The sequence below is a fragment of the Ornithorhynchus anatinus genome, chromosome 7, assembly GCF_004115215.2.
Source record: "Ornithorhynchus anatinus isolate Pmale09 chromosome 7, mOrnAna1.pri.v4, whole genome shotgun sequence".
Classification (NCBI taxonomy): Eukaryota; Metazoa; Chordata; class Mammalia; order Monotremata; family Ornithorhynchidae; genus Ornithorhynchus; species Ornithorhynchus anatinus.
This window is the reverse complement of record NC_041734.1, coordinates 73,763,366-74,051,723: the sequence shown is the minus strand read 5'-3', so window position 1 is coordinate 74,051,723 and position 288,358 is coordinate 73,763,366. Positions and strand designations below refer to the sequence as shown.

At 46.4% G+C, this 288,358-nt stretch overlaps 1 protein-coding gene, 2 long non-coding RNA genes and 2 other non-coding genes across 9 annotated transcripts; 1 reads left to right on the top strand and 4 right to left on the bottom strand.

The window, feature by feature from the left end:
* Positions 1 to 30,427: 30,427 nt before the first annotated feature.
* Positions 30,428 to 30,565, bottom strand: LOC114813552. The gene has a single exon (XR_003761269.1). It is a non-coding gene; the product is annotated as a small nucleolar RNA SNORA7 (small nucleolar RNA).
* A 6,469-nt stretch (positions 30,566 to 37,034) lies between these two features.
* Positions 37,035 to 37,139, bottom strand: LOC114813453. The gene has a single exon (XR_003761173.1). It is a non-coding gene; the product is annotated as a U6 spliceosomal RNA (small nuclear RNA).
* Positions 37,140 to 49,616: 12,477 nt separating this feature from the next.
* NRP2 (neuropilin 2) lies at positions 49,617 to 188,422 on the top strand. Of its 5 annotated transcripts, none has more exons than XM_016227234.3 (17): positions 49,618 to 50,190; positions 69,747 to 69,924; positions 96,701 to 96,882; positions 104,733 to 104,963; positions 106,358 to 106,513; positions 106,849 to 107,018; positions 108,783 to 108,938; positions 123,092 to 123,236; positions 126,235 to 126,584; positions 130,562 to 130,706; positions 134,200 to 134,313; positions 137,524 to 137,658; positions 148,207 to 148,469; positions 149,823 to 149,919; positions 152,224 to 152,244; positions 183,325 to 183,381; positions 184,966 to 188,422. In XM_016227234.3, exons 1-17 carry the CDS (start codon positions 50,118 to 50,120, stop codon positions 185,265 to 185,267), a joined length of 2,775 nt encoding a protein of 924 aa, XP_016082720.1. In that variant the 5' UTR covers positions 49,618 to 50,117; the 3' UTR covers positions 185,268 to 188,422. The 5 variants fall into 5 exon arrangements, with proteins under 5 accessions (XP_007664870.1, XP_028925765.1, XP_016082720.1 ...); XM_029069931.2 differs by having other exon boundaries at positions 152,224 to 152,259; positions 183,322 to 183,381; XM_007666678.4 differs by having other exon boundaries at positions 49,619 to 50,190; positions 183,322 to 183,381.
* Positions 140,145 to 144,868, bottom strand: LOC114813335. Its single transcript, XR_003761055.2, has 2 exons — positions 144,700 to 144,868; positions 140,145 to 140,880 (listed from the first exon to the last, which is right to left on the bottom strand). It is a non-coding gene; the product is annotated as an uncharacterized LOC114813335 (long non-coding RNA).
* A 31,542-nt stretch (positions 188,423 to 219,964) lies between the features above and the next one.
* On the bottom strand, positions 219,965 to 255,200 carry LOC114813127. The gene is made up of 3 exons (XR_003760738.2): positions 255,084 to 255,200; positions 221,805 to 221,848; positions 219,965 to 220,181 (listed from the first exon to the last, which is right to left on the bottom strand). It is a non-coding gene; the product is annotated as an uncharacterized LOC114813127 (long non-coding RNA).
* Positions 255,201 to 288,358: the final 33,158 nt, after the last annotated feature.

Below are 288,358 nucleotides of genomic sequence, written 5' to 3'. Positions count from 1 at the left end.
GACAGACAGAGGAATATTCACAGGGAATCAGCGTAGCCTGGTGATATAGCAAAGGCTTGATTGAACACAGGATAGAGAAGGACCTGAATTCTACTTCCACCTCTGCCACATGACTGCTGGGTGAGCATGAGCAAGTCACTTAGCTTCTCCATGCCTCAGATTCCTCATCTAGAAAATGGGGATTAAGACTGTGAACCCCATGTGGGACAGGGACAGTGTCTAGCCTGATTGGTGTGTATAATAATAATAATGTTGGTATTTGTTAAGCGCTTGCTATGTGCAGAGCACTGTTCTAAGCACTGGGGGAGATACAGGGTCATCAGGTTGTCCCACGTGGGGCTCACAGTCTTCACCCCCATTTTACAGATGAGGGAACTGAGGCCCAGAGAAGTGAAGTGACTTGCCCACAGTCACACAGCTGACAAGTGGCAGAGCCAGGATTAGAGCCCAGCACCTTCTGACTCCCAGGTCCGGACTCTTTCCACTGAGCCACGCTGCTTCTCTATCTACTCCAGCGCTCAATACAGTGCCTGGCCTATAGTAAGTGCTTAACAAATGCCATTAAAAAAATGGAGTAGAAATGAAATAAATACCAGACGAACTCCTTTCGTTACATTAAAAGGAGGACTCACCTGCTTCTGATGGAATTTAGAAAAACGGGCACAAGGATAAAGCAAGAGTTGGAAATAGTGGATCCATATTGCCCTTTTAAGATCCTAGTTTCCTTCAACCCCTGCTGACTGAACTAGCTTCCACTCCCTTTAAGGACAAAGGGCAGGGCTGGTTCCCTGCTGCCATGTGCCAGAGGCAAACCAGATCGACTGACTCCTTCAGGCTCAAGATATCCCATTTGTAGTTTTAACTTGCAAAGCGTTTTGAGAGAGGGCATTTTTCTCTTTCTGATCTTTTGCTCCTTTTCCGGAATCAATTTTACGCCGAGCTATTTACAATGGGCACTTGTCTTTCTTTCACTAGCTGAGTTTTGTGGACTTCCCGTTCTGAATAAAGCTGTCAAAAATGAAAAATTCCGGCATCGGGATAGTAGCTACTTATACCTTTTTGGCTGATTAGAAATAAGAAGACTAGCTTAGTTCACAGCTCTGTAAATCATCCAATATGTGAGGTACTAAACCGGAATTTTGCCGAGGGAGAAGACTCATGAGCAGGAGGAGTTGTCAAGGATTGGAATGAGGCAGTAGAGCAGTAGGAGGGAAAGCAGCCCTAAGTCCACAGACATTCACCCAGGGAACGTAGTTTAGACTCTGCACACCACTTGTCTGCTGTGTGATCCTGGGCAAGTGATCCTGTCGCTTAACTTCTCTGTGTCTTGGTTTCCCCAGCTGTAAAATGGGAATTAAGACTGAGACCCCAATTTAGGATATGGAATGTACCCAAACTGATTAGCTTGTATCTTCCCCAATGCTAAGTATTGTGCCTGGTGCATAGCAATTTCTTAACAAATACCATTAAAAACAAATAAACAATTTGTATACTTCTCCAAGCGCTTGGTATAGTGCATTGCAGTCAGTCAATCAACAGTATTTATTGAGTGCCATGTGCAGACCACTATACTAGCCCTTGAGAGAGTCCAAAAAAGAAAGTAGACACAATCCCTGCCTTCAGTGAGTTTAACAGTGCCTAGCACATAGTGAGCATTTAACAAATACCATACTTCTTCTTATTATTATTACAATCTAGGGTGGGGGAAGCCGACATTGAAATAAATTACAGCTTGGGGAAATTTAAACGAAAGTGGTCTGGGGTTTCGGAGGGTTGACTAGGGACACTCGGTACATATTGTTGATTTAGAGCTTCATACATAAAGCATCTGCATCAAAAGTAAATGAACAGTTTTTAGTCTTAAAAGCAGAACAAATTTTCACAACGTCTAATGAAGCTGATAGATATAGGTATTATTAGCCCCATTTTACAGATGAGGAACCTGAAGCATAGATTTATTAAGGATGTCCCCTGAGGTCACCTGGTAAATCAGTGAATCAAACTATAGCAGCTCGACTCCTCGTTTTGAAATTGTTGTAATTCCCCAGTAGAACAATTCAAGGTGCCTTATTAAATGAAATAGTAACACAATCATCCCAGGGCTTTCTGGACATTTAATCGAAAAAGACCAGGGTAAGAATGTTCCATTTTCCCGTAATTTTTATTCCTAGTTCTGAGGCCCTCGAGAGTTTGGAAAACAGGACCAGAGACAGGCCAGACCTAAGAATTTAAGAAGGAGCTTCAAGGTAATTTTCTAGATATTATTGCTTGTTGCGGCAATTTTTTCCTGGCCTGAAAAGGTAGGGTTTTTGTTTTACTTGTAAAAACTACATCAACCTCTTCCAACAGAAGAAACATAATACTTAAACATTTCTAAATAGAACTTGTCAATGAGCTGTAGTCCCTTTAATCATGGTTCTTCACAATTCGTCTCTGACTCTCCCCAGTCGGTCACACACCTCTTTTGGACGTAACAACTGAGGGCCTGGAACCCCTGGAGAGGGAAAGTTAAAGATCCTATTTGTCCCCCATTAAGTAGGTCGGCTCCAATTTTGGGGTCCTGTCCCAATAACGACCAGTGGGGCTGCTCAACATACTAGTAGTAATGGTATTTATGAAGGGCCTTCACAAGCTGTAAAACCCTCCAGCCATTTCTGACATACATAATTATTCGTACCCATTCCCAGCACTTGTGTACATGTTTATTCAATTGTACATTCATTTAATTTGATTACTTCACCTCTAAATCTATTTACATATTCCCACCCCGACTAGAGTGTAAGCTCCTTATGTGTAGAGAATATGTCACATCTTTGTTTTCCTCAGTGCTTAGTAGAGTGTATTGCACCTAGCAGATGTTCAATAAATGCTATTACTACTACTGCCAATTGAACGCTGTGCATTGCTCTCAATGTTCAGGTAATGAGTTGGGCTCTCTCCCCACAGGGACCTGATGCTCTGAAGGGAAGATAGATGGAGAAATGCCAAACACCCACACACACACTCATCCTGATGGTGATCAAAAATCAATAAATGAATACGTAAGTGCAAAAGAAGTCTGTAAAGTTGATAAGAATTTGGGGACTGATAATAAGTTGGAGCGGGGGTGATTTTAGGAGGGTTTTGAAGGGAGGGAGGGCTAAACCTTGGCAAATATAGGGGTTGGAAGGGAGTTCCTGGCCCTGGGCACAGTGTGAGCAAGGGGTCTTAGTCTGACTAGACTAATAGCCCCTTCAATCAATCTGTGGTATTTATTGAGCACTTGCTCTGTGCAGAGCACTGTACTAAGTGCTTGAAAGCACGGATCATGTCTAACAACTCAATCTTCTAGACTGTAAGCTCATTGTGGGCAGGGAATGTGTTTGTTTATTGCTGCATTGTACTCTCCCAAGCATTTAGTACATCTCTCTGCACACAGTAATGCTTCATGAGAAGCAGCGTGGTTCAGTAGAAAGAGCACGAGCTTGGGAGTCAGAGGTCATGGGTTCGAATCCCGGCTCCACCACTTGTCAGCTGTGTGACTGTGGGCAAGTCACTTCACTTGTCTGTGCCTCAGTTCCCTCATCTGTAAAATGGGGATGAAGACTGTGAGCCTCATGTGGGGCAACCTGATTACCCAGTATCTACCCCAGCATTTAGAACAGTGCTCTGCATGTAGTAGGCGCTAAACAAATAGCAACAGTAAGCGTTCAATAAATACGATGGAATGAATTGTATCTTACTCTCCCAGTCTCTTAGTACATTGTTCTGCACATGGTAAGCCCTTAAAAAATACCACTAAGTGATTGATTGATTTGGGTCAGGGGCGGCCAAGACGAGATCTAAGTACAGCCAGAAGGTGGGCATAGGAAGAGCGAAGAGTGCCAGTAATAATAATAATAATAATGTTGGTATTTGTTAAGCGTTTACTATGTGCAGAGCACTGTTCTAAGCGCTGGGGTAGACACAGGGGAATCAGGTTGTCCCACGTGGGGCTCACAGTCTTAATCCCCACTTTACAGAAGAGGTAACTGAGGCACAGAGAAGTTAAGTGACTTGCCCATAGTCACACAGCTGACAAGTGGCAGAGCCAAGATTTGAACCCATGACCTCTGACTCCAAAGCCCGTGCTCTTTCCACTGAGACACGCTGCTTCAGTAGAGGATGCTAATGGACAAGTAAGTAGACAGTCTTAAAACCAATGGTTAAGAGTCTTTAATTAATAAAGAGGGTTTTGAGGAAAGAGGAAATGTTTTAAGGAGATGATCTGGTCAGCAATGTGAAACATGAACTGAAGCAGGGAGAGAGAACAGAGGCTGGGAGACTATTAAAGGGTTTGATATAATTACCCAATTGTCATGGTAAGTTTGAAACCAGGGTAGATATTGTATGGATGGAGAAGAAGAGGTGGATCTATGATTGCTTAAAGTACCACTTTTTTGACCATGGTGACAGAAGGGAAGAAGGTCATAGTTACCATGGCAATTGAAAAAACCACAGGTAAATGTTGCTTCCACTCCCCCTCCAAGCCCCACTCTACCTTTTTCCCTCCTTTCTCCCACCTTCCTGGCCACCAGAATTGCCCTCCTGAAAGACATTCCTAGCAGATTTCTGGCATGGAGGAAAAATAGCACCAACAACAATAGGAAGAAGAAGAATTGTGATATTTGTTTAGCACTTACTCTATCCTCTAGACTGTAAGGCTGTTGTGGACAAGATTGTCTCTCTTTTTTGCTGTATTGTACTTTGCAAGTGCTTAGAACAGTGCTTTACTCACAGTAAGCTCTCAATAAATATGATTGAATGAATGAATGCCAAGCACTGTACTAAGCACTGGTATAATAATAATGGTGCTTGTTAAACACTTACTACACGTAAATCTATTTAGTTATATTTCTTTGGAGCTTACTGTGTGCCAAGAATTGTATTAAAGGCTTGGAAGAGTAGATAAAGAGTTGGTAGACACATTCTCTAGCCTCAAGGAGCTAATGTGCCAAGCACTGTACTGAGCACTGGGGTGGCCACTTGTGCCGTATAGTCTAAGTAGGAGGGAGAAAGATTTAATTTCCATTTTGCAGATGAGGAAATTGAGACACAGAACAGTTATGTGGCTTGCCCAGGGTCATACTGCAAACGAGTGACAGAAAAGGAATTAGAACCCATGTCTTCTGCTCCTCGGGCCTGTGTTCTTTCTACTAGGCTAAGCTGGGGAGGCAGAACAGTCTCAAGAGCAGCTAGACTGACATAGGACCAACTTTATGAGGGTAAAGGTAGCTTTTGCCCCAAGCATGGTTTTCTATCTGTAGAGGTAAATCAATCAACCAATCAGTGATATTTATTGAGCTTTTACTGTGTGCAGAACACTGTACTAAGCGCTTGGGAGAGTACAAAATAACAGGGTTGGTAGAGACATTGGTAAAGCCATTTATTTCATCCGCAGGCTTTTGGACTGACCTCAGCCTCATCCCAGGTCTCTAGCAACCCCCCACAGCTTCCAAGCAGGGCTAAAAAAGACACCAAAGGCAGGTCTTTCTTTAGCTCCTTCCAAATCCCATCGGCTCATTCTCTCGTCTCAAAGCCTGAGCCCTTTTCAGACTCAAGCTCACAAGGAAAATTGACACCTGTGTGTGCTGGAAAACTGTAAGGGCAGCAGCTGAAGTCATGCAAAATAGGTGATAGTGGCTGGAGCAGAGGAAGAGGAGGAAAAGGCAGTGACAAAACCTTGTCAGCACAACAGACACAGAGAAGCAGGATGAGTATGTCTGTCGATCTCCCTGCGTGTGCAGATGTATCTGCAGTCTCTGCCTTTGCCTTCCCCACCTGCATGTTGATCTCTTTCCTGTGCCTGGCATTCTCTCCTGATTTATGTATCTTATCTGTTTCACCATTAGACCCTGCCCCCTGAAGACCCACTCCATCCCACTTTGGGCACAAGGAAACTCAGCTCCCTCTAGAGTGTGAGCTCAATGTGGGCAGCGAGTATATCTGTTTATTGTCGTCTTGCACTCTCCTGAGCCTAAATATAGTGCTCTGCACACAGTAAGCAATCAAAAAATATAATTGACTGATTTACTGTAGGTGTGAGAAATTAGAGGGTGAGTTCTGGCTACTCTTCAAGGATTCATTTGTGTGCGTCGTTCATTCATTTCACCTACCAGCCCTGAGGGTTCAACCACCCTGAATAACCGGGCATAAGGGCCTCCTCTTTTCCCTCCTTGTCATCAAGCAAGAAGTCAGTTCATCGGGGGTGAAGTGGGGAAGAGGAGAAAGCAGAAGTGGGGAGGGGAAGAAAGCAGAAGTTTCCGAAGAAATGTGAAGGCACCTTGTGTGGGGATGAACCTCTTTGTCCGGGCACAGCCCAGACTTCCTGGAAGTACGTCCCACCCAAGAGACAGAGCGGGTGTTTGTGTGCGGGGGCTTGGGGCCCATTTTACTCAGACTGCTCACACAGTTCTTACTGACTTATGACTGGCTTGGGCGTGGCCTTGGCTCATGTATTTCCCGACAATGCAGACCGTTCAAGTCATCTTTATTGTCGCATTAATAAATGTGGGAGCGTAAACACAGGAAAAGTCCAAGACCAAAGAACATGCACCAAAAGTTCAGTCTGATGCTATGCAGCCGGATATTTCTTTCCTCAAGCGGGATATGTCATCTCCGCTGTATTTTTTTCCTGACGTTTGTGGGATCTTTTTTCTTTTCTCCCTTTTAAGCAGTTACATTAAAATGTCACTGGATGACAAGGGGGGAAGAGGGGGCGGGGAAGGAAAGGAGAACTGATTCCTGTGACCAGTCATTTTAGAAAGTAGAAAATTGGATGTTCGCAGCTGTCTATCCCCAAATGGCTCCGTAAGGCTGACCTGTTGCAAGAAATACAGATAAACTCTAGGAACACTGTTGTGCTAAACCCTGTTGCCTCCTTGGTTGAAACTTTGTTTACTGACAGGAACCCAGATTGTTACAGCTTGAGAAGAAAGTTCTCTTCCCTCCTCCCCTATGCTTCCTCCTTCCCACCCAGCAGGGAGGATGAGAAAAACTAGGCAGGGGTTAAAAGAAAAAAAACACCCCGATTTTATCTTAGATCTGAGCTAGTGACTGACAGCGGGAGAGACCAGCTTTCTTTTTTCACACCTACCCCATAAATACCTGAGAAAAAGGCTCCGAGGAGGCAAGCAGGCCGGAAGGGGAAAGAATTCTCTGTAAACAGCCACTGTCCCCAGGGATGCAAGGCTAATCAGGAAGTCAACTACTCTCTCATAGGGCTTGAATGTTCAGGGCAATACATTTTATTCCTGCAATTCAAATCTGCTCTCTTAATGCTGGAATCTTGCATCCCCTCAGGGTAAAAAGAATATCTGATGCTTGAGCAAAATAATAAATGCTACATCATAATCCAAGCCATTCCATAATTCAATCCAAGAAAGTTTATATCTGCAGTGTTGCTAATATAACCCAAGGGGCTCTACACAAGAAAAGTTTGTATGTGCAGTTGTATGTGCATTCACTCCTGCTGATATGACATGAATATCACATGAGGCAGTGGATAGACTGATCCCCTAAATACATATTGGTATGCAATTTATGCAGGGCTTTGTGCCATCATTTTAAGTGCTAAAGAATCAATGCTAGTGTAAAGATTAAGGATATATTCTATTCTTCACTTTCTTTTTCTAAAATCCCAACCTTTCCCCTTGCCTGGAAATTCAGTATCCAGGTTCATTCATTCATTCATTCAATAGTATTTATTGAGCGCTTACTATGTGCAGAGCACTGTACTAAGCGCTTGGGATGAACAAGTCGGCAACAGATAGAGACAGTCCCTGCCGTTTGACGGGCTTACGGTCTAATCGGGGGAGACGGACAGACAAGAACAATCCAGGTCTTGCACTGGACCTCAAATTCCAGCTACCTAATGTAGACTTTCTCTGGAAATCCTTCTTGTGGCACCTGGGTCTCAAGGGAAGAAGAAAAGCAGACTTCCTGTAACGTTTTTTAATCCAAGGTGTGTAATTTGATCCTTAAATAACCTCTGGAGCTTCTCACTACTTCTCTTCCACCTAGTTAGGGCATTTATTAATGGCTAAATACAGAGCTAAGTGCTGTAGTGGATATAAGATCCATCAGATCTGACACAGTCCCTGTCCCTTATAGGGCTCACGATGTAAGAATCTGGGAGAACAGATACCTTAGCCCCATTTTACAAATGAGGAAACTGAGGCCAGAGAAATGAATTGACTTGTCCACAATCACACAGTAGGCCAGGGGCAGAGCTGGGACTAGAACCCAGTTCTCCTGACTCATAGTCTCCTGCATTTTCCATTGGGCCATACTAAAGAAAGGAGGAGGTAGTTTTCAGTCTTCCAAGAAGTTCCGCTCATTGAGAAATACAATTCCTGAAGCCTAGCAACACATCTAATGCCGCATTCTTAACATGTCCCCAATAAATGGCAAAAGAACTATTGTGACGCTTTTGTTCGGGTGTCAGTCCCCTGGATTTACAACTGGCCCAAGTTTCCATTGATGTTCACCACCTAGAATATAAAGCCAAACATCCACCTTTGCCAGCAAATGCCCTACACTGATGCTTCTACTCGTTTCTGGCTCTAATCGTTCCAGCCGTACAATGGGCAACTGATCTTTTAATTGTTGTTATTGCTCTTGTTCTTTGTTTCCTTTTTGGTTTTTTACAAGAAAGTGGAAAACCTCTCCCCTGTTTGCCCTGCCAGCAGTAGGACATCTTTTCCCTCTTAGCCATGAGTATATGAGCAATACTCACCCAGGTGGCAAGATATTAGAATAATAATTGTAAAAATAATGGTAGACTGTGCTAAGCTCTTACTATGCTACCCATGTGAAGCAAGGACTGTGTCCGATCTGATTAGCTTGTATCTATCCCGGCGTTTATTAGAGTGCCTGGCACACAGTAAGCGCTTTACAAATACCATAAAAATGTCTCCCGCACAGCTCTTTGATGCTGGGCTGAGCTTCCTTCCATGCAGCACTCCCTAAACCCCTGTCTATTTGTTGGCTCTGTCAGTTAATGGCATTTTTCAAGCACTTTGTGAAGAGCACTGAACTAAGCACTTGGAAGAATCCTGTAGAGTTTGCCACCCCCTTAGGCGCTATTTGTTTAATAGTAATATTATTATAATAATAGTGTGATTTGTAACACTATGTGTTAAGGATTATGCTAAACCCTGGGATAGGTATCAGATAATTCCTCTATGGTCAGGGAATGACTCTTCATATTGTACTCTTCCAAGTGTTCAGTACAGTGGTGTGCACCCAACACTCAATAAATACCATGGATCGAATGAGATACCTAGTTACCCCACCAATGGTGTTGACTGAGCGCTTCTTGTGTGCAGATCACTTGGGAGAGGGTGATGGAGTTGGGTGACCCGATCAACTGATCAGTCTCACAAGCCCGGAACCTTGGAGTTATCCTTGATTCCTCTCTCTCATTCAACCCACATATTCAGCGTGTCACTAAATCTTGTCGCTTAACACTTTGTTGCTGAATTGTACTTTCCAAGCCCTTAGTACAGTGCTCTGCACACAAGACTGATTGAATGAAATGAATGATCAGGTTGGACACAGACCCTAGCCTACAAGGAGCTCACAGTCTAAGTAGGAATAAGTATTGAATTGCCATTTTACAGATAAGGAAAGTGAGGTCCAGAGAAGTTATTATTTACCCAAGGTCACACAGCAGGCAAGTGACAGAGCCATGTCCTCTGACTCCCAAGCCTGTACTCTTTCTGCTGGGGGCCATGCTGCAAACTTGTGTGTGGTTAACGTGGAAATTTGTGAATCAGGATTTTCTGTAACAGTCACTAACTGAAGCTGGGTTTTCGTGCTGTGACCTCCCCACCAGTGAATCACTAAAACCACCGTGCCCTGTGCAGGCTTTATGGGATGAAATTGGCCTCTTCTATTAGCGATTTGGAAGATTTTGGTAGGGTCTCCAGATCTGGTTCCACAAGACCAAACACGAAAGACAGCTAGTTAGCAGTCCCTCTCTCCTCTTCTGTTAACTCTCCCCGTCCTAGAGCTGATTAGACTCTCTCCCACAGCAGAGCTGACATTCTTTGGACCGACTTCCTTGGCACTTGGAAATCCTCCTGCCGGAATGAAATAAGATGCACCTGAAGCCCATCAGGGGGTTTCAAGGCTGGTGCTAGATTTGGCCTCAATCCCAGTTCCTCCTCCGCTGAGTTCAGCAGTGCATCCCCTGACTGCTGGCACAAAACCAACCCAGGAGCCAGGCCAGAAGAAAGGTGGAGGTGCTTAAGGGCTCCCCATCTGCTGCTGTGGCCTTCACACCTGTGTGAACCACTGAGGCTGTGTGAGTACAAACTGGAGATATATGCTAAGTAGCCTGCTTTCCTCTGCTCCCAAGATTGACAACTGATTTTCCTCCTGAGCGGTGACCTTTTGGAGAGAGAAAGAGGAGAGAGAGAGAGATCTGATGTGTGTGGCTGTGTCTGTCTTCCTTTCTATGAGCAATGACTGACTTGAAGAATTGCCTGCTAACACATTTGGAGTTGTTCACCTGCAGGTCATCAGTTCAAATTCAACTCCAGATGATAAAGACTCAGAGTCATGCCTGTGTGGAAGGTGGGGGCAGTGAGTTGGTAGCATCAGTTCACTTCCTACTGGAACAAAGAATAAAGGTTTGAATCAAATGGTCTGAGCAAGGGGACACTAGGGCAGTCAGGAGAAAGCTGACACTGCAGCTCTGAGGACTACACCTGTTCTTTTTCTAAAGGAAAGACTTGTGTACCTGGAGTAGCCACATGGTTAGGCTGCATTTCAGTGGGGTCTTGCCAGACTGGGGATCTGAAATGTCTTTGAAGTGGGAATGGCCCAGTTAGGAGCAGAGAAGCTAAGGATTGTTGCCCTTTTCCTCTTACTGTTATTTCCTCTGCCACGGACAGGCTCGCAGCCTCCAATTCCTAACTTTTGGAATAAGTGAAGCTAATTCACCTTGTTTTTCAGCTGTGGGGTTAGCTGTTCAGAATAGCTCTCCCCTGGTCTTGGTTCTCTGGAAAAAGCACTGCACCTGGAATTAAGTAACCAGGGTTCTAGTCCTGGTTCTAACTGCAGTTGGCTACTTTGGGCGAAAACCATATGGGCCCTTCTCAGTGTTCATTCAATAGTATTTATTGAGCACTTACTATGTGCAGAGCACTCAACTAAGCGATTGGAATGTTCTATTTGGCAAAAGATAGAGACAATCCCTGCCCAATGATGGGCTCACAGTCTAATCGGGGGTGACAGGCGGACAAAAACAAGACAACATAGTCACGATAAATAGAATCAAGTGGATGTACACCTCATTAACAAAATAAATAGGGTAATAAAAATATATCCAAATGAGCACAGTGCTGAGGGGGATGGAGCAGAGGGAAAGGGGGCTTAGCTGAGAGGAGATGAAGGGGGAAGGGAGAGGGAGCAGAGGGAGCAAAAGGAAAAGGGGTAGCTCAGTCTGGGAAGGCCTCTTGGAGGAGGTGAGCTCTCAGTAGGGCTTTGAAGAGGGGAAGAGAGTAAGTTTGGCGGAGGTGAGGAGGGAGGGCATTCCAGGACAGTGGTAGGACATGGGCTAGAGGTCGATGGCAGGATAGACGTGAACGGGGGACAGTGAGGAGGTGAGGGGCAGAGGAGCGGAGCATGCAGGATGGGCAGTAGCAAGAGAGAAGGGAGGTGAGGTAAGAGGGGGCAAGGTGATGGAGAGCCTTGAAACCCAGAGTGAGGAGTTTTTGTTTCGCGTGGAGGTTGATAGGCAACCATTGGAGGTTTTTGAGGAGGCTGGTGACATGCCCAGAGTGTTTCTGCAGGAAGATGATTTGGGCAGCAGAATGAAGAATAGACTGGAGCGGGGAGAGACAGGAGGAAGGGAGATCAGAGAGAAGGCTGACACAATAATCCAGCCAGGATATTATGAGAGCTTGAACCCCTCCCTGCCTATTTGTTTTACTCTGTGTTCCAGTGGGAAGAGAAAATGTGAGGTGCTGCCCAAGCCACTACAATTATTATAATAACTGGTATTTGTAAACCACTTACTATGTTGCAAAGACCGAGGCAGGTAAAAGTTAATCAGATTGGACAGAGTCCCTAGCCCACAGGGATCTCACAGTCTAAGTAGAAGAGGGAACAATTACTGAATCTCCATTTTACAGATGAGGAAACTGGGTTGCAGAAAAGTTAAATGACTTGCCTAAGGTCACACAGCAGGCAAGTGGATTAATACCCAGTTCCTCTGACTCCTAGGCCTGTGCTCTTTCCACTCGGCCAACCTACTTCTCTGCTAAAATCCATTATTTTGTACAGGTTCTTGATCCTGAAATCTCTGGACCAAAGTTCACCTCTCATTCTTAATGGGAGAATATCCATCAGAATCTCTCCAACTCATGGATTTGGGGCTGTAGAGTCAGACTGAAGTGTTGCTTTGGAATACATCATCCTATACACTGATACAGGCAAATCTTAAACAGTAAGGCTGTAGGAGAACTAGATTCAGTTGCACAAACTACTTGAAATTACTTTGGTTACCAGAAAGGGTGGAGTTTCACTGTGGCAGGACATGGTTTAACACTGGGTCCCCAGAAACATCTCGGTTGGCTAGGCAATGTGTATTCTGGCCAATATCTGTGAGGCAACCATACCCAGTATCAAATTGGAGTCGGGGGACAGAAGAGACAGATGGACAGAAGTGAGGAAGAGACAAGGAGAGACAGGAAGAGGCAGAGGAAAAGGAAAAATGGGGAAAGGAATGAAGAGAGGCAGAGAAAACAAGAGCAAGGCAAGTAGGGAAGGAGATGGAGAGATGAGTAAAGGCAGAGAGGAAAACTGAATAGAAGGAGATGAGACGACTGTGTCCAATGTGGTTATTTTGTATTGACCCCAGGGTCTAGTAGAGTGCTTAATCAATCAATCGTATTTATTGAACGCTTAGTGTGTGTGCTGTATTAAACACTTCAGAGAGTACAATGTAACAGAGGTGGTAGACACATTCCCTGCCCACAGTGAGCTTACAGCCTAGAGGGACAGCCTCGGCATATGGTGAGTTCTCAACAAATGCCACAAGAATTATTGTTATTATTTTCAATCAATTTATTGAGCACTTACTGTATGCAGGGCACTGTACTAAGTGTTGAGAGAGTACAACACAACGATGTAACAGACCCATTTCCTGCCCACAACGACTAAGGGGAGATGAGGAAGAGGTGGAGGAAGAGTGAGAATCAAGGAAAAAACCAGAGGCAGTGAATGAGAGAGACAGAAACAAAATGGAGTTTGGGGTCACAGATTCTCTAAAGTGACAGTTCACTTCCCGTTAAACAATGTGGTATGAGAAATTCTAATGCTTTTCCCACCTCACCCCCAAACTAAGGGAAGTAAAAAACAGGACAACAAGGATTTCATTTCTGCTCAGGAATTAAGATTGGCAGCAAAGCTTTTAAAAATACCTCTGAAATGGTTTGTTTAAAAAGCAGCCAAGACATCTCCCATTTAGGACCTAACTTTAATTAATGCCTTCTGGGAGAAGGCTGCAGGTCACATCTTCCTACAATAACACTGGGGACCTGAAACTCTTTTCAGGTCACCAGTCTTCTTCCAATGGCCAGATACCTCTTCTAAGCCCCTATGCACAGACGCTGATTGACACATAGCCAAATGCCTAGAGTCAAATGGACATTCAACTTGTTACATTCCCCTGGCTGATCCAGTTCCAGAGAAATCTTTGGCTTAGAATTAGAACTAGTCTGCCCAGAGTCTCCACCACAAAACCAGCTGGAACCAGACCGGCCTCCAAAATAGAGTGAGTCAAATGGTCATTCAACTCCATTTATTCAGCTCCCCGTGGCGTTGGGATCTGCACATTGTCACACTCCATGCATGGTCCACTACTTACTAGATAAAATCTTCAGAACCAGAAGGCTGTACTGAGTTCCAAAACTAAGCATATTTCCAGGTAATTTGGACTAGAGACAGTCAATCCTGATGATTCGGGACAAAAAGTAGGTATTTCTGTGGATAATAAGTAGAAACTGTAGGATGGGAGTCAGCTTCTCTTGAACTTATAACAAAAGCTTTTTATCTTGCCAACCCCTTCCCCTCTCCCCCTCCCTCCTTTATAGATTATGAGCCCCCTGAGAGTTTGGGTCTTATTTATCCATTGTTATAGTCTTCCCCAGCACCTTCACTCCCTTGGAGAACTCATTCACTCCCATGGCTTCAACTATCATCTCTATGCAGATGACACCCAAATCTGTATCTCCTCCCCTGTTCTCTCTCCCTCCCTCCAGACTTACATCTTGTCCTGCTTTCAGGACATCTCTACCTGGATGTCTCCTGCCACCTAAAACACAACATGTGCAAGACAGAGCTCCTTATCTTTCCTCCCAAACCCTGTCCTCTCCCTGACTTTCCCATCACTATGGACAGCACTACCATCCTTCCAGTCTCACAAGCCCTCAAACTTGGTGTCATCCTTGACTCCTCTCTCTCATTCACCCCACATATCCAATCCATCACCAAAGCCTGCCGGTCTCACCTTCACAACATCGCCGAGATCCTCCCTTTCCTCTCCATCCAAACTGCTGCCATGTTAGTACAATCACTCATCTTGTCCTGACTGGATTACTGCATCAGCCTCCTTTCTGACCTCCCAACCTCTTGTCTCTCCCCATTTCAGACCATACTTAATTCTGTTGCCAATTTTATCTTTCTACAGAAACATTCTGAGCATGTCACCCCCCTCCTCAAAAATCTCCAGTGGTTGCCTATCAACTACCATATCAAACAAAACCTCCTCATATTGACTTCAGTGCTCTCCATCACCTTGACCCTTCTTACCTCACCTCCCTTCTCTCCTTCAACATCCCAGCCCACACACTCCACTCCTCTGGTGCTAACCTTCTCACTGTGCCTCGTTCTCGCCTGTCCCGCCGTCGATCCCTGGCCCACGTCTAACCTCTGGCCTGGAATACCCTCCCTCCTCAGATCTGCCAAACAATCACACTTCCCCCCTTCAAAGCCCTACTGAAGGCTCACCTCCTCCAAGAGGCCTTCTCAGACTACGTCTCCATTTTCCCCAGCTCCCCCTCCCCTCCTCATCACCCCGACTCGCTCCTATTTCTCTACCCACCTCTCTCCGCTCCGCAGCACTTGTATATGCATGTATATATCTATAATTATATTTATACTGATGCCTGTTTAGATATCTGTCTCCCCCCTTCTAGACCATAAGCCCAGTGTGGGCAGAGATTGACTCTCTTTATTGCTGAATTGTACTTTTCAAGCACTTAGTACAGTGCTCTGCACACAGTAAGTGCTCAGTAAATACAATTGAATGAAAACCTTTTATTCTTGCTGAAGTTATGCAGTTTGGCAGTCTACACTGGCTGAATTCCCTGAATAATTTCTGTCTCACCACTGTGTGTTATGTGGACTTAGCCTTAATCACTCTGGGTCTTGTTTTCTCCAACTGTAAACTTTAGATGATATTTGCCAGTGTATCGCAATGGTAAAACCCTTTGCTGAATGCAATCAATCATATTTTTCACCTTCAACCTGACAAGAGCAGGCAAACGTCTGTTGTCGTACACTCAACTGTCAGAGAAAGGCTGCAAAAATCAAAACCGAAACAAAAAGCCCACCCTAATAGCCACAGCGTTTTCCCAGGCTGAAGCAGTGTGTATTTTTCAACCTTGGCATCGCAGAGGGTCCTACCGTCTCCAACTCTAGGATGAGTGAAGATGGAGGCCGGAAAGACATCAGATTAGAAATCTGGTTCTGCTCCAACTGCCTGAAGAAGCAGTGTTGCTGAGCAGACACCAGTTGTAAAAGCCTTCTCAAGACTCTAAACTTCATGGCTCAGAGCACTTGGAGGAGAGCCCAGGACTGGCATAGAACACTCTTTTTTCTCACCTCTCCTCTGCTCCTTCCTTCTTCTGACAAATGGGCCCCCGGCAGGATCACCCCTTTCCCACATCCTTTAGAACCTTACAAGAAACTACCTCTGAACTAAGCAAAAATCCGACTCTACTACTTAAACACTTTCGAGTAGGAGAGCCGCCGGGCAAAAAACACTGGGTTCTCTTGTGGCCCTTCACTCCTGGTGTTTTGGACAGCACATTGAACAGCAGGCCTCAGTACCACTCTGGTGGAGCTGCTGATGCTGCATGAGAGAGAGAGAGAGAGCTGTCTATATGTGTGGGCGCGTTTACAGAGACAGAGCAAGCGAGGTTCTTTGCTCTTTTCTTTTTCAATCTGGAAAATTGCAGTAAATGGGTATGTGTGGAATTAAAGCCAGGAGTGTAGGAACGGAGGCTGTAATCTTCGGCGTGTTCCAAACTGGCACATCAATGCAGGCAACATGTTGAAGCCATTTGTGTGACTGAGGGGTTGGTTTTGGTTTATTTTGGTGGTGGGCTTGAGGGAAGCTGTTAGGGCCTCCCCTCCATTGCTGTTGATTTCTAACAGACTCATATGGCCAGGGTAGGCTGCCATTTCTGTTTACCCTGACCCAGAGCTCCCTCTTCCTCCCTTGCATATCATAATCTCATGAAGGATGGACGTGAAAAGCGAAAGGTAAAACACGATTTTTCAAAGCAGGCCCAGAAGCCACTGGTGCCAAACTAGAAGCTCAGGTGCAGCCTTTCTACCATGGCTGCTCCCTGTCTTCCAAAACAGATGTCACCCTGCTCTCTGTTCTCTTCATAGAGTGGAGGCATGGAGTTCCAGAATGGGAGACAATCAGTATTCATATCCATTAGATTGACAGCTGGTTGTGGTGTAGTTGTTCAGGACATGTTCTCTAAGCAGAATGAGGAGTTCTGGAGCACACCAGCAGATACAGTGCTTATGTGTAACCGAGAAGCAGTGTGGTCTAGTGGAGAGAGCACTGACCTGGAAGTCAGAAGGACTTGGGTTCTTATCCTGGCTCTGCCCATTGCTTGCGGTATGACCTGGGGCAAGTCACTTAACTTCTTTGGGGCCTCAATTTCTCAACTGTAAAATGGTGATTCCTGTTCTCTCTCCTACTTAGCCTGGCCGCAATCTAGGGATTGCATGGACAGGGATTGTGTTCTTCCGAATTAATTTGCACCTACCCCAGCACTTAAGACAATGTTTGACACATAGTAAGTGCTTAACAAATACCTCTTAAAAAAAAACCGAACTGGCATGGCGTTCTCACACTACTTGAAGTGAGGTGGGGATCCGCCTTTGTAGAAGTAATGAAACAAAAGAGCTCTTACCCACTGTAAGAGTAGAGTTGTCAACTCCGAACCGTAGCGTTCCTCAGTAATGTGGCGGATTTATATAACATACCCCAGGAAAACTAACCCACTTCACTGGGGTGTTGTGAGGATTAATTAATGTTTGCAAAGCACTTTGAATTTCACAGAAGAAAGCCACTGAGTCGAGGCAAATTATTATCATTATATAGTGTCTTTCATCCCAGGATCTCAAAGTGCTTTCCCAACAATTAATTAAGCCTCACAACACCCCAGTGAGGTGGGAAAGTATCATTCTCCCTTCTCTAAGGCAGAACAGTCTCTGCACCTGAGCCACAGACTTTAATGCTCAAGTTGCCCTCCAGGAGGCTTGAGAGATTCCATTAGCTGATCATCCCTTAAGTGCTTCATAATACACAGGCCTAGAACAATGCAAGGCAAAGCATTTTAAGCCCATACCTATGGCCATAAGGAGTTGTTTAATTTTGTTTGGTCCCTAATTGCCGGGGATCTTTTTTTTCTGTTAAGCAATAAGGTGCTTGTCAGATGAGTGTCCAATTAGTAGCTGTAATGAGTTACAGTAATATGACTACAACTTCAATTCCAAATCCTTAGCAACTGTAATTGAGGAAACAGATTGCATTCTTCCTTCCCCTCCTTCCCCCAACCAAAGAGATTGAGTTACATTAAGCACTGTTCTAAATGGAAATATTAATGGGGTGAACAACAAAAATGGAGCCTGTCAGTGACCCAGCAATTGCATAAGTGCTACTAACCCATTGGGTGTCTAAACTATGCTTGTAGTGCTTTTTTTCTGCAACAAATAAATAAAACACAAGCGCAAATCTCCCTGAAATTGTTATTCTAGAAAGATGCCTAAACATAAAAAAATCATATGAAGTTTTCCAATGCATTAGAAATAAACCACTACTTAGAGGTGCTTCCGGGCAGGTTCTAAAACAGTTGTCTTTCATCACAAGGTTTCTAGTTCAGTAGTTAGAAATAGGGACAACTGTCAAGTCTAGTCTTGTCTCTTGAATGAACTCATCGTGGGACTTGAGACAAACCTCTTTAAGCACTTTGGCTCTCCTCTGCTTACTTGTGCCGAGGGCGCTGTGCTTTCAGTTTAAACTTATTTTCCTTAAAATACCCAGGCTTTTCCCCATATGTATCATTTTTTTCTTACACCTGAATTTTGCATTATTCATTCAATAGTATTTATTGAGCGCTTACTATGTGCAGAGCACTGTACTAAGCGCTTGGAATGAACAACTACTCTTTAAAATATTTTATTAAGAAGGTGAAAATAGAATACATTAGGAGAATATCTACCAAACTTTCTAAAAGATGAAATGTTTTGAATGATTGGAAGGGAATGCCATTTCTGATCCAAAAGTGGAGTTGAGAGGTATCCTGGACCCTGTTTCTGGGTGGGAAAGAGACATCCAGGATGTCTCTTTCCCTGCCAAACTGTATTTTCAGCCAAATTGTCCTTTTGTCCATAAAAATAAATTCCGCAGTTTTACTGGACACTCCTCTAACAGATTATTTATAAAAATACAAAATAAAATTGGTCCTATTGCCGATACCTGGAACATCCCACTAATTGACTTCAACATCCAGAAAAATGACCTTACCACAACCCTTTGTTTCATCCAGTTTTCTCTCCAAAGCAGAACATTCCCAGAAGAACATTTCTATCCAAGATGGAATGTTCCCTAGAAGAACATAAACCAGGCCATACTAAGTGTGACCACTAAGTCATGAAGTTCAGTATTGCATTAACTTCACAGTGGAACCAAAAAAATGATGGGGAAACACTGAGATGGGTGACTTGATTTGTCATCTTTCCTCATGAATAGGATCTACTGTACCTTCTAACATTCTTAACTTTTTTCCCCAAACACCTACCTCATCCATTAATTTATCCAAATTTTTCTTGAACCTAATGATATATTCTGCCTGCACTTGTTCTAGTGGTAATGAATTGAATATTCTCACTACCCACCAAGGGATAAAGTGTTTCCTTTGGTTAATTTAAAAATAATAATAATAATTATGATACTTGTTAAGCACTCTCTATGTTCCAAGCACTATTCTAAGCACTGGGGTAGATACAAGTTAATCAGGTTGGACACAGTCCCTGTCCCACATGGGGCTCAAACTTTTATCCCCATTTTACAGATGAGGTAACTTGGGCCCAGAGAAGAACTTATCTCTTCAAGCTTCATCTAGAGTCCTGTCATGTTTTTGTGGACTTTGATTATATCCCTTCTCAACCTTACTCTTTTCAGAGTGAAAGCTTATTCTTTTCCATTTACCTTGTATGGAAAGTGTCCTTTAAATCTTTGGTTTCCCTTCTCTTAATCTCATTTTTCTGGGGCTCAAAATAGGCCTTCCTAGAGAGGGACTGGTGGTAGGGAGAATGGAAGAGAAGGAAGGAGGGGTTAAAAAAGGGAGAAAAATGGAGCTATAGGCTGGGAAACCCAGTCCCAAAGCAACTAGTAACTTACAAACACCCCACAAGGCTCAGGCTCACAGAAGTACTCATATAGACACGCACATACTCCCCCAGGCAGACCTGCTTTTTAGGTGGAGCAGGTATGCAACAGAGGAGGTAAATGAAAGCAACACCTGAGGGTGCCTGTTTAGTGGGAAACAGCATGGCTTAGTGGTTAGAGCAAGGGCCTGGAAGTCAGAAGGTCATGGTTTCTAATCCCAACTCCTCCACTTGTCTGTTGTGTGACCTTGAGCAAGTCACTTCACTTCTCTGGGCCCCATTACCTCATCTGTAAAATGGGGCTTGAGACTGTGAGCCCCATGTGGGGCAGGGACAGCGTCCAACCCGATTTGCTTGTATGTGCAGTAACTGGCACATAGTAAGGGCTTAACAAATGCCATAATTATTCATTATTATTATTATCATTGACTTTCAGAATTCCATCCATAAATGCCTGGCTCAGACCCTTGTGTGGTGGGCTGGTGTTTTAACCTCGCTCCTCTTGGTGCTGCTACACATCACGTTACCGCTGGACTCCCCAGAGGGCTTGCCACCATTATGAACTAAGGTGGGACTTTTACCCATCTTGCTGGCCTTCCCGCAAGTATGTAATGTGTGACTGTCCTGCTAAGGTTGGGCCACAGAGTCACTTTATCTTCTTTGCCTATTCCTGTTCAATCAGTGAGCAGCTCATAATAAATAATGTTATCTGCTTCCCAGAAAGGAGAAAGACCCCTTGGCTATACCCCAGGTCCAAGGAATGCTACCTCATTGATTATACCAAAATTTGCAGACAGATCTGAAAGATCAGGGCTGCTATGTGACCTTGGGCAAGTCACTTAAGATCGCTGGGTTTCATCTATAAAATAGGATAAAATAGACTGTGAGCCTCATGTTTGACAGGGCATATATCTATCCCAGTGCTTAGCACTGAGTAAGCACTTAATAAATACTCTGAGAATTAAATGATTTAGTCACTGCAGTTGAGTCAGTCAATTGTATTTACTGAGCACTTACTATGTGCAGAGAACTGTACTAAGCACTTAGGAGAGTCCAATATAACAATAAAGAGACACATTCCCTACCCAAAATGAGTTTACAGTCTAGGGAATGAATTTATAGTCTAGGAGATGAGTTTAATAATAATAATAATGTTGGTATTTGTTAAGCGCTTACTATGTGCAGAGCACTGTTCTAAGTGCTGGGGTAGAAACAGGGTAATCAGGTTGTCCCCAGTGAGGCTCACAGTTAATCCCCATTTTACTGATGAGGTAACTGAGGCACAGAGAAGTTGTGACTTGCCCACAGTCACATAGCTTTTTAGAGTTTATAGACTAGAGGTGTCAGATTCCAGAGGTGTCTGGAATGACAAGAATCTGATTGGTTCCTAACTTCTGCTAGGATTACAACAACAGGTCAAAAAAACAGCTTCCAAACCACCAAAATGGCTCAATGTCAAGCTCCTGGAGATTGAAGAGTCCTGCAAGGCACTCTGTTACATTGGCCCAGCAGAATTCTTGGAACAAGGGCCCCATTATGTGCCCAATGTAGCCTACCATGAAGCCATCAAGAGTGAGGAAGGGAAAGCCTTGTCTTGTCTTGTTTTATGCTGTCAGGTTGTCTCCAACCCTTAGCGACATCAGTTATACATCTCTCCCAGAACACCCCACCGCCATCTGCAATTGTTCTGGTAATTTATCCATAGAGTTTTCTTTGTAAAAACACAGAAGTGGTTTACCATTGCCTCCTTCCACACAGTAAACTTGAGTGTCTGCCCTCAAATATCTCCCCCGCCACTGCTGCCCGGCACCGGTGAGTTCTGACTTGTAGCAGATTGTCTTCCACTTGATAGCCACTGGCCAAGCTAGGAATGGAATGGATATGCTTCTGCTTGACTCTCCCACCCATAGTCGAGACTTGTAGAGTACTGGAAAGTCTCCAAGTGTGAGCCTGAGAGGGGAAGGGGAAAAGGCTATACCACCAAAATAAATTTTAGTAAATTTGAGCCTGAGGTGAATAAAATTCCTTGCAGCAAAGCAAATAATGCGTCAGTCAGTCAACTGTATTTATTGAGAGGCTACTGTGTGCAGAGCACTGTACTTAGCCCTTGGGAGAGTACAACATAACAACAAACAGATATATTCTCTGCCCACATTCCCTACATTTTTCAGTCCCTCAAGAGCATAACGAAAAAGAGGCCTCCAGTCTTATCCTGTGACCATCGATGAGATGAAAAGGCTAGTAAGATTCAGATCTAATGCCAATCAGGATATTTACTCATCACTACAGAAACAATATGGTCCCAGAACCATTACTACAGCACAGCCCAAAAGTTTGGTTGATTCCACCCTCAGTGGAGACAAAACAGAGGAATCTGACAGAGATGGCAGCAGTTCTTCATTAACCTTCTTCAGGTACCTCGCATTACAGAGAGTGAAACTACAGATTAAGGAGTCAGGCCTTGGTTTCAAGTTTTAAAAAAATGATTACTAAAGATAGGGTCACGAAAAATGACCAAGTACCCAAATCTGATACATTCCAGAAGAAATCTATAGACAAGGATGGGACTTAAAGCTTAAACATCTGCACTGGCTTCCTCTCAATAGATGGAACACTGACAACTTTGAGAATAAAGGAAAAAGAGCTGCCTGGAAACTCCCTAGGTATTTCACTGTTCTCTATTGCTGACAAAATTTGAGCCAGGAACCTTCTGGACAAGCTACTAAATAAAATGGTTTGCATTTCCTGTATCACAATATGGCTTTAGACCAAAACGCAGAATAGCAAACATGATCTTTGCAGCAAGGCAAGTTGCAGGACAAGTGCAGAGAGCAGCATCAAGACCTGTGGATTGCAATCATAGCATTATCAAAAACATCTACCCAGAAATATTTAATGTTATCTGAAAACTTAAATGGTAATATCATATTTTTTCACCAATTTTAGTTTTAATAAAGTATTATATTTCCTGGAAAAAAGAATAAAATAAAAATTTCTAATAAGAAGTCTATTTGACCTCTAGCTTAACTGATTTATATCCTCTTTACAATTAGAGGAGGCCAATTAGTTCATGTTTATAAAGCACACTGAAATATTCAAGACAGGGTGATTGGTATCAGTATTAATTCAGTAGAACTGATAATCAGCCCAAACATTTAAGGAGCCATTTAAGAGCCCTTAAGTGCTCACAAACGTTACATTTAAATTTACTGTGGAGGAGGGAGGAAGGAAGAGCCCTCCTTTTGGTGGGGTGTGAACTTTATTGGACTGGTAAAAGTTGTAGTGTGTAACAATTAACCCAGTTGTAGAGGTCATGAGATACAGTATATTGAGTCAGAAGATGTGGGCCTCTTGCCAACTTTGTCCCTGAAGCCTTGAGGGATATTTGATATGTGACTGTGCTTTATTTTGTGTGTGACCATGGGGTGAACACATGTCTTACACTTGCAGAAAGGATACTGACCTTAAGGAAGCAGCTTGGCCTAGTGGAAAGATCAAAGGCCTGGGACTCAGTGGACCAGGGTTCTAATCCCGGCTCCATCGCTCACCTGCTGTGTGAGTTGGGCAAATCACTTCATTTCTTTGTGCCTCCATTTCCTCATCTGTAAAATGGGGATTAAGTGCCAATTCTCCCTCTCCCTTAAACTGTGAACCCCATTTGGGGCAGGGACTGTATCTGACCTGATCATCTTATTTCTACCCCAGCGCTTAGTCCAGAGCTTGGATCATAGGGACAAATTACCACAAGTATTATTACATGAGGGGCAGGGAAACCGTTGACCCCATGGGCTTGGCAGCATGGGAAGCAAAATGTCAGCTCTAGCTCTTCCCTCCTATGGGCAGGTCACAACTTCTAGACAAGTCTCAGCATCTGTGGGGTTCGAGGTATACTTAGCGAGGTGCAGATCCAGGCCAGAAACTACCTTGGCCCCAGAGCCCTCGATGAAGAACCAGCCAGCACCACTGTGGCAGTCGTTCAAGCCTTGCAGACAGAACTGTCTCATTCATTCATTAATAATAATGTTGGTATTTATTAAGCGCTTACTATGTGCCGAGCACTGTTCTAAGCACTGGGGTAGATACAGGGTAATCAGGTTGTCCCACGTGAGGCTCACAGTCTTAATCCCCATTTTACAGTTGAGGTAACTGAGGCACAAAGAAGTGAAGTGACTTGCCCACAGTCACACAGCTGACAAATGGCAGAGCCGGGATTCAAACCCATGACCTCTGACTCCCAAGCCCGGGCTCTTTCCACTGAGCCACGCTGCTTCTCTCAAAGCATTCATTCATTCAATTGTATTTACTGAGCGCTTACTATGTGCAGAGCATTGTACTAAGCGCTTGGAATGTACAATTCGGCAACAGATAGAGACAGTCCCTGCTCAACAAAGGGTTCACAGTCTAAACGGGGGAGACAGACAATAAAACAAAACAAGTAATCTGGCGTCAATATTATCAAGATAAATAGAATCATAGAAGTATACACATCATTAACACAATAGAGTAATAAATAATATATACAAATATGCACAAGTGCTGTGGGGAGGGGAAGGGGGAAGAGCAGAGGGAGGGAGTAGAGGGAATGGAGAGGGGAGGAGGAGGAGAGGGAAAGGGAGGGCTCAGGCTGGGAAGGCCTTTTGGAGGAGGTGAGCTCTCAATGTCCCTTCCTGGGTCTGGCACCACATCATTCATTCATTCAGTAGTATTTATTGAGCAATTACTATGTGCAGAGCACTGTACTAAGCTCTTGGAATGTACAAATCGGTAACAGATAGAGACAGTCCCTGCCCTTTGACGGGCTTACAGTCACCAACCTTTTGCCACAGACACAAATAACAGGGGCTCAGGCTCAGCAGACACATCCTGGGCAAGCTCTGGAACCACTGCCCCGGCCAATCAATCAACCAGGCAATCAGTGGCTTTTATTGAATTCCTACTGAATGCAGACCACTGGACTAAATTCTTCCTTCCCATTCTCTCACTGCAAGGAATATCTACTTTTCTCCCTACAGTTCTCATACCTCCTTGTCCAAGATACAGCAGAGCCCCGCAACATTTATATTAGTCCCAGAGCACTCACGGCAGACCCACGGCACTTATGTTTATACCATTAAGTAATTAATGTCTGTCTCCCCCTTAAACTGTGAGCTCGCTGTGGTCAGGGAATGTGTCTATTTATTGTTATATTATACTCTCCCAAATGTTTAGTATAGTGCTCTGCACACAACAAGCTCTCAGTAAAGATGATTGAATTAACAATAATAATAATAATAATGGTATTTGTTAAGCACCTAACATGTGCCAGGCACTGTACTAAGTGCTGGGGAGGATACAAGCAAATCGAGTTGGACACACTCTCTGTCCCATTTGGGGCTCACAGTCTCTATCTCCATTTTACAGATGAGATAACTGAGGCACAGAGAAGAGAAGCGACTAGCCCAAGGTCACCCAGCAGACACGTGGTAGAGCGACAGTAGAAACCGTGACCTTCTGACTCCCAGACCCATGCTCTAACCACTGAACCATGCTGCTTCCCTAATGAAAGAGTCTCTGGCCTCTATTTCTGCTGTGGCCAGCAGGCAACTGCAGCTTGTCTCTGCCCCTGCGTCCTTCATCTCTCTCCTTCCCACTTCCCAACCCACCCTCTCGTCCCCTGATCTCTCCAGGTCCAGGTTTGTCTTTCCACCTGCCTCTCTGGGCCAGGCTTGTCTCCCCAGTCGATCAATTAATCAGTCAATCAATCAGTCGAATTTACTGAGCACTTACTGTGTGGAGGGCACCGTAGTCAGTCATTTGAATATACTGAGTGCTTACTGTGTGCAGACCACTGTACTAAGCACTTGAGAGAGTACAACACAACAGTACGGCAGTAGAGCAGACTCATTCCCTGCCCTCAATAAGCTTATAGTCTAAAGGGAGAGACGGACGTTAATATAAATAAGGAAATTGTAGATATGGTCATAAGTGCTGTGGGGCTGGGTGACACAGAAGGGAGCGGGAATAGAGGAAAGAAGGCTTAGTCAGGGAAGGCCTCTTGCAGGAGTTGTATCTTCAGTAAGGCTTTGAAGGTGGGGAGAGTAGTTGTCTAGAGTATGAAAAGGGAGGGAGTTGCAGGACAGAGGCAGGATGTGTTCAAGAGGTTGGTGACGAGAAACATTGCAGGTCCTAATCTGCCTCCCTAGGCCTGTATTTTCAATTAGTCAATTTACTGACCACTTACTGAGTGCAGAGCACTGTATTAAGTGTTTGGGAGAGTATATTACAATAGAGTTGGTAGACCCATTCCCTGCCCACAAGGAGTTTACAGTCTAGAGAGGGAAATAGATATTAAAATAAATCAAGACAGGGGAAATGACAGAGTAGGGGTATGTGTATATAATAGCTGTGTGGGGTGAATATCAAGTGCTTAAAGGGTAAAGATCCAGGTCCACAGGCAATGCAGAATGGAGGGCAAATAGAAGTAATGAGGGTTTAGTCAGGGAAGGCCTCTTGAAGGAGATGTGATTTGAGGAGGGCTTTGAAAGTGGGAAGGGTGACGGTCTGTCAGATGTGAAGCAGAAGAGCGTACCAGGCGCAGGGAGGATATGGGCAAGGGTTCGGCGGTAAGATCCAAGTACAGTGAGTGGGCTGCCATTAGAGGGCCAAAATGTGCTGGCTGAATTTTAGTAGAATATCAGTGAGGTAAGTTAAGAAGAGAAAGCTGATAGGGTGCCTTGAAGCCGACGGTAAGGAGCTTCCGCTTGACGTGGAGGTGCAAGGGCAACCACCGGAGGGTTTCGAGGAGAGGCGAGATGTGAGTTGAAATATTTTAGGAAAATAATTTGGACAGCAGAGTGAAGTATGGCTTGGAATGGAGGCAGGGAGGTCAGTGAGGAGGCTGATGTAGTAGTAAAAGTGGGATATAAGGGCTTGGATCGGAGTGGCAGCAGTTTGAAGGAGGGGAATGGGCAGACTAGAAATGTTGTAAAGGTAGAACCAACAGGATTTGGTGACCGAATGAATGTGTGGGTTGAATGAGAGAGACAGGTCAAGGAAAATGCCAAGGTTATAGACACAGGGAGGATGGCAGTGTGGTCTACAGTTATGGAAAAGTCAGGAAGAGGATCTGGTTTGGGATGGGAAGATGAGGAGTGGACTCATACTATGATTATGTTTTGTTGCATTGTCCACTGTACATTGTCCATCTCCTTCAATCTGAGCTTGGAATGAGTCTAGAAAATGGATATTGCTCTATCTTTATCCTATTAATAATAATAATGGTATTTGTTAAGTGCTTGCTATGTACAAAGCACTGTTCTAAGCGCTGGGGTAGATACAAGGTAATCAGGTTGTCCCTCGTGGGGCTCACAGTCTTAATACCCATTTTACAGATGAGGCAACCGAGACACAGAGAAGTAAAGTGACCTCATTCATTCATTCATTCATTGTCATAATTCTTGAGCGGTTACTGTGTGCAGAGCACTGTACTAAGCACTTGGGAAGTACAATTCAGCAACAAATAGAGACAATCCCTGCCCACATTGGGGTCACAGCCTAGAAGGAGGAAGGCAGACATGAAAATAAAACAGGCATCAGCAACAGCATTATAAATAAGAAGAATGATAGACATATTCACATCATGAATAGAAAAATAGAATTATAATTATAAATATGCACATATATACACAAGTGCTGTGGGGTGGGGAGGGGGGAGGAGGGAGGTAGAGCAAAGGGAGTGAGTCGGGACGATGTGGAGGGGAAAGGGAGTAGAGGAGAAAGGAGACTCAGTCTGGGAAAGCCTCCTGGAGGAGGTGACCTTTCTGTAAGGCTTTGAAGGGGGGAAATGTGCTAGTTTAGCGGATTTTAGGAGGGAGGGCATTCCAGGCCAGAGGTAGGATGTGGGCCAGGGACCAATGGTGGGACAGATGAGAACGAGGCACAGTGAGACGGTTAGTGCCAGAGAAGCGGAGAGTGACTTGCCCAAAGTCACACAGCTGATGAGTGGCAGAGCCAGAATTAGAACCCACAACTCCCAACTCCCAAGCCCTTTCTACTAAGCTTCTTGAAGGCAGGAATCACGTCTTCTAACTCTAGTGTACTCTCTTAGTGCAGTGCTTTGCACAGAGAAGCAGCGTGGCTCAGTGGAAAGAGCACGGGCTTGGAAGTCAGAGGTCATGGGTTCTAACCCTGGCTCCTCCACTTGTCAGCTGTGTGACTTGGGGCAAGTCACTTCACTTCTCTGTGCCTCAGTTACCTCATCTATAAAATGGGGATTAAGACCCTGAGCCCCACATGGGACAACCCGATCACCTTGTATCCACCCCAGTGCTTAGAACAGTTCTTTGGACATAGTAAGTGCTTAACAAATACCATTATTATTATTATTACAGAGCAAGTCCTCAGTAAGTAATACTGATTAATTGATTAATGTCCTGAGGCAATGTGTACTCTCTTTGTACTCTCTTCCAGTCCTTGCATTCTGCCTCCTTGGTGAAAACTGCAGTCCCCTAAGGCAATCTGAGTCACTGCTGGAGCAGTCCCATGTGAACAGAAAGATTTATTGGCCCACCCACAACTCTCTTGTCAAAGACCCATTTCAGACTAAGTAGACTCCAGAGGAAGAAAATCGTGTATCACACAAGAAGGTAAGAGATACCTTACCCTACCCAGATTTAGCCAGGGAAGCAGAATGACCTAATGGATAGACCTGTAATCAGAAGGACCTGGATTCTAATCTCTGCTCATCACTTGTCTGCTGTGTGACTTTGGACGAGTCACTTCCCTTCTCTGTGTCTCAGTTCCCCCATCTGTAAAATGGGGATTAAAACTGTGAGCCCTGTGTGGGACAGGAACTGTGTCCAACCCTATTATCTTGTATCTACCCCAGTGCCTGGCATGTGTAAGGGCTTAACAAATACCAAAACAAGAAGAAAAATTAGAAAGAGCCACACTTTGGATCAGAGTTTTCCTTGACTCCCGTTTCCAGCACAACAGCGGAGAAGGGATGCTTTGGTTCTGACCAGTTGGGTGTACTGAGGGAGCCAGGCCACTAAAACAAAATTATTTAAGATTGCAGAGTGACTGCCAGTGGATATGAGTTTCAACCACCCTGACACAAAACTTGTGCAGATAAATGAGGCCAAAAAATGTGCTTTGACCTGAATAATCTGGTTGCTTCAGGCAAACCAACAAAACCAGCAATCTGGAATACCTGTATAATTCAATCCTATGTGGATTTAGGAGTGTTGTTTCAACTGCCACAGATTAGGGCTCATTCTAACAGGTTACCTTCCAACGGAACGATCAAAACACAAAAGCTGTCGTAACACTATTTCAGGAGAAGTGGCAACGGTTCACATAAAAAATAGCAGCTGTAAAAGCTTTTATTCATTCCCATCACAGTGTTGCAAAAGAGCCTAAATACAGCTTTGCATTTGTTTAACTGAAAGCTGCCATTTCCCTGTGTCATGTCTCAGAATGATGAAGTTACAATAGTTACAATCAACTACCAAAAAAAAAAAAAATTATTTGAATCTTATCGCAACTCAGTGTCTGCGTCATTTCTAAACACGTCTTTAAAAGGATCCTAAGAATTCCATAAAATGGGAAACCTCAAAATTTCTCAAAGGCACACATTGAATGAATTCAGATTCCATACATCCCGCCACCCTTGTGGGCCTGGCATCAGGCAGTAAGCGAGGAAGGCAGCTGTTTCAGGGTTCACAAGAAAAGGGCTGGCAGGTGTTGGGGCAGAAGGCAACCGGGAGAGGGGCAGCCTCATGACCCCATGAATATTTTCTATTCACGAGTTGAAGGGCAGAAATTTTAACTTCAGCTAAAATTGTCGGTAGATTGGATTTATCATTTATGTTTACTATCACGCCATCCCCACGATACTTTTGAAATTATCTGTATATTTAATTGTTTCCCCTGCTTGTAATTTATTTTAATGTCTGCATCCCCTGCTAGACTGTGAGATCCTTGAGGGAGGGGATCAAGTGTAGTCTATTGTACTCTCCTGAACACTTGGTACAGTGCTCTGCAGAGAGTAAGTGTTCAATAAATTCCACTGATCGATTGATTGACTATTAAATTCTTGACATAGTTTTGGGGGGACTCGGGCATATTTTCACAAAATGTTCCATATGTCCTCATTATGGTTTGGCGCGGACGTGGCATAATGCAAGTAAGGTCACTTTTAACAGGAGAAGGCAACACTTTTTTTTTTTCCACCTCAGGACAACTAAACGTAGGAAACCAGCCCTGTAAACCTGGTGGCAAAGATGCTGCTAATGGTCTGAGTCACTAGCTTTGGAAAAACCCATACCCCACCAACACTTATACTGGAAGCCCTGTGTGGGTCAGGGATTGCGACTAGCCTGATTATCTTGGATCTGTCTACCCCAGCATTTAATATAGGTCCCAGGTTCCCCAGCTCCACAGCTTGTCTGCCGTGTGAACTTGAGCAAGTCAGCTCGCTTCTCTGAAATTCAGTTCTTTTCTTATGCTGTTGAGAGTCCATCTCCAATGCATAGAAATGCCAGGGACACATCTCTTCCAGGACACCCCACCTCCGTCTGCAATCATTCGGGTAGTGCGTCCATAGAGTTTTCTTGGTAAAAATATGGAAGTGGTTTACCATTGCCTCCTTCCATGCAATAAGCTTGAGTCTCCACCCGTGACTCTCTCCCATGCTGCTGCTGCCCAGCACAGGTGAGTTTTGAATTGTAACAAATTAACTTCCACTCCCTAGCCACGGCCTAAGCTAGGAATGGAATGGGTAAGTCTTTGCTTGACTCTCCCTTCCTTAGTCGAGACTAATAGAATACCGGAAACTCTCCAGGTGCGACCCTGAGAGGGGGTGCCTCAGTTACCTCATCTGTAAAATTGGGATTAAGACTGTGAGCTCCATGAGGGACAAAGACTGTGTCCAACCTCATGATCTTGTATCTCCCCAGGACTTAGTACAGTGCCTGGCACATAGAAAGTGCTTAACAAATCCCATTTTTTAAAGAAGTACAAGGTTTGACACATAGTGTTTAATACTTATTATTATTATTATTTTGATTCCCTTCCATGCCACACACATATAGATTTCCAACTACCGCACCTGTGCAGCCACTGGCCCTTATATGCTGATGAGATGAACAATCTGTTGGAAGCTCCCCCTCAGAAAGAGCCTTCCCCTTCCTGATTGTCTGCCCTCAGCTATATTTCATTGTTTGAAGTTGTACTTCACAGGCAGCATGCCTAGTGGAAAGAGCAAGGGCCTGGGAGTCAGAGGATATGGGAAATCCTGGCTTTGCCATTTGTCTGCTATGTAACCTTGGACAAGTCACTTAAAGGCCAGTGTGCGTGAATGTGTGTGTGCAAGTCGGGTGTGCATGTTTCGCTCTGTTTTGCTCTGCCGTCTGTCTCCCTTGATTAGACTGTGAGCCTGTCATTGGGCAGGGATTGTCTCTATCTGTTGCCGAATTGCACATTCCAAGCTCTTAGTACAGTGCTCTGCACATAGTAAGCACTCAATAAATACCACTGAATGAAGGAACTTCTCTGTACCGCAGTTATCTCATCTGTAAAATGGGGAGTAAGACCGTGAGCCCTATATGGAATGGGGGCTGTACCCAACCTGATTATCTTCTATCTACCCCAATGCTTAGGACAGTGACTGGCACATAGTAAGTGCTTAACAAATACCATTTTTTTAAAAAAAAAGTATCTTTAAATTGTTACATATAATATGGCCAGAAATGCAAAGAAAATCGATCAATTAATCAATCACTGGTATTTACTGAGTGCTTACTAAATGCAGAGCACTGTTCTAAGTGCTTGGGAGAGTACGAGAGAATTGTACTTTCCAAGCACCTTGTATAGTGCTCTGCACACAGTAAGTGCTCAATAAATATGCTTGAATGAATGAATGAATGAATGAGAATTAGCAGACACATTCCCAGTCCATAAATTAACCTCGATCTCATTTCACTCATATATGTGGCTTTAATTCATTCTCTCTCTCAGCCTCTTTCTCTCCCTATAAAAAGAGAGATGGAGAGTTAAGGGGCCGTTGCAGAGAATGACTGTCTGAATTTGGCAAATGATGGCCTGAGCTTTGGTGGTTGGGCCAAACCCAGATACCAGCTTTAATGGTAGTTCCACTGGAGAGAAGGTCTCAGGTGCAGGTAAAAGTGGATTATTCATCTTCTCTCTCCTGATAGAGGCTGTAGGGGCAAAGGGGGACCTCTGAGCCAATTTCTCTAACTATGGTTTTTCAGGCAATTAAGGAAATGGACTTGAAAATTAACTCATGGACATATGCTTTAGCTGGGAAGATGGGCTCATTAACTCTTTATTTCTTTAAAGAAAGGAATGATGTATCATTCATTCTACAGTGGAACTTTTTCAGTCATTCTCTCTTTCCATAAGACTTGGACAAGTGTCACACATGAGGTGGGTCAACTGTTTTAACTCAAAATAATCCCCACCAAATGCCCCAATTTAGGAGCCCTCTACAGTAGCCTTAGCTGAGGAAAATTCCGTGTTAAAGTGAAAATGTCAAAGCTCTGGAAAATGTGCTTAAGAAACTGAAACCTTCAGATCCTGGGAATTTTTGAGGTCCCTGGATTAACAAGTCTTTGGAGATCAGCAAGAGGAAATTTTTCAGACTACCTCCTCTCTTTCTTTAAAAATAGCCTAAAGGTTTATTGAATTACTGCTAAAACTGGGCAGAAGGCAATTTGGCCCTTCTTTAGCAAGGATCATTTCCAGCTTTTTCCATCATAATAAGAGTATTAGAGGAACTAAAAAAAAAATGAAATTCCAGGCATGATTTGGATGAGAGGGGCAATTTATTTCTGGATTTGGATGGCATTGGCTGAACTTTAGGAAAAGAAAATTGATTTTTTTAATATTACATTTTGAATACGTTAGCTTTTTGAAATTGTGTACCTCATTTTTTCAAGTTCTGACTCAGGCCAAGCATAATGCGGAGGCTTAATAAATGTTATCATTGTTCCTTCTATTTACAGTAATAATAAATAAAAGGTAAGCAGTTCTTTGTTCATTTTTCGCAGTTGAGGAAGTTGGGGACAACAGAGGCTTCCCCAAGGTTACACAGAAGATCAGATGATGTTGATCTCCTGATCCCCGCTACCCAGTGCCCTATCTACCAAGCCACATGGCCCTCGATATTAATGTTATCATCATTAGCATCGGTAAACTGAATTTTCCCAGAGACCGTCTCCCCATTAGGTGCAGCACTCTTGTTCTCCCAGGGCTGAGGGGAGACAGGTGCTGGGAGCATCCATTTTATTAGTGATAATGGAGTCACTGAGATTATAGCAGGGGGAAAACTGACTCAGGAGGCCAAACACGTCGCATGTTTAAATTGTGACCAAACCCAGTGCCTGAATGCACATTCGTGCACAAGCTCGTTGCCAAGTTTTCACAAGGAAGCAAGCGGCCAAAATGTTCATAATTAAACCATGGGGGAGTTTTTATGGGGATTGAGAATTGTTGTGGGTTTTTTTGCCATGTGTCAGGTAGGAATTTAAATCTCTCTCAAAGAATGCACTCTAGGAATAAATCCACTGGACAGCAACAAAAGAAAATAGGATGGTTAAAGGGGAGGACAAGAGAGGAGGACACAGGTGACTCGTAGGAATAAGAAGCTTCTGGCCAAAAGCCTATTGGCAATCCACAGGCTTCTCTTCTCAGTGGGCTACTGTGGGCTACTGAGAAGGCTACTCTTCTCTTTTTAGGGAAGCAGTGTAGTCTAGTGGAAAGAGCATGGGCCTGGAAGTCAGAGAACCTAGGTATTAATTCCAACTCTTCTGCAAGTCCTCACTGTAACCTCGAGAATGTTAACTTCTCTGTGCCTCAGCTCCCTCAACTGCAAAATGGGGATTCAATACCTGTTCTCCCTTCTACTTTAACTGTGAGCCCCGTGTGGGGCCTGATTATCTTGTATCTACCCCAGTGCTTAGTATAGTGCTTAGCATGTAGTATCACAAATACCGCTATTACTATCATTATTATTATTATTAAGTTATTCAGATTTGCCACTACAGTCCACCAAAACTACAGCTCCCACCAAGAGCATCTACTATCGCCTTGGAAGAGAAGCAGTGTGGCATAGGGGAAAGAGTCAGAGGGCGTGGGTTCTAATCCTGGCTCCGCCACTTATCAGCGGTGTGACTTTGGGCAACTCACTTAACTTCTCTGTGCCTCAGTTACCTCATCTGTAAAATGAGGATTAAGACTGTGAGCCCCATGTGGGACAACCTGATTTCCTTGCATCTACCCCAGTGCTTAGAACAGTGCTCTGCACATAGTAAGCGCTTAACAAATACCATTATTATTATTATTATTTTTATGGGAGGCCTGTGGTTTCCTCATATCAGCCCCGGTCCTTATTGTACAGAGTCTGGAGGGCTGCATGTCAGTCAGTCAATCAGTCGGTCGGTCATATTTACAGAGAGCTTACTGTGTGCAGAGCACTGTACTAAGCGCTTGGGAGAGTACAACAGACCAACAAATGGATACATTCCCTGCCCACAATGAGTTTACATTCTAGAGGGGGAGATTGACATTAATATATATAAATAAATCACAGATATGCACATAAGTGCTGTGGGGCTAGGGAGGGGGGATGAATAAAGAGAGCAAGTCAGGGCAACGCAGAAAGGAGTGGGAATGGAAGAAAGAAGTGCTTAGTCAGGGAAGACCTGTTGGAGGAGATGTGCCTTCAATAAGGCTTTGAAGCGGGGGTGAGGACGGTCCTCAGAGACACCCGTACAGCGTGGCTCAGTGGAAAGAGCACGGGCTTTGGAGTCAGAGTTCATGGGTTCGAATCCCGGCTCGGCCACTTGTCAGCTGTGTGACTTTGGGCAAGTCACTTAACTTCTCTGTGCCTCAGTTACCTCATCTGTAAAATGGGGATTAAGACTGTGAGCCCCACGTGGGACAACCTGATTCCCCTGTGTCTACCCCAGCGCTTAGAACAGTGCTCGGCACATAGTAAGCGCTTAACAAATACAAATACCAACATTATTATTCATTCATTCATTCAATAGTATTTATTGAGCGCTTACTATGTGCAGAGCACTGTACTAAGCGCTTAGAATGAACAAGTCGGCAACAGATAGGGACAGTCCCTGCCGTTTGACGGGCTTACGGTCTAATCGGGGGAGACGGACAGACGAGAACAATGGCGATAAATAGAGTCGAGGGGAAGAACATCTCGTAAAAACAATGGCAACTAAATAGAATCGAGGCGATGTACAATTCATTAACAAAATAAATAGGGTAATGGAAATATATACAGTTGAACGGATGAGTACAGTGCTGTGGGGATGGGAAGGGAGAGGTGGAGGAGCAGAGGGAAAGGGGGAAAAGAGGGTTTAGCTGCGGAGAGGTAAAGGGGGGGTGGTAGAGGGAGTAGAGGGAGAAGAGGAGCTCAGTCTGGGAAGGCCTCTTGGAGGAGGTGAGTTTTAAGTAGGGTTTTGAAGAGGGGAAGAGAATCAGTTTGGCGGAGGTGAGGAGGGAGGGTGTTCCAGGACGTGGCCCTGGGGTCGACGGCGGGATGGGCGAGACCGAGGGACGGTGAGGAGGTGGGCGGCAGAGGAGCGGAGCGTGCGGGGTGGGCGGTAGAAAGAGAGAAGGGAGGAGAGGTAGGAAGGGGCGAGGTGGCGTAGAGCCTCGAAGCCTAGAGTGAGGAGTTTTTGTTTGGAGCAGAGGTTGATAGGCAACCACTGGAGTTGTTTAAGAAGGGGACTGACATGCCCAGATCGTTTCTGCAGGAGGATGAGCTGGGCAGCGGAGTGAAGAATAGACCGGAGCGGGGCGAGAGAGGAGGAGGGGAGGTCAGAGAGAAGGCCGACACAGTAGTCTAGCCGGGATATAACGAGAGCCCGTAGCAGTAAGGTAGCCGTTTGGGTGGAGAGGAAAGGGTGGATCTTGGCGATATTGTAGAGGTGAAACCGGCAGGTCTCGGTAACGGATAGGATGCGTGGGGTGAACGAGAGAGATGAGTCAAGGATGACACCGAGATCGCGGGCCCGAGAGACGGGAAGGATGGTCGTGCCATCGACGGTGATAGAGAAGTCTGGGAGAGGACCAAGTTCGGGAGGGAAGATGAGGAGCTCGTTCTTGCTCATGTTGAGTTTTAGGTGGCGGGCCGACATCCAGGTGGAGACGTCCTGGAGGCAGGAGGAGATGCGAGCCTGACTACTAATTACATTTAGGAAAGTTGCTAGTTGAGTCAGCTGACTAGCATTAGGATACAGGCACAGATCATGTGCAGGTAACTTCAGTTGGGGCACCTGTTGGCTACCAACACCAGCACCAGCATGTCCAGTGCAAGCCATGACCAGGATTCGGCTATGCAGCCAGTCACCCCATCATTTTTCTTCCCTTTCCCCATCCCCCACCCAGCCCTTTTTTTTTCTTTTTTTTAGTGGTATTTGTTCAGCGTTACTATTACTATGCGTTAAAGACTATTCTAAGCACTTGGGTAGGTACAGGTTAATTAGCTCGGTCCCAGTCCCTGTCCCAATCCCTGTCCCACATGAAGCTCATAGTCTAAGCATGAGGGAAAACAGGTATCTTCATTTTACAGTAGAGGAAACCGAGGTACAAAGAAGTTGAACAAGGTCACACAGCAGGCAATTGGCAAGTCAGTGCTATCTCCACCATGCTGCTTCTCCAGCTTTGCACTCTAGGCCTCTAAAAGTAACATACAGAAATATCCATTGTCACAACTCAGTTTACTACCATGTGCTGCTGATATTAGGAAACCCTCTTTCCTCCCTTCCTATTTCCTGCCCACCCCCCAGAGACCTGCAGTAACTGCAGTGTACCAGGCCAACCCAACCCATGAATACCAATAGCAGGGTTCATTCATTCATTCAGTCATATCTATTGAGTGCTTACTGTGTGCAGAGCACTGTACTAAGCACTTGGAAAGCACAATTCAGCAGCAAAAAGAGACAATCCCTGCCCACAACAGGCTCACAGTCTAGAAGCGGGGAGACAGACATCAAAACAAGTAAACAGGTATCAGTAACATCAATATAAATAAATAGAATTATAGATATATATACATACCAAAACAAGTAAACAGGTATTATTACAAATAAATAGAATTATAGATATGTACATATATACACAATTGCTCTGGGACGGGGGCAGGGCAAATGGAGCTAGTTGGGGTGATGGGGGGAGGAGGAGCTATGGAAAAGGGGGGCTTAGTCTGGGAAGGCCTCCTGGAGGAGGTTAGCCTTCAGGAGGGCTTTGAAAGGGGGAAGTGTGATCGTTTGGAGGATTTGAGGAAAAAATATGTGGAATGTTTCACAAATTTGCATGTCATCCTTGCGCCGAGGTCATGCTAATCTTCTTTGTATCATTCCAATTTTAGTACGTGTGCTGATGTGCTGCACGGTTGCGGGGCGAGTCAGTTAAATTGACTTTCTTTGGGGGGGAATCCATCAGTGAATGGTATTTATCGAGCATTCACTGTGTGAAGAGCAGTGTGTTAAGTCCTTGGGAGAGAAAAACCGATCCTTGCCCAGAAAGAGCTTAAAATCTAGTGGTACAGGACATATACAGGTCAGGTCAGTCAATCAGTCAGTCAGTTGCATTTATTAAGCGCTTACTGTGTGCAGAGCACTGTACTAAGCCCTTGGGAGAGTACAATATAACAATATAATGATGCACTGCCTGCCCACAATAAGCTTACATCTAGAGGAGGAGACAGACATCAACGTAAATAAAATTACAGATATGTACATAAGTGATGGAGGGCTGGGAGGGAGGATAAATAAAGTGTAAAATGGGGATTAAGACTGTGAGCCCCACGTGGGACAACCTGATAACCTGGTATCTACCCCAGCACTTAGAACAGTGCTCGGAACATAGTAAGCGCTCAACAAATACCAGCATTATTATTAAAGGGAGAAAGTCAGGGTGACGCAGAAGGGAGTGGAGTCAGATATCCCTCCACAGTGGAATACCCATGCAGGTTATCCGATCCTACAGAATCCTAAATCGGGATCAGACTATCAGGGTAGAGAGAGGTGATTTGAATTAGCACACTGGTTCTGAACTAAGAACTACAGGGGAATAAAAAGAAAGGAAGGATAAACCAACCTGTCTCACAAACTCTCCCCTCCTTATCCCTTTTAACATAGAGAAGAGAACCGTAAAGTGCAAATTCTCATTTTATATCCCAAACACCCAGATTGTAGGCACCCTGTCTGTTTAACCTTGGTCAAGGCCCAGAATAGCGTCATGCACATTTGAGTGCTTAATAAACACTGAAATGGGTTTGTCATCAGTAATTGGAAAGTGAAGAAAGAAGGAGAAGAAAACTTAACTAAAAGGCATTACAAGTACAGGAGAAGTATTTTCCATTTCAAATGTCCCAGACTAAGTGTTGTTCCTGCATTCCATTCACAACGTGAAACATCACCATACTGTAACTCCTTGGGGGTGGTTTCCGCCTAATGCACCCAAAAGGGGAGACTAGAAAGGAGAAAGCGAGAAGGGAGGTTCTTTAATGAACTTAACCTGCTGAAACCAAGAGAGCATTGGGTTGAAGTACACCTGAAAGCATTGGATTATGACTGTAGCTTCAAAAGACTGGAGCTTCATTTCTGAGGGCTGCTGCATTGAGAAACAGGGCAGCCCCCTTTATATTCCGCCTAATTTACTTAGCTCGCTCAAGGCTGAAAGCTTTTTTATGCATCTGAAGATGCAATTTTTCCCCCCAGACATCACAAGCCCAGATGCATAGAGCATGCTCTGAACGCTCCAGTTTGCAGCAGAATTTAAGGGCTTAAAGATAAAGGGCAGAAAGATAAAATGCCCTTCAGTTCAGGGAAGGAAAAAAATACCTTCTCTGCTGCATCTGAGCCTATTTGAATTCGGTGGACTCTTTTTAACTCCCCCCCAAAAAATTGCACATTCACTGGACTGTCTTTTTAGCCTTTTACTTTCCCTTTATCTCTTTTTTCCATTCCTTCATTCTCTTTATTTTTTCCTGGGGTTGTCTGCTTTTATTGGTTTCCCCTTCCTTTTTCCTTCCTCGTTCATTGGCCGTTGCTCTCCATAGCACTCTCTTCCTTTCCTGCTTCATCTCTTCCACTGGTTGACTTTTTTTTGTATTTTCTTTTTCCCTCCTACATTTTCTTTTTTGGTCACAGCTGCCCTCTTATGGTCCCCTGGCACATTGCGTTTCTGCCAGAAAAGCGAGGGAGAACTGCAAAGCACGATGTGTGATTGGGAGGGGGGGTTGAAAAATAAACATATTTGCTTTTAACTTTAAATATAGTCGAGGAAGCTGATAGGAGAAACGCCGCTCTAAATGATAACTTGATTACTGAAGAAAGCAAGGGCCTAAACACACTGCTGTGTGTTGGAGTCTGATTGGCATCTTGGTAAACTGCGTGGGAGTAAATATTAGGAAGGAGATTGGAAACTAATGACTATGGTGGGTGTGAATTGACCCAGCCTGAAGCATCTTCAGTAGCAAAAGGTCAACTCCCCGACTCTCCCCTTTCAATCATTGCTTTCAAGCTCAAATTAGCAGCTATCACCATCATCCAGTAACAATAACCTGACATCTAGATTTCTAATTAAGGCGTCATTAGTCACAAGCTGCAAACTAAATAGTAAGTTGCAGAAATTCATGTTAGTGTATGAGTATGCGGATATGTAGCAGAGAGATGGGAAAAATGTGTGGACACATTAAGCTATAAGAATAAAAGCCTTTGTCTTCAGTCAAAGCTTGGAAAGTATTGGTAGTCAGGAGGATTCATTTTTAAAGCTTCAAAATGTAAAGAAAGATTTTACATTTAATTTAATTTAAACTCCAACTTATTAGGGTACAACTATTAACATCCTTCATATGTAAGTATTAAGCCTTTATAATTATTTCTTAAAACCTTCACGAGGGGCACGTATTCACTAAATTATACGATTGAGGTGTCTGTAATCAAAAATGCCACCCCCCGCCCTTGCTACCCCTTCTTGGGAAGACAAGCTTCTGTCAGAGACTTTGTAGAAAGTGTGTAACAATATATTTATAAAGATTTATAAATATCCGGTTCATTTATTAATAATAATGATAATAATAATGTTGGTATTTGTTAAGCGCTTACTATGTGCAGAGCACTGTTCTAAGCACTCGGTTCCCTATGTTTGGTTTGTTGGTATACAGAGAAGGGGCATTAGATCCTAATCTGTAAGAGGGAAGGTGAGGGTGGGAACAGGAGTTGGGTTGGCTAACAGCAGCACAAATCAATTTTTGTCACCCATGAACCCCTTTGGCAAGCGGTGATCCTTAGACCCTTTTCTTTTGCTCCCCGCTGCCTAGAACTCCTTCCCGCTGTGGTTAGAGAATGTATCTACCAACTTTGTTATATTTTAGTCTCCCAAGTGCTTAGTACAGTTCTCTGCACTCTGTAAGAGCTCAATAAATGCGATTGATTGATTGACACCCAGTAGATCACTGCTCTCCCCATCTTCAAAGCTCTTCTGAAATCACATCTTTTCCAGGAGGTCTTCCCTGATTAAACTATCTCCCCATTCTAGTTTCCCTCCCTACTGCATCGCCCATGAACTTGAGTCTGTTCCTTCTGTGCACTTATTATTATTATTATTGTGATATTTGCTAGGTGCTTACTATGTGCCAAGCACTGTTCTAAGCACTGGGTTAGGTACAAGGTAATCAGGTTGTCCCATGTGGGGCTCACAGTCTTAATCCCCATTTTACAGATGAGGTAACTGAGGCACAGAGAAGTTAAGTGGCTTGCCCAAGGTCACGCAGCTGACAAGTGGCAGAGCCAGGCTTAGAACCCATGTCCTCTGGCTTCCAAGCCGGGGCTCTAGCCACTAGGCCAGACGGCTCCTGCACATAGCAAGTACTCGGATTCTAGCCGAGACATCTGTCCTTCTCTGCAGCCTTGCCTTCCCTCAAGGCTCAGTTCTGGGTCCCATTTTTTTCCCTCCAACTCCACGCGCTCCTTTGGAGAAATCATTCGCTCCATGGCTTCAACTACCATCTCTAGGAGGATGATTCACAAAGCTACCTCCCCAGCTCTGACCTCCGACCTTCTCAGCAGACCTGCATTTCCTCCTGCCTTCAGGACAACTCTACTAGAATGTCCCACTGATAACGTACACTAAACATGTCCTAAACAGAACTTCTCACCTTCCCACATACACCCTGTCTTCCACCTGATTTTCCTATCATTGTAGAAAACACTACCATCCTCCCTGTCTCTCAAGCCTGTAACTACGGTATTATTCTCGACTCATCTCTCTCACACATTCAGTCCGCCACCAAATCCCGTCAGTTCTATCTTCACAACATCTCTAGAATCCACCCTTTCCTCTCCATCCAAACTGCTTCCACGTTGATCAAAGCTCTTATCCTATCTTGCCTTGACAGCATCAACCTGCTAGCTGACCTTTCTGCCTCCTGTCTCTCTCCTCTTCACTCTGCGGCCCAGATCACTTTTCTGAAAAAACTTTCAGTCCATATTTCCCACTCCTCAAGAGCCTCCAATGGTTACCCTTCCGCATCCATATCAAGCAGAAACTCCTTACCATCAACTTAAAGGCACTCAATCAACTGACTTCCACATTCTTTACCTCACTGATATCCTATTACAACCCAGTTCAAACACTCCACTCTTCCAATAGTAACCTATTCTGTGTGTCTCTATCTTGTCTATGTTCCCACCAACCTCTTGCCCTTGTCCTACCTTGGTCTGGAACTCTCTTCCCCTTCACATCTGCTAGTTCCTACTCTTCCCACCTTCAAACCCCTCCTAAAATCACACATCCTCCAAGCGGTCTTCCCTGACTAAGCCCTCATTTCCCCTCCCCACCCTCCCCTCTGCCTCAACTATGATACCTTGAGCACTTTGATAATCACCCCAGGCTCACAACGCTTATACTTACGTGTACCCTTATAATGTACTCTTTCCCCTATTGGTAATTTAGTTTAATACTAATTTAGTTTAATACCTGCCTTCCCCTGAGACTATAAACTCCTTGTGGGCAACAATTATTTCTACCCACTTGATCGTACTGTACTTTCCCAATTGCTTTGTAAAGTGCTGGGCACACAGTAAGTGATCGATAGATGCCACTGCTTGATTCATTCAATCAATTTTTCACTCATCCATCAGACTCTGCAGTCCATTTCTAGAGTACAAGGAAAGGCAAGTTACTAGATAGTTTAGTCCTCCATTTCGAAGCACAAGGTGTTGGGCTGAAGAAAAGAGAGGTGGTGGTGGTAGTAATGGTATTTTTACTGAGTACCCACTGGGTGCAATGCACTATGCTAAATGTTTGGGAAAATACCATAGAAACACAAGACACACTGTAGAAAAAAAATCTATAAAAATGAAGAGAAGCGGTCAGTTAAGGCATCCACAGGACTAGGTAGGGACAGGCTTATGTTTAAAGTAGCTGATACCTCAGCTACGACCGAAGAGAGAGAATGAGAACTGAATGTCCTTCACATCTTTACCAGAGCTTCACCTCTGAGACCGCCTTAGCTAAACATTACCCAGGTGGTCTACTTAATACAAGATTACACTGCAATTACACCTCATCTGTCCCTCTCCATCAGAGGTGACCTTGTTGACATTAGTGCACAGACAGATAAGGAAAAGCATCGTACAGCTGATGACATCAGCCTAACCCTAGTTGAGAGTTGAGACTTTAACTTTTAGATTATAAACTCCCAGGGAAAGGGCCTGATTTGTTTTTACTTGTTAATACAATCTGCAGCACTTCCGCCATATGCTGGAAATGTTTAATGATTGCTAGGGGAAGACGATGGTGATTGCCTCTGGAGGAGGAGCGGTTTCCGGCCTGGTAGAATCATTCAACCTGTGCCCCAGTTAGGCACCTCTACACCTCCGGCCATAAGACTGAGCCGGCTTCGCCCAAAGGACTCCTGCATTGGCCAAAATGGCACCGGCGGCCCTGCTGCAGCCTTTTCAGTCTCCAGGTTTCTCCCCGGCAGCATTTTCAGCTAACACTTTTTAAAATGCTATTTGTTAAACGCTTACTGTGTGCCACGTGCTGTTCCAAGTGCTGGGGTAGGTACGAGGTAATCAGGTTGGACACAATCCGAGTCCCTCATGGAGTGCACGGTCTTAATCTCCATTTTACAGGTGAGGTACCTGAGGCACGGAGAAGTGAAGTGGCTTGCCCAAGGTCACACGGCAGACAAGTGGTGGAGCGAGGATTAGAACCCAGGTCTTTCTGACTCCAGGCCCGTGCTCTATCCACTAGGCCGAACTGCTTCCAAAAACCGGGGTGGCCATTCCTGGTATAAGTAACTGGGGGCAGCATTGGCTCAGCAGTACTTTCTAAATTACATTCTAAACTCCTTGAGGACAGGGACTTTATTGTGCTCTTCCAAGTGCTCAGAACAGTGCTCTGCACACAGTAGGCACTCAAAAAACACTACTGATTGATAGATTACACCAGTTTTTCTTTGTTCTTGAGGGCCTCCCTGGGAACAAAATAGACTGTGAGGTAGTCTCTCTACACTGTAAGCTCACTGTGGGCAGGGAATAAGTCCATCAACTCTGTTATATTGTACTCTGCCAGGATGTTGGAACAGCACTCTGAACACAGCAAGCGCTCAATAAATACGACTGATAGACTCATTGGTAACCAGCGAGAGGGACCAATGAACTCTTTTGGATGTCTAGAGAGGACCATTTAGTACACTGTTGCAGCAGTAAACCAGACTGTACTTTAGTAGCCCAAAGGACTGGGTGAATCTCTGTGATTATTTTCCTACAAAAAGAAATTGGGGCACCAAGAGTGTCTGGCTGGTTGAAGAACACATTTTATTCATTTATAGAACTTTGCTTGTAGTTCCAGAAAAATGAAGTTCAGACAAGTTATATGAATTGGCAGAGAAGGATGGATAAGAGATCAAGGGTACATCTGACGGCCAGGGTAAGACTCTCACTACTAAGCCAGCTGTAGTCCAGATGTGAGCCACACCCAGCAAGTGGCCTGTAAGCACCTTGTCTACGGCCCCTGGGGGTGATCTGGCTCCGGGCCACACACACTGGGTGGAGGCCTGAGTGAAGGTTGCCTTGCCTAGGTATCCATCCCCAGAGGTTTTTCCGCCTCTGAGACAGAAGTGGGGAAGAACCCATCCAGCCTGGGGAAGAACCTATCCAGCCTGTGGAAGCTTTGGGAGATCTGCCAGAGCCGGGAATGGCGACCAACCCTAGAGACCAGGCTGGAGTTGGAGCCATCGGACGGCAGATCCCAGGGGTTCAGCCCACCCTGGGACCACCACAAGCACCAGTGAAAGACTATGGGGACCTACAGAGTCTTCTAAGCCTTCTAAATCAGACCAGATTTGCCCAGGCCACTCAGGATTGGGTTTGCCTGACCTGGACTGTGGGTCAGCTTCTCAGGTTGGGAAGATAGGAGCCCAGTGCAGCTGTCTTTCTGAGGGAGTTTCAACATGGGGCCTTACCTGTGAGAAAGAGAGCTTTTTGAAAGAGAAAGAACTCCGGGGGAAGGCTCTTCCAAATGGAAAGACCCTCAAATGATCCAAGAAAAGGAAGATTTTGTGAACCACTGCACTGTGCTTCAGTTCAGAAGTTAGTTGGAACTACATGGGGCCTTACCAGGTGGGAAAGAGAGCTATTTGAAGGGAAGAGAAGTCAAGGGGAAGCTCTTCCAAAGGGAAAGTCCCTCAAATGATCTAAAAGAAGGATGACTTTGTGAGCCACCACACCGTGCTTCAGAATTTAGTTGGAACTTCTTAATTAGAGAAGCAGCATGGCCTAATAGGAAAAGCACGGGCCTGGGAGTCAGAGGACCTCAGTTCTAATCGCGGCTCCAACTCTTGTCTGCTGGATCACTTGGGGCAAGACACTTGAGGCAATTCTCTGTACCTCAGCTACTTCATCTGTTAAATGGGGATTAAGACCGTGAGCCCCATGTGAGACACGGCCTGTGTCCAGTCTGATTATCTTGTCTATCCCACTGCTTAGTGCAGTGCTTGGCACATAGTAAGTGCTTAGCAGATACCATTAAAAGAAATTAAGAAGAGGGTGGAGGACAGAAGGATTTGCATTTGGATTGTTTGAGTCTGTTTCCCTTATGTCGAGTAAGGCTAACACTTCTCTTGATAGTGAGGCAGTGTTTCAGTCGGCTCAATGGATTATACATTTCTTGAGGGCAAAAGACTCCCTTTGTAAGTGCCCAAACTTCCTGCACGGTAAACACACAGTTAATGCTGTTGGTGATGATGCTTACTTGGTAGACATTAAGCAATATTTTACTGTTGGAGGTGTTATTGCCACTATAATTACTATTGTTTATGGTATTGTTACATCTTTATTCAGCAGCGCATAATTAGGGCACCTCCCCCGGGGACCACAAAAGAGTCCGGAGATTTAACATTCACTCCGGTGCCCATCGTTGAGCTGGTCCTAGGCCCTTGGAGGTGCCCCATGGATTCAGATCTGGTTACACTCAGTTCTCCTATAATGGGGGGTCAGGAGGTGACTCCTTGCAGAACCCCACCTTCAGGAAAGCTCCCATTGCAGAATTCACCGTGTCGGTTGCCGCACACTGCTCAGCTGCACCCACAGTCAAGCCATCTCTTCCGACATCATTTGCTGTAACCAACAGGTTGTTGGACAAATCTTCTTCTATAACCAAAATGTGTGGTGAAAACACGTGTTATGGCCAAACTAAGTATACCGGAATCAATCAGGTGTACCCATTTATCAACGGTTTGACCCTGGGGGCAGGTCAATTTGCCCTTTGCGAGTCAGAAACCCCAGAAGTGGTCGTCGATGGGCCCTCCAGATGAGAGGGCTATCCTGGACTCGACCTGTGTCCGGGGCACACTGTTTCCACAATCCCGATGGGCTCCAAGCCTCCCAGAACCAGCCGAGACTCCTGGCCGTAGAGGAGGAACACGGCCTGGAGATGCTCATTCCAGTATTCACACCAACGGTCCAGAAATGGGAAAGGGCAGAGGCCCTGGACATCCGAAGATTGGGCCTGGACGAGTGGGTCACTTCCAAATGACGTGGCACTCTTCCAGATGGGGTTATCCTGAAACAGGCTTCAACGGGCAGAGGCTGAGATGCTCCGACGCTCCCTCCCCACCCTCCAGAGGGAAAGGATTCTCTACTTCAGCGACGTGTCACTCAGGGTTCACTGTAACCATGTTTTCATAGGATAACTAATTATATGGACGAAATTTGGAAATTTCTCTCTAAAACCATTGAAAAGCACCCCATACTTCTAAAGTGGAAAATGCAAGTTTAATATTTTTCGTATTCGGAGCCCTCTCTTCCTCCCGCTATAACTATTAAAAATAGCCCCATTGTTGAAAGAGTCGTTTTTGCCTTTAGGCCAAACTGAGGACTTTATGGCCTCTGGAAGAACTCAAATAACCTTCTGTTACAAGCCCTTTCAGACCATGTATCTCGGATTAGCAGTGTGATGGTTCATCCAGCAGATTTACATGACACTGTAAAATCTGTGTTATGGTTTGGGTCAACTATTTGCAAATCACTCCTGACTTTATTTTTTTTAAGTTATCTAAGTGTAAATAACTTTAAGTGGGAGGTGAAGATTTCCAAACACAAAATGTGATAAACAAAGCTAACGGCAAGTTAAGATAAGGCGGCAACCCACCCAGAAGAAGACACGGCTACCTGCACCGAGGTACAGGAGAAACTCAGCTACAGGAAGGTGCATCATTCCGGCCCTGTAGAGTTTGCGCAATTATGTTTTGTGCGATATTATCTTGGCTCTTCCTGCTACGGCCTGTATGATAATGCGGTAATAGGTGCTCAGTGAGGCAAGGCAGTATGGAAGCCACACAACCGTTCTAGAAAACAAAAGTACAAGTGTTCCTAAAACTGTTAGCTCGTGGCTCCCTCTAAACGGTTTTCACGACAGGGTTTTAAAATAGTTGGCATAATACTGTTTGGTTTCTGAGAGCATTTGTGACCACATTATCTCGAGAACAACATGAGCAAAAAGTAGAGTACGGGAGTTGCGGAGTATGCCAAGAAAGAATGCCTGCAGGTATGTCCTTTTTTTCAAAAGAAATATTTCCCCCTTGATCATTTTAGGATGGAAAGCGGTGGGAGAATGAGAGGGGAGAAGGAGAGTTGGGAAGGGATTCCCGTAGGAAAAGGTGAGGAATACGTTCAAGGCATTCCAAGGATCCGACTAGTCAAAACTGGGTGGGATCTGGTGTCGGTACAGCGCTGGCAAAGAGTCGTGCCTGTCTCAGCCTCGCAACACGGGCCCTCTCGCCTGCGAGAAACGGGCAGGGCCCTTTTCCTGTGTCCGCTCTCCTGAGATCATCTCTGGACTCCGTATCCTGTCCGAAGCGTGCGCGTGTGTATATCGGTGTGTATGAAAGAGGAAGAGACGGAGGGATGGAGGGACGAGTTGGGCATTCGTTTTGAATCGGAAGAGAACGGAGCTTCCCCGCCGCCCCAGCCTTGTCCCCCCACCCCGGCTGGAGGTGCGGGTGGGAGATGGGAGCGGGGTGATGGATGTTCATTATTCACGCATTTATATTTATCTGCACTCTCCCAGGCAAACGGTAAGGACACGGTGAGCGCTCCGTCAATACAACGGACTGACCGACTGACGGATGGATGAGGGCCGTGGGGAGAAGGAGTCGGAGAAGCAGCGTGGCGTTGTGGCTAGAGCCCGGGCCCGGGAGTCAGACGGTCATGGGTTCTAATCCCGACTCCGCCACTCGTCGGCTTTGTGACCTTGGGCAAGTCACCATCCCAGCTCTGCCACTTGTCAGCTGTGTGGCTGTGGGCAAGTCACTTAACTTCTCTGTGCCTCAGTTACCTCATCTGTAAAATGGGGATGAAGTTTGTGAGCCTCATGTGGGACAACCTGATTACCTTGTATACCCCAGCGCTTAGAACAGTGCTCTGCACAGAGTAAGCGCTTAACAAATACCAACATTATTATTATTATTGTTTATTCTCTGGGCCTCAGTTCCCTCCTCTGTAAAATGGGAATGGAGACAGGGACAGGGCGGGGCGGGGACTGCGTCCGACCAGATTTGCTTGTCTCCACTCCGGCTCTCAGAACAGCGCCCGGCCCATAGTAAGCGCTTAACAGATACCATCACCGTCAGCATCATCCATCATCAACTGCAGGCGGGAAGGGTCCGGGGTGAGGAGGACACCGTGTCCGAGCCGGATCTCGGGGGTCTCGGCTTCGCTCCTGGCCGGTGGGGGGAGAGAGGAGGTGGGAGAGAGTGTCTGGGTGGGAGACCGATTGATTTCGATTTTTGCGGTGGGGAGAAGGTGCCGCCGCGGTCACCGCCGCTCCCACCGCTGCCCCTGTCGCTGCCCTGCTCCTGCCGCTGCCCCTGTCGCTACCAGTACCCCTGGCCCTCCCGCTGCCAATGCCGCTGCCCCTGCCCCTACCGTTCATTCATTCACTCATTCAGCCGTATTTAGTGAGCGCTTACTTTGTGCAGAGCACCGTACTGAGCGCTTGGCGATGGCCCTGCCCTGCTCCTGCCCCTGCTGCCCTGCTCCTGCCCCTGCTGCCCTGCTCCTACCCCTGCCAATGCCCCTGCCCCCACCATTCATTCATTCATTCAGCCGTATTGAGTGAGCGCTTACTTTGTGCAGAGCACCGTCCTGAGCGCTTGGCAATGGCCCTGCCCTGCTCCTGCCCCTGCTGCCCTGCTCCTACCCCTGCCAATGCCCCTGCCCCTGCCCCCACCATTCATTCATTCACTCATTCAGCCGTATTTAGTGAGCGCTTACTTTGTGCAGAGCACCGTACTGAGCGCTTGGCGATGGCCCTGCCCTGCTCCTGCCCCTGCTGCCCTGCTCCTACCCCTGCCAATGCCCCTGCCCCTGCCCCCACCATTCATTCATTCATTCATTCAGCCGTATTGAGTGAGCGCTTACTTTGTGCAGAGCACCGTCCTGAGCGCTTGGCAATGGCCCTGCCCTGCTCCTGCCCCTGCTGCCCTGCTCCTACCCCTGCCAATGCCCCTGCCCCTGCCACTGCCCCTACCGTTCATTCAATAGTATTTACTGAGCGCTTACTCTGTGCAGAGCGCTGTACCGAGCGCTTGGCGACACCCCTGGGGTTGCCCGTGCCCCTGCTGCCGCCGCCGCCGCCGCCCCGGGGTCTCCCCGCGGGGGCCGTGGGTGCGCGGCGGGCGGGGCGGGGCGGGGCGGGGCGGGCTTTGGGCTTTGGGCTTTGGGCTTTGGGCTTTGGGCTTTGGGTTTCTGTCCCTTTAAGGGTGGCTCCAGAAGGGGCGGGCCCCGGGGCCGGGCTGTCATCCAGCCCCCCGCTCTGCCTCCCACCTCCCCGACACATGCCGCTCTGCCTCAAAAGGCTGGCAGCGGCCGAGCCGGCCGCACGGCAAGGGGAGCCCGCAGCCGGCGCGCACCGCCCCAGCCCCGGCCCCGGCCCCAGCCCCAGCCCCGGCCCCAGCAGCGGCCCCGGCCGCCCGCCGCCCCACAGAAGGACCGGCCCGACCCGACCCGGCCCAGGGCCAGCGACAGCCCCCCTCTCTCCCACCCTGCGGCCCGAGCCGCTGCGGCAGCCGCAGCCTCCCCGTTCCCACCCTTGGGCCGCAGCGGGAAGCCCTCCGCCCTCGCCCGGGGCCCGCCGAGCGGGAGGGTGGCACCGCCCCGGGGTGGCACCCCGCTTTCCCCCTTCGCGGCCCCGCCGCGGAGCCCGCGGGAGGGCAGCGGGGCGGAGGGAGCGCCTCCCCCACCGCCGCCGGGCCCCCCGGCTCCGTCCCTCCGGAGGGCCGCGGGTCGGTGCGGGGCCCGGCCCGGGGTCTGTGGGCGAGCGGGAGCCCGGGCGCTGCCCCCGGCGGCGCTGCCCCCATCGGCGCCGCCCCCATCGGCGCCCCCGACTCCCCCGCCTCGGCCGGGGGCTCGTGTCATGCCAGAGGCGAGCCCGCCATCCTCCTCTCGTCCTTTCCCCACCCTCGCCTTTCGGGAAATGCCCGCCACGTCGGGATGAAGGAAATGACACTTTAAGGAACTGCAGAGAACACACACGTTTGGGGTTGCTGCTTTCTTTTTTTCTTCTTCTTTTCCGAAGAAGGGAAGCCGATTTCCTCTTCCCCCGCTCCTTTTTTTTTCCCCCCCCCCGCTCTTCCGAATCCGGGAGCTGTTCTGAGGTGGGTTTATAAACGAGGCTGAGGGTGAAGACGTGAAGTCAAGACCCGAGAGAAAGAAAGAAAAAAAGGACGATTAGGAACATTCGCAGAGAAAAAATCAAAAGGGGGGCGGGGGGGGGGAGAAAAAAAAAAGGCGCAGAAAGTGACTTACCCAGGAAATCCTACAAATCCAACTCTGGAAGAAGCCCCCTTCCTAAAAATGGATACGCTTCCTCTTGTCTGGGGTTTTTTAGCTCTGTGCTTATCAGGATCCGAAGTGATAGGACAAGCAGGTAAGACCCCGAAAGTTGTTTTCTCGGCATCTTTTCGCCTTTCCTTTTAAAAACGGTCGCCGGTGCGCGTGTTTGTGTATCTGCGTGTCTGTGTGAGATGTTCACGGCGGAGACCCAGGCTCCCACTCTCACTCCTACTATGAATCCGGATCCTCACCTCACCTCTCCACTCCCGTCTTTTCACATCTAACTTTTTTTCGGCTAGCAGCGGTAGAATGCGTGTGTGAGTGTGTGTTTTGAAACAGAGTCAGTCTTTGGCTATGTTCAGATGTCGCATATGGAATAAATCAAAGGTTTAAAAATACTACAAAGACTTCGCATTACAGTTTTGGGGATTGCTTTCCCCCTCGTGTCTTGAAGTAGAACACATCTCCCCTGAGTTTCTTCAAATCCAGCCAGAAAAACATAAATCATTTGTCTCCGATTAATTTGGCAATGTTATCTGAAAGGTTTGGGAAGGAGGGAATGTAGTTTTTCGTTTTTCAGCCGTCGCTCCTCTTAGGATTAGGCAGGGAAGATCATATGGCTAAGGTAGATGGAGCGATCTGGCGTGCGGTGCTGAAAACCGGGGCCTGGTTAAGTGTCTACGTGCCCGGTTTTCCTCGGCAACTGCAAAGCTCGTGTGTGTCTCTGTGTGTCTGTATATATATATACATATATATATATGTGTCTGTGTGTATATATATATGTGTGTGTGTCCGTGTGTATCTATGTGTGTGTGTGTCTGTGTGTATCTATCTGTGTGTATGTATGTGCGTGCGCGCCCACGTTGGGTGGGAAAATAACGAGGATGCACTTCATTCAATAGTGTTTGTAGAGCGCTTACTATGTGCGGAGCACTGTACTGAGCGCTTGGAATGTACCATTCAGCAACAGATAGAGACCATCCCTGCCCAGTGACGGGCCTCGCAGTCTTTAGATTAAACAGTCTAAGCCTCAAGGGTCTCCTGCTCTCGTGAAGTGGCCTGAGAAACTTTTCTTAATGGCATCCCCTCCCGCCCGGTTGCCCAAAGGGAATGCGGGCGGCCTGCCTGCGCCCAGAAAAGCAAAGCAAAGCGAAGGGGCCACGGTCCGGTTGGAGGTCCCCGCCGATTCTAGGAGTGGGTTTGAGGGTGGCGGCGGAGAGGGGTGGTGTTCAGAGGGGCCAGGGAAGGGAGGGAGAGAACGGGATTAGGACAGGGACCCGCTGATTTCTTCCGAGAACGAAGTGGACGTCGGGGAGTCCTTCCCCGGGAGAGGCGGCAGGGTGGTCCCCGAGCCGCCCCGCATCGCCCCGTCCGGTCCCGGGGCCCGGGGAGGGCAGAGGACCCGGTGGGCGAGGAGGGAAGGGGGAGATGCCCCTTGGCAGACCCTTTCTCCAGCCCTCGCCCACCGCCGCCCCGCAGGGCGGCCCTCCTCGGCGGCCAAGGACCGGCCCCGGGAGGGGCTCCGGGAATGCGGAGATCCCGGTCTCCATCTCCTTCCCGGACACCGGCAGGAGAGGAAAGGGAGCCTCGGGAAGAGGGCTGGGGATAGAGCGCGTCCTCGCTCCGCCCGGGATTCGCACCCGGGACACGAGTGAGGCCAACAGAGGGCCGGAGATTGCTGGGGACCTGCGGGCTCCCTCTCCTCCTCATCCCTCTCCGGCCACCCGCCCCCCCCCCCCCTTTATTTTTTTCCCGAGGGGCCAGCGCGGAGAGGAATTAAATCATCTCCCTCGGATCTGGAGGTTTCATAAATGATGAATGTATATGGAATTCACTCGCTGGGTTTGTGCGTGGTGGGGGTCTAAGGCACATTACGCATTCATGCCCACATTGTCGCGTGTGACCTGGCAGGGGACACACTCGCGGAGACGCACACATAGAGACACGCATAGGCACACCCGCACAGACACGACAGCCTCCGGGTTTCTCTGGGTGCGTTAGGGGGAGTGGGCTTGAGAAGAAAAGGGACGTCTTTCCAACCGTTTTCACCCGCCTGCCGTTCCTCTGTGTGTGTGTGTGTGTGTGTGTGTGTGTCGTTTACAGCGTCTGACACCGCCAGAGGACACACACACACACACACACACAGAGGCTTGTGGTCCGGTGTCGGTTTCCGTGCCCCCCACCCCACCCCGTCTCCCCCTTCCCTTTCCAAAGGCAGGCACCGGCGCGCCCAAGGCCGGGCGGGCTGGCCAGTGGGCAGAGGCAACCGGTGCCCGGTGGGCAGACTGGGCGGGGGGCACAGGCGGCCGGTGCCCGGTGGGCAGACTGGGCGGGGGGCACAGGCGGCCGGTGCCCGGTGGGCAGACTGGGCGGGGGGCAGAGGCAGCGGGGACCCGGAGGACCGACTGGGCGGTGGGCACAGGTGGCCTGGGCCCGGTGGGCAGACTGGGCGGCGGGCAGCCGGGGTCCCGGGGCTTTCCTCCCTGCCGCCAGCCTGGCGGTCAGCCGGGCGGCGGCGGCGGCGTTGTCGGGCTGTCCGGGGGGTCGGCGGGGAAACTGGTGCCCGGGACGCCGAGGCCGAAGCGGGAAGGAAAGGCGACGGGGCCCAAACGACAGGAGGGTCTGCCCAAAGGAGGAAGGAAAACGGGCCGAGATGCGGGTTTCGGGGCTGCCGGGCGGGTCCCCGGAGTCCGGGACCACCCCCTCACCCCTGCGCTGCGCCCCGCACTGCGCCCCGCACTGCGCCCCGCACTGCGCTATGCGCAAATCTGGCACCCCATCCGCGGGCCCGAAGCCCTCGGGGCGGGAAGGAGAGAGCCCGTTGTTGGGCAGGGATGGTCTCTATCTGGTGCCGAAGTGTACTTTCCCAGCGCTTAGTACAGGGCTCTGCACACCGTAAGCGCTCAGTACGTACGATGGAATGAATGAATGAATGAATGAATGAAAGAAAGGAGGAGACGGTGAGCCAGGTAGACCCCCCCCCCGGGGGCGGGGATGGGGGCCTCTCACCCCCAGCCCGGTTTTCTGGCCGGATCCCACCGCCAACAGGTGACTAAAGCGCCGGCACCAGCGGCCGCCACTTGGCGTTAACGTGCGGGGCGCCTTCTCCCTCCCCCACCCCCGCCCCCATCCCCGCAGCGGAGCCCCCACACGCGGCGTCGAGACGGGGGGCCTCGCGGCAGAGGCGGATTAGGGCGACCCCTAAATAATAATAATAGTGACGATGGTATTTGTTAAGCGCTTCCTAGGTGCCGGGCAGTGTACTGAGCGCCGGGGTGGAGACAAGCAAATCGGGTGGGACGCAGTCCGTGTCCCCCGTGGGGCTCACGGCTTCGATCCCCATTCTACAGGTGAGGGAACTGAGGTCCGGAGAAGTGACTTGCCCAAGGTCGCCCAGCAGACAGGTGGAGCTGGGATTCGAACTCAGGACCCGACTCCCAGGCCCGTGCTCCAGCCCCTGCGCCAGGCTGCTTCTCGTGCCGTGCTGCGGGCAAAAGGATTGGCCTAAGAGCAGAGCGCCGGGCACAGGCCCGGAGGAGTCGCCCCCCCCCCCCCCCCACATACCCCCCCCCCTTTCGTCTTGCAGATTTGGGTGACCACCAGCCAGCCCCCAGCCCCCTCCCCGGCCTCCCAGCCGGGGACCGCCCAGACTGTCCGCTGTGTGGCCTTGGGCAAGGCGCTTCACTTCTGTGGGCCTCAGTTGACCTCGTCTGTAAAATGGGGGGTGAAGACTGTGAGCCCCACGTGGGACGCACCCGCTCACCTCGTGTCCACCCCGGTGGTCAGCACGGTGCTGGGCCCAGAATAAGCGCTCAACAAGTACCATCGTGGGGGCGGAGGCAGGACCCTCCCCGGCGCGAAGCTCGCCCCGTCTCCGCTCCGCCCTCTTCTCCGAGAGGTGCCATCTCGATCGCAAATGAGCCTTGCCCACCCTGACTCCCCTCCGCCGACTCCCGCTCTTTCCGCTCCTGCTTTTTCGCCCGAGCGATAAATTGAGGGCTAATGTTTCATTTGAACGGATTGATTTCTTTTTAATGCCAGCGCGTGCTAATAGAGGCGAAGCCGGGCGGTGCTCCGGCGCTTAGAACAGTGCTTGGCACAGAGTAAGCGCTTCACAAACACCATCTTTATTATTATTAAGGGGGTGCCCCCCACCGCCGCCCTTGGTCTGACCATCCCGAGGTCCCCGCCAGTTCTTGGGCACGAGATCGATCCGGAGGATCCCGATCCATCTCTCCTAGGGGCTACCGGGGAGTTAAGGGTACTTCCTCCTGAAGGGCTCATTACCGGGCGAGCCCCGGCTAGCCTTTCCCGGCCTTCCCGGAGAATCCGGGAGACTCGAATGGCTCTCATCCACCTACCTGTCCCCTCTCCCATTCCACCCCAGCTCGTACTAGGTCAATCTACTTTTGGAGAAGCAGCCTGGCCTCGTGGAGAGAGCCCGGGCCTGGGAGTCAGAGGACCTGGGTTCTAATGCCGGCTCTGCCGCTTGCCTGCTGTGTGGCCGTGGGCAAGTCACCGGGCCTCGGTTTCCTGGGCCTCGGTCCCCTCGTCTGCAAAACGGGGGTTCAATACCTGTTCGTTCATACAATCGTATTTATTGTATGAATAAATACCTGTTCATCCATTCAATCGTATTTATTGAGCGCTGACTGTGTACAGAGCGGTGTACTGAGTGCTTGGAAAGTACAATTCAGTACAACCCGTTCTCCCTCTTGCTTGGGCCGTGAGCCCCCCATGTGGGACTCGAATCTTGTTTCTACCGCAGCGATTAGTACGGTGGGCAGGGATTGTCTCTATCTGTTGCCGAATTGTACATTCCAAGCGCTTAGTACAGTGCTCTGCACATAGTAAGCGCTCAATAAATACTATTGAATGAATGAATGAATGCTTGACCTGAAGGAGAAACCTAATGAATACCACAGTTATCAATTATTATTATTGTGTCTTTTTAATCACTGCCCTTAAAATGATCACTGTGGCTTTTGTTAATTAATTAATTCATTCATTCAATAGTATTTACTATGTGCCAAGCACTGGGGTGGACACAAGGTAATCGTGTCAGACACAGTTCCTGCCCCACGTAGGGCTCCCAGTCTAAGGAAGAGGGTGAACAAGTATTCAGTCTCCATTTTACAAATGAGGAAACCAACGCACAGAGCAGTTAAATGAGGCACTTAGGGTCACACAGCAGACAAGTGGCCGAGCCAGGATTAGAAAGAACTCACTTCCTCTGACCCCCAGGCCTGGAGTCTTTCCGCTAGATCACGCTGCCCTCTTACACCTCCACAGCAGTTGTGTGTGTGCCTCGTATTCCATTACTTTCTCTGATCTGTGGTTTATTTTAGTAAGTCTCCTCAGATTGAAAACTTGAGAGCAGGAAGTCCAGTGCAAGTGTTTAGTACAGTGCTCTGCAGTCAGGGCTCAGTGAACATTAATGATTGAGACTAAACTCCTTGGGGGCAGGGACTTTGGCTACTTACGCTATGCTTCTCTCCCTAGTGCTTAGTACAGTGCTCTGCACATGTCTTTGGCTGATTGACTGTTTGCCTCCTCCCCTTCTTTGTGCCTCTTGCATTCTCCCTTCCCCTGTCCTCTTCTCGCCACCCCCTTCCCTCTTCCCTCAATCCTCTCAGTGTGTGGCTGATAGTAAACTCTTAACAAGGACCACGATTATCCAATTCCCTCTCCCTTCCATCTGCTCTCTCTTCCTTCCCTTGCCCCGCCCCTTCCCGACCATTTTTTATCAATTCTTACCTCTTCTCTTGAGACCACCAGATGTCCTAGAGGACTTGGTTCCAGGTTGGCGATTCAGATCACCAACGGCCTTGCGGGCAGGTCCCTGCCGGCCGGCCCCAGGTGATGATGATGATGGTATTTGTCAAGTGCTTACTGTGTGCCAGGCACTGTACTAAGCACTGGGGTGGATACAAGCAAATCAGGCTGGACACAGTCCCAGTCCCACCTGGGGCTCACAGTCTTTACCCTCATTTTACAGATGAGGTCACCGAGGCCCAGAGAAGTGAAGTGACTTAACAAAGGTCACACAACAGGCAAGTGGCAGGGCCAGTATTGGAACCCACGACCTTCCGACTCCCAGGTCCGTGCTCTATCCGCTACACCTTGCCGCTTCCCCCAGAGCGCTCTGGTCAGTCCCTGGCTCACCATGGCCCCAGGGCCAGGGGTCTGGCCCAGCAGCGGCTTCTCTCCAAGACAGTCATCGGGGGCCGGGCCTCGGGGACCCGGCAAGAATCTCAAGTCTGGGGATTTGGCTTCAGAGCTCTCCATCTCCTTGCCCCCTGCTACCTCACCTCCCTTCTCTCTTTCTACTGCCCACCCCGTACACTCCACTCCTCTGCCGCTCACCTCCTCACGGTCCCCAGTTCGCGCCTGTCCCACCGTCGACCCCTGGCCCACGTCCTACCGCTGTCCTGGAATGCCCTCCCTCCTAACGTCTGCCAGACTAACTCTTCCCCTCTTCAAAGCCCTACTGAGAGCTCACCCCCTCCAGGAGGCCTTCCCAGACTGAGGCCCCCCCCCTTTCCCTCTGCTCCTCCTCCCCTCCCCCCCCGCCCTCTCCGCTTCCTCCTTCCCCTCAGCACTGTGCATATTTATATATATTATTTATTACCCTATTTATTTTGTTAATGAGGTGTATATCTCCATGATTCTATTTATCTTGATGCTGTTGTTTTGTTTTGTTCTGTCTTGTTTTGCTGTCTGTCCCGTTTAGACTGTGAGACCGTTATTGGGCAGGGATTGTCTCTATCTGTTGCCAAATTGTACATTCCAAGCATTTAGTACAGAGCTCTGCACATAGTAAGCGCTCAAAAAATACTATTGAATGAATGAATGAGTTTTGTGATCTCCCAGGCCAGGGCAGTCCCCGACCCCACTGCAGGGATGGCTCACGTCTTGCCTTCGGGCTGGGCCGGCGGACGTGCTAAAATGAGAGAACGGGCTCTGGTGCCAGCACCGACAGCTCGAGGAATTCACAAACACAGAAAGGAAAATGAGAGGCGGGGAAAGTCTCCTGAGCTTCCGCCGGGCGCATCCGAGTTTCCCCAGCACCCTCGGCCCTGCCACAACCTCTGCCAGCGGTGGGAGTAAACCTTCTGGATCCCTATTGTAAATGGGCAAGGGGGCTGTGTTCCCCGAACTCCCACCCACACCCACGGGCACTCCGTGCCCGGGCCTATGGGCTGGAGAGCGGCAGCCGCTTGGCACCTGGAGGCACTGGAGAACGTTGCAAGGAGGAGGGAGGTGTAGGGGACAGGCCCTTACTTGTTACAGAATAAGCTACGTAGACTTATTAATGCCCAGGCAGCATGGAGGGACTTTTTTGTGCACTTCTGTTTTCTTTTTAAGATCTTATCCAATGGTCCTTCTGCTATGAAGCCACCTGGCACTCCATGACGCCACCTTGGAAAATAAAGAGATGGAGCTTTGCCTCTGCTGGGCTCTGAATCTGTGCTGTCCAAAGAGTTAAACTGAGGTTTACTCTTTGGGAGATAGCTTTTAAAGCCACTATGGCATGATAAATCCACACCACTGAGTAACCTGCAGCAGGGAAGGACAGGTCAATACTATCACATTGTAAAAGGCAGAGAAGTTGGTGTGCAGTGAAGCCCCAATTAAAATAACAGTAGTTGGGGGTGATTGGTTGGTGGTTGGTGGGGTGTTGGGCGGGGGGGGGACGGGACGAGTTCACAGGTTGGGGGAAGGGGAGACTTCCTTTCCCTTCTTTGGGGTGCTCATCGGGATGACTGGACCTCAGTGTTTTTCGGCTCACCCTTCTGCTCACAAAAGCAATCAAGCAAATGAGGAGTGGCTTCTAGTGACCCAGCTTGTGCAGTCATTTCAACAAATGACAGAATGCTGAACAATGTTCCCTAATAAAGACTTAAAACATTTCCCCCCTAAGAGCCAGCCTTTTAAAAATAATTTCTGTAATCTAGAAAAAGACCATTTTTTCCCCCATCTAAAAGGCTGGGTGAAAGAAAAACCCACTCCACATTTCTGTAAAATCATGTTTGATGTTCACTTTCTGCCAATAAGGGATAGTTAAGGCAAGACCCAAGCAATTTTAGGTGTCACCACTAAAATTTTCCACTGGAGCAGAGAGGAAAGGGACTCTAATCCCCTTTTACAAAGAAAACAGCACTTGTCTCACCTAGAAAAATACTGTGGCATCTTCAGTGGCAGACAGTTGTTTTTTTCCATAGAATCACCATTTTTTAAAAACGGTATCTGTTAGGCATTCACTGTGTTAGGCACTCGCTGTGTGCCAGGTACTGTATTCAAGACAATCAGGTTGGACACAGTCCATGTCCTACAGGTGGTGCAGTCTTTATCCCCATTTTACAGATGAGGAAACTGAGACACAGGGAAGTGAAATGACTAACCCAATGTCACACGGCAGACAAGTGGCGGAGGTGGAATTAGGACCCAAATCCTTCTGACTCCCAGGTCTGTGCTCCATCCACTAAGCCACACTGCTTCTCGTTTAGGCCCCCTAGCCCAGTGCCAAGTTTGGATTTGGAGAATAAACTCATTCTGTTTGGACTCCCCTTCTCCCAACCCAGTGGTGGAGAAGAGAGCGCCCTGGAGGCGGTTCAATATTTTCAGGTTTTGTCAAACCCCACTGGAAAGTGCTCAGCTCTGGCTGTGTTGGTTTCCTAATAGGATTCAGGGTGGTTGAGTTCCAGAAAACATTGGCCTTGTGTCCCAGAAGGCCCGAAGGAAAAAGCATCCTTCTCAAGGCTTAGGAAGCTGTCAGGTTCAGATAAGGCTGGGATCCTATCCTATGAGACCTTGGTGGTATTAATAAGGAAAAATTAATTTTTAACCACTGGGATGGTTGCCAAATTATATGACCTTTGACTGATCAGCTAGGCTGGAACAATAAATCCCACGTTTTTGAGAACGGTGATCTTTTCCCATGTAACAATAACTAAATCGACGTTTATTAGATGGAGAGCGAGGTGGGTTGCTGCCACAAGAAAGGAAAATGGCAGTTACTAAAACCTCTATCTCTTGCGACAGGCGGCTGCCGACAGACGTCTTATTCCCCTCTGGATTTTTAGTACACTGGTTAGCAGGGCAGATTTACTCTGCAGTGAAAGCCTGTGCCCAGGGTAGGTAAAAGGAATAAATGCTTACCGGTTATCCACACCCAAGACTTTGGGCACATCTCTCAATGTCCTCAGAAACAGATTCCAGGCATGAGGATCAATAGGAGGGAATTTTCAAAAAGGGAGACCCATTATCTTTTCTCAGCCTTAACCCAAGAAGCTTGATGCTTAATAAGAGATCCAGAGGACTAATTACCAGGAATCTGATGGGGTGTCCATGGCCTCTGCTCAGAGGCTGTTTTGGTCTCGGTTCATACCTTTTAGTGTTTTTGTTTGGTTTTTTTTTGGGGGGGGGAGGTTCCCCAGCAGCGCCTCAGATGCAGAAGTTTCGGTAACCTTGGGTGCCATGTTCTAACACTGACGTTTTCATCAGGTTCTGTGAGAGGTCAAACCAGAGAGTAACTCAGCTCTCTCCTAGGAAACACATTTCTATACCCTGTCATTTTCAAACAACCTCTTCCCAGGCTGGTTGTTCTTCAGAGAGTTTCATTAGCCCCCAGCACTAATTTGACACTTTTCTGGCTATATAGTCGGCTTGTTGTCTTTTCTCCTTTGCTTCCTGGCCCATCTCCACTCTTCCTCTTTTCCCTCTTCCTTCTGTTCTTTCTCTCTCCTGTCTTCATTTATTTCCCTTTTCTTTTTTTTCTTTTTCTCCCTCATCACGGAAAGTATGCTCAGCGGGGAACACTATATTTAAGGCATTTTCCAGAATATGTAATAACTTCTGCTCTGGTACTAAGGCCTCCTAGCAGCTGAACTAAAAAAAAAAAATCATAAAGACAAAATAGCTTTTACCCAGCAAGGCTCATAATAATCCCATCTCCCCCTGGGTCTTCATAAAAGAGTCATGATCTAATCCAGAAAAAAAATGGGGAAAATGACAATAGGAAATGTCTCCAGTGTGGCATGAAGTTGATAGGGTTGCCGGACAGCAAAATGCCAAATGCTCAGTTTAATGCCCTATAACCTTCTCATTACCTCAAAAGATCTTATACTAACTAATAATTCTGCTCATTTGAGGGTCTGGATGCTTCTAGTCACTTGGCCTCTGGAGAGAATAAAAGGAACTGAAATTTTCTGGATGGAATTATAACAACAATTGTTTGGGTAGAGGAGAAAACAAAACAGATGTTCCTGAAAGGCATCAGGGAGGGAGGGAGGGAGGGAGGGAGAAAATTAGAGGGAGGTGGGAGAGGGGACAGAGCAAGAAGAAGTCAATTGCAAACATATCCTTTTCCTGATGTGGTTGAAATAATATTTGCACCTATATGACATTTTAGATAGCACTACAAGGAACTTAAAGCTTTTTTATTTTTTATCTTTTGCAAATCAAAGATTGATTTAGTCCTTTCATTTTATTAATAAAATCCAAAATGTAAATGTCTGCTGGATTTTGTCATTGTTTTTCCTTTAAGAGCCGGTCTTTCTTGGGGAGAGAGTTTTTAGGTTAGCTCCTCTTCAGTCCTTTGGGGAGAGTGGGGTATACTGGCTAGAGCAAGGAACCATTCCCACCTCTGCCACTGACTTTACATCTGACCTTGGACAAGTCATTTAACCTTTCCATCTATTGAAGAAACACCTTAACGGTACAGCGAAGCACAACCTCCAAGATACCGTGAAGCCTACTTGCTGGGAGATAGCAGCAGCAGACAGACCAGCTTGGTATGTGGCAATCAGAAATGAAATGGCCCCTTTGCAGAAACAGTTTGGGGAAGACTGTCACACTAAAAGACAGAATCAAAAACAACACCAGGCACTGCAAATGGCAAATGCAAAAGCAGAGCAAAGGACAGTCTTTTTTTTTTTTAATCATTTGAACAGGGATGGAAGGGATTGTCAATCAAACATTGACTCTTTCAACCACACTACTAGTGGGGTTAAAGTTCATCATCAATTGTCATTTTTGAACACAAAGGATAGATCTCTCTATTTCTACACACACGCGCGCACACACACATATGAATAGAAGTGGTCTCATCAGATACCTTCTTCTACTTGTCATTGGTCCAGCAGACTACCTTCTTAATTTTTAATTAATCCTTAATCTTAACGTCTCACTCCTCCACCCTATTCACCTTCCTTTCTGTGTCATCTAAGCACCTGAGTCTATTATACCGTAAGCAACTGGATACTCACTCGACCTCCAAACCTATAGCACTTTAGGTACATATGGAGAAGCAGCATGGCTTAGTGTAAAGAGCCCGGGTTTAGGAGTCAGAGGTCGTGAGTTCTAATCCCAGCTCTGCCACTTGTCATCTGGGTGACTTTGGGCAAGTCACTTTACTTCTCTATGCCTCAGTTCCCTCATCTGTAAAATGGGGATTAAGACTGTGAGCCCCACGTGGGACAACCTGATTATCTTGTCTCTAGCCCAGCGCTTACAACAGAGGTTGGCACATAGGAGGCACTTAACAAATACCCTCATCATCATCATTATCATCCTTATACTCTGACATTTACCCTCTCTATAATGTATTCTAATATCTGCCTCCCCTTCTAGATTATAAAATCCCTGCGGGCAGGGATTGTGTCTACGATTGCGTTGTACTCTCACCAGTGCTTAGTAGAGTGCTCTGCACACAGTAAGTTGCAGATTGATAAAGTGATTGATTTATGGGTAATTTTGTTAAAACCATTTTACAACAGGACTTTTTAGAAATATGGGTAGAATGTGGATAGGGTACCTTCTATCTACCCATCACTTAGCACATGATAAATCACTTACTAAATGCTATTATTATTATTATTACACCAATGGAAATGCAGGCTGTGTCACCTCTATCCAAATGCATGTTCACCATTAAGTGAACCAGCTCTGAATGCCAAGGACAACTTCCTCTGTGAATGTAAGATACACGAATACCAATTTAAATATAGGCACAATCACTTGAATAACATCCCCAGGTTTCATCAGTACTTATGAAGTGCTTTGAGATCCTTAGTTAAAATATACTTAGCTTTCTATTATTTCAGATTATGGGCGCTAACTGAATGGGAAAGTATTGTTATTTAGGATGTTCTAGAACTTAGTAATACTTTCCCCCATACAAATGTTTATTGAAGTGGCCACAAATTGTAATTCCAGACCCATCATCAATGGCACTGGAATTACATTTGCAGTAAGGGATGGGAAAGAGTGGACATAAATATAAACTAATGGTATTATATCATCTGCCCTATTGGAATTGTATTTGTTTATGATATAAGATGACAAATAACAAAGTTACCGCAGGTGGCATTATGTGAGGTCAGGATGGGAAATCTCATCAAAGTTACATTTTAAAAATTAAATGAAGATTTTTTTAGGAGTTGTGACCAAAGGAAAATAGGCTTTTAATAGCCCCTGTTCGGGCTCCATTTCCAGTGCTTTTCTGGGTGAATGCAGCTTGGAGGCCTTAGAATGGAGAATTTCCTCCAGCAGTTTCTTCCTCTCTCCCCTCCTATTTCCCCACACTTGTGCACATGCACTGGTCTTCCCTTCAAACCCCTTTCCCTGCCCCAAAATTCCCTTATTTAGATTTTGAACTTTATCCTTGCAAAAGTTCACAAGGCTCTCCATTTGCTGAATTTCCAGGAGTTCATTATTCACTGCCACTCGGTACTATAAAGTGAATATATTGCACCCCTTCCCCATTGCCTTAGGAAGTGGTCAAACGGCTGCATTCCTGAGCTGATGGATTGACTCATTTCTTTTTTACTTAAACCAAGGCACAGATTTTATGAGACTTGTCTTGTGACAGGCTGAAGTCACTTTGAATAAAACAAAATCCTGTTTCAGATCACAGAAATGCCTCTTAAAATGAGCTTTTCTAGGGTCCTAGTGTGAAATTTGGTTAAACGCTAGTGGAAGGACTTGTGTGAGATGGGCTGGACTCTGAAGAGGGTTCTCTTGAGGTGCCCCTGTTTGTGAGATAAACGTATCACACACAAAGAAATGCATATGGGTAATTTGTGCAAACCTCCAACCACATACAAAATTGAGGAAAGAACTCACGTCAGTAAACCTAATGAGATTTTAAAAAATGCTTGAGCTCCCTTAATGCAGGGCAGATGTATTTTTCAAAGGAGTCCTGGAAATCGTATCACACAAGCACAAGTCAAACGAGTGTGATTCCTCAGATAATTGAGGGCTGATCTATCTGTTTTAACTTTATTAGTTTTATTGACCCAATTACTTACCTCTACCAGGCTACTTTTCCTTAGGAAAAAAGAGAGAGACAAATGGTTCTGCTTTTTATTTTTATATGTAGAGAAAACTTCCATCTATATACCCCTTAATTAATTACTTCTCCCACAGATGGGGAGAAAGTCATTTTGTAAGTAGAGGAAAAAAATGTATTTTGGATGTATCACCCCACCAAAGTAAATGAAGAATAATGTCATAAGTTACCTTACTGAGAATGTAAGTTCCTGGAGGACAGGGATCCTGTTTACCTACTTTAATGTACTCTCGCAAGTGCTTAGTGCAATTGCTGTGTACACAGTCAGCAAATACAATTGCTTGATTGATTACTTGGAATTGAACCAGCCACTTCCCCATCAAGCTCTTATTTCCACAAAATCAGACTGACTGTGTCAATTCTCTCTCTCACCACCCCTACTTTTTGTTTTTTCTTTGCCGTTGTTACCAGAAACCTGGCTTCTTAATCACAATTATTCCATGTATTAAAACTGCTTATTATGCTCCAAGCTCTGAGGTAGATAGAAGGTAATTCGATCAGATGCAGTCCCCGTCCCACATGATTCCCAATCTCAGTTGGAGGGAGGGCAGATATCTTATTCCCATTTTATAACTGAGAGAACTGAGGCCCAAAGAGGTTAAGATCTCATAGTACACCGGTGGTAGAGCAGGAACTCAAGTCCAGGGCTCCTCGCTCCTAGTCCCACGTTCTTTCCACTAAGCTACACTGGCTCCCACTCCTTCTTTTGCATTTGCTCTGAACTATAACAAACCAGCAATACTTCCAACACAGAAGACAGAACCCTTCTTTCTTCTGGGTTCAGAAGACACCCATCCTATGCTAGACAGCAGCAAGTTCCAATTCCAGACCTGGGTGGTTTTGATGTTTCACAAATGTTCACAGCTGGACTTTCTGAACATGCTCTAAAACTATGAACAGTAACTGCAACCAAATAACTCAGGGAGTTATTGAGGCCGGGCCCGGGGATTTCCCACCACCTATTTTTTTTTTCTGGTATTGGTTAAGCACTTACTATCTGCCAAGTGCTATTCTAAGCCCTGAAGTCAATACAAGTAAATCAGGTCAGACACTGTCCCTAGCCAACATGGGGCTCACAGTCTAAGCAGGAGGGAGAACATCCTCTTCCAACCCCTTCCTGGGATTAGCGTGAACTGGACTAATGATAATAATAATGATTGTATTTGTTAAGCCCTTACTATGTGCCAAGCGGTGTTCTAAGTGCTGGGGTAGATACAAGGTAATCAGGTTGTCCCACGTGGGGCTCAGAGTCTTAATCCCCATTTTACAGACGAGGGAATGGAGGGAGGCACAGAGAAGTTAAGTGACTTGCCCAAAGTCACACAGCTGACAAGTGGCAGAGCTAGGATTAGAACCCACAACCTCTGACTCCCAAACTCAGGCTCTTTCCACTAAGCCAGGGACTCACCTATTCTTGTGGGCAAACGATTAGGGCCCGCTTTCACTGAGGGCCAGAGCAAACACTGGGTCTTGCCAGCTGTTAGCAATCTATTGTCTAGAACCCCCAGCTGAGGGGCTGGGTCTATTGTTGGCCATTGCTAGTTGCTGTTCTTGAGTTTATAATCACTGTAAATGTTCAGTACAGTGATTTGTTCCTATGCTGAGGGAAATACCATTATTAGTTTTCAGGAAAGAGTTGATAGGGTTTTCCTCAAGTGAGAGTCCCTCCATGGTGATTGGGTTATTGTTTTGGGTCATTTCTATTGTTTTTCTCCCTCTCATTCCCCCTTTAACCAATTCTTCCTTTTACATTTTTTTAAATGGTATTTGTTAAGTACTTACTATGTGCCAGGCCCTGCACTATATTGGGGTTGATAGAAGTTAATCAGGTTGGACACAGTCCATGGCCCACATGGGGCTCACAGTCTTAATCTCCATTTTGTAGATGAGGTAACCGGGGCATAGAGAAGTTCAGTGATTTGTCCAAGGTCACACAGCAGAGAAGTGGTGGAGCTGGGAGTAGAACCCAGGTCCTCTGATTTCCAGGCCCATGATCTTTCCACTAGGCCACACTGAGCTATTTCTCTCTCCTCCTTCCTCTACCTCTGCTTCCCACCATAAACCCAGTTTTAAAACTCAGCACTTCCCAGGACTCAAGTCGTCGAACAAGGAATGTTTTCCTGAGGTTGCTTTCCAAATAAATTGGCAATTTTGGCTCCATGTACCTGGAAAGGAACTTGAGGGTCATGGAGTCCATCCCTTGCCTTTAGGCCAACCCATTTAAAACACTCCAGAGTGATGAGAATCATGAGCTCTCTGGTCAACCCAGATCAATTTTCCTTGGGAAACGTATTGGCCCTCAGGGGACCAGGCATTCACAGACGTGTTTGGAAGATGGCGTGCTTATTGACCAGGCTACTGAATGGCCCTTTCCACCGGGGCCAGCTTCCCCCCGTCCCACTCTGACCTTTCAGGATTAAGAGCAGTTGAGTCTCTTTTGGGCCGACTTCATTTGTGACTGCCTCTTGCGGAACAACTGGAGTTGAGGCCAATCAATACCAGTGGGGTTGGACTGGTTTGGAAATGATGGATACCTGTTAGAAATGGACTAAGAGCACACGCTGATTTCCTAGGGGTCACCGGGGGCAAGAGGTGGCTCGGGACCTGCTCAAAGGGGTTTTCTTGATCACAGTCAATTTTTCAGAGGGCAAGGAATGCATCGCTATGGCAGGACAAAGGATAGGTTGCTTCAGCGAGACCTAAACTCTGTTTTCAAACTCTGTAGCGATTGAACATGGCCTCGGGGATATTTGACTCCCCAATTACCGACCTTGTTCAGAAGTCATGTTATAGCTAGCTCTGGCTTGACCTACCCCTGGTTGAGAAATAGGTCCAAATTTCCCTGAAAGAGATTCATCTTTGCTGTCTCCATGCTGACTGTGGTTAACGGGGAAAGGGCTTGTTTTCGAGTGGATTTTGGCTTTTGGATCAAGTATTTATAGGGGCCGTTATAGAAATGGTGGAAGTTAACCCACTTGGTGGAGATTTGGAGAAGAAATATAAAGATTCTACTGTGAATGCTTACATATTTTGGAAGTAAACACTGGGAAACTTGGAAGAAAAGGGTGTCTGAAGATGAGACCTAGGAGAATCAAGCAAGTTTTCTTTTGCTTCTGTATTTTAGAAGCTCAATGCTCAAAGGAAAATAGAGACTGAAACTACCGTATTTACCTTTGAAGGATATATATGCGTGCAAATGATGTGTGATATTTCCCAAGGGAGTGTGGAAGGGCTTACATAATTGACATGTGCATTACTAATATGTTTGTGTAATCAAGACGTGCCCAATAGCTACATTTGTTTGTGTGTGCATGAGTGCTTCAGATAGTGAGTGGTATATGTGCAAGAAGGTAGATTTTCACATATTTGCAGATATTTATGATTTCTGAGTTAATGGAGTTTGGACCTTTATATCATTCAAAAACAAAAAAAAAGAAGGCAGGAAATATCTGAAGTGTTCTGTTTTTATTAAGTAATGTGCTTTTGGAAAAAAAAATGCAGAGTTCAAGATAAAAATAGCATGTTTTTTGGTGGCCAAATTCAAAGTTGAGGAAATGATTCCTCTCCAGTGTGGATGAGAAGAAATCCCTTCTGTGAGGAAACTTCCTGTCATTATTGCTAACTCCTGTGGGGTGGGAACAGGGAGGGGAGAGAGGAGGAAGGGGCACAGCTTAGGGGGAGGAAGAGTCTTTTTCTAGATGAAGAGAGAGCATGTTGTAGAAGGATCTCCTGCTCTGAGCAGCAGGCCAGACCAAGTACCTGGTTGAAAGATTTGTTTTGCAGGGCATTTGGTGTTGAGTGAGCTGAGAGCAGAACTAAGGCTCCTGGCAAAAGAATCCCCACTCGCAAAAATTACTTCCTCGGCTATTTACTGAGTAGTCAGTGGTCTATGTTCCCATACCTCAGTCTTTCCCAAAGGAAAGGGCTCTTTCCTCTTTGGCTGGGAGCAGTGGGATATAGTCTGTCCCAGTGCTGAATGATGCCGGGTGTCCTGCTTGAAAATCGGGTTCACGGCATCTGGAATACCTCAAGGAACTGGCCAAAGAAGAGAAGGCAGAATCATTTACATCGTCTCCGTCTCACTTGGCTTACTGGAAGGAGCGAGGGTCTGGGAGTTAGGGGAGCTGGGTTCTAACCCCAGCTCCGCCACTTGTCTGTTGTGTGACCTTAAATTAGTTCACCTCTCTGTGCCTCATTTCCCTTATCTCTAAAATGGGGATTAAGATTGTGAGCCCCATGTGGGACAGGGACTGTGTCCAACCTGATTAGCTTGTATCTATCCCAGTGCTTAGCATAGCGCCTGGCACATAGTAAACCCTTAACAAGTACAATTAAGAAAACCCCCAGCTCTTCCACTTGTCTGCTGTGTGAATTTGGGGAAGTCACTTAACTTTTCTGGGATTCAGTTCCCTCATCTGCAAAATGGTGATTCATTACTTCTTCCTTCTACTCGTGAGCCTCACATGAGACAGGGACTATGTCTGACCTGATCATCTTGTATCTAGGCTATTGGTTAGTACAGTGTTTGGGACATGGTAAGCACTTAACAAATGCCGTTATTATGAGTGGTGCGGTTGTGCTTTTTTTGGGGGGGGGGGGGGGTGAGGGAGTTTTGAGGCTAGAAAGAAGCTGGTGCATTCTTGCTAGTTAAAGGAAATGGCCAACTTTCATCTTTCACTCCTGTAGGGGGCTTCACTCAAGTCCACCCAAGTGCATGTTCATGTTCCAGTGTAACATGGCATAATTTGAATTTGTCAGAGTGAAAATGCTAGACTATTTGTCTGGATTGCTCTTTCAAACGTTATTTTTCAACGGCACCTTCTTTTATGTACTGGAAACATGCCAGGCTGGTCACCTAAAGCAGAAGTGTGGAGATAATAACGGTAGCAGAATAGCAAACTGCACCTGTAGAGTTAAAGTGCCCGGCCCTCTCTGTGAGAGAGAAACCGAGAGAGATATTCTGTCCCGTTGAGTGGGTGCTGAGACATAATGCATAATTCACAGGACCATGCTGGCTCATGCAGATGGCGATATTAGAGACCGATTGATGCAAAGAGAAGCAAAGTCTCCTAGAGAGTTCGTTATATTTCCGTCCCTCCCATGCTTTCCTGTCTCCCTCCCGTTCTGCTGCGGATAGCAAATGAAAACCCCAAGTTTCAAGGGAATTCCCCTACCGCTTCAAAATGTCGGGCCCAGGCGTTAAATCTATAAAACGTCACCATCCCAACTGTGAAAAAGTGACAAGCACCCATCTAACGCTCTGCCTTTGAAGATTCATTCATTCAACAGTATTTACTGAGCGCTTACTCTGTGCAGGGCACGGTACTAAGCGCTTGAATGTACAACTGGGCAACAGAGAGAGACAATCCCTGCCCAATATAACGGGCTCACAAGTCTAAACGTGAAGATCTGCCGGCCTCACCCCTTGCAGTCTTGAAGTTGTGGTTTCCTAACGGGTGCAGCTGGGCAGAGTAGATGGTTGAGCTGCAGCCTCTTTGCAAGTGATTAGGAAAAGCTGGAATGAAGCTGTAGCACACTCTGGTGGTGGTGGAAGTGACCCTTCAGGAAGGACCGGGGAGACGGAGGAATGGAAAAACACAGGAATAAATTAAGAAGAAAGCAAGTTGTGGAAATTCTGGATATGCAGTGAATCGACTCTCCGAGGCAGATTGTCCTACTTGGTGGATAATGAAATAATAAATCAGATTTGCGGTGTTTGCGAGATTAAATGTTTTTGTTTGTTTTTTGGGTTTTTTTTGAAGTTGAAATCACCCTCCAGGGTTCATTACAACCAAAGCTGAAAGTGCTCCCTTTGCACCACATGTAATTGTTACCAGGCTGTTCGTGGAGCAGCACCACAGAAACCACTATTGTCAATTACCCAGGCCCTCCACCCCAGTGGCTTTGAGTTGGTCTGGAAAGGCCTTTAGGGGATCAAGGATTCCTGAGGTATTAAATGGGGGATTGGAGAGGATGGAGTGAGGGGAAGAAAAAAGACAAAGAGAAATACCTAAAAAAGGTGTTGAGGCTGCTGAGATTTGTCAGTTTCTCATCCTTTACGTGTGTCTGTTTATTTGGGAGGACAATATTTACGGTCCTCTTCTGGCATACTCTCATGAGAGTGTGTGTGTGTTTGGAGAGAGGGAATTGTAACTTCCCTGTTGAATGACTAAGTAGATTAGTCTTCTGCACTGCCATAAAAGGTCTGTAAAATACTTTTAATCAGTCTCTGGTAGCAAGCAGTGGGGGAAGAAGCTGTTACATATTTGACGTTCTTTGGGCTGTTTCTTTTTCAGCTCCGCCCTGTGGAGGACGGTTGAATTCCAAAGATGCTGGTTATATCACCTCCCCTGGCTACCCTCAGGACTACCCCTCCCACCAGAACTGCGAGTGGGTCATCTATGCCCCGGAACCCAACCAGAAGATTGTCCTCAACTTCAACCCTCACTTTGAAATCGAAAAGCACGACTGCAAGTAAGCACGCTCCCGTTCCCTTTCGGTAAATAAAGTGCCATCGCTTGTTTTCATCTCAGAATTCAAGGATCGATAGCTCCAGAAACATGATCCCGAAAGGTGACTCCAGGCCCCAGAGCGAAACTCCTTAGATCACCCTCCCTTGTGGCAAACCGAAGCCTTGGTGGGTGGCGCCTTCGGGGACACGGGGGCTCCAAGTTGCATTCCCAATCAATCAGTGATATAGAGAGGCAGCCGCCAAGTGGTTAGAGCACGGGCCTGGACGACAGGAGGACCTGAGTTCTAATCCCGGCTCTGCCCCTTGTCTGCTGTGTGACCTTGGGCAAGTAATTTCACTTCTCTGGGCCTCAGTTACCTCATCTGTATAATGGGATTAAGACTGGTGAGCCCCATGTGAGACAGGGACTGGGTCCAACCCTATTTGCTCGTATCCACTCCAGCGCTTAGTTCAGTGCCTGGCACATAGTAAGTACTTAACAAATACCACAATTATCATTATTAATAGTGGCATTTATTGAACACCTACTGTGTGCAGTGCACTGTATTAAGCACTTGGGAGAGTAGGATAGAATTAGTAGACATGATCTCTGCCTTCAGGGAGCTTTAAGCTCTTGGGGAAGAGACAGACACTTAAAATCAGAGTCCCCAGGACTAGGTGGTGGGTGTATAGTTCAACTACGCATCTTGTTTATCAAGCAGTCATAACTCCTGACTGCTTTCTATTTGCAGAGCACCGGCCTAAGCACTTGGGCGAGTACCAATACAAAAGAGTTGGTGGATGCGTTCCCCACCCACAGTGAACTGGTGTTTGCTAAGTGATTACTATGCGGCAAGCTCTGTGTTTTGGTGTTAATCCCCTACCTCCTGGATGGTATGGAAAAATGAGTGCTTCTGATTCGATTATGACGTATCAACCCTCTAGACTGTAAGCCGGTGGGCCGGGAATGTATCTACCAACTCTTTTGTATTGTAATCTTCCCAAACTGTGGCTCAGTGGAAAGAGCCTGGGCTTCGGAGTCAGAGGTCATGGGTTCGACTGCCGGCTCTGCCACTTGTCAGCTGTGTGACTGTGGGCAAGGCACTTAACTTCTCTGTGCCTCAGTTACCTCATCCGTAAAATGGGGATTAACTGTGAGCCTCACGTGTGACAACCTGATTACCCCATATCTACCCCAGCGCTTAGAACAGTGCTCTGCACATAGTAAGGGCTTAACAAATACCAACATGATTATTATTAGAGTGCTCTGTGCACAGTAAGCACTCAGTAAATGCCACTGAGTGATTGTTCCATCTCAGTACTTATTAAGTGTTATAAAATTGAAGAGGTAGGGAAAAGAAGTATCTTATCCCCCTTTTGCAGATAAGAAAACCGAGGTATAGAAAGATTAAGTGACTTGACTAAGGGCACACAGCAGGGCAGTAATTGAGATGGGATAAAAACGCGAGATTACTTTCTTCCAGGCCTGCACTCTTCATTCCACTAGGTCATCTGCCTTGTCCTTACAGCCCCATCTACCACGCGTAGAACTCTGAAGGCAGAATGATGAGATGGGATGAGTATGAGGAGGAGCAGTTAGGATCTACTGAGGAATAATTATCAACCTCGGGAAGCCCCCTGGCTATGGAGAGTTGCTACTGGGTCCCTGGAGCCACCACAGTTTATTCTAGGAGAATCAAACAATCAATCATTCAGTTGTATTTATTGAGCACTTACTGGGTGCAGAGCACTGTACTAAGTGCACGGAAGAGTACAGGAGAGAAGGAGAGACCCCCGTTGGGATGTTGAGAATGCTTTTCACCAGCACCTCCCCTTCTGCACACCATCTGATAACCAAAGTGGGGGAGCCCTGGCAAGCTGGCTCCACCACTTGTCTGCTGTGTGACCTTGGGCAAGTCACTCCATTTCTCTGAGCCTCAGTCACTCCATCTGTAAAATGGGGTTTGATACTGTGAGCCCCACTTGGGACAGAGACTGTAACCAACCCAATTAGCTTATATCCACCCCAGCACTTAGTATAGTGCCCGGCACATAGCACTTAATAAATACTGTAATTAATTAGCAAACAAGACAGAATCAGATCCGAATCCCACATTTAAGAAAATGAGAGTGTGGATTAGCATCACTTTTGATTCTTGTTTCTTGAGCACTTTCTGTGCGTTTGTGCTTATTGAGTGTTTTGAAAGGTGGGGCATGGGGATAGAAAATGGAAAAGCTGCAGATGGGGAGAAAACCCCAGCCCAGATGAGGGGGTGCTCCAAGTGGGGGATGGTAAAGGAGAGAAGGGGCAAAGAATGGACCGAGTCAATGAGTGCATCCCTCCCTTCTCCCCTTTCCTCCCCACCCCAAAATGCTGCAGAGTGGATTTACCGGCTGCCCTTCACCTTCTTTTGGGTGATGGAACCATTTTATGATGCCATATATATTTATAATTCCATTTATTTATATTGATGCCTGTTTACTTGTTTTGATGTCTGTCTTCCCCCCTCTAGACCGTAAGCCCGTTGTGGGCAGGGAATGTCTCTCTATTGCTGAATTGTACTTTCCAAGCATTTAGTACAGTGCTCTGCACACGGTAAGCGCTCGACAAATATGACTGAATGAATGAACTCTTTGAAAGCAGGGCCCAGACCTACCTACCTAATAATGTTGGTATTTGTTAAGCGCTTACTATGTGCCGAGCACTGTTCTAAGCCCTGGGGTAAACACAGGGGAATCAGGTTGTCCCACGTGGGGCTCACACTTAATCCCCATTTTACAGATGAGGGAACTGAGGCACAGAGAAGTTAAGTGACTTGCCCACAGTCACACAGCTGACAAGTGGCAGAGCTGGGATTTGAACTCATGAGCCCTGACTCCAAAGCCCACGCTCTTTCCACTGCGCTACGCTGCTTCTCATTATTACAAGTGCACCTGTATTGCACTTTCCCATGTGCTGAGTATAGTGTTCTGCACACAGCACTTAATCGAGCTGTATTCATTAATCGAGTTGTATTTATTGAATGCTTTCTGTGTCTCGAGCACTGGACTAAGCTTGGGAGAGTCACATTCCCTGCCCACAAGGAGCTTTCAGTCTATACCACTGATTGATTGATTAGTTGCTGCATGAAGCTGCACACTGGGAAGCGTGGCTCCAGGCAGCGACTGGCCCGTGATTCTGAGAGGATTGAGGCTCTTTTTTTTCTGGTGTTGGTGACCTGGGAGTGCTGAGCCCTCCCGAGTCCAGGAGCGTGAACTGGGGTGCAGTTGTTTTCCAGACGCTTGCCATCTGAGTACTATTTCCCCAACCCCAAACAGTTTACAGAACGAAAAGCAACAGAATGGACATTAATGGGAGTAATGCTGAGCACAGTGCTTTGCACACAGTAAGCATTCAAAAATTATGATTGAATGAATGAATGAACTAGGAGGCCTTAGTGGATCCTAAACCTGATTTTACCCTATGCAGGAAAGGGGATCTGGGGCAGTTTGATTCAATTTCTATGTTACCCAGCTAATTCCATGCCCTTGTGGAATTTTAGCAGCCATCTATGGTTTGCAGTTCATTAACACTCAGCTCAGTCTAATATGGCTTTGTAAGAGAATCTTTTAAAAGGCGATGCAACTTTTTTTCCTGCGACCAAACTGCAGGTTTCTGGCACAAAGTGAAACCCAGATTCAGAGACACTTGATTTTGGGACTGAGCTCAGATAAATTTGACAAAGCACCCTTCTCTGCAGAGAGCCAAATTCTTCCATGCTGATGGCAGCATCTCTCAGTGAAATCACCAGGAGGGAGTTTTATGTATATGGATTAGTGGCAGAGCGGGGATACTGGAGAAGCCCAGAGTTAATCAGCAGGGCCCGCTTGCTCCCTTTATTCATCCCTTTCCCAGCTTCACAGTGCTTACGTACATACCTGTACAACCACGCTGTGGAGAAGCAGCATGGCTTAGTGGAAAGAACCTGGGCTTTGGAGTCAGAGGTCATGGATTTGAATTCTGGCTCTGCCACTTGTCAGCTCTGTGACTGTGGGCAAGTCACTTAACTTCTCGGTGCCTCCGTTACCTCATTTGTAAAATGGGGATTAACTGTGAGCCTCATGTGGGACAACCTGATTACCCTGTATCTACCCCAGCGCTTAGAACAGTGCTCTGCACATAGTAAGCGCTTAACAAATGCCAACATTATTATACCTGTAATTTATTTACTTCTATTAATGTCTGTCTCCCCCTCTAGACTGTAAGGTCGTTGTGGGCAGGGAATGTATCTGTTTACTGTCATATTGTACCCTCCCAAGTGCTTAGTACAGCGCTCTACACACAGTAAATGCTCAAAAAAATCTGGTTGACTGACGATAATTCTGGATGGTGGAACAGCTAGGCAGACATTTGTTGTGGCTTGGGGTTGCTCTGCTCTATGTTACCCATGAGGAGGGTGATCTGGGGTAGGAGAGGGAGAATGAAAGAGATAGAGGAGATGAAGGGAAGAAGTTATTGCCAGATTCTTCATCCCTCCTACAGATGTTAAAATGGAGGCCATAGATTGGTGCTTTTAGGGTTGGACTGGTCTGCCAGGATTCTGGAAAAACCCTGATGGACTAGTCTGGGCCGGCCTGGATCGTGTCTGCCTTGCTTGAGGTAAGATGGCACTTGGAATCAGGAAGGAGAGCAGCAACGGGGAGGAGATGGAGCTTCCATTCCTCAAATGCTCTCCCTGCCCACCCTTTAATGATAACCTGGGTTTTGCCAGGATTGATTTTGGAATCTGCCTGGCCCCGATTCCTTTTTTTAAATGATATTTAAGCACTTACTATGGGCCAGGCATTGAACCAAGCACTGGGGTAGATACAAGTTAATCAGTTTGCACATAGTCCCTGTCCCACAGAGGGCTCACAGTCTTAATCCCCATTTTACAGATGAGGTAACTGAGGCACAGAGCAGTTAAGTGACTTGCCCAGGGTCACACAGCCAACAAGCGGCAGAGCCAACATTAGAACCCAGGTCCCGATTCCCACGCCCGTGCTGTGTCCACTAGGCCATGCTGCTTCTCTTTCCCCGGGTTGGTCTCTGCCCTCTCCATCTGAGATCGTGAGGCAGCCATCCTGGGCCATTTGTCTTCTGGGGCACTAAAATGGGTGAGAATGATATGGCCTCACGAAAGAACCTGGACTTGGAAGTCTAGATTTTAATCTTAATCCTGCCACTCACTGACTTTGGGCAAGTCACTTCTCCATGTCCCAGTTTCCCCATCGTAAAATGGGGATTAATTACCTGTCTGAGCCCCACGTGGGTCAATTACCATGAATCTTCCTAGAATCTTAGTACAGTGCTTGGCACATAGTAAGCATTTAACAAAGTACCACAATTACTACCAAACTCCTCATCCCACCAATTCTTCCTCTCTTCCCCAAACAGTTATATACTTTTCTCTCAACCCTTTTCAGAGTCACATTTCTTGCAAACCTTGCTGTATTTATTTTTGCTGACTGCATTAAGAGAAAAGTGGTTTCCTTATACACCCTTCTCTCCCATACCCCTTTTTCTTCATTTTAAAAGAAATACCTCTTTATCCTTGAAATCTTGGAAGGGGGTTATGCTCTGTTTCCCCTTGTGTCCAGTTGTGCTTCTCATATTCCAAGGATACCTTAGTTTGCCAAGCTGTTGAGCCGAAAAGAAATCTGTCTTTTCTCTTTGGGCACATGCTCCATGCTCAGCTGGACCTCAGCACTTTTCTGAAATAAAACTTGGAACCAGAAATTGCCCAGACTGTTCCGGGTGACTTGACTCAGCAACTAAAGAACAGGAGGGATGGAGGGAAGGAAGAAGCCCAGTCCAACAGTGTGGAAATGGCCATAATAACCTACTTGCTCCCAGTTTTCTCCCATGCTGCTCAGGCCTACAAGCCTGAACCGGATAACTGCCCATCGCAAATGGAAATGGATTTCTGGCTGAAGAGAAGCATCCTACTTTCTTCATGGAAGTTGCTACTGAGTCCAAATCTTCCCCACCTTGGGTCACGCTCAGCTCGAATCGCTGAATCGAGTCCCCAGATGTCAGGGCTGAGGCTTTCTTGATTCCCAGGGGACCTGAACCCGCAACTTGTCCGTGGGCTGTCCGGCCTGGGCAGCCCCACTCTCTCTCCTTGGAAATTTCAGCTCCAAAGCCACAGCTTTGCATGAGCCCGTGCAGTTTAGAGCTCCCATAGCTGGTTTTCTTTCGTCGCATATTTTTACCCCCTTAAAAGAATCCCCCCAAAATCCTCAGGTTTCTTCTTGACCGATTAATTGGCCAGAGGTCAGAAACCAAAATCGATCCATTGATCTGCCAGGATACAGAAGCTGAGGGATGAGAGAAAGGAAATATAGCATGTGACTGAGTCCCAGCCACCAATCTGGATAAACAGAGAAACAGCCTCATTCCCTGTGGCAGTGGGAAGAGGCTTACTCCTTCTGTAGACAAATGCCTTTCATTTGAGTCACTGCCCAACCAGTCAAACAGTGAAAAACACACACACACACATACTCACCCACCAGTCTACTTTTTTTCCACACTGCGGGAAAAATAAAACCCAAATCCCAGACCTACTTAGGATACTCCCCTAACTCACGATGAGTAAGTATCCCAACCGACCTGACATCTCAAATGGTGCTCCTTTTAAATGCACATTTTATCTGCGGTTGTTTGTAGCCCCGTCTTCTGGTACAATGCCAAATCCGACTAAAATCTTAGGGCGGGTTTGTTCTTCCATTGACAGGCCAGTTCAGTAGAATGTCTGGAAATCCTTTAATTTTCAAACGGTGCTGGGCAGGATGGGAAATCTTTTCCACCTCACTCTTATGCCAGGAAGAATTTTTAAGAGCCATTTCCAAAACAGAAAGGCCAGCGATTTTAATTCACTTTAAAATGCCACTTGCCTTATTGTTCTTTCCAAACTGGCCTCTGACTCTTGGCTTCCCAACGTGGTGAGACAGGGTTAACGACACAGGCTAGCAGAGCCCTTGGAGGTGGTGGAGTTATTCCTCTGCGTGATTGAACTAAACTAACATAGGGGTGTGTGAAGGGCAGGGCTGTCCTCATGCTCCGTGATCCAGCTCATTCTAAAAGACCATTGTGGGTTGTAGCATAATAAAAATTCTGCTTTCTATGTAGACGTCTGAATTTCCCTCTCTATCCTTTACTGAGACTTGTTTCTCACACACCCTGCTTTATTATTATTATTGACTGTTGAAGAGACAGTGGTTTCTGTCTCCACGCTTTGCCCCTCCATTCATACTTCTTTTGATTTTTTTGAATAGCACTTTTATTTCTTACCAGATCGCTTTCACATCAGATGTCAAATCTTAGCTTCACAGCATCTCTGGGAGGTAGAGAGAGAGGCAGGTATTATTATCCCCATTTTACAGATATGGAAACAGAAGCACAGAGAATTTAAGTGACTTGTCTCCATCTCCAAGCAGACTAGTGAGAAAGAGTAAAGGACGGGCGGGCCATCAGGAGGTCTGGATTTTCACTCCAGCTTTGCAGCTTGTTTGCTGGATGACTTTGCCGGTCGCAAAGTGCAAAATCTCCGTGATACAGCTTTCCCATCAGAGAAATGGGGATGAATGAGTTCTGCTGCTTGTCGGATACGGCCTTATACAAATAAAGAAATTCACGTTGTATGCTTTGATTAAGCTGTTTGGAGTGGGTTAGAGGAGAATGTAAGGGAATGTAATCGCTACAATTATTAGTACAGTTCATCGTGGAATGAAAAATGGTCTGATTTCCCAAGGAGTCAGAAAATAAGATGCTTCTGCATTAGGGGTTTGGAGCGTGTGCTGTGGGTGACTCCTGATTCATGCATTCTCCCTGGAACTATGATTCCCAGAGGACTTTGAACATCCTTTGAACATCCCCTATGACCCTCCTGTTCTCACATTTGGCCTCCTGCCGAGTGGCGTTTCTTTCAGATAGGCTGTGTTGTAATAGTGCCTGTCCAAATGCAAGCTTTTCCGTAGATTGCCCTCTCAACAATGGGACTGGGAAAACCACCAGAGACTTCCAAACGCTTCGTTCCAGCTCTCAGAACTGGCACCTCCTCTGTATCTAGAGCTCCCAAGAGGGCACCCATTCACCCGATGTAACTTGGTGAAATTCTCCCGTCAAGTTACATTTGGGGAGAACGTCTTGTGGAGTTCAAAGAGAACGCTAGGTATGGAAGTGATAAGGAGAAGGGACAACCCTAACAAAAGAAGAGGAGACCAAAAATGGCCACAAGTATTGGGGAAAAGAGGACCTGTGTTTCCTACTGCATTTTTCTTCCGGGAGCAAATTCAGCTGGAAGGAAATCTGAAGGAGTCAGCTCGTCCAGCCCCCTGGTATGACCGTCTCAGGAAGTTAGAGGTTGACCCTTGTTTAAAAGAGCTGTAGACACGAACACCACTGCCTTCTTGGTCATGTGCTCCGGATTCTCCCAAGCCAGGGCATTGTTTCCCTGTGAGGAGATGGTTTTCCTTGATTTGAGGTGAAGCATTGTTTTTAATCCTGAGGAAGCACCCCTGGAGAATATTAATTGGATGACCTTTTTTTTCTTTTTTCACACCTTTTGAAAAGCCTCAGAGCAGTAACACAAGTTAAAGAAGGTGCTGGTTGCTGGTTGTATGTTAATTACTCCACAGGGGGAAGGCAAGGGGAAAGATTGGAAGAAGGAAAAAAAGAGGAAATCCATGAACTGTGCACTTCTGAGATTTGCTAACTTGATCACTCTGACTATTTTCTGTCAGCATTGCTGACAGCTAGCTTAATTGCAAATACCTTTTACTCAGTCCACATTCCAACCGAGTGTCCCATCCCTTGGTGAATCTCTTCACCAAGACACATTTCTTTGTGACGATCCAAACCCAAAACACCATTTCCACCTTCTCACTCTAGGCTTCAAGGCTGTCCATCACCTTGCCTCCTCCTACCTCTCCTCCCTTCTCTCTTTCCACTGCCCACCCCCCACGCTCCGCACCTCTGCCGCCCACCTCCTCACCATCCCCCATTCTCGCCTATCCCGCCGTCGACCCCTGGGCCACATCCTTCCGCAGTGGAACGCTCTCCCTCCTCATCTCTGCCAAACTCATTCTCTTCTCGTCTTCAAAACCCTACTTAAAGCTCACCTCCTCCAAGAGGCCTTCCCAGACTGAGCTCCCCGTTCCCCTCTGCTCCCTCTACCCCCCCCCTTCACGTCTCCACAGCTAAACCCTCTTTTCCCCCCATTTCCCTCTGCTCCTCCCCCTCTCCCTTCCCATTTCCTCAGCACCATACTCGTCCGCTCAACTGTATATATTTTCATTACCCTATTTATTTTGTTAATGAGATGTACATCACCTTGATTCTATTTATTTGCTATTGTTTTAATGAGATGTTCATCCCCTCGATTCTACTTATTGCTATTGTTCTTGTTTGTCCGTCTCCCCCGATTAGACTGTAAACCTGTCAAAGGGCAGGGACTGTATCTGTTACCGATTTGTACATCCCAAGCGCTTAGTACAGTGCTCTGTACATAGTAAGCGCTCTGTCAAAACTGTTGAATTAATTTCCATCTTAGGGACTTGCAGACCCAGCAGACACAGCCTCTTCACGCGTGGGGTGTCAGTGATTCTGGCCCAAATTCCCCCAAGATGATCTAATTCTAGTAGCTTCAGAGCGTAACAATAGAAAACCCGAAAGTCCCAACCGAGGGCAATGAGGTTGTAACTCTGTTGTATTTAATGGCATATCTGTGCACTATATTGCTTCCTCCTTCCTGTAATTTATTTTAGTGTCCGCTCCTTGAAGGCAGGGGCTATTCTTACTAACTATTATCCTTTTACAAACACAAGAGTGCTCTGCACAGAGTAATTTCTCAATAAGTACTATTATTTGCAGATACTTTTCTCACCTGATCTGTGCTGCTTTTCTAAGATTTAGTGGCCCATTTTGGCTACTTTCCTTTGTAAATGTATCTTTCCATCTCAGTGTTTTTTGCTGGTCTGCAGCTGTGAGGGATGCTGAATGTGGGGTTGCACACCAGATTCTGTTTTAATAATAATTGGGGCATTTGCACTGCACGCAATGAGCATGCAGTAAATACTGATAACGTTAAGCACTTACTATGTTCCGAGCACTCTCCTCGGAACAAGATAACCAAGGTCAGCCACAGTCCTCGTCGCACAGTGGCTCGCAATCCATGGGAGATGACTCCTCTAGACTGTAAACTCGTTATGGGCAGGGAACCTGTCTGCTAATTCTGTTGTACTGTACTCTTCCAAGTGCTTAGTATAGTGCTGTACACATAGTAAGTGCTCAAAAATATGATTGAGAAAACTGAGGCACAGAGAAGCTGTGACTTGCCCAAAGTCACATAACAGACAAGTGGCAGAACTGGGGTGAACCCGGATCCTCTGATTCTCAGACCTGCCCTCTTTCCCCTAGGCCATGTTCACTTCTCCCTTCTTCGTTTTCCACTGCTCCAGTGCCTAGGAGGCTGAGTTTTTAAGAGACCCTTTCTATGCTGTTTCTTCTCTTTCCCTGACTAAGCCCTCATTTTTTTCTGCATCGCTCATTTAGACTGTGAGCCCGTCACTGGGCAGGGATAATCTCTATCTGTTATCTCTATCTATGAGAAGCAGCGTGGCTCAGTGGAAAGAGCCCAGGCTTGGGAGTCAGAGGTCATGGGTTCGCATCCCGGCTCTGTCACTTGGCAGCTTTGTGACTGTGGGCAATTCACTTAACTTCTCTGTGCCTCAGTTACCTCATCTGTAAAATGGGGATTAAGTGTGAGCCTCACGTGGGACAACCTGATTACCCTGTGTCTACCCCAGTGCTTAGAACAGTGCTCTGCACATAGTAAGCGCTTAACAAATACCAACATGATTATTATTATTATTATCTGTTGCCGAATTGTACATTCCAAGCGCTTAGTACAGTGCTCTGCACGTAATAAGCGCTCAATAAATACTATTGAATGAATGAATGAATCACTCTTACACTTGGATTTGCTCCCTTTTTTCACCCCTCCCTTAACTTCCAGCACTTACGTGAATATCTGTAATTTATTTTTATTTATAATAATGTCTGTCTATCACTCTAGACTGTAATCTCACTGTGGGCAGGGAACGTGCTTACCAATTCTGTTCTATTATTATATTGTACTTCCGAAGTGCTTAGTACAGTTTCTGCACACAGTAAGCATTTAGTAAATATGATTGATTGAGAGTGCTAGACAACAATAATGATAATAGTATTTGTTAAGCACTTACTATATGCCAAGCATTGTTCTAAGCTTTTAAGCACTGGGATAGATAAAAGTCAATCAGGTTGGACACAGGCCCTGTCCCACATGGAGCTCATACTCTTAATCCCCATTTCACAGATGAGATAACTGAGGGCCAGAAAAGTTAAGTGACTTGCCCAAGGTAACGCAGCAGACATATGGCAGAGCTGGGATTAGAACCCAGATCCTTCTAACTCCTAGTCTCCTGCTCTAACCCCTGCTCTAACCACTAAGCCACAGTGCATCTCAGATTCAATAATCTCCAGATTCCAGCTAGGGAGTCAAGGAGAGAGATGCCTCTTTTTCTCTTTCAACAGACATTTTGCCATTTTGATTCTCAATCAGTGGTAAAAACATTTCCCTCTTCTCAGCCTCCTCAAAATTCTCAATTAATAAATTAATCGTATTTACTGAGTGCTCACTGTGTGCAGGGCACTATATTAAATGTTGGGGAAAGTGCAATATAATAAACTTACTAGATGCCATCCCTCCCCAGAGCTTACAGTCTAAAAGAGCAGACAGACAGGGTAAATAGTAGAGTATATAGATATCAAAGTGCCCAAGGAGTACAAAAGGAGTACAAAAAGAGTGCCCAAGGAGTACAGTAGAGAAGCAACATGGCTCAGTGGAAAGAGCCTGGGCTTGAGAGTCCGAGGTCATGAGTTCGAATCCCGGATCTGCCACTTGGCAGCTGTGTGACTGTGGGCAAGTCACTTAACCTCTCTGTGCCTCAGTTACCTCATCTGTAAAATGGGGATTAACTGTGAGCCTCACGTGGGACAACCTGATTACCCTGTATCTACCCCAGCGCTTAGAACAGTGCTTTGCACGTCGTAAGCGCTTAACAAATACCAACATTATTATTATCACAAAACCAAATAGTCAGTGCAGAGGGGAGAATGATTAGGGAAATAAGGACTTAGGGAAGGCCTCTTGGAGGCAATGTGATTTTTCGGAGGGTTTTGAAGGTGGGTAGAACGGTGGAGGGGGAAGGAGTTCCAGGCTGAAGGGCAAGGGGTTGGCGGCGAGACAGATGCAGTCGAGGTAGATTGAGGAGGTTGGTGTTAGAGGAGTTGGATGGTATAAATCTGCAAGGTAAGGCAGGAGGGAGCGAGCTGGTTCCTGGCCATCCTCCCAACCACTGCCAATGCATTCATTCTACATCTGGAATCAGGAGATGAGAGGCCTAGTAATAGAGTGTCAGAGGAAGTAATTGATTTCTCACGCAGGGAGAATTCTCTTGCCTTTAGTGTCAGTGGAGCTGAACCACAGCTTTGAAGAGTGAGCAAGAGGTGTAAATGCTCAGCGGCTGAGCTGACAGGGCAAAGCAAGGCACCCCAGAGAGCGACTGAGGGAAGGGTGGAAAATGGGGGCAGATATCACTGTTTTATTGGAAAGGAAAGAATTGGTAGTTTGAAGGAGGAGATAAATGGAAGGGGGGGCGGAGGCAAGAAAGTGAGGGATCAAGATAATCGATTAATCCTATTTGGTTTTGGGAGAAGCGACATAGCCTAGTGGCTAGAGTATGGACCCAAGAGTCAGAAGACTTGGCTTCTAATCCTGGCTCTACAACTTAGTAATAATAATAATAATAATTGTGGTATTTGTTAAACACTTACAGTATGCCAGGCACAGTACTAAGAGCTGGGGTGGATACAAGCAAATTGGGTTGAACACAGTCCCTGTCCCACATGGGGCTCACAGTCTCAACCCCCATTTTACAGATGAGGTAACGTAGTCACAGAGAAATGAAGTGACTTGCCCAAGGTCACACAACAGACAAGTAGCGGAGCTGGGATTGTAACCCATGACATTGTCTGCTGTGTGACCTTGGCAAGTCACTTAACATCCCTGTACCTCAGTTTCCTCATCTGTAAAATGGAGATTCAATACCTGTTCTCCCTCCCATTTAGACTCTGAGCCCCATGAGGAATAGGGACTGTGTCTGACCTGTCTATCCTGTATCTACCCCAGCGCTTAGTACCGTGCTTGGCACATAGAAAGCACTCATTAAATCCCATAGTTATTATTATTATTATTTATCTTGCAAGGTAACGGCGCCTCTCTGTAACTCCATTATTATAGTAATTATGTATGTTGCTGGTGATAGCTTAAGTTTCTATGATCGCTTTCATCCAGAGAGTTCAAAACATTCTACCCACTTTATTTCGGTTACGTTGTTTGGAGGTAGAGACCAAGTGTTATTACACTTTTATTGGCTGACTAACTGAGGCACCGAGAGGGATGAGGATTTGCCCTTGGACAGATTGAGGTAATGATATTCCACTAGGTCACACTGCTCCTCTTTCATCTTCAGTCCTTCATGCCTCTAGACTGTAAGATCGTTACGCGCAGGGAGCGTATCTGCTAATTCTTTTGTATAGTACTCCCTCAAGTGCTTAATGCAGTGCTCTCCTCATAGTGAGTGCTCAGTCAATCCCCTCCCTGTGCTTTTGTGGGGAAGATTTCTCTTTTTCAGAGGCTTTGTTTTTGTAGCAAGTGGCATTAGGAAGGTGACTGAGAGACCCAAGCCTCCCTGCCCCCCCCCCCCATGCTGTACCTGGAATCAATCAATCAAGTGGTATTTACTGGGTGCTCCCTGTGTGCAAAACACTGTACTAAGCACTTGGGGGAGTACAGTACAACAGAATTAGTAGACATTACCTGCCCACAATGAACTTACAGTGCAGAGGGAGCTAAAAGTCTAGAGGGATGGGCACTTTCGAACAAGGCACTTGGCAGGATGTGCCCCTCCTGTTCCCCATAGGCATCTGGTTTTCTCGATGGATCATGCTTTGCTTGGACCGCTGGATCCTGGTGGAGGGAAGATTGGTCCGTGGCTGCTTGGGAATGAGCAGGTTATTGGAGGAAGTGAATGAATTCTTCACTCAGTTCATTATGTCCTTAATGGGTTACTGAGGGAAATTGAGAAATCGTGGATGGGAAGTTGCAGGGGTTAAGTGATGGTACATCCCAGCAAACTAAATTGGATATCAGGAAGGTCAACTGTCACATGGTTTCTCCAAGCATCTTGTTCATTCATTCATTCATTCATTCATTCATTCATTCAATCGTATTTATTGAGCGCTTAATGTGTGCAGAGCACTGTACTAAGCACTTGGAAGAGTACAATATAACAATAAACAGTCATATTCCCTGCCCACAACGAGCTTATAGTCTAGAGGGGACAGAACACAGGAATGAATGGACCATTGAGTAGAAGCAGTAATGGCAATGTTGCTGTTCTCATGCCTCTGTGCCTAGCCCAAGTTTCACTTAATGCATTGGGAAAATAATCTGAAAAATGACGCTTATCCTAAGATCAAGCCATTTATGTCACTGCTATTCAACGCTTTCACATTCTCGAAAACTGATTCCCTCCCCTCCCCGCCCAATGTTTAATTTCTCCTCTGACTAACCTCATGAGGTAGAAACATATTCTGACAGTCCCATCTTTCAGGGTGTGAAACTGAGACACGGAGCGGTCTGGGATTCATTCCGCACCCAAGACTGTGAGGTCCATGTGGGACAGGGACTGAGTCCAACTTGATTATCTTGCAACTACTCCAGTGCTAGTATAGTGCTTGACTCATAGAAAGCACTTAACCAGTACCATTATAAAAAAAAGTCATGTAGTGCTGGGCCAAGGGGAAAACTCACAGTCCAAGTTTCCAGTTTCCTTTATGCCCCCCAAAGCTGTTGCTCTTGCACTAACCAAGTGTAAAACAAGCTGGAGGAAATGCCTTGAAATACTCTGCTCTGTTCTGTGGTTAGGCTACATGGCACTAGAAAGGACCCTTTTAAGTTAGAATTAGTACTGGAGACAGAATTAAAACCAAACAGCCCGATGCAGTTTGCAATTTCTGAATAAACAGCCTGCAGAAAATCCTTCAAGGGCACATTAGTATTTCTTGCTTTATTTCATAACAAATGATTTTCCAGACGTGCCCCATGTGAGTGAAATTCTCTCTTCCCTTTGTGCAGCTCCACCCAGAAATACAGTTGTCTCCGAAAAAAATGTTCACGGGGTGTTTCAGCAGTGTGGGCAGTTTTGAGGTTGCCTTCGTTCTCACACAGTCCTCAGCAAAACACGTCATATCTGTTGTTTGAAGAGATATTTTCTGTAATTTATGTACTGGCCTAACATAGCCAGAGAATGGAGGGTTTGTTTTTTTTAATCATCTCAGGGCTTCTATGAAAACCAAGGAATATAATCCTATAGAGAAGTTATTTTCACATCCCCATTTTTTCTGTTGGCATCAAGGTCTTTTGGACTCTTTCTTCAATTTGATTGGGGTTATATTCTCTGCATACTTCCATGGCTAGATGGACAGATTTCCTTCCTTCTTAAACGATTCCCTGTGGCCACAGCTGAGAGAGAATGGAGGCAGAGTAGTTGAAAATATCGAAGAATTACAGTGGGAAGCAATAAAGAGGAAATAGCTGCGATTAAAAATGCCCTCAATATGGACTCAAGTATATTTACATCTATAAAGTTAATGTCCATGTATCCATAAATACATAACTCATACCTGTTTGTTTTGAACAGCAAAGCGCAGGCATGTCTGTGTGGCCTTCATAAATATTATTCATTAATAATAATGATAGTAATAGTGATGGTATTTGTTAAGTGCTTACTATGTGTCAACCACTGTTCTAAGCGCTGGGGTTGATACAAGGAAATCAGGTGGTCCCACGTGGGGCTCACAGTCTTAATCCCCATTTTAGAGATGAGGTAACTGAGGCACAGAGAAGCTAAGTGACTTGCCCAAAGTCACACCGCTGATAAGTGACAGAGAACCCACAACCTCTGACTCCCAAGCCCAGACTCTTTCCACTAAGCCACGCTGCTTCTTATTTGAATGATGACATCTTTATTTATAATACTTAAGGATCTATTTAGCCAATTTTAATTACAGTGATCGTATTTATTAAGCACTTGTTCTGTGTCCTTATTAGAAATATTTAGATTGTATTAGGTGGGGATCATGCCTATTAGCTCTTTTATCCTCTCCCAAGTGCTTAACGTAGTGCTCGTCGCAGAGTAAGCGCTTCCCCGATTAGACTGTAAGCCCGTCAAAGGGCAGGGATTGTCTCTATCTGTTACCGACTTGTACATTCCAAGCGCTTAGTACAGTCCTCTGCACATAGTAAGCGCTCAATAAATACTATTGAACGAATTGAATGAATAAATACCATTGATTGACTGATTGAGCGGCAAGCACTGTGCTAAATGTGGGGTTGATACAAGATAATCAAATCAGAGACCCTGTCCCACAAGGGGTTCACAATCAAATAGAAGAAAAAGTCATTTCGTCCCCATTTTACAGAGGCCCAGAGAGGTTAAGTCAGTTGATCAATCAATTGTATTTATTGAGCGCTTACTGTGTGCAGAGCACTATCCTAAGTGCTTAGGAAAGTACAACACAACAAGACACAATCCCCACTCACAACGAGTTTACAGTCTAGAGGGAGAGACAGACATTAATTTAAGTAAATAAATCATGGATATGTACATAAGTGTTGTGGGACTTGGGGGCGGGGCTGGTGAATAAGGGGAACAAGTCAGGGCGTTGCAGAAAGGAGTGGGAAAAGGGGAAATGAGGTTTTAGGGAAGGTCTTCTTGGAGGAGCTGTGCCTTTAATAAAGCTTTGAAGACAGGGAGAGTCTGTCAGATATGAAGAGGGAGGGTGTTGCAGGTCAGAGGCAGACATAGAAGAGAGGTTGGCGGCAAGATAGATAATAATGTTGGTATTTGTTAAGCGCTTACTATGTGCAGAGCACTGTTCTGAGCGCTGGGGTAGATACAGGGTAATCAGGTGGTCCCACGTGAGGCTCAGAGTTAATCCCCATTTTACAGATAAGGTAACTGAGGCACAGAGAAGTGAAGTGACTTGCCCACAGTCTCACAGCTGACAAGTGGCGGAGCCTGGATTAGAACCCATGACCTCTGACTCTCAAGCCCGGGGTCTTTCCACTGAGCCACGCTGCTTCTCCGGTATGAGATTGAGGTACAGTGAGTAGGTTGGCATTAGAGGAGCAAAGTGTGCAGCCTGGGTTGCAGTAGGAGAGTGGCAAGGTGAAGTAGGAGGGGGACCTTGGGCAGGTTAAGTGACCTGCCCAAGGTCATACAGCAGGCTAATAGCAGATCTGGGACTGGAACCCAGGTCTAATGATGCCCGATCCCGTGCTCTTTCCACTGTTTCGCCTCCACTGTCTGTACCTTCACATTCTCATATGTAGTAGTAATAGTACAGAGAAGCTAGGTAACTTGCCCGAGGTCACACAGCAAGCAAGTGGCTGTACCGGGATTAGAACCCAGTCTGCTGACTTGGCCCAAGCTCTTTCCATTAGACCACGGTGTTTCTGGGTAGAGGCATATTAACCTATTTGAGAAGCAGTGTGGCTTAGTGGAAAGAGCATGGGCTTGGGAGTGTGAGTTCTAATCCCCGATCCTCCACTTATCAGCCTTGTGACTTTGGGCAAGTCACTTAACTTCTCTGGGCCTCAGTTACCTCATCTGGAAAATGGATTAAGACTGTGAGCCCCACGTGGGACCACCTGATTACCTTGTATCTACCCCAGTGCTTAGAGCAATGCTAGGCACATAGTAATCACTTAACAAATACCATCATTATTATTTTTATTATTATATGCATATTTCTGGGGGATTATTCATAAACCAGGGTACAATTCACCTCCCTGTTCACATGTAACGGTGCTATTCCGCATCCCAAAATGAAGGACAATAAGGAGTGAAGAAATCCTTGCTCCTTGTATGTTCCAAACCGGGGATGTTCTGTGGGATTTGGGGCATGTCACTTAGACTCTTTAGGCCCTTGCCCATCTCTAGATCTGTGAAAAAGAAATTAGTTTTTGCCACCCACCACCTTCCTAGGGATACCGGGAGGATTAATGAGCCAGGATTTTTTAAACTCTTCATCTCCCTGGGAAGAAAGACACCATATGATAGGATACATTCCAGGGGTTAGAAAATATACCCATAAAATATGGCATTTTGAAAGTGTGAGAGAAATCTCAAATCACTTTGACAGCCTTTTAATTATAGTTGATTTGTTTGCTACTAATAGTTCAAATGCTGTCAAAGAGATTTGAGATGTTTCTTCCACTCAAAATGTTATGCTTCATGTTTTTGAGTCATGAAGCGACGTTTTGATTTCAAGACAGATATGGAGTAACTTAATTATGCCCAGGGACCTCTGAGTTGACTGGATCAATTAGCATAAAATGGACAGAGCAGCTACCTCAGCTGCCACAACCATAGAATGAGGATTTCTTAACACGGAACAAAAAATGAAGAGAGGCCTTAAGATTTCAGAGCATAAGCAAGGACAGACGAGGCATCGGGAAGGGGAGACTGTGCCGGTAGAGCTGTATTCTCAGAGATCTACGGTACTGTCACTGAAGATCCTCTGGCATAATCACTACCGTTTTGGCCTCCTTCTAAATATCCTACAGTTACAGAGGCGGGGGAAGAGAGAGTTAGAGAGAGAGAGAGATAGGGAAGAAAGATAGAGGGGAGAGAGTGAGAGTCTATTTGGCACCCTCGAAAGGATCTTTTGGAATAAGTTAGAAATCTTTGTCCTTAGGGAAGGATCAGCCGATGATGTCACTCTTCTGATGTGCTCTATTGATTAATTATCCCTTGGGGTCTTATAGGGAGATTGGCTTCTTCTGGAAGTCTGAAAGTTTCCCTTAAAGGTTTGTGCAGTAAATATGAGTTCAGAGTAAATTGGTGCTTTCCTTTTTGAATGTTGCCCCAGGAGTCTTAAAACACAATTGTGCCAAGCACAACAAACAATCATTTTCCCTCATCTGAAATGTATGCATCTGGGGAGGGAAGTCATGGGTCTTTCTCCTTAATGGTTTCAAAGTAGCACAGAGTGATTGTCCTCATCAAATGGCAGGGGGTGAGGAGGGGGAGAGGTGACTGGAGGGGTGTGGGGGTGTGGGGAGGGAGCAGTGATAAGGAGAAGAGAGAGAGGTGTGGGTGGGTGAGAGAGCCAGATGTAGGGGACTCTGTACCTGAAAGCCTCTCCCTAAATTCTCTGGTGAGAGAGAGAGAGAGAGAGTTATAGCCATATGAGTCAGGCAGAAGCCCTCATGTTATTCTTCTTTTCTGAAGCTTCCCTGGGGCAGCTCGGGGCAGCCAGATGCTGATTGGTCAGATTGGGTTTCTGTCCAATCCTTACCCATCGGCAGGAGTTCTGATAAGGCAGCAGGATATTGATTACCGTAGTCGATGGTTTAAAGCAGGCTGGTGGACCCTAGGGTGACTTGTAGCCTTGAATCCTAGGCTGGACTCCCTCATGTGAATGCTGGGAAATTTATAAAATGGTAGCAAGGGCATTCATGTGCTCTTCACTTCTGGGACTCATTGATGCCATTTTAACCAGATCTCTGCCTGAGGAGGGGGAGGGAGGGTATGCCTGCATGGGGCTGGAGAACAGTCATGGAAGCCAGTGATCTCTGGAGTGGGCGCCGCCATTCATTTCATTCATTCATTCATTCAATCATCTTTATTGAGCGCTTACTAGGTGCAGAGCACTGTACTGAGTGCTTGGAATGTACCATTCTCTGGAGGTTATTTGGAGCCTAGAGGCTGGACTCTAGAGGCTTCTTGCTTCTGGATTTGAAAGTGACCCAAGGTGAGTCAGAGGTGGAAATACATTTAAAGTAAAGGGAGTGAAGGGACACCTTCTTCAACCAAGGAAAGAACAAACATCCATTGAAACTGGATGAAAGAAAAGCACAGATACTCAAAGAAAGGGAAAAGAAGCACTCTCAAGGTGAAATAGAGTGTAAACTCCTTCTGGGCAGGGTACACGACACTTCTTTGTTTTATGCTTCCTAAGCGCTTAGTACGATGCTCAACAAATACTAATACTACTAAATAAGCCCGTCAAAGGGCAGGGACTGTCTCTATCTGTTGCCGACTTGTACATTCCAAGCGCTTAGTACAGTGCTGTGCACATAGTAAGCTCTCCATAAACACTATTGAATGAATAAATAGAAACAGAGGCACAGACTTGAGTTATTATTCAAAAACGCCCCGTTCTCCTAGAGCACAAAAGTGGCAATTCTTGAAGAACCTCAGGTGACGGAAAATTAGTATTGTAGTAGTTATCTTTCCCCTCCACGTGTACACGTCAAGTTGTTCTGATACTGTGTGTTCTGATACATATCCACACAAGCACACCTTGTCAGATGAACGGTCCCTAATTCCCTAACAACATTTCGGTCAAAATGTTTAATGTGAACACACATTATGGCCGTCCCGAAGGCACAGAATTTAAAAAGTGGCTCTAAAACGCAGAACGTTTCCTGAGTTAGTTGGTTTGCTTACAGTCATCAAATAGAACCAGTGATGGTGCTTCCAAGATGATGCCTTGACCTGCTGACCTTAAGGAATGTAGCTCCAGAAACATAAGCCTTGTCTGCACAGAGAAGTCCCTGCTAGGATTAGCTTGATGTGAATTAAGAAATGGAAACATTCTGCAATGAAATGATTTCCCAAAACTATGCCTATGTTGTGCAGACCCAGCCTGAACTATAGCTTCCTGGGGTAATCATTTCTTTTTCCATTTGTAGCCGTGTCCTAATCTTAGATTAAGTGGAGAATTGGGAAAAGGAAGGGAAGAGGCTCCGTTTCTTCGCTTCTGGGCAGGCACACTGCCAAGCTCCTAGGCACCTGGGACGGGGGGCCAGGAGGGGGTGGGGGCGATGGGGGGTATCTCCTCCTCCTCAACCTGCCACCATCAGGGTTGATTCAGTGAGAGCACAAGTCTGCAAGTCAGAAGACCGGGTTGTAGCCCCAACCCTAACCCTGGCCTGCTGAGGGACCTCAGGTGGGTTACTCAACCTCACTGGGCCTCCGTTTTCTCATCTGTAAAATGGGGCTAATAATCCACCTCTCTCTATCTCACAGTCTGTGGTGAGGACCAAATGGGATAATTGATGTGAAAGCGCTTTGGGATAATGAAAGTACTCTCCAAATTCAAGGGATTATTAAAGGCCTATGTAAAGAAAGGTTTTTATCAGTGTGGTAATACTAAGTGTTGCTGACAACTGCCTCTTCTCAACAGTGTACCAGAGTTCCTATAAGAAAACCCCTTCTTCAAAGGCAAAGGACCTTATCGTTGCCTTGGTATAATTGTCTTGTCTCGTCTTATGCTGTTGAGTCATTTCCGACCCATAGCTACATCACGGACACATCTCTCCCAGAACGCCCCATTCTCCATCTGCAATCATTCTGGTAGTGTATCCATAGAGTTTTCTTGGTAAAAATACGGAAGTGGTTTACCATTGCCGCCTTCCGCGCAGTAAACTCAAGTCTTTGCCCTCGACTCTCTCCCAAGCCGCTGCTGCCCAGCATGGGTGAGTTTTGATTTGTAGCAGATTGCCTTCCACTCCCTAGCCACTATCCAAGTTAATAATGGAATGGTAGGCCTCTGCTTGACTCTCCCTCTCATAGCCGAGACTGGTAGAGTACTGGAAACTCTACAGGTGCAACCCTGAAAAGAGACTGGTATAATTACCAATGTAGTAATTAGAAGAAATGTCAAGACGTCCACCGCAGTGCTTCTAGGGAGGGATCGTGTCTACGAACGCTATCGTATTGCACTGTCCCAAGGGCTAAGTAGACGATAACATGTCTCCCAACTCTGCTATATTGTACTCTCCCGAATGCTTAGCACAATACTCTACACTCAGTAAGTGCTCAATAAATACCATTATGGATTGATTTCTGGCTCTCCTTTACACTGGTGTGTCAACCAATGGACTCCTGCCCATAAAGCAAAGGTCACTGCCTCCCAAACCCCCTTTTACCCACTCCCACCATCCCCTATTGTTCCCTGAAGGTGGGCTTCCTCACCTCTGATTTCGTTCTCAGCAGCCTGGGTGTTCCTGAAGCGTATCCACGTATTTCAGGGTGTCCGCTGGTTAGGAGTCTGCCCAGTTCTTGTGGAAGTGTTTAGCACAGTTCTCTGCACACGGTAAGCGCTCAATGAAATCATTTGATTGATTGAAAGGTCCTGGCAGCCAGCGTGACCTCTGTACTTGGAGAACTTTCCCCCTTCTCTGGACAATCAGAAGTTCACTCCAAGTAAACTTCCAATCGTCCAGAAAAAGAGGGATGTTTTCTTGCCCCTTCAATATTACCGTTATCAACACTCTTCTTGGTGATGAATTATCTATTCTTGTTGCAGATTTATTGTCCTTTTGTAACTGCCCTGATCTCATCATCCTTGGGTTTTTCAATGTACTATCTTGGTGTTACTGGTACCTGACCTGGTCCCATAATCCTGCCATTTGAGCTACTGTCAATCAATCAATCAATCAATCATTTACTGAGCACTGACTGTGTGCAAAGCACCACACTAAGCACTTGGGAAAGTACAATATCGAGCTTACAGTCTAGAGGGACTGTAAGTTAGCATCAGTGAGTTTCCCACCCCGTGTCCTTCTTCAACTCTCCAGCATACATATAGTTAGACTATCCCAAACTTGGTATGTATATGTCAGCTACCCTAACACCAAGTAGGGACTTTCTTAGTTTTAGCTTTGGGGGTTTTCTTTGGGAGTACATTTTGCCAGTTTTCACTTTCAGGAGAGAACAGACCATTGGCTGTGCCCCGCCTCAGAAAGACTTGGATTTCGAAACCAAAACTCCTGCACTTAAGTCTCAGCCGTTGACTGCTGCCTCCTCGTAGTGGTTTTTCTGCCTTTATACCTGATCCAAATGCTCTCTGCTCCAGGGCAGAAGCAATTCCCAGCTCCTCACTGACACTTGTTTTGCTGATCAGCCTGAGACATTCAGACCATCCACAACTGAAGATGGCCCCGGTCTCCAGTTATGACATCATTTTCCCTTTCAGCTCTCGGTTCCCAAGCCGACGGGCTCTCCGTGACCAAGCAGAGCGGCAGTGTCCTGGTCGGGTGGGATGTTGCCATACCTCCTCTGTCCCCTCGAGGAAGACATTTGTTGTGTGTTGTTCTAAGTGTCGTGACACAGACCTGGGAGTCAGAAGCCATGGGTTCTAATCCCCCCCGACACTTGTCAGCTGCATGATCTTGGGCAAGTCGCTTCACTTCTCTGTGCCTCAGTTCTCTCATCTGGTCAGTGGGGATTAAGACTATGAGCCCTATGTGGGATGGGGACTGTGTCCAACCTGATGAGCTTGTATCAACCCCGGTGCTTAGCACAGTGCCTGGCAAGTAACGAACCCTTAACAGTTGCCATTAAAAAAATTGGTTGATGCCGAAGGAAACAAACTGTGAAAAGGAGAGCGAGGGAAGGTTTTCTGTAAATAATGTTCCCTGGGCTAGCAATTTAAAGTTAGCTGCTGTGCAGAGAGCCTTCTCAGATAAGCATCTGTGACAGGAGTATTAACTGGAAGCAGGGACCACTGGGAGAGAAAGCAAGGAAACCAGAAAAAGACAGTGTGTTGGAAGGTTCCCCAGGAGCACGAAAGGCTGGAAAAATGTGTGTCGCTTAACAAGATAAGATGCTGGATCATGTGACCTCCCCTACTCCTTCCCCTGCTGACCCAGAGCACCCTTAGGGTGCGGCCGAAGCTGGCCCGGAGATCGCTCTATCCGGGATTATTAATGAGACGCCAGTCTACGCCCACCCGCTCCTCCTGCTGATGCTAATCGGAGATGGAGCAGGCTGGGTCCCCAGGGCCTCGTTCGGTTCTTTGGAGGCAGGAGTTTTATCACTTTACTTAATAGTTGAATTATGACGCTGATTCCCTTGAAAACACTGTTGACTTAAAAGCTGACAATTGTGGTTCTGAACTCTCAACATTCATCTCCGTGTCGAAGCAGCTAATTGTCATATGTTCAGCAAGGTGTCACTAAAAAGGAAGAGAGGGAGCAGAGACTAAAATACGGGAAAGTGGGAAAGAAGAGAGAGCAGGTGGTAAGGAAGCACTGGCTGAAAGAGAAAAGAGTCTGCTGAAGGAAAGCATCCGCAGCATTTTTGGTCGTGACGTAGTTGGTGTAACCCTATTGGATGGCTCAGTGACAAGGCTAAGTCTCAATGCATGAATCAGTCCATCAGTGGTATTTATTGAGTGCTTACAGTGTGCAGAGCACTGTCTTAGAGCGTTTGGGAGGGTACAGTGCAACATAGTTGGTAGATAAACCTCCTGCCCACAGTGAGCTTATATCATTTGAGGTTTCCACTATTCTATTCCTAACTCTGCAGTTGGTTCTCTGTGATTTTGAGCCGCTTCACTTCCCTCAGTTTTCCCATTTATAAAGTGGGCTCAATGATACCCATTCCTGGAGCTAATTTAAGACTCTTACCCACTTTTAACATTTCTTTATTCATTGACTTACTCTATTTGAGCAGTTACACAACAACTAATCTATTTTTCCTTTTACTTCTATCTGTAAATGATTTTCTATCCATCTCTCCTCCTGGACTGTAATGCCTTGAGGATTAACAATCACGTCTACTAACTCCTATTGTACTCATCTTAGCCCTGAGTACAGTGTTTTGCACACAGTACATGCTCAGTGTTTCCTAGTGGAAAGAGCATAGTGCTGGGAGTCAGGAGACCCTGGTTTTAGCCTTGGCTCCATCCCTTGCCTGCTGGGTGACCTTGGGCAAATGGCAGTATCTTTGGATCTCAACTTCCACATCTAAATAATAATAATAATAATAATGTTGGTATTTGTTAAGCACTTACTATGTGCCGAGCACTGTTGTGAGCGCTGGGGTAGACATAGGGGAATCAGGTTGTCCCACGTGGGGCTCACAGTCTTAATCCCCATTTTACAGATGAGGGAACTGAGGTCCAGAGAAGTTAAGTGACTTGCCCACAGTCACACAGCCGACAAGTGGCAGAGCTGGGATTCGAACTCATGAGCCCTGACTCCAAAGCCCGTGCTCTTTCCACTGAGCCACGCTGCATCTGTGAAATGGAGATTAAGTACCTGCCTTCCATCCTGGATAGGCTGTGAGTCCCCTTATGGGGACTCAGATTAGACCCTGACTACGTTGTATTTACCTCAGCTCTTGGCTCAGTGCTTGATATACAATAAGCTCTTACTAAGTACTAATATTATTTATTATTACTGTTAATTGATTGAAGGCTCTAATGTCCCTATGATAGTGGAAGCCCAGACTTTTCTCACCTTTCCCCACTTCCTTCCCCTCTCTGGAATTCACCCACACCTGCAGTTCAATAATAATAATAATAATAATAATGAGAATAGTAATAGCACTACCACTCATAATAACGATAGTGGTGTTTGTTAAGCACTTACTATGTGCCAAGCACTGTACTAAGGGTTGGGGTAGATTCAAGATAACCAGGTTGGACAGAAGTACCTACCTGTTCCACCTAGGGCTCCTAGATTAATTAGGAGGAGACCAGGTATTGAGTCCCCATTTTACACATAAGGAAACTGAGGCACAGAAAAGTTAAATGACTGGCCCAAGTTCCCACAACTGGCAAGTGGTAGAGATGGGATCATGGGTACGTTTGTCACTACTACTATACCTCCTCCAGGAGGCCTTCCCAGACTGAGCCCTCCCTTTCCCTCTGCTCCTCCTCCCCTCCCCGTCGCCCCTACTCCCTCCCTCTGCTCTACCCCCTTCCCCTCCCCGCAGCACTTGTACATATTTGTACGTATTTATTGCTCTATTTGTTTTATTAATGATGTGCATTTATCTATGGCTCTATGTATCCATTTTGATGGTATTGATGCCTGTCTACTTGTTTTGTTGTCTGTCTCCCCCTTCTAGACTGTGAGGCCACTGTTGGGTAGGGATTGTCTCTATCTGTTGCTGAATCGTACTTTCCAAGCACTTAGTACAGTGCTCTTCACACAGTAAGCGCTCAATAAATACGAATGAATGAATACTCCTAATAAGGATGATGATAATTGTGGTGTTTGTTAAGCACTTACTCTGTTCACTCATTCAGTAGTATTTATTGAGCGCTTACTATGTGCAGAGCACTGTACTAAGCGCTTGGAATGTACAGTTCGGCAACAGATAGAGACAATCCCCGCCCGGTGACGGGCTCACGGTCTAAATGGGGGAGACAGACAGCAAAGCCAAACAGAACAGAACAAAAACAAGACAACATCATCAAGATAAGTAGAATCAAAAGGATGTACGCTTCTGCCTAGTACTGTTCTAAGCCCTGGGATAAATATAAAGTAATCAGGTTAGGCCTAGTCTCTGTCCCACACTGGGGTCCCCTTCAGCCCAAGGAGCAGAGAGAGGCCTGTGGAGAGGGGCCTTTTTGATGGGCAACAAGTGGACCTTTTGACAGGGTGGTCCAGAGGACAGTGGGCCCTGGGCAATTTCCCAGGTTGCCCAGTGCTTAAAGTGGCCCATCCATTGCTTGTCACCTTCACCGAGGGAAGGAATACGATACCTATTGGCCAGAGACTTTGACGTCCGCTGCTAAGAGCCATTCAAAGACCAACTCCCCTTAACCTGATGATTCATCTTCTTCCCTCCGCCCTTGACCAGGTATGACTTCATAGAGATCCGGGACGGGGACAGCGAGTCTGCTGACCTGCTGGGGAAGCACTGTGGCAACATAGCTCCTCCCACCATCATCTCCTCTGGCTCATTGCTGTACATCAAGTTCACCTCTGACTACGCCCGGCAAGGGGCTGGCTTCTCTCTACGCTATGAAATCTTCAAGACAGGTCAGTAGGGGTTTGTAGCTGGAGGGGATCCGGTGAGGATCCAATGTATCCAACGAGGGGGGTGATTGGAAGCTCCTCCAGTAGGTGAAAGCTCCTTGAGGGCGCACTAGCGTTCAGGTGTTCAGTCAATATCGCGGATGAGGGCGCTGATGGCCCAATCCAACAGAAATGACTGTGGCCTATCAGGAGCTTGTGTCAAAGAGGCAGTATGGATGTTGTGTTGTACTCTCCCAAATGCTTAGAACAGTGTTCTGCACACAATAAGTGCTCAGTAAGTACAATTGGTTGATTATGAATGGGGGACTTTATCATGGGGCCACCCAGAAGCATTGAATTCAATGATTCCTCGTGGCCCTGAGTTGTAGTAATGGTATTTGTAGAACGACACCTAGGTGCAGTGTACGGTGTACAGTATTTGGAAAGGTTCAGCTGTAGCATGAACCCCCATTACCTGCCACAAGGAACTTAAGCGTGCCTTAGTTGAAAAAGATGATCAGGTGGGACCCAGTGGCCGTCCTACATGGAGCTCAGCGCTGGTATTTGTTGAGCATGCACTGAGAGCATTTCACTGTATTAAGTGGTTGGGAAAGTAGAACAAAAGCACGAGGAGTTTGAAGAGTGTTTTGCTGTTCAGTTCCACCCACAAAATCTGCATCGGCCCTCGTCCAATTTCCTGCTCCAGGCTGTCCCGCTGCCTTTCCCTCCCCCATCCTCCCCTTGTCCAAACCTAGGTTCCCGCCAAAGCCAAACGGAAGGAAACAGAAGAGAGATGGAGAACACAGGTTTCTTTTAGATCCCCTCCCTGATTTCCAGTGCCCCTCCACCCCCACTGTCATTTCTTCTAGGGCCCGGGTGAGTGTATGCCAGTGTTTATTTTCAGGACTGGGGAGGCAGATGTTTCCATTTCCCAGCCTAGCGTCAGAAGCTGTCCTGATTAGCTGAGCTCTCGTGTCTAAACTGTACAAGCTGGAAGCTTTTCTGCATGGCAGGCATGGATCTTGTTAAATCGGGGCTAAGAGACGATTTTGCAGGTCCCTCCCTCCTCCGAGCCCTCAGCCCGCCTCCCTCCCCCTCCCCGTCCTGTGGCCGTGCCATTCAAACACCGCTCATTGACTTTGTGTTTTCTTTTTCCGCCTGCCTCGGGTTCTGTAACTGGTGGAGTGCTAGTTAAAGGGGCTGCTGTGCTGTCAGCCTTTGTCATCAAGGGAACGAGACAGGCACCTCTTGAGTTCAGTGTGAGGGAACTATTCATATATATTTTCTTTTTCACCAAACAGTTCTTGAAAGGAAATGGTAGCTGCTGAAAGTACTTTTTATATCCTCTCTGTCTAAATATTTGTCAGATTTGTCTGCGCGAGGACAAGAAATTACAACAAAATAAGAAAAAAAAAGTGTGAGCGTGAGAGGGTGGTTGTTCGGTGGCTATGTGTATCCAAGAGGCTGGGGATCTACATCCTTTCCGAGGCTGACAGCCCCGTGTGATGCCGATGCGGCATCAAGATCCTGATCAAATTAAAATATCCTGCTCAGAGGCTGGCCCTAACCTACACGCAGCCCTAAGTTGCTCTGTCACTTCCATTGTCTCGATCCAGGCGGGCCATTCTTAACCTTAAATGGCTCAGGCAGAGAAGTGGAGGGCTCAAGGATTCTTCGAGCCTCACATCAGTGTTTGCTTTCAACAGAACTCCGCTTGCTCCCTGTGGGCAGGGAATTATCCATAACTTATTTATATTAATGTCGGTCTCCCCCTCAAGACTGAGCTCATTTTGGGTAGGAAATGTGTCTACCAACTAGGTTATGTTGTTATGTTGAACTTTCCCAAGTGCCTAGTACAGTGCTCTGCACATGGTAAGTGTTCAATAAATACAATTGATTGGTTGATTTCTCTGTGTTGTAATAATAATGATAACAGTAATAATAGAAGCGGTGTGAAGCGTGAAGCAGTTAGAAGCAGCATGGCTCAGTGGAAAGAGCCCGGGCGTGGTAGTCAGAGGTCATGGGTTCTAATCCTGGCTCTGCCGCTTATCAGCTACGTGACGTCGGACAAGTCGCGTAACTTCTCTGTGCCTCAGTTCCCTCATCTGCAAAATGGGGATGAAGACTGTGAGCCCTACATGGGACAGCCTGATTACCTTGTATCTACCCCAGCGCTTAGAACAGTGCTTGGCATATAGTAAGCACTTAACAAATACCAACATTATTATTATTATTAATAATAAATTGTGGTAGTAAGCACGAACACTGGGGTAGATACAAGTTAATCTGATCTAACATAGTGCCCTGTTTCACACGGGGCTCACGTTCAAAGTATGAGGAAGAACAGATATTGAATCCCCATTTTACAGAGGAGGAAACTGAAGCTCGGAGATCTGCCCAACATCACAACAGGTGAACGGAAGAGCCAGGATTAGAACCCAGGGCCTCTCTGACTATCAGGCCGACGCTCTTTCCATTAGGCCACACTGCCTCTTGTGCTACTTTCCGGAGCAGGTAGTACAGTACGATGGGCCCGGTGGGTGCTCAGTAAATCCTGTCACTCCTGCTTAAGCAGATGTGGGCATAGCTGCTCTCCTTTGGGGAAATGAAGTGGGGCAGTCACAAGTCGGGTGGGCAAAAGAGGTGCTTATAATGACCAATCAAAGCACCATATCTAACGATGCAGCATGGCTGTGGGATTCTGGGAAACAGCGGCACCAGGCCGACCAACCTGTCCCAAAGCAGTCAGAGATGGGGAAGTTTCTGTGGCAAAGAATTTTGTAATCTGGGCAGTGGAGGAGTGGAGTGTCATCTTCAAAAACAAAAGGCAGCTATTTAGCGCTGTCAACAGTGACAGGTTCTAGCTGCAAGTGAGAGGAGAAAATCCCCAAGAATATGGAAAAGATGCCACCACTCGGTCTTTCCAGCTACCCGACCCCGCTCCTTCAGTAGGAGCATTTTAGTTAGAAAGAGCCGGAATATGCATACATGAATATGCCCTGAACAAAACAGCGAAAGCAATTTATTCTCCCCATGCTGGGCCCTGGGCCCATATTCTTCCCACTGATATTCTGGGAGAAAGTATACAGGTTTTACGTCATCGACAACTTGAAAGAGTTGCATGAATATGCTGGAGAAATCTAAACAAACCCAGCTATGTTCAGTTCTAGAATCTTCAAAGAAGAGCGGGAGGGAGGAACTGTAAACATAGATATACAAATAACTGAACAGAGGGCTTTGGAGCATAGTGATAGTGTATTTCGCCACAGAGAACCACTGCAAAATTATACAGCGAGACATAAACTCCCAATTCAGGAGCAGACAGTGTGGGTTGCGGTCGGGCCGAGACTTCCATGCCTGACTCTGATTGAAGTGGCTTCCTAAAGACCCATAGTTAAGTTATCAGACATGCTGACTACGTGAAAGAAGGTGGGCCAAAGAACCTCGTAAACTTCACGTTGAAAGGGCAGACCACTTAAGATGCCCAATCACGAGCAGAACGGTTGGGGAAGCTTAATAACGTCTCTCTTCTAAAAATAGCCATTCAAAACTGAAACAGTGGAAAAAGCCGTTCCTCTTTGGCACATCTGCTGTGACCGGAGTTTGAGATGGAGATTTCTCCTCTGGTGGCCCGTGACGTCCCTAGAAGTGGAATTTTTGTCTTTCCTTGTAGCTGGGGAAAGTCCAACGCTATCTAGATTTGGGGTTTGCCGGCACTTTGGGGAGCTTTTGTGGGGTTTGTGGCACCAGAAAATTGAAACACTGTACCTCCTGACCTTTCTGAAATAATATATATTTGTTAAGCACTTACTGTGTGCCAAGCACTGTTCTAAATTCTGGGGTAAATACAAGGTAATCAGATTGTCTCACAGTCTCAATCTCCATTTTAAAGATGAGGTAACTGAGACACAGAGAAGTTAAGCGACTTGCCCAAGGTCACCCAGCAGACAAGTGGCAAAACCGGGATTAGAATCCACGACCTCTGACTCCCAAGCCCGTGCTCTTGCCACTAGGCCATGCTGCTCCCTAGACATAGACCCCCACCCCAGGATTGTGTGAGAGATTTGCACAGTGGGAGAATCTGGCCGAGAAGGGGTGTGAGAAATTCTTGGGTGTGAAATTGTTTTATAATCGGGGCTGGTTTCAGGCTGATAGAAAGGGGGGAAGCACCTCCGGGCCCACTGTCAGAGGGGTGGCAGCGATTAAACGTGTAAAAGGGCCCAGCCTCTCTTCGTCCAAGTTAGAAGCAATATCTGTCTTAAGGGGGATCTGGGAAGGGAGGGTGGTGGTTCTAGGGCAAAGAGAGAGGGTCAGGGGATCCCTGAGAAATGTTCTAGGCTCACGGGTTTGAGCGGATTTATGTGTGCTCTCATGACGACCTATGAGATGGGGCAAATTCCTTTCCTCTTCCTGGTGGCCCCGTCTGTTTGGTAAAAGAACCCCCGGGTTTCCATGGAAAATCCAGGCTCTAGGTGAGTGCCTCGTGCCTCCGCCACTCGTCTGCTGTGTGACTTTGGGCAAGTCACTTCACTTCTCTATGCCTCAGTTACCTCATCTGTAAAGTGGGGATTAAAAGTGTGAGCCCCTTGTGGGACATCCTGATCTACCCCAGTGTTTAGAACAGTGCTTGGTATGTAGTAAGTGCTTAACAAATACCATTATTGTTATTATTATTATCATCACAGGACAGAGAGTCAAGACCTGGGTTCTAATGCCGGCTCCACCACTTGTCTGCTGAATGACCTTTGGCAAGTCACTTAAATTCTCTGGGGCTCAGTTTCCTCATCTGTAACATCTGTAAAATGGGATTTCAGTATACGTTGTCCCTCTCTAAGATTCTGATGCCTATGTGGGCAAGGACTTTGTCTGATCAGACTGTATTGATCAACCCCAGTGCTGACCACTGTGCTCGGTGTGTTGTAAGTACTTTAGAAGTACCACAATTATTTTTAACAGAACTTCCGATGGCCCTCTGAAACCTTTATTCCTCTTAACACTTGGTAGAGAAAGATCTTAGACAGTTTTCTGTTTTCTTAGGCTGGTCACACTTGGTTGAGTTCTTCTGTTAGGATTTAAAAGTCAATGTGCTTTCCTGTCCGGAATTCGGACCAAGGTTTAAATTCACGGTGCTGCAAGAGAGGGAGTCAAGGTCTGAAACCAGTCTGGATTGACTTGCTTTTTTTCCCCGGCATCCACCCGGCTAGAACAACTGCTTCCTCGTTCCCACCCTGCAGGCCCAGCTGACCCCAGTTCCAAGACAGATACAGATGATTTCTGCCTTTGGTATTGGGCACGCAAGGGAACCTAGGCTGCTGAGAACTGTGTACTGTTCAGAATCGCTTGTCTGAGCACTCCATGGGAAACAGAAAGAGGAAAGGGACAAGAATGAACTGTGCTTTCAGGATCTGGCCCCTTGCTGGGAATTCAGAAAAACACCGATCCTTTTTCTAAACATCTGTCTGGACATGCCTTCACAGTGCTCACCAAGCAGGTGTGCAGGGGAGAAGAAAGCACTGCAGCAAGGCTGTCTTGTTTCCTTCAATTTCTAAACTCTAACAACCACGTAGTCCTAACAGCCGGACAGATCATGCTGTGTGCCTCCTCCCACCCCAGGAGGATGATTTGACTCAGTGAATGTGTAATGCGTCTAATAATACTAATTGTTGTATTGAAGGGTTTTACTATCTATCAAGCACTGTGCTAAGCACTGGGGGGGGTAGATATGAGGTAATCAGATCAGACACAGTCCCACATGGGATGCACAGCGGAAGGGCAAAGAACAGGTATTTAATCCCCATTTTACAGGTGAGGAATGTGAAGCACAGAGGAGTAAAGTCATTTACCAAAGGTCACAGAGCAAAATCTTTGGAAATGTGGAAAAACTGAGTTTTCACACAGAGCACCCCAGCTCCCTCTCCCCATCTGCCCCCACTTTGCTAGGAATCGATTGGGCAGGGAATGTGTCTGTTACATTGTTATACCGTGCTCTACCAAGCGCTTATTATTATAATTATTATTACAGTGCTCTAAGCGCTCAATAAATTCGATCTACTGACTGACCGAAACCAATATTTGGCTCAGATATCTCCGCTTACTGGGGAAGCTGCAGACTCCACAGAGAGCCCCCGCTAGCAGAGAGACCCCTCTAGAAAGGACCAATACCCCTCTCGCTCTCCTCAGACCTGACCTGCACGCTGGGAAAGGAGTATTCATTTTCTTCCAGGCTACATAAGTTGTAGGCCTGCTAGCCACGGTGTGAGAAGAAGGCAGCCCAGCAGCAGCTAAACTCTAACCTTTTCAAAATTCCTCTTGGGCCCCCTGAAGATACGCCAGCTGGCCCCGCTCTGCTGCGCTATCCCAGATTGCGTCACTCTGGGACCTCGGCGGCCACCAGTTGAGGCCCTGCAAGAGTACAGGACCCGAGAGAAAATGAAAGCTGGGTGGAGGACGTCTCCGCCGAGCTCTGTTTGGTTCGGCTTGACTCTCCTGAACCCCCAGTTTTAGCTTGACAGCCCCTGATTAAGGAGGTGAAGGGCAGAGTCGTTATGGGGGCCCTGTAGGAATTTGGAGGTCAGTCTTGGACTGTGCCCAGTCCCAGTAGCTTTCCCCAGCCACCGGCCTCGTTTGGGGACATTTTCTTTATGGCAATAAAAGAAACAGATGTGTTTTCCTCTTTGTTTATTTGCATGCCACCTTTACAATCAGTCATAGCCGCCGCCTGGAGGCTCATCAGAAAAGAGCCCAATCTGCTCCGGGAACCTCGGATAAAGACATTGTTGCCAGCTAAGATCAGTTTATTGACATCACACAGTTATATTTCAGGGCAATCCCCAGAGGAGCCTTCCTGCCAGTAAACACCTGGTTTATTGAGTATTTCTGTGTTTTCTTCCATGCTTAGAGTGTGTATTATTCTCCTCATAAATCCTCCTTCCTTTATATCTGAAAGAAATCAATTGTAATTGCGCAGCAGTGTGTATATATGAGAGTGTGTGTGTGTATGTGTGTCTTCTGCAGCGGTGGCAGACTGGCAGACCCGGTTGTTTGCCATTCAGTCACTCCAAAGGCCTGTGTAGACGTTCAGTGGGACCACTGCTTCTCCCTAGGTGGTGGAGGAGTGCAGCGTGTTATCCATCAAGCCTGTGAGCTCCCTAAAAGTATCCCTGATCAACAGAAATGAGAATCTTCCCAAATGTGAACCCACTGATGCAGTTCTTCAAGCTTGGAGCTCCAGCGCCCTTTTAATACGCCCTAGACGCTCCCCTCCCGTGACCCAGAGGCTAAAAACTTCCATTGTTAATTGTCTGGACTGTACAGAGCAACTCGTTTTAATGTAGTCATGACATGAATGGGACCCCAGCTCCCCTTTTCCCCTCCCCTGAGGCACCTTGGATCTTTGAGGGAAAGGGAGACCCTTACTTGCCCTCGGTACAATGGAGGCCAGTGTTGAGGTCAGCCATCAATAAGTGGTAACATTGTTTTCCCGGCTGGCAATCAGAAAGCCTTCCTTAAGGATTGAAATAACTTACATTTCTAGAGCAGGCAGCTGAATAAGTGAGAAAGAGGACTCTGTTCCTCTTTTCAGTAGAATCCAACACACACTTCTGTCTATCCCCCAAAATGTTTCAGGAGCTGCTTTCCAGAATTGCAGACCGAGTAGCGTGCATTCCTTCCTTTACGTCGGCGGACCGCTACCTCAGAAACTTGAGGTGTGAGAGCAGGGCGGCTGTTCTCTCAAGGGCCACTTCAACTGAAAATAAGAGCCAGCAGCACAGGAGCACTTGACTGGCAACAGCGAAAGGACTTCCACAGTAGAGAGTCGTAAAGGTTTCTTCCCTCCTTTGTCTGTAACACTGTGTTTTTGTCTTCTCTTACAGGCTCTGAAGATTGTTCTAGGAACTTCACCAGCCCCAATGGCACCATCGAATCCCCTGGGTTCCCAGATAAATACCCCCACAACTTGGACTGCACTTTCACCATCTTGGCCAAACCCAAGATGGAGATCATCCTTCAGTTTCTGACCTTTGACCTCGAGCATGATCCCTTGCAGGTTGGAGAGGGAGACTGCAAATATGACTGGCTGGATATCTGGGATGGCATTCCTCATGGTGGGTACTGGTAATTCTCAGAGGCATTTCTCAGGGTCCATTCCCTCACAGCAGAACAGAGGACCGTGGTTTTGAGGATTTGGAGCGTGCTTACTTGGAAGATGCACCAGATGAGGGTGGACTGTAGGAAATTGCCTTAAATTGTAGCACGAGGAATATGGGACAGATATAAGTGCCTAGTACAGTGCTCTGCACACAGTAAGCACTCAGTAAATACCATCTGTTGATTGATATAAGGAAGCACTTCCTGACAGTGAGGATATTTAAAGCCCTGGAGATCTTTGGATTTTGTTCAGCAAACTTGGAGGCGGGGGTTGGCTTAGGATGACGATGATGATAATAATATTTGATAAGCGCTTACTACATGCTGAGCACTGAACTAAACACTTGGATAGGTACAAGAAAATAAAGTCAGACACAGTCCCTGCGCACATGGGACTCACAGTCTATGAGCAAGGGAGAACAGGTATTGAAACCCCATTTTACAGATGAGGAAACAGAGGCCCAGAGGAAGGAGGTGACTTGCCTATGGTCACATGGCAGGCCAGTAAGAGAGCTGGGATTTGAACTCAGGTCCTCTGACTCTCAGGTCTGTGCTCTTTCCATTAGGCCATGATGCTTCTAGGTTTTGAAACTATTGTTTCCCCAGCAGGGGACCCAGATGGGACTCCTCAGTTAATAATAATTATGGTATTTGTTAAGCGCTTACTAGGTGCCAAGCACTATTGTAAGCTCTGGGGTAATTACAGGGTAATCACTTTGTCCCACGTGGGGCTCACAGTCTCAAGCCCCATTTTATAGATGTGGTAACTGAGGCACAGAGAGGTTAAGTGACTTGACGAAGGTCACACAGCAGATAAGTGGCGAAGCTGGGATGAGAACCCACGACCTCTGACTCCAAAGCCCGCGCTCTTGCCGTTAGGCCATGTTGCTCTTCTAATTCTACCTCAAATTTTACCTCTAGTAGAATTCTACCTCTAATTCCACCTCTAATGCCCCTCTAATTCCAGTTCTACCCAATTGCCATGTAGCTGGAGCTCGTGCTTTCCTCAGAGTGTTGGGGAAGCAAAGCCTATCCCCCCGGGAAGGAACAGGGATCCAGAAATGGAGAGAAATGGGGCGAGAGTTCAGCTGGTGTAATGGGTGAAACCAGCTCTTTCATTTCTTCTAGCTATCAGTCTCTCTCAGCTCAAAAAACCTATGAAAGGTTGGTTGCTAAGCAATAGAAACAGTTTTCTTAAAACCTGCCCTTTGGTCCTTACTTTATTCGAATTGGATGTACGGAGTTCACGCCTGCCAGCTCCCATTGGATAGATGAAGAAAGGAATAATGTATCGTGATGGGCCAAATAGCTCCTGTTTCCGAGTCATTGATTTGACCTTTGTCTTTCCCAGTTGGCCCTCTGATCGGCAAGTACTGTGGCACTAAAACCCCTTCGGAGATCCGCTCGTCTACAGGGATCCTCTCGCTCACCTTTCACACGGACATGGCAGTGGCCAAGGATGGATTCTCTGCACGTTACTACCTGGTGCATCAGGATCCCCCAGAAAGTGAGTTGGGACTCTTCAACCCGTTCTAGCCCTGGGCATGGGGAAAGGAGAGGGGATGGGCCCTTCCTGATCAAGGAGGTCACCTATTTGACCTCCTCAGGCTCACAGGCCTCAGTTCTGTCCTGGGAGCCCTTTGAGAGAGGAGCCTGGAAACCAGAAGGTGGGGAAGGACAACAAGGTCTTTGTTCCTTCTCACAGAAGTCCCTGGGGCCCATCTCAGAGCACTGCATTCTGGGATATCCTGGGTCTAGCAACCATGACATTTTTGGAAGAACGAAACAGGGATTTGAGGTGGCACTCGGTAGTATTATCAGTTAATCTTGACTCTGCCTTAGACTTCCAGTGCAATGTTCCTTTGGGAATGGAATCTGGCCGGATTTCCAGTGAGCAGATCAGCGCCTCCTCCTCCTACTCCGATGGGAGATGGACTCCCCAGCAGAGCCGGCTCCACAGTGATGACAACGGCTGGACCCCAAACTTGGACTCCAACAAGGAGTTCCTCCAGGTACTTCCCTTGATCCCAGTGGGTGAAGGTTTTCCGGATCGTGGCTGGGGGAAAGGACTGTGACGTAGGACAGATTCCCTTTCCCGGTATAAGAAGTGACTGACTGGCTGCAGGGAACAAAATGGAAAAGACTTTGGTAGCCTGTGTCAATCATCCCTCTTCCCTTCTCTGCCCACCTCCAAAGCACTGTTCAGGTTACATCTTCTCCAAGAGGCATTCCCCTGATTAAACTCTTTTTCCCCAGGCTCGCTCTCCCTTTCGCTTCATCTGCACATTTGGTTCTGTGACCTTTGTGCATTTGGTATTTGCCCAGTCCCCAACCCCACAACACTTATGTACATATCTTCAACTTATATATTATAAATTATTTAAATTAATGGCCGTCTCCCCATCTAGCCTGTAAACTCAGTATGGGCAGGGAATGTGTCTACTCATTCTGTTGTATTGTATTCTGCCGAGCGACAATGCTCCACACATAATAGCACTCAATAAATACCGTTGATTGATTCCTTCAATCTATCAGTGGTGTTTATTGAGCACCTGCTGTGTGCAGAGCACTGGGAAAGTAGAATACCACAGAGTTGGTAGAGGTGATCCCTGCCCACAAGAAGCTTACAGTGGCCCTCGCGAGGGTAATGAGCCAGGGCCGCTGGATGCCTCCCCGAAGATGCTCTGGGATTAGATTTATGCCAGCTGCTGGTGGAGCCGCCCAGTGGGAAAATCTCTCTACTGGGGATGAAGACAGAGTAGGCTGGCTCCCCACTGCTGTTATTTAGAGGGTCATCTTCTTTCCTTCTGAACAAGCCTGGCGAGTGGTGCTATGCAGGTGACCCTGAAAATACACCATGACCCATCTTTTGTCCCTGTGGTAGGGTGGAGCTATCAGCCTCAAACATGGACAACTAACCCTTGCTTTTCAATCACTCAGTTGATCGTGTTTATTGAGTGCTCACTGTGTGCAGAGCATTGTACTAAGCTCTTGGGAGAATGCAGTAGAACAGAGTTGGTAGACACATTTCCTGCCCTCAGGGTGTTTACTTATAGCTCATGCCCGATCGTCTGGCACAGTGATGTACCACACAAGCCTGTCCAAGACGCATGTTTCCGGTCCCCGGGTGCATTCGCCATAGAACACGGCAAGGAGAGAAAGAAACAGAGGGTGGGGAAGGCTCCTAGAAAGGCCCTAGATTCTGAAATGCTTCTGCCTCAGCTGGAATTCCAACTTCTGCCATTAAAGGGTGGCTGGGAGGCCACTCAGTTCGAAATGGAGTAGGCGATGGCCCAAGTCCATTTTACTTAAAGACTTTCCGTTTAGGAAGAAATGGAGGTTAAAGGAGGAATGTTGATATAGCTTTTTTCTGAAAGAGTTGGGCATAGAGGATTGGCACCTGCCGTGAATGTTCAAGCTGACACAATTTAAATGGGCATATGAGGGGATAGAGCGGAATCCTAATTCTCAAGAGTCATTTATTTTTTCTGAAACTCACCAAAACCACAATGGGTTGAGAAGCAGAGTGCAGGAAAAGCACCCATTAGGGACCCAGTAAGTGCTGTTGGTGATGGTGTTGAAAGGAGGATCGATCATTCAGTCGGTAGTATCTCTTGAGTGTTTACTGTGTACTAAGCACTTGGAAAAGTACAATGCTTGGTGCTTTTGGTACAGTTGGTAGACACAGTCCCTGCCCACATGGAGCTTAGTCTTCAGGGGTTGTCCCCTTCTGTTTGGTACTCCACCTTGTCTCCTCCTTTTACCCTCCCTGCCAGGTGGACCTGCGTTTTCTGACCGTACTCACGGCCATTGCGACCCAGGGAGCCATTTCCCGAGAGACCCAGAATGGCTACTATGTCAAATCCTACAAGCTGGAACTCAGTACGAACGGCGAAGACTGGATGATGTACCGACATGGCAAAAACCACAAGGTAAACGTGCCCTCCCGTGTTCACGGCACAGTGTTGGGGAGTGCCGCTCAAGGTGGAGGGCCAAGATGGCGGGGTGTGCGTCGGGGGGAGGGGGAAGACAAAAGGGGGGGAGGAGAAGGTGGCAAAGACAGATTCAACTGAGCGCAAGATGTTTTGTTTAATGAAGCTCAAATAATTGATGGCAGAGGGAGGGGGGTAATCTTGTGCTGAAAATGTTTTCCAATCACTTTAGCATAAGAAAGAACACAGTCTCTCCATCAACCTGCCTGGTGCTGCATCTTGCAGAGCGGAGAGAGCCCGCAGTGTGTTCTTTGACTGCAAATGAAGAAGAAAATGCTTTTACAGCCCATGTTTCACCCTACAAGATTCATTGAGCATTTATAGCTGGAGTCCCATCCACATGCTGGGTTAACAATCACAAAACCACATGAAACTGCAGTTCAGGAGTTAGCGAGGCCTGGGAACAAAAGGGCAAACATCCTACGAGGGTATCGCAATGTCTCGGAGAATAAAGAGGACAATAAATAATGAGGAGAGATGCGGTGTGTCAGAGAGATGGGATCTGTAATCTCAATTACACCTGCCAGTGATGCATGGACTCCTCTCTGCTTGGGCCCGCTACATCCGTAAGCCTCCAGGGGTGTGGTCTGAGAATGTCTCTTCTCTGATAGTGGATATTGCTCCCTGACAGTTGCTTTCTTAGGATCTCCGCCACGCTGTCAGTGAACCACGCAGGTGATGTCCGATACCCTCAGCTTGCGTCGGGCTGGTGGGAGACTAAGAGGAGTCTCTGTGGGTCTGGGCCTTGGGTAGAATCAGGATGGCATGGCTGGAGGAGAACTAAGCAGCAGATAGTTGTAATAACGGTTTGTTTTGGGTGTCCTGTTGGCGAATGTGCCGTTTGGAGGAGTGGGTGTGGAAGAGTCGGCTAGGTAGACGTGGACCTTGGATCTGTGACTTGGACCATGTTGGGGGAATTTGACGAGGAGCCAGGTCAGTAGCCGTTGTTGGGCAAGCTCTCTCTTTGGTTCCAAATCTGAGCAGGAGGCAGCAAAGGCTGGGGAAGGGAATGAATGGGCAAGGTGGGGTAGCAAAATTTGGAAGACTAGAACGTGAGTCCACGTCCCCAGCTCAGTAATTAGTCCGGCCTGAGTAGAGGAGTACCATCTACCAAACTTATTTTAATAACATGCAGATGGACCCAGATGTTATTTAAAATGAAATTGGTAATGATAATAATTGTGGTATTTGTTAAGCGCTTTCTGTGTGCACTGGAATAGACACAAAATGATCAGGTTGGACACACTCCCTGTTCCTCTTGGGATACACAAGTCCAAGTAGGAGGGAGACTAAGTATTGAAACCCCATTTGCTTTTGGAAATTTAATTGGAATTTGACTGGATCTCCTTCAGTTGCATTTCTTCCCGTATGTCCTTTTAGACTAAACCCAAGTTTGATCTGCCCCTCAGTCTCTCTCATCTTTCCAACTTTTGATTCTTCCTCTGGATGCCTGGAAGATAGCTAATATACACGCAAGCCCCTCGAGCCTCCTACATCCGTCCCCGTGCCTCCAGCCAGGAATTTACTCCACAAACTCCATCGTCCAAAGCATCAAGCAGAAGAGCTACCCCTTCGTCGCTCATCTCTGCTGTTTTTTCATTAGCAAAACTCCCAGATGTCTGTATTTAATGTGCAGATTCCACACTGTTCATGGTGCATCAGTGCAGCGCTGAGCCCGGTTCAGACTGAAATCGTTGCACGCACCGTGCCAAATAGATTTGTCAAGTCTGCCGCAGTTTGATTTCCTGCCATGAGGTGGAGGCGGGAGGGAGGACCAGACGGGGTGAGGCCGAGGGAGGCAGGGGATGGGTGGCTGCCTCGCCGTGCCCGCTTGCCTCTCGATGCGTCAGCCCGTTAGACCGACCTCTGGGTTCCTTTCCGCTGCCTGGGTAAGATGGCCCGGTGCCAGGCTGACTGGTGCTAAGTGGTGGGTTTCAAAAACGGAGATTCAGAAAGCGAGACGTAGTAGAGCAGCAAGCTGGGTGTGGGGCAGCCTGTGGACCGGAGCGGGCGGGAAGCGGGACTGAAATGTTCTCTGTGGTTTACGGCGCAGAGAAAAAGGTGAAGGAGAGGATGAGTTGCTCTCTGCAGAACTGGGGAAACAAGCCTGAAACTCCCCAACCACTGTCAGCATTAATACAGTGCACCAAAGGGAAGGGAGGAGTGAAACTGGAAGGGAAACAAGATTAATGAGAGCTCAGAGCAGCAGGCGATGGCTGGAGACTTTTCCTTGCAAACCGACTGTTTTCGGCCCAGGGAGGGGACAGAGAGGCAGAGGCCAGGAGTGGAACTGTTCTCTGGCTGCCAGGCCATCAGGACTCATCAAATCCCTTCCAAGCCCTCCTTTTCCAGGCAACCTGCCCTTGCTGTCTTATCACATTCAACAGGTGACAGCAGGCTCTCCGGAGGAAACGGTGATTACTCTTCGGCCAGGGACACGTCAAGCATCCTTTTGGCTAGGTGGAGTTTTGTTGCAGAGTGCGTGTGTGTGACCTCTACCCAGATCCAGGCCCAAGTAAACGTGCCGAAAATGTGACAACCATGGTTATCCCTGGGGCCAAGGCCCCCCTCATCCATATTCAGTCAGTCAGTCATATTTATTGAGCACTTACGGTGTGCGTAGCGCTCTTCTAAGTACTGGGGAGAGTACGATATACCAATTAACAGATATATTCCCTTCCCACAGTGTGCTTACAGTATAGAAGGGGAGACAGACATTAATATAAATAAATAAATCACAGATATGTACGTAAGTGCCGTGAGGCTGGGAAGGGGGATGAATAGAGGGAGCAAGTTAGAGCGACACAGAAGGAAGCGGGAGAAGAGGAAAGGAGGACTTAGGGAAGGCCTTTTGGAGGAGTTGTGCCTTCAATAAGGTTTTGAAGAGGGGAAGAGCAATTGTCTGTCAGACATGAGGAGGGAGGACGGATCAGGCCAGAGGCAGGACGTGGGTGAGAGGACGGTGGCGAGATACAAGAGATCGAGGTACACTGAGAAGGTTACCATTCAGGCCGGGTTGTAGTAAGAGGTGGGTTGCAGTAAGAGAGTGAAACCACAGTAGTTTCACAGTAAAACCAGAAAGCAGAAAACTGTCATGGTGTAGGGAGCCCTCTGGGTGGACGAATCATTTCAGATGCATCTCCTTGATATCCTCCAAACACAATCACTTTCATTCATTCGGTCGTATTTATTGAGAACTTACTGTGTGGAGAGCACTGTACAAAGAGCTTGGAAAGTACAATTCGGCAGCAAATCGAGACAATCGCTACCCAACATCGGGCTCACAGTCTTCTGATGCCTTCGTCTTTGCCAGGTAGACTTGCCACCCCCAAGCGGCGTGGCCTAGTGGAAAGAGCACAGGTTTGCATGTGAGTCAGAGGACTGAGTCCTAATCCCAGCTCTATCACTTATCTGTTATATAACTTTGGGTGAGTTATTTAATTCATTCATTCATTCAATCATATTTACTGAGTGCTTACTGCGTGCAGAACACTGTATTAAGCAGTAAATGTCTTTATGCCTCAATTTCCTCATCTGTGAATTGAGGATTAAATACTACTCCCTCCCTTAGTGAGTCCCATGGTGCTTAACAAAGTACCGTAATTCTAATTAGTATTATTACTATTGTTAAATAATCTAGTTTAGGCTCTTGGTAAAAAAATAACTCTAGTGTTTATTCTTATTAATAATTATGTAACGATAATAATGATAGTGGTATTTGTTAAGTGCTTTACTATGTGTCAAACACTGTACTAGGCACTCGGTTAGATTAAAGATAATCAGATCCATCTCAGTCTGAATGAGGGATTTGTGCTTTGATTGGGTTCCTTCCAGATTGATCTTTGGCTGGGGTCAGGGCCCAGAGCAGCAGATGTGGAGTGACCACGGTGGTGCAGAAGGAGGATCGGGGAGAGTAGAGGGATGGCTGGAAGGTAAAGAGAGGGACCTAGAAATTGCATCGATTTATTGAATCATTAGTGTCACTGTCATTCTCATTTGTGATTTTTATTGAAACTGTTCAGCACTGCTCTGAAGGGCTGAGAGAGACAGCTTTCTGATAATAATAATAATAATGTTGGTATTTGTTAAGCGCTTACTATGTGCAGAGCACTGTTCTAAGCACTGGGGGAGACACGGGGGAAGAAAAGAATCCAACCACGAAGGGTTTCTGAGGTAGAAACCAGAGGGGACAGTGATAGGGGGAAATTCAGCTTGATATCAAAATACTGCCCCTGGATTAGGGGTGGGGTGGAGGTGTGCTACCAAGAATAATAATAATTGGGGCATTTCTCAAGGGCATATTATATATCAAACACTATATTAAGCGTTGGGTAGGTGCATGATAATCAAATCAGACACAGTACCTTTCTCACATAGGGCTCACAGTCTAAGGGCAGGAGGACCAGGTATTTAGTCTCTGTTTTACAGATGAGGAAACCGAGGCTAAGGTTAAAGGCTTGCCCCAGGTCACACAGGAGGCAAATGGCAGAGCTAGAATTAGAACCCAGGTCTTCTGACTCACACACAAGCCACTCCTTCCAGGCTTTCCACTAAGCCTCACACCAAGAAGCCCCCAGAGAGCTTCTCAGGCAACTTCTCATCGGCCTTCATTGGTAGCCCATAGGGGAATCCAGGGGCCTTTTTCTTAATGTGGAAACGCAATCCCAAACTAGCTTAGTCACTTGTCCATGGGCATAGGAAGTTAATGGGGGAGCAGGAACCAGACCCAAATGCTCCCAATTCTCGGGCCAGGATTTAACCACCGGAATCCAGACTGTTGCTGCAGTGGACACAAACAATTTGCCATGCGATTGACACAGTCTTCCCCACGTTGTATCTTTTCACAGCCATCTCATCCCAACGAGAGAGAAAGAGAAAGAACAGGGGACTTTTACTCTAGTTCCACTTAGAAATTTATCATATGATGTTGGAATCCCCTGCTGACTGTAAAACTTTTTATGTTCTGCTAAAGGGGAAGTGCAAGTTTTGCCATTGAATTATGCTTATATAGCACCTCCTGACTCTGGGGTAATAGGCAGGAGGAAGGCCCAGTTTAAAATGGAATTAACATGGAATAATTTGGATGCAGTAAAAAGGCGACTAATTTTCTAGTCATGACTTGCTGTTCTCAACTCGTTTTTGTAATGTCGTTTATTGTAAATAAGATTAGGATGTGACTCACCCCCTAAACTAGCACTTGGTGATGGCTATCGGCTTTTGGAAGTTTTAAATATGATCTCAAATACACCCAGGAAAGTCAGATTATCATTCGCTTACCAAAACGGGCTTGTGTTTCTGATATCAGTCCTACTTAATGACATATCTCTTGTTTAGTGAATGCTTCAATTACGATATCTAAAAAAACATTTAGGGCCCTCTTGGCAGGCAATTGAGTTTTCCTTTATCCACTTGTCTCTACTTTTAGGAAGCTTAAGGGAAGACCTAATTATCAACCAGCCTTCTACAGCAAAATACCCTGGTATTTCATCCCAGGTCTTTGGATGTTGAATCACCTCCTCTAGATAAAGCCAGTGTCTTTCGGATCCAACATTTCTGAAGGTCCTGAGCAGACTGAGTGGTTCTTAGTAAATAGAAACCAATGAGGGAAGAGAAGCAAGTGTGTAGCAATGTTTTCTCCAGGATTTAGGAGACATGTCTATATCTCAGAGGAAGCTCATTCTTGGATGTGGAGAACTCTTTATTCAGCTCCTCAGTAATTAGAATAATAATGAAAGTGGCATTTAAACACTTACTAGATGACAAGAACTGTTCTAAGCTCTAGGGTAGATACACCCTAATTAAGTTGGACCCAGTTCCTGTCCCACTTGGGGCTCACAGTCTAAATAAGAGGGAAGACAGGTATTGAATCCCCATTTTACAGATAAAGAAACTGAGATACAGAGAAGTCGCATCGCAGACAAATGGCAGTCAGAATTAGAACTCAGATCTTTGACTCCCAGTCCTGTGCTCTTTCCAATAGGCCATACTGCTTCTCACTGATCTGAGCAGAAGTCATGTTTCAATCTCAAATCCCCAAGTAGCAATCCAGAACTATTCCCAAGAGCCTTAGTTCCAAAATTCTGTTTTTCTTTGGACTCTCCTTCTTCTTCCTCTTCACCTCCCATACACCCCAAATTATCTAGGGGATGCACCAACTTCTTACTCCCTTTGCGCTTTTCTCTCTCAAACCCTGAAACCCTAATCCTATTAGTAGGCATTGTTCCAGGGCTCAGTGTCTCTGTGGGGGTAACATAATCCTGCAGTAAATCTAGTAGGTCCGGCAAGGCAGACACAAACATTCAGAGACACAGATGGGATCAAGCACCCGCAGATAGCCCTTTCCCGCTCTCTCTTTGTGTCCAGAGGAACCACCTGACAAAAAAAAAAACCAGCCTTAAAATAGAGGCAGAGGTCACTGTGGCCATAAATGACTACTGTGATGACTGCTCTGTTTCACTTCTGACTGTGAATCTGGCAAGGTTCCCACACTCTCTGGAATGAAAGCAGTTCAGAAAAAGAATTTCTCCCAACTCTTAAAGGGAAGTTTTAAGGGAGATGTCATCAACGAGGGTGGAGTTGGAGGGGAAGCCCTGCACTTTAACATCAACCTGATCACATGCTTCCCTCCACTAGTTCTACACCATGGATTAATTAAGCAGGATGGCATCCGTTGATTAATGATTCATTTTTACATGTATGACTGGGTTCAGAGTAAACATAAGGAAAGGGTGGAGAGCCGACAGCCTCTCGGTAGCTCAGAAAAGATGAATGGCTTCTGTTTCTTGGATGATTTCTAAAATTTGTTAATGGCTTTCCAGCTTCTGCCACGAGCCTGCCCTCCTTCCTCCCTCTAAAGCATGCGAACTGTGCCAAAAAGATTTAAAGGGAGAAACAGTGAGGCAGTAAAACATTTATTTGTGAAGGGAAATAATTATTAAAAAACAATATCCCATACATAGTGTCTAGCTTGGTTTCCAGATTAAAGAAGGTTGCCTTGAAAGATTTCCTCGTTTCTTTTAGAACAGTGATCTGGCCATATTCAGATAGTGCAGTGTAGAAAGAATCAGCTCAAGATCTCCCCATCAGTAATGCTGCTAGTCTATTTAAATTGGAGGTTGTACAAATAATGAGAAGCCATGAATCCATATATCAGAAGAATTGACCTCCTACTTACTTAGGGAGTTTAGAGTCCTGGTTTGGTGGAAAGTTCATGAAGCTGGAGACCTGAGTTCTAGTCCCAGTTCTGTCCCTGTCCTGCTATGAGATTTGGAGCAAGTCGCTTTACTTCCTTGACCCTCAATTTCCTCATTTGTAAAATAATAACCTTTGCCTCACAGAGATATTATGAGGATAAAATGAGATAATTGATGTTTAAGTCCTTTAGAAAAATGAAATCACTAATCATAAAACAAGGCCTTCTAATTCTTATTATATCCAAGCTTATAACTGACTTCATGTGCTGTAAATTCTTACCTCTCTGAAACAGGTTGAGGACCATAGAATCTGCTACAGTGCCATGATCTCATGGGCATCAGTAAATATTTCATGACAACGATGATGATGCGCTCAGGGGAGATTTGATTTTGACAGGAAAAGCTTCTGTCTGTAGGTCAGGAACCAGTGGAATAGGTATCTTAAGGGCTGTTCCTTCCTGAAGATCTATTTGAGGATGAAATTGGCACGGGTCTGCTCTGTGGGCCTGCTGGCTCCACCGACTCCACGGATTGAGCCCTGGAGCTGGGGGAAGCCGTTAACTTTGCTCCCGCAGCTTTAGGGCCGCGTAAGCCGCCACGGTTAGCTCCTCACCTGGGATATGCTCCCAGAAGAGATGTGGCTTGAGCTACGGTGTGAACCAAGGAGGAAGGTTAAGATGAACCTAACCAGGCCAGGCAAGATGGCGGGGTGAGGTGGACCATTTCACAGTTTCCCTCAGGTTCTGAGGTAGCAGTGGGACTGTCTTGTGCAGGGGAGGGGAGGTATCTAAGGCCAGAGACTTCACAAAGGGAAGGATGCCTTTTTCACTTCCCCTCCACAGCAAACCACCCGACCCACCCACTCTTACCCAGATTAGAGGCAGACGCAACAGTAAACGTACACCAGACGTAGGCAGATGCACACCATATACACCTTCTGTAAGGCAGTCTACAGAAACACTCTACCTATCACTGAGGGAGGAAGAAAAAAGGTTTGGTTTCTCTGCCAAGGCTGAGAAAGGATAAGGGGGTGGGTCAGAGGATGAAATAGGATATTAAAAACACATAAGACGTGCTGGGTTTCTAAATGGTCCCAGCATGATCTATAGGCTGCAGATTAGTGGCTGTGTTAAAGTTCAAATGCACTCAAAACCCCAATTAAATACTCACATTTGCAAATAAAGCTCTTTTGCAAATCAGCTGCTTAGCACCCGCTAATGAATGCCACGGGCACAGAGGGCGCCCGGCAGAGCCCACGTAGAGTGGAGTTCTCGGCGTGCCACCGACTGCTGACTGGGTCTGTCCTGGATGTATTGCTCAATGCCCTCCCTCCCCGCCGGAACCTTCTATGCCTCAGCGGGTTGGTGCGTAGAAGAGCCGTAATAATGGTGCTCTCCTGCGGTTAAATCCTTCCATTTCTCTTCTTCAACCTGCAAGGCACAACAGCCAGCGGGAATGAAAGCGAGTTAATGGAGGCCTCAGAGTTGGGTCAGGGTTGACTCCTTCATCTTGCCCCTACCACTGCCCCATTACTACCATCTCCGATACGAACACAACCTTCTCCACCGAGACCACCTCCTCCATCACCCTTTCCTCCTCACCCTTCATCACAAGCCACCATCCACCATTCATCTCCTCCCACCACCTATTTCTTCCACCACCACCATCTTCTCCACCACCCTCATCTCCAGCCCCATCTCCTCCATCACCCCCCATCTCCTCCCACCACCTATTTCTTCCACCACCACCATCTTCTCCACCACCCTCATCTCCAGCCTCATCTCCTCCATCACCCCCATCTTCTCCGCAACCCCATCTCTTCCACCACCGTGTTCTCCACCACCACCATCACGTACACCACCACCGTCTCTTCCGCCAGTACCATCTCCTCCACCATCACTTTTCTATTACCATTATAGAGAAGCAGTGTGGCTTAGTGAAAAGAGCATGGGGTTGGGAGTCGGAAGTTGTGGGGTTTAATCCCGGCTCCATCACTTATCCGCCGTGTGCCTTTGGGCAAGTCGCTTAACTTCTCTGTGCCTCAGTTACCTCATTTGTAAAATGGGGATTAAGACTGTGAGCCCCACATAAGACAACCTGATTACCTTGTGTCTATCCCATTGCTTAGAACAGTGCTTGGCACATGGGAAGCGCTTAATAATAATGATAATACTGATGGTATTTGCTAAGTGCTTACCATGTGCCAAGCACTGTTCTAAGCACTTAATAATAATAATAATAATAATAATGTTGGTATTTGTTAAGCGCTTACTATGTGCAGAGCACCGTTCTAAGCGCTGGGGTAGATATAGGGTCATCAGGTGGTCCCACGTGAGGCTCACAATCTTCATCCCCATTTTACAGATGAGGGAACTGAGGCACAAAGAAGTAAAGTGACTTGCCCACAGTCACACAGCTGACAGGTGGCAGATCCAGGATTTGAACCCATGACCTCTGACTCCCAAGCTTGGACTCTTTCCACTGAGCCACGCTTAACAAATACCATCATTATTATCTTCTTCCCCCCCCAACATCCTCTCCCCCACCATCTCCTCCACCACCATCATCTTCTCATCACCATCTCCTTCCCCAACACCACCATCTCTTCCAACATACCGGTCTCTCCACTACCCCCAAAATCTCCACCACCGTTCATCTCCTCCAACATCACCGCTATCTCCTCCTCCAAAACCACCAGCATCAATGTACATTAATCGACTGAAGCTCCCAGGAGGCCTGGTTCCTCCCACCCAGGCCTCTCCCCTCCACTTTTCTTCCACCCCTTACGATTGCCGTGATCACCTTCCCTCCCCATCTCGAGCTTTTGGTTCTATTTTTTCCTTCCCTGCCCCTCAGTCCTCACGAGAAGGAGTGCAAAAAAATCCAATTCTTGGAGCCAAGAGGAGTATTAACACCTCTCTCTGCTTGGCCCAGAGTCACTTGAAAGTCTGAAGAATGCTTGGGACATTTGGTCAGTTGCTGACCAGAGTGTTTGGGTGCCCTTGGTGGGCAGAGCCCCCATGCTGGGTGGGAGCAGGGGCAGTCCACATTCCTGGTCCTCAAGGGATTTGTGTTCTACTGTAGGGAACAGGGAAAAAAACACCCATATCTTTGTGCACATAACCAGTGAAACTGTGGAAAGGGCATACAAATTTTGAATAATGGGGGAAGCGGGACAGCTGAAGGCCAAAGGGAGTAGGCAGGGTGAACCCAGAGAGGCTTCACGGAGGAGCTGAATCTTGAACCCGAAGTCTATGCACTAGGGACCTGGGCATCATTTTTTTCATATAATGATAATAATAATAACGACAGTAGTAGAGGTCTTTTTTAAGCACTTACCATGTGTCAAGCACTGTACTGAGCACTGGGGCAGATGCAGGTCAGGTCAGACACAGTTTCTGTCCCACAGTCTAAAAAGGAGGAAGAACAGGTATTGAATTCCCCTTATTACAGATGAGGAAACACAGGCACAGAGGAGTGCCGCATTGCCTAGTGGAAAGAACATGGGCATGGGAGTCAGAGGACCTGGGTTCTAATCCCAGCTCTGCCATATAGCTGCCGTATGTCCTTGGACAAGCCACTTAACCTCTCTGTGCCTCAGTTCTCTCATCTTCAAAATGGGGGTTCAATATCTGTTCTCCCTCCTACTTAGACTGAGTTCCATGTCATTCATTCGTTCGGTCGTATTTAGTGAGTGCTTACCGTGTGCAGAGCACTGTACTAACCGCTTGGAATGTACAATTCGGCAAAAGATAGAGACAATCCCTGCCCAGCAACGGGCTCACAATCTTAAAGGGGGGAGACAGACATCAAAACAAGTAAACAGGCATCAGTAGCATCAATACAAATAGAATTACAGATATATACACATCATTAATGAAATAAATGACTCCCTGATCTACGCTTGCACTCTGCATTTCCTTCAGCTAGAGGTTGAGGAGTGGACTCAGTGGGGGGGGCGGTGCAGATAAAGTATTCTCCCTCCTGCCAGCCCTCAGCCTCTTGTGGCCCAACTCTCACTGTGGAATCCTCCTACATTGTTGCCCTGGCACTTTCCATCCCCTCCCTCTCCTCCCTATGTGTCCGTTGAAACGTCAATGTCCAGCAGGGTGGGGGCCTTGACGTCACTCCCCCCGAGAGGTGTCCTGAGGTCAGCCTGCCCTTCTCCAGGACACTGAATTATAATAATTATCATCATGATCATTGTGGTTTATGTTAAGGGCCCACCACGTGCCAGGAACTGTACTAAGTAATGATGATGATGATGTTGGTATTGGTTAAGCGCTTACTATGTGCAGAGCACTGTTCTAAGCTCTGAGGTAGATACAAGATAATCAGGTTGTCCCATGTGGGGCTCACAGTCTTAATCCCCATTTTACAGATGAGGTGACTGAGGCCCAGAGAAGTTAAGTGACTTGCCCACAGTCACACAGCTGACAAGTGGCAGAGCCGGGATTCGAACCCATGACCTCCGACTTCCAGACCCAGACTCTTGCCACTGAGCCAGTACTGGGGTGGATACAAGCAAATTGGGTTGGACACAGTCCCTGTCCCGCATGGGGCTCATAGTTTCAACCCCCATTTTACAGATGAGGGAACTGAGGCACAGAGAACTTAAGTGACTTGCCCGAGGCCACACAGCAGACAAGCGGTGGAGTCGGGATTAGAACCCATGTCCTTCTGACTCCCAGGCCCGTGCTCTATCCACTAAGCCGTGCTACTGAACTAGAAGACCCACCTCGCTTCTCCAGAAGGAATGCCTTTCTTCGAGGCCCCAGCTTGGATCACTGCACAATAAAACTACGATGTTGGATTTCTTTTCGATTCTATACGCTGTGGCCTTGAAAACCAAAACAGAAACATGAGTCAGCTGACTCCCACTATTAAAAAAAAATGGGGAGCAAAAGAAAAGCATAAGGTCCATATGGTAGCTATTGATCTTGGCCATCTGGAGAGTGAGCAGCTTGCTTCTGCCATGTCGATTCAGAAGATGCCCTGCAAACCTTTCTCCCCATTTAGAGGCCCATTTGTTGGTCCCGGTGAGGATGGATTTCACTGGATTGAGGGAACTGTTCTGAAAGGAAGTCCAAGGGGGCTTTGGGGGTTGTTTGGGCAGTCTACATTACAAGAATGGCTAAGTAGAACTTGGAATGCATTTGCGTGCTTTGTATAGGGACCTACACACACACAAGTGAGTACTTGTGTGGGATGGACGGAAAGCCTTATTAGTTTGAAACACCACGGGCGGGAAAACTTGAACTTTTAATTAGCCGGGTGCAGATTCTGCAATAGTTGGTTGATGATCAGGGTGACTCCTTACCTCGGAAGAGTGGACTCGATGAAGAATACGCCCTTTTGAATAAACCAATATCATCTTCATATCGTTCTTCAAATTGTGGAATATCCGCTTATTAAAGTGTTGCGTAATAACTGATAGGATGTTTGTGGAGCGCTTGGAACATATAAAGTGTTTTGCAAATTTTTCACTACCCTAGCATAGTAAGCAGAAGCAGCGTGGCTCAGTGGAAAGAGCACGGGCTTTGGAGTCAGAGGTCATGAGTTAGAATCCCAGCTCTGCCACTTGTCAGCCGTGTGACTGTGGGCAAGTCACTTCACTTCTCTCTGCCTCAGTTACCTCATCTGTAAAATGGGGATGAAGACTGTGAGCCCCACGGGGGACAACCTGATTCCCCTGTGTCTACCCCAGCGCTTAGAACAGTGCTCTGCACATAGTAAGTGCTTAAATACCAACATTATTATTATTATTAAAATAGTAGCGGTAATAGACTCTGTGGAGCATGGAAACTCATTGTGGGCAGGGATCATGTCGACGAACTGTATTGTACTCTCCCAAGTGTGTAGTACGTTAGTACAGTGCTATGAACCCAGTATGCACTCAGTGAATACCATTGACTGATTGATTGAGTCACATGCTTGGGAAAGTACATGAGAACCAAGAGACACATTCCTTGCTCATAAGAAGCTTATACTCTGTGTGTGTATGTGTGTGTGTATTCAGATGAAAGTCATGCATTCACAGAAATCAGTTGACTTTGGGAACTTCTTTCCCATCGGTGGTCTTATTTGGGTCTCCCTGTAAATAAGAGAGGAACAGAGGTTATTACCGCTTTATCCCATTTTACAGATTAGGGAACTGAGGCCCAGAGCAGGTGATAGAATTTCTAAGGCCGCTCAACATGTCCGGGGTGGAGGTTGAGACAGAACCGCAGGCGGAGGTGGCTGCTTGTTCAGAGTCATAGTGGACAGTCTGGTTGTTCAGCTGGCCTGGAGCAGATGTGGCTTCTGCTGTCTAGTTCCGTCGCTTGGAAGCAGCACCCCAGTTTGCAGAGACCTAAAAGGGGAACGCAGTGGCTCTGGAGCAAAGGAAGCGTTCGGGGAGGGGGGGGATCATCTCCACCCAGAACCAGTCCTGGGGACTGCGGCTTTCTGTTAAAGGTGCTTTGTGAGGTGAGGACTACATAACCTAAGGCATGCTCATCATCTAACACACTTCTGTGATTTTCAGGCCCTCAGAGGTGAGTCCAGGGTTGGTGAGGGACCCCGGAAAGACTGAATCTTGCCCCGGGGTCCAGAATATTGAGTATTTTCTCCCTCTCGCTTTCAGGTGTTTGCTACTTCCAAAGTGCCTTTCTCTGGAACTAATGTTCTCTGCGCTTGGGCTCAGCCCAGATGCAAAATTGTGCTTCCGTTTGCCAGTCTCAAGTAAAGGGCAGTGGGGAAAAGCAGGCATGTTTCCTATAATCTTTAAAAAATGGACTCTTCTTTAAAGTTAAGAAAAATCGATCGGAGCAGAATTTTTCAACTTCAGTCTTTCCTCCAGAAGGACTTGGCTATGTTTAGATGGGATCTCAGCAGCACCCTTTCTCTGTCTTCCTATAGATCTTTCAAGCCAACACTGACGCGACAGAAGTGGTTCTGAACAAGATTCCCACTCCGGTGCTGACTCGTTTCATCCGAATCCGTCCTCAGACCTGGCACACGGGCATCGCCCTGAGGCTGGAGCTCTTTGGCTGTCGGATTACAGGTTCGATCCCTTCGCTTCCTTTTCCTTTCGTCTTCCCTGATGCCCCGCTTTCTTTCCAAAGTGCAGCTTGCTGAATTCATATCAAAAAGGAAACCCCTTTCCTCACAGTAAATGCAGCTCCTTTTCTACCAGAATTCCTTCATTCCTTTATACTTCCCCCCATTTTAGTTATTAAAAAGAATAATATTAAAATGATGGTTATATTTTTTAAGCACCTACTATGTGTCGAGCATTGTCCTAAACGCTGGGACAGATACAAACTAATCAGATCAGAAACAGTTCCCATCCCACATGGGGCTCCCAGTTGAGAGGAGAGAGAGAACAGGAATTTAATACCAATTTTACAGATGAGGAAACTGAATCAGTACAGCATGCTGTCCCCTTGAAAGCATTATTGGCATTATTTACACTATTTTAAAGCATATCATATTCACATTTATTTCTTTGCAGCCTTGAAAGGACAAGCATTCTTTTTCTTTTCTTTTAATTTTATGTTCTTGAAAACCTATTTAATGTTAAACTGGTTAGGCTGTCCAAGATAGCATACTCTTAAAGGTACAGAACACAATGAAGATAAGCGAAAACAAGTCTTACTAATAATGAGATCTAAAACAATCATCATCATCAACAACAATAACCACAACAATGCTAATGATGGTATTTATTAAGTGGGTCTTATGTACCAAGCATTGTACTAAATTCTGGATTAGATGCACAGTAATCACATCAAATTCAGTCCTTGTTCCACATGGGGCTCACAGTCTAAGAGGAAGAAACTGAGGCACAGAGCAGTTAAGCGACTTGTCCAAGGTTACACAACAAGCAAGTGGTGAAACTGGAACTAGAATCTGCGTCTCCTGACACTCAATCTATCTGTCTGCCTGTCTGTCCCTCTAGACTGTGAGTTCGTTATGAACAGGGAATGTGTCCCTAATTATATCGTACTCTCCCAAGTGCTTAGTACAGTGCTCTGCACATAGTAAGCACTCCATAAATATAAATATCACTGATTGATTGATTTCAAATCCTTTCCTCTTTCCACTAGGCCACCCACTGTCTCCCAGTTCTAGTTTGGACCTCCCTGCCAACCTCACAGTACCTCAGTGCCTTGCCTGCATGCAAAGACACTAAAATAGGGTAACCCTTCCCGGGTTTGTACTATTCCTAAGACGTAGAGAAGCGGCGTGGCTGAGTGGAAGGAGCACCGGCTTGGGAGTCAGAAGACATGGGTTCTAATCCTGGGTCTGCCACTTGCGTGGCTCGGTGGAAAGAGCACGGGTTTGGAGTCAGAGATCATGGGTTCGAATCCCGGCTCTGCCACTTGTCAGCTGTGTGACTGTGGGCAAGTCACTTAACTTCTCTGTGCCTCAGTTACCACATCTGTAAAATGGGGATTAAGACTGTGAGCCCCACGTGGGACAACCTGATTCCCTTGTGGCTACCCCAGCGCTTAGAACAGTGCTCTGCACATAGTAAGCGCTTAACAAATACCACCATTATTATTGTCTGCTCTGTAACCTCGGGCAAGCCACTTAACTTCTCTGGGCTTCAGTTACCTCATCTGGAAAATGGGGATTTAGACTGTGAGCCCCATGTGGGACAACCTGATTACCTTGTATCTAACCCAGTGCTTAGAACAGTGCTTGACACATAGTAAGCGCTTAACAATACAAGTATTATTATTATTATATAGAGGAAATGGAAGTTCCAAGCTAAGGGGCTGATACTTCAACTGACTGGATGCTCTTGATTTGGGCAGATGTCACAGAGAGTATCTGCCTCTCAGTCAACCAATAAATCAGTGGAATACCCAGCTCTGCCACCGTCTGCCGTGTGACCTTGGGCAAATCACTTAACTTCTCTGTGCCTCAGTTACCTCATCTGTAAAATGGGGATTGAGACTAGGAGCCCACATGTGGAACTGGGACCGTATCCAATCCAATTTGCTTCTCTCTACCCCAGTGCTTAGTACAGTGTCTGCCATCTAGTAAGTACTTAACAAATACCGTAATTATTATTACTGAGTGCTTACAGTGTGCAGAGCACTGTACTAAGCATTTGGGAGAGTTTGATGTAACAGAGTTGGTAGACGTGTCCCCTGCCCACAATGAGCTCTCCACTGTCCCATATCCCGCCAGGCTTGCGTCCATATTGCATCAGCTCCCCCCTCATCTCCCCCAGCCTTTGGATCCCTCCTCTGGGAATGGGGCAGCTCAATGCATGGAGACGGGGGTGCATCTTACCTGCCTCATCCGGCGACTTCATTTCTGGGGACCACGAGCCGGGCCCCGGGCCTTGGCCGGCAAAGCGGGGGGCAGACACTGCATCCTCCCTCAGAGGCCGCCTCCTTCCTCCCTCCAGCCATTGCCTTGCCACCCCCAGACACATTCATTCATTCAATAGTATTTATTGAGCGCTTACTATGTGCAGAGCACTGTACTAAGCGCTTGGAATGAACAAGTCGGCGACAGATAGAGACAGTCCCTGCCGTTTGACGGGCTCACGGTCTAATCGGGGGAGACGGACGGACGAGAACGATGGCGATAAATAGAGTCGAGGGGAACAACGTCTCGTAAAAACAATGGCAACTAAATAGAATCGAGGCGATGTACATTTCATTAACAAAATAGATAGGGTAATGAGAATATATACAGTTGAGCAGACTCGGCAGGCTCGAAAGGAGGGATGCTTGTGGGTATCACCGGGAAGAAGGCTGAGTAGCCTGGGCCCCGCAGCCTTTACCCTCCAACTCAGAGGGAGGCGATCCCAACCTGGCCCCGGGGGTCAAGACGTTTGCTCCAACACACCTCCTAGCTGCCTGTGAGCCCCTCAGACGCGAGAGCTCAGCTGGCGGAAGCACCTTGGCATTTGGGTACCTCGCTGTTTCACCCCCGGGGACGTTACCGAGGGAGCACTGTCGTGCCGATAACCTGAAGTCTTCCTGTGTTTCGACTTCCCTCCGCTCATCCTTCCCCCTCCGCCCTCTCCCTCCTTGCAGATTCTCCGTGTTCCAACATGCTGGGGATGCTCTCGGGCCTGATCTCCGACTCACAGATCACAGCCTCCTCCACCCGGGAGTACCTTTGGAGCCCCAGCGTGGCCCGCCTCGTGAGCAGCCGGTCCGGCTGGTTCCCCCGCATCCCCCAGGCCCTGGCCGGGGAGGAGTGGCTGCAGGTGGACCTGGGGGTGCCCAAGACCGTCAAAGGAGTGGTCATCCAGGGGGCTCGAGGAGGGGACAGCATCTCGGCCGTGGAGGCCCGAGCCTTCGTGCGCAAGTTCAAAATGGCCTACAGCTTGAATGGCGAGGATTGGGAGTATATCAAGGACCCGAGGACCCTGCAGCCCAAGGTACGAGGCCTCCAGAGCAATGAGGGTGGGGGTACCTCAACCAGCCTGGGGGTGGGATTTGTGAGTGAAGGGGTCGAAGACAATAAGTGTGGCCTGGTGGAAAGAGCCCGGGTCTGGGAGTCAGAGGACCTGGGTTCCAATCCCGGCTCCGTCACCTGCGTGCTGGGTCAACTTAACTTTTCAATGCCTCAGTTTCCTCGTATTTACAATGGGGATTCAACCTCTGTTCTCCCTTACACTTAGACTGTGAGCCCTACATGGGGTCACCTTATGTGTCCAAACTCATTATCTTGTATCTATCCCAGCGCTCAGTAAGGACTCGGCACAGAGTAAGCACTTAACAAGTACCATTCTTCTCATTAATGAGCCATTTGGTGGAAGAAAGACCGGTGGGGTAGGGAGACCTGGCCCTTGGAAACCATAATAATAATAATAATAATTATAGTATTTGTTAAACACTTACTGTGTGCCAGGCACTGTACTAAACGCTGGGGTGAATACAAGCAAATCAGGTTAGACAGAGTCCTTGTCCCGCACAGTGCTCACAGTCTTAATCCCCATTCTGAAATTGAGGTTACCGAGGCCCAGAAAAGCGAAATAACTTGTTCAAGGCCACACAGGAGACAGGTGGCAGAGCTGGGATTAGAACCCAAGACCTTCTGACTCCCAGGCCCATGCTCTATCCACTATGCAATATCTCTTCCGTGGCTCAGCGGAAAGAGCCCGGGCTTCAGAGTCAGAGGTCACGAGTTCGACTCCCGGCCCTGCCACTTGTCAGCTGTGTGACTGTGGGCAAGTCACTTCACTTCTCTGGGCCTCAGTTACCTCATCTGTAAAATGGGGATTCACTGTGAGCCTCACGTGGGACAACCTGATTAGCCTGTATCTCCCCCAGCGCTTAGAACAGTGCTCTGCACATAGTAAGCCCTTAACAAATACCAACAACAACAACAACAAAAAGATGACCACCCCCCCCCACCCCCCAGCCGGGAAAGACCGACCTCTGCAGAGTCCCTGTCCTGGCCCTCAGGGAGTCTGGAAGGCCTAGCCCACTCTGAACCTCAAGCAATACTTCTGGGAGGTCACCCCCTTGTAGGTCTTGGAAGAGACCGGTCTCGGAGAATGAGAGGGGATGGGCTGGCCTGGGCTCCAGCTTGGTTTGCTGAGTGTTTCTCTCTGGGTTCTCTGAGTAGGGCCTGAAGCTTTGCAAGGCTGACAAATTCCAAGCTGCCCACTGTAGGCTTGGCGGGGCTCATGGCTTCAGTAACCTGAACCCGGAGCCGCCTGCCCGGCCCAGAGCTCCTATTCCAGGCGAGGCCAAGGAAAGCTGACCACAGTGGCTGGTCGGAAATCCCTCCTGGGACATATTTGAGACGTTGAGAACTGAGCTGGGTCTGTCTGCGGTCAGAGCCTCTCGGGGACAGAGAGGGAGAAGCAGCGTGGCTCAGTGGAAAGGGCCCGGGCTTGGGAGTCAGAGGACATAGGTTTGAATCCCGGCTCTGCCACTTGTCGGCTGTGTGACTGTGGGCAAGTCACTTAACTTCTCTGTGCCTCAGTTACCTCATCTGTAAAATGGGGATTAACTGTGAGCCTCAAGTGGGACAACCTGATTACCCTGTATCTACCCCAGCGCTTAGAACAGTGCTCTGTACATAGTAAGCGCTTAACAAATACCAACATTATTAAGTGGCCAGAGACCGGCTTTGGAGTCAGAGGACCTGGATTCCCGGATCTGCCACTTGCCTGCTGTGTGACCTTGGGCAAGTCATTTAACTGCCCTGTGCCTTAGTTTGTATGTACAAAGGGTGATAGGACTGGATCTAACCCGATTATCTGGAATCTGCCGTAGCACTTAGTACCGTGCTTGGCACATAGTAAACGCTTAACAAACACCACAATTATTGTCAATATTATTATGAAATACCCATTCTCTTGCCTCCTACGACTGTGAACCCCATTTGGGACAAAGACTGTAGGTGATCTGATTGAACTGTAAGTTCGCTGTGGGCAGAGAACGTGTATATCAGCTCTGTAACATTGTACTTTCTCAAGAGGTTAGTATAGTGCTCTGCCTACAGTAAGTGCTCAATAAATACAATTGATTGATTGTATCTACCCCAGTGCTTGGCACATAGTAAGCACTTATCAAATTCCACGAATTATTATTATTGGCAGAATGCGTGGCACATAAGGAGTCCTTAACAAATACTGTCAATTATTCTTATTAGTAGTAGTATTATCATTATTTATATTTACTGAGCTCCTGCAGAGTGCTTTACTGTTTTAAGTGCTTGGGAGAGAACAAACAAAGCAAGCCACACATTGAGAAGCAGCATGGGCTATTGGAAAGCGTGTGGGTCTGGGATTCCGAGGACCCGGGTTCTAATCTTGGTTTCACCATTTTTCTACTGTGTGATCTTGGCAAGTCACTTAACTTCTCTGTGCCTCAGTTATCTCATATACAAATTGAGGATTAAGATGGTGAGCCCCATACGGGACAGGAACTGTGTCCAACCCGGTTAGCTTGTATCTACCACAACACTTAGTAAAGTGCCTGGTACGTAGTAAGTGCTTAATAAATACCATTAGGAAAAAATTGCTCCCTGCCCTCAAAGAGCCTACAGTCTCTTGGGGGAGGCAAACAGAAATGACTTCCAAATGGTGAGAGAAACAGGGCAAATATTTTGAGAAGAAAGAAGCTCTTGAACAAACCTGCAGGTGAGGCAGCCTGCTGATGAGCACTTGAGCTTTATGTTCCATGGAACAAAAAACATTTTCCATTTGAATAACTCAAAGAGGTTTTGGAGAGGTCACCTCCCCTTTCATTTGAAAGGGAGTGGTGGGAATTTGGAGGGAAGTGATTGGGAAAGTGGAAAGAAAGATAGGATGGGGTAAAATAGAGGCACATGCTTGCTTGCGCGCTCTCTCTCTCTCTTTCTTTCTCTCTCCCTCTCCCTCTTTCTTTTACCCGAGGTCCCAGGACTGGAGATAAAACTCAGCAAGCTGGGTAACATGGCCAGCTGGATAAACCAGCGCTGAAATTTGCTAGAGAGACTGGAGGGAAGCTGACTCAGGGTGTTAACAACTGAACACTTGCAATTCTTCTTTTGATTTAAAAGGGGCCGTTTGCCTCACTAGGGGTTGATGTCTACAGCACGAAGCTCTGAGCATTTGGGAAAGAAACCCTCGTTCCCAGACCCATCTCCAGTGCTCTGAATGACCCATCCAATAAAGTCACAGTCCAGACCAAAGCGTCCGTTGAGAGCCTGGGCAAAAGGAGGCACTCGATTTGGAGAAGGGAATGCAGAGATACTGATCTGTGACCCTGGATTGAGTATTCAGCCATCAGAATTGCGTGGATACCTTCCTTTTGGCAGGCCCACCTCAGCTTCTCCGCTTCCCTGACTCCCAGGAACTTATTTCCACCAGAAGGAATAACTATTATTCTTATTGTATTCTGTTGTATTATTGTATTCGTTAAGGATTTACTATGTGCTCAGCCCTGCACTGTACTAAATGCTGGCATAGATACAAGATAATCATGTCAGACATCGTCCCCGTCCCACCTGGGGCTCACAGTCCAAGAAGGAAGGTGAACACCTATTGAATTCCCATTTTACAGAGGAGGAAAGAATAATGATGGCATTTGTTGAGCGCTTACTATGTGCTGAGCACTGTTCTAAGTGCTGGAAACCGAGGCGATGAGAAATTACCTTAATTAGGAAATGAATTAATAACTCCCATCTCCTGTGTCCTCCTGGTCCTGTGCTCTTTCCAGTAGGCCTCCGTGCTTTTCTCTAACTGGAAGCTTCCCGAGGAAAGAGATCGTGTCTGCCAATTGTACTGTATTTTCCCAAACTCTTAGTACAGGGTTCTGAACTCAGTAGATACTATCCACTGATGAATCATCTCACTGATTGGATGGTTGGTTGGAGAGCAGTTTAGGAAGAGGATAATATGGTCTATCTTTCCTGCAGCTGTTTGAAGGAAACATGCACTACGACACCCCCGACGTCCGAAGGTTCGACCCCGTTCCCGCCCAGTATGTCCGCGTGTATCCGGAGAGGTGGTCCCCGGCTGGGATTGGGATGCGGCTGGAGGTTCTGGGCTGTGAATGGACAGGTAAAGCTCCCATTTTCATTTCTCTGCCCTGTCCCTGTGGTTTCACAGAGAAGGGCATCACAAATCCTGGGGAACCAGGTTTTCGCCTTCCTGCCGAATACTCTCACACATCAGGCCTGCCAACGCTCATCTTGCCTGCAGGGTGGGATCCGCAATCCTGGGAGACTCCACCTTCCACGCAGACTGTTGGATCGGAGTCACCCAGGGAGGGCGGTGGCCTCAGTCCAACGTGTTCCTGAGCTCCAAACACATTTTTGAAATGGTTCTCGGGAATAGTTTTGTTTTCCATCCAACGAGGAGCTCAGGAAAGCAGCCTCCCACCCACCCAAATTCAATTAGACCCTGGATCGAGAAGCCAGGGGGCTATTCCTGTGGCTTTCAAAAAAACAATAACACCCCTCGTAACAAGAAAGCAATCTGCTTAAGGCTTATTCTGGCCTCCAGATGTGAGCGGCAGAGGGGCTTTGCTTTCACCTAGGAGCCTCCTCTGCCAAAGGCATTTGCTTGTAAGTGTTCCCACGGCCGGGAGCTCCAGGGGAGCCCTCAGCTGGACCATCTCTCTGATCCGAGTCCCGTGGGATTTCTATGGACGGTGAAGCCCATCGAGAATTCCCCTCCAGTCACCTGGTTTGGAGACGAGGCCCTTCTGTTTTGGGATCCGCCTTCCCTTTAGCTTCTCCTTGTGCCACTTGCCTGACATTACTCAGGGTCACCCCTGACTCAGGAGCACAAAGGCAGGGCAGGGGAAGGAAGAAGTCCCAGATTGCCACTCCATCAGGGCACCCTAAGAGCAGAGGCCACTCCACGTCTCTCCCTAGTGCCCCCGTGCACCCTGCTGGGTGGCCGATCGAATGCCCGTGGCGACTTAGTTGCTCCATCCGTGAAATGGGTAGTATTGCCTCAGCCTGGCACTTCATTCAGCGATTGCGAGGATGATGATTAAATGTTTAAGCTCCTGAGGAGAAAAGTGCTGCAGGAGCACGTGGCATAATCCTTCAGGGACGGAGCTGCGTCCGGGGTGTCTTTGTGGGAGGAATTCTCAAAGGACGATCTCCCACTGGGGACCTCAGAGGTGAACCGGGTTTCTTCACATGGTTCCTTGCCCTCCGATGAGGGGGAAAGCCCACAGAACAATTTTACTTGGAGAGAGACACCATGAGCGACCCTTATGGCCTGGGTGATGGGATTCAACAGCTGCCCCTCAGCTCTCTGCTCCCTGGTGGACCCGTTCCTCCACATGTGTTTTCAATATAACCTCTGACAATGACACATGATGACTTCATTTGCAGAACCAGGCGGAGAGCACTAATAGCCCCTAGCCTCGGAGTCTGCTTTTGCAATGCTGTTGGCCAGTGGTAAACATCTATCTTCTCCCTCCCCACCACTCCCGTCTCTGCCCCCCACCCCCAACCCAGTTGCCCCAGTGACTAGGCAGCAGCTGGCTTCTCATTTCAAAGCCCTCCCTGGCCCCTTCTCCAAAGATCAGAGCTGGAGGCCCATTAGCCCATGGCCAGCTCTCCCCCCCTTTGAAGTGGCAAACATCTGGTTTCAATTGCTCGGCCAACTCCTCAGTTTGACGGGCAGTTACCTCTGGTCGTTTAGGACCAGCCCCGGAGGGCAGGAGAATCTTGTGCCTCCTCACTTTCCCTTTCAAACCCCCACTCCATCCATCCCTCCTCTCTGGACCCGCTGCCGGTTTATCCTGCCAGGCGGCTCTTTCCCCCCGCTGTCTTTCCCCTGGATTCCAGCCTCCGTATCAATCACGATAAAAAAAAAATTGAGAGAAAAGAAAGATTGTGCTGCCTCTAAATTACGCAGAGCTTTTTGACACCTTGCTTTCACCTGGTGCGGGAGGTTTTTAATGATTATTTCTTGCCTTGCTGCCTGCAATCTGCATCTCAACGGAGTTTAAGGTTTTATGACCGAGTAGCCAATTTGAACTTACAAATTGGGCAGCTCGGAGGGTATTTGGTATTTCCTGGGAGCACAAGGCAGGCACTGGAAAAGATGATATGAGAATGTATATGAGTGATATTTAATAATGGAAAGGGGAGAAGTCGAGCGTGAAAAAAGCTATTCAGCGTGTTTAGCCGTTTCCTTTGCCTTCCCCCTTTATTAAATGGGGTCCGGAAGGGTGTTTGACAAAGGAGCTTAATCTCATATAATGGAGCAAAAGCTCTCTTCTAAAAATGGGAGGAGCCAAGTCTCTCAGCTCTCCACCTCCCGCACTACTTGCATTCAAAGATGCGGTTCTGAGCAGCTCATTTTTTCCTGCGGGCAGCAAACATCCTTTCTCAACCCAGGGCATTATTATACATTCGCAGTCTGCAGATGGGGTGAAGAGACTGATGGAGATGATCCTCTGTAAAATAACAGTCTGGGCCCTATATTTCTGGGATTAAAAACTAGACCCTGTCAGACCGATTCAGTTCATGTCAGGGGCCCTCTAGGTCTGTTTGTGGCTTCGGTATTTGTAATGGTAATTAAGTCATCGTAAGGGTTATGACTTTGGAGGGTGGACAGTGAGTTTAAAAGGAGGTTCTTCATCGATGTATTTCCTCATCCTCCATTATTATTTCCATCTTAGACACTAGTTCCGCTAATAGTACCCAGGATCACTGACTTCTGTTAATAATAATTATGGAAAAAGCACAAGTCTTGGGTGTCAGAGAACCTGGGTTCTAATCTCACCTGTGCCTCCTTTCCCTCATCTGCAAAATGGGGATTCAGTGCCCGTTATCCCTTCTACCTAGAGTGTGAGCCTGAGTGGGACCTAACTCTCTTGTATCGATCCCAGTGCTTAATAAAAGCTTGACACACTGTAAGCATTTCACAAATACCACATTTAGTATTATAATTAATAAGAACAATTTTGGTTTTGTTAAGTGTTTACTCTGTGTCAAGGGCTGTTCTGAGCTAGGGTAGCTACAAGTTAATCATATCGAACATAGTGCCTGTCCCACATGGGGCTCAATGTCTGAGTAGGAAGGAGAACAGGTATTGGATCCCCATTTTAGAGAGGAGGAAACTTAGGTACAAAGAAGTTAAGGAACTTGCCCAAAGTTGCCCAGCAGATAAGTGGAGAGCCGGGATTAGAAGCCAGGTCCTCTGATACCCAGGCTTGTGCTCTTTCCACTAGGCCGTCGTGTTTCTCAACAGATGGTATTGTGCACAGATTCCTGTGAGCCTTCACCAGGCTCTGTTTTCTGGCAAGCTACAAAGGAAGATTCAGGTACCTGATCTTGAGAAGCTTACAATCTAAGGGTAGAGAGAGGATAAACACCAATTCCCAGACATCCAAGTTGGCCTAGAGGGCAAATAGCAGAGGCATAAAACAAGGGGAAAAAAAAGAGTAAAACATGTTCATAATCTGCGGAGACATGAGCTATCCCTGTAAAAATCCATGGTGAAATGGGAACTATTTTGTCTGGCTTTGGGAAACAGCTGGTTATGAGCAATCATCAATCCTCTCTGCGTGCCTTGCCTTGTGCAGATGTGAAGCCCACTGCAGAGACACTGAAGCCAACGGTGAAGAACGAGGAGACCACCACTCAGTTCCCCACTGAGGACGAGACCACAGAATGTGGCGAGAGCTGCTTTGACTATGGTGAGCACTTAAGACCCCTTGGACCGGGAGCTCGGGCTTAAATATTGCTATTTATTTGCTTGAAGCAATGCCGTTTTCCCTCTCCAATTTCACAAACATCCCAAATGGTTTTCCTTCCAGACATACGAAAGCATATAATAGCTACAATACGTCTCCTCGGGAGACTGGGGCGAGCGGTCACTGGAGAGATGTGGGATTTCCTCTACGTATAGAATGGGAGTGGGCGAAAGTGTGGGTTTGGAGAGGGAAGCACCGCAACTTTGCCTCGGAAAACAAGGAAGGAGAGTATAGCCTCGGATCAGTAGCTTTCAATGGGAAATTGATGTCTGTTTTTGAATCTCAGAAGGCTGTCTATGTTCGATAGACAATAATTGGCAGAACTCACACATGAGACACATTTTAAATCATACAGTTAGGGTCACTAAGCTTGAGGACATTCCTAATAAACCACGAATTTTGAAACATCTGGTGTTTTTGGCGAGAAATTAGAGCCTGGCAGCCTCAATTTACAGTAAATTACTGATCATTACTAAATGTTCATTAGATGGAATGAGGGAAGATTGGAATAGGGACCTGCGAAGTGAGAGAAATATAAAAATGTAAGGCGAGCTCAGTAGGAGGATTGTGAAATCCACCAATTCTGCTAGCTCAGACTTCGGTCGCAATAGATACCACACGGCTCGCATTGGACCTCTCCAAAAAAAATAATAAAAAATTTAAAAAAAGAATCCAAACTAAATCAACAGAGAGAGTTGGGAGGAAAGCCAGAAATAAATGCTGAAGCTGTGTGACTGAAAATGATAATTTAATGCACATGCTTTAGGGAATGTACTTTTGTTTATGATCTAGGGAAAAACCGATTGGTCAGAATTAGTTTAATCCAGGGTTCTGACATTTTAATGAACTTGAGGCTCTTACTTTATTGAAGGAAGAGGGTGGCGGGGGCGGGGAGGGGAGGAGAGAGGGAATGTAAAAGACCTTCCAGGATATGTTTGGGATAACTTTCTAGCTAAAAGAGAAAAGCATTGTGAATTGATATACTGTATTGGATGAATAGAGTTAGACTGTTTTGAGCAGGAGTTTTTTTTTTCCAAATGACTGTCAAGAGGAGGTTTCAGGAGCCTGATAGCCAACTTTCAGAGGACTGTGATTAATCTAGTTTCACTGCTCTCTAACTGGTTCGTTCACATGGAAGTTGCCTTTCCTCTCCACAAAATGTCTGGTCCGAAGTTTTGTGGTTCTTTAGCTATTGTATACCTGAAAACATTGGAGGGAAAATGATGCTCTTTGAATTGCTTTACGTTTTGAAAGCCAAAAGCACATTCTGAAACGAACAGGGGGTTGTAAGGAGGTGGAGGAAAGGATGGCCTTTTCCAAGCTTCCAGGTTATGTTCCCTGATCGCTTCCACGTGTCCCTCCCCGACTCGCATTCCCTGACCGACCTGGACGTGGGGTAGGGGTTGGGACGCACGGCATCCGTCCTTTGGAGACTAAAGCCAAGAGAGTCGCAGTGTGGTCGTTGCGGGTGAGGGTGAACCTTTCCTCTGGTAAGAGCTCTCCCATCCCTCCTCCTGAGGCAGAAGATTTTTTTAAGCAAGCGTGGTCAGCTTGCACCCCACTCACCAATTACTGTCTTCCTGCAAGGGCCTGGTAGCATCCCTTCGTCCCTCTGACTTCCTTCCCTCCATTTCCTCCCCACTCTCAGCCCCACGTGATGCCTTGCCTCATTTTCACCAGCAACTGCACTGGCCCAGACAAGAGCTTCCTTTTTGGTTCATGCTCTCCCACCGATCCTCTGGGATCCTTCCCGTTTTCCCTTTAGTTTCCTTTGCTTTAGAACTTGGGGCCACATGGCTTTAATTTCTGCAGCCAGAGAAGATCTGGCCCTCAGCCCTGCTGCCGGGTCATCCGTCACTCCCCTATCAATGATGGCAACCATTTTCTGACCACTGTGTTTTTTGTTCTGCGATGTGCATTTACCTCATTGTGCCAAGTCACCCTTCCCCGCAGGGACAGGCTGGCCAAGTTCTTCTGCAGTAAGATCGATCCCCCGATAAGTCAAACTTTAACTTTACCATTCACTCGTTCATCGAGATCACTTATTCCTCACTGCTCACTTCTGGGCCAATGGCCTATTCCATCATGTGCAAGAGCGAGGTTGGCAGAAGTAGAGCTAATACTATTTTTGGGGAGTCAGACTGCATCTGGAGCATTTGGGAGACATTCTTCTTTACTGTTCAAATGAGTTTTTTTAGCATTTTTCTGCTTTGAGAGGGAGATAGAAGGAGCTGATTAGAAGCTGACAGCCCATGCGTGGTACCCTCTCTCTTATTTGCTGATGAAGGAAACTCCTGACAGGGCCGAGGCATCCGGGACCGAGATCGGGTGGAATGGCAGGCTGAGCTAGGGAGTGGGCGACGGTCATGAAGCATCTACCACCTCTATTGTATTGTACTTTCCCAAGCGCTTAGTACGGCGCTCGGGTTACAGTAACTGCTCAATAAATACCTTCGACTGATTGACATAAAAAAATTGCTTAATGAAGAGTTAAACAAATAAGCCAGGGAAATACCTCCATCTCCTTGATCCTTAGGGCAGGCCAGTTGTTAAAATGCCACCGGTGGTCCGTAATAATTGATAATAATAACTGGGGTATTTGTTAAGCCCTTGCGATGTACCAAGCACTTCACTAAGTGATGGGATACATATGAGATAATCACATTGATCGCAGTTCTTGTCCCTCGTCGGGGTCCCAGTGTAGACAGGAGGGAGAACAGGTATTTAATCACCATTTTCCAGATGGGGAAACTGAGGCACAGTGAAGTTAAGTGAGCGCTTACTACCTCGCTCTGTGTACTGTATGGGTTCATTAAATTCCACTAACTGATAATAATAAAAATAATAATGATGGCATTTGTTTAGCGCTTACTATGTGGAAAGCACTCTTCTAAGCCCTGGGGAGGATACAAGGTGATCAGGTTGTCCCACGTGGGGCTCACAGTCTTAATGCCCATTTTCCAGATGAGGTAACTGAGGCACAGAGAAGTTAAGTGACTTGCCCAAAGTCACCCAGCTGACAAGCGGCAGGGCCAGGATTTGAACCCATGGCCTCTGACTCTCCAGCCTGTGCTCTTTCCTCTGAGCCAAACTGATGTCACTCTGAGCCCCATTTCATTTTGCTGTTTTGTCTCTGTTCTCTCCCCCTTAAAGAAGTGCACGTCCCTGCGGGATTCAACTGCAACTTTGATGTCATCGACGAGGCCTGTAGTTGGATGTATGACCGGGAGACCTCATTCAGGAGCCCCTGGCCCGCAAGCTCCAGCCCAAACAGTGGTTCGCTGCCTGGTAAGCCAGGAGAGGGACGTGGGAACGGGATGAGGGGCGTCCAATAGCTGTCAAAATTTTGGAGGGGTTGGTGGTATCTAACGGGATCAATTGCATTGTTGTGCATATGGGAGTTTGAGAATAGGCATAGAACTACAAACATAGACCTGCTCATTGTGACTGGGAAGGAGCTGGAGAGAGGGAGAATAAATTATAAATTGCAACGTCCACAGCCGTTGGAGAATCAGCGAGTCCATCACAGCATGGCGTTGCATGTACGTAGTTCTGTTAGTGTCTCTGAAAATGAAAGATGACTAAGGGCACCGGTGTGTCTTCCGCTCTGACTGTTTGGCCCCAAGTGCCCCGTACAGTGCTCTGCCCACAGGATGCTCTCAGTAAATACCTCACCACCCAGCAGACACTCTGCCCTTTTGAAGGGTAATTCTCCCAAACCCGGTGCTGTTGTGGGGGTACCAAATGGATCCTGGGCATGCTTTGCAGTGAAATCCCAGGACTTGGCCTGGCCTGCCCTGCCCTGGAGAAAAAAAACTATTTCATATTTCAAGTGTTTATCTCTTCAGCATTTGAGTGTTTTGAAAGATGAATATCTGATGATAACCAGGGCCTCAGGCAACAGGAGAAAACACTTACCCCTGTCCCAGTCTTAGCAACCTTCCCCCTATCTTGTTTGCTGTAATAATGTTTAATTAATATAATAAGGCTTGTGCAAGGAGGAAAACATTCTTATTTTTATAAACCAGTCTGGATTTTTCATTTCATTCCTGCCCCATGAGATTTTCTCCAATTAATTGGCCGTCTTAAAGTAACGCAAGCAAAACTGGGTTAGGAGAGGGAAAGAGGGGCAATGAGGGAACTGGGGGAGGTTGAGGGTAATTTGGCAGAAATTTGGGCTGGCTTGCAAAAGGAAGAAGGGAAAGCCTGGAGCGTGGAGGCTTTGGTGAGGTTTTTCTGGTCGTTCTTATTCAGAGCCTCACTCGTCTTTCCAAGAGCAGTACCCCCATCTCTTTTTCCTGAACAGTTTCTCTGTCTGCTGCATCTCAACTAAACCTGCAGAAGCGAGGAGCTATTCTCAGCAGACATTGAATCTGGCTGCTTTCTCTCCCCAGCCCGCTACTGCTTCTCATCCTCCTCTCCCCCTTTGGACTTTCAGCTCCTTGTGGGCAAGGAACTTGTCTCACACCCCTACCATGTCTTCCCAAATGCTTAATGAAATGCATGGCACCCAGTGGGTGCTCAACAAATATAACTGCTGTAGTGCTTGGCACATAGTAAGCACTTAACAAATACCATTATTATTATTATTATTATTACTACTCCCCACGTTCTCCACTCCCCTTTTCCATCTCCCGTTTCTCCTCTTGCTTTCATTTTTCTCACTTGTAGCACTCCAGGCAAATCAACTTCTAGCTGGGGCTTGGGAGGTTTGTGTTTTCCTGAGCACTTAATACAATGCTCTGCACACAGTAAGCACTCAAGAAATGCCAGTGATTGATTGATTGAATGATTGATTCACTCAATCATTCAGGCTTTGACTTCTCCTAGTTGATTGCTGAGGCAGTCCAGGTTGGGCGAGAAGCCAACATTTGTTGTATGGAAGGGACAGCAGAAGAACGAGTCTAGAAGATACTAACCTGATTATCTTTTGTATCTACCACAGCATTTAATACAGTGCCTGGCAGATAGGAAGCAATTAACAAGTATCATTTTTTTTAAAAAACCCAAAACCTGATTACTTAGTGTCTACCTCAGCGCTTAGAACAGTGCTTGACACGTAGTAAGCATGGAACAAATACCATAGCTACCATGAAGTCTCATTTTGCTCTCGCCTTTTAGATAGAACATAGCTCCTTTTCCTTTCCCATCCCTTAAAAGAAATCCCTGGAGGTTAGAAATACCCTCTTCTAACCTGCTAAATGGGAAACAAAATAGCTGTATTGTTCACGTGTTCACGCCTCCTTCCCTCTGATGATTTTCTGATCGCCCCTGAATTTGACTTTTCCTTATGAAGCTCACCGTCAGGCCTCAAGCAAGAAATGATGGAAAAAAGCCCTTCTGTTCAGGGTGGTCTTTTCTTCAGCAAAATCAGGCCCTGAGGGTAAGCAGTTGGGAGAAAGGAAACAGCTGTGCTTAGTTTAGGGGCAGGGCAAATGCTAATGGGGTTCAGAGTTGCTGGCAACCTCTAAACCCAGCCTTGAAGTTTGTCGGTGTTACCAAGCGCGATGCCATTTCGCAAAAGAAGGAATTGAAATATCCTTTGAGGGCCGGGGGCCATGTTTCACCATCCCCCTTTATTAGATAGAAAAACAAAAATGATTAAATTTGAAGAGAGCCACCCTCCTTGAGTCAAATGATAGAGAGAGGGAGAGGAGGAAGCAGAAAAATAGAGAAAAACAATAACGGAGAGAACGGAAATAGCCATTTTGAAATAGCATCTAGAGGACAGTTGATTAGAAGTGTCTGTAGAAACAACCCAAATTCCTTAGATATTTTCTGTTTTAGAGTGTGTGTGTTTTATTTTCTCTTTAAGCATACAATTATTTCTGTTCTTTTGGCACCCGTAAGGGCTGCTTGAGGCTGACAAGACACCCACTGATTTCATTCCACTACTCTGTTTTCCAAATATGCTCCGGGCCGATCCCAATTTCTTTTTTTAGCCCTTGTGGTTAGCAGCAGAGATTTTCCTTTCCAGCATCCTCTTGAATTCTCCTTCCCGTCCCGGGTCCCCCACCCCCCAACCCTCCCCACACACCCATTAGAGGTTCAGTGACTCCTGCCGGTAAGGACAGCGCATCCTCCCGTCTCCAAAACTCCCCAGAAACCCATCGCGGATCCAGCTGTTTTCCCGCTCTCGGAGGGGTAATGGTAACTGCAGCTCTCTCGGCCGGGTCCCTCGGAGGGGACTCGTGGGCTTTTCCTGTAGACTTTGTTCAGCTCCCCATGCCGGAGCAGAGCTCCACCTCAGCTCCCGGGAGGAAGTTTACGATGCTTCTGATGAGGTCAGACTCCTGGCCTCGGCGAGATCAGAAAAGAGATCAGAGATGAGCTCCCGTTCCGGAGGCCAACGGGCATAACCGGGTCACCCTGCAGAAGGGGTCTCTGCTTCTTAGATCCAGGCAGCCTCTTTTACGGCTCGGTGAAAATCACAGAGCAAGAAAGTGGAAGGATGACTATCTCTTGGGTGACTTTTGTTCAGGCTGGTACTCAAGCCTGAAGCAGCATGACCTAGTGGAAAGAGAATGAGATTGAGAGTCAGAGGACTTGGGTTCTAATCCCAGCTCTGCCACTTGTCTGCTGTATGACCTTGGGCTAGTCACTTAGCTTCTTTGTACCTCAGTTACCTCATCTGCAAAATGCAGATTAAGACAGTGAGCCCCACGTGGGACATGGACTGTGTCCAACCTGATTATCTTGTAAGTGCTAAGTACAGTGCCTGGCACATGGTAAAGTGCTCAGCAAGTACCACAATCATTATTGTTATTACTACTTAGAATCTAAAGCCTGGTTGAGTCAGGGACTGTCTGACCTCAGTGATTTGTACCGCAATACTTAATCCAGCACTGGGTACCAAGTAAGTGATTAACCAATATCACAATTAATTATTAAATGCTTACTATGTCAGTCAGTCACTCTATTTATTGAGTGCTTACTGTTCATTCATTCAATAGTATTTATTGAGCACTTACTATGTGCAGAGCACTGTACTAAGCGCTTGGAATGTACAAATCGATAACAGGTAGAGACAGTCCCTGCCCTTTGACGGGCTTACGGTCTAATTGGGGGAGACGGACAGACAAAAGCAATAGCAATAAATAGATTCAAGGGGATGAACATCTCATTAAAACAATAGCAAATAAATAGAATCAAGGTGATGTACATCTCATTAACAAAATAAATAGGGTAATGAAAATATATACAGTTGAGCGGATGAGTACAGTGCTGAGGGGAGGGGAAGGGAGAGGGGGAGGAGCAGAGGGAAAGGGGGGAAAAGAGGACTTAGCTGGGGGGGAGGTGAAGGGGGGGTAGAGGGGGAGCAGAGGTAAAAGGGGGAGCTCAGTCTGGGAAGGCCTCTTGGAGGAGGTGAGCTCTAAGTAGGGTTTTGAAGAGGGAAAGAGAATTAGTACTGTGTGCAGAGCACTGTACTAAGCACTTGGGAAAACACAATATAACAATACTATGTGCCAACCTCTGTGGTAGGCACTGCGTTAGATCTAAGAAAGTCCGATCAGAGTCCTTGTCCCACATAGGGTGGTAGGAAGAGCAGATATCTTATCCCCAATTTCATAGATGAGGAAATTGAGCATGGAGAGCTTAAAGAACTCAGGCCCGAGAGCCAGAAGATCTGGGTTCTAATCCCAAATCTGTCACTTGTCTGCTATGTGACCTCAGGCGAGTTATTTAACTTCTCTGTGCCTCAGTTTCCTCATCTTTAAAATGGGTATAAAATTCCTATTCTGACCTACCTAGACAGAGAACCCCATATGAGACAGGGAACTGCCTGACCTGATTTTTTGTATCTACCCCAGTGCTAAATACTGTGCTTGGAACACAGTAGGTACTTAACAAAAAGCACAATTATTGCCATTGTCATTGTTAAAACCTCAAATTAGGAGGTGCATGGGTGACACGTTCCCTCCCCACAAGGAGCTTACGCTCCTTAATGGGGGAGACAAATATAAAAACCTATAGAACAAGAGAGCTCAAAAAAGAAAAGAGGAAACATCTTTACATGAGTGCTAAGGAGGGTGTTAATAAATTTGTAAGTGCTACAATTGGCTGAAGGGAAGATATGGCTCAGGGTGGTGGGAAATTAATCAGGGTAAACTTGTTGGAGGAGGAGGAGGAGGAAGAGGTGGGATTTTTGGGGGGATTGGAATGTGTGGAGAGCTGTGGAACCTTCATTCTACTAGGGGCAGAGCTGGGACTCAAGCCTAGTTCTCCAGACTTCCAATCCTGTGCTCTTTCACTAGACCACATGGAGTTTGGGGGAATGTGTTTTCCAGTTATCGTCCGTTATTGAGCACACACAATGAATTGAGTGCTGGATTGAATAAACAGTGAGGTGGTATTTTTTGCGCTGGATATGCCCACATTCTAAAAGAGACAGTGCACCAACTCAGGAACTTCTAAGGGACAGAGCAGGAACCAATATGGGAACTGTGAGCTGGCATGGCCTAGTGGAAAAAGCTCGGGCCTGGGAGTCAGAGGACCTGGGTTCTAATCCCAGTTCTGCCAGTTGCCTGTTGTGACCTTGGTCAAATCACATCACTTCTCTGTGCCTCAGTTCCCTCAACTGTAAAAAGGGAATTAAGTACCTATTCCCTCTCCTACTTAGACCGTGAGCCCCTTAAGGGTCAGGGACTGTGTCCAACCTAATCAACTTGTACCTACCCCAGTGTTTAGAACAGTGTTTGACATATAGTAAGCACTTATAAAAAAAATTTACCACAGCACTTAGTACAGTACCTGGAACATAGTAAGTGCTTAACAAATACCATGAAAAAGAAAACAACTCTACCACATGGTTCTTTCCCAAGCACCTAGCAGAGTGCTCAGCACACAGTAAGTGCTCATTAGATACCATTTGTTGATTGAATGGCAAGAAGATTGACGCCCCATTCAACTCATTTGGGTTATCCAAGGTCCTCAAGGGGCTTAAGACAAGTTCCTTGGAAGTGAACATTAAGGATCCCATGTATGGTAGCCGAGATACATTTCTAAGCTGTGGCAGAATGAATGTTCCCTTTTGGATTACTTCAGATCAAGAAAGGAGAAGATATAGTAATAATAATAATAATAATTGTGGTATTTTTTAAGTGTTCATTTTGTGCCAAGCACCGCTAATATCTGTCTCCTCCTCTAGACTATAAACTTATTGCAGGCAGGGAACATGTCTGCCGATTCAGTTGTATTTTACTCTTCCAAGGGCTTGGTACCATGCTTTGCACACAGTGAGTGCTCAATAAATACCACTGGCTGATTGATTGTACTGTGTGTGGGGGTTGGAACAAGGTAATTAAGTTGGGCATAGTCTAGGGATCCAAGATGGAGCTGTTCAGAATGGTGTTTCGTTATGGAAGGATGTACACATTTGGTAAGGAGGTCATCTGTTTAGAGGTCAGAAGAGTCAAAACCTTTGCTAGGAGTTCAGATCCTAAGTGCATCTGGGAGTTTTACATTCTGCAGTTTTGCAGGTGAACCTTATAGGTGCTTTACATATGGTCTGTGGGGTGTGAGCAATAAGCTCTTTGATTCCTCTGCTAGAGGTTGATTTTGATCAGCGAGCAGCAGGTTGAGCTTCTGGTTAAATTCCACCAAACTGAAAGTTAGCGTCAGTGAGCCATCAAGGGAATTACGCCAGAAGATTTTGTCGTGTTTGTGAGAGTGTAGGTGGATGTAGGTGGGTGTGGGGGGTGGGAAGTTTGCAAGCAAGGCAAGAAAAGTAATTGTAAAAGTAATTTGTGGGTGGGGTTGATTTTTTGATTGATTTGATTCTGATGGGAGACGAGGCGGGCAGTTGAAGACTAGATTTCGGGTGGATGGAGTTACCTTTGAATCAGAGACTAGGAAAGACCAGGGTACAGCCCTTAAAATTCAGTTTGCTGCTGCTTTGAAAGCGATGGACTATATATTAGAGAAGCAGCATGGCGTAGTAGATAGAGCACGGGCTTGGGAGTCAGAAGGTCTTGAGTTCTAATTCCAGCTCTGTCACTTGTCTGCTGAGTGACCTTGGGCAAGTCACTTCACTTCTCTATCCCTCAGTTACCTCATCTGGAAAATGGGGATTGAGACTGCGAGCCCCACGTGGGACAGGGACTGTATCCATCCCCACTCGCTGTATCTACCTCAGGGTTTAGTACAGTACCTGGCACATCGAAAGCACTTAACAAATACCTTAATATATTAATTAAGCAAAGTGCAGCGGTAGAAGCTGTGGAAGGTAGGGAGGCTGTCGTTGGAGCTGTTGATCTACTATAGAACGACAACAAAAAATCACTGGCTTTGCAGGAAAGACAGCAGAAGCGATTGGATGATCTTACTTACCCTGAAAAGTGGTGGACGGAGGTCTGTGATGATGAGAGAGTCAGAGAGACAGGAAAGTGGAGATGTGCGGAGGCTCAGTGAGAAGCGAGGGTTTGGGGGGAAGGAAGACCCCCAAAAGCCCCTGGGACCAAGGGCTGTTCACACTCCATGAGTCAGGGTATCGGGGAGCCCTGGGGACGCACTGCTGGAATTGTTCAGAGTTAATGTTTACCTTCTCTGGATGCTAATTTGGGGATCGGAGCCAAGTCGATTGACCTTGAGAGACCAAATGAGGCCTGACTCATGTTCTAAGCGTGACCTGCAGGGCGAGGCTACCTCTTCTGTGGCACTAAATGTTCTTTCAGATGGCTGCGCCAGTAGGAGGGCAGGACGCTAGCCAGGCGATGTATGTGCTGGACAGATGGTGTGTTTGGGTTTCCAATAGCCAGGAGGGTGAGACTGATGATTTATTTTGAGATTTGGTAAGGTGCAGATACAATCAATTCCATTCCTGTGTGGCTAGCAGTAGTCACACGTTCCCGCTGCTCTCGTTCAACTGAATCCAGATGCAGACGTAAATCTTCAGGTAACCTGCTAACAGAGCCTCCTTCAGAGGCAGAGCCGTGCATGGGGCTACGACGCCCGGGCAGACCTGTCCTTTAAGTGACCTCTCTGACCATCTGAACCACTCCCCTGTGATCATCTCCTCCGGCTCAGGGGCGACGGCGAGGATCCGGCGCAGTGCCTCAAAAGTGGCTCTAGGTCTACCTTCCACGGCATTTTAGTCCCCGAATCCATTCCCTTTCAGTGCCGCTCCCTTTGCTGGAAGCCACCCGCAATCGTTCCATTGGTCATATTTATTGAGTGCCCACCCTGTGGAGAGCACTGTACTAAGTGCTTGGGAAAGAACAGTATAACAGAGTTGGTAGACACATTTCCAGTCTAGAGGGGGAGACAGACACTGAGATGAATAAATACATTTCGGGTATGTACATAAGTGAATAAAGGGAGCAGCTCCAAATGCAAAGATCACGCAGAAGGAAGTGAGAGAAGAGGAAATGGGGGCTTAGTCTTGAAGTGCCAGTTTCCAAGCGCTTAGTAGAGTGCTCTGCACATAGAGCTCAATAAATACGATTGAATGAATTGCAGAATTTTACAAGATGGTAACCATGTTATCAATTAATGGCCTTTTGTTATTATTATTATTATTAGAGCAGTGGGGGTATTACCCTTTCAGGGACAGTTAGACTTAAGCCTGCTGCTCCGCCCCAGGATCGGTGTTGTCTTTTTTAGCAGCCTCCTTGCCATTGCCCCCACTTACCATTAAGTGGCTAGGATACCGGGCTGCCATCTTTCATTCGATAGTATTTTTTGAGCGCTTACTATGTGCAGAGCACAGTACTAAGCGCTTGGAATGTATAAATCGGTAACAGATAGAGACAGTCCCCGCCCTTTGACGGGCTCTGAAAAATCAGTTGGTCAGAGAGGCTGGACATGAACCCCAGAAAGAAGATGTGAACTTGAGCTCTCCCTAGGAGCAGTCTATCAATCAATCAGTCGATCAAAGGCATTTATTGAACTCCTATTATGTGCTTGTTAGAGGTCCAGTTCCCTCTTCCCCACAGCTGCTTAGCACGTTTTCAAAGGCGAAGGGTCAGTGACTAACACCGGAATACACTGGACCACAGAGAAGCAGCGTGGTACAGAGAAGCAGCGTGGTACAGTGGAAAGAGCACGGGCTTGGGAGTCAGAGTTCATGGGTTCGAATCCCGGCTCCGCCACTTGCCAGCTGTGTGACTTGGGGCAAGTCACTTAACTTCTCTGTGCCTCAGTTACCTCATCTGTAAAATGGGGATTAAAACCGTGAGCCCCACGTGGGACAACTGATTACCTTGTATCCCCCAGCGCTTAGAACAGTGCTTTGCACATAGTAAGCGCTTAACAAATACCACCATTTTAAATATGGGGGCAGTCCATCCTAACGACCGCTTCATCTCTATCCCCTGATTCTTTGGGTGGACAAGAGCTGATGTAGGAAGTGAGGGTAGCCACGCAATAGTGCTAATAGTTCCAGTACTGGTACGCTTATTGTATTGGGAGTGTTTAATGAGGGCAGCAACACAATAATCCTAATAGCCTGAGCGTTGGTATGCTTATTATAGTAGTAGTAGTAATAATAATAATATTGATGGTATTTGTTAAATGCTTACTATGGGCCAGACACCATACTAAGCACTGGGGTGGATATAAGGAAATTAAGTTGGACACAACCTCTGTCCCATTTGGGGCTCGCACTCTTAATCCCCATTTTACAGATGAGGTAACTGAGGCCCAGAGAAGTGAAGTGACTTGCCCAAGGTCACACAGCAGATATGTGGGGGAGCTAGGATTAGAACCCAGGTCCTTCTGAGTCCCAGGCCAGTGCTCTATCCACTAAGCCACACCATTGAGTTACATCCGTTCCCACCCATCAGTGTGCCCTTTGTACAGTCAGTCAGATGCCCCGCGAGTTGGGATTTGCCGGTTGCAGAGAACCGCCAGCACCCGTTTCTTAGCCGGTCTGGGTGACGTAGCCTCCCACAGTATTTGGAATGCGAGATCCTACTTGGTATTTGGTTTCTATTTGGAATCAAACAGCAATTAAAGCCATTCTCCAAAAAAACATTTGGAAAGGAAAATCCCTAATTTTCTAGGATATTTTTATTCTGCGTGAACCTCAGGAAGCTCAGTCTAGAGCTCCCAACCCCCAGTGCTCATTAGTAATAATGATGGGGTTATTGTTATCGATGGAGCCGCGGGTGGTCTGCATCTCCACATGAGGCAACCGAGGGCCCGGCTCCCTGGACTTGCTGAGGAAGTGGGTGGGAGATAAACATGGTTGTCGATATACTCTGTCAAGCAATCGATCAGTGGCATTATTTATCGAGTGCTTACTGTGAGCAGAGCACCGTACATTGTTCCCGATTGTCTTCAGTGAGATACGACAACGTTTTGTGGATGTGGGGTCGATCCGATGGGTTTCGTTTGGACAGAACTACTGCCAAGATTACCTTCTGCAGGTAGTAGGAGTTATAGTGGTAGGATTTATTCATCACTTACTGAGTGCAGAGCACCGCACTAAACACTGGGAAGAGTTAGGGGGAATTAGACATAGCCCCCCAACTTGCCAGGGGCTCAGAGTCTAAAAAGAAGGTGGGGAAGGGTTTGGTGACAGACACAGTTAGGAATGATGAAATAATATAAATACAAAACAACATGAAAGGTCAGAGTCCAACAAGCTGGTCAAGGCTAGAAGAACAGACGGTCTTGGGGTAGGTAGGGGGAGGATGATAATTTCTGATTTAATAACCACCGTTGTCCTGCAAGATGTTGCCTGGGGAAAGGCAGGTCACCCACCCTCCGCCCCGGCCCTTCTTCTCTCCCTCCCCTCTGTCCACCCCCTGCCCTGTTTGACTGGCTCCGGAACTGAAAACCAGGGTCGGGACAAACGCTAACGTGAGATCTGGGGTCCGGGTTTGTTTCTGGCAGACGGCAACCATTATTTGAAGCTGCAGAGCGGTGGAAGGAGAGAGAGTCAGTCCGGCCGGCTCGTCAGCCCCCCGCTCCACTTGCCCAGACTCCCCCTCTGCATGGAATTCCAGTACCGCGCCACAGGTGGGAGTGGAACCACCCTGCAGGTGGTGAGGGAGACGAGCCAGGAGAATAAACTCCTGTGGATTGTCCGGGACGACCAAGGCAGCCAGTGGAGACAAGGACGGATCATCCTGCCCAGTAATGAGATGGAGTATCAGGTGAGGTGATAAAGGCAGATTTGTGTGTGGAGATCTGAGGGAATTTTTGCGATCCTTATTTCAACGTTTCAAAGGGCCGTGCCCATTCATCATTAGGGAACGCTGTTAAGCGCCGCTGTTTTCATTGTGTTTCGCGTGTTGCCGTGGTAACCAAATGACACTCTTATTTGTTATTCAGAATGTGCCTATCGGTACACCCAGACTTGTTCTTTGTTCCCCCTATTGCCTTTCATATCGATGAGATCTTCTCCAACAAATGTATTTTCCTCTCCATTTTATTTTAGATTATCTTCAGGTAGTCTGACAAAGGAGGCACAAAAGCCCGTGAAATAAACACAAACAAAACTTCCATTCACAGAGCAGAATAGACGCCTCATTCTTAAGGTTTTGAGGAAGAAACCCAAACGGCCCATTCTGCTGTGGCTTAATGAAGACAATTGTCGGGAAGGAGAGTGGAAGCCATGGGGTTGGGGGGGGCGGGAGGGGCGGTATGTGGTGTTTATGTGTGTGTGTGTGTGTGTGTGTGTGTGTGTGTGTATACACGTGCACATGTGTGAACATGTCCCCAAGCCTGCAGTAACTTAATCAGCCCTTTCTCAGGCTCCATTCCACAGAGTGGGAAACTGAGGCCCAAGGTAGCATAAGTGACTCTAGCCGAAAGTCAGACAAAAGTAGACACAGTGTGGACTAAATGACGAAGGACCATTCAAAGGATTAACCTTCTCCTTCCCAGCCAAGGAGCAGCAACAGATGGTCGGTATGGCAGCCAACTGCTTTCTTGGCTTGCCAGAGGACATGTGCTAGTTTGCGGAGAACCTGTGGAGGGAGAGAAAGCGAGCGAGAGCGCTCGTCTCTGGGGTGCTTTGGAGGGTGTTTTCCACCTGGTAGAAGTGGTACAACCAGGAGGAAAATCTCCCCGAAGCAAAGCAGACTGTGCTCCACATTCACATATTCCCCTGGTCCATTCCTTTTCTCTGACTAGAAGAGACTTAACTTGCAAATGAGCTTCCAGCGCCCAACTTGATTTATGTATGATTTATGAGGAAACTAGCTCTGGTTCATCTTCCCTTTTCTTTTCCATGACACACTTACTCTTCTTTTACTAAGCAGGTCCTAGTCGCCGGACATCAAAATCAGTCACCTTGTTTTTCTTATTCCCTTAAGTACGTATTTGAGTTGAACAAATTCTTTTCCAATTAAGATTCCAAGTTCTTTACCATGTGGCCTGCAGATGTGAACCAGGTGCAAAAACCTCACTCGTGCGCCGGGGCTCCATAGGAAGCTTGGAACTGTTTGGTTGTTTGGGTACAGAAGCCTAAGCTCACCCTGGCATTCGTTCTGCTTGCTTCCTAGATTGCATTCGAGGGAGTCGTAGGCAAGGGCCATTCGGGAGAGATCGCCATCGACGATATCCGGATAGACACTGATATCCCCTTGGAGAATTGCATGGGTACGTAAACACCTGTCTGGCCCTGGAATACTTGAAACCAGGTGGGCTGTCACTGTTCTCCACAGTAGAAATATGCTCAGAGACCAATTGGATGCTTCGCCTTCCGGGTTCTTAGATATGTTGCCCAAGTTCAAGGGCTTTAGAGGAGTATTAGGAGTACTGGTATTTATTGAGCACCTACTAAATGCAGTGCACTGTGCTAGGCACTTGAGAAGAAGCTCATGTTCCTGTTCTAATGGGAGAGAAAGAAATATTCACAGTGAAATCAGAGGAAGTTAAAGGAAAAAGGAGGGAGAAGTGGCTCTATAGAATGGTAACTTCCCATTAGAGTGGTCGAGTGTTTACTATGTGCCAAGCACTGTACTAAGTGCTGGGGTAGAAACAAGATAATCTGGTCGGTTGACAGTCTAAGTAGGAAGGAGTAGGATTTAATCACCATTTTTCAGACGAGGTGACTGAGACCCAGAAAGGTTAAGTGACTCGTCCAAGGTCAAACAGCCGACAAGTGGAGGAACGGGGATTAGAACCCAGGTCCTTTGAATGCCATGCCCTTTCCACTAAACCTCTTTCTAAACCCCAGCTTAGAAGGGATCGCAGAAGCTTGTGTCTGAAACTGCAGGTGAGGGTTCTTCTCTCTTCATTAGAGTCTGGGGTAGCCAGTGGGTGGCTGAATGGAAGCTGAACCCAAGCCAAAACGGGCATTACAATAAGCTTATGGGACTTCAGGTGGTCCAGACCACATTATTTGACGCTAGCTTTTAGCAAGGAAAATTCTAGAGGACGAAAACCAACTGCCAATCAGGATTACATGCTCAGAGGAGCTGATGGATTTAATGGAAGCCTTTGCTAGCAGGCAAAAGGAGTTTGCATGTTAGAAAAGAATGATAACGCAATTACTCAAGAGATTCTTTTGGCCAAATTAATTACAGTGCAATTTCGAGTGAGGATGATTTATTTTAGCATGAAGAGGATGTCTGAACAGATCCTGAAAATATGCATTTTGCCCACTAATGAAGAGGTAAATAGAAATGTCATAAGATCACACAAGTGTGCTACTGGGTCAGCCAGGAACACCGAGTCCAAGTTCATCAGGAAACAAGGGGAAATCAGAACCCTTATTATAGGCCTCAGGAGCCCAGTATAATATACTGCATAATGCTCCTACCTTGGGTACCCTACCCTTGTTCTGCCTAATAGTCTGATGTCAGAGCCATAAAACCAACTGATTGTGATAAAATTACAATGTTGAGGGAAGGATAGGTGGCCTTGAGAAGGGATTAGAATCCCTATTCCTCCTGAGAAGTCAGCCACTCTCCAAGTAATTTTCTAGGCACAACTGTCGTGATGTGTGACCATGAGGTCAGCAGCATCTGGAATTAGGTGGTCCCTTTGGGTTCATCCCAGGCATCCGTCGCCAAAAGTGATCCAGGCTCTGAGGAATGGATCAGTAGTGAAGAACTGACGACAGTTCACTGGCGCATCTCTCCATCGATGAGGGAGACTGTGTTCTAAAGAGACTCTGAGAGCCTGATGAGGCATTAACATTATTATTGTCTAATGAAAAGACAGACGACACAACCCCATCCCCACCCCTCCCACCCCCGGATCTCACTATGGTGACATTTGAGAACCGTGGTTTATGAGCTGTATGACTTTGGGCAAGTCACTTAACTTCTCTGTGCCTCAGTTACCTCATCTGTTAAATGAGGATTAATCATAATAATAATAGTAATGGTGGTATTTAAGTGCTTACTATGTGCAAAGCACTGTTCTAAGCACTGGGGGGATACAAGGTGATCAGGTTGTCCCACGTCGGGCTCACGGTTTTCATCCCCATTTTACAGATGAGGTAACTGAGGCACAGAGAAGTGAAATGACTTGCCCAAAGTCACACAGCTGGCAAGCAGCGGAGCCGGGATTAGAACCCATGACCTCTGTGTGAGCTCCACGTGGGACAGCCTCATTACCATGTATCTACCCCAGCGCTTAAAGCAGTGCTTGGCACATAATAAGCGCATAAAGACCATTATTAGTAGTAGTAGTAGTATGGCACAGGAGAGTTCTCAGAAATGAAGTTACCATTATTTAGGTAAACTCATTATGCACAAAGAATGTGTCTGCTAACTCTCTTGTACGCTTCCAAGCGCTTAGAACAGTTCTCCGTGCATAATAAGTACTCAATAAATACCATTGATTGATTAGGTGCTCATGAAATAGTACTGACTGACTGATCCTTTCACTTTCCCACTCTTCCATCCCTCTCTCTAAACTGTGGCCTCTTCTTTTTTTCTTTTTCTTTTGCAGAACCCATCGCAGCTTTTCCAGGTGAGACTTTTCCAGGTAACACCACATTTTGGGGTTTAACTTTCTATATGAATGGGAGAAAATCTTGTCAAGGGTGTGCGGTCATTAAGTTGGGAAAACAGGTGATGAGCATCTCAACGGTGGACAACACTGGTGACGGCCCTGCTTTCCGGATCATAGAGGGCATTAGGTTCTACGCAGCCTTCTATAATTAAAGTTTAGAAGCACATAATAGAGACAAATAGGTAGTGGATAAACCTCTCAGCCTTTCACTGCCCAACAGGGAGCCACAAGGCTTAAAATTTATGAGTGGTGAGGGAGGAGGAGCTGGGGGCAGCTTGAACAACAACAACCAAAAAAAGCGCGAGCAAGTTAAAAGAGAAACGAGGTGGTAGTGATTTATTTTAGTCTGACAGTGGTTTCTTTGTAGTTCCAGAGTGCCAAGTCTGTGGTCTCAATTAGCTGAGAGAGTAAGGTCCAGTGGCAGGTGATTTTGTGAAACGGAATGATTAAATATGTAGATTGAGGACAATTCAAGGGGCGGTTACAGATTCCGGAATGGTCACTTAGTGAAGATAATGGGGGAGAAGGGGTACTTTTAAGGTCTCAAAGTAGGAGATTTGAAGTCAGGATTGGAAAATAGGAAGTGGCATTTTTGTCCTTATTGAAGCCGATAGAGAGTAAAGCAGTGGCAAAAATGTTTATAAAAAGGACACTAATCCTACATAGAATAATCAGTATCAACCAATCAGTCGAATTTATTGAATTACATTGACACTGTCCCGAGAGCTAGGGAGAGAGCACAGTCCCAATCCTCAAAGAGTTTACAATCTAGCAGGATTCCAGGCCCTTCCCATTCTGATACAGATTGTTTGGAAATTTGATAATCCAGTTAGTTGATTCTGCTGCTAATAATTGTGGCATTTGCTAAGCACTTACTATGTGCCAAGCACTGTACTAGGTGCTGGGGTGGATACAAGCAAATTGGGTTGGAGACAGCCCCTGTCCTTCATGGGGCTTAGAAAGCCCTCCTCCTCTGAAAAGAAATGAAGAGCAAGCCCAGTCCCAAGAATTCTTTCCTAGCCACAGAATCTGCCTACGATAATTACGGTAACGATCAAACGGCTGCTGGGCTCTGAGCACTGAGCTAAGCGTAGGGCGTAGATACGGATAAAGCAGTTGAGGTCCACTAAGCTATCACATTTGCTCTCTGGCTCTGGTGCTGATTTCAACGTATAAACCACACCAACCCCCTCCACTCTAGTTTCGGTCTTTATTAGTTTCCTGTTGCATGAGAACAGTTGCATAATGTAGTTGTTCGCTGTTGAAGCTTCCTGGATATTGAGATGGATAGCCTTTCGTAAGGAGAAAGTCATTGCTACGTTGATAGTCTAGACTGGTTATCGTGACCCCCGCTAGACTGCCAAACTCATGACTAGACAAGAAATATAAAGTTTCCTCCTGATTTGTCCCTCTGGGTGCTGTTTAACTTGCAAAGTTGTAGCATTCCGATGGTGACTCCGAAGAGGAAGAGAAAGCAATAATACTTCCAGGCAGAATGTGCCAGTATCTTCTAAACTCCCTCTCTCTCCCTGCCAAGATGCAGGGTAGAATGGCTAAGTGCTTAGAGATCCTTTGGTGGCAAGGTCACTGTAATCGTGACTTCTAAATGGTGACTAGGATTTCTCTGAATTTAAGGCTGTCCAATTTTGATGATGGTTATATTTTAGTTCTTACCTTCAGGATTCACAGTTGAGGCTGTCTTGGAAAAATTCACTTCTTTATTTGTTGATCAATTCACCTGGCTATCATTTAGCCTTTGAGTCGCCAAGCCTCTATGAAAAGATGGTACAATACTTTCCAGTAATGGCCCCCAAACACGGCACTGTTGTACGCTCAAGTGCTCTGGACCATGACTGACAAGTGCTCTAGTAAGTGCTTTACTTTTCGAAGCGAATAAACAAACTGGGGCACGCGCGCGTCGGTGTGTTTACATGAGACTTAGCAGTTGAGTCGTGTTCCTTTTTTTAAAAAAAATAAATAAATATTTTCAGCGGCAGCAGCAGTGCTTCTTTTGCCAAAAGTAATACATGGCTTGGAGACTCGAAGGTCGGGTTTCAGTGTGGCCGAACTGTCTAGAAGGACCGGCCTCGTTTGAGGGAAGCACGATGGTTCTCAAGGAGCCTGAGCAGTCCAGGAAGGTCCCTACTTTTAGATTAGATCCGCCCCGTCTCTTTGCCAGGATGAGTGACTTTGAAAGAGGGAAGAAAGGCAGGAGAGCGTTGATCTCTTGCTTTATTTTTATTATTATTATGGTATTTATTAAGCGCTTACTTGTGCACGGGCACTGTACTAAGCACTGGGGTGGATACAAGCAAATCAGGTTGCTTCCGATGTATTTTCCCGATCACTTAGTTCAGGGCGAGCAATTAGCAGGCACTCAATAAATATGGTGGTCATTGTAAATGGGGATGGCATTATGGGTTACCGCTTGAGGTCAGTGATTGTACTCTGGAACCTCAGGGTGAGGAATGGGCTCTGCTTTTAACATCTTGCTCTCCACTCTTGAAACATTAAGGAAACTTGGAGCCTGGTTGGCAACCCACTCCTCTCCCTGGCCTTTCTCCACCTACACAGGAATGAACCTGGTGTTAACCTTAGATTGACTAAATTCAGCTCTCTCTAAGTCCCAGCGTGTGATGCTGAGGTTGGATTTAAGGGGAGTACTGCTCCGCTGGAGGAAGAGCTTGCATATTACTGATGGCAGCTTCTGCTGTATCAAAGGAGGGTCCCCTAGGAGAACGTTTTAATTTATGCACATGTGGTTCTCCCCTGCCCCCAGCGTTCTGGGTCAAGAAAACAGGGCAGCCCTCAGATCTGGGGAGATTGGAGAACTGAGGTGAATCATGAAAGGGAAGAGCAACGAAAACCCAGTGACGTTTACTCACAAAACAAACACGGTAGAAATACTGACCTGTGGAGGTGAAAGTTCGTAGCCCTGGGGCAAGAGCTGATTTGTGGTGGATGGTTCCATGAGGCTATTCAAGTGAGAGAGCACTGAGGCTACCTCTCGTCCACATTTAAATCACAAAATTTCCCCTCCTGTAAGTCTTGTGGGAGCTGGATGGGAGGTAAATATTAAACCAGTCAGTTTCCTTGGGTCCCAATCTGAAAAGGCTCTTTTTTGAAATTTAGAGTCTTTCCCAAGTAGATTTTCAGAATTTTGTTCACCCGCCCCATCCCCAAACACCCCCAAATGATAATTAGCTTTTTGTTGAAATTGTCCTGAAATTCCATGGGGGGCTATGGACCAGTATGATGGGGTTTGCATATGGGGAAGGGGGAGGGGGCGGGGGTGGATGTGAGTGGTAGAGAGTGTGATGGGCGAGGCAGCAGAGAGACTATAAAATGTCAAATGTATTTTTTTTTCCATCTACTTTGTTTTTTTGGCGTGAATCACATGTGAACTCACAGTGTTCTTGGATTATGCATTACAACAATTGAACCCACAAAAAGATAGGTGCATCAAATAAGTACCTATTTTATGAAAAAAGCTCTAAAGGATGAAAATAGGTCTGTATGCAGGAAAAAACCTGGGAGGAAGAAGAGGAAAGTAATGTATTAAAGTGAGGAATTATTACCCCTCAGCTAATATAAAAATGAACAAATGAAGGAATTAAAGAAGGATAATAATAAAGTGAAAGGGTGTAAGGTAATAGCAGTGGCATGTAATTAGAGGATTCGGGTTATTTTTAGCAGTCAACTGTGTAAGTGAGAACTATTGTTCATGTTTTAGCCTAGGTTTGTTTAAACGATGCAGTGGTAGAGGAATGTGCTCTCTTCTTTAGCCATCCAGGCTGTGTGTTCTCCAGACTTAAAATCTTCACTTGAAGAAAATGGAATGATTATTAGAGTGAAACGATAGAGAGGCTGTGGGGGGAGAAGGAAAAGGGAAGGTGGAGGAGAGCAGAAACAGTTGGGATGCTAGCTAATCAGGCTCTTCCAGTGATTTACTGTGCAGACATCACATTTTCCTTCTAGTAACTTACTGTCTTATCTGAAAGTGAACCGTATAACATTTGCAAGGCTTCCAAGAATGATGGGAGGATTAATTAATGTTCTAAAGTGATCCTTTGATGAAAGGCGCTAAGTGCCACAAAGTATTACTGATATAGGTCAGTGTTTCAGATAGGTGTGTCTGTGTGTGTGAGAGGGAGAGAGTATAAGAGAGAGAGAGAGGGAGAGAGAGAATTCTCTCCCTCCCACTTCTCCAGCTGCCTGATTAAGAATAGGTGTTGCTGAGCAAAGAAGCATGGAGAGCAGATATGTGTAAACTGGATAACTACTTGACTGACATTGTTTGCTTTGGGAGACATTGGTGGGTTATGTCTGAGATTCATTTGTACATGGTACCCCCTCAAAGAGGGTTGGTGAATTCCCTTTAGTTTACCATTAATCTAAACAGCTGCCAAGGTCAGTTTGTCTGAGGCAGGAGAAGTTTTTTTCATGGATGTCTCCATTTTCCATGAGCAGAAAGAGCAATCCACTGAGTTTTTTTTAAAAAAAACAAAAAACAAAAAAAACAAAGCTAGCTCATGGATGGAGGAGAGACAAATTACTCATCTAGCCATTGATCTGAATTTAGGGACGATGTAGACTTGGAAGAACAGGCTAGCTTCCGGCGGCTGTGATTAGAACTGTAACGTTCTCATTCCTGCCCTTCTCAAGCAGCAAACAGAGATCTAAGGGAGATATTTGCATCATTAGTCATTTTTCAGGACAGTTTGTACTTTTACATTCTCTCGGAAGAGATCAGTGAATTGTTACTCTGTCCTTGCTTTTCCACCACCATTTGTAAACTTTGTGCCCCATAAAAAAAAAAAATCCATTGTTTAATCCAGACAATTAAACATTCAGTTTGAATCTGTTTTTCCAGCCGGTTCTTTTTTATTTGTTCCAAAGATTGTCTGCCCATCCTCCTTATACTCTGGACTCTCCTTCCAGAATTAAAGCTATTTCTGTTTTTTTGGAAAGATAAATATCTTTCTTGCTCTCTTCCCGAAGTACTTCCAATTGGAAATCCATAGTAATAAAAGCTATGGTTTGTAATAAGCACTTCTATGTACTTTACGTACGAGATAATCAAGGCAGACATGGTCTTTGCTTTCTGTTCCATATGGGGCTCAAACCTAAAATGTAGGGAGAGCAGGTATTTTATTCTCATTTTACAGACAGGTTAAGTGACTTGTCGAAGGTCAAGCAGCAGGCCAATGGCAGAGCTAGGATTAGAAACCCAATCTCCCAATTCTAGTCCCAGTCCCTTTCCCCTATCCCACACTAACTTTCTCTGTACCTCTTCTCTTGTCACGTGCCTAGCTGTAGGGAACAATTGATTTTCTCTTTTTAGGTGATTCAACGGGCAAACAGGGCAAACTTAGAGTTGAAGAGAAATATAAAATGAAAGGAGTAAGCCCAGTACCAAGAACTAAGAGGAGAGCTTTCTATACAGGGTTTCATTGTTTGGTTAGAAGAGTTCCTGACCACTACTACTCACCTCAGTTTCTCCCTCCTTCCCTTATGGTTATGTACTACTGAGCTTAGGCCTTTCTCTCTAGACCTCCAGTCCATTGCAAATAGGGTCCCATTCACCTGGTCCTTAGGGTTGGTCTCGTTCTGTGTTTAATAGCTTGTTTCCTATTATGTAGATAGGATTGGGAGCAAACAGCAAGAGGTGGGAGTTTAAGGCTCTTTGTAAATGAAATGATTCTTCTTAAGCAGTTGTGGCATTATCGTTGTCAAGCATCTGTTGAGGGTCTAATGGAAGAGGAGTCAAGGCAGGGACACCTTTATACTACTGCCCTTATTGCCCTTCTCATCCTCTTTCTTCCTCCCTCCTCAGATGGAGCCGTTTAGGCCTCTGGTTCTGAAACCCTTTTGGTCCCATACTGAGTGGTGGAAGGATGGGCCCCTAGCACCCAGGACAACTGCCTCACTCCCCCTGAGGCGGCCGTGCCGAGACAGGATGATGTGTTTTAAGAGTCTGTTAAAAGTACTTACTGTTTGTCAGCATTGTTCTAAGTGCTGGGGTAGATAGATGCGAGTTAATCGGGTTGGACACGGTTCCTGTCCCACACCGGGCTCGCAGTCAGAGTAGTAGGGAGATGAGGTATTGAATCCCCATTTTACAGATGAGGAAACTGAGGCACAGAGCAATTAAGTGACTTGTCCAAGGTCGCACAGAAGGCAAGTGGGAGAGCCAGGATTAGGGCCTTGGTCCACTGACTCCCAGGCCCGACCACTTTCCACTAGGCCATGCTGCTCCTCGGCAGCAGCGTTTTGCCTGAAAAATTGAGAGTTTCTAGTGGAATATTTGTTGGTGGTTATAACAAGGAGGCTGGGCCAGCACGAGGTGGACACTGGGGAGGGACTACTACCTGCACTCTGACTCAGTGGAAATTTGCCCCGTGACCAGTTGTCGTTTGGCTGCTTGGGAGATGGGATTGGTCCTTCGTTCTTTGCGGTTATCCTCTTCCCTGACGGAGAAACCACACTCTCGTTGGGCCCCATGAAGGCTGATGCGGAGTCGAACGTTGCATACAAGAAAAACAGTTTCCCCCTAGAGCATTTCGTTGAGGGGGATCTTCCAGGAAATTTCAGTGGCTATCATTCAGCATTTTGTTTTTCCCCTTGATTTCTTCTGAGCCAGTGAAAAAAGCAGCGGCAGAGATGTTGCCAGGCAGCAGATACTCCTGGTGACCTGAATAATGAACTGGCACCGGCTTACTGTGACTTTCAGGCTAGCCATTATTCGGGGTCTTTTTCAGCTCCTCTCTGCCTCTTGGTTTTCCTGCGCTATTACTGATAGGATAACTGAGTCCTTCCCTGGCAGAGGTGATCGAGTTATCTCGGGGTAGGAGGTAGGGTCGGGGGAAGAGAGGAAATGTGGAGGAGAGAGAGTACGAAAACTGGAATACAGCTGGTTTTCCACCTACCTCCTGGTCTCTATTCCAAGAGGGCAGGCACCTCCCCAGCCAGGAATTTCCTGTTTCTTGGAAGAGACCTTGAAACAGGAAGACTCCATAATGGCTGGAGAAAAGGGTCAAAAGCCAGACCCGCTGTAGAGAAGACCCCCAATAATCAATCGGACGATCAAAGAGCTTTCTTTGATCCACACAAATAATAATAACAGTATTTGTTAAGCACTTACTATGTGCTAAATACTGAGATAGATTCAGATTGAACAAAGTCCCCATCCCTCATGGGGCTCATAGACTAAGGGGAGAGAAAACAGATATTTACAGTTGAGGAAATTGAGGAATAGGAAAGTTAAGTGACCCACCCAAGGTCACACAGCAGGCACACGACCGAGCCAAGATTAGGACTAGAATCTGCTGGGTCCCGGGAATCATCCATTTATGAAGGGGAGTAGCAGGAGCCCGGAGACCATTTCCAGTCGGAGCCGCAGAGCGAGACTCGTCCTAGACTGGAGCTGTTGATGCCCATTGCCCTTCTAGCCGGTGCCGTCTTGGAGTCCCACTGAGGGTCAAAGGCCACCTGGATTTCACTCCCAAGCCCGAGCACCCCACAGGGATAAGCAGCAGGTGACTTTGCAGCGTTTCCGGCTCGAGGGTGCTCCGAACCCCTGCCGGGGATCCCCCAGTGACACCGTGAGAGAGCCGCGATGCTCCGTCGGACTCCGTCCAGTTCTCCCCGGCAAAGAGTTAGTTGGAGTGGAAACCTAGCACCTCATCTCTATGGCAACTTGAGTTCGGCCAGTGACCTTTCTTGGAACCGATTCCTCCGCCTGGTTAAGCTCGCCTCTTTTCCGGGCGGCAGGCTTTCCTCCGTCTCTCTGCGTCGTTCTCTCGCTCTGGTTCGCTCTTATTTTTCCGTTACAACCTCCCCCACCTCAGCCCTCCCCACCCCCCGCCTCGACACACCGTGCGACTCCCGCCTCCGACTGAAAACGAAACCCTAGGCCGCAGCGGTGTCCGACAGCCGTATTTGTTTGGCAAAGGCGAGACCGGGCCGATTCGGATGGGGGTAGCGGACTTGGCAGGGGAAGGTGGAATTCACCTTCGAGCGTCTCCAGCTAAATAGGCTGTCTTGGAGAATGTTTGCATGCGAGTCCCAGACGGGTCTTCCCAGCAGAATGGGAGCGCTCTCGTCGGCGGAGGCGGGCCTCGCCCGGGCCGCGTGTTCGGCTTGCATGTGTGTGTCTTTTTTGGACGAGTCTGCGTGCTTCCCACCCAGCAACACTCTTCTATGTCTCTCCACCAGGAGGCACCCTCTTACCAGGGACCGACCCCACAGCGGACACCGTGTCAGTGCAGCCCATCCCAGCCTACTGGTATTACGTTCTGGCAGCTGGAGGTGCTGTTCTGGTTCTGGTCTCCGTCGCCCTGGCCCTGGTCCTTCACTACCACCGGTTCCGCTATGCGGCCAAGAAGACCGATCACTCCATCACCTACAAAACCTCCCACTACACCAACGGGGGCCCCCTGGCCGTGGAGCCCACCCTAACCATAAAAGTAGAGCAGAGTCGCAGCCCGCCCTGTTGAGCGAGGAGTCAAGGCCAAGGACACAAAACCAAACAAACAAAAAAAAGCAAACAGACGAGAAAGACTTCACTACTTTGCCTCGATTTTGCACTTTTCTCTTCGCCTAGTCTCGGCGCGACTCTTTCGACATCTCTCTCCTCTCTAGGCCCTGCTCCGTGTGTGTGAGCGTGTGTGCGCGGCCGCGAGTGTCACCGTGTGGATCTATCCTCCCTCCTCCCCACCCTCGCCTTGGTTCTTTTTTGAGTTTTATTACTTTTCCTTACCAAAAAAGCCCCCTTGAACCTAATGCTGCATCTTGGATTACACGAGGAGACGCGTCATCCCGTGTCGTTTAGAGCTGAACGTGCCTCTTGGGTTTGCTTTTTTTTCCTTTCTTCGATTGTGTCCAGAGACTGGTTTGACCTGCCCTGTTCCCCAAACCTCCCCTTCTTGGGAAGCTTGCCTGGAATACCAGTGGGAAGACTGGAAGAGTGTGTGTGTGTTTGTGTGTGTGTCTCCACATTTGTAAGAGTGCATGAGGGTGATTGAGTGTGTGTGTGTGTGTGTGTGTGTGTGTGTGTGTGTATTTTGGGGGAAAACCCTTTTCGAACTGTCTTTTGTTTTATTTCTACTCCTCTTGCAAAAGATCCAGAGAACCTTTTACCAGAAAAGAATCTACCAGTTTGTTTACTTGGGGAAGAGACTGAAGCTTTTTGTTGCCTTATCTAGTTCTGACTGGGTTTCTGTTGGATAGCCTCGCAATCTCTGGGGACTTAATGAAATAAAGAGACCGTCACTGACTGGCAGGTGCCCTACTCCTCTTCCTGGTTGCAGGGGACGATTCCCCTCCGTGGGCTCGCTGACATCATCTTTTTCTATTGCATCGTGTCTCACAGCGATGAGAAAATACGGCCATTCTGTGTTAGTGGACCTTCCCTGTCTGCCCCCCAACCCCCTGTTCCCCGCCCAACCCCCAATCCCGAAAGGAATCTGTGTCAAGTTGCCTTACCCCAGAAAAGCTCATAGTGAATGTTTAGCCTTCACCAGTTAAATCCAGCCTTGGACTAAGTCATAGACTAAAACAAATGGGAGATGAATGTTCATTGACTTAAACAAAGGGAAGACTAATGTTGACCGTACAGTAGTTTCATGAAATTCAGGGGCGCTGGGGGTGGAGGGAGGTGAGCAGGGAGAGCGCCATTTTAAATAGCATCACCCAGACCGGGTAGGGGGTGGGGGTGATGGTTGGGTTCTGTATTTCTGCATGTGATGGGGAGAGACAGAGGGCAGCCATTTCTTTGGTATTGAAAATCGTGACAGCGGACTCTGTCCTTACCAAAACAAAAGCAAGGGATTTGTTTTCTCTTCCACCGAGGTAGCTGAGTGTTAGAATTCATAACCACCGAATTATAAAACTGTCCACCTGACTTACCTAAATATTATGAGAGAGTAGAAAGTAATCATTTTTTGTTTACCAGCGTGCTCCCCCTAAAGCAGCAGTGGCATCTGGCAAATCAACCGAGCAGGCAGACCCGGTTCATTCCAATTGTTGCTTCGGCTGAAAGGAGCAGGCTTGAGAGAGGGCAAATCCACCTTGAGCTATCGATCGGCTCCAAAGCAAGTGTACTGGGGGAAATGGGCCTGATGATAATACAGGCGAGACGGCGAGAGGGGGTTTAAATAATTAAATTTGGTGGTTGCTTTTCCCCAAGCCAGAGGCTTTTCGGTCGGAACCAGGTTCTGAGCACCGCGTCTTCAGTCTCATAGGCGGTGCTAACACTTCCGCCTCGGGGTACTCTGGGCTGCTCTCCCAGCCAGCTGGGCGACTCATCACTCTCGCCTCTGGGTGGGTGGCGAGGGATTTTCCAAAGCCCTGATACCTGCCGCTCCTTATCAGATCGAGAGTTTAAGGACACTTGGTGTCAGCGAACCCCCTGAATTCCCTGGCAGTGCCACTTTTGACCCTACAGTTGCCTGGGACAAGATCCAGGCCAAAAGGCCCTTCCTTCCCCGGGCAGTTCCAGAGAGGGGCCACAATAAGCGAGGTGGCATCGGTGGCACCTCGGGCTCCGTCCTTGTGGTGATTGGCCCTGGAAACTCCCCAGGAGGCATCTGATGCCCTGGGAGAGACCCCAAGAAGAACTTAGCCGTGAAACTCCCCCGGCCGACTTTGCCTGGAATGGCTGGGGGACTGGAAACTATTTGAGTTTCTCCCTTCTTTAGAAGCAGGAAGACCTTCAGCGGTCTCTCTCCTCTACTCCCTGTAGTAGGTGATGCTATCTTTCTCCAGATGGTAGAACAGAAACCGAGGGGCCACTGACATCAGAGTGGTCCCCTACAGGTAGCACTACAGTGTTGTGGGGGCTGCCTCTCGGTCTCTGTCCTCCTATCATCCTGGTATTCTCCAAAATTCGGGGCACGATGCTTGCTCAGAGATGTCTCCCCCCGGTCACGTCAGGCTGCTTTGAGGGAGCGACGTTTTGGAGTTTTCTTTGGAGGTGGCAGCATGCCGTGCACGATGATAATTTATGCCGGTGCGTCCAGGCGTTTGCCTAGCCCAGGTACATCGGGGAAGGGAGAGATGTGAGATCCGCCAATGAAATGGCCCCTCTGAGGCTCGTGAAGCATTTTCCCGTGTGGCAGTTACTGGTGAGCATCTCAAGCCCTTGAACACTGGCGAGATGAGAAAGCCCAGACTCTGGGGTTCAGTCCTGTTCCTTGAGGTTATATTGGCAGAGGCGTTCACGCTACGGTTGGCCCCAAATGAAAATTCATGAAGCTTCCCTTGCTAAAATCAAGATTCCAGAAATAAGGTGAAATGCTGCCTGTGCCTCTCTTTGAATGAAAGCCAGAAGTAGGGAGGAAAACAGCTGGTAACATTTCAGAGGCGGGTATACTATCCTATCTTTAAAGCAAAGCTAACATGCCAACATAAAAAGAACCCGCCTAAAATCACCAAAGACAAAAAAACAAAAAACAAAACCCAAGATCGCGTAAAGATTTTTACTCCCAAGTCTGTGACGCCCTCCGCATTACCCACTTGCCTGTGTGTGAAATATCTTGTGGAAATTGGAAACTATTTGAAGATGTATTGTGTGGAATGTAATAAAATGATGATATTTTTATACAAACAGCTGGTTTTTTTCTTGCTTTGGAGAAGAGAGTCAAAGTGGAGGCTTTGAACAAATTGATGTTTCCCAAGTTTCCATGTTTCCTTCTGAGCTGTAGGGGATTTGTGGGGAGGGGGAGGAGAGAAGTGGGTGGGTTCCCCCCTTGCAGCTGAATGCCTGCCAGCTTTAGTTCTTTTATTTTTATAACTCCATGTTAGGAGTTTTATCCAATTTGTGCAGCTGAGCCAACTTTTATGATCGGTGTGGGATTTTTGCAAAAGTTGCTAAGTGCTAAATTACTAACTGTGATTGTACAAAATTTCTCTGGATGGCAGACACCCCGGAGGTTGGACATAGAATTTCCTAGGGTCGCTGGGGGAGGGGTTAGCTTAAGGAAATAAAGAACTCGGTTCTATTTACAATTCAGGGGTTCGGTTGGAAAAGAACCAAATCGCTTAAACCCAATCGATCAATCGATCGTATTTATTGAGTGCTTACGGTGTGCGGAGCACTGTACTAAGGCTTGGGAGAGTACAGCATAGCCGAGTTCCCACTCTCTTAGAAGACTGCTACTTAGTGGGGTGGTGTCGGTCCCCAACAAAAAACAACCTCTATGAAGGACATTGCTCCTGGCTGCCTTTAGAGAAGGCAGGATTTCATTTATAAGTGGGTGATGAGAACAGTCCTAGGCACGTAGTAAGTGCTTAAAAACCATAAACATTATTATTATCATTGCTAAAACGGCTCTATGTCGTTTTCTTACACGAATAATAGTAAGAGCAGCAGTAGTAACAGAGTAGCGGTAATAGCAGCAGTAGTAACCGCAGCAGTAGTAATAGTAATAATAACAATAGTAATGACGGCATTCGTTAAGCACTTACTATGTGCAGAGCACTGTTCTAAGCGCCGGGGAGGATACAAGGCGATCAGGTTGAGCTACGTGGGGCTCCCAGTCTTCATCCCCATTTGAGGGAACTGAGGCACAGAGAAGTGAAGTGCCTTGCCCAAAGTCACACAGCTGACAAGCGGCGTAGCCAGCATTTGAACCCGTGACCTCTGACTCCCCAGCCCGTGCTCTTGCAGCAGTAGTAGTGATAATTAGAATAATCATAAAATAGAATAAGATAATATAGAGTAAGATGATATAATAACCGGAAACGACTCGACGGCATAAGAGAAGTAGCAGTAGAAGCAGTCATAGTGGTTGCAGCCGCAGCGGCGGCGGCATTTGTTAGTGTTAGTGCCGGCCCGGTGCAGTGCCCTGTACTAAGCGCTTGGGAAGTGCAGAATGAAGAAGGGTCACGTTCCCTGTCCAAAAGGAGCTTGCCTTCTACCAGGGGAGGCAGACGTAAAAATATTTGCAGCCAGAGCAATCTAGAGTTTCACCTCAGAGGGAAGTAACTCAAAGAGATGGACTGCTGGGATGAAAATCTTCCCCTTTTCTGTCCCCTCCTTTGCCTACTCTTCCCCTTAGACTGTGAGCCCAATGTGGGACAGGGACTGCGTCCGATTTGATGGTATTGTACCTACTCCAGTGTTCAGCACTGTGCTTGGCACATAAAAAGAGCTTCCAGATACCAAAATTATGATTATTATTAGGACTGTGTGATTCTTCAACTGAAGGCAATCGACTTTGCTTAGTGCCCTCACTGCAATCAGGAAAATGGATCAATTAGTGCTATTTATTGAGGACTTGCTGTATGTAGAGCACTGTGCTAATGCTTGGGAGAGTATATTACAACAGAGTTGGTAGACATGTTCCCTGCGCACAAGGGGCTTACAGTCTAGAGAAATACGTTCTGTGTATTAGCTCCTGATTAATGGCTGGACACTTTTGCAGAAAGCCAAGTCTTGTATCTTCCCTAGTGCTTGGCACATAGTAAGCACTTAACAAGTACTGTAAATGTCATTATTATTGTTGATTGAAAGGCTTGCTTTGTCAGTCTCTGACCCATAGTAAGCACTTCACAAGTACTTTAATTATCATTATTATTATTATTGATTGAAAGGCTTGCTTTGGCAGTCTCCTAGGCAATCGGGATCTCCAAGGCAATGGTCACCTACATCATCTAGCCAAGGAGATGAGCAAGATCCACCTAAAGGAGGATGGGCAGTCAATGGACTTGGAACTGTAGGAGGGGGTGTGGGAATCTGGGAATTAGAGAAGCAGTGTGGCCTGGTGGATAGAGCCTGGACTTGGGATTCAGAAGGACTTGGGTTCTCATTCCAGCTCTGCTGCTTATCTGCTTTGTGACCATGGGCACTTCACTTCTCTGTGCCTCAGTTACCTCACCCGTTAAATGGAGATTGAAACTGTGAACCCATGTGGGGCATGGACTGTGTCCGACCCGATTAGCTTGTATCTACCCCAGTACTTAATTCAATGCCTGGCACATAGAGAGTGCTTAAAAAAACCTCAGAAAGGACAGTGAGTGGGCTCTTTAAGCTGACTAGTGGGAGGTTTATTGTCTCCCCTCTCAGGTATCGGGAGAAGGGATAAGCCCTCTTGAAGTGCACTTGAATGAGCTTCAGAGCAGAGAGGATTCTGGCTTTCCAGGATCCATTCAGAAGGTTTCCGTGTCCCATCCTGAAAAAGACAAATCATCAGGTGCTGCCATCCCAGAGACTGGTACTGTTGTAGGTAAAGCCCTCTGAACTGCAGCCCGTCAAGTAGAAACATCCAGCTGTCGTTTCTGATGATTATGCAACTCGACTCTAAAGTCCCAGCTCTGAGCCTTCTGCTGGCTGAACCAAGCTGGCTCAAAAAGATGGCTCAGCCACTCTCCCCTTTTTCCCAGAATGCGCTTGGACTGGTCCTCTAAGAGAGGGGACTAGAAGTCCAGTTGGCTTGTATTATCATATTTGTTTTCTTTACCCCCAAATCCTTTGATGTTTTTTATTGTTTCACACAGACGACTGGCTCTGTTGTAAACTGCGTTATAAAGGAGCTGCCATTTCATTTGGACTTGCTGTACTCTGTGGCTGTTCAAATCTAAGCCGAGCTGAGGATCTGAGGACGTGGGGTTTTTTTTTTCCTTAATTGTGTAGATCAGTGGGGCTCTCACAGCTGTAATTTGCCTTTCATTCCCTTCAGTGACTGTCCAAGCAAAACACAAAACAAATCCAACCGGAAAAAGGCACCAGCAGTTGACAGAAAGAAAAAGAATCTGTCCCAAGTAAATAAATTTAAAGCGAAGAATAATTTGGGATTTAATTAAGCTTGAACCCAAGAATCGGGTGTAATGTGTGGATGAGATCACTGAGTCACATTGAGTGGAAGCGAAAAGTAACTCACTATTGCCAGAAATAGTGCACGTCTGTGGGGTGCTTGGCAGCTAACCACAGAGCCAGAGGGAGTCTGAAATGTTGGGAGATGGAGAGGGCAGAATGTTTTCCAGGATCCAATAAACAACCGTGAGTCAGGGTTCCACATCTCATTCATTCATTCCTTCAATTGTATTTATTGAGTGCTTACTGTGTGCAGAGCACTGTACTAAGCGCTTGGGAAAGTGCAATATAGCAATAAAGAGAGGCAATCCCTGCCCATAACAAGCTCACAGTTTGAGGGATGGGAGGCGGGCGGAGACAGACATCAATTCAAGTAAACAGGCATTTATATAAATAAGTAAAATTACAGATTATATGCATAAGTGCTGTGGATGGGGAGAGGGGGGCAAGAGCAAAGGGAGTGAGTCAGGGTGACACGGAAGGGAGCGGAAGATGAGGAAAAGTGGGGCTTAGTCTCCTTTCAGCTCCTCCACCCCCTTCTCATCTACTTCCTCACTGCTGCTCTGGAAGGAACATGATTGGCAGGGACAAGAGAGTACAGAGGACACTGAGCAAACCCCTGGCACTAAAATCAATTCCTTCTTGCAGGTTCATAGTCCCCATGTCTTTGTGACCAGACTGAAACTCATCCTTCTTTTACGACAGGAGACTCCACGCCCTAGCTCCTGGGTGAGAGAACCAGTCAGTCCCTTCCCTCAGAAGCAAAGCGACAGTTACTATTCGTGTCCTAATGCTTACTTAGATTTGAGTGCCAATTCCTCAGAGCTAGTGTTTGACAATGTCTATAAAGAGAAGCGCTCAATGAATACTGAGAGGTAATGGGGCCCAGTGGAAAGAGCAACTGTGTTCTAATCCCAGCTCTGCCATGTGCCTGCTGTGTGACTTTGGGCAAGTCACTTAACTACTCTGTGCCTCCATTTTCTCCTCTCTAAAATGAGGATTCAGTACCTGTTCTCCCTCCCACTGAGATTGTGAGCCCCACGTGGGATAGAGACTGTGTTTCAGGCTGTTTATCGGGCATCTACCCCAGAGCTTAGCACAGTGCTTGGCACAGAGTAAGTGCTTCACGCATTCCATAGTTATTGTTATTACTACAGGATAGATTGATGAAGAATGAGTTCCATTTGGCTTTCTTCAAAAAGGGGTCATGCTGTCTCTGTTATTCATTTATGTTTTCTACTAATAATTTCATATAAAACATTCTTTAAAGGCAGGTCAGAGTGTTTTGGTGCAGCTTCAATATTCCGGTGAGTCGCAGAGACTCTCAAGCATCCTCAGGGCCCAAACCAGATTCCTTGGGCTTGTGCCCACCATCTCCTTTCCCAGGTCTTGAGGACTGTGACTTCCAGGAACTGAGGGGAGGGGTCTGGCCTTGGTGAGCTGCTTTACTCTTCAGGCCCTCTTCTGGGGACCTGCAGACGGTAGGTGGATAGAATCCTGCTTGGGGAGTTCGCTCCCACCAGATGGTAAGCTCCCCAAGGGCAGGGGACCGTATCTTGCTTCTGCTGTGCTCTCCCAAGTATTTAGTACAGTGCTTTGCCCTCAGCAGGCACTCAAAAAATGCCAACAATTGATTGATGAATTGATTAGGGTGATATGCAAAGCCATTTTTGTGTGAAATTACCTCCAGAGAAGGAGGCAAGACATCAGGAGGCGAAGCTGTTATTTCAATTGTTCACCTCCACGTCGATCTCTTGTCACATTTTAAACTCAGACAAAAGCAGAGCTAACCAGCCATGAACCCTCTCGCTCTCTCCATGTGGGCACATCTACCTATCTGTTCTTCCCCTTGACTCTATTTATCGCCATCGTTCTCGTCTGTCCGTCTCCCCCGATTAGACCGTGAGCCCGTCAAACGGCAGGGACTGTCTCTATCTGTTGCCGACTTGTTCATTCCAAGTGCTTAGTACAGTGCTCTGCACATAGTAAGCGCTCAATAAATACTATTGAATGAATAAATGAATATCTGCATTTTGGAGTTTCTGCCAAGCACTCAGAATGTCTAAGCTGCTGACCAGTACTCCAGGGGCATAGTTTAAGGGAAGACTGGGAGGGTGTTGCTTGAAAATGTGCTGTCTTTGTAGAGTTTACCTTGCAGATACTCTGATTTTGCCTGCTAAGCTCTAAAGTGTTGAAAGTTATCTCTTGTCTTGGGCTAACCAAGCTCCACAAAGAAGGATTCTGGGCAGGGACTAATAGTGAAATAATAAGGTATCTGATTTTCCTAAGCGATGGCATATTTTCCAGCTACATACAGGAGCCACTGCAAAAATGCCCACTTAGCATAAAAAGTCATCGTTCGCTCTGGTACAATTGATTTTGATGATAATTATGAAGCAGACACAGGGAACAAACTGAGTGTCTGGTTACTTCTTCCAAAGTAGTATATTCAGCAGCTGGAGAAGTTTCTGGATTAGCAGCCCGTTCCCCTGTTGCCTTTGCTCCTCAAGCTGTGTTTTATAGCTGGAGAGGTGCAGCTTTAGCCTGTCTGCAACAGAAGCTTTTGCTGCCGCTGCTCTTGCTTCTGCTATTCCCTCACATCTATAGAAAGGCTGAAAAAAGGGGAAGAGGGGGAATGTTTCTGACTTTTCAGGGGTTGCTAGCCCAGAAATTCCCATCCTTTCTGGAAGATTGGCAGGACCAGCTTCAGACAGAAAGAATATGAGGTAGCCGTCTCAGGGTGCGAAGTCAGAGGGTGAGGTGCTAGTGAAACTTAAAATCCACCAGCCTCTCTCCAACCGAGTCGTAAATTTCACCTGTGTCAACAGGGACTTGGGAGGGGTCTGTAATGGCTCTGGACGAAGGGGTGGGAGGGGATGGGGAGAGGGGGGAGGGAGTCAGGGGTTTCCCTGTAATGCTGTAATTTGGGGGATTTGGGCCGACGAATGATGTTATCATGAAACTGCTTAATGGAAAGAGGTAATTTTTTGCCCCTTGGCCGAATGTCTGAAGCCAGCTTTGGGAGCTGTTGGTGATAATAATTTTGGAACTCATTAAGTGCTTACTATATGCCAAGCACTGTTTTGAGTGCTGGGGTAGATACAAATTAATGAGGTTAGACACAGTCCCTGTCCCATGTGGGTCTCACAGTCTTAATCCCCATTTTACAAATGAGGCAGACAAGTGGAGAAGCTGGGATTAGAACCCAGGTCCTCCTTCTGACTCCTAGGACTGTGCCGTATCCACTAGGCCATGTTAACTGGCGCCTGGCAGAAAAGAAAGCAAGAAAAGGAGTTGGAGTCAAACTCATTTTGGGACCTCTTGACTGGTCCCTTGAGTGAGGAGGCTTTCCATTTCCTGGTTTCCAGGTGCCTGCCTGGAAAGTGTCAGAAAGTGTCAGAAAACTAATCTTTCAGTGTCAGTAAAATCCATTGCTTTTTGAAAGGCTAGGGTTCATCCCTGGCCAGAGTGCGCCTGGGGAGTAGAGATTAGGGGCTGAAGAATGCCATCTTCCTCCTTCAAAGATCCCTCCAGAGTGGAAGGGGCATAGCCTGCCCATAATAGGCTAACAGGCAAATGCCAACTCTCCCTTCTCTGAGTTGAAGCTGCTGCTGCCCATCACCTCTCACCAATTGGTCCAGAGCTTTAGAACTCCAGGGGATACCTTGTGGCCTCCAAGACACAACCAGGCTGCTACCTGGAGTGGGGTCCTGTGAAAACATCTGTCAGAGCCATAGCTCTCTAGAGGTTTCTTCCTTATGGGAGAAGCAAAGTCCTAAGGGGAAGTGGGCCTGAAGCCCCAACCACTGATTGTGAGGATCTCCTGCTGTCAGTGAGGCTTCTCCATTCTGAATTCCTCTTTTTGGGTACTGGGTCTGCCGGGAGAGCAGCTACTGGGTCACCTTATAACAGGATCGGGTCGGGCTTAAAGAGGTCTTCTGCTTCTCTCTGGAGATCTGCCTAGACCACCCAGACAGTGAACCTCAGCCCTGTGGCTCAGGAATTCCTTTAAAGGAAAAGAAAATGCACAACTTCCTCCTGGAACCCTTCCCGGAGTTGAACCACCCTCATTGCCTGGCAGTTCATTTTTCAATCTGACTGAAATTCTTCCTGCTGAAGTCAGCCTTTCTCTCCAAAATAATAGTATTGATATTTGTTAAATGCTTACTATCAATCAATCCATGATATTTATTGAGCATTTGCTGTGTGCAGAGCTCTGAACTAAGCTCTGAGGAAAGTGATAATAATAATTGGGGTATTTGTTAGGCACTTGCTATGTTCCCAACACTGCAGTAAGTACAGGGGCAAATTCAAGATAATCAGGTCACAATCTAGGAAGGAGGGACAACAGATACTCATTCAATCATATTTATTGAGCACTTACAGTGTGCAGAGCACTGTACTAAGCGTTTGGAAAGTACAATTCACCAACAAATAGAGACATTCCCTGCCCACAACGGGCTCATAGTCTAGAAGATATTGAATCCCCATTTTGCAGATGAGGGAACGGAGGCATAGAGAAGTTAAGTCACTTGCCCAGTGTCACACAGCAGACAAGTGGCGAAGCTGGGATTAGGACCCAGGTCCTCTGACTTCCAGGTCTATGATCTTTCTACTAGGCCACGCTGCTTCTGAAGTAATAATGTTGGTATTTGTTAAGCACTTACTACGTGCAGAGCACTGTTCTAAGCACTGGGGTGGATACAGGGGAATGAGGTTGTCCCACGTGAGGCTCACAGTCTTCATCCCCATTTTACAGATGAGGGAACTGAGGCACAGAGAAGTGAAGTGACTTGCCCACAGTCTCACTTCAGTAGAGTTGGTAGACATAATCCCTGCCTTCAATCAATGTGGCAAGTCCCATGCTAAATTCAGTGGAAGGTACAAGATGATTAAACTGGTCACAGTCCCTGTCCCACATGCGGCTCGCAACCTAAGTAGGAAGGAGAACAGACAATGAGTCCCCATTTTACAGATGAGGAAAATGAGGCACAGAGAAGTTGGCTTGCCCAAGGTTACGCAGCAGGCAGGTGGCAGAGCCAGGATTACAATCCCCATATTCCGACTCCCAGTCCCATGATCTTTCATCTAGACCATAATGTCTCCCAAAATCCTTCCTCAGGAGAAACGGAAAACAAATTGGTCACCTCTTTCCCCTGTGGCTATTCTTTAAGAATGAAGGTGACATTACCTCAGCTCACCGCCTCTACTTTTTGAGACAAAATAAACACTCTCCCCTAGCTTTATCCTCATAGGGACTGGAGTAAGAATAATTGGCAATAATGTCTCAACCCTCAACCATAATCCATCATTTAATCAATAGTACTTATTGGGCATTTATTGCATGCAAAGTAATGTACCAAGCACTTGGGAGAATATTTACTCATTCATTTATTCAGTGAAATTTATTGAGTGCTTACTGTGTGCAGAGCACTGTACTCAGCTCTTGGAAAGTACAATTCAGCAACAAATAGAAGCAATCCTTGCCCACAACGGGCTCACAGTCTAGAAGTGGGGAGACAGACATCAAAACAAGAAAAAAGGCATCAATAGCATCAATATAAATAAATAGAATTAGGTATATATATATATATGTATATATATATACATCATTAATAAAATAAATTGAATAATAAATCTGTATATATATGCACAAGTGCTGTGGGGCGGGGAGGGGGTTAGAGCAGAGGGAGTGAGTCGGGGCAATGGAGAGGGGAGGAGGAGCAGAGGAAAAGGGGGGCTTAGTCTGGGAAGGCCTCCTGGAGGAAGTGAGCTTTCAGTAGGGCTTTGAAGGGGGAAAGTGTGCTAGTTTGGCAGATGTGAGGAGGGTGGGCGTTCCAGGCCAGAGGTAGGACATGGGCCAGGGGTCGATGGTGGGACAAGCAAGTACGAGGCACAGTGAGGAGGTTAGTGGCAGAGGAGTGGAGTGTGTGGGCTGGGTTGTAGAAGGAGAGAAGCAAGGTGAGGTAGAAAGGTGCAAGGTGATGGAGAGTTTTGAGGCCAGTAGGAGTTTACAGTCTTGAGGGAGAGACAAACATTGAAATGAGCCACAAAAGGGGAAGCAGCAGAGTATAAGGAGATGTGCATAAGTCTGTGGGGCTGGGGGTGGCGTGAGTATCAAAGTGCTTAAGGGGCATAGACCCAAGTGCATAGGCGACAAAGAAGGGAAGGAAAAAAAGGATGGGGAAATGAGAGGTTAATCTGGGAAGGCTTTTTGGAGAAAATGTGATTTTAGTAGGGCTTTGAAGATGGGGAAAGTGGGAGGGCGTCTGTCTGATATGAAGTGAGAGAGAGTTCCAGGCCAGAGGGAGGATGTGGGCAAGGAGTCAATGGTGAGAGAGACAAGATGGAGGAACAGTGAATAGATTGTTGTTAGAGAAGCCAAGTATGCAAGCTGGGTTGTAGTGGGACATGAGCAAGGTTTAAGTAGAAGAGGAAGAGCTGATTGAGTGTCTTAAAGCCAAATTGAGTGATTTAAAGCCAATCTTGAACCCAGGTCAAGCGTTCTTGCATTCAAAAACACTAGAAAATGGACAGACCATGCTAGCTAGATGGGGTGCAGGACTTGGGTCACTGAGTGGACTCCAGCATGGGCTGAATCCGGCTTCTATTTCTGGCTGCCCATCACCAGGGCCCAGGACCCCCAAAAATTGGGCAGCAGAGGCGAACATCCCAGGGCGGCCTGAAGGAGACAGTCTGAAGCCTCCAGTTCTGCGTTTTAGCAGGAACCCCTGGCCCTATCAGAGCTGTTATTGTGGCCGGGTCCCGCTGGGGTCAAGAGATGATCTGTGCTGGTGTGGCATCCTCAGCCCATGTAGGACCTCTCCGGCTCCTTGCATCTCTCATCTTCCAGCTCCGACCCTGCAAAGCCGTGGCTAGAAACCAGGAGATTGGAAATGTTGATAAAGGGTTTTCCAGTAGGATTGCGTAAATCGAAGCCAAACTCAGCAAGGGGTTCCCACGGTGACCTAACGTTCCGACAGAGAAGATTTGGCCAAGTTTTGATTCTCAAATGAACTTCTGGCTCCTTCAACAGTTGGAGCACTGAGGAACAGCTCCCCACACCCTCAGTCATCCCTCATTTTGGGGTTCCCCAGAGCTCCAAAACCCTGCTGAGGAAATGGCCCCGTGTGTGCCTGGGGATTTGGGTGAAGATTGGAAAGTTGGGCAACACCCAGAATAGGTTAGGACTGAGCTCTATTTGCAGTTGAAGAGATTTTTCTGGAATACTGGAATTACGTTTAGATTCACCTCCGGAGACCTTGCAGGGGTTGGGGAGGGGTCGCATGAAGGAGGGAGTCTTTTTTCGAAAGGGCCAAAAACCACACATCTCATTCTGAGTAATAGTAGTAATGACATTTACTGTGCATCTACTAAGAGCAACACACTATCGGTTAATCAATCATTTGTATTTATTGAGCATTTACTATGTGCAGAACACTGTGCTAAGTGCTTGGAAGAGTACAATTCAGCAAAATTAGCAGACACTTCCCCTCCCGTAATGACCTTATAATCTAGTGTGTCCCTAAGCACTTGGGAAAGTAGAAGTAAAAGTCATGAGGAGTTGTCAATCTAATAAACTCAGGTGCATGGCCCCTGTAGCCGTCAGTTACCTTTGGATGCCATGTCTTTGACTCCAGGCACAGTTAGCTAGCATCAGAAGGAGCAGAGAGCAGATAAAACAGCACTGCAATCCATCACATTGCTTTCTGGAGCAAAGGGAAATCCAGAAAAAAAGATATAATAATAATAACAATAATGAGATTTGTTAAGCACTTACTTTGTGCCAAGCACTGTTCTAAGCGCTGGGGTAGATACAAGGTAATCAGGTTGTCCCACGTGGGGATCACAGTCTTAATCCCCATTTTACAGAGGAGGTAACTGAGGCACAGAGAAGTTAAGTGGCTTCCCCAAGGTCACACAGCCGATAATGGCAGAGCTGGGATTAGAACCCATATTCTCTGACTCCCAAACCTGTGCTCTTTCCACTAAGCCATGCTGCTTCTCTGGATATGTCCTGGAAAAATTTTCTTCGAATAGTTCATTAATGTATCCAGATGGTCGAGTGGTCTCAAATCACTGGCTAATTATTTTCTGTATTGATTAGTGGATTCTACAAAGACGTCTAGGACATTTGGGTTCTGATTTTTGGTGTATTTTGCTGACAGGACACTGAACTTCTCTTTGTCTTGGTTGAATCATCTTGAAGGAATATAATAGAATAAAAAGACACGGATCCTGCCCGATAGGAACTTTCAGTCTAAAAGGGAAGGTGGGCAGGCAGAAATTTTTACACTTTTACATTCCCAGGGGATGCTGAGTGGAATGGTGTGTTTTCCCTCTTTGATATTCATGTCCTTGGTGTTAAATGGATTGGTTAGAGTTGATGTTTCAGCTTTTTTGGAGGGTGGTGGGGAGAGATTTGCTGCATATGTATATACTAATGCTTTGGCTGTTTTCAACCCTGATGATAATGTCAGCTCTGCCGTAAGCATTATAGAGTTCTGTTTCCCCTAAAGTCTAGGGGAGACAATCGATCAGTCTATCAGTCAGTGGTATTTTTAGAAGCACCATGGCAAAGCAAAAGAGCACGGGCTTGGGAGTCAGAGGACCTGGGTTCTAATAATAATAATAATGATGATATTTGTTAAACACTATGTGCCAAGTACTGTTCTAAGCTCTGGGGTAGGTATAAGGTAATCAGGTTATCCCATGTGGGTCTCACAGTCTTAATCCCCATTTTATAGATGAAGTCACTGAGGCACAGAGAAGTTAGGTTTCTTCCCCAACGTTACAGAGCAGACAAGTGGCGGAGCCGGGATTAGAACCCACATCCTCTGACTCCCAAGCCCGAGCTCTTGCTGCTAAGTCACGCTGCTTCTCTGCTAATCCTAGTACTGCCACATGCCTGCTGTGTGACCCTGGCAAGTCACTTAATTTCTCTTGCCTCAGTTACCGCATCTGTAAAATGGGGATTCAATACCTGTTCTCCATCTTAATTAGATTGTGAGTCCTATGTGAGACAGGGACTATGTCTGATCTGGTTGTCTTGTATTTTCTCCAGTGCTTAGAACACTGCTCACCATATAATAAGCGCTTAACAAATACCACAATATATTATTATTTGCTTATTGTGTGCAGAGCACTGTACTAAGTGCTTAGAAGAGTACAATACAACAGAGTTGGTTGATGTGATCCCTGCCCTCAAGGAGCTTAGTTTTGTGGGGGGGGGTTCTGGAAAAAGTCCTACAGTTTACATCCTGAGCCCCTTGCGTGAAGATTCTGGGCAATTCCTGGAAAAACAGCCTACTCCCTGGATGTTCCTGTTATTCCTGACTGTCAAGCTGCAAGAGTCTTTTCTTCTTCATCCTTTCTTTGTCCCAAGCACACCTTTGATTGAAAGATCCAAGTTGGCAGGGAAGTGCTGCTTTAATGTAAACAAACCTGCCTCATGTTTTGAAATGAGCCAGTCATCTGGGTTTGAAGCAGCTACTGATCATAACCTTTCTGGGGACTTTAAAAAAAATACTGTTTTGTGGTAAATTTGCTTTCCCCTTTACTCATACTGGGGCTTCTCACTCTCCTGACGATTCTGTGATGATGTCTGTGGAGACATCACAGCGCTGAAAGGAAATGAAACGGTGTCAGGGCAAGTCCACAAAGACTGATGCTACAAGCCAAAACAAAATGATGTAGACTCAAGTTATTATTTTTCTGTTCAAACCCCTGACAATGAAAGACCAGTGGAGGAAAAGTCACCCTTCATGAAACTGAGAATAGTGAACCAGAATATAAAATGCTTAAGGGCTGGTATTTTATCTACTAACTCTCATACTCTCCCAAGCACTTAGTACAGCGACCTGCATGGAGTAAGTGCTTGATCAATTTTATTGATGGATTGGAAAAAGAAAATATTGGTCCGGTTGTCAGTTATGTAAGTGGGAGATGTTCTGACTTACGGGATGGAGGGCACATCTACTAACTCTATTATAATGTAGTTTCCCAAGTGTTTAGTACAATGCTCTGCCCACAGGAAGCTCCCAATTAATAATAATAACAATTGTGGTACTTGTTAAGCACTTACGACGTGCCAAGAATTGTTCTAAGCACTTGGGTAGATACAAGTTGGACACAGTCTCTGTCCCACATGGGACTCACACTCTTAATAATCTGACATAGCGTCGATTTTTCTGCTCCCACACTCACGCGTACAATTGATTGATTGACTGAGGCTTCAGGATACTGGCACCATCAAGGACCAGTGGGCCCCTGGCATAGCCACAGTTCCTGTGAGGATGACAGGGTTGGAAGTTTTGCTGCCCAGAATGGGCTTCATTTGATTGGAAGACCCTAGAGGGCAGGGATGGCATCTTCTACTTATCTTGTATATTCTCAAGTGCCCGCTACAGTGCTCTGCATGTAGTGCATGCTCAATTCATGTGGCTACTACTGCTGTCTCTGTTGCTGACCCCGCTATGGCACAGAGTGAGTATGAGGTGATGCATTTGACTAACACGGTGATCATCATCACCACTCACACGGTCACAGTGATGGATGGGATGAAGCGTTGTGTGTGTGTGTGTGTGTGTGTTTGGGGCCACAGTGGAGGTGGAAATCATTCCCCCCAACTCCTCTTCCTAGCAAGCTAAGAAACAGCAAGCAGACCCAATCACAGGGCCCCTAGAAGCAACAGGTCCCAAGCTTGATCTAAGTAGTGGCTGTGTAGTCATCGCTATGGACCCTTAAACACGAGGAGAAATTCTGCTCCTCCAGGCGTAGCTCCGTACTGACTTTTGTTTTCATCTTATGTATTGTGTATTTGTCCTTGTCCCTTCTACTGTTTTAATGTTTTAGTGTTTCGTTGCTCCCAACGCATCCATCTCCAGTGTCCCCTCCCCTACCGCCTACATTCACAGTTTGTGAGCCCTTTGAGGTACAGGATCTGTGTCTAATCCCAGACTTAGTTCAGTGCTCTGGAAACGGTATTAGCATCATCATGGTATTTTTTAAGTGATTTCTAGGTGCTGGGATATATACAAGTTAATCTGGTCGACAGACGGATTATCCCACAGGGAGTTCAGACGAAATAACGAAGAGAACAGGTACTGAATCAGTTTCACAGATGAAGAAACTGAGGCCCAGATGAATTAAATGATTTGCCCAAGTTCACACAGCAGGCTCCTCCTCTGCCTCCCACCCACTAACGGTGGGGATCCCTCAAGGTTCAGTTCTGAATCCCCTTCTCTTCTCCATCTACACCTATTCCCTTGGAGAACTCATTCACTCCCTTCCCTACCGTAGCTTCAACTAGAAGCCATTAGAAAAACACCAGAAGATTCTTAATACTTATTAATGATTGATAGAAAATACAGCCAAGTGGCTATTGAATGAGAGAGCTCTCGATCAAACACCAGTATCAGGACTATTAGCGAGGGGAAATGAGAAAAGGGCTAGTAGAGTAAATTGCTTTCTGCATAACTGTTCTCTTTATGCAAGGCTCCTCCAGTTTTCAATTCTTTCTTCAAGGTTTAGTGAACAGATGCTCTTTTGAAAATGTTGATAAACTGATACTCTTTTATTCCTCTTCTCACTCACTGAAACAAAACTACTGGGATGAGAGATTATGAGAAAAACAAAGTCAAATTTTTAGCTCTTACTTCTTCCCCTGAAAATGGCCTTTGACTTTCTCCAGAGCAAGAATCTTAGTGGCACCACTCACACCCAACACAACAGAGCAACGACTCTCTTTAGACCTAGAAGGGGGCCTCAGAAGGTCAGTTTGTCCATCTCCCTGCCCCTAGACAACCCAAAAGGATATCCATCTCTCCTTTTCTTTAAATCAGCTCACATTGAGATTGTGTGTGTGTGTGTGTGCTTGGGATGACCCATCTTCATTAATCCATCCTCCTACCACAAAAAACCAGTCCCTCCCATTGTCTCTCAATGGAAATTGAGCAACATTGCTCCTTACCATTGAGAAAACTCTTGTTCAGAGGGCCTTCAGGCCTTTCTGGTCCCCGCTAAACCTGCTGGACCTTCTTCGTGGGGCTGAGATCCCCAACTCTTGAGCTATTTTGGTGGCTCTTCCCTGGGCTGCACTATCGTCTCTGTAGCCCACTTCCAATTTAACGATCTCAAATTGAATCCAGAGCTCTCACTGAGGCAGGACCAGTACAGGCCCCTGAGGAAGATTATCCAACAGCTCTACCATATTTTCAGTCAGTCAATATTATCTATTTAGCACCTGCTACGTGCAGAGCACTGCGGTAAGTGCTCGGGAGAGTGCAGTATAGGTGGGAGGAATGATCCCTACTTTCAGGAGCTTTCGATCTTTTATTTATGCACCCTGATTTTAGGTGTGCTGCTTTTTTCACTAACTTTTAAAACCATCATTCATTGCTGGTGTTTCCTTCAAAGCCTTAAGAGCTTCCGTCTCCAAAACACATTCTGCCGCTACTGTTGATAACGTTATTTAACCCGAGGTTCACTATGACTTCCCCAGGCTCCTTTATGCCACACTCACCCAAAGGCGATTCTGCTCTATCTAGTGTTCACAGCTTGTTTTACTAAGTGATTGGAACTTTTCTTTATTGAATATTCTCTAGGTCAAGGAGAAGCAGTGTGGCTTAGTGGAGAGAACATGGGCTTGGGAGTCAAAGGAAGGGAGTCAAAGGGAGTCAAAGGTCCTACTCCTGGCTCCTCCACTTGCCTGCTGTGTGACTTGGGCAAGTCACTTAACTTCTCTGTGCCTCTGTTACCTCATGTGTAAAATGGGGATGAAGACTGTGAACACCATGTGGGGCAACCTTATTACCTTGTGTCTACCCCAGAGCTTAGAACAGTGCTCGGCACATAGTAAGCGGTTAACAAAAATTGTAATAATAATAATAATTTTGAATTTTAATCCAGTTTTCCCAAGTGCTGGCCAACACTGACTTAGCATAATCAGAAGATTTAATGAACAGTCTTCCAATGACATTGTCTAATTCACTATCCTTATGTATCTGAAACTACTCCTCTCCCCCCATTTCATTTTTAGACTGTAAGCCTCCCCGGGGGACAGAGTCATTATCTATTTTCCAACTGTTCATTCTTTCCCAGTGCTTAGTACAGTGCTCTGCACACAGTAGCACTTAATAAAGGTTGTTCATTTATCATTTATTATTGATGGAGTCCTGATTGTCCAGCAAACCAGCATTCTCCCTTCTCTCACATTTACTTTGATGGCTAATGCCTGCCTAGTACCTGGAGCAGAATTTGGCCCAGACTACACTGGCAAGTCATTCACTGTTCAACTCCTGTCCATATTCCCAGCCAGGGTTCTATGTCAGCCCTGAAGGCATTAAGAAATGAGAATATTTTACCAAAATGATTAATTATTGAAAATGTTTGTGCTGTGGCTTTTTTCCTTTTCCCCTTTTTTTTTCAAACTAAAGAGCTGTGTGATCATTTAGCATGAGAACAGATTTGAAAACCGGATCCCAAGATTCATTTTTTGAGTCTTATGACAGACACCACCTGCCTCTTGTCTGCTTGCATTCATGTCTTCATTCCAAGGAAACAATCTGCTTTGTAACGGAATGAAGAATTATGAAGGTGAAGGGCACTGCAGTGGAGGGATTTGGTTAAAAGTGTTGGAACCTTGGTTATCAATCTGCCTGAAACAGTCAGGAGATACAGGACATTAGGGATGGAAATTGGCTGTGATGATTCATTCAGTCATATTTTTTGAGTGCTTACTGTGTGCCTAGCACTGTACTGAGCACTTGGGAAAGTACAATACAATAATAAAGAGAAACAATCCCTGCCCCCAACGAGCACGCAGCGAGGGGTCAACAACTGTGGTTGACTGACTGCACGACTGTCTGGTCGGCCATTTGCAAAGTGGCTTTTGGGCTCGGGGAGGGTGGTAGAAATGTCTGTTTTCCTGGCATCATGATCCCCAAGTAGAAGCAGCATGGCCTAATGGGAAGAGCACTGGACCTGGGAGTCAGAGGACCTGGGGCAGCATGGCTCAGTGAGAAGCAGCGTGGCTCAGTGGAAAGAGCACGGGCTTTGGAGTCAGAGGTCATGGGTTTGAATCCTGGCTCTGCCACTTGTCAGCTGTGTGACTTTGGGCAAGTCACTTAACTTCTCGGTGCCTCAGTTACCTCATCTGTAAAATGGGGATTAAGACTGTGAGCCCCACGTGGGACAACCTGATTCCCCTGTGTCTACCCCAGCGCTTAGAACAGTGCTCGGCACATAGTAAGCGCTTAATAAATACCAACATTATTATTATTGTTATTATTATTAATCCTGACTCTGCCACTTGTCTGTTGATGACCTTGGGCATGTCATTTAACTTCTATGAGCCTCAACCTCCTCATCTATAAAATGGAGGTTCAGTGTCTGTTCTCCCTCCTACTTAGATCATGAGCCCCATCTGGAAGAGGGATTGTTTTCGACCTGCTTAACTTGTATCTACTTGTACTTCTATTTCTACTTACTATGCTTGAAACATAATAAGCATTTAATTAATGCAACAATAATAATAATAATGTGTTGCTGAAAACACTGCTTCCTAAGCCACATATGGACCTGTGCACCCCCAATCATCTGTGATACTTCTGTGCCAACCAACTTCTCTCTCCTACAGTTAAAACACTTATTTATGCATCCCTCTTTTCCTGTCTCCTCTATGTAAATTATTTTAGCTTCTCTCTCCCTTGCTAAATTGTAAGTTCCTCGGGGACAGGGATCATGTCTACTATCTATTTTACTCTCTTATGTGCTTAGTACAGTGCTCTGCACACAACAGGTGCTAGATGGATGCTCGTTCCCCTTAAGATTTAGAATATTTCCTGCTTTTCCTAATGGATCCCTGCCAACCAGGAGAAACTTAGGAAATCTCAGATGCTCAAAAAAGGCTAGATAGTTATGGATCCGTGGTTCAGTGATGGATTATTAGAAGGAAAAGTTAGATCTCCAGCCATGAGGGCAGTCATTACACTGTTCTTTGAAATGTTCCTTGATGTCACTGTTGGAGTACTGAACTGGATGGACCATTGGTATGAATCTCTATAACTTGTGGTCATAGAGAGTCAGAAGAGAGATCCCTAGAGTGTTAAGATGATGGTCGTTGGTCTCTCTCCAATAGAAAAGACAGTTGGGTGGAACTTTTGGAGTTTCTGTGAGAGACACAGATGGTCTTGCACTGCTAATAAGCATGACAGCTTGTGGGATGAGACCGGGCTGGAGGCTGCAGCAGTGATGGACTCAACATTGATTTGGCTTTTTTGTGGCTAAGATTTTTCTCTGTTGATAGTGAAGAGGGGATAGAAGTTTAGGCTCCTCTGGGGAATTGTGGTGTTCTTTCCTCTTGTGGGAGATTGAACTTTTCTGAGAGAAAAGAAATCCTGAATCTCTGGCACCCGTACACAAAGCTAAGCAGAAATTCTAAAAAAAATTCTAAATGGAACTGAATTCTTAAAGGGACACACACATGTGCATCCCCAGAGGTGACACCAATGGAATGCCAGTGCTCTGTTAATTAGCTTGCCAGATTTGGAGAAAAACAGGGTCGTGTTCTTTTCTGGCACGGATTTAAACTCTGTTAGCATTTTACCATTTGGGACAGGTCAATTTCATTGGGTCTCTTTCTTTTCCAGGGTGGTGCTTTACACGAGAGGTAGAGTGTAAATAGAAAGACTCAAAAGCTATCATTAAAAAGAAAAAGATAGGTTCTACTTTGGGGGGAATTAAATGAACCCCAGTCAAGCTTGAGCAAGAGAGATGAGAAATATAAGTTCAAAAGGAACGGGTAGGGATGGGCAATAACATTTTCTTCCCAAGTCAGTTCTTATATTAAAGCATATAATGATGATGCACAACTTCCTTAAATTAGGTTGAATTGGTCTGAAATCCAAATGAAAGGAGGCCTTTATGCTTGACATCCACTAAGACATAGACATGTGGGGTGATGAAATGCACTGGACTAAGTGGGACCTGTTATAATGGTGGTGAGTAATGAGCACTAAGATGCTACTGAAAGCTCTAAGGATGAGGTCCAAGATGAAGTTGATAGTCAGTGACAGCCATTATGTAGACACAAGTGACACATGATTTGCCAAGCCACTCTGAGGGAAAATACCTACGGAGCAAACCTTGCAGGGGTTTAATCTAGCTTTCAAACAATAATTTCTAGAACTGGTTATAAAATCGTCTATTTTTTCTTCCAGTAGGTATCCCAGAAATACCCAGAATTGCAAAAATGGGAGACGAAGATGATGAAGATGTTGGTGAGTACTCATATAATTTGTGTTTCAACTTTCTGATGGTAAATTGGCCTGGAGTGTGGCTTAGTGGAAAGAGGATGGGCTTGAGAGTCAGAGGACATAGGTTCTAATCCCAGCTCTGTCACTTGTCTGCTGTGTGACCTTGGTCAAGCCACTTAACTTCTCTGTGCTTCAGTTACCTCATCTGTAAAATGGTGATGAAGACTGTGAGCTCCACATGGAACAACATGATTATCTTGTATCTACCCCAGTTTTTAGAACAGTGCTTGTCACATAGTAAGCACTTAAATATCATAAATATTATTATTATTATTATTAATCAGTGGCATCGATTGAGCACCTACTGTAGGCAGAGCATGCCTGCATAACAAAGGGATATATTCCCTGTCCACAAGAAACTTCTTTTCCATAGGTTTTATGCCAACATTTCCACTTTAGACACATTTCTAGAGCCTGCAGCTAAATTTTAGTGTGGAGTTAAACAAATGTATATGTGACTATTTTTTCACACTAGAGTAGGGGAATCACAGGTATCCCTGTAGTCCTTTGGGTCCCAACCTCGATGTCCAAGAAACTCAGCACTTATATTTATGTGGCAGAAATAGCTTTTGACCATGATTGATGTTCTTACTCAAGAAGAGTAGTTTACAGAGCAGCCGCTCCTAACCTACCCCTGTTAGATGATTTCAAGCACAGTTTTAGAAACAAGAGTGCTTACCAGAAATTTCACTGGAGAGCAGAAGACTGATTCTTACTCTAGACCCAGTCCAGCATTCTTTATTTAGGCAAAATTTTTAGTGCTTACAACAGGGATGTCTAGTAGGGGTTTGGTCTTGGGTTCTTCCAAGGTAAGCCTGGTTCCCGGAGGACCCTGTGTTTCTGACCAAAAGTGCCTAGCAGAGCTTAGCAGATACCACCAAAAAAATTAAGTACTTACTATGTACCAGGCACTGTACTAAACGCTGGGGGTAGATACAAGCTAATCAGGTTGGACACGGTCCCTGCCCCACATGGGTGTGTCAGTCTTAATCTCCATTAGATGAGGTGACAGGCATAGAGAGGTGAAGTGACCTGCCCAAGATCACACTGCAGATGAGGATGCAGAGCCGGAATTGGGACCCAGATCCTCCTGACTCCCAGGCCTGTGCTCTATCCACTAGGCTTCCTCATTAGAGACATTAGGGCCATCTCCACATGAGATCCATGATCTGGAAGCTGTTGAAAACCATTGTCCGAGGGGGAGGGTGGCGCTCTCAATCGCTCTCGATTCCCCACAGTAGTAAAACAATGCGATGGGTCTTTCCTATTGTAGATAGGAAAGCAGTGTGGCTCAGTGGAAAGAGCCCGGGCTTGGGAGCCAGAGGTCATGGGTTCAAATTCCGCTCTGCCACTTGTCAGCTGTGTGACTGTGGGCAAGTCACTTAACTTCTCTGTCCCTCAGTTACCTGATCTGGAAAATGGGGATTAAGACTGTGAGCCTCACGTGGGACAACTTGATTACCCTGTATCTACCCCAGCGCTTAGAACAGTGTTCTGCACATAGTAAGCCCTTAACAAATACCAATATTATTATTACATTATTATTAGATGTCTACGATGGGGACTGGAACAGCACCTTCCCGACCACCGCCCCCTCCTCCCCAAAGGAGGACAAGGAGAAGAGCTGGCTCTACACGCTGGACCCCATCCTGGTCACCATTATCGCCATGAGCTCCCTGGGCGTCCTCTTGGGGGCCATCTGTGCCGGCCTGCTACTGTACTGCACGTGCTCCTACACGGGACTGTCTTCCCGTAGCTGCACCACGCTGGAGAACTACAACTTCGAGCTCTATGACGGCATCAAACACAAGGTCAAAATGAACCACCAGAAGTGCTGCTCGGAGGCGTGACTGATTGCCCCAGGATCACATTCGACATTTCATTCCAGCAGGAGTGGCTGGTGAAGATTACTTTTTTCGCTCTGGGAACTGAATGCCATAATTTCCAACAAACCAATCCAGAATCGTGAAGATTTGGGCGTGATGGACCGGGGAGGGGGGTGGGGAGAGGGAGGAGCGACCCTGGCTTCGGCCACCCGTGAAGAAGATTTCGAACTGCCGAGGACTGTGGTGAACGGATGGTTGCTTGAATGAAACCTCTCTCTCTGCTGGGACTGGAGCTCAACTGCTTTGGGATTTTTGTTGTTGTTGTTGTTGGGTTTTTTTTCGTTTTTGTCCTTGAGAGACTTGACGGCATAGAAGAAAATGACCTTTTGGGTGTGAGAAGCAGAATGTTGATCATTATTCTCCACCTCCTTTCCCCCCATCAACGGTTAAGGAGCTGAAGCGTTTGCAGCCTGCCTTTAGAAGGATACACCGAAAGCCCATCCCTATTAACCCCTTCTCAGATAGTCTTGTGTGTAAGGGATTTGTGATTGGCTGCCAACCCTCCCACCCGCTCCCCGCCTGCGATTTCTTTCTGCGATGAAAGGAGGATGTTGTCACCTTTAACTTTTCTTATCCAGGGGGAAAAGATGCTGGTTTAGGGTCACCGGAATCAGCTCTTTTGAATGTGAGATTCAAAAGGAAACTTCACTTAGAAACCTCTCCTTGTGTGACACTGAAGAGCCTTAAAGTGCTTGTGAATTGGAGCCATTTGTGAAATCCAGATCGTGAGTTTGGTTGGAGGCAGCAGAGGCCTGCCCGACGAGGAGGCCCCCGTTCGTTGGGTTGTTTTTTCTTTTCCTTTCTTTTCCGTTCTCCTCCCTTCTTCTTGTCAAAATAAAATCCCCTCTCCCTCCCCCCCTCCCAACGAAAGACAGTGTCTAAGGGTTCTAAGAGGTGGGGAGAGATCTTTGTTTGGTATTCTTGGAGGAAGGCTAGGGGGAGAATACAGGCCATTACTGAATCTCCTCCACTGCTGAAGTATCTTCTCTGGTGACCCCTGGATGGAGTGGAGAAGAAAGCAAACAAAGTAAAAGTGCAGCCCCTTGAGGTCGCTAAGTCAAGTGGCAAATTTGATAGGGGGACATTTTGATTCATTAGCTTCTCTAAAAGGCGAGAAAACGTTGGCCTCCCCTTTGGATGGCAGCCACCTCCTCTGCTCGTGGCATTGCCGACACGGAGCGCGTAGATCCTTGGCCTCAGCAGGAGTTCGGCAAGCAGGGAGGACCAACAGGATCAAACTTCCTCCTCTCACCCTCCGACTGGAGGTTCCCCGTTCTCACCTCGTCTCCCCGACAGTGATTTATGAGTCTTTGTTATCAAGTGCCTTGAAAAAAGAAAACAAGTATTTTTCTTCTAGCTCGATATCAGCAGTGTTCCATACTCTCCCGCCTCCACCGCTCCTCCTCTTCCAGATCCTCCATTGAGTCTTGATCGTTGGACTCGGCCCTGTCGAAACAGGAATCGACGTTCAGTCTGAACCCTAGTTGTCTCTCTCCTGGCCACCGGGGAGGGGTGTCGGGATCGGGACTACAAAGTGGGAAGGAAAAGATCGTCCCTATTGAAAGCCAAAAGCAAAGCCCGTCGACTTGCGTGTGGATCGCCAGTGGGCCGATGTAGCTCGTCACAAACCAAACCTGACGCCGTATCCAGTCTATCGCATCTCCTGTGAATAGTAAGACTCATCAGACCATTTTTGCTGCTACTGTCATCTACACTTTCATTGTCTCATATCTGGATGAAAGGGGAAGGGTGAAAGTGAACTGACCATTCCTAGAAGTGTTAATTTATGGAAGTGCTAGTGAAAATGGTAATGTGACAGTGTGTTGTCCGCATACAGAGAGTGAGAGTTCCTATATACAGTGCATATATTTATATATGTGTGTATGTGTGTGTGCGTGTGTGGGTGCGTGTGGGTGCGTGCGCATTTGAGTTCTCTGTATGTTATCGTGTTTGTGAAGGTCACGTGGGACTAAATAGTGTTATTGTGACTCTGATCGAAGGCAGGAGAGCACTGCTGATCTTGGCCCTATTTTAGCACAGAGTGCTTTCGTAGTGACTGCAAAACCGGGAACTCATCAAGGCAGAGCTAAATGCCACTCATTAGATAATGCGGGTGGAAGTCAAACTTCGATTCTCCTTCCACTCCCCCTTCCCCCTCCCTTCTCCGATGCTTCCTGGCACCTCTCCCACACTCACTGGAGACACCGTAGAGCCTAGGTAATCACAGGTGAGTCCTGAAGCTTGTGGCATTATGCCCTCCTTGCGGGTGGGGGCCCATAGGATTTTCCTGGAGCCTTTTCCAAGTTGAGTTTACAAACGGGTTTCCCTCCAACTGCCCACCCTTCTTCCCCAGGCTCTGGTTAATGGGGCATTAGGTAACTCTTGAAGCTCTAGGAACATTCCGACTTGCAGATCACCTCCAGCTTGGACCCAGTAGAACACGCCCTCCTTTAGAATCCCACATTCCTATTCCATGTCAGCTAGGACCGGGCCCTAACTGTGCTTGTGATGCCGAGCCAAAGCAGGCCGAGCATACTGAGCAAAAGCAGGCCGAGCGGGCTTGCATGGCTGAATCCTCCCCACCGCTGGGTGCTTTGCTGTTCTATTCCGTAAAGAAAGGAAAAAAAACAAAAAAAAAATAGGAAACAGGCAAAGAAAGACGAAAATCCCAGAACATTGGTGCATTCAATTCATCTTTCTCTTTATCTGTAGTTACACTTGCTGATCCGTGCTGGTGAGCATTTCCCTTTGTGAAACCCAACCACAGTATTGATACGATTTTATGCCTTTTATCGAATGACACATTACCTCCACGCGCTCTCAGACTGATTGTCGGAAGTGTCCTGCTGTTGCTTTCTCTCTTTCGCGGGGAGGGGGTGGGAGGGCAAGGGATGGGTGAGCAAAGGAAAAGAAACAGTTAAGAAACTGTAATATGGAAGCTTAACTTTCCCGAGGTTTGCTGTTCAAGGTATTCGATCTTTCACTGGCTGAGCCAGATCATGCGGGCTTGAGAGCTTTTACTGTGATTTCCCCAATGTAAAGACAAACAAGACTGTGTTTATATGATTTGTATAAAACATTTTTAAATTACTATTTAATAAACATTATACCAGAAGTTTCTTTCCCGCTGTTATTTCTGAAAGGGTGACGGGCAGGGGGAATGGGGTGCAAGAAGGAGAGCTAGTGATGACCCATAATAATAATAACAATTATGGTATTTGTTAAGCGCTTACTATGTGCCAAGCTCTGTACTAAGCGCTGGGGTGGATAAAAACAAATTGGGTTGGACACGGTCCCTGTCCCACAAGGGGCTCACAGTCTCAATCCCCATTTTACAGATGAGGGAACTGAGGCACAGAGAAGTGAAGTGACTTGTCCAAGGTCACATAGCAGACAAGTGGTGGTGGCGGAATTAGAACCCTTGACCTTCTGACCCCCCAGCCTGTGCTCTATCCACTAAACCATGCCGGAACATCTTTATCAGTTGCCAAATCATTGGTCATCGAAGTCCAGGCCCCGGCAAGAGGGCCCAGGGGTCCCCCCCAATGCTTTGTTTCAAGTCAAACTCCTATTATTGTTTTCAAGGTTCTCACACCAGCAGTCTGTAACCTACCTAGAGAAGCAGCAGGGTGTAGTGGATAAGAGCATGGGCTTGGGAGTCAGAAGCACCTGGGTTCTAATCCCAGCTCTGCCACATGTCTGCTGTGTGTGACCTTGGGCAAGTCATTTAACTTCTCTGGGCCTCAATTCCTTAATCTGTCAAATGGGGATTAAGACTGGGAACCCCCTTGGGACAGGGACTGGGTCTAACCTCATTAACTTGTATCAAGGTATTCAAGATTTCACTGGCTGAAAGAAAGCCCGCATGAGAGTTTTTACTGTCATTCCCCCAATAGAAAGACAAACAAGACTGTGTTTATATGTGTGCTTGGCACATGGTAAACACTTAAATATCAAAATTATCATCATTATTATTGTTACCTACCCACATGGCCCCATCTTCTGCTCAGACCCAGCACCACTGTCCCGCCATTCAACACGGACTTGTCCCCTCAGTACAGTGCCCAGCGCTCAGTAGAGTGCTCTGCACACAATAAGCACTTAATAAATACTATTATTACTATTTATGTTTTCTTGCACTAGGTTGACCCTCTTCCTTTTTTTTAATGGTGTTTGTTAGGTGCTTAGTATGTGTCAGGCACTCTAAGATGCACTGGGGTAATCAGATTGGACACAGTCTATGTCCCACTTGGGGTCCAAAGTCTTAATCCCCATTTGACAGATGATGTCACTGAGGTACTGAGAATTGAAATGACTTGTCCCAGGTCACATAGCAGACAAGTGGTAGAGTTGGAATTAGAACCCAGGTCCTCCAACTCCCAGGCCCGTGCTCTTTCCACTATACCACCGTGCTTCTTCCTCCTAGAGCTTACATCCCATTTATCTTTAAGGCATAGAACAGCCCCCCATTGCCATTCTTTATAATATCACAGGTCAAGGCTACTTCCTCCAGGAAGTTCTCCCCAGTTAACTCCACCTGCTCACTCACACCAATACATTTTATGACCCCCTCCTTCCACTGAACACATTCATTCAATCATATTTATTGAGCGCTTACTGTGTGCAGAGCACACTACTAAGTACTTGGGAAGTACAATTCAGCAACAAATAGAGACAATCCCTGCCCACAAGTCTCACTCACATCAGTACAATTTATGACTCGCTCCTTCCACTGAACACATTCATTCAGTCATATTCATTGAGCGCTTTCTGTGTGCAGAGCACTGTACTAAGTGCTTGGGAAGTACAATTCAGCAACAAACAGAGAAATTCCCTGCCCACAATGGGCTCACAGTCTCTTATTTTAATATGCAGTGATATAGTCAATTACATGCAAGAATAAAAATTCCTAGGGGTTGGGGTTCAAGTCCAATTTTTAAGGTTTCCCAAGTGCTGTCACTGGGGAAGGATTGTCTCTATCTGTTGCCGAACTGTACGTTCCAAATGCTTAGTACAGTCCTCTGCACATAGTAAGTGCTCGATAAATACTATTGAATGAATGAATGCCTAGTGCAGTGACCACGCACAGCTGGTGAATATATGCAGAGCGATCACCTGGTGACCACCTCCCAGCCTGCCCTGAACCTTCAACTACTGGGAGTCGAGATGTACTCTCCCAGGCGTTTAGTATAGTGCTCTGCACACAGTAAGCACTCAATAAAAACGACTGAATGAATACCAGGCCTGGGACCTGGGAACGGGAAGCCCGCCTAAGCGCCTCCCCTAGATAAATATGGGACAGGGGAGGACTGGTCTACACCTCCAGTGGCTGTTAAACTCGAGCACGAATCCTAGATTACTTGGACTGGGCGTCCTGTGAGGAACCATTTCATACCTGATGATCTCATTCCTATCCCAGCATTTAGCAGAGTGCCTCCTATAGAGTAAGAACTTATCAAATACCTCAATTGTTATCAGGATGAATTGGGATCACTTTGCAGTCCCCTTTCAGTTTGCTGAGCCGGTGTATTGTGATTCCCTATCTTCTCCCTTCTCTGCTCATGCCATAACATGCTTATGACTTTCTTTCCCTTAACTCCCCACCACCTCTGCATTGACTTTAGGGGTTCACATACTTTAAGATGCCTGATTCTGTGGCTGCATTTCTGACCTACCCAACAGAATCGTGGTTCAAATGACAAACAGGTCCCTGCTTTCTTTAAGGGGGTATCACTGAAGCTCGATTCCGTCTATCTTGCCGCCAAAGTCTGACCCACGTCCCGCCTTCTTCGGATCCTACAATCACTCTCCCCACCTTCAAAGCCTTATTAAAAGCACATCTCCTCCAAGAGTCCTTCCCAAACTAAGCCCTTATTTCCTCTTCTCTCGCTCCCTTCTGTGTCACCCTTGCACTTGGATTTGCATTCTTCATCCACCCCTCCCTCAGCCTTACAGCAGTTATATGCAAATCCATAATTTCTTTATATTAATGTCTATATCCCCCTCTAGATTCTAAGCTCATTGTGAACAGGGAACGTGTCTACCAACTCTGTTATATTGTACTCTTCCAAGTGTTTAGTGCAGTGCTCTATACACAGTAAGGGCTCAATAAATACGATCGATTGATTGAAGTGGGCTCTGAGCCCCTTGTGGGACGGGCACTGTGTCCACCCTGATTATCCTGTATCTTTTCCAGCACTGAGTAGAGTCCTTACACATAGCGCTTAACATATACCACACTTATCATTCTTATTATTGTCCTAGTTGAGGCCTTCTGGCATTTTTAACTCACACACAATATCTCCCACGCAGTGTTTACTGGGTTCTTTCTTCTCTTATCTGCATTCTCTAGAAGTGTTTATGGGATCCTGGGCAGCAGTCCAAGCCAGTTGAGGGGAAGGACCAGGATTTGAAGCTAGAGCAGAAGTCTCCCTGAGGAAAACAGAGCCCATCTGGATTGGGGGGCCAGTTTGACCCTGGGACTGGCCCTGAGGATATGGAGGTGGCCCTTGATGAACAGCTCAAGGTGACACTGGCTTTCTGTTCTCACATATTTCAGGCTGCTTCTCTCAGCCAGGGCTAAACAAAACAGAGGAGAGCTTACATCTCTGTTGGGAAGTCTTTTTTAGGGGGGTCCATTGTCTTTCACCTCTGCAGCCTAAAGCATTTTCTGAATAGGGATTCGGCCTCTATTTTGTAAGCCAAGAGACCGGGATCCCGTGAAACCAGGCCAAGCCATAACGGAACACCAACGGCTCCCTCCTAGTACCTGCCGGTCTTTGTCCTTCTCTTCCTGCCAATGACCCCGACAAGGTGATAATCTCCCATCAACACCCTTTGAGGCCAGGGGAGTGAAGTTTAGGGGCATCGTTATCTGGAGTCTCAAGCCCCGGGTTGTGCTTTTGGGTCCATTTTCCTGTAGCTTCTTCCCAGAGCAGGTGGCCCATTTTGAGCAACGCTTTGCACAGAACTGTGGGAGACTTTTTCTAGAGTTGGCCCACAGTTCCTGGGATTGGGCCAGACTTGGAAGCCCTCCCATATTGTTCTGTTACATTTGCCCTGCGCTGCCTTCTGACCCAGTATCTGCACTGCAGTTGACTGATGGTGGCCCACTCCCCTATGGCAAACAGGGGCTCACTAAAGAAGCAGAGTTCTCCAAACACGAGCCTGTTATTCCCGCCCAGCCATTCTGACAGGAATGTTCCTTCCCGTCAGTGAAGTGTGAGGATACCTAGAAAGAGCAATCCTCAACTGAGAAGCAGCATGGCCTAGTGAATAAAGCACAGGCCTGGGAGTCAGAGGACATTATTCTACTCCCAGTTCCCCGACTTGCTTGATGTGCAACCTTCAACAAGTCACTTAACTACTCTGTACCTCAGTTAGTTTCTTCATCTGTAAAATGGGGATTAAATACTCTTCTTCTATTTTCGGTGAGTCCCAGGTGGGCCAGGGGCTGTGTCTGACCTGATTATCTCATATCTACCTCAGCGCTTAGTCCAGTGCTTGCCACCTAGTTCGTGCTCAAGAAATTCCATATTTATTATCATTCGTTAAAGCCTCCCCTCAGCCCCATACCTGGGATGCCCTCCAATCACTCTGCCCGACCTCTGTGTGAGGCCTGGTTCCGACTGACAGAGGCCTCTTCCAAACAAGAGCCAGGGGAACATTCCACAGCTGCGGATCTGCCTCAGCGACAGCTCCGGGAGAAACTATTTAGGGTCGGACTGTTCCAGCTGTTATCATCCCAGAAGGGACCGTTATAATAACAAGGTAGTAGTTCTCTGCAGTTCACGCCTCGCCTCAACAACTCCTCCACCTCAGGGCAGTGGCCAGCTAAGCTAGCTTGCGGTGGTGTGGAGAAGACCCTAGGCTAATAAACTTCCCCGACTCTGGGGCCCTGGACCGCCCCTATTGGGAATCGAGGGCCTCCTCCCTGTGCACATAAGCCCTGCTGCCTACTACATTTGCACTTTGCAGACAAACACGTTATCGTGCGGTTGCTATCCCAGTTTCCAGCAGCGCAGGAGGGGTCTGGGTCACAGCGGGGCCTTAGCAATCTTAGGATGTTGAGGGCACAAGTCCCTTCTTCCCATTGGTGTGATTGTTCAATTTCCTCTGAGAGAACAGTTATATAAAACAATAGGCTGAACAAAGCACAGAAAATCCTCTTCACATCCCTGCCAAGCTGACCAAGTCCTAACCTCCCCCTGCATCCCCCTCATCTGAGAGACTGAATTTTCCCTCCCTTCTGACAAACCCGCCTGGCCTTGACCCTGTGGGAGTCATTTGGTGTGGATTCCTAGGGGGTCTTATTTTTTAATTTCATGGCTGCTGCAGTTGGGGTAGGGAAAAAGATTCAAGAACAAATCTCTCCCTGTCAGAGGAAACAGTCGCTTCGGGGCTCCTGCCTGCCAGCTTGACCACACTAGTCACCCAGCTTCTGTGCTCTGCAGCCCATTGCCGGCTTGAACAAATGACTAACCAATAGAAGGGGAAGCAGAGATCAGAGCTCCTGGCCTAAGTTTCCAGCTGCTTACTTAAGCATTGACATTTATGAAAACTCAGTGATCACAACTACCCACTACATGTGTGTGTGTGTGTGCTTGCGGGTGGGTGTTTGTGATTGTCAAAACCAGTCTCTTAAGGCTTGGCACCCACACAGTTCCCCAGGAAACATTGCATCTTCAACTCATTGTACAAGCAGAAATGGCAGATGTAAAATATAGAGGCTACTTTTGAAGTATAAGAGCCAAAGGATATCATTCAATTGAACAGTGCCAGGAAACAGACCTTCTTCAAACTTGATCTTCATTTAAGCAGAACTGGGAGTGCCTCTAAAGCCCACAATCACAAACAAAAAGTGGCAAGAGAGGCTATTACCTGGCAAGAGCAATGATGTAGAGAAGCAGCATGGCTCAGTGGAAAGAGCCCAGGCTTGGGAGTCAGAGGTCATGGGTTGGAATCCTGGCTCTGCCACTTGTCAGCCATGTGACTGTGGGCAAGTCACTTAACTTCTCTGGGCCTCAGTTACCTCATCTGTAAAAATGGGGATGAAGACTGTGAGCCTCACGTGGGACGACCCGATTACCCTGTGTCTACCCCAGTGCTTACAACAGTGCTCTGCACATAGTTAGCGCTTAACAAATACCAATATTATATCTATCCCCTGCACGATTCTACCTCCAAAAATGGTAAGGGTTGCATCTCCTGACACCTCCAACTTTCCCTGAAATCACCTAAGGTGGATCACTCAGCCAAGAATCAATTCCCCCCCACCCTCGTCTTGAACCAACTATTTTTCCCCTCTAATTTTAATGTCAATCCAATCATATTTGAGAAACAGCATGGCTCAGTGGAAAGAGCATGGGCTTGGGAGTCAAGTCATGGGTTTGAATCCTGGTTCTGCCACTTGTCAGCTCTGTGACTGTGGGCAAGTCACTTAACTTCTCTGTGCCTCAGTTACCTCATCTATAAAATGGGGATTAACCGTGAGCCTCACGTGCGACGACCTGATTACCCTGTATCTACCCCAGCGCTTTGAACAGTGCTCTGCACATAGTAAGTGCTTACCAAATAACATTATTATTTTATAATATTTATTGAATGTTTACCAAGTGCAGAACACTGAACACTGTACCCAGTACACTGGAAGAGCACAATCTAAAAGTGTTGGTAGATGTTTTCCTTGCCCACAGTGATCTTATATTCTAGAGGGGTAGACAAAACTAGCTGTAAGAGGAAGTGTTTCCTATAAGTTTTTTTTGTATCTGCCTCCTTTACTCTTTAATGGGAACCCCCTCAAGCAACTGCGTGCATTGAGCATCTTTAGTGTTTAGCGACATGTACTAAGTGCTTGGGTGAGTACACGGAGGAAGAGCCCTGCCCAATAGGAGTTTACCATCTAATCTTGATAGTTGCAACGGTATTTATTGATTTTCCACTAAGTGTTTAGTGATGATGATGATGATGTTACTTATTAAATCTTTACTGTGTGCCAAATACGGTGCTAAGTGCTGGGGTAAGTACAGAATAATTAGAAGGGTCCTTGTCCAATACCAGATTCACAATCTAAGGAGGAAGAACTGGTATCTTTTCTCTGTTTAGAGGTGATAAAACTGAGATCCAGAGAGATACATGACTTGTCTGAGGTCATACCACAGGCAAGAAGCAGAGATAATAATAATAATGAAAATAATAGCAGCATTTATAAAGTTTTACTATATGCCAAGCACTGTACTAAGCACTCAGGTAAATAAAAGATAGGTCCGACTCTGTCCCTGTCTCACGTCTACTAGTCAATCAGTCAATGGTATCTACTGAGCATTTATTGTGTGCAGGGCACCGTACCACCACTTGGGAGAATACGATACAACAAAGTTGGTAGATATATTCCCTCCCCACAAGGAGCTTACAGTCTAAGGAGGAAAGACAGACATTAAAACAAATTATAGATATGCACTTAAGTGCTGTGGGGCTGAGGGTGGTATGGATATCAAGTGCTTAAAAGGTACAGATCTGAGTACGCAGGTGATGCAGAAGGTAGGAGGAGGAGTAGGGAAAATGAGGGCTTATTCAGGAAAGGCCTCCTGGAAGAGAAATTATTTTAGAAAGGCTTTAAAGTTTGGGAAGGTGGTGGTCTGTTGTCCCTGAAGGGAGAAGGAGCTCCAGGCCTGAAGCAGAATGTGGGCAAGGGGTCATTGGTGAGATAGATGAGATTGAGTTGCAGGGAGTAGTTGGCATTAGAGGCGTGAAATATGCAGGCTGGTTTGTGGTAAGAGACCAGCAAGGAAAGGTAGAAGTGGGACAGCTTTAACGTAAGGAGTTTCTGTTGGATGCGAAACCACAGGAGGTTTTTGAGAAATTGGAAGATATGGACTGAGTATTTTTTCAGACCATCCAGGCAGCAGAGTGAAGCATGGGCTGGAGTGGGGAGAGACAAGAGGCAGGGAAACCAGCAAGGAGCCTGATACAGAAGTCAAGGTGGGTTATGATAAGTACTTGGATCGGTCACCTATCCTCCATCCACTGATAGCTGGCTTGTCCTTCTCTGTACCTTCTCCAGCTTTCTCAAGTCCTTCCTAAGATATAATGACCACAACCGTCCTCAGCTTTTCAGCTGAGGCACAGTGTGCTTTCATATAGCGGCAACACCAAACATTTTGGTTGGTGTTCTGAACATTCCCTGATTATTATTTTATTGGATTAACCTCTTCTGCACAGAAAAAGAGAGGGCTCCCACATCCTCCTTCCCTTAAGTCAAGGGAGAAGGCAATAAGCAGGCCTCGGATGAGGACATGATCGGTGCTCCGAGTCAATATGACCAGGCACTGACAGGTGATTGTAAGAATCCGGAAATGTGTAGCCTTGCCCCAGTAGCCCAGATCACAGTGCGCCTGTAAATGATTACCGGAGAAGGAATTCATTACAGACTGGCTCCCAGCCCTTCTTGTATAAAGGAAGTGTTATATTAGCAAGATGGAAGGTCACCAGGGCTGCCAGCCTTCACGCTATTTCAATTTGTGTAGTGCAGTGAGAGCTGAGAAATAGGGTGGGGAGAATTAACACAGTTTTATTTATTACTAGCAGAATGCCCTTCCTTTCCCCGGTTGAGACCGGCACTGAGCTCTTTCCTCTCTCTGAGGCCCTTCTTCTTTTCTTTCTTCCTGGATTATTTCCCATCATGCTCTTTTCCCTTGCCATTCTCTTCCTGTCTCATTTTGTCCATCAGATTTTGGTTTGGTCAATTTGACTCTTTCTTTTCGTTTAGCTGTCTCTGTTTTCTTTGTCACTCGAATTCCTTCTCTTTGTTTTCCTCTGGTCCTGCCAGAGTCCCTCTCTGAGATACTCTTCTCTTTTGTTCTATGACCTGCCTTTAATCTTTTCTTTTTTTCCCTCTTCCCTTGCACCTATCATCCTTTTCCATGCCCTCACTCTGCCAACCATTCAGTGGTGTTTACTGAACACTATGTGCCCAAAATTGTATTAAGTGCTTGGGAGAGTACAGTCTAGTTGGTTAACTACAATCCCTTCCCTCAAGGAGTTGACAAATCAATGGGGGAGACTGACAGGTAGGGGAAGCAACAGAGTATACCTCTTTCTATCTGGTCATTCCAGCCTCACCACTTGTCTGCTGTGTGACCTGGGGAAAGTCACTTCACTTTCTGTGTCTGTTACCTCATCTGTAAAAAGGGAATGAACCTGTGAGCCCCATGAGGGACAGGGACTGTGTCCAACCCGATTTGTCTGTATCCACTTCAAAGCTTAGTACAATGCCTGGCACACAATAAACACTTAACAAATACCACAATTATCAATTATTATTAACGGAGTGTACCTCTTCCTATTAGGTCATTGTCCACCCAACGGGAGACCTCAAAATCCCCACGGTAAAGAGAGCTCACAGGGACACCCAGATTCAGCATCCATATGTCCTTTCCTGTGGATGCGGCATCCTCAACACTATTGGTGAGCAGCAAGTGGTTTCCTGGCTGAAACCTAAGAGCCCAAAGCTGATTGGACTTCTCTCATTCCTGTACTAGGCCTGCCCATTGGAGGGGCCTGTGGTGGTGGACGTGATTGTCCCTGCCAGCAATGGGTCCTGGTCTGGACTCAACTGTGCATGTTTGCGTGTGAGGGGGGTGTTTTCTCACTCTGAATCTCAGCCTTTTTTAAACCATCATTGAGAACTTTCTCCTCAGCTATCATTTTCCATAGATTCCCCCTCCCCTCTTTTTCTCCTCCGGTTTTGCAAGAGTTCTGTCTGTGAGCTGGTGGGACTTCTTTTCCAGTTGCTATTTCTCTCCAAACAGGTGAGGATCCCACTTTCATTTTCTGGCTACCCTGGTTTGTCAATCATATTTATTGAGCACTTACTGTCTGCAAAGCACTGTATTAAGTGCTTGGGAGAGTACACAGTAATAAACAGACACATTCTCTGCCCTCAGAGAGCTGCTACTTTTTGGTTACTTTACATCCTGCCCTCATGGGGTTAGGGAGCTAGCAGTGGAGGTTACAGTCAAGGTTAGCCAGGGGAGGCAGGAATGCCCCAGGCATACCTCACTTTCCTGCTTTACTCTGCCCCAGGCCATTGTTAGGCAGGCTATAAGAGACAAGCTACAGCAGATAGGCGACAGCAGGCAGACATTAGTGGACAGACTACAGCAAACAGGCTACAGGAGGCAGACATTAGCCGACAGACTCCTGCAGACAGACGTTGGCTGGTAGGGTACAACAGGCTACAGCAGACAGATGTTAGCAGACAGTCTAGAGCAGCCAGGCTACAGCAGCCAGACTTTAGCCAACAGACTACAGCAGACAGGCTACAACAGACAGGCTACAGCAGGCAGACATTATAGGACAGGCTTCTCTCCTGTGGCAGGGAGCCATGGTTGCCGGGTGTGTGCCCCAAAGTTGCCTGGAAGCCGGGTTTTCATTGCACTGGAAGCAAAGAAAACTTCTCAGGCATCCGCACTGGCCTTAGACACATGAAGGTGGTGGGAAGGAAGTCATAATATCTGACTACAGGCTTCAGCCTCCCAGGTAAACTGCCTTTTTCCAGAGCTTCTGTATTCTCGGGGCCTGCGTAGGCCAACCAGCAAACTGAGTGATGTGATACCAACCCATCCGGAGAAGCAGCTTGGCCAAATGGAAAAGGCATGCGTCTGGGAGTCAGATGACCTGGTTTTAGTCTCGGATCTGCCACGAGTCTGTTATGTGACCTTGGGCAAGTCACTTAAGTTCTCTGGGTCTCAGTTACCTCATCTGTAAAATGTGAATCAAATCCTACTCCCTACTACTTAGGCTGAAAGCCCCATGTGGGCCAGGAACTATGTCTAACCTGGTGATCTTGTTTCTAACCTAGCACTTAGAACAGTGTTTGGCACATAGTAAGTGCTTAACAAGAATTATAATAATAATAATAATAACGTTTTGGGGCCGATGCAAAGTAGTCCCAACAGAGACTTCCAAATTTTTACACAAAAAGGAGATGTAGCATCAGAACCATTTGGCAACAGTCGGAGGGTAAAACTTTACACCAAGTTCTTTCTTGTTAATTCTGCCTGAGTGCTTTTTATGTCTGCTTCCCCCAATCGATTGTAAAATTCTTGTGGGCAGAGAACATACCTTGTGCTTTTGCTATACTTTTCCCTGTGCTTAGGCAGTTCACCAAACAACCAATCAATAGCATTTATACTGGGCACTTTGTGTACAGGACACTGCATTGCGAGTTTGGGAGAGTACAATAGAGTTGGCAGACAATCACCTGCCCACAGAGAGTTTACAATCTAATGGCAACTTAGTAAATACATTGCACTTAGTAAGTGTTTAACAATAATAATAATTGTGGTATTCATTAAGTGCTTACAAAGTGCCAGACACTGTACTAAGTGCTGGGGTGGATGCAAGCAAATCAGGTTGGACCCAGTCCCTGTACCACATGGAACCCATAGTCTTAATCCCCATTTTACAGATGAGGTAAATGAGGCACAGAGAAGTGAAGTGTCTTGCCCATGGTCATGCAGCAGTCAAGTGGTGGAGCCTGAATTAGAAACCAGGTCCTACTGGCTCCCAGACCCCTACTCTGTCCATTAGGTCAAACTCCTTCTCTAAATACCATGCCTATTTCCCTGTACATTAATAGTGCCCATTTACCTCACTGCCAGGATAGGGACACCAGAATTTGACATTAAGAGCTGTCAAATATTGATATTTAATATATTGATATTGATGTGATATTGATAGTTAATAAACTCAAATGAGACTCTCTTCCTCTGCTCTGGGTAAAAAAGTAGTCACTTGCAAACATTTCCAGCACTTGTTTCAGGAGTAGACAGGCCCTCGGGTTCATTCATTCAATCGTATTTACTGAGTGCTTACTGTGTGCAGAGTAGGCGCTTGGGATAGAACAATACAACAGAAAACAGACACATTCCCTGTCCACAGTGAGCTTACAGTCTAGAGAGGGAGAGATGGACATCAACATAAATTGCAGATATGTACCCCCTAAATGCTATAGGGCTGGTGGGGGGGGGTAGAAAAAAGGGAGCAACCCAGGGCAACACAGAAGGGACTGGGAGAAAAGGAAAGGAAGGGCTTAGTCTGGGAAGGCCTCCTGGAAGAGATGTGCCTTCAGTAAGACTTTGAAGGTAGGGGAGAGTAATTGTCAGATTTGAGGAGGGAGGGTGTTTCAGGCCAGAGGCAGGATGTGGGCTAGGGGTGGGGAGGGAAGGAAATAGGTGAGACTAAGGCACAGAGAAAAGGATAGCATTAAAGGAACAAAGTGTGAGGGCTGTGCTGTAGAAGGATAGTAAGTCAAGGTGAGGTAGGAGGGGGCCAAGTGGTAGAGTGCTTCAAAGCCACAGGTGAAGATTTTGTTCCCAAGCTCACCTGATCCCAAGGTCCTGTCTTGTCTATACACTTGGATCTGTGACCTTAGGACTCAGCTCTTAGAACAGTGCTTGGCACATAGTAAGCAGTTATCAAATACCATCATTATTATTTGATATTTGCACCAACCCCAGTCCCACAGCACTTATGTACATATCTTTATAAACTAAAAATTACTTATTTATGCATATTGGTGCCTGCCTCCCCCTCTAGACTCTGAACTCACTATGGGCAGGGAACAAGTCTGCTGCTTCTGTTGTACAGTACTCTCCCGAGCACTTAATACAGTGCCCTGCACATAGTGAGCACTCAATAAATATCACTGATTCATTGATTAATTCTATACTAATCACTTGAGCCCTCATGTTTCTTTTAAAAAGTGAATTCCTCTTTCCTCTCATCTCCCTCAAATTAGCAACTGTGAAACAACATCAACTTCCGAGTCTCTGACTTTGGGATTGAAAGCCCACTGAATTTCCACCCAATACTGTACAGCCTTCCTTGTTCATAATGTTTGGGGAGGTAGAGGGATCGCCAACTTCTCCTAGAGGTGGCTTTTTTTGGTGGTGGAGAATTCTACCCCTGGACCAGAAGCCTTCACTTTCCTGCTCTTTAACGTTTTAGGTGATTATGGGTTGGTTTTTCGTTATTTTTTTTGGTCCCTTGTCTTTCTTCCCCAATTACTGCTTCCCACATTAAAGAATCACTCGCCCTAAATGGAAGGTTAGCAGTGAGTCAACAGTGTACAGACAGATGGGTCAATAGTTCTTGCTTAATGGGATTTCTTTCACTCTCCGCTCCTTCAAGATGCCATTCACACGCTGGGGGGTCAGTCAGCTGAATCTGCTTTTAAATTTAAATGCAAATCCCAGTTGGAGGGCAACCTTTATTGACATTAGGGCTCTTTCAGCACCCAAGGAGGGTCTTTCCCAGGTGCTTACTGCCCTTCCCCAAAAATCCTGGCCCATTTCCATCAACCCAACCAGGCCTGGCCCTTTCCTGAGAGAAATTCTGCCTGCTGAGTTCTTGCTTTCCTACCCAAACCGAGGATAAATTCACCCTGCAGACGCTCAGTGTCAGTCAATATAACGTTAAATATTAAACTTCTCAGCCGCCTGCCTACATGGGATTCAGCCGTTTTATGATGCACTTTTCTCTGGGCTTGAAAGAAAGAGATCGTATCTGTTTGAGAAGCGAACTGCGGAGATTTGCAATCAACCTCTCCAGCACCAAGGAAGCCTGCAAACCTGTTCAGTTTGTCTAAATCCCATCCGTCTTTAATGTCATAGTCTACATTTTCTTCTCTTCTTGCTTTTCAAAGCAGCAAAATGAAAATGTCACTGCAACTGGGGCCAACTCAGAAACCTGGCTTAGATAGAGCTGGTGGGTTTTTTTCCCCGCCAGTGCTTTTATCTCATCTGGCCTCTTCAGTGATGGAAAACCTTGTCTGCTCTTCCTTTTGGCACTTGTAAATCATCTCTCCAGCCCCAGAGGGTCCTTTTGTCCCTTTCCAAGACGTTTCCATGCCCGCTGGAGCTTTCTTGGTGGCCCGCATCACCATAATAATGATGCCACATTGATTTTCCCTGCACTGCCCAGAGAATTTGAGCTGTGCCGAAGGAGCTGTAGTTTACTTAACCACCCATTCGCTTCCTCCCAGTAGTATCCAGAAATAGAACTCACAAGTCCCAGGCATCTTTCACTTTATTTTTATGGTAGTTGTTAAGCGCTTACTATATGTCAAGCAGTGTCCCAAGCACTGGGGATGATACAAGTCGATCGGTTGGAACACAATCCCTGTCCCACATGAGACTCACACTCCAAGTAGAAGATAACAATCCCCATTTTACAGATCAGGTAACTGAATCCCTGAAAAGCAAACTGACTTGCCCAAGCTCACACAGCGGGCAATTGGCAGAGCCGCGATTAGAACCCAGGTCCTCCGACTCCCAAGGTGGGGCTCTTTCCACTAGGTCCTGCTGCTTCTGGATTTTACCTCAAGTTCTGACATTTTTAAGAGGCCCTTCTCCCCAGCGCAGGTTAAAGACGCTCTTTAAACCATGAAGGGCAGGTGGCAGTTTAGATGAAGATGACAGTCTGGATGCTTCCCTGACAGATCCTCTCTCACCTAGGAATAAAGAGCCGATGCCCTGATGGATACCTGCGGGAGAGGCTGTCAGCAAGCAGGACCACGAAGGGAGATAAGCGACTCAATCAGTGTCAGACCTGTCCTGCCATAACATCGCCTGCAAATCACTTTGGTTAGAGATTCCGGATTGCGGGAGTAGAGGGGGTGGGGAAGCGGGTACTAGAAAAACGGGAGGGAAAGCAGCTGGGATGTTGGCCCCATTTACAGCTTAATAGATGGGCTTGTGGCCCTGTGCCTCACAGAAGCAGTGTGGCCCTTGGAAAGATCAAGAACCCGGGAGTCGGAGGACCTGGTTTCTAATCCTGGTTCTGCTACTTGCCTGCTGTATGTGACCTTGGGCAAATCATGTAAGTTCACTGTCCCTCAGTTTCTTCAACTGTAAAATGGGGATCCGATACCTGTTATCCTTCTTACTTAAGACTGTGAGCTCCATGTGACCATGACACCCAGTGGATGCTCAAAGAAAGCCATCACTTTGATTCAAAAGCCTCCAGGAGGAGGTGGTTTTCAGGAGGTCTTTGAAATTGGGAAATGTCATGGTCCGGTGGATTGGATGGGGAGGGAACTCTAGGCAGGAGGAAGGGGTGGGAGCCCCGAGTCAGGTAGTCGGAGGTGGGAGTGGGGAGAGCCAGGCACAGCAGGAAGTTGAGCTTGGGAAGAAGCCACCTGGAAAGTCCCTTGGGCAAAGGCAGGCCTGGACTTCCAATCAAGCCTCTCACTGGGCCCTTTGAACTGGGTGTGCACTCATTTAATTTAGTTGAGTGATTGATAAAAGAAGAGCCAGGGTGACAAGACATTAATTAAAATAGGAAAGAGATCTAAAGAGGGGGGAAAAGGAAAAAGAGCAAGAAACCAGAGGCAGCTCTACCTACACCTGCCTGCAATTAATTACTAATCCATTCATTATTTCCAATATAAGCACCTTCCCCTCCCACCCTAGGGGGGTGGGAAGGGAACAGATAGATATTTTTTAATGCCTAATTAAAACCATATTCAAAATCAATCTCAGAAATGGGTTTGGTGTTCAGTAATGATAGTAATAACAATAACTGTGGTATCTGTTATGCAGTTACTCTGTGCCAGGAGCTGTACTAAGAGCTGGGGTGAATACAAGCAAATTGGGTTGAATACAGTCTGCATAGGGCTCACAGTCTTCATCCCCATTTTACAGATGAATTAACTGAGGCACAGAGAAGTGAAGCAATTTGCCAAGGCCCCACAGCAGACAAGCGGCAGAACCGAGATTAAAACCTATGACCTCTAAACTCCCAGGCCCGTGCACTATCCATTTGGCCATGCTGCTCCATAATGATCGGTAATCCAGTTGGCCATGTAGAATTGCTGGGCTCAGCCTTCCAGGCTCAGGGAAGCAATGAAACCTCGATGGCTACTGTTGGGTCACCCCACTGTACCCCATCACACCCCCACCCATTCCACACCTCCCCATCCAGAGCTATCGGAGAAAGGATGTTGGCACTTACAATGGCAACAATTCTTTTGTCCCAAAGCCTGAGAGGGTGAGGAAAGCTCTCCAACTATCAGAGCCCTCTGACTAAACAATCAATCAACCAATGGTATTTACTGAGTGCTTACTGTGTGCAGAGCACTGTACTAAGTGCTTGGGACAGTACAATATAACAGAGTTGGTAGATGCTTTCTTTGCCTGCAACCAGCTGGTGCAAACTATCTCACTGTGCCTCGTTCTCGCCTGTCCCGCCGTCAACCCTTGGTCCACTTCCTACTTCCGGCCCGGAATGCCCTCTCTCCTCAAATCTACTAACCTAGCACACTTACCCCCTTCAGAGCCCTACTCAAACCTCACCTCCTCCAGGAGGCCTTTCTGGACTAAGCCCTCCTTTTCCTCTGCTACTCCTCCCCCTTCATCACCCCCACTCCCTCCCTCTGCTCTACCACCCTCCCCGCCCCACAGTACTTGTATTTACGTCCATATTTGTAATTCTATTTATTTCATTAATGATGTGTATATATCTATAATTCTATTTGTATTGATGCTATTCATGCCTGGTTCCTTGTTTTGATGTCTGTCCCCCTCCCCTTCTAAACTGTGAGCCCACTGTGGGCAGGGATTGTCTCCATTTGTTGCTGAATCGTACTTTCCAAGCGCTTAGTACAGTGCTCTGTACTCAGTAAGCGCTCAATAAATGCAAATGAATGAATGAACCAGCTCTCTGATGATGTAATTTGTTTATGTAATGTATTTATTTATATGTCTGTCTCTCCCTCTAGACTATAAATTCGTGGGCAGGGAATGTGTCCGTTATATTGTTATATCGTACTCTCCCTAGGGCTTAGTACTGTGCTCTACGCAAAGTAAGCACTCAAGAAATATGACTGACTTACTAAACCCTTCACCTGGGAATTAGCGAAGAGAGTGTCTGGACCTGACTCTACCCTCTTTTTATTTTTTAAATTTATGGTATTTGTTAAGCACTTTGTGCCAAGCACTGTTCTAAGTGCTGGGATAGATATAAGTTAATCAGGTCAGACACCATCAGCTTCCCACAAGAGGCTCACAGTCTTAATCCCTATTTTACAGCTGATGTAACTGAAGCCCAGAGAAGTGAAGTGACTTGCCCAATGTCACACAGCAGACAAATGACAGAACCGGGATTAGAACCCAGATCCTTTCTACTTTCAGGCCCGTGCTCTATCCACTAGGCTATGCTGCTTCTCATGCACTTCATAAACATCTGCTCTGTAGTAAGAAATCATTCCGGTTCCCCATTTCACAGGCCTCCAGTCTGCAGGTGAACACATGTCTCCTGCTGACAGGGCCTTTCTGTTTGGCAACTACCATTCTGCTGAGTGCTCCACTTCTAGAACCCAACCAGAAGCTAGGGAAGGGTTGTTAGGCATAAAATGTTCTTATATTTTGGGGGACCAGAATAAAACTCTCATTGGAGTTTAGATTTAGTTCAGTTGTTGCCAGTGGGACAGCTGCTCAGGGATTACTGTCGTCCAATGAACTCATCAATAGGTGGGGCCGACCTTGGGATGAATTCACATTCCCATGCAACTCAGACAGAGCTCCGGGGACTTGCACATGCAGAGGGGAAGAATCTCAGGCTATCTGAAAAAAAAAAGAATTATTGGCTATGGGACATTTCTTTGGTGATTTCTTGTAGTCTGAGGCTCTGAGAGATGACAGACCCATGCCATCTTCTGAAAAGGAGCTGAAAAGCAGGCCAGGGGCCATAAATTGAACCTGAGAAGCATTTAGGGAGGAGTTGGAGGAAAATCTAAATGGAGTTTTGAAATCTTGTCTCCTGTGGCCACAATGTACTCAGGCCAAAAATATTTTCCCTGGGTTGAAGTAAAAGCTGAATTATTTTCATGGGACTGAGCCTGGATTATTCCTTGTCAAGGATTTTAATGAATGGGAATTGGGAGGTGAGTGGGAGAGGAAGAGAGAAGAATGGTATTTCAAAGATTGAAGTTCTAGAAAGGGTCAGTTTTGATCTTTAAAATATAGTTATGTTTCTGTTTTTGAAGCCTTCCCATCCCCTGTAAAATCTTGTGGGCAAGGCCTGTCTTCGTTTGATATGTATTTTTCTATTTGTCAGAGCATCTAGTAGAGTGCCTTGCAGAAGTAGGTGTACAAAGAAAAGTGAAACCTCACTCGATTAGGCTAAAATGCGGATGATTCCATCTGAATTGGGGAAAAATGTGATTCTCAATGTAGAGAAGTCAAAGAGGGAAATGAGGTGATCTCAACTGACCTGGATTATCCCAATTTCTGGATTAATGGGGTCTGAATTAATGAGGTTTTATTGTAATCTGAGCCAAAGCAGTTAATGCAGGTTCAGAGGGAAGAAGGGTTAGATTGTTGTTCATCTCATTTATTAAATGTAGGACAGAGTTATTCTTTGCTATTTAAACAATAAGATGACAAAGACCATGGCCAGATAGACAGAGGCAGAAGGCATTTTATACTGGGAAACTCTTCTCTCCCCATCCCTGCATCATTAGTATGGAGATTGAGATGCTGATTGTTTTTTTGTTTTGTTTTATGGGACATGTTAAGTGCTTACTATGTGTCAAACAGTGTTCTAAACCCTGGGGTAGGTACAAGTTAACTCAGAGACAGTCCCTGCCTTGCAAGGGGGGCTCACAGCCTTAAGTAGGAAGAAGGTACTGAATCCCCATTATATAGTTGAGGAAACAGACACAGAGAAGCTAAGTGACTTGCCCAAGGTCCCTCAGTGAGCAATTAGCAGAACAACTGTCATAGGCAGGATTAGAACCCAGGTCCTCTGATTGCCAGGCCCATGCTCTTTCCACTAGGTCATGCTCCTTCTCTCCTCTTCCTCCTGCTTCTCCTCCTCTGAACCAACAAAACCACTGAGTTTGGCCCTCCAGGCTTCCTTCAGAGTTCTATTTCCTTGGACACTCTAAAAATAATAATAATAATAATAGTTGTATTTAAGTAATAATAATAACAATGTTGGTACTTGTTAAGTGCTTACTATGTGCAGAGCACTGTTCTAAGTGCTGGGGTAGATCCAGGGTAATCAGGTTGTCCCACGTGAGGCTCACAGTTAATCCCATTTTACAGATGAGGTAACTGAGGCACAGAGAAGTAAAGTGACTTGCCCACAGTCACACAGCTGACAAGTAGCAAAGCCGAAATTCAAACCCATGACCTCTGACTCCCAAGCCCGGGCTCTCTCTACTGAACCACGCTGCTTCCTATGTACCTGGCACTGTACTAAGAGCTGGGGTGGATACAAGTAAATCGGGTTGGCTACTGTCCCTGATCCGTGTGGGGCTCACAGACATTCATTCTTTCAATCTTATTTACTGAGACATTACTATTGTGCAGAGCACTGAACTAAATACTTGGGAAAGTACAATACAACAACGAATAGTGACATTCCCTGCCCACAACGAGTTCACAGTCTAGAGTTGGGTGGACAGACATCAATACAAGTAAATAAAATTACAGATATGTACATAAGTGCTATGGGGCTGGGAGGGGGGAAGAGCAAAGAGAACAAGTCAAGGTGACCCAGAAGGGAGTGGGAGTTGTGGAAAAGCTGGGCTTAGTCTGGGAAGGCTTCTTGGAGGAGATGTGTCTTCAATAAGCCTTTGAAGTGGGGGGAGAGTGGTTATCTGTCAGATTGGAGGACGGAAGATGTTCCAGGCCAGAGACAGAACGTGAGCTAGGGATTGGTGGTGAGACAGGTGAGATCGAGACACAGAGAGAAGGTTAGCACTAAGCACAGTCTTAATCCCCATTTTACAGGTGAGGAAACTGAGGCCCTGAAAAGTTACGTGACTCACCCAAGGACACACAGCAGACAAGTGGTGGAGTTGGGATCTACCCCAGCATTTAGAACAGTGCTTGACACATAGTAAGTACTTAACAAATACCATCATGATTATAATTATTATTATCACAGTGCTCTGAGCTCAATAAATACTGTTGTTTGATTGACAAGGGAATAAGGGATAAGTCACTGGTGCAAGGGAAAAATCACCACAGTAAGCACCTCTCTCCCCAGTCCTGATGGTGTCATTCCAGAATGGAGGCCAAGAGGCGAGGGGCCACTGGAACTGGCCGGTCAAACTGGCCTAGAAAGTAGCCCAGACTGAGTCCATCTCAATCATGACCATCAAGGAACATTTTCAGTTGGACCTACTGATTGATCATTTGGCAGCATATTGATAGGCGGCCCAGGGCACTGACCACTGAATCTAATCCTTCTCATCCTGCCAGCCAATTCCATTCTCTCTCACATAGGTCTCCAGGTTCAGCTTCCTTTCACAGAGTCCCTCTTCAGGTCACAAAAGGCAGAGCTAACTCAGTTAAAGCCTCCTATTCAGTCGATCATATTTATTGAGCAGTTACTCTGTGCAAAGCACTGTACTAAGTACTTGAGAGAATACACTATAACAATAGACACATTCCCTGTCCAGAGAGGGGGGACAGACATTAATATAAATAAATAAATGACAGATATATGCATAAGTGCAATGAGACTGGTGGCGGGGGGGTCAATAAAGGGAGTAAATCAGGGTGATGACAAAAAGGGAATGGGAGAAGAGGAAAAGAGGGCAAAGTCAGGGAAGTCTTCTTGGAGGAGATGCACCTTCAATAAGGCTTTGAAGGTGGAGAGAGTAATTGCCCAATCCTGGTCCTCCTTCCCAACCGTCTCCTCTTCTCCCCGCTTCCTTTCATCTACCTTCTCCTTTCTCAACCATTTCTTTTCATCTTTATTCTCAGAGCCTCTTTCCCAAATCTTGATTTTTTTTTTCCTCTGCAATTCCTCTCTGGACTCTTTCTGAAATCGCCAGGTCCTATTTAGTTGAAGTCGAACCCTCATGAACTCCCAGAACCAGAAAAGATTGTTTTTTGCGTCTTTATGGTATTAAATGCTTACTGTGTGCCAGGCGCTATACTAAGTGCTGGGGTGAATATAAGTAAATCGGGTTGGACACACTCCCTGTTCCACATGGGGCTCGCAGACTTAATCCCCATTTTATAGATGAGGGAGCTGAGGCCCAGAGAACACAAGTGACTTGCCCCAAATCACACGGCAGACAAGTGAAGGAGCTGGGGTGTGAAGGAGCTGGGATTAGACCCCAGCCCCTTCTGACTCCCAGGCCCATGATCTCTCCATTACACTACACCTCTGCCTTTAGGCTAAGGCTGAGAGCCAGCGTGGCCTAGTGGAAAGAGCATGGGCCTGGGAGTCATAGGATCTGGGTTCTAACCCCAGTTCTATCATTTTAGAGAAGCAACGTGGCTCAGTGGAAAGAGTATGGGCTTGGGAGTCAGAGGTCATGGGTTCTAATCCCGGCTTTGCCGCTTGTCTGCTGGGCGACCTTGGGCAAGTCACTTCACTTCTCTGTGCCCCAGTTCCCTCACCTGTAAAATGGAGATGAAGACCGTGAGCCCTACGTGGGACAACCTGATTACCTTGTATCTACCCCAGCCCTTAGAACAGTGCTTGGCACATAGGGCTTAAAAAATACCAACATTTATTTCTTGCTGTGTGACAATGGGCAAGTCACTTCAGTTCCCTGTGCCTCAGTTTCCTCAAGTGTAAATGGGGATTTAATACCTATCTTCCCTCCCACTTAGACTGTGAACTCCATGTGGAACAGGAACTACGTCCAACCTGATTAACCTGTACCTGACCCAGCGCTTAGTACAGTACTTATGTACTTTAAGCAGCATGGCGTAGTGCATAGAACAAGGGTCTGGGAGTCAGAAGGTCATGGGTTCTAATCCTGGCTCTGCCACTTGTCTGCTGGGTGACCTCGGGCAAGTCACTTCACTTCTCTGGGCCTCAGTTTCCTCATCTGGAAAATGGGGATTGAGACTGTGAGCCGCACGTGAGACAGGGACCGTATCCAACCTGATTTGCTAGTATCCACCCCAGCGCTTGGAACAGCGTCTGGCACATAGTAAGCACTTAACAAATGCCATTATTATTATTACTTGGCACATGGTAAGCACTTAAATATCACCATTTTTATCATCATCATCATCATCATTATTAAAACTCCTTCATTCCTGACTGCTGCCTTATTCTGCCCCACATCAGAAGTGGCCAGTAGCTCCAACCGGGCCCTATGCCCTCCCATAACTACACTAGCCACATTTTCCTAGCACTTGCAGGTCTGGATGAGGCTTGCTAGTGACACGAGCTGTCGCCCGAGGCATGCCGGAGCCTTTGATCGTTAATAACTGGGACAAATGAAAGGGGAAGATTCGATGTGACCTTTCGTTCACAGCTTAATTTAGGTGGTACCGACAGTGGATTCATCATCCAAAGTGGAAAAAATTTGTAGAGTGGGTTATTCTCCCCACCCCACTCATCATCATTATATTCAGGATGTGTGTGGAAGAGCTCTGAAAGGCAGGTCAGTAAGAGGTGCCTTTAGGGGTTAGGTTCTACTCTGAAAATAATGCTGAGTTCAGGACTCTTGGAGCTGCTTTGAAATCAGCAGTTCCAAAAGCGCTTTTCTCAAGATTGTCATAAAATGAATTCTGTTTCATTGGGGTTGATTGGATCTGCCTAAATTATTCCCCATCCTGTTCTCTCCACACTATATTCTGCTCTATTTGTATAATGACAGGCTGGTAGCTGGAGCTCTCTATGCCTCTTTTAAACGTGCACCTATTTTGATACTGAGATACCCTTGGGTTATTTTTCAACTTTACTGCGAGAACATTGCTTTCAACCAAAGAGTTTGTGTGGGGGGGGGTTATAAATTATATATAATTTATTTCTTTATATTAATGTCTGTCTCCCCCTCTAGACTGTAAGCACATTGTGGACCGGGATTTAATCAACTGTTGTATTCTCCTAAACACTCAGCAGTTAGTATGGTGCCTGGCTCACAGTAAATGCTTAACAAATACCATAATTATTATTTCTTAGAAGAGTGCTCAGTAAATAAAACTGATGATGATGATGATGATTTTATCAATCAGTGGTAGTTATTGAACATTTGTTGCATTCTATTTGGTGTCTTGGAGAGCCTCCCTTTTCCTCAGCTCCCTCTCTACTCCCCATCGCCCGGACTCGCTTCCTTTGTTCTACCCTTCTTCCCCACCCCACAGCACTTGTGTATATATATATCTATAATTCTATTTATTTATATTAATGCCTGTTTACTTGTTCTGATGTATATGCATATCTATCATTCTATTTATTTATATTGATGTTACTGATGCCTGTTTACTTGTTTTGATGTCTGTCTCCCTCCTTCTAAACTGTGAGCCCATTGTGAGTCTCTCTGTCGCTGAATTGTACTTTCCAAGCACTTAGTATAGTGCTCTGCAAACAGTAAGCACTCAATAAATATGATTGAATGAATGAATGAAAGTAAAATCAGAATAGAAGGCAAGGTTCCTGTCCTCAGGGAGCTTACAATCTAATGGAGGAGACATAAGGTATGAATGATTTCCAAATAGCGTGAAGCAGGAGAAAGAATAATGCTAAAATTGTTGGTGGCAGAACAATGACAGAATTATAAAAAAGATCAACAAGTTTAAATAAATGAATGAAAAATGCCTAAGTCCTAGGGATAAGTATATAAATATAAGTGTTTGGGCAAGGGGGTTAGGGTATTCAATCAGGCTGGTAAGGAGGAGATTAAAGGGAGGCCTCTTGGAGAAGGGAGATTTTCAGAAAACCTTTGAAGATGGGGAGTGCCTTATTCTACCTATGAGTTCAATGGAGAGGAGTGAGATTACTTAAATCTCACTGCCTTGAGGAAGTTTTCTCCAGCTAAGGCCATCTATTTTCCATCCCTTATCCTTCACTGGTCCAACCCTCCTGTTACTGCACTTTAGCAAATATTGGGTTTATCCAGACTAAGTTTAGTGTCTGCCTTTTCTCCCCCTTTCAAGCATTTACTTCCCTTTTAGATTATAAACTCCCTCAGGACAGGAATCTTGCCTAATCTTTCTATTTACTAACCATCTACTACAATGTTCTGTACCCCAAGGATGCTCCCCAAATCCATGTTGACCGGCTGTTGCATCTCCACCACTTGTCTGTTGTGTGAGCTTGGACAGGTTACTTCACTTCTCTTTGCCCCAGTTTCCTCATCTGAAAAATGGGGATTGAGACTGTGAGCCCCACATGGGACTCACCGGGACTCACAGGGACTGTGACCATCTGGATTGGCTTGAATCCACCCCAGTGCTTAATACGGTGCCCGGTACATAGCGAGTGCTTAACGAATACCATCATTATTATAATTATTGTTATCCAGAGCGAGAATGTGAAATGTAAGAGCAAAAGCTATGCCCTATAGAGTCAGAGGCAACAGGGGGTGGTTTGGTGGCGGTGTGATAATAGTCAGATATGTACCATCTAACATACCTAACCTTTTCTTCTACCTCCCCAACATAAGAACAAAAGACATAGGATATACAGGAAACTCTGAATATGGCCCTAAGCATTATGAGACACATCTTCTCCTCCAGGAAGCCTTCCCTGACTAAACTCATCTTCCCCTCCCTATTTCCCTCTCCACAGGATCACTTACACACTTGAATCCTTACCCCCTTAACGCTTAGTTACTCACTCAGACCCCTCTCCCCACAGTATTTATGTACAAATCTTTACAACCTGTAATGTGTTTCAGTGTCTGCCTCACCTGCTAGATTCCAAGCTCCTTGAGGGCAGAGATCATCCCCTATGAATTCTATTGTACTCCCCCAAGTGCATACCAGGGAATGTGTCTGTTATATTGTACTCTCCCAAGTGCTTAGTACAGTGCTCTGCACACAGTAGGGGGTCATAAATGCCCAGAGTAAGTGCTCAATAACTATGATTGATTGAAGGTGGAGAGGGCAGTGGTCTACTGGTATGTGTGTATATATCCAGCACTTCAGGGCATGTAGGGATGGGGGAGGAATCAGGTGGTTGGGGGAGAGGGAGAGGGAGAGAGAGAGCAATAGGGGAATTAAAGAGGTGGTGGCATATTAACGGGGGAGGAGAAACAGGGACTGTTTGAGGATGGCATGAGAGAGCTGGCTGTGAGGCACGAGAGCGGGCGGACCCGAAGAAACCTTCCTATAAATAAGAACGGGACGCAGCAGAATGTAATGAGGCTCCTAGGTGGAGACAATCGGAGGTTCCCTGGGGTGAAAAAAAAGGGATTCATACCTATCATATAATGCTTTTCATGGAACAGCGCCTGGGTAAATGGTGATTATCAGCTGTCTCATCCTCAACCCTCTTGCCTCGCCACATACCTGGGCTCGGGCCATATTAGCAGAACCAACAAATGAGCTGTGCCGAAGAGGACTGTGATTAGCCGAGGAGGGCTCCTGCTGAGCAAGCAGCCAATATAATAAGCTCCCACGTTGTGACTTATTATGCACATTACCCTCCCTGCATATTTTACTCTTCTCCAGCCCCCACAAGAGCAGGAAGAACAGCAAGGAAAACTCCTCTGGAGTGGTTTCCCCTGTAAAGCAGCCATTTCCCATCCTGAATCTGGGACACCCTTCAAGGTCTTGACCCTCATCTTTTCATGAGAAGGCATTGATTTGAGACCACATTGCAGGATGTGTCCAGCATGCCCAGAAAAGCAAGAGATGGTAAAATCACTGTGGGCAAGGAATGTGTCACATTGTAATAATAATGATATTTAAGCACTTGTACTCTCCCAAGCACTTAGTACAGTGCTCTGCATGCAGTAAGCGCTCAAATAAATTTGATTGAGAGACTGACTGACTGATAATTTGCTCTTAGAATCTCATAGGACGCCAAGGTAGTAGATCCATTTCCCAGATGGGTGAACTAAGGCCCAACACTGCTGAGGAACAACATAAGATGAGCAGCAAAGCCACAAAAGAGAAGAGAGCTTTTGAGATTCCAGGCCCAGGCCCTGGCTCTAATTCCTCAGCTGAACCTATTTCTTCTCTGGTCCCACCTGAGACCCTTCAGGCATGCAAACTGAGTTAAGAAGATTTACCCACACCACTTCTTTGTAAATTTCTCCCTTCTTTACCCTGAAGGTCAGATGGGACCAAATGCCTGGTTTCTGTTCATCTGCTCATAGATCAAGCCAACAGGATATGCTACTCTTGTGGCTTGAAATGAGATCTCAATGATCTGATTTTATTGTATCTATTCCAATGTCAATCAGTGGTATTCATTGAGCACTTACTGTGTCCAGAGCATTGTACTAAGCTCTTGGGTGAGTACACTACAATAGATTTGGTAGACGTGATTCATTCATTTAATTGTATTTATTGAGTGCTTACTGTATGCAAAGCACTGTGCTGAGCACTTGGGAGAGTGCAATATAACAGACACATTACTGCCCACAATGAGCTCACAGTCTAGAGGGGGACACAGACATTAATATAAATGGATAGGTAAATAAGTTACAGATATATACATATGTACTGTGGGGCTGGGAGGGGGGATGAATGAAGGAGCAAGTAAGAGCAGCTGCAGAAGGGAGTGAGATAAGAAGAGAGGAGGCCTTAATCAGGGAAGGTGTGGTCCCCGATCACAAGAAGTTTACAGTGTACTGGGGTGGGGGAGAGACATTAAAGTAGTTAAGGATAGGGGAAGCATTCAAATATAAGAATATTTTCGTAAGTATTGTGGGACTGGGGTGTGTATCAAAGTGCTTAAGGAGTTCACAACCAAAAGCATAGTCAATGCAGGGGGAGGGCAGTGAGTGGAAATAAATGGCTTAGCTTATAGATAAGTGCTTAACAAATACCACAGTCATTATTTTTGTCATTATTATTGCTAGCAATGATCAATGAAAAACAAAGCATCATTTGTTCCAAAGTGATTCTGACCAACAAAGGAAACATCCCTCAATCAGCCATCAAAATAGTGCAGTGAAACAATTTATTTTTTCAAATGGTCCAACCACAGAGCAGTTTTCCCTCCCATTTGCATGGTCACCTGTCTTCCTTCCCTTCCCTATCTGAACCTGCTATTCCTCTGCCTTCCACACAAACAATGTATCTAGTGGCGTCAACCTCCCAGTTGCCTTCTGATGCCTAAATGTGCTGCTAACGGGATCCGTTCTAGCTATATAATGTCGATTTCCCCCTCAACTTCCAAGGCTCTAACACTAACCAAGCGTGATTCACCTTTCGTTGCCTGACAGGATTTATGGGGAAAAAAAAATAATCCCTAAATAATTTCCAGTCCCTGTGAGCTCCCATTCTGTCCCTCAATTGTTTTAGCTAATTGTGGCTCAGTGGAAAGAGCCCGGGCTCGCTTGGGAGTCAGAGGTCATGGGTTTGAATCTCAGCTCTGCCACTTGTCAGCTGGGTGACTGTGGGCAAGTCATGCAACTTCTCTGTGCCTCAGTTACCTCATCTGTAAAATGCGGATTAAGACTGTGAGCCTCACCTGGAACAATCTGATTACCCTGTATCTACCCCAGCGCTTAGAACAGGGCTCTGCACATAGTAAGCGCTTAGCAAATACCAACATTATTATTATTATTATTCAATATGGTTTTCCAAGGCCCTGTCAAGGGTACTTTTTGCTCTTCCTACTGGCTGCTCAGTGCACTATCCCCTGTTGATCTGCCTTCCCCTTGATGACCCACCTTGGGCCCTCCCCATCCCACAAACCGGGCTGGGGGAAGGGAAAAGACAGATGGAAATGAGAGGGGAAGGAGGATCCGTGAAGGTGAAGAGAACTGTTGAGCCCCCAGGCCTTGCTGCAGTGAGGAGGAGCCCAGTACAAGCATGACTGAGGCTGAGCGTTGACAGACACAAATACCATTAGGCCATCTTTGGGCCGTACCACGGCCTGTGGGAAGGGGAATAGGTGATTTTAGTGCCTGTCTCTCCTTAAAGACAGGAGTCATTCAATCAACCAATGGTACTTACTGAGCACTTATTGGGTGTAGAGCACTCTCCCAAGCACTTGGGAGAGTATAATAATAATGTTGGTATTTGTTAAGCGCTTACTATGTGCCGAGCACTGTTCTAAGGGCTGGGGTAGATATAAGGTAATCAAGTTGTCCCACGTAGGGCTCACAGTCTTCATCTCCATTTTGCAAATGAGGTAACTGAGGCACAGAAAAGTGAAGTGACTTGCCCAAGGTCACACACTGACAAGTGGCAGAGCTGGGATTAGAACCCACAACCTGTGACTCCCAAGCCCATGCTCTTTCCACTAAGCCACACAGCTTCTCACAATAACAGAGTTGGTAGGCATGGTCCCTACCCTTAAGGAGCTTGCAATAATAATTATGGTATTTGTTAATCACTATGTATCAAGCACTGTTCTAAGCACTGGGGTAGATACAAATTAATCAGCTCAGACAGAGTCCCTGAGTCTCAGTCTAAGTAGAAAGGGGGAACTGGTATCGAATCCCCATTTTACAGTTGAGGAAACTGAGGCACAGAAAAATTAAATGCCTTGCCCAAGGCTACAAAGCAAGTAAGTGGTAGAGCCGGGATTAGAACCCATGTCCTCTAACTTCCAGGCACTGGCTAAGCGCTTAGTACAGTGCTCTGCACCCAGTAAGGTCTCAATAAATATGATTGAATTGAATTTTCTGCTAGGCCATGCTGCTTCCCAATCTAGTGCTTAGCTTCCTGAGGGCAGAGATCATGTACAACTCTCTCATACCTCTCCAGAGTGCTTAGTACAGTACTCTGCTCACACTAGGCATTCAATAAAGATGGTTGTTTGAATGACTGATTCAATAAGCTAGAGGGGCAGGGATGGGGGGGAAAACCTTCCCCCGACAGTCTCACCCTCTGCCCTGTGATTTTTATGTTTGAGTTCCGACAGCCGCTTCATTTCCTTTTAAGTCATCTTTTCGCCTGTTTATCATTTCTCTTCATTAACGCTTCACACCAACAGTTACTTATCAACAGAATGGAATGTTTCTTTCCCTTCTTTAAGATGGATTTATTTCCTAGCTGTTCTCTCCCACTGAAAGCAAGGTGTTTTTCCCCATCTAATAACATCCTCAAATGGGATGAAATGAACCCCACGGCAACTTGGGTTTCCTCCCACCTCCTACTGTGCTGTGATAACTCAGAGCATGCCACCTCTTCTGCCCAGCAAGGGATCACCCTGCGAGGGGGCACTGCATCACTAACACCTGCAAAAATTTAGAGTTAAAAATCTGGCACCGTTTTCCTCCGAAACCCACCAGGGGTAGGGTCTCGTCTCCAAAATTCCTGTCGGAGCTCAGGTTCAGCCAACTTCAGCCAAGCACAGAAATCATGCTCGTAGATCATCACAAACAAGGATAGTTCCTCTCCTCTGCGTACCTCAACGAGGGAAGCAGCGTGGCTCAGTGGAAAGAGCCTGGGCTTCGGAGTCAGAGGTCATGGGCTCGACTCCCGGCTCTGCCACTTGTCAGCTGTGTGACTGTGGGCAAGTCACTTCACTTCCCTGTGCCTCAGTTACCTCATCTGTAAAATGGGGATTAACTGTGAGCCTCAGGTGGGACAACCGGATTACCCTGTGTCCACCCCAGCGCTTAGAACAGTGCTCTGCACATAGTAAGCGCTTAACAAATACCAACATTATTATTATTATTAAAATGCATCCTCAGCTTCCAGTCCAGGAACAGCTTTCGGGGAAGCACTGGTTCTCCCAGGAGGACCCTGGTCGAGGAAATTGAAAGCGCGGGGAAAATAACGAGTTGTCCCACGACTCCTTAGGGATGGGCTACTGGGCCCCACTTCGAGGAGTCACTGGAGAAGCAGTATGGCCAAGTCAAAGAGGAAGGAATTGGAAATCAGGTTGAGGTTCAGCTCTACCACTGGTCTGCTATGTGACCTTAGGCAAGTCACTTGACTTGTCCGGGTCCTAGTTTTCTCATCCTTTAAATGGGGATAAATTAGATGGTGACCCACGTGGGGCCGGGACTGGGATGGATCTCCTTATCTGGTATCATGCTGGGAAGCAGCATGGCCTAGTGGATAGAGCATGGGCTTGGGAGTCAGAAGGACCTAGGTTCTAATCAGGCTCCACCATTTGTCTGCTGTGTGACATGGGGTAAGTAACTTCACTTCTCTATGCCTCAGTTACTTTACCTGGAAAATGGGGATTAAGACTGTGAGCCCCAAGTGGGAAAGAGACTGTTCCCATTCTGATTACCATGTGTCTACACCAGCACTCTGTACAGTGCCTAGCACATAGTAAGTCCGTGACAAGTACCATTAAAAACAAATAGGTGTTCATTTGTGTGAATAGGTAGAAGTGTGAGAGAGATGTTGAGGGAGAGAAGAAATTCTGATATTAATAGTATTTATTAAGCACTTACTTTGTGCAGAGCACTGTGCTAAGAGCTGAGAAAAATACACAGGGAGAATTAGATGTGGGCCATGGTTTCACACTACAAACGGGATGGCCTACCGGAAAGAGCACAGGCCTGAGAGTCCGAGGACCTGGGTTCTAATCCCCGCTCTGCCACTTTCCTGGTGTGTCATCAGTATGGCCTAGTGAATAGAGCATGGGCCTTGGAGTCAGAAGGACCTGGGTTCTAATCTAGCCTCTGCCATTTGTGTGCTGTGTGACCTTGGGCAGTCACTTCACTTCTCTGTGCCTCCGATACCTCACTTGGAAAATGGGGATTAAGACTGTGAGCCCAGTGTGGGACAGGGACTGTGCCCAACCCAGTTACCTTGTTTCTACCCCAGTGCTTAGTATAGGGCCTGGCACATAGTAAGCACTGAACAAATACCATAGTTACTGTTATCATTAACTGGGACAAGTCACTCCATTTCTCTGTGCCTCAGGTTCCTCATCCTTATAAAGGTGAACAAACAGCTGTTCTTCCTCCCTCTTAAACTGTGAGCCCCATGTTGGACAGGTACTGAGTCCATCCTGATTATTTTAATCAACCCCAGAGCTTGGTAAATGCTTAACAAATACCAGCTTAGATTACTCTCTGGAAGGACTAGTATTCGTAAAGCTGGACTGCAAGAGGTAAGGATATTTAGGAAGAATGACAGGGTGGGTGGGTTTGTTCAGCCCTGGGAGCTTGACTATAAGCTCCTTGTGGGCAGGGATCTTGTCTACCAACTCTATTAAACTATACTTTACCAACAGGCTTAGTACAGTGCTCTGCACACAATAAGTGCTCAAGTAATATCTCTGAATGACTGAATGACATTCTAAAAATTTTCCTCGTCTGCTTTGAAAGGTCAGCCCTACCCTAGTACTCCTCATTTCTCCCCCTCCCACTGTGCCAGATCTCCCCACGGGAATGTGTCTGTTAATTTTCGTATTATACTCTCCCAACCGCTTAGGACAGTGCTTTGCACCCAGTAAGCGCTCAATCAATATGACTGACTGCACTGCCCTCCCCACCACCATCCCCTCCCCCATTCCTCTGACCTCGACGATCAGGCTTAAGCTGTGATTCCCCCACCTGGCTGCCTTCTCTGAGATGTCTCTAGCCTCTGAGATGCTGGACTAGCTTGCAATGCACCATATCGTACTTGGATGCTTTAGGAGGCGCTTATTGGGTTAGAGGCTCAGTCTTATAAGCTCTTCATAAGCTCCTCAAGGGCAAGGACAGTCCATTTTACTGTTGCATAATCCCAAGTGTCTAGTACTGTGGCCTCTACCCAGTAGTTGTTCAATAAATGATGACGACGATGATTTCTGGGCTTCTCTCGGTTTCAATCCAGACATTTAATGTGATTTCCTCACGGCTTGGTGTGTGAGGATATTAGGGTTTGGGTGACTTCACATCCATCTCAGAAAACATAAACACACAGCAACTAAAATCCATTAAAAAGGAGAAAAGCTAATCCGTAACCCGAGAGAATGAATAATTCACCTTCAGGCTCTCCCTCCATAAATCAGCTGGGCCGTTATCAGATGCCAACGCTAGAATCGGAAAGCAAAGCAGCTGTATTAAACTTCAACAATAAAACCAAACGGAAAAAAGAGGGGATGAAACATTTGTTTTCCTTCCCAGTGGCGCTTTGACCAGACTATGTAATGAGCCAGTTGCTCGTTGACTTCATCTGATATCTTGCGAAAGACTTTTCCACCTTTCCCTTAGGAGAAGGATTCCTAAGCAGTAATAATAATAATAATGATACTTCTTAAGCGCTTACCATGTTCCAAGCACGCATTCATTCAGTTGCATTTATTGAGCACTATGTGCACAGCACTGAGTGCTTGGGAGAGTACAATACAATAATAAACAGACGCATTCCCTGCCCACAACGAGTTTTGGTAGTCCTGCTACTTACTGGTATCAAATACTGAATCGGATAATCCTGTAGAGTAGTGACACTGTTCTAAGCACTGGGGTGGATACAAGTTAATCAGGCTGGACACAGTCCCTATCCCACATGGGGCTCACACTTTTATCCACATTTTACAGATGAGGTAACTGAGGCACAGAAAAGTGAAGTGACTTGCCCAAGATCACACAGCAGACACGTGGAAGAGCCGGAATTAGAACCCGGGTCCTTCTGCCTCCCAGGCCCATGCTCTATCCACTAAGACACGATGCTCCTCTAAAGCATCCCGTGGTCTCCCCCACCTCGGGCCAGCTGATGCCCTGTCTGTGTTCCTTCTCAATCAATCAATCGATGGTATTTATTGAGTCTTACTTGTGCAGAACATTTGGGAGAGTACAATACAATCGAGTTGGTAGATGACACCATCCCTGCCCACAAGGAACTTACAGTCTCCAGTCTCATTAATGATAGCACATGCTTTGCTCCTGATCCTGTCCATTTGTGACTCCCTCAAACTCGCCAAGGAAGAGTCCACTCAAAGTACCCACCCGACACCTACCAAGGCTCAGCAGGCAGGTTTATTTGGACAGGGAGAGGACAGGGAGGGAAGCTCTCATCAATTCCATCCCTCTTCCTAACAGCAGTGTGAGAAACAGTGAGACCTAGTGGAAAGAACACAGGCTTTGGAGTCAGAGGACCCGGGTTCTAATGCTGTATCCTCCTCTTGTCTGTTGTGTGACCTTGGGCAAGTCACTTAACTTCTCTGTGCCTCAGTTACTCATCTGTAAAATGGGAATTAAGACTGTGAGCCCCACAAGGGACAACCTGATTACCTTGTATCTACCCCCATGCTTGGTACAGTGTTTGGCACATAGTAAGTGCTTAATACCGTAATTATTATTATTATTAATTGCAATGAAGACATTTATTTAGGGTTTATTGTATGCTAAGTGCTGAGGTAGCTACAAGACCATGAGATTGGACACAATCCCTATCCCATAATACAGAGTTCATGACCTCTTTTCTCTCCATTGTAGAGATGAGGAAACTGAGGTGAAGCGACTTGGCCAAGATAACACAGTAGGCTAGTGGCACTGCTGTCACTTGGGATTCCTGACTCCCAATCCCGTGTTCTTTCCACTTGGCCACCCTTTTCCAAAAGACTTTCTGTGTTCCCCACTGAGTGGGTGAGTTCTCTATTTCTCAGTGTGGATTCTGCACTCTCCCCTGAAATTTAAAGTAAGATGGCATTTCTTACCCTTCTCAGCTGGCAGTTTTATCTCTGTCAGATGAGTGGAGCTCCTATGGCAGGAAGGAACAGAATGATTGAAGCAGTGGTGTCCACATTCATGGGACCTGGAAGACCTCCCCCGCTGCCCCCATCTCTTACCCACCATCCCCCAGTATACTAGTAGAGGAAGAACGCTAGGGGCAGGGCGCATTTATAAGGAGGGGAGTTGGTATCCGTACAGCCCGACCTTCATAGTGCTCAGAAACTCTTTTAATGAAAAGCCCCTTCAAGTCCACAGCAAATCATGGCTCGGAAGGAAAACCGTCAATCCCCATCACACCCTGAAGAATCGTTTTAGCCGACGGAACTAAATCCATCACCGATGCTCTTGATTTTTTTCCACATCCCATTCACCGGTGCCAACCCGCTCCCTGCAGAGGCAACGGAGGAGCGTCGAAACTTTGCCCGGGGAAGGTCCAGAGAAAGATTAACACAGAAAGGAAACTAGATTTATGGACCGCGCATTAAATTCTTAGGGGACCTTAGGAATGGCCATGAATCTCCCACCGGGGAAGGCAGAGGCGGGTAGAGGCCCCGGCAAGAATGGCCGACAAGGGCTATCAATCTGGAACGGGAGGAATGCGTTGCAAGCCAATCAGACCAAGGCCAGGTGATGAAATGTTCAACCTGAAGTTGAAACAGAAGCAAAGGAGGCAGAGAATAGCGCGTGGCAGAAGACGCCAGATATCCCATGGAAAATGGAGAGCAGAAGGACCGAGACGAGTGGGGGTGGGGAGGAAAAGAACAAGTGAGGGAAACCATCAGACCACCACAGGTTTGACTTGCAGGGATGGGGAGGGGAAGGGGGGCCTTGGCACGGGAAGGAGGGAGGAAGCCCGTGGAGGCTTTGAAACTGATCCTGAGTTGAAAGAAGAGAGCTATGGTTGCTTTGCAATGAGTGTTTGAGGTGGAATGCAAAGTAACCTTGAAATCGACCAGAACAAACTTGTGAGGGAAAAGAGCCCAGGGCCAAGGCAGCGGCACAGGTATGATCATTTAATGCTGGGGCAGAGGACTGGCAGCCAAGAACTCCTGAGTTTGTTTATTTTTGCTTTCATTCATTCCATTCCCCGTCTTCAAATGATGCCCTCAGGACCCGAGTCAAATCAGCTACAGCACTAATTAAACTACATAAACCCACTGCAGCTGAGAACCACATATCATCAAATCGCATTAAAATGCCAAGATCAAGTTGCACGAGGCAGGCTTTGGCCCAGTCTCGGTCAGTCCCGGGAGGGCAGAGACCATGACTTTCATATTAATATTAATGATATTATTATTATCAATAATAATCATAGTATTTGTTAAGTGTTTACTATGTGCCAAATATGGGGTTTGATACAAGATAATTAAATTGGGCAAAGTCCCTGTCCCATATGGAACTCACAGTCTAAGACTTTGACTTCTGTTGGATATCCCCAAACACCAACACAGTGTTCCCCTCACAACATGTGCCCAATCAACACTGTGGAGGAGGAGGAGGAGGAGGATGCGATTTGCTTGTATCCACCCCATAGTTTAGTACAGTGCCCCCCACATAGTAATCACTTAACAATACCACAATTATTAATTTCTGTCCTCTTCTTCCCCTTCTTCCTTCATACCCCACCCTTGCCAATTTCCCTTTCTTCTTTTTCTGTTTGGGTTTTTTTTTAATTGTGTTTGTTAAGTGTTTACTAAGTGCCAGGCACCTTACTAAGTGCTGGTGTAGATACAAGCTAATCAGGTTGGACACAGTCCATGTTCATTCATTCATTCATTCAATAGTATTTATTGAGCGCTTACTATGTGCAGAGCACTGTACTAAGCGCTTGGGATGAACAAGTCGGCAACAGATAGAGACAGTCCCTGCCGTTTGACTAGGCTTACGGTCTAATCGGGGGAGACGGACGGACGAGAACGATGGCGATAAATAGAGTCGAGGGAAAGAACATCTCGTAAAAACAATGGCAACTAAATAGAATCAAGGCAATTTACATTTCATTAACAAAATAAATAGGGTAATAAAAATATATACCATTGAGCAGACGAGTACAGTGCTGAGGGGATGGGAAGGTGGGGGGAGGAGCAGAGGGAAATGGGGGGAAAAGAGGGTTAAGCTGCGGAGAGGTGAAAGGGGGGCGGTAGAGGGAGTAGAGGGAGAAGGGGACCTCAGTCTGGGAAGGCCTCTTGGAGGAGGTGAGTTTAAATAGGGTTTTGAAGAGGGGAAGAGAATCAGTTTGGCGGAGGTGAGGAGGGAGGGCGTTCCGGGACCACGGGAGGACGTGGCCCGGGGGTCGACGGCGGGATAGGCGAGACCGAGGGACGGTGAGGAGGTGGGCGGCAGAGGAGCGGAGCGTGCGGGGTGGGTGGTAGAAAGAGAGAAGGGAGGAGAGGTAGGAAGGGGCAAGGTGATGGAGAGCCTTGAAGCCTAGAGTGAGGAGTTTTTGTTTGGAGCGGAGGTTGATAGGCAACCACTGGAGGTGTTTAAGAACAGGAGTGACAGGCCCAGATCGCTTCTGCGGGAAGATGAGTCAGGCAGCAGAGTGAAGAATAGACCGGAGCGGGGCGAGAGAGGAGGAAGGGAGATCAGAGAGAAGGCTGACACAGTAGTCTAGCCGGGACATAACGAGAGCCCGTAGCGGTAAGGTAGCCGTTTGGGTGGAGAGGAAAGGGTGGATCTTGGCGATATCGTAGAGGTGAAACCGGCAGGTCTCGGTAACGGATAGGACGTGTGGGGTGAAAGAGAGACGAGTCAAGGATGACACCGAGATCGCGGGCCCGAGAGACGGGAAGGATGGTCGTGCCATCCACGGTGATAGGGAAGTCTGGGAGAGGACCCGGTTTGGGAGGGAAGATGAGGAGCTCGGTCTTGCTCATGTTGAGTTTTAGGTGGCGGGCCGACATCCAGGTGGAGACGTCCCGGAGGCGGGAGGAGATGCGAGCCTGAAGGGAGGGGGAGAGGACAGGGGCGGAGATGTAGATCTGCATGTCATCTGCGTAGAGATGGTAGGCAAAGCCGTGAGAGCAAATGAGTTCACCGAGGGAGTGAGTGTAAATGGAGAACAGAAGAGGGCCAAGAACTGACCCTTGAGGAACTCCAACAGTTAAAGGATGGGAGGGGGAGGAGGCGCCTGCGAAGGAGACCGAGAATGACCGGCCAGAGAGATAAGAGGATAAGAGCCCCATGTCCCACAGGGGGCTCACAGTCTTAATCCCCATTTTGCAGATAAATGAGGCTAGAGAAGTGACATGACTTGCCCAAATTCCCACAGCAGTCAAGTGTTACCTGTCCTCCCCCTCGTAGTTGGGACAGCTCAGGCCCTTATTGATCTTGCAACTTTTGGGCAACAGGAGAGGTGGGAAGAGGAGGAGGGTCAGGGAGAGGATTAATCAGTTCCCAGGGATAAACCATTGCCTCTCTGAAGCCTCACTAATGGCTTTAAAGCTCTCTAACATCTTGACCCCTCCTACCTCACCTCCCTCCTTTCCTTTCACATCCCAACCTGCACACTCCGCTCCTCTGGTGCTAACCTTTCACTGTGCCTCCATCTCACCTGTCTCACTGCCAACCCCTGGCCCATGTCCTGCCTCTGGCCTGGAACACCCTCCCTTCTCAAATCCACCAGTCTTCCCCCATTCAAAGCCCTACTGAAGGTGCACCTCCTCCAAGAGGCCTTCCCAAACTAAGCCCCACTTTTCCTCAGCCCCCACTCCCTTTTGCATCACTACGACTCTCTCCCTTTGCTCTTCCCTCCCTTCCCACCCCTCAGCACTTATGTAAATGTATAGATATGCATATATCTATAATTCTATTTATATTGATGCCTGTTTACTTGTATTGTCTGTCTCCCCCTCCCCAGACTGTGAACCTGCTGTGGGCAGGGATTTTCTTTCTTTATTGCTGCTTTATTACTTTCCAAGCACTTAGTACCTTGCTGTGCACACAGTAAGCGCTCAATAAATATGATTGAATGCATGAATTTATCTCCTTGTTTCACCAACTGAATTGCTACAGAAATCATCCCATTTCCCTTTTCTTCCTCATGACAAGCATTGGTTGTGTCCATGAAGGTTACTGAGAGGAAAAAAGAAATCACAGTGATTTGAGAGTTGGCCTGAGGAATTAAAGACAGAGAGTTCTTCCTGAATGAAGGCCATCACCATTTCTTACAGGGAGGAAATGGAGATGCCTAGATCCAATGATTTGTCCAGACAGAGCAAATTCCCTCTCTCCCTCTATTTTCATCCCCCACAAAACTCAAAAGCTGGGTAGCCAAAAGATAAAATTCCTGGAAATCTGGAGAGAGTAGAAATGGAAGACTCTCTTGTTACCTAGGGAACAAATGATCCTAATACTGTATCTCCTCCAATTCTCTCCTTGACCCCCTCCAATCTAGTTTCCACTCTGTAGAAACTGCCCTCTGAAATGTCACCAATGACCTCCTTCTTGCCAAATCCAACAGCCTCTACTCCATCCTAATCCTCCTCCACTTTTCACTTGCCTATGACACTATTGACCACCCGCTTCTCCTGGTTGATTTCACAGACGCTGTCCTTTTCTGGTTCTCCTCCTATCTCTCTGGCATCTCATTCTCAGTCTATTTGGTGGGCTCACCCTCTAACTATGGGAGCCTCTCAAGGCTTAGTTCTGGATCTCCTTCTATCCTCCATCTACACCCACTCTCTTGGAGAACTTATTCACTCCCATGGCTTCAACTACCATCTCCGTGCAGATGATTCCTAAGTCTACATCTCCAGCCCTGACCTTGCTCCTTCTCAGTCTATCCTATCCTCCTGCCTTCAGGACATATCAACTTAGATATCCCACTGATACCTCAAATTTCCTAAACAGAACTCCTCATTTGCCCACCCAAACTGTCCTTCCCCTGTATTTCCCATCCCTGTAGATGGCAACACTATCCTCTCTGTCCTTAGACTGTAACCTTGGCATCATCCTCAACTCATTTCTCTCCACACATTCAATCTGTCACCAAATCTTGTTGGTTCTGCCTTCACAACATTGCTAAAATCCTTCCTCTCCTCTCCATCCAAACTGCTACTATGCTGATGCAAGTACTGATATCTCCCCTAAACTACCACATCTTCCTCCTTGCTGACCTCCATGCCACCTGTCTCTCCCCGACTCCAGTCTTTATTTCATTCTGCTGCCAGATCATTTAAAAAAAAAATAAGTTCTGGTGGAGCCACGCTGAGAAGCAGCGTGGCTCAGTGGAAAGAGCACGGGCTTTGGAGTCAGAGGTCATGAGTTGGAATCCCAGCTCTGCCACTTGTCTGCTGTGTGACCTTGGGCAAGTCACTTCACTTCTCTGGGCCTCAGTTCCCTCATCTGTAAAATGGGGATGAAGACTGTGAGCCCCACGTGGGACAACCTGATTCCCCTGTGTCTACCCCAGCGCTTAGAACAGTGCTCTGAACATAGTAAGCGCTTAACAAATGCCAACATTATTAACATTATTATTAATAATAAAAATAATAATGAGAATAATGGTATTTGTTCAGCATATACTAAGTGTGAAGCCTTCTCACTTCTCTGTGCCTCAGTTACCTCATCTGTAAAATGGGGATTAACTGTGAGCCTCAAGTGGGACAACCTGATTACCCTGTATCTACCCCAGCGCTTAGAACAGTGCTCTGCACATAGTAAGCGCTTAACAAATACCAACATTATTATTATTAGTGGGTGAAAGAGCTCCTTAGGGGAATCAACTAAGGTCATTGTGGGAGGAATAGAATGACCATTTGTCCAACAATCCTGTTCTCCGCATGTCTGTCCTCAGCCCAGCACAGATATACATGCTTGTGTGCTTGATATTTTATGATTCCCTGCCTTGGCTCCTGACATCAAGTTTTAGGATCAGAAGTGGTATTGTCTGTATGGGGGTTTTGGAGGGGTTCAATGGCTCTCCAGCAGTGGCGGGGGTCAGGAGACCCCCCTGGAGGAATGTCCTAGGTTTGAGTATTCAAGTGCTTAGCACAGTTGCTCTGCACACAGAAAGTGTCTAATAAGTATGATCGATTGCCCTTGGATGGACTTCTGCAAAGTGGTACATTTAACATTGTCACGTTATATCACTGGAGAAGCAGCACAGGCTAGTGGAAACAGCATGGCCCGGGAGTCAGAGGACCTAGGTTCTAATCCTGGCTCCAGCAATTCTCTCTATGTGACCTTGGACAGGTGACTTAACATCTTTGTGCCCTAGTGTCCTTATCTGTAAAATGCGGATTCAATACCTGTACTCCTTCTTAGACTGTGAGCCCCACGTTGGATAGGGACTGTATCCGAATTGTCTACCTCAGGGCTCGAAACATAGTAAGAGGTTAACAAATACCATCATTAATATTATTATGCTGCATGCCCAGCATAACATGTTGGACTTCATATGTGACCAGTATCGGCAAGGGGTGTCAGTGAGCATCTCAGCAATGAGGGTGACAGCATAGTATATTTATCTGTATTTTTTTGCATGTCAACCCATCGTGGAGTAACCTCAAGGTCTTGAAGAACCTTTAGGGGCAGGCAACTTATTTAAGAACTGCCAGACCCCATCTGTTTTCACCCTACCTGAATCTTGGTCAGTTCTCTCAGTCTGTCTTTACTGACAGACTGTACCCTCTGAATTCTGAGTCCTTCCCTCTCTATAGTGCCTAGCCCAGGGGTGCCCAAGAGAAATGATTTATTAGGAAAATCTGGCGCCATTTGAAAAGGACCACCCCTTTGTTAACCATCTTCCCAAAGACGCACCCTCTGGGAGTGAATTTCCTGGGCTCTTTTTTAAACATCTGGAATAACTGTCAAGACTCTGGACTGAGGATGGTTTCCTGGAGATCTGTTTGAGCTTTTTATTTTGTCTGTGTGAGGTTACAGCTATTGTTTCTCAGAATTGAAGTCTGCTGCTCCTTCTGCTCCTGGTCTGTAATTCTCCACGGAGCACTAGTGATTGTCTCTCTTCTTTGTTGGGTCCTGGTCTCCTCTCTAGTTCCCACATGACAGTGGCTCTCTAATGTTGAATTTTCTGCTATCAGGGCAGACATGAAAGGGATGCAGATTCTGGAGCAGAGAGAGCTCTCTACCTCCCTCCTTTTCCCTGCCTCTGAGCTTAGAATGCCTCTCTTCTATGCTTTCTCCAGCCATGTCATCTCTCCCATTTATGGGCAACCTGAAGACTCGGTGAGACACAGAGAGGGAGCCTTTCCCTAGCTTCTGCTCTAGCACCTCAGACCTTGACACCCAGATACCCAGCCCCAACGTCAAACATTGAGCCACTCAGAGTCAAAAGGAAGTGGTAGAACGAGGCCAAAAAGGAGAGCGGGAGAGAGGGGAGGAAGGGGTAGAAGAAAAGATGGGGACAGAAAAGAGCAGGAAGGGAAAGCAAAGAGGAAGGAGAGGGAGAAGGTGGAAAGAGATTCGTTCAATCATCATTCATTGAATTGTATTTACTGAGCGCTTACTGTGTGCCGAACACTGTACTAAGCGCTTGGGAGTACAATATAACAATTAAGAGACACAGTCCCTGCCCACAATGAGCTTAAAATCCACAGATGAGAGGGAAGGGAGAAGGAAAAGGGGGAGAGACAGAAAAAGGAATAGGGGAGCAAAGCAGGAAAGGGTGAAAGAAAACAGAGTAGGTGGTCATTCAGTCATATTTATTGAGCTCTTACTGTGGGCAGAACACTTTCCAGTAAGCAGATAAGCAGCCAGCCCTTGAAGAAACCAAAGCTTACACAACACAGTCCTTAGTAAGTGTAGCCTATCTGATCAATACCTTGGCCAGTAACTTTCTCCAGATGCTGGACATACAGGTGTTCCACTGTGAAGGACGGAATCAATCAACCACATTTCACAAGTGAGATCAACCTTCTTACTTTGATTGTGTTGCCAGGGGAAATCCCACAGCACTTATGTACATATTTGTAATTTATTTATATTAACATCTGTCTCCGCCCCCACCCCCAGACTCTAAGCTCATTGTGGGCAGAGAATGTGTCTGTTTATTGTTGTATTTTACTCTTCCAAGCACTTAATACAGTGCTCTGCACACAGTAAGTGCTCAATAAATACAATTGAATTAATCAACTGCATTAAGCTCTTGGGAGAGTAAAATATAACAATAAAGAGACACTCTGCCTGCCTACAACAAGCCTACAGTCTAAAGGAGCATGTTCATCTCCCATTGTCCAACAGGCAAGCAGCCCTATTACTACCTTTCTGGAATGATAAATAATAATAATAATTGTGCTATTTGTTAAGCACTTACTGTGTGCCAAGCACTGTACGAAGAGAAACACGGTGGTCTAGAGCAGAGGCCTGGGAGTCAGAAGGTCCTGGGTTCTAATTCCAGCTCCGCCACTTGTCTGCTGTGTGAGCTTGGGCAAGTCACTTCACTTCTCTGTGCCTCAGATACCTCATCTGTAAAATGGGGATTAAGACCATGAGCCCAATGCAGGACAAGGGCTATGTCCAACTTGATTAACTTGCATCTAGCCCAGTGCTCAGTTCAGTGCCTGGCACATAGTAAGTGCTTAACAAATACCTCAAAAAAAAAAAAAAAGATCGGGATAGATACAAGATAACTAGAGTGGACACAGTTCTTGTCCCACAGAGGGCTCAGAGTCTAAGTGGGAGGGAGAACAGGTATTTCATCTTTATTGATATTATTATTAAGTGCCGCCAAGTCATTTTTGATTCATAGTGACTCCTTGGATATACTTTCTCCAGAACGTCCTGTCCTCCGCCATAATCCGCAACCTTTCTAATGGTTCTTCCGTTGTAGTTATGGTCTCTATCCATCTAGCTGCTGGTCTGCCTCTTCCATGTTTTCCCTAGACTTTTCTTCTCCAGATAATTCTTCTCCAGAGAATTAGTCTTCCTATTTTAGTGTCCAAAATATGCTAATCTAAGTCATTTGGCCTTCCAAAGACGACTTTGGTTTAATTTGCTCTAAAATCCATTTGTTTCTTTTTCAGGCAGTCCATGGGATTCGCAAAAGCCTTCTCCAATGCCACATTTCAAAAGAATTGATGTTCTTTCTATCCTGCTTTTTTACTGTCCAGATTTTAGATCCATACATTGTCCCTGGAAACATCGCAGAGTTCACAATTTGTATTTTTGTGGCAATTGTTACATCAACACATTTCATGACTTTTTCCAGGCTCTTCATAGCTGGTCTACACTGAGGCACAGAGAAGGTCCCACAGCAGACAAGGGATTCGAACACAGGTTCTCTTACTCTTTTCCCGGCAGAGACTGGTTGCCAGAGTCTGGGCAGCAGAAGTCCTGCCCAGGGGTTCTGGACCACAGCCACTATTTGTGAACATTTTCATAACTATTTCTCCCATTAGCATGCAAGTTCCTTGAAGCCAAGGAACATGACTTATCTTTCTGCTGTATTTTCCCAAGTGCTGAATACAGTGCAGTCTATCCGGTCGGTGCTCAGTAAACAAGATTACTACTACTTTTAAACACCCTCCATCATGGGACTCTAGGTCTTAATCCCCATTTTACAGATGAGGGAACCGAGGCACAAAGAAGCAAAGTGACTTGCCCAATTTCACACAGCGACAAGTGGAGGAGTCAGGATTAAAATCCAGGTCCTTCTGACTCCCAGGCCCATGCTCTATCCCCTAGATCACACTGCTTCTCTATGCAGCAAGCGCGCATCTCCCACTCTCTGTGACTCCTATTTTTTCTCTCCTTTCTGGGGTTGTCCCACTGAACTCAGGATGTCCTGGTCACCTTAGCTGGAATCTCCCCTCTAGACTGTAGGCTCCTTGTGGGCAGGGATCACTGTCTACCAACTCTATGGTATTGTACCCATCTAAGCATTTAGTACAGTGCTTGGCACACAGTAAGCACTCCATAAATACCATTGATTGATCAGCTAGGCAGATCCCCTTCATTTTGCCCCAGGGTCTCCCATCCTGCAGGGCCTTTCTAGGTAAGCTTCCCATTCTCCAGACTTGCCCTCTGTGATTGTTTTTTCACACCAGCCCTCTCTTTTCCTTTTCATCTCCCTCACAAACACATTCTTCAGGTTTTAGCAAGGCTCCTTCGCATCCTAAAAACAAACTGCCCCATTTACTGGCTTGATGAGATGCCAACTTGGAGGGTTTGGGGATTGTTTTTTGTTTCTTTTTTTTTTTATCTTTTTGCAACGTTGTAGTCTGATGTTACATGCCAACTCTCCCACGAGGGTTGGCTAGTTTCCTTCCCACACTGAGGGCGTGAGGGGGGAAACCACATCAAAGTAAATTCCGCCCACCGAGTGGATTGGTTGAGTGACAATAAAGGGTGTGATGGGGGCCTGGAGCGTTAACTGTCCCCCGCCCCCCTCTTTCCCTCCTCCACCTCTTTGCCCTTTAATATGGAATAAATGATTCTAGAGGACAATTAAGTAAATCAACCAAGATAAATGAAGCAGGCCTGTCTTTCCATGAATGGGGGAGGGGAAGAGAGAGGGAGGGAGAGGAGGAGGAGGAGGTGTTAAGCGGCAGCCAACGCGATTTTTTCAACACAGGGAGATGGAACCAGCCAAGGTTCAGGTTTGAGAAACATTGCCTCGTCTCCAGCCCCCTGAAATGCTAAACAAAAACAACAGTCTGATACTTTTAAACGGCAAACAAGAAGCATCTGGTCCCTTGAGCTGGTGTACATAGCAGAAGAAATGTTGGCAGAACATTTGATTACCAGTTAAGAGAGAGCTATGCAGAAACCACATTAGAGTAAACTCAACCAAAACAAAGTAAAATGTTGGAATGGCTTGGACTAAATTAGGGCGGGTACTTGAACAAACATCTAACCTGAATTATTAAGTGATGTAAATGATCTGTTCAATGGCCACCAGCCCCCTTCTGGATCCTAACATTTCACCGGGTGGTTTTGGGGGATAATGAAAACGCATGCTACCTGCAGAAACTGTCTGCTCTAGAGGCTATGGGCCCAGGGTGGCAGGGCCCAGGAGAAGCGGCCCCATCGCCCAAGTCAGCGAGGTCGGGGGGGACAGAAATGTGCTGCAGCTCTCCAAATCTGCCCCTCACAAAACCCTGTTTCTTGTCTCCACTGGGGAGAAGGGAAGGGGTAACTCGAAGCAGCTGTCTTAGCCCAGTTTGCTAGCTGCCAGGGGATTGGGGCACAGGAGTGAGGGGATTCATGAGAATGAGACAATTCTAAGTGCTGCTGTGTCTCAGAAAAGGCGTAGCCTCCCATGCTAAACCCTCCTGGGCCTGGATTTCCAAACGCTTGAAGGAGAAGGTCTCCAAGTTCCACTGTGTCGTCTCTGGCAGGGTGGGGCGCAGTAAACAGGCCTCATAATGCCCTCATAATACCCTCTCACTAAAGCCTTGGCAGTAGAATCTTTGCCCACAGGAAGCAAAGGGTTCTGGGAGGCAGAACTCATCCTTTGTGCAGGCTTTCCTAGTTGGCATAGTTTCTCCAAGCCCCAGGCCCTTTCAGGCCACCCAGTCAATCAACCAATAGCATTTAGTTAGCAGAGGACAGTAGAGTTAATAGTCGCTTAGTATAGTTCCCGGTACAGAGTAAGCGCTTAACAAATACCATAATTATTACTGTTAGTCCCTGCCCTCACGGAGCTGACAATCTGGCCCAATATAATCCATCAACGGCATGTGCACCATACTAAGTGCTTGGGAAAGAAGAGAGTTGGTAAACATGTTCCCTGTCCCCAATGAACTAACAGTCTATAATTGGTTGCTCTTCCCTCTGCCAAACACTCAGTTGCACGTATATAAACACATACATACATACACATACACACAATCAATGGGATTTATTGAGTACTTACTATGTCAGTGCTTAGAACAGTGGTTGGCACATAGTAAGTGCTTAACAAATACCATCACTATTATTATTATTATTATTATTATTATTATTACAGAGCACACTACTAAGTGCTAGAGAGAGAACAATACAAAAGAATTGATAAACATGACTCCTACCCACAAGGAGCTTGTAGTCTAGAGAGGGAGACAGACATTAAATTACAGAGAAGGAAAAGAGTGAATGAATGAAGGAAATCCAGGATGCTCCACCTTTTCTAGCAACCATCAGTGCTCAGGACATTTTCTGGTGTTTTAGTTTTATTGATATTTGTTGAAGAAGCATTTAAGTCTAAGCATAAGGAGTGCCATCTTGGGCCAGATCACCAGTAAACCTCTGCAGGATTCTGTTTCTCCCAGATGCGGGTAGCAAAGGGGTGTAGGTGTCCCTCCACGACAGCCATCCGCCACGTAGGGTTGTGTCTACTGTAACATCCCAAACCTTACCCTCCAACCACCCACTCTGGGCCTCCCAACTATGCAAACCCTTCCTGAGCCCAGTGATGTGTTCTTCCTGAACAACTTTCTGTGGCAATGGATCCCATCACTACACAATATGCTTTAAAATTTGTTTTGAGTTTTTTTTTAATCTACCACCTTTAAGTTTCAATGGACAACCGCTTTTTCTAATTTTATACGATTTGGTGAAGCAGGCAGAATAAGTTGGTATTAGAGGAGGAAAGTGTGTGTCCAGGACCGTAGTGGGAGAGGATGAGGATAGATAGGAGAATTAGTCCTGCCTGTCTTCCTGCCCATCGGCCTTCTTTCCTGCTCTCCTGCCTCCCCTTCCTTTGCCATCTGTCTGTCCTCTTGCCTCTCTGCCCATATTCCCGCCTCCCTCCTTATCTTCCTATCTCCCAGCCTGCCTTCCTGCCCATGCCCACTACTGGAAAATGAGAGGCAGCTGGGGGTGAGGAGACAGAGACATTCTTGTTTTGTTTTCTTGCCGGATTCAAGCCATCTGCTTTCCATTCGTCTGATGCTCTAATTGGAGACTAGTTCTTGTGCAATGCGGAGGTGGCTGCGTGGGTCAGGGCAGCAGCTGGGTCAATGATTGGGGGCCACAGGTCACAGATGTTGGGCACTGACCATTTCCCTCCAAGTCCGCCCTGTCTGTCAGGGCTGGCAGAAAAAACCCAAAGGAGGGGAGGGCACTAGCCAAGGGCAGCTCCTTTTGGCTCTCGCAGAGCCATCTAGCCATTATTGCTTATTTGGAAATGAAAATTCCCCAGTCTAGAGTGGCATGCTCTGTTTTCTTGCTGCCCCTCCCCAGGTCTTTGGCTTCCAATGAGTTAAAAATCCAAAACAAGTGGAAGCACTCCATCCTGCAGCTGACACAGCTCTCAACACAGGGCAGCCTCTTGGGAGCTGAGAACATGTGCAGATCCACCATGCACACTCCATGCACTGCTTCTGACCTGCTACAGGAATGGGTAGTTTTGGGGGGTTTAGTTCTTTTCTGATACTTGTTAAGCACTTAATATGTATCAAGCCCTGTTCTAAGCGCTGGGGTAGATACAGGTTAATCTTGTCACAGACCCTGTCCCACAGGGGGCTACCAGTCTAAATAGGAGGGAAAATGGGTATTTCATCCCCATTTTACAGTTGAGGATGTAAGTTAAGTTACTTGCTCAAGGTCAGCAGGCATATAGGTGGAGCTGGGATTAGAACCCAAGTCCTGTGACTCCCAGGCCCATGTGCTTTTCACAAGGCCATACTGCTTCCATGTCCAAAATTCAGCTAAACAACTCTATTTAGCAGAGTTGTTAGGCTGGCTGGCTGCTGAATGACTGGAGGGTTTTAATGAGAGGAAACAAGGCCCTAGTGGAAAGAGAACAGGATTGGGAGTAAGGAGACCCCAATTCTGCCCCTTTCCTGCTATGGAGCCTTGGGCAAATCACTTCATTCTCTGTTCTTCAGTTTCCTCATCGGTAAAATGGGGATGAAATGGCTGTTCTCCATCCCCCTCAGACTGTGAGTCCCATGAGGGAGAGCGTCTGTTTATATTCTATCTTCCACAGTGTTTGGCACAAAGTAAGTGTTTAACAAATACTGAAATTATCACTATTATAATTAATGATAAAAATGGGAAGGAATTCAAGTTCCCTCTCATCATCCTGCCAGCGGGGAGACAATTTCTGGGCTCCTTTCCTCTAAAATACGCCAGGTGTAAAAATCAAAAAGAATCACCTCTGAGAGCCTTTTTTATTCCATCTGGAATTTATAAACTTAACCATACTTTTAGAGAGCCCTATTGGGAAGTTACTCAAGAACAGGGACCAAGTTTTTACTTCAGTTCTATGCCTCCCAAATGTCTAACACAGGACTCTGGGACTGGGAGATGCTGAAGAGACACTGGTTCATCCTTCAAGATCTGCCATTCCCGAGAAGGACAGTGAAGAGACATCAGGTTAGGTGCTGGGTCAAGGGAAAAATCAGCCCAATAAGCAACTTTCCCCTGAATCCTGATGATTTCTTTCCAGAGTGGAGGGCTCCAGAATTATTGGATTGTACTGGTCTACAAAGCAGCCCAGACTGGGCCCATAGTGGGTAGTAAAATTTCACAATTCTGGTCACCCAGGAACATTTTTTGAGCCCTTGTATCCCGTGCCAGGTGCTACAAAATGTAGATTAAATAGGACTATGGCATTAGTTTTAAACTCTTACTATGTGCCAGAAATTGTACTACGTGCTAGGATAGATACAAACTAATCAAAAGTTGGATATGATCCTGTCCCGTACAGCACTCACAATCTTAATCCCCCCTTTCCAGAGGAGGTAACTGAGGCCCAGAGGATAATAATAATAATGGTATTTGTTAAGCACTTACTATATGCCAATCACGGTTCTAAGTGCTGGGGTAGATACAAGGTAATCAGGTTGTCCCACATGGGACTCACAGTCTTAATCCCCTTTATCCAGATGAGGTAACTGAGGCACAGAAAAGTCAAGTGACTTGCTCAAAGTCACACAGCCGACAAGTGGCGGAGCCGGGATTAGAAACACACGACCTCTGATTCCCAAACCTGTGCTCTTGCCATTTGGCCATGCTGCTTCTCTAATAATAATGGTATTTGTTAAGTGCTTACTATGTGCCAAGCATTGTTCTAAGCACTGGGGTAGATACAAGGTAATCAGGTTGTCCCACGTGGGGCTCACAGTCTTAATCCCCATTTTCCAGATGAGGTAACGGAGGCCCAGAGAAGTGAAGTGACATGCCCACGGTCCCACACAGCAGACAAGCGGCACAGCTGGAATTAGAACCAGGTCCTTCTGACTCCCAGGCCTGTGCTCTAGCCACTTAGGCTGCTTCCCTTGAGAGCAGATATCCTGTTGATCAACTCTATTGTATTGTACTCGCCCAAGCATCTGGTACAGTGCTCTGCAGGCATTAAGAGCTCAATAAGTACCACTGAACGATTGATTGACCTCTGCCTTCCGGGACTTTCCAATCCAGGTGAAGTCTCAGAGTTCATTTATGGAATTTTCCTTTTCTCCAATCGTTTCCCCTCCAGGCAACAGTGAGAGCGAGCCATCGGCGAGCAGCCAGCCCGCTGAAGCAGGGCTTGATAATGACAAGCAGAAACTCTGTGATTGATTCTCAGCATTCATGACCGGATGGGCTAGGGCAGTCTTAAGGGATGTGTAAATCTCCGACTAACCTCCCTGGCATTTGGCTCTCCTCATGTAGTGACAGGCAAGAACAAATAAGAGCAAAGCTAACCCAGTTTTATTAACCAAAAGCAGAGACTTTTGGAAAGCTTATGGCCGGCGGGCAGCAAACACATGGGCAGGTCTCTGATCTCGGATGTGATCTTTGATCTCTGCTCCTCGCACCCCCCGTAGGCTGGCACTTTGGGTGGTCACTCCTCTCTCCCCCGCCCCACCCTTGATGTGGTTCTACCATGTACTTAGCCAGGCAGATGTGCTAATGTCTGCACATCTGGGCCAAACTCATTTTGCCTTTCAGTTGGGCTGTTCCGGGAATCGCTAATAGCCGGGAGTCCCACAAGCCCTTTGAAAAAACCTTCACCCCTCTGAACTCCATTAAACCGTCTCTGCTTGAATGGTTTGGACTCAAGAGCCTCTTGAAGGAGAGCTGCAAAATGGTACAAACCGCCCCCCAAAAGTCTTGATGTTTTTGCATTTCCAGTCTACATTCTCCTCTCCCGAACATTCCCTTCTATCTCAGCATGCAAATCAAGGGAGAGCTTCACAGGGAAGCCCAGGTGAAAAGATAGCCCAAGGAGAGGAAGATAGAGGCTATCAACCCCCCTGGACAATCAATCCATTAATTACTGGTGTCTTTTGAGTACATACTATGTGCGGAGCATTCATTTATTCATTCATTTATATTTACTGAGCACATACTGTGTGCAGAACACTGAACTAAGAGCTTGGGAGCGTACAATACTACAATAAACAGTTACATTCTCTGCCTTCCAAGAGCTTGTGGTCTAAAGGATGAGCTAGAGCACGGTAAAAATAAAACAACAATAACTATGGTATTTGTTAAGCACTTATTATGCGTCAAGCACTGTACTAAGCACTGGGGTAAATACAAGGTAATCAGGTTGTCCCATATGGGGCTCAACCTTAATCCCCATTTTTACAGATGAGGTAACTAAGGCACAGAGAGTTAAGTGGCTTGCCCAACTTCACAAAGCAGACAAGTGGTGAAGCCGGAATTAGAACCCATGACCTCTGACTCCCAAGCCCATGCTCTTGCCACTAGGCTACGCTGCTTAAGCGCTTGGAAGAGAACAATATAACAGAGTTAGTAGACACATTCTCTGCCCACAACAAGCTTACAGTCGAGAGGGGGAGACAGACACTAATATAAATACGTAAATTAAGGATCTGTACAAACATATCCTAAGGACAACTAAACCTTCCCCTGAATCCAGGAGTGGGCTACGGCTTAGGGCCAGAACCTATAGGTTTTCTTTCATTCCAGTGTCTTCTCTAAACCCTGCCCTATCCAGCCCCTTCAGCTGCTCTCCATCTTGTTTTCATTCAGCATCTCCCCCTTTTGCCCTTCCTCACCCTTCGCAGAAGCGACCTGATAGTTACAGACACTTCCTCTCATGGAACTGGGAAAGCAGAGTAGGAATTGGGAGACAGTCCCTAACTGGAGAGGCACCTCCAGTCTGCTTATAGTGGAGGACCCCTTTCCTGTCGCTCTTTTTTTTTATATGGTATTTATTAAGCACTTATGTGCCAGGCACTGTACTAAATGCTGGGGCAGATACACGCTAATCAGGTTGATCACAGTCCCTGCCTTACATGGGACTCACTGTCATAAACCCCACTTTACAGATGAGGGAACTGAGGCATGGAAAAGCAAAGTGACTTTCCCAAGGTCATAAAGCAAACAAGTGACAGACCAGGGATTAGAACCCAGGCCCTTCTGACTCCCAGGCCCGTGCTCTAGCTAATGGGCCACGCTGCTTCTGCTTTCTATAGTAAGGCTTGGGTTCTCTCATTTTTGGGAGAGTGACTACTGAACCCCAATAATCATTGCCTCGAGTCAGAAGCAGTGAATTACTTGAAAAGCTAGAGTAACCTCTGAAAAGAAACTGCAAACTGTACTAAGTGCTGGGGTAGATAAAAGTTAATTAGGATGGACATAGTCCCTGCACCACTTGTGGCTCATAGTCTAGAGAACAAGATGAACCTCTGTCTGGTTCACATCTGGTCTCTCACCTGAGAATTTCCACAGAGAACTCTTGGTGTGTACTTATACTAATAAAACTAACTGAGGTATTTGTTAACTGCTTACTATATGCTACGCACTGAGTTAAGGATTAGGGTAGATATACAATCGAATCAGCCACTATCCCTGTCCCACATGGGGCTCACAGACTAAGGGGAAGGGAGAACAGATATTGAGTCCCCACTTTGTAGATGAGGAAAATGAGATCACACAGCAGGTAAGTGGATGATCTGGGATTAGAACCCAGGTGTCCTGATTCCCAGGCCCTGTGCTTTTCCCACTAGGCCTCATTTATGACACCGTGATATTATACAATCTATAGAACCATGCCAGTTGCTTGCGGTTTGGCTAAAGGTTCAGTGCCTTTTTTAGTGCCTTCAGTTCCATGTCCAAAACAGAACTCTTCATCAAATGGGGATCGAGACTGTGAGCCCCACATGGGACAGGGATTGGGTCTATCCCAATTTCCTTGTATCCAACCCCAGCATTTAGTACAGTGTCTGGGCATAGTAAGCACTTAACAAATACCTTAATTATTACTATTATCTCCCCACCCAATCCCTGTCCACCCCCATCTTTCCCATCACTGAAGACAACACCACTATCATCCTTGCCTCACAATCTCATAACCTTGGCATTATCCTCTACTCACACTGTTCTCCCGGTTTGGAACTCCCTCCCTTCCCACATCAGACAGACCACAGTTCTCTCTCTGCATTCAAAGCCCTCCTAAAATCCATCCTCCTCCACCGAGCTTTCCCCAATTAATTTTCCAGCATCCTAAGCTGTGTAAACACTTCAACCAACTCTAGGCCCTTAGGAATTTCTTTATACTAATTCTCAGCACTCCTGTTTATTTTTTGATTCAACTGTACATTCAGTTTTTTATTTAGACAACTAAATATTGAGCTTGTTTTTCCTGTTAGACTGTAAACTATATGTGGGCAGGGAACATGTCAATTCTCTATTCTGTACTTCCCAAGTACCTAGAACAGTACCTACACGAAGTGGGTGCTCAATAAATACTACTACTTTTTTATGGTATTTGTTAATCACTTACTATGTTCCAGGCACTGTTTTAAGCCCTGGGGTAGATACAAGGTAATCAAGTAGACACAGTCCATGTCCCACAGGGGGTTCACAGTTTTAATCCCCATTTTACAGATGAGGTAACTGAGGCACAGAGAAATTAAGTGACTTCCCCAAGGTCACACAAGCTGACAAGCAGCAGAGCCAGGACTAGAACCCAGGTTCTTCCGACTCTCAGGCCCGGGCTCTATCCACTAGGCCACACACTTCTCACTACTTCAACACAAAGACATTAGGAGGGGCTCCAAGACAGCCCCGTCTGCTCCTCTGGGGGTGCTCCAACCCCTAAATTGTGACCCAAGCCCCCTACCCAATTCCCCCAACTCTAAAAAGTAACATGGGAATAAGCATAGCATAGTGAATAGAGCACAGGCCTGGGAGTCAGGAGGTCATGGGTTCTAATCCCAGCTCTGCCACTTGTCTGCTGGCAAGTCACTTCACTTCTCTGGGCCTCATTTACCTCATCTGTAAAATGGGGTTTGAGACTGTAAGCCCCACATGGAACAGGGACTGTGTCCAACCCTCTTTGCTTGTATCCACCCCAGGACTTACTACAGTGCCTGGCACATAGTAAGCATTTAACAAAAACTACAGTTATTATTATTAAAACCAGCTCTTCCTCATGACCCCAGACAATCTGAGTGAGGAGGTAAAATCTCCCATCTTTTTCAATGTCATGAGGGAATTCACAAAAATTTCAAAACCAAGGAAGGCAAGCATATGGACTTCAAGAAAATATTGCCCACACTGAAGGATTAGTTGTACATCAAAAAAAGAAGCCTCTTGAGTGGGACAGGGACTGTGTCCACCCTGATTTGCTTTAACTACCCCAGCACTTAGAACAGTGCCTGGTACATAGTAAGTGCTTAACAAATACCATTATTATTATTCTAAAGTAACGATGTTTGTACAAAAGCCAGGTGAAAGCCCATAATTGTATGCAACAGAATGAAAAAGCTGAGTAATGCCCGTGCTTCTGGGACTTTACAGACTCTCAGCAGCAGCAGGATTGTCTGTGAAATCACAGGTGCCACTACGAAGTGACAATTGCCTGAAGTGGGCACAATCTTAAGGTCCAATACAGCTGCAGAACAGGCAAATGCACAAGATGGCTGGATTGTGACTTAAATAGACCTGACGGGAGGATTTAGAGCACAGCACTTAATGTCTCTTACCCCTTCTAGACTGTAAGTTGAGCAGGGAACATGTCTACCAACCTGTTTTATTCTACTCTCCTAAGCACTTGTACAGTGGTTTGCATAGAGTAAGTGATCAATAAATAACATCGATTGACCGATTGATTAAATATGGACCTAAGATCCCACCTGGAGAGATCAGAACACTGACCTTAAAGCCTAACATAGAGGCAGGATTGCCTAGTGGAAAGAACAGGGACCTAAGAGTTAGGGGACCTGGGTACTCTACTTGTCTCTGCTCCTTGCTTGCTGGGTGACCTTGGGCAAATCACTTAACTTTTCTCTGCCTCAGTTTTCTCAGAGGCAAAAGAGGAATTTGATATCCATTCTCCCTAACACTTGCACTATGAGCCTCGACTGGGGCAGGAACCATGCCTGACCTGAATATCTTGTATCTACCCCAACACTTACTAGAATGCTCGGCACATATTAAGCATTTAACAAATACCCCAAATGCCAGGAGGGAGTGAGAATATAGAGATGGGAATGCAGCAGGTTCATTCATTCATTCATTCAATAGTATTTATTGAGCGCTTACTACGTGCAGAGCACTATACTAAGTGCTTGGAATGAACAAGTCATCAACAGATACAGTCCCTGCCATTTGATGGGCTTACAGTCTAATCGGGGGTGTGGAATACATCATGGCCTAAGCCAAGAGTAGCCAAACATCTTCACCAGCTGGGCCAGTCCATATAATAACTGGAATTTGTTAAGCACGTACTATGTGCCAGGCACTAAACTAACCCCTGGGGTAGATACAAGCAAACCGGAATGGTCCCAGTCCCTGTCCCACACTGGGCTCACAGTCTCACTTCCCATTTTACAGATGAGGTAACTGAGGCTCAGAGAAGTGAAGTGACTTGCCCAAGGTCACACAGAAGACAAGTGGAAGAGCTGGTATTAGACCCATGACCATCTGACTTTCAAGTCTATGCTCTATCCCCTATGCCGAGCTCCTTCTCACATGTGTATTTCACTCCAGCTGTTCCTGCTTTGTGGCAGGAGATTTGCTCCCACCCATGTGAACGTAGGCCAGGGAGAAGTGTAATAATGTTGGTATTTGTTAAGCGCTTACTATGTGCTGAGCACTGTTCTAAGCGCTGGGGCAGACATAGGGGAATCAGGTTGTCCCACGTGGGGCTCACAGTCTTAATCCCCATTTTACAGATGAGGGAACTGAGGCACAGAGAAGTTAAGTGACTTGCCCACAGTCACACAGCCGACAAGTGGCAGAGCTGGGATTCGAACTCATGAGCCCTGACTCCAAAGCCCATGCTCTTTCCACTGAGCCACGCTGCTTCCCCAGTGTGATGCCCACCTTCACCCCCAGACTCTACTCCAGCGGTTTCATATCCATGATCTCTCCTTCCCACCCTGGGGGAGATCTGCTCCTTTCCACAGCCCCCACACCTGGAACTCAGCTCTTCCTTCTGTCTACTGCGGCCTCTGGCTCTATGTGTTTTTGGTTTGTGGCTTTTCAGTTCACAAGATATGACCACCCCTCATCTAGAAAAATGTCCAGTAGGCCAGGGCAGGACTAGGATTTTTACTTAGAGTTGTACTCTCCCAAGGGCTGACTTCACTGGTCTCCACACAGCTGATACTTAGTAAATACTGGGGAATAAATAAATAAATGAATACATAAATAAATAAACAGCCTGCAGTTCAGTACCACTGTTTCCTCTGTGGCCATAATGACCACTTTGGAAATGCTGCAGACTCCAACCATCCAAAACTCCCTTCCTCTCCTTGTCCAGCAGACCACTACTCTCTCCACAGAAGGGTTGGGGGCTCTCACCAAACAGACTCTCCTGTGACCATGTTGACCATGTTGAGATCAGAAAGATGGATTCTCCCTCCCCCCACCCTCAGTCTCCAAACAAATTAGCACAGTCCTTGGTCTGTGGATTTGCCGATGTGGTAAATCCATGCTATTTTTCACTTTTTTATATTTTAATAGTATTGTTACTGTATAATCCTCATAATAATCTCACTCTTCCTGTTCAGTCTCTTTCTCACACTCCTCCTATGCCTCTCACCCTCTCACTCCCCTCTGCCTCAAGGTTCAGATCTGGGTCCCCTTCTATTCTCCAACTACACCACTCCCTTGGAGAACTCATTCGGTCACATGGCTTCAACTACCATCTCTACGTGGATGATTCCCAAATCTACCTCTTCAGCTCTGACCTCTCCCCTTTTCTGAAGTCTCATATTTCCTCCTGCATTTTGGCGTAGTGGCTAGAGCACAGGCCTGGGAGTCAGAAGGTTCTAATCCAGGCTCTGCCATTTGTCTGCTGTGTGGCCTTGGGCAAGTCACTTCCCTTCCCTGGCCCTCCATTACCTCATCTGTAAAATGGGGATTGAGACTGAGCCCCATGTGGGACAGGGACTGTGTCCAACCTGATTTGTCTGGCACACAGTAAGCACTTAACAACTACCATCATTATTACTATTATTATTTAAGACATCTCTACTTGGATATCCCGCCGACACCTCAAACTTGACTTGTCCAAAACAGAACTTTTCATCTTCCCATTCAAACCCCGTCCTCCCCCGACTTTCCCATCACCGTAGACAGCACCATCAACCTCCCCATCTCACAAGCCTGGAACCTTGGCATTATCCGGGAACTCTCTCACCCTCCACCACTTTCCCCACCTATTTGGGGAGAGAGACATTAAAATAGGGGAAGCAATAGGGTAAGAGGATAGATATAGAAGTACTGTTGAAGGTGGGGTGAGTATAAAATAGAGTAAGGGGTACACAGTGAAGTGCACAGATGGTACAGAGAGGGAAGATAAGGGAGATGAGGGCTTAGCCCCGAAAGCCCTCTTGGAGGAAGTGTGATTTTTTAAGAGGGCTTTAAAGGTGACATATAGAAAGTGCCTAACAAATACCATCATTATTATGAAGTGTGCTGGGGCTTCAGTGCACCAGTGCCCAGAGCACCAGTATGTTAGTGCACCAGGGCTTCCAACAGGCCAGTTCACAGTGCTCCAATATCCAAGCAGACCAGTCAACCAGTGCTCCAAAGTGCTGACAGGCTAGTGGCCCAGTGGGCCAGCATTCCAATGCCCTACTGCCCCAGTGGACCAGTCAATCAAGCAGCATGGCTTACTGGAGAGAGCACGGGGTGGGAGTCACAAAGTCATGAGTTCTAATCCCAACTCCCCCCTTTGTCTGTTTTATGACTGCAGGCAAGTCACTTCACTTCTCTGCACCTCAGTTACCTCATCTTTAAAATGGGGATTAAGAGTGTGAGCCCTATGTGGGACAGAGACATATTAACTCATTTCTACCCTAGCACTTAGAACAGTGCTTGGCACATGGTAAGAGCTTAACAAGCTCTCTCCCTTTAGACTATGAGCTTGTTGTGGGCAGGACTTTATCTGTTTGTTGTTATATTGTATTCTCCCAAGTGCTTATTACATTGCTTTGCACACAGTAAGCACTTAGTATACACAACTGAATGAACAAGTACCATAATTATTATTATTATATCAATCGCGGAAAAGGAATGTGTCTACCAATTCTGCTGCACTCACTCAAGCTCTTAGGACAGTGCTCTGTACACAGTAAGCATTCAATAAATACTATTTATTGGTAAAATATCACTGATTGATATTCACTGAGCCCTTAATGTGCAGAGCATTGTACTAAGTTCTTAGGAGAAAATATTACAAAAGAGTAGATATAGATGATCCCTGTCCATCAAGAGCTTACAGACCGGAGGTGAAGACAAACAACAAAATAAATTTTAGATGACTATGTATGTAAATTCTGTGGGACTGGGAGAAGGGGCAAATATCAAAGTGCTTCTGTGGGCCAGTGCCCCAGGAAAGGAGGGAGGGAAAGAGTGAGTGGGCTTGGGACCTCAACGAGGAGCTTATTTTGGCCCGGTGAATGCATGCTCTATAAGGTCTGGAGGCCCTAGAATACCAAGTACTCATTTCCAAAAACCAAGATTTATTTCCAGGATTGAGCCGTTGCTCAGGAAGCACAAATCTTCATCAGTGATGAAGTCCCTGGGCGAGAAGCCCCTTCTGCTCTCCGTGACAAACGTGAGGCTGAGCCAGCAAGCAGACAGAAGTGGCAGGTTCGCTTGATATCTCTAGTCTCTGGGGCAGTCCAATGTCCAGCTGCTTATGCGGGTGACTCCTAAAGACCTCAACCAGGCAATCACAAAGCAGCATTTCAAACCGGTCTCTAGAGAACAGGTCATGTCTCAAGTTGCAACATAAAAGTTTCAGCAAATGAGCTGCCCCTTTGGGATTTTACCTGCCCCGGATGACAGCTCAAAACCGATAATCTCTGATGCCTGGCTTGAGAGATTGCCGTTTCTAAGGCTGCCTGAGGATACTGTAAAATCGTATCCATGATTCCTGAGGCCATCTGTCCGGTGGGGTAGGGTGGGGGAAGCCCTCCACGCATAGCCCTACCTGGTGGAACTCGGCCTCAGAGCTGGTGAGCCCCATGAGTGACCCACCTGTCTTGTATCTACAGAGTTTGCCACCAGTAAATGCTTAGAAAAACACTATTATCATATGGTGATAATACTAAAAGGTGGCATGACCAGGATCTATGAAAGTACTGGAAGCAACTGGGAGAACCACAAAGCTGAAATTAGGCAGCAAATCCTAGTTTGCCAAGTAGCTGAGGTGATGTTTGCAGCAAACAAATGTTCAGGATGTAAAGTGGTTCATGCCATTGATAAGATTCCCCAAGTACTTAGATTGTAACTCTTGGAAGGCAGGCATCTTGGAGTAATAATAGCAATAGTAGCAATAATAATAATAATAATAATGTTGGTATTTGTTAAGCTCTTACTATGTGCAGAGCACTGTTCTAAGCACTGGGGTAGACACAGGGGAATCAGGTTGTCCCACGTGAGGCTCACAGTCTTCATCCTCATTTTACAGATGAGGTAACTGAGGCACCGAGAAGTTAAGTGACTTGCCCACAGTCACACAGCTGACAGGTGGCAGAGCTGGGATTCAAACTCATGAGCTCTGACTCCAAAGCCCAGGCTCTTTCCACTGAGCCACGCTGCTTCTCAGCTAATAATAGTAGTAGTTGGGTCTGTCGTAGGCTGTCAAATCACCTCCGACCCATAGTGACGCCACAGACACTTCTCTCCCAGAACGCCCCACCTCCATCTGCAATCATTCTGGTAGTGGATCCATAGGGTTTTCTTGGTAAAAATACGGAAGTGGTTTACCATCGCCTCCTTCCGCACAGTAAACTCGAGTGTCCGCCCTCGACTCTCCCCATTCGGCTGCTGCCCAGCACGGGTGAGTTTTGACTTGTAGCATGATTGCCTTCCACTCACTAGTCGCCGCCCAAGCTAGGAATGGGTAGGTCTCTGTTTGACTCTCCCTCCCATAGTAGAAACTGGTGGAATACTGGAAACTCCCCAGGTGCGACCCTAAGAAGGGAAATAGTAGTGGTAGTAATAATCTTATTTATTGAGCATCCAGTGAGTGCAATATCTGTACTATGTTCCCAACAGAAGCGTAAAACATGTTTCCTAACCACAACGAGTTTTCACTCTAATGGATGGGAGGGGGAAGGGCAGACAAAAAAGATATTTACAAATAATCAGAATATTGAATCTTTCTAAATGTTCCCCAACCATATCGTACAATGCTCTGCCCAGGGTAGATAGTAAATGCTGCTCCTCCTCTAAGATGCAGCAATGCGTTCTCCAAAGGAGACTTCTAGTGAAGAGTGATTAGAAACATGACATGCCTTGAAGCAAGCGTGGATGCCAGAAGCAGAACGAAAATTCTTTGACCCCAGTAAGTCCATAAAAATGTTTTCAGAAGCAGCACATTTGTGCTTGGACAAGTGTTTTTCAGAATCACGATAATCTCTGTGGTTCATGCATCCAAATCAGACACAGAGGAAGAAATCAGATTGCAGACTGCCAGGGTGCTAACGGGAGTCTTGTTTGCTGTGCAAAATTAGCCACTGAATGTGACCAGGAAATCTGTATGGAAACACAACACAAGCCCTGGTCATAGATGCCAATTTTTCATTTTATGAGCAGCAGCTTCCAAGGGGAAGGGCAATAAAAGCCAGAAAGAGATAAGGTCAGAGGTGATCCAAGCAGCAGCATGGCTTAGTGGATAGAGAACGGGTCTGAGAGTTGGAAGGACCTGGGTTCTAATCCCGCCTCCACTACTTGTCTCCTGGGTGACCTTGGGCAAGTCACTTCACTTGTCTCTGTCTCAGGTTACCTCATCTGCAAAATGGGGATTAAGAGTGTGAGCTCCATGTGGGACAGGGACTGTGTCAAACATGATTAACTTGTATCTACTCCAGTGCTTAGAACAGTGCTTGGCACATAGTAAGTGCTTAACAAGTACCATAATAATAATTATTGTTATTCAACTCAAGAAGATGGCCTTCAGAGACAGATTTATAGGCCCAGGCAGAGATAAATCTAAGGACTTGAAGTCAGGAAGACTCTGAGACCTCAGCCAGAAACAGATCTGAAAAGTTGTTGCTTAGTAGTTAGGGCATGGGCCCCGGTAGTCAGAAGTACCTGGTTTCTAATCCCAGCTCCTCTACTTGTTGTGTGACCTTGGGCAAGTCATTTCACTTCCTCTGTGCTTCAGTTATCTCATCTGTAAAATGGGAATTAAGACTTTGAGCCCCAGTGTGACTCAGTTGAAAGAGCACAGGCTTGGGAGTCAGAGGTCATGGGTTCAAATTCTGGCTCTGCCACTTGTCAGCTCTGTGACCGTGGGCAAGTCACTTAACTTCTCTGTGTCTCAGTTACCTCATCTGTACAATAGGGATTAAGACTGTGAGCCTCACGTGGGACAACTTGATTACCCTGTATCTCCCCCAGCTCTTAGAACAGTGCTCTGCACATAGTAAGTGCTTAACAAATACCAACATTATTATTGGTATTATTATTTGGATATGGACTGTGTCCAACCTGATTAACTTATATCTACCCCAGCACTTGGTGCCGGTACCTGGCACATAAGTGCTTAAAAAATACCATTAAAAAGGTAGATTCAGAAAGGAGAAACATAGAGAAGGAACCAAATAGGAGAAAAGAGACAGCAGAGAGGGGACCGGGGGTGGTGACAGGGGAAGCAGTAACGAGACCGGGAACTAAAGAGGAGGAAGAAAGAGAACCAAATAGAGATGCTCACCTTGGGTCTGTTGCTGGAGAGGTGGGGGAAGTGATGCTGAGGACTCACTTACTAAAGTGGGTGGGGCAGGGGAGGGTGAGGGGCAGGTTTAACATGGCCCTGGGTGGGCTCAGTCAGGGCCTGCTGCTGACAAGGGGAAGCAGTGTGGACTAATGGAAAGTGGACAGATCTGCAACTCGAAAAATCCGGATTCTAATCCTGGCTCTGCCCCTTACCTTCTTTGGGACCTTGAGCAAGTCACTTAACTTCTCTGCTCCTGAATTCCCTTGTTTGAATGCCCACTCTTCTCATATTTGATAGAGAGTCACTCTCCCCGGCCTTTATAGCCTTATTGAAGGCCCATTTCCTCCAAGAGGCCTTCCCTGACTAAGGCCCCATTTCCTCTCTTCCTACTCCCTTCTCCATCTCCCTGACTCTGTCCCTTCATTCGTCCCCCTCTCTCAGCCTCACAACACTTATGTACATATCTGTAATTTATTGATATTATTGTCTGTCTCTCCCTCTAGACCGTAAGTTCATTGTGGACAGGGAGTGTGTCTTTTTATTGTTATAGTGTACTCTCCCACATACTTAATACAGAGCTCTGCACACGGTAAGCATTTAAATATGACTGATTTATACTAGATAGGTTTATTTCCAGGAGATAACTGCCCTCTGCTTCTGCTCCTGCCACTGAGTTCCAAGGCTCAGAAGAGACACATTTGATCATATGGATCTTGAAGGGGAATACAAGAGTTCAAAGGACTCCTACCCGCAAAGAAAGAGTTAAGTTCAGGAGATCTTGACTTATTTCTATGAAATGGTGTGCAAGATGTCATTATGTTCCTCTGTGTGCTCAAAGTAACACATGTGATGTCCTATATAACTAATACTCAGGAGGGCCATCCCTGGCCACCCTGGTCATGAAGGAGTGACTCTCCAAGGAAGGAAGATTCTGAGAAGCTTTTCCAAAGAAATGATCCACAAGGACCACTTAGAATGTGAGCGCCTTGTGGGACAGGGAATGTGTCCAAACTGATGAATTTATTTCCACTCCAGGATGTAATACAATGCTTGACACATAGTAGATGCTTTACAAATACCATGAAAATGGCTGATTAGGATTCAAAAAATGCCAAGAAAAAACTCCAGATGAGATTTAATCACCACAGATCAACCATGGCATTGTCAACTCAGCCTCAAACAGTTCCATCTGCTTGAAATTTCCACTCCACACTCAGGTGGGGCCACTGAGATGTCAGCCAGTTCCAATCAGGGGATATGAGAATTTGGGAACTCAAAGATGGATCTTAGTTTAATTCTTTCCGAATCCAGAAATGAGCATATTGCACAGTGCAAACAGCAAGTCAGTGAGGGAGAGATGGGGAGGGAGAGAGAGAGAGAGAGAGAGAGAGAGAGAGAGTCTGCAGCCTTCAGTGACAATGGACCTGTTTTCCAGTTCAGAGTTTAGACAGTTTGGGGACTTATCATCAGAGCACAGCTCATCCTAATTATCCACCATGAAATGGATGGGTGGAAAGATGGATTCAGACAATTAAGATCCCAGTGAAGAAAGCAGTTGGCATGAGGTGGAAGGGAGTGGGGGGTTTATGTAGTGCTTTACTGGCCTTGCCCTAGCCCAGCCCTGGGCGGTCCCCAGGCCAGCTGCTAATGGGAAGGAGAGAAATACTCTAAATTTACCAGTCGTTGACAGACTGCCCCACAGTTAGTGGAAAAGAGAGACCACCAGGAGGATGAAAGGCCCCCAGAAGTGAAAATCGAAATGGCACTTTGACGAAAGAGCCCACAGATTTCTTCCTCTGAAACCAGGTGAGTCAGTTTGAGGAATTCTGCCTCAAAGACATAGGACTAGAGGGAATACGAGAGCAGCCGATGCATCTGCGGTGGTTCAGATAGATCAAGGGGATGACGTGTTTTGGTATAATCAGGCTTCTGCCACTCCCAGAAGACCCCGCTCAACAGAAGAGCAGCTCGGCTCAGGTTGTGACAGACAATGAGTCTTGCTCCTTGCCCAAACTAGAACAAGAAAGCTGGGTGAGAACTGCGAGATTTTACTGGGAGTAGTCAATCGATGGTATTTGAGTGCTTACTGTGTGCAGAACACTGTACAAAGCATTGGGAAGAGTTCAGTATAATCAAGTTTGTAGACATTTCCCTGCCCACGATGAGCCCCCATTGCCATTATGAAATGCAGCATAGCATAGTGGATAGAGCACAGGCCTGGGAGTCAAAGTCATGGATTCTAATCTCTGCTCTGCCACTTGTCTGCTATGTGGCCTTGGGCATGTCATTTAGTATAGTGCTTTGCAGCCAGTAAATGCTCAATAAATATGGTTGAATACGATAGAATGAACTTCACTTCTCTGGGCCTCAGTTACCTCATCTGTAAACTGGGGATTGAGGCTGTAAGCCCCAGTTGGACAGGAACTGTGTCCAACCTGATTTGCTTGTATTCACTCCAGCATTTAGTACAGTGCCTGGTACATAGTGAACACTTCAATACCATAATAGTAATTATTATAAGCTCTGAAAATTCCCTTCCCAGCTGCAGTGGTTCACATAGGAATGGTCAAATAACGACAGTGACAAGACCAACGGGTATTTATGTTAAAGTTAGCATTCTTTCTACATTAGAATTTTCCATTATCCCTGCACCAAGCTGGACCCAGAACCAAAGAAAAGCAACAGAAAAGAACAAATTTCACCTGCAAACCCTCTGGGGGGGGTGGTCACATCTACTCAAGGGGTTGCAATGGGGCTAAAAATAAAATTGCCCTCACATTAGAGCCCCCATGAACTCCCATGCCTCCCTCCTTCCTTCTAGCTTTTTGTATTGTGCTTCAGTAGTCCAGGCTGGACACTGGAATTATATTCAGCACCCCTTATTGGCAACTTGTTGGAAAATCATCGGACTCACACACCTCTGAAAGGGAAAGAAGAGTTGAACTTCATCAGAGTTAGCACCAAAAAGGTCCTAGTTCCAAGGAAGGAGATGGGATAGCTCAGACTTTCTTCCACCCCTCTGAGTCTCAGCATCCTCATCTGTAAAACGGGTATCATGATCCCTCCTCTCCCCCTGGTAAATTGAAATCTGTAGAGCCCTCATGGTTAGGGATCATGCCTGCCAACTCCATTGCATTTTCCAAGAGCCTAGTACAGTCCTCTGCACACAGTAAGCCTTCAGGAACTACCATTAATTGACTGATTGATTCAGGCTAGGCAGGGATTCCCAAGGAGAGGCAGTGCTATCCTGCAGGTGGAGAGGACAGCCACTGGTCTCTCCTGACCCCTCTCCCGATATATTTGGCAAGTGGCTAGGCCAGAGCAAATATCCCACTTGAGCAACTTGACTGTGAGATAAAAAGGGCGGTCACCTATGCCACTGAGATGGCAGATAAATGTTTTCTCATTTAAAAGGTCAAGGGCAAAGAAAGGTCGGGGCAAAGTTGATTAACTATCCCTGTCTTTGGGGGAGTCCACCTTTGATGCTGTACAAAGACCAGAAAATGACCTGGGAGAAAAGGGACTATGCCCACTTCATTCACCTCACAGAGACACAATTTTTGCAATTCCTGCTCCAGCCCCACTGGCCACCAAGATCCTGCACCAATTGTCCCTCTGCACTATTAAGGGGACCCAATCCTGTCCTGCTTTCCACCATCCCCAAAGGAAAAGAGAACAGCACCTGCAGCATGAGGCCCCATATAACCTTGGGAAAGCTAGTGGACATACTGTTGGTATTTGTTAAGTGCTTACTATGTGCAGAGCACTGTTCTAAGCGCTGGGGTAGATACAGGGTAATCTTTGTCCTTGTCCCACATGAGGCTCACAGTTAATCCCCATTTTACAGATGAGGGAACTGAGGCCCAGAGAAGTGAAGCGACTCACCCACAGTCACACAGCTGACAAGTGGCAGAGCTGGGAGTCGAACTCCTGACCTCTGACTCCAAAGCCCAGGCTCTTTTCCACTGAGCCAGGATGATAGCTCTTACTGTGGTTCAGGTATGCCTTGGACTCTCAATCACAGGGAACCTGAAATTCTGCTCCTCTAGTCACAGCTCTCTATTGATTTTTGTTTTCATTGAATATATTTGTCCTTGTTCTTTTTTATTGGTTCATTGGTCCTGATGCAGAGCACACAGTAAGCACTCGGGAGAAATGTACTATAACAGTAAAGAGTCACATCAATTGTGAGCCCTCAAGGGACAGGGTCCATGTCCAACTCCCACCTGTACACTCTTTCCAGTGCTTAGTAGACTGCTCTGCAAACAGTAAGAGCTTAATATTACTATCTCTACTACATCTGGCAATTGTTGGTTTTTGCTGACATACTGCTCTGTGCCTCAAGTTAGACTGTAAGCTGGTTGTGGGCAGGGAATGTGTCTATTTATTGTTGCCTTGTACTCTCCTAAGTGCTTAGTACAATGTTGCACACCCAAATGGTGCTCAATAAACACGACTGAACGAATGACATTTTGTGGCTGAGATCATCTGGCTGTGGCAAAAAATTCCAGCCAGACCACAGGTGCCGGCCCTGGCCACCGACACACTGGAGTTGAGTTTATGTCTGACCTCAGGATGGGTGGTTCGATACTGTGGTGAGGCCACTGACCAATCTCTTCCATGGTTTAGGATATGGGCTGGGAGGGTGCGGTTGGAGCAGTCAGGGGTCTTCAATTCATTTGCCCTGTGGGCTCAGCCCCAGAACAAGGACCCCACCGGCTGAAGCCCCTTGAGAAAAACCAGTCAGAAGAGAGAGAAGAAGGGATGGGGGGATGGAGCAGTTGTGGCTCACACTGCCATTACTCCCCTCCTCAGCAGGTTCACCACTGTGTAACTTAGTGAGGCTCCAAATCTCAAAGGACCATTACAAACCCCATTTTAAACACACAGGGACAACAAATGTAAAGGAACTCGATTGTCTTCCCTCAGCAAGTCAGTAATAATTGTGATTTGAATTTGTAGATTGCTTCCCTGCCCCCCCCCCAAAGAGTTTTCACCTCCATTTTCTCATTTTATCCTCACATCACCTGAGGTAGGGAGAATCTGGTACTATTATTCTCCTTTTACTGATTAAGAAAGTGAGATTCCAAAAGGTTAAGTGGGTGGCCTGAAGTCACACAGCAGATCAAGGCCAGATGTGGGATTAGAATCCAGGACTTCTGACTTCTAGCCCCTTGGTCTTTTTTTAAATCAGATTCCAACTCCTCTTCAATGCCAAACCAACAGACTCATATTTTCTGTCTGTTCCTTGAACACTGAGCCTCTTTAGAAATCTGAGTGAGGAACCCAGGCTGTGACCTTCCCCATCCCTTTTAAAGGGGAATTAGCCCTGGACGTGAATCTGGAGTGCCTTCAGCTGGTGTTTTACATGCATTGCAGGGGGAGGGTTAAGACAAAGCTGCTGTCAGTTCCCAGGCCTGGATAGAGCTCAATGAGGGCACACCTGGGCTTGATCTCTCAAATTCCCTGGACTGTTACCTGAACAAGTGACCCAACTCAGTGATATTGTACTCTCCCAAACACTTAGTACAATGGTCTGTGTACAATAAGCTCTCAATAAATGATTGATTACCTGAGGCAGTCTGGAAAATGTCTGCTAGGGCTACCTTCCCTCTCCAGATCTGCCCTGTGGGTAAGAGTGTTACTCCTTCACTCTCTACTTCCAAATAGTTGCAGGTAATCCCCCACCCCCCAAAAATTTTCTGGATAATTAGCTGCCACTTAGGTATGCCTTAATGGATTTGAACTCCAAATCAATGATATTTAAGTACATACTGCATGCAGAACACTCTACTAAACACCTGGAAGAGAACCAAAACGTGGTTGAGAACCATACAGTTAGAAGACAATCTCTGCCTTCTCCAAGTGGCCTGGATGACTTTTGGGGGGGATTGGTTGCTGATTTGCACTCTGTTGACTCAGTAGCTACTGGAGAAGGTAGCCAAAAATCTCAACCCTTCTTCAAACCTTTCCCAGAGTCTGTGAGTTCACAGAGACAAACAATACTGTCTCCTTGCTTTAGAGAAAATAAAATAAGCTAAAATTCATTCTACATACAGAAAACACTTAAGGTACAATCTTCAGCCTTCCCTACCCAGGGAACAGTAGACAATTCAGCAACAGCAATTAGAAGAAACTTGAAATAAAATCCACATTTAACCATAGACTCCCCTGAGTTGGCTGTAAACCTTAACTTAACCTGGGTTCTACCCAAAGTTAACAACATCCTACTTACCTTGCTTTCCAGCCCAGATTTCTCCAGCCACACCCCACTATCCCCAAATCCCTCCATGAGATCATGGTACAACTTTCAGTATCAAAGCACAGTTAGATAGAGACCCAGACCCCAAGAGGGAGAAAGAGAAATGTGCTTGTATCTCAATCCTTAACCTTTTCTTCCCTCCCCTTTGTCCACTTTGCCTGTAATTGGCCCATTTCCTGTTAATGTCATCACTTAGTGTCCAGGTGAGCTTACCTCTTCAAAGGTCTCCCCTGCTAGACTGCAAGCTCGTTATGGGCAGAAAATGTGTCTGCTTATTATTGTACTCCCAAGTGCTTAGTCAAGTGCTCTGCACACAGTAAGCACTCAATCAATATGACTGAATGCAAGAATGAATGAAAGGGTGTGGACTAGGGCTTGCAGATAGACCACACTTCTTGGTCAGTACTGCCCCAGTTGCAGAAAGCTACAGCGTCCCCCTCTCATGCCAGAGTGCTGCTGGTAGTAGGACTATCAGTAATGGTATTCACTGAATAATAATGATGATGATGATGATGATGGTATTAAGTGCTTACTAAGTGTCAAGCACTGCTCTAAGAATTAGGGTAGATACAAACTAATCAGCTTGGACACAGTCTCCATCCCACATGGGCCTCACTGTCTTAATCCCCATTTTACAGATGAGAGAAATGAGACCCAGAGAATTAAAGTGACTTGACAAGGTCACACAGCAGACAAGTGGTGGATGCAGAATTAGAACCCAGGTCTTTCTGACTTCCAGGCTCATGTTTTATCCACCAGGTCAGGCTTCTTCTCACTAAGTTCAATATACTGCATTAAATGCTTGGGTGAGCAAAATGGAAGGCTACACAGATTTGGGGGTTTGACCACATCAGAGAGGGGCTGCGAACAGGTGACTCCAAAAAGGGAAAGAGGGCAGTTCTGCAGGGGGAGAACCCCTGCCCTGACCTCTACCAAAGTGGGAAGCCATCTTCTTCCTTGCCCCTAGCTTCTGCCTCTTCCCTAGGACATTCTCGCTATCACCTGTCCCCGGGAAACTGCCTCAAACCTCCATATGGAGGCAGTAATAATCATGATAATAATAGTAATGATAATAATAATTCATTCAATCACATTTATTAAGCACTTACTATGTGCAGAGTACTGCACTAAGCACTTGGGAGAGTACAATACAACAATAAACAGAAACATTTTCTGCCCACAATGAGCTTACAGTCCAGAGAGGGGGCAAGACAGACATTAATATAAATAATTTATAGATAGGGTGTTGTGGGGTTTAGAGAGGGGATGAACAAAGGGAGCCAGTCAGAGTGATGCAGAAGGGAATGGGAGAAAAAGAAAGAGAGGCTTAGTCATCACCATTAATAACAATGGTATTTGTTAAGCACTTACTATGTGTCAAACACTGTACTAAACACTGAGGGGGATACAAGAGAATCAGGTCAAATATTACATGTGACCACATGGTGCTCACAGTCTAAGCAGGGAGGGGCAACAATAGTAATAACTGGTATTTGTTAAGCACTTATTATGTGCCAAGCACTGTGCTCCATGCTGGAGTGAAATCAAGACAATCACATCAGAGATAGTCCCTATCCCAGGCATGAGGCTCACCTCATTAGTAGGAGGGAGAACAGGAATTGAATTCCCATTTTACAAATCAGGAAGCTGAGGCAAAAAGATGTTAAATGATTTGACCAAAGTCCCCCAGCAGACAAGTGGCAGAGCAGGGATTATTCATTCATTCAGTAGTATTTATTAAGCGCTTACTATGTGCAGAGCAATGTATTAAGCGCTTGGAATGTACAATTCGGCAACATGGAACTCAGGGCCTCTGACACCCAGGCCTGTGCTCTTTCCACTAGGCCACATTGCTTCAGTTATTTTCCTTGGTTAGGAAAGTAAATGGTGGAGGAGCTGCCTCGTGAGTTTCCTAAAAAAATTGCCAAGGCTAATCTTCCTCCTGTTCCTCTTGAACCTTTTTCCTCCAACCCCCATCTCCAGGAGGATTTCAATCACATGATCAGAGCTCTTTTCATCACACTGATGATTACGAGTTCCCCAGGGAGGGGCAATTTTGAAGTGAGCAGAACTCCACAGATAGCCCATTGTTCTGGAGGGTTTCTGAAATAAATAGTAAATCCCTTTGCCTTCGGAGAATGATACTGTTGGGAAAGAAATATAAAGCCCAAATGCGGGAATGGAAGGAAGGCAGGACTTGGGGTCTGGAATAAGTTACGACAATTTCCCCAGGGTGTGCGAGGTGGGGCCGGAAGAGTCTGATAAAATGTTAGGGTTGGACCAGGCAGCGTGAACACCGCAACTGAGAAAAGAAGTGCAGAGAAGCAGCGTGGCCTAGTAGAGCACAGGCTTGGGAGTCAGGGGATGTGGGTTCCAATCCTAGCTCTGCTACTTGTCTGCTCAATCTTGGGCAAGCCAGTTAACTTCTTTGTGCCTCAGTTAACTCATCTTTTAAATGGGGATTAAGACTGTTAGCCCCACGTGGCACATCCTCATTACCCTGCATCTGCTCCAGTTCTTAGAACTGTGCTTGGCACATAGTAATTGTCATATACCATAATTATTATTATTAGTGGAGAGAGCACGGCCCTGGGAGTCAGAAGGACCTGGGTTCTAATTGTGGCTCTGGTAATTGCTTGCTGTGTGATCTTAGGCAGTCACTTGATTCTCTGAACATCAGATTCTTCAACTGTAAAATGGGAATTAAATACATGATCTTCCTCCTACTTACAAGCAGCATGGCTTAGTGGATAGAGCACTGGCCTGGGAGTCAGAAGGGTATGGGTTCTAACCCCAGCTCCACCACTTGTCTGATATGTTACTTTGGGCAAGACACCTAATTTCTCTGGGTCTCAGTTCCCTCATCTGCAAAACGGGGATTAAGACTGTGAACCCTATGTGGGACAGGGACTGTGTCCAACCTGATTCTCTGTATCTATCCCAACTCTTAGAACAGTGCCTGGCACATAGTAAACACTTAACAAATACCATTATTAGTATTATTATTATTACTTAGACAGAGAGCGCCATGTGGGACTGGGACTGTGTCCAATCCAACTTGTACCTATCCCAGCACTTAGAACAGTGTTTCACACAGGAGAAGCATCGTGGCTCAGTGAAAAGAGCCCGGGCTTGGGAGTCAGAGGTTGTGGGTTCTAATCCCAGATCTGCTGCTTGTCAGCTATATGACTCTGAGCAAGTCACTTCACTTCTGTGTGCTTCAGTAACCTCATCTGTAAAATGGGAATGAAGACTGTGAGTCCCATGTGGGACAACCTGATTACCCTGAATCTACCCCAGTGCTTAGAACATTGCTTGGCACATAGTAAGTGCTTAATAAATACCAACATAGAAAATGTTTAACTAATTCCACAAAAGCAAATGAAAATCTAACTACAGCGCTGTCTGTGAAATTTGGCAGCCTCTGAACTATTTGGCAAAAATGTAAAGAATCACCATGCGGAGTTTCCTGAGGCCTGCAGGCCCAACAGGACAGGTCTGTAATGACTTCTCCGAGCCCGGTCTGAAAGCAGGGGTAGCGAAAACATGCGGAGTCCACAACTTTAGGGTTTTCCTGGGGCTTCAGCTCAGCCGAGCAGCTGCCACCCTCCTACTATTTTGGTTTTCTGCAAATCAAAGTTTTCCTTAACTAATCATATGTTTTCAGCCCTTCCCACGGTGACTATCCTCTCTATCACCTGATCTTTGGCCCCAACAACTCATTAAACCAATCTTGCAGTAAATCAGCCCACATCAGCACCAAACAAAGGGACAAAATGAACTATCCCCATTCCTCTCAAAGAGAAGGCCTTGTGGCCTCATGGAAAGGTGGAGAGTCAGAAGAGTCAGAGAGTCAGAGATCTGGTCCTAGTGGTCCTGCTGTGTGACCGGGCGCACGTGATTTAACCTCACTGGGCCACAGTTCCTCATCTGTGTAATGGCAGTAAAATACTCCCTCTACTTATCTCTTAGTTGGAGAGCCCTGTGTGGGACAGGAACAGGGTCCAGTCTGATTATTTTGTACCTCCCCCAGCATCTAGGACAGTAATTGGCATCTAGCAAGTGCTTAATAAATACTGTAATTATTATTTATTTGGAATGCTGGGTAGGAAACATCCTTAATCAAGGAAGCTAGCAGGCAGCCAGACATCGTATCTAGCAAGCACGAGGTCTTCCGCCCACCGCCTCATTTTCCCAGAAGCCACCAGAATCCCTTCGTCCCTTTGGCGGTGCCATTCTACAAAAGGATCAAAATCACCGACGGTCTCTCACAACATTTCGGCCAAAATTAAGGGAAAACAGCCTGCTGGGGGAGTCTGCGTTCCTCCTCCCTCATCCTCCCATTGTCAAAAAGAAAACACTTTGGAAAAATGAACTCTCTGCTTTGTTTTTTTTTTTCCCCTACCAATTTGTGTGGAGCCAGGGCATGATGGAACCAAAATGACATGAAAGTCTAATCAGCCACCTGCTGGGCTTGCTCGGCTTCCTGCTGAGAGACTGTGGGAAGGAAGATCTGATGCTGGCTGAGAGAGGCTGCCATTGCCAGTGAAGCCTGGGAGAGAATCTGTATGACAGCTCGAGCAGGCAGAACAGTCATGAGGCCCGACCTCCACGGGGAGACCTGGGAAAGAGAAACAAGCAAGGTCTTTCGGTGACAGGAACACGTGCGCATCGTCTGTCTGAGCTTTGAGGGATACCCTGACTCTAACCACCCTGACTTTTACAAGTCTTCCTGAACATAACCATAATGGCTCCCCCCCCCCAGGCTGCACAATGGCCCAGTCGACAGAACACAGGCCTGGGAATCGGAGGATCTGGGTTCTATAATCCTGCCTCGGCCACTTGTCTGCCGTGTAACCTTGGGCAGGTCACTTTACTTCTCTGTGCCTCAGTTACCTCATCTGGAAAATGGGGATTAAGACTGTGAGCTCCACATGGGGCGAGAACTGTGTCCCACCTATCTTGTATCTACCCCAGCGCTTAGTACAATGCTTGGCACATAGTGCTTAACAAATGCCATTTAAAAAAACAAACTTGGTTGTATTGTACTCACCATCTCCTCCAAGAGGCCTTCCCTGACTAAACCCTCCTTTCCTCTTTTCCTCTCCCTTCTTGCATCACCCTGACTCACTCTCTTTATTCATCTCCTGCCCCCCCAGCCCCACAACTCTTATGTCTGCCTCCCCTGCTAGACTGAAAGCTCACTGTGGGAAGGGAATGTGTCTGTTTATTGTTAATGTTTAGTACAGTGCTCTACATATAGTAAGCACTCAATAAATGTGATTGAATGAATGAATGACCCAAGCACTTTGTACAGTGCTCTGCACACAGTAAGCACTCACTGAATACCACTGATTGATTCCTCTCCCTCTCTTTGAGCCCACCTTCCTGGAGAAGTGCAATGATGAACAGAGTAACCCTCAAAAGGGTGGGGTTAAGTCTTGTGGGTTTCTCTTGAATGAGGCCCTTATCAATCAAATAATAACAATTATAATAATAAGAAGAAGAAATGCATTTGTTAAGAGCTAGTATCCAGCTCCGTGCTAGGCACTGAGGTAAGTGTAATCCAATCAGAATCCAATAAGTCATTGATATTTATTGAGCATTTACTGTGTACAGTAAGTGTACAGTGAGAAGCAGCGTGGCTCAGTGGAAAGAGCCCGGGCTTGGGAGTCAGAGTTCATGGGTTCAAATCCCGGTTCTGCCACTCATCAGCTGTGCGACTGTGGGCAAGTCATTTCACTTCTCTGTGCCTCAGTTCCCTCATCTGTAAAATGGAGATTAACTGTGAGCCTCACGTGGGACAACCTGATTACCCTGTATCTACCCCAGCGCTTAGAACAGTGCTCTGCACATAGTAAGCGCTTAACAAATACCAACATTATTACAGAGAAATGTACCAAGCTGTTGGTGGAGTACAATAGAGTTAGATACCATCCCTGCCCTCAAGGAGTTTGGGGCACAAACACTAATATCCTCAGAGGACAGTCTTTAATACTTCATTCATCCTCCTCCCCATCCCCACAGGACATATGTATATATCTGGAGAGAGAGAGAGAGAGAGAGATCTGTAATTTACTTATTTATTTAGCTATTCATTTATTTATATTAATGTCTGTCTCCCCTCTAGACTGTGAGCTCACTGTGGGCAGGAATGTGTCTGTTGTATTGTACTCTCCCAAGAGCTTAGAACAGTGCTTTGCAAACAGGAGGTGCTTAATAAATACAATTGAACTAATGAATGAATGGAGTCAGCCCTAGAGCAGGATTTCGCAGCCCACAACTGATTGATGGTGAAGATCTGTTGCTGAAAAAGAGGGGAAGCTCAACTTCGCATGCTGTTTTTAGGTGCAGACTGAGGGAAAAATCAGTTTAAAACAGGTCCCAGTTTGGGGTATGTTTTAGCAACCTACTTCAATTTACCATCCCAGCCTCTTGGCTTTGTCCCAAGATTTTTGAAAACTCAAGATGTTTGTCTCCTCAACCCACCGGGAAGCCTGGATTCCTTTTGGTCTATTTGCTGGTTTTTAAAAGGATTCTCTCTCTTGGCAAAAGGCCTCAAACTGGCCACACAGCAATCTGTTCCAGGACTGTATTCTGGGTAAGACTCCAGGGGCAACCACAACCTTGTTAATGTGTCTGTATCCAAGAACTATTAGTCTGCGGGATGTCTCAGTCCCAACTTTCCGGCTCCTCTCTCTCTGTCCCGCCCTCTGGGGTCTACCTGATGCCCTCTGACAGGAACGTTCTAAACAACCAGTGGGAAACAGCATGGGACTGGGAGTGTTGAGTCTCAAGTTCTAGTCCTATTTACCTGCTGGATGACCTTGGACAAGTCATTTAATCATTCTTACTCAGTTTCCCATCTGTTACATGGGGGTAAAATCCTTGTTCTCTCTCCCTCTTATACTGGGAGCACTATGTAGGGAAGGGGTAATGTGTGAGCTGACTCTATTGATTGTACCCCAGTGCTTGGCACATAGTAAATTTTTAATAGTGTGGGAAGCAGCGTGGCTCAGTGGAAGAGCCTGGGCTTCGAAGTCAGAGGTCATGGGTTCGACTCCCGGCTCTGCCACTTGTCAGCTGTGTGACCGTGGGCAAGTCACTTAATTTCTCTTTGCCTCAGTTAACTCATCTGTAAAATGGGGATTAACTGTGAGCCTCATGTGGGACAACGTGATTACCCTGTATCTACCCCAGTGCTTAGAACAGTGTTCTGCACATAGTAAGCGCTTAATGAATACCAACATATATATATATATAAAATAGATCACGTTCATAGTAATGATGATCATGATAATCCCAGGGCTGGTTTGAAGGGATTGCCAGCTGCCACGGAAATTCCAGAGAGGTGAATAACCACCCTCCAGAGAATGAGAAATCAGAGTGCTACCAACTCATTTCCACTGGAAACAGTTGAACACTAAACATTTCTCGCTCTGCCTGAGGGTGAGTTCAGGTAGTGGCTAAGGATAATCCCAGCCAGCAGGTAGGCTGTCAGTGACATTGAATAATGCCTTCAATCCAGTCAATCACTCCAGAAGAGCACGTGCTGCCATCCACCCTATTTCCAATGCTCAGCTCCTCCTCAACCATTAATGCACATCAAATAATATGCTTTTGGTACTATAAAGACCACCTCTCTGCTCAGCTATAGGATTCAGCTTGGACTCTTCTCTGAGAAGTTGGTTGTACGGTAGTAAATTTAAGGAAATGAAGGGAAAAATTCCCTAAACTCAGAGAATTGCCTTGCTTTTTTGTGGGAGTCCTCTAAAATGTCTTTAATAGTTCATGAGAATCTGGTCTGAATTGAGGGGTAGGTCCTTTAAGGCTAATGGACAGTGATAAAAATAGTAGGAAAAAATGGCCTATCTGCTAGGTTTGCGGTTAAGCTGGAGATTTCTCCGGGAAGTTCTTAAAAGAGAATTGATTTAGGAAGATTCTGAGTTAAACGTTCTCCTGTGGACACCTGAGAACTGTTGAGGTTAATTGGGACATCAAATGCTGATTGTGAAGGTTTTTTTTTTTTCCTTTCTCCCTCCGTTGAGTTTTATCGCCTTTTCTACTGCTTCCTGTTTTCATTTGGTGCAGCTAGCGTACTGGATGTAAAGAGTATTAAATGAAAGCTAGCTTTTGTGTGGAAATCATTACTGTGAACACCTGTTCACTGTTGAGTTTAATTGGACTACAGCTGGCCCTGAGTGTATGCGAAGGGGAGTTGTTACTCTTTACTGACTAGTTCACTGTCAGTGGTATCAGTAGGGAAGTCAATACTGCACTATAAAATTCAGGTGGTGCATTGTGCAGTCATCCACTTTATGTCCTATACGGTTAGTTACCTCTGAGATAACAGATTGGAAGCCTCAATGGCAGGCTTAGTCAGGTGAGGAAGAAGCAAGCTCTCTTAGTCCATGTTACGGAACCAGCAAAATTCCGAATCTAGAATTCACGGAAAGGTAAATACAAAGCCATAGGATGGCAAGTGTATTTATTAAGGTCAGCACTTAGAACAGTGCTTGGCACATAGTAAGTGCTTAACAAATACCATCATTATTATTAAAGGAGCCATAAATTAGCTTACCATAGGGATGTTCTAGGTTGGCGTGTATATTTATCAAGGTAACCGTAAACTGGCATATTCATTCAGTCATATTTAGTGAGTGCTGTGGGCAATGCACTATACTAAGTGTGTGGGAGAATGCAATAGAGCAACAAAGAGACACATAATAATAATAATAATGTTGGTATTTGTTAAGCGCTTACTATGTGCCAAGCACTGTTCTAAGCGCTGGGGTAGATACAGGGTAATCAGGTTGTCCCATGTGAGGCTCGCAGTTACTCCCCATTTTACAGATGAGGTAACTGAGGCACAGAGAAGTTAAGTGACTTGCCCACAGTCACACAGCTAAGTAGCAGAGCTGGGAGTCGAACCCATGACCTCTGCCTCTGAAGCCCAGGCTCTTTCCACTGAGCCACGCTGCTTCCCCTCCCTGCCCACAATGAGTTCACAGTCTAGAGAGGGAGGCAGACATTAATATAAATAAATAGATCAAGTAAATAAATTACAGCTATTTGCAGTTATACATATGTCCTGTGGGGATGGGAGGGAGAATGAATGAAGGAACAAGTAAGAGCGGTGCAGAAGGGAGTGGGAGAAGAGCAGAGGAGGGCTTAGTCAGGGAAGGCTTCTTGAAGGAGATGTGCCTTCAGGACATATAGGACATTTTATCCCATATGGTTAATTATCTCTGAGATAACAGACTGGGAGACTCTGTCAGATTTAGACAGATGAGAATGAAGCAAGCTCTCTTAGTCCATGTTACTGAACAAGCAAAATTCCACATATAGAATTAATGGAAAGCTAATAGGAATGTCATAGGTGAACATGCATATTTATTAAGGTAGCCATAAACTAGCACACTATAAGTCTGCTATAGGATGGCATGCATATTTATTAAGGTAGCCATAAAATGGCATAGTATTAGGAATGCTAGAGGTTGACATGGGTGTTTATTAAGATAGCTATAAACTGGCATCCTCAAGACCAGTCTATTTCAAGGAGTGTAAATTGAGGTAATTATACACAAAATTCAATCAATCAGTGATATTTACTGATCTCTTACTATGTATAGAGCTTAGTACTAAGCACTTGGAAGCATTACAATAGAGTAAGTAAATAAGAGAAGTAAATAGAGAAGCAGCTTGGCTGAGTGGAAAGAGCAAGGGTTTTGGAGTCAGAGATCATGGGTTTGAATCCCAGCTCTGCCACTTGTCAGCTGTGTGACTGTGGGCAAGTCACTTAACTTCTCTGTGCCTCAGTGACCTCATCTGTAAAAGGGGGATTAAGATTGTGAGCCCCACGTGGGACAACCTGATTCCCCTGTGTCTACCCCAGCGCTTAGAACAGTGCTCTGCACATAGTAAGCGCTTAACAAATACCAATGTTATTATTAAGATCAATCAAGCCTAATTATTGAGTTCTTACTGTATGCAGAGCACTATACTAACCCTGTGGGAGAGTAGGAGCTTACAATTCAGACTGAAGAAATACGGCTGCCTGAATCACCCAGGTGTTTGGACCAAAGGGGAATTTTTATGGATAATGACCTGAATTCCCCTCTTCACTAGTAGAGGTTAGGTCCCAGAGTAGAGTCCTATGTAATAATGTCCCAGCTGAAGCCAAGGATTTCCCAGCTGCCACAGAGAGGCATATGTGGCTTATATTCACTGTTGGGGGCTCCAAAAAGGTTAATAAACCAATTCCTAATTAGAATTGGCAGCCAAAAGGAAACGTTTGCAAAGTTAAAGGTGTTTTGATTCCAGTCTCAACTCAGTGAGATCACAAAATAATAATGTTGGTATTTGTTAAGCACTTACTATGTGCAGAGCACTGTTCTAAGCACTGGGGTAGACACAGGGAAATCAGGTTGTCCCACGTGGGGCTCACAGTCTTAATCCCCCTTTTACAGATGAGGTCACTGAGGCACAGAGAAGTTAAGTGACTTGCCCACAGTCACACAGCTGACAAGTGGCAGAGCTGGGATTCAAACCCATGACCTCTGACTCCAAAGCCCGTGCTCTTTCCACTGAGCCATGCTGCTTCTCTGAATTTCACTAGAATTTCAACACATCAATCCATCAAATGGTGGCATCTATTGAGCACTTACTGAGTGCAGAGCACTTTATAATAGCTTGGGAGAGTATGATACACTACACATTCCTTGCCCACAATAATAATAATTATGGTATTTGTTCAGTACTTATTTTGTGCTAAGCACTGGGGTAGATACAGGGTAAGCAGATTGTCCCACGTGCAGCTCACACTTTAAATCCCCACTTTACAGATGAGGTAACTGAGGCACAGAGAAGTTAAGTGACTGGCCAAGGTCACACAGCAGGCAAGTGGCAGAGGCGGAATTAGAACCCACGTCCTCTCCCAAACCCAGGCTCTTTGCACTGAGCTATGCTGCTTCTCTACAAGCTTACAGTCTAGAGGGGGAGACAGACATTAATATAAATGCTGAACTGGACTTTGCAAGGGCTTAGTACGGTGCTGTGCACACAGTAACAGCTCAATAAATACAATTGAATGAATGAATAAAATTATATGTAACATATAATGCATAAAATATAAAGGCATATAGAGTACAATATACTAGACTGTAAGTTCCTTGTGGGCAAAGATCGAATCTACCAACTCTATTGGAGTCTCCCAAGTGCTTAGTACAGTGTTCTTCACAAAGTAAAAGCTCAGTAAATACCAACTGTGGTATTTGTTAAGCACTGACTATATGTCAGGCACTGTACCAAACGCTGGGGTGGATACAAGCAAATAGGTTGGACACAGTCCCTGTCCCATGTGGGGCTCACAGTCTCAATCTTCATATAACAAAGGCAGTAACTGAGGCACAGAGAAGTGAAGTGACTTGCCCAAGGTCACACAGCAAACAAGTGGCACAGCAGGGATTCGAACCCATGACCTTCCGACTCCCTGGCCCTTGCTCTGTCCACTATTCCATGTGATCAGTTGACATAAACCCTCTCTCCTCTAGCCCTACAAAGTCTTAGATACCTCTCATATGCCTCTTTTCCCAGTCATCACAACTCCAAGCAACCATATTTTCTCTCTCCAGTTCCTCATCCATCGAAATTTAGCCCCAGATGCCTAAAAGTCTTCTGATTTCCTCACTCTGCCGTCTCTTTCAGTGGTAGCCAGCTCTAACGCCATCCTATTCCAGGCAGACTGTGCAGAAAGGAAATTTTTACTATGTTACAGTAAGTACCCAGTCACTCCTCATAATGCTCTGCATCCTGCCTTCAGGAATAAATGCCGCCTGGCATCCTGCCTCAGAGAAAACCAGTGCTCTCGGGACTGACACCACTAAGTCTTCCCATATATGCAATTCTAGGTGATCCCCTACACTCAAGAATGGTAGTCATTACAGAGATGTACTTAAGAGTGAGAAAGAGAGAGACACAGATCTGGGGGGGAGAGAAAGAGAGAACTGCCCTTTGTTTTCAAAAATTATTTGGATATTACTGGGAGTGAAATCTTCATCTACAAAACATGCCGCTGACTGGATCATCTCCCTAAACTATTATTTGGCACATGTCTCTCCATTCAATCAATCCATCAATGGTATTTACTGAGTGCTTACTTTATGAGCACTGTACTAAGTGCTTGGGAGAGTCAGAGGTGGTAGACATGTTCTTTGTCCACAAAGGAGCTCCAGAAATCTCTAAAGGCTACTCATTTCTCTTCACATCAAGATAAAACTCGTTACCATTGTCTTCAAGGCTCTACATCCACCAGCCTGTCTCAATTTAGTATTAGCCCTCTTCATTGCCTGCTCTCACCCTTCACTCCTCCCAAGCTCACCGACTGTTCCTTACTTTCAGCTGCCCTGCCTCCAACACCTTGGTCAGACTGATACTCTTCTCTGTACTCCCTCACCCTTCACATCTACCAGACTCTATCTCTCCCTATCTTCAAAGCTTTCAAAAAACCCCTCCTCCTCCAGAAAAGATTCCTTGTTTCATTTCCGACCCCCAAGTTGCATTAGTGAACTTGTTGTGGGCAGGGAATGTATCTATTTGTTGTTATATTGTACTCTCCCAAATGCTGAGTACAGTGCCTTACACACAGTAAGCGCTCAATAAATACAATTGAATGAATGAAAGAATGAATGTATTAACTCATAAGCCCCCTGTAGCACCTATTCATTTGTAGTTACCCACATCCTTTGGCTATTCAGCTGTACATTAAATGATCTCAAAAGCTATTTGATCATGACACATTCATACTATTACCTACCATATCCTTGTTCTTCAATCAATCAATCGTATTTAAAGAGTGCTTACAGTGTACTGAGCACTTGGGAGAGTTCAATACAACAATAAACACATTCTCTTCCCACAGTGAGCTCACAGTCTAGAAGGAGGGAGACAGACATCAGTGTAAATAAACAAATTACAGCTATGTACCTAAGTCCTGTGGGGCTGGGGTGGGGGCAAGTCAGAGCAACGCAGAAAGGTGTGGGAGATGAGGAAAAGTGGGGCTTAGTCTGGGAAGACCTCTCAGAGGAGATGAGCCTTCAATAAGACTTTGAAGCAGGGGAGAGTAATTGTCGTATTTGAGAAGGGAGGGTGTTCTGGGCCAGAGGAAGGGTGTGGGTGAGGGGGTCAGCGGTGAGATGGGTGAGATGGAGGCACAATGAGAAGGATAGACACCAGAGGAGCAAAGTGTGTGGGTTGAGTTGGAGTAGGAGAGTAATAAGGTGAGGTAGGAGGGGTCAAGGTGATAGAGTGCTGCCCCTTGTCAGCTGTGTGACTGTGGGCGTCACTTCCCTTCTCTGAGCCTCAGTTCCCTCATCTGTAAAATGGGGATGAAGACTGTGAGCCTCACGTGGGACAACCTCATTCCCTTGTATCTACCCCAGCGCTTAGAACAGTGCTCTGCACGTAGTAAGCGCTTAACAAATACCAACATCATTATTATTATTATTAAAGGCAATGGTGAGTTTTTATTTGATGCGAAGGTGAATGAGCAACCACTGGAGATTTTTTGAGGAGGGTGGTGACATGTCCTGAATGTTTTTGTAGAAAAATGATCCGGTCAGCAGAATGAAGTATGGACTGGAGTGGGGAGAGGCAGGAGGATGGAAGGTCAGCAAGGTGGCTGATGCAACAATCGAGGCGGGATAGGATGAGTGACTGTATTAACATGGTAGCAGTTTGGTTGGAGAACAGAGGGTGGATTTTAGCGATGTTGTGAAGGTGGGGCCCACAGGTTTATGTCTTTCTGTCTCCCCATTAAGAGTGTAAACTCGTTGAGGACAGGGAATATAGTTTCATTTTTAGCGTATTCTTCCAAACACTTAGTATATGGCTCTGCACTTAGTAGGTGTTCCAAAAAATTGATTGATTGAATCCTATTAAATTATGACTAGCTAGAAATAAGTAGCATATACCGATTATTCCATACATAAGTGCCTAGAAGGTTGTATGTACATACGTAAGTGGCAAGGGTGGCTCCTTGGATAACCCACTTTGAAGTTATCAGGAAAAGCTCCCTGGAGGAAGGGAGCTTATGAGTCACACGTCATCAAAAGAGTGATATTTAATTACAATAACTGTGGTATTTGTTAAGTATTTCCTATGTACCAGGCACTGTACTAAGTCCTGGGGTAGATACAAGATAATCAGGTTGGACACAGTCCCTGTCCCACATGGGGCTCACAGTCTCAATCCCCATTTTACAGATGAGGTAATTGAGGCACAGAGAAGTGTAGTGATTTGCCCAAAGGTCACACAGCAGACAAGTGGCGGAGCCGGGATAAGAGCCCAGGTCCTGCTGACTCCCAGGCCTGTGTTCTTTCCACTAGGCAACACTGCTTCCCTGAGTAGAGTTAGTGAATGTTGTCAATGGTATTTCTTCAGTGCAAAGCACTGTACTGAGCATTTGGGAAAAGCCAAACAAAAGGATGATCACTGCCTTCCAGGAGTGCCCTGAGACCCCCAAATTTATAAATAACATCGGCCCCAAGATGACACCCCTTCAAGTGCCAACCCCAAGTTAGATGTGCACCCACCTCAAATTGGTGTGAATGTCAAAGACAAGGTGCTGTAGAATAGGATTCCAAGCCTGCCCAAAAGTCTAGATAAAATTCCATATATGGCTTCTCCCCTGTCTTCATGGTCTTTCACTGTCTCATCGAAAGGGATTAAATCGGTCTGGCATTTACAAAGCCAAATTGGTGGCTTCCTCAAGCCTCACGCTCTTCTAAGTGGCTGCAAATCGATTGCTAGATAATTTGTTCTAGAATCTTCCCAGGTAGCGATGTTAACCTGACTGATCTGTAATTACTGAGGGTCATCTTTTTCTCCTCTTTAAAAACAGCTAAAACATTTGCCCTTTTCTGATCCTCAGAGACTTCCTGCCCTCCAGGAGTTCTCAGAAATACCAGCTCATTGCTCTGCAATAACAACCAGCAAATTCCCCGAGGACCCAAGATTCATTCCCTCAAGCTCTGCTGATTTAAATGCATCTAGAGGGGTTTTTTTTAATTCCTTTTAAAGGATCTTCCCTCTCTCCGGGTTTGATTATCCAACCTTCAGTCCCTCAGGGGGTTTGCCCTGGTCAGCTATTCACTTTTGATCTTCTTTGAAAAGATAGAAATGAAAAATAATCTACTCGAGCCCTCAGCCATTTGTCTATCTGTTATTTCATCTAGACATCGGTTGATTTATCTGTTGTTGATTGATTTATCTACGTGAGTTTATCATTAATGTCTTTCATGTTATTTTAATTATTTTATATTCATCAATTGTAAGTTCGAGGAGGGTACAGGTCACACCTGATACTTTGTTCCCCAAGCACCAGTGAACAGAGATCTGCAGAGTAGAAGCTCAATAAGTATATGGGTTAAGAATTCTGAATAGCGAGCGTCTGTTACCCATTATCAGATTTCCAAAGCTGTATGCCAGAGAGAGAGAGAGAGAGAGAGAGAGATCCTTATACTCCTCTTTTCCCTAATAAATTGAAGAATTTGAGACTAATTTGAGTGTCCAGGCATCTCACTGTGAGCCCTCCAAGGGACAGGGACAATGTCTAATTCCCACCTGTGTATTCTCTCCCAGTACTTAATAAAGTGCTCTGTACACAGTAAGCACTTCATGATAATAATTATGGCATTTGTTAAGCACCTACTATGTGCCCGGCACTGTACTAAGCACTGGGGTAGATAATAATAATGATAATAATGACATGTGTTAAGCGCTTACTATGTGCAAAGCACTGTGCTAAGTGCTGGAGAGGATACAAGGTGATCAGGTTGTCTCACGTGGGCTCACAGTCTTAATCCCCATTTTACAGTAGAGGGAACTGAGGCACAGAGAAGTTAAGTGACTTGCCCAAAGTCACACAGCTGACACACGGCAGAGTCAGGATTTGAACCCATGACCTCTGAGTCCCCAGCCCGTGCTCTTCCACTAAGCCACGCTGCTTACAATCAAGTTGGATTGGACAAAGTCCCTGTCCCACATGGGGTTCACAATCTCAATCCCCATTTTAAAGATGAGGTATCCGAGGCACAGAGAAGTAAAGTGACTTGTCCAGGGTCACACAGCAGACAAGTGGCAAAGCCGGGATTAGAACTCAGGACCTTCTGACTCCCAGGCCCGTACTTTATGCATTACACCGGGCTGCTTCCCTTCATGAATACTATTACTAATACCACTACACCAGCATCAAAGAGGAAAGTCAGGAATATTAGGGTTCTTTCCTACCCCTGCCCTGTGTAGCCTCCAGAGGTTCCCACTGGGGTGAGAAGAGGGAGCCCCAACATCCCTAGTAGTAACAGTAGCCGCAGCAGTAGCAATAGCAGTTGTAGAAATAGCAGTAGCGAATCCAGGCTAGTCACTTTAATATCCTAAAACACTGCAGGCCCGATTCCCAAGAAGCATATTTTCTTTGGAGATTTAACAGTAATAACTGTGGTATTTGTTTGGTTCTTACTATGTGCCAAGCACTGTACTAAGCACTTCGGTAGGTACAAAAAAATCAGATCCGATACAGTCCCTGTCCCACATGGGGCTCCCAGTCTAAGCAGGAGGGAGAAAAAGGAATTTAATCCCCAGTTTGGCGGTGAGGAAATAGAGGCCTGGGGCACTTAGCGATTTACCCGAGGTCACACAGCAGGTATGTGACGGAGCTGGGATGAGAACCCAAATTTCATAAACCCCAAGCCCTTGCTCTTCCATCTTCTTGGCCCAGCAAGTCAGGGACCGGTGTAGGAGTCCCGTTCTTTTGTCAATCAGAAACTATGCAGCCGAACTGTGTGTTTCCAGACTGGAGCTGGATTGAATGTGGTGAATCATGACAAGGTCCCTTGGGGATACAGGCTAATGTTGACTTCATTGCTGTTGTTCTAAGAATCCCGAGAAGAGAAGATATTTGTACAGCATCTGAGAGCTCCTGGCCACTGACTCATGGCAAGATCCCTACCCCTTTGTTTTTAAAGGAGACAAATAGTAACGATAATAATAATGGCATTTGTTAATAATAATAATGATGGTATTTGTTAAGCACTTACTATGTTCCAGGCACTGTCCTAAGCACGGGGGTGGATACCAGCAAATCAGGTTGGACACGGTCCCTGCCCCGCATGGAGCTCACATTCTCAATCCCCATTTTATAGATGAGGCACAGAGAAGTGAAGTGACTTGCTCAAGGTCACATAGCAGACAATTGGTAGAGCCAAGATTAGAGCCCATGACCTTCTGACTCCCAGGTCCCTGCTCTATCCACTACGCCATGCTGCTTCTCTAATGTTTACTATATACCACGCACTGTGCAAAGTACTGGGGTAGACTCAGTACAATCTAGAAATCCTGAACCTCCCAAATAATTGTTGTATTGTACTCTCCCAATCCCTTAGTACAGTGCTCTGCACACAGTAAATACTCAACGAATACAATTGACTGCTTGACTGAGGCTGCATGAACTGGATTAACCCATCATCCTGAGCCTTCAGTGCAGGGATACTTGATCTGAGATGTGTTCCTCCTCCACTCTTCACCCACGGCAGTTCAAGCAAGACACCAACTTGTGACTAGGAAGGCAGGGAGACTTATTCCAAAATTCAGAGTCTGTGACAGGATCGAAGAGCCAAGACCACGCAGCCAGTGTGCTGGGCAGACCAACCGTCATGTGTGAAATGGGTACTCAGTTGTGAGCACACACTATGGGGGGTGCAAGAAGAACTGGCAAATAAATTCAATTCGGTTCAATTCAACCATATTTATGGAGAGCTTACTGTGTGTGTAAAGCACTATACTAAGCATTTGGGAGAGTACAGTATCACAATAAACAGATATATTCTCTGCCCACAATGAGCTTACAGTCTAGAGGGAGAGAGAGACATTGATATGAAAAAATAAATAAGTAAATAAATAACAGATAAATTACAGATATGTACAGTGTGGCCTGGGGAGTAAGAAGGAAATGGCTTCTAAGCCCCGCTCCACCAAGTGTAACCTGGAACAAGTCACTTCACTTTCCTGGGCTTCAGTTACCTCATCTGTAAAATGGGGATTTAAGACTGTGAGTTCCATGAGGGACAGGGCCTGTGTCCAACCCGATTTACATGTATCTGCCCTGGCACTTAGCACAGTGGGTGTCACATAGTAAGCACTTAACAAATACCATAATTATTATTATGTGTTGTGGGGCTGAAAAAGAGAGGGAGGAGAGGGGTGGAGGTTGCCAGAGTGCTACGTCTGTCAATGAAAAAGAGTGGGAGGAGTTGCAGGGTCCATTCTGTGACATGCAAACAGCAAGATTAATTTTTATCCTGGCAGCCTCAAGCCTGGAAACATTGCTCAGGTCCGTCCCTTGGCTCAGGAGGAATTCATTCATTCATTCATTCATTCATTCATTCATTCAGTTGTATTTACTGAGCTCTTACTATGTGCAAAGCACTGTACTAAGCTCTTGGGAGAGTACAGTATAACAATAAATGGACACATGCCTCTTCCACATCACTCAGGGGTCTGTCTTGCCCACTCTTGCCAGCCTGGTGCCCTAAAGAAACCACAGCTGGGCTCAGGAGATCCTTCCACCTCCCCCTTGAGGTAAACTCCTTGAGGGCAGGGTTCTAATCCACTACTTGTCTGCTGTGTGACCTTGAGCAAGTCAGTTCTCTGGGCCTCAAGTTTCCTCATCTAATTTAATGGGGACTAAAACTGTGAGCCCCATGTGTGGGACAGGGACTGTGTCCAGCCTGATTACCTTGCATCTATCCCCGGGCTTAGAACAGTGCTTTTCACAAAGTAAGTGCTTAACAAATATGCAATTATTATTATTATTACTACTACTAATAATAATAAGCAGCACTCCCAGCCCCAGGCCTGAACTAATCCAGTGCTAGGGCACTGGTGTATTTCCCCTCTGGATTGTAAGCTCCTTGTGGGCATGAAACATGTTTGCCAACTCTGTTATACTGTACTCTCTCAAGCACTTCGTACAGTGTTCTGCACTCAGTAAGGGTGAGCACTCAATAAATACAATTGATTGATTGATCATAGGGACAGATAAGCTAAAGGCTTCAAATCCCCCCAGAAAAACGCAGGAAGAGGTTACAGCTCTTGGGCAATATTATAATAATAAATGCGGTCAATATTTAGATCCTATTTGGGGGCAAGCACTGGGCTCACTGGTTACAATTCAATCAGATCAGGCACAGATACTACCCTATCTGGGGCTTCCAGTCAAAGAGGAAGGGTATGTCATTACAGATGAGGATACTGAAGCACAGATAAGTGACTTGTCTAAGGTCACAGAGGGGACAAATGGAAGAGCCAGGATTAAAACCCAGGTCTCCTGACTCCCAGCCCTGTGCTCTTTTGACTGGGTGATATTGCTTCACTGCTCACTTTACTTGCAGCTGATCATGGGAGGAACCGGAGGCTGGATTCCCAGCGGGACATCTCCATAGGTTCAAGTCCTCCAACCTATTAGATGTCTTCAGTCAGTCAATCAATCACTCAATCAATAATGCTGTGTATCTGTTGCGTGCACAGCACTGTACATTTTGGGGAAGTATGATAGAATTAGTATCACAATCCCTGCCCACAAGTATATTACAGTCTCTCAGAGGAGACAGATGCTAAATTAATATAGATATAGGAAGTAGTAAAGATTACAAGACCTGCACATAAATGCTACTGCTGGCTGGGTGGGGGTTGTGAGTACTTAAGCGATTAGGTGGCGTGGAAATGTTGAAGTGGCAGTTGGGGGGATATAAGGTGGGTAAATGAGAAATTAACCAGGGAAGGCCTCCTCGGGGAGATGTGATTAAGGCAAAGAGAAAGAAGATTTAAAAGAGGTTCTGCCATGTAGCAGATGTGGAGCTCTTGGTAAGACAGCTGAGGGGAATGATGGCAAAGGGGGAAGTGTTCTGTTTCCTTAAAGTGCTCCCAGAGCACATTGGTTCTGACAGGTTGAGAAAATCAGAAGCAGATGTTCCAATTGTCAGTCTCCTGCTTGCTCTGGGTACCCTCTCTTCATCTCCTATCCTTCCCATCAGCTATTATAATAATCAAAATACTTGTATTTGTTAAGTGCTTACTATGTGCCAAGCACTGAGGTAAATAAGCGCTGAGTAGATACAAGATAATCAGGTTCCACATGGGGCTCACAGCCTGCATAAGTGGGAGAACAGGTATTGAATCCTCATTTAGCAGATGAGGAAAATGAGGCCCAGAGAAGTTAAGTGACTTACCCAAGGTCACACAGCAGGTACAGGGTGGAGCAGGAATTAGAATCTAAGTCCTCTGAGCCCATGCTCTTTTCACTGGCCTCGCTGCTTCTCAAAGTCACCTTTCCTCTCCCCCACCAACATAAAAAGATATCTTTCATTCATTCATTCAATAGTATTTATTGAGCACTTACTATGTCCAGAGCACTGTACTAAGCGCTTGGAATGTACAATTCGGCAACAGATAGAGACAATCCCTGCTCAGTGACGGGCTCACAGTCTAATCGGGTGAGACAGACGGACAAAAACAAAACATAATCACAATAGAATCAAGGGGATGTACACCTCATTAACAAAGTAAATAGGGTAATTAAAATCTATACAAATGAGCACAGTGCTGAGGGGAGGGGAAGGGAGAGGGGGAGGAGCAGAGGGAAAGGGGGCTTAGCTGAGGGAAGGTAAAGGGGGGAAGGGGAAGGGAGCAGAGGGTGGAGGGGGAACAGAGAGGGAGCAGAGGGAAAAGGGATAGCTCAGTGTGGGAAGGCCTCTTGGAGGAGGTGAGCTCTAAGTAGGGCTTTGAAGAGGGGAAGAGAGTTAGTTTGGCTGAGGTGAGGAGGGAGGGCATTCCAGGACAGCGGTAGGTTGTGGGCCAGAGGTCGACAGTGGGATAGGCGTGAACGGGGGACGGTGAGGAGGTGAGCGGCAGAGAAGCGTAGCCTAAGGGGTGGGCAGTAGAAAGAGAGAAGGGAGGAGAGGTAGGAGGGGGTAAGGTGATGGAGAGCCTTGAAGCCCAGAGTGAGGAGTTTTTGTTTCTTACGGAGGTTGATAGCCAACCACTAGAAGTTTTTAAGGAGGGGAGTGACGTGCCCAGAGCGTTTCTGCAGGAAGATGAGCCGGGCAGTGGAATGAAAAATAGACTGGAGTGGGGAGAGACAGGAGGAAGGGAGATCAGAGAGAAGACTGACACAGATATTATGAGAGCTTGTACCAGTTGGATAACCCTTTGGATGGAGAGGAAAGGGTGGATCTTGGTGATATTGTAAAGGTGAGACTGGCAGGCATTGGTGACAGATTGGATGTGTAGGGTGAATGAGAGAGCTGAGTCAAGGATGACACCCAGATTGTGGGCTTGAGAGACGGGAAGGATGGTGGTACCGTCCACAGTGACAGGGAAGTCAGAAAGAGGACAAGGTTTGGGAGGGAAGATAAGGAGCTCAGTTTTGGACTTGATGAGTTTTAGGTGGCGGGCAGACATCCAGGTGGAGACGTCCCGGAGGCAGGAGGAGATACGAGCCTGAAGGGAGGGGGAGAGAACAGGGGAGGAGATGTAGATTTGGGTATCATCAGCGTAGAGATGATAGTTGAAGCTGTAGGAGCAAATGAGTTCACCGAGGGAGAGAGTGTAGATGGAGAACAGAAGAGGGCCAAGAACTGACCCTTGAGGAACCCCTAAAGTTAGTGGATGGGAGGGGGAGGAGGAGCCCGCGAAGGAGACTGAAAATGAATGGCCAAAAAGATAAGAGGAGATCCAGGAGAGGACGGAGTCTGTGAAGCCAAGGTGAGATAAGGTGTGGAGGAGAAGGGGATGGTCAACAGTGTCAAAGGCAGCTGAGAAGTCGAAGAGGATTAGGACAGAATAGGAGCCATTGGATTTGACAAGAAGAAGGACCTTTGAGAGAGCAGTCTTGGTAGAGTGGAGAGGATGGAAGCCAGATTGGAGGGGGTCCAGGAGAGAGTTGGAGTTGAGGAATTCAAGGCAGCGAATGTAGACGACCCGTTCTAGGAGTTTGGAAAGGAAGGGTAGGAGGGAGATAGGGCGATAACTGGAAGGGGAAGTGGGGTCGAGAGAGGGTTTTTTTAGGATGGGGGAGACGTGGGCATGTTTGAAGACAGAGGGGAAGAAGCCATTGGAGAGTGAGTGGTTAAAGATAGAAGTTAAAGAGGGGAGAAAGGAAGAGGTGATGGTTTTTATAAGGTGAGCGGGAATGGGGTCCAAAGCACAGCTGGAGGGGGCAATTAATCTTTTCTGATGAGGTCAATTAATCAACATTCTGAGTGCAGGGCACTGGACTAAACCCTTGGGAAAGTATAATAGAATTGGGCAGGAACGAGTCTGCTAATTCTGTTATATTGTACTCTCCCAAACACAGAGTACAGTGCTCTGCACATAGTAAGCACTCAGCAAATGCGATTGATTTAGTGATTGAAGATAGGAGTTTTGCCTTTAAGGAGCTCATAGTTTAGCTGGGGAGACAAGTACTAAAATAAATTGTACAGAGGAGAAAGAAGAGAATAGGTCGATGGATATGTGGATGAGTAAGTGCTTAAATGGTAGAGTATAGCTGACAATCTAATGAGTGAGATGGACTAAAATCCCTGCATTTTATAGAGCTGTGTTGCATTTGTGAGTGAAAGAATTAATGGAATGCTGAGGAATTTGTTTAAAACACATTGTATGTACTCGCTTGGAGAATTATATCCTGGATAATGCATGAGGACATCAAGAGTTGCTATTTTAGAAAAACCCAAGGTCAAGGGCCAAATCTTCAAATACCCATCATTTAGGGAAACGTGGTCCCGAGAGCCTTCCGGTCGGATCACCCCACTGCCCTGCTTTTCCTGGGGCCATTTTCCAGACAGGAAGTGGAAAAAAGCCCCTGGGGTTTCAGGAGACCTTTCTGTAAGGCTTTTCCGTCCTTTCAGAGGGAGTGAGGGAGGAGTGGTGGGAGGGGGTGGGGTTTGAGGGAGGAAAGGGTGAGGATACAAGGGAAGGAGCAGGGGGAATGTCCTGGATGAGGATTGGTCAGTTATCTCGAGGGGAACCAGGGGGTAGGAGCACAGAATCAACAGTTCCAACAACAGCAGCAGCAGCAGCACACGGGCCTGGGAGTCAGAAGGACGTGGGTTCAAATCCCGACTCTCCCACATTTGTGCTGTGTGACCGTGAACAAGTCACTTAGCTTCTTTGGGCCCTCAGTTTCCTCATCTGTAAAATGGGGATAAGGGTGTGAATCCCATGTGGGACAGGGACCGGATCCAACCTGATTAACTTATATCCACCCTAGGGCTTAGAACAGTGCTTGACACATAGTAAGCGCTTAACAAGTACCATAATTATCATTATTATCATTATTAGAAAAGTGAAACGCCAGCAGTTAAATGCTGCGGCTCTGCCCGGCAGCGAGAAGCCTTTCAGAATCGCCCATCGGAAGAGAGTAGTGGAGACCTGCCAACCAGGATGACACAGCAGGAAGTGTCTCCACAAAAGACAGGAATTGTTCGGGGCTCCCGGTTACTTGTTCTTTTCGGCGGGCCCCGAGGGGCCTGTCAGAGCCGGGAAACCCACAGAGGACCCGGCCCACTGGCGGCTCTGGAGGTGCAAGAGTGGGTGGGGGTGGTTGAGGCGAGACTCCGGCAGTGGGGCTCGAACCAGGCAAGCACCAGTTCATACATGTGACAATCTGCCTGAGCCAGAAGCCCCCTGGTCATTCCTTTGTGATACCTGGCTGTGATCCCTTTCCCCAAACTCCACCCCGAGGAGAATTCTGGAAATGAAAAAAATTAAGAAAGTGGAGAAGAAGGGTCCGGAAGGATCCCTTTATCATGCCAGGCCCTGCAGGGTACGGTGACTAAGCTACAACCATCTTTGGGTTAGATCAGGACACACTCCACATTTTTCTGAGCAACCATCAGGGTTGACAGACGCTCAGGAACTTGAGCTCTCTCTCAAAGAACGGCGCAGTTCAACTCACTCATTCTAATTCACTTGACTAAGACAATTCCACTTGTCTGCTGTGTTACCCTGGGCTAGATACTTCACTTCTCTGTGCCTCAGTTACCTCATCTGTAAAATGGGGATTGAGACTGTGAGCCCCACGTGGGACAGGAACTGTGTCCAACCTGATTTCCTTGTATCCACCCAGAGCTGAATACAGTGTCTGGTACATAGTAAGTGCTCAACAAATACCACATTCATCCATTCAATAGTACTTATTGAGTGCTTACTATGTGCAGAGCACTGTACTAAGTGCTTGGAATGTACAAATCGGTAACAGATAGAGACAGTCCCTGCCCTTTGACGGGCTTGCAGTCTAAGCAATTATTCTTATTCTCTATGCCTCGGTTAATTCATCTGTAAAATGGGGATTAAGACTGTAAGTCCCATGTGGGTCAGGGACTGTGTCCATCCGATTAGCTTGTATCTACTCCAGCACTCATACTGTGCCTAGCACATAGTAAGTGCTTAACAAATACCATAAGAAGAAACCAAACTAAACAATACAAAAAACCTATGCATAGACATCAGGTTCAGGGTCCAGGATAAGCCACATCCTGCTTCCCTACCCCCTTTCGGAATACGGTGTCAGACCCAGTTGAACAAGGCAGTTCTCAACGCCTACTGCTTTCTCCTGGCCAGTAGAGGTGAGTCTTTGGCCTGATTATTTTCCCTCTGCTGGACCATAATGCAAAGGCAGGGGTTGAAGGGAAGTGCTCCCGGATTTTCAGCAACCAGGGAGGAATAAGAGTCTTGTTTTAGCTAGTGAAGCCAAGGTTGTTGCATGATCGAGGAAATGGTTATCAGCAGGAGTTGGATCTCTGCCAAAGATGGCTCAGCTGTCCCAGTATTGGAGAAGAGGAAGCAGATCAGAGCTGGGGGTTCCTACTGCGAATATCATTCTGGTCACCTTGACCTGAGGGAGATCCGTTTCCATATTAAGGCTGTGTTTTATGGTATCACCGGGAAGCAGCATGGACTAGTGGAAAGAGCTTGGTCTGGGAGTCAGAGGACCTGTGTTCTAATCCCGTTCTGCCACTTTCCTGCTGTGTGACTTTGAGCAAGCCACAACTTCTCTGTGCCTCCGTTTTCTCAACAGTAAAATGGAGATCCAGTAACCTCTTCTCTCTCCTACACAATCCCTGACCCACGCCGGACTCACACTGTAAATTGGAGGGAACAGGATTTAATTCCCATTTTACAGATGAGGAAATTGAGGCATCGAAAAGTTAAGTGACTTGTCCAAGGTCACACGGGGAGTAATTGTCAGAGCCGGAATTAGAACCCAGGTCCTCTGACTCCCGGGTCTATGTTCTTTCCAGTAGGCCACCCTGCTTCTCACGATTAGGAGGCAGTTCATATCAAGGAAAGAGTTCACAGGATTTTCCAGGATTTATCCAGGGAATCAGGTCCGGGAAAGCAGACATTTCCATTCTCTGCGCAAATCCCTCGACTACTTCCCCCCCTACATATTTGCTTGGACTCAGCTGAAAATTCACTTGCAAATGAATACTATAAAAAGCGTTTAAATCATCCAGGAGCCCCCACCCTTACCCCCAACACACACACACACACACACGTATAATGCCCCACAGAGGCTGTCATCCAAAGAGGGCTTAATGACAATATTCAGTGTGTGTGTGTGGACAGGAGTGGCTTCTTTCAAAGTCATCCCTGTGAATGGGTTTCAAGATGTTGTGACTATCATCTGTTGCAGAGAAAGTCACCATTAATTACATATTGTCAGAGCTCATAGTCCAACAGAGACTGCTGCTCTCAGCAGAACACAATGGGAAGCCTGCCCACTCCTTCCTTTGGAGACCGCCTCACCGAGACCCTCCCTCCGTTTGTGCATTTTTCCAGGGAAATTCAACTTCCAGAAATGGTCTCATTCTCAGAGAATGATCCTCGTCTCTCATCTGGGAGACTGGGTGGGGTTGGAATCTGAAATTTTTCAAGATCCTCTCAATGCTCCGGTAGCATTATTAATTTGTTTATTTATTTATATTAATGTCTGTTTCACCCTCTAGACTGTAAGTTTGTTGTGGGCAGGGAAAGTGTCTGTTATATTGTTGGATCGTACTCTCCCAAGTGCTTAGTACAGTGCTCTGCCCTTAGTAAGCGCTCAATCCCAGCTCTGCCACTTGTCAGCTGTGTGACTGTGGGCAAGTCACTTAACTTCTCTGTGCCTCAGTTACCTCATCTGTAAAATGGGGTTGAAGACTATGAGCCTCACGTGGGACAATCTGATTACCCTGTAACTACCCCAGTGCTTAGAACAGTGCTCTGCACGTAGTAAGCGCTTAACAAATACCAACATTATTATAAGTACAATTGACTGACGATTGGCTGACTGATTTAATCCTTCCCATCCTTCAGGAGTTGAACCAGGGACATTTAGAAGTACATTTCTGTCACGTATCTGTCACAGTGCCCACAGGTTCTGTCACTGATGTTGGTCATTTGCTTGAACTCTAGAGGAGAGCTAGAGGAGCAGCGTGGCGCAGTGGAAAGAGCACGGGCCCTGGAGTCAGGGCTCATGAGTTCGAATCCCAGCTCTGCCACTTGTCAGCTGTGTGACTGTGGGCAAGTCACTTAACTTCTCTGTGCCTCAGTTCCCTCATCTGTAAAATGGGGATTAAGACTGTGAGCCCCACGTGGGACAACCTGATTCCCCTGTGTTTACCCCAGCGCTTAGAACAGTGCTCTGCACATAGTAAGCGCTTAACAAATACCAACATTATTAACTCTGGGCCTGAGTGCTCTGCTCCAGAAATCCTGTTTCTTTTGAACTTCCTTCTTGGCTCCGGGGCAGGAACATCTTGGGTTTCCAGGGAGTTTGGGGGCCAGTCATTCTCTGCCCCACCCAGAGGAATGTAAATGTTTCCCTTAGGCCCAGCCTAGTTGAGTTGCCCTGAGGAGGGATGGTCTGGTAATGAAAACTGGGTGGGGGCAGTATCCCCTTCCCCTTGCTGCTCTGCTCCCCTGATTCTGTGACCCTTTGAAAGAGACCCAGGAAGGTTCTTTAGATGGGGGTCTTCAGGGCCAACAGGGGGAAAAATAATCCAATTTATCCAAGGAGAGCCAAGTTCTGGGGGAGCAGTCAGTCAGTCAATTGTACTTACTGAGAGTTTACTGTGTGCAGAGCACTGTACTAATAATGTTGGTATTTGTTAAGTGCTTACTAGGTGCAGAGCACTGTTCTAAGTGCTGGGGTAGATGCAGGGTCATCAGGTGGTCCCACGTGAGGCTCACACTCTTAATGCCCATTTTACAGATGAGGTAACTGAGGCACAGAGAAGGTAAGTGACTTGCCACAGTCACACAGCTGACAGAAGTGCTTGGGAGAGTACTATAAAATGATAGATACATTCTCTGCCCACAATGAGTTTACAAGTCTAGAGGGGGAGCCAGACATTAATATAAATCAATGAATCGCAGTTATGTACATAAGTGCTATGGAGCTAGAAGGGGAGAGGAATAAAAGGAGCAAATCGGGGTGATGCAGAAAAGAGTGGGAGAAGAGGAAAAGAGGGCTTAATCAGGGAAGGCCTCTTGGAGAAGTGCCTTCAATAAGCATATCTTATTGCTTATTCAATAATGTGAAGCAGCACGGCCTAGCGGAGATGTTACGAGATGTTCTTCCCCTTGACTCTGTTTATTGCCATTGTTCTCGTCTGTCCGTCTCCCCCGATTAGACCGTAAGCCCGTCAAACGGCAGGGACTGTCTCTATCTGTTGCCGACTTGTTCATCCCAAGCGCTTAGTACAGTGCTCTGCACATAGTAAGCGCTCAATAAATACTATTGAATGAATGAATAGTGGATAGAGCACGGGCCTAGGAGTAGGAAGGAGCTGGTTTCTACTCCTGGCTACACCACTTGTCTGCTGTGTGACCTTGGGCAAGTCACTTCACTTCTCTGTGCCTCATCTGTAAAATGGGGATTGAGAATGTGAGCCCCATGTGGGACAGGGACCGTGTCCAACCTGATTTGCTTGTATCCACCCCCGTGCTTAGTACAGTGCCTGGCACATAGTAAGCACTTAACAGATGCCATAATTATTAATTATCTTTGACGTGGGGGAGAGTAGTGGTGGGTAGACATTTAGGCCCCTGGGTTATCCACTAGTCCACGCTGCTTCCAGCTCCTGAAGCTCAGTATGCCTCACCACTGTGACGTTTGAGAGCGTGTGCCAATTTGGGGATGGTCATTTTCCCTCTGACAAGGTCGTTTCCTTCCTGTGCACACATCCTCAACTCCACCTATACCCTTCTATCATTGGCGCTTCTCTTGGAATGACTTTGCCCAACCGGATGGCAGCAGGCTCGGAGCCAGGGGAAGATCACAAAGGGGGCCAGCGGCAGTGAGGACCAATGTCCCATTGGTAGAAGGAGCTCAGGCCTGATATTCCAAGGACCTGGGTTCCGATCCTGACTCCACCCCTCGCCTGCTATGTGACCTTAAGCAAGTCGCTTGGCTTCTATGTGTCTCAGTTAATTAATCTATGGGGATTAAAACCCGTTCCCCCTCTCCTCTAGAGTGTGAGCCCCACGTGGGACAGGAACTGTGTCCAACCTAATTATTTTGTACATAGCCCCAGGACTTAGTACAGCATTTAGCATGTAGTGCTTAACAGAGACAACAGTTATTATAAATTTTTAATAATCATCGATTGGTCTATTATATTCTCCTAAGTGCTCAGTACAGTGCTGTGCACAGAGTAAATGCTCAATAAATATGATCAAGAGAGTGATTGATAGATGAATCAACATCATTAAGTGCCTACTGAAGGCATGGTACCTGAGTTGACCGGACTACCTTAGTGCTTAGCACAATGCTTGGCACATAGTAAATGTGTAACAAACGCTACCTCTACTTATCATTATCATTATTATTATTATTCATTCAGTTGTATTTATTGAGCACTTACTGTGTACACAGCACAGTACTAAGCGCTTGGGGGAGTACAATATGACAGGCACATTCCCTGCCCACAGTGAGTTCATTGTTATTATTAATATCTTCTTTCTAAGTCTTCAGGGGAGTACAGTGGAAGCTGAGCACACATCTGCCCTCAAGGACTTTACAATCTAATAAGAGAAATGGAGACACAGAATTATTTATGAAAAAAAAATCAAGGATGAAATAGGTAATAGAAACAAATATTCCAGGATGAAACATGGGGATAAATCAGACTAGATCATTGAGTGCCCTGCCCCCTGATCAAATGGAAAAATTGGCATCTCTGGAGTTAAGTGTGGTGAAACACCATAAATATTGGGGGCAGGGCGGGGCTGGTCAAATGGTTTTAATTTACCTGCAAGGCTGTAATAAAATCTAAACCCAAGCTAATAATCTCGTTCAGCATCCTGAATGAAGTCATTTCTCCTCTCTATGCCTTGACTTCTCCCCTTGTAAATTAAGGATAATAATATTTGCCACCCACCTCTCTGCCATCACGTAGGAATGATTAATGATCTAATCATGTCTGGAAGCCCTTTTGAGATCCTCAGGTAAAGAGGGATATTCTTCTTGCCATCGTTAGCACCGCAGCCCAGAGTCAAGGCTGAATTTGTAGTAAGAGGGTGGGGCGACGGGGGAAGGAGAGGTGGCTGGTATCGTGCCGGTTTTTGCTGCCGATGCCTGGGCATGGGATCGGGGGCCTGGCGAAGAAGGAAGGATCGTTAATGAGGAGGCAGGCGCGGGCCAGGGCTGGCAAGAATTGGATGAGGGCAGCTATTACCAACCAGCAACGCCAATGTCAGCGCATCTGCAGCACGTCTTTCAAGATGGGTCAGCAGGCCATGAGCTGATGATGGATTTTCTTTATTTCTTTATTTATTTTGCTTACTGGCAAATTTGGGGTTTGGAACATTGGCAAGCAGCTGCCGTGAAATCGTCAGGTTCGAGAGAAGAGGCCGGGCGGACAGAGGCATCGGTCTCGCCTGTGACAGGTCGCCCAGTCAGCCCATCCTGTTGGTTTCCCATTGGCCGGGGATGGGGGTGGGAAGTTGATCGGAGTGGCGGCTCACAGGGAGCTCGGGCGTTTGTCACTGTGGCCCTGCTGCCCGGGACTCTGGCAGGCACCAACAGGGGTTAAGAGCAAATCAATTTTCCATTTTTCAAAACTGTTCAACTGAGTCATCACTGCAGAGTCTCCCTGGGGGGGGGGGGGGGAGGGGGCGGCAGCAGTGGGTACCCACAGCTCTATATGGAGAAAGATAGACAGTGGTGGGGAGGGGAGAGCATTGCTCCTTCAGCTGGCAATCAGAGTAATTCTGGAATTCGTTAAGTGCTTACTATGTGCCAGGCACTAAAAAAGGTGGATGCAAGCAAATCGGGTTGGACACAGTCCCTGTCCCACATGGGACTCACAGTCTCAAACCTCATTTTACAGAGGAGGTAACTGAGGCCCAGAGAAGTGAAGTGACTTGCCCAAGATGGCACAGCAGACAAGTGGCAGAGCCGGGGTCGGAACCTATGACCCTCTGACCCCCAGGCCCGGGCTCTATCCACTACACCATGCACCCCAAGCTGCTAAAAATGGAACGCGTTCCCTGAGAGCAGGATGAACTTCACTTCGGGGGAAAGATGTGATGCGTCACCCTGTAGGCCCGTGCCCTGGCCCACCTATCAATCACACACTCTCCGCCTGCCATCCCTACCCACCCACCTTCCGGCAGCATTTTCAACTTGCATTCCTGGCTTTCCCCTGTATGTCACCTGCAGACTCAGTCATGGGTAAAATACCCCTCCACCCCCAATTTCAGAGGGAGGGAAACGTGGAGATTGAAGGGATTAGAGGAATTTGAGTTTAGGCGTGTACAGGGGAGCCATGAGAAATGGAGGTTTAAAAAATGTCAGAGAGAGCACTACAAGCAAAACACAGGGTCTCTGCTCACAAAGGAGTTTACAATCTAAGGAGGAGACATGCAGATTAAATTATTTCCTAACAGTGGGAGCAGGAGGAAGAACAAAGAAAAATTAGACAGTAAAGTAAATCCAACTGGTTTAAATATCAGAATTAATCAGAATTAATTTGAATGTGCCATTGCTAATGAGGACTATTGGGTTGATGCAGTTTGGGGTGCTGGAGATTCATTAGGGAAGACTTCCAGGAGGAGGTGGGATTGGGGAAGGGCTTTGAAGGTGGAATGATTCAGGAATTGATTGTCCAGGGCACCAGCAAGAGGCAAGGTCACTGACCCACAGCCTGGGTCCTCTTGACCCACACATACCCTAGGACTTCCCTGGACTGTGACCATGCTCAGATGATCGGAGGCCCTTGGGGCCACTAAACTTCCAAGGAACCCAGGGGGTTCTGCATCCAGCTGTGACCCAGGCCCCCGCAGGTTATTCTCTTAGCCTGGGCTCAGGCAGCCTCCTCCGGCTTCATCTGTCATGAGTTCTAATCCCCTCTCCACCACTTGTCTGTTGTGTGACCTTGGGCAAGTCACTTCAAGTCTCTGTGTCTCAGTTACCTCATCTGTAAAATGGGGATTGAGACTGTGAGCCCCACATGGGACAGGGACAGTGTCCAACCCGATTTGCTTGTATCCACCCCACTGCTTAGTGCCTGGCATCTAAGAAGTGGTTAACAAAAGCCATCATCATTATTATTATTATTATCATCATCATCTCCCATCCCCCATTGTCAGCCAGGGGGCAGAGGAGGGTGGTGAGGCAGGGACCCCGTGGCCAAAGAAGCAGTGTGGGCTAGTAAGAAGAGTACAGACCTGAGAGTCAGAAGACCTGGGGTCTGATCCCAGCTCTGCCAGTTGCTTGCCATGTGACCTTGGGCAAATCACTTAACTTCTCTGTCGTTCAGTCACTTCATCTGTAAAATGGGGATATAAATCCTCCCCTTATCAATTAAGACTGTGAGCCCCATGTGGGTTAGAACCTGTGTCCGGCTTGATTGGAGAAGCAGCGTGGCTCAGGAGAAGCAGCGTGGCTCAGTGGAAAGAGCACGGGCTTTGGAGTCAGGGCTCATGAGTTCGAATCCCAGTTCTGCCACTTGTCGGCTGTGTGACTGTGGGCAAGTCACTTAACTTCTCTGTGCTTCAGTTCCCTCATCTGTAAAATGGGGATTAAGATTGTGAGCCCCACGTGGGACAACCTGATTCCCCTATGTCTACCCCAGCGCTTAGAACAGTGCTCGGCACATAGTAAGCGCTTAACAAATACCAACATTATTATTAAAAATGAATCTTCCCCTCTAGATTGAAAGTTTACTGTGGGCAGGGAATATGTCAAGCATCTCTGTCACATTGTACTCTCCCAAGCACTTAGTACCCTGCTCTGTGCACCATAAGCACTCAATAAATATGATTGATTAACAGTGCTTAGCACCTAGTAAGCACTTAACAAATGCCCACCTTCCCCCTCCAAAAAAAAAAAAAAAAGGAGACAAAGTCCTGGACAGTTTCTCTTTGCTTCCATGCTAGGACCCCATCAGCCAGAAAATGTGCTGGGGATGGGGGCGGCCCTGATTTTTGGAATCCAGGGGATAGTAAGGGTAACTGAGTGATCTAGGGGAGGGGGTGATGAAGCGGGTAGGACCCCCTACCAGAGTAGAGATGTTCCCATCCAGCCTCTTCCCCCTGCCCACACGTCTTCCACTGTCCTCTGTTCCCTAGTACTGTTGATGTTGATCCAAAGTGGACTTGAAAAAGGCAGTAATCCTTTGGTAAAGCCGCCTGTAAATTGGTCAGATGTCGATCCGTCAGCCCAACTTGACAATTGCCCTGGGGAAAGTGGGCTCAGCTGTTTGGTCTCCTGCCGAGCTCAGCCCTCGGCTGACCTGGCAAGGAGAGCTGCTTGGAGACTAACGCTACTATTTAACGCTCATTGAGATTCATCCTCTACGGGGGAGGGGAAGAGTGATAGAGGAGTAGTTTGCCACCTCTAGCAAAGTCAGACACTTTGCTGCTGCCTGGGCGACTTGTATCTTCTCCCCTTCAAAGCCCCCCTGAAGGCTCACCTCCTCCAGGAGGCCTTCCCAGACTAAGTCCCCCTTTTCCTCAGCTCCCCCTCCACCTGACTCTCTCCCTTTGCTCTACCCACCCTCCCCACCCCACAGCACTTGTGTATATATGTATGTATCTAGAATTCTATTTATTTATATTAATGCCTGTTTTACTTGTTCTGATGAGTGTATATATATATATTATACTAATTCTATTTATTTTTATTGATGCTATTGATGCCTGTT

What these genes read in the sequence shown, in the direction of transcription:
- NRP2 (XM_029069931.2), top strand. Translation starts at nt 50,118, where the DNA reads ATGGATACGCTTCCTCTTGTCTGGGGTTTTTTAGCTCTGTGCTTATCA. An exon ending in CTGGGATGGCATTCCTCATG is followed by an intron (nt 104,964 to 106,357) that starts GTGGGTACTGGT and finishes TGTCTTTCCCAG; the next exon opens with TTGGCCCTCTGATCGGCAAG. An exon ending in GTAATGAGATGGAGTATCAG is followed by an intron (nt 148,470 to 149,822) that starts GTGAGGTGATAA and finishes CTTGCTTCCTAG; the next exon opens with ATTGCATTCGAGGGAGTCGT.